The sequence below is a fragment of the Schistocerca gregaria genome, chromosome 2 (assembly GCF_023897955.1).
Source record: "Schistocerca gregaria isolate iqSchGreg1 chromosome 2, iqSchGreg1.2, whole genome shotgun sequence".
NCBI classification, from domain to species: domain Eukaryota; kingdom Metazoa; phylum Arthropoda; class Insecta; order Orthoptera; family Acrididae; genus Schistocerca; species Schistocerca gregaria.
Window position 1 is genome coordinate 509,437,309 of NC_064921.1, and position 288,358 is coordinate 509,725,666.

General features: G+C 41.4%; 1 protein-coding gene across 2 annotated transcripts; it reads right to left on the reverse strand.

Annotated features, from left to right (window-relative positions):
- Positions 1 to 5,666: 5,666 nt before the first annotated feature.
- Positions 5,667 to 242,236, reverse strand: LOC126329139 (protein lin-54 homolog). 2 transcript variants are annotated; one of them, XM_049996128.1, is made up of 12 exons: positions 241,891 to 242,236; positions 240,297 to 241,147; positions 203,289 to 203,537; positions 167,845 to 168,069; positions 140,519 to 140,650; positions 124,138 to 124,338; positions 94,386 to 94,580; positions 79,764 to 80,116; positions 58,810 to 59,047; positions 30,213 to 30,409; positions 29,525 to 29,700; positions 5,667 to 6,447 (listed from the first exon to the last, which is right to left on the reverse strand). In XM_049996128.1, exons 1-12 carry the CDS (start codon positions 241,907 to 241,909, stop codon positions 6,428 to 6,430), a joined length of 2,856 nt encoding a protein of 951 aa, XP_049852085.1. In that variant the 5' UTR covers positions 241,910 to 242,236; the 3' UTR covers positions 5,667 to 6,427. The 2 variants fall into 2 exon arrangements, with proteins under 2 accessions (XP_049852085.1, XP_049852086.1); XM_049996129.1 differs by lacking the exons at positions 5,667 to 6,447; positions 29,525 to 29,700; positions 30,213 to 30,409 and adding an exon at positions 46,923 to 47,049 and having other exon boundaries at positions 241,891 to 242,170.
- Positions 242,237 to 288,358: the final 46,122 nt, after the last annotated feature.

A 288,358-nucleotide genomic window follows, 5' to 3' on the forward strand; every position in this document is an offset into this window, starting at 1 on the left:
GTCAGCAATGCCCCCTCCCCTCCCCTCCCCCCCAAAAAATCATGTCAGAACATCTTATAAATTTTTGAGATACAGTCAACTGATGTTAGCATGAGAATTTTACCAAAGGATCAAAAAAAGAAAGTGCTAGATGCCCAAATTCTTCCTGCACATCTAAAATGGACAACTGTTTAACAACTTATTTTAAACAACATATTGTTCCACTTTTAATTATCTTATGTACAAGGTGTACATAAAGTCTGGGAATACGTTCAATTATTTATTGCACAAGAACTAAACATTGTACAAATGTCATACATATTGCAATTTGAAGAGAAACTGAAAATTCTTTTTACAGACATTCGATATGTAAACCATGAGTGACCTGGCAGAAGTCAATACGGTAATCGAATTTTTGCCACACCTGTCCCAGCATGGCATCGTCGAGAGTTCTGCTGCATCACATGGTAGAGGCGGTACATGCGCCAGATCTTTAATGTGTATTCAAAGAAAAAAGTCAAATGTGGTGAGATCTGATGATAGGGGAGGCCATCTCATTAACTCCAACACACAGAAAGCTCGCTTTGCACCTGAACTCACCATATTTGCAACTAGCGCTAGCTATTGGCATTACCAAACTACGCTCTGGCAGCGTACATGGAAAAAAATCACGGTTTCTCTTCAAAATGACGTACATACAATGTTTGGTTCTTGTGCAATAAATAATTTAAATAATTGAAAGTGTTTCCAGACTTTATCTACACCCTGTATGTCATTTGTAAATAAATTCTGCATCTAAAACCTGTGGCACACTTTCTTGCTATATCAATGATTCATCTTCAATGCTTTCCCAAAAGCCAAAATATCGAAATGGGCAAAAACATTTTTTTATTTAGTGTCAGTAACAGTGCATTAGAGATAATATATAAGGCAGTAATTACAATGGCTACTTTGAAGAAAATGCACCACCTGATAGAAAGTATATGGCCACCTATTAGTGGACATTAATACGGTATGTGTCCATCTTTCATCTTTATGACAACTTCAGTTCTGCTGGGGACACTTTCAATGTGGTGTGGAGGAATGGTAGACCACTCTTCCTCAAGAGCCAAAACTACAGAGGGTAGTGATGTTAGACACTGGGGTCTGGAGCAAAGTCAACATTCTAGCTCTTCCTAACGGTTGCGTTCAGGTCAGGAATATGGACAGGCCAGTCCATTTCAGAAATATTTTTTTTAATTTAACAAAAAATAATAAAAAAGAAACCATTACCTTATAGATGCTGCTTGACAACATGGGCACCATCATACTGATACAATCAACCATTGTCTTCAAACTCTTTCGCCACTTTATACACTACACAGTGCTGTACAATGTGTTCATATCCTTCCACATTTCTTAAGCACAAAAAGGGGCAAAACTTTAATGACACAAAATACCCAATAAGCACCTCTGTACTTCACTGTTGGCACTAGAAATGATGGCAAGTAACATTCTTCAGGCATTCACCAAATTCAAACACTTCAATCGGATTGTTACAGAGTATAGCATGATACAACACTCCAAATCACTTGTTTCCAGTCATCCATTATCCAGCTGTATCATTCTTCGTTCCACCACAATGTCAAATAATTACTTATTTTCAGAATCTAGGTTTGAAGGTTAATATCGGTAAACCACAGTTACTGCAATTTAAACCATCAAATTCACACCAAACCTCTGTTAGTAATATAGTTGGAACTGAAGCAGTAGACACAGAAGGCTGTAGTTTCTGGGTATTTACCTATATAAAAATCTATGAAGGGTAAACCATATTAATTTTACATGTAACAAAATCTGTAGTTCAAATTAATGATATGAATAGAATCGAGGGAAACATTCCACACTCGTGCACACGCACACATATATGTGTCTGTACATGTGCGGATGGATATATGTGTGCGCGCGCGCGAGCGAGAGAGAGAGAGAGAGAGAGAGAGAGAGAGTATATACCTGTCCCTTTTTTTCCCCCCAAGGTAAGTCTTTCCGCTCCCAGGATTAGAATGACTCCTTACCCTCTCCCTTAGAACCCACATCCTTTCATCTTTCCCGATGAAGCAACTGTGGATTGCGAAAGCTTGAAGTGTGTGTGTGTGTGTGTGTGTGTGTGTGTGTGTGTGTGTGTGTGTGTGTGTGTGTGTGTGTGTGTTACTGTCTCTATCAACGTACCAACGCTTTCGTTTGGTAAGTTACAGCATCTTTGTTTTTAGATATAAAATCAGTAGTTCGCTATATCTAATTAGCCAGGTATCACACACAGTTTCCAGTCAGATATTAAAAACAAGTTATTATGTGACATGTTTTTCAAAGAGTAATTATGGGACAGAGATTTTGGGCTGCGTTGCTTACACACATATGGAAAGAATATTAACCCTGCAGCAAAGAGTAATCAGGATCATCCATGGAATAGTTTAGAGAGACTCCTGCAGGGTAATCTCTTGTACATGATAAATACAAGAGTTGGAACTTATATAGTGGCAACTATTTATTCACAACTGATACAAAAGAGCTACATGTTTGCATCTGTTACTGTCCATCAAAGTAGTCACCAGTGTTGTGTGGAACCCGTTGCCTGCAATGTGGAAGGCGTAGTGTACCATTAACAGAGCCTGTTCTGTTGATGGTGCGATGGAGCGGTTTACTGCCTGTCGAATCTCTGGAACAGATCTGAAGCGAATGCCGTGAAGTGGTTCCTTCATCTTTGGAATCAAATCAAAGTTACAAGGCTTAAGGCCAGGGAATATGGTGGATGATAAAGTACTTTCCAGTCCCATCGACCAAACAGAGCAGCCACAGCTTGTTCTCTATGCGCCCAAGCACTGTCGTGCAAAATGATGGGTGGGTTTTGCAGTAAGTGTCGCAGCTTCTTTCACAAAGCTGGCCGCAGGTGATGCTCCAATAATGAACAGTAATACAACTTAAGTCCTTGTGACTGATTTGATTCTGAAGATGAAGGAACCACTTTGTGGCATTTGCTTCAGAACTGTTCCAGAGATTTGACTGGCAATAGACTGCCCCATTCGCACCATCAGGGTCTGCTAATGGTATGCTACAACTTCCATATTGCTGGCAACAGGTTCTACACAATGCTGGCGACAATTTTGAAGGTTAGTGACAGGTGTAAACATGTAACTCTTTTGTATTGGTTGTGAATAAATAGTTGCCACTATTTAAGTTTCAACCGTCGTACATCACAGTCTACTCACTATATCTTTAAATTAATTATATTTTTTTGTGACACGTCTAAACAATTCAACCAAGTGCTCTAATACGCGTGTTTATAATACAAGAAAGAAAGAAAGAAAGACAGAAAGACTGCTTTTTCAGACAAAGGACTAATATTAACAGACCACAGTCCATGAATTGACAGTGAGATATGGCATAACACACTGCTGAGCTCTAAAAGTATCATCTAGAGAACTGTTCATGACAGGCAAGTGCTTATGGTCCTTGAGTGAATATTAATCTGAACTGAAATCTCCGTATATTTTGTTCTGCAAAATCTAAATATTTGCAATAATTATGATGTAATGCTCTTTTCTTGTACAATGTTGTCTTGCTAAATAAATTTCTATTACTTACACCTACATGTGATTAATTGTGCATATATGATATGATGTCATGTACTATGTTTGTATGAAACTTGTAAAAAAAAATTGCTATGATGTTTGTAAAAGTCATCGGTTAGTCGCTCAATGGAGGAAGGAGGGGGGTGGGGGGAAAGTGCTGTTTAACATTTAATACAGAAATGTGTGGCTTACGAGGAGCTGCTTGTTCACTGTACCTTATTATTTTTAACTTGCTGTGCACATTGACTGTGCTAGCTGGACTGCTGGTACCACTTTCGAAATCACGAGTGATTCTTTCCACTGATTTCATATTTTTTACAACACTTTGCAGAATTCAACAGCCCTACTGACAACACAATACTCCCTGTCTTCTTTTATACTGGCAAGTTTGCCTCTTGTGACATCTGGTGATCAATTCCATATTACATAGGAATGTCCAGATACTTTTCATTAGGTAGAGTACTTAAACAATACAGTCAAAGGATTTTATCCCACACAAAGAAAAGATGGTCATTTAGTCTGAACTGTATCATTCATTCACAATTAATGTGAGTAGGAAAGTTGTCTTTAAACTGCAAATTGATGGCTACAAAGAAGAAACTGTGGGCATAAAAATACAGTATTTCAAGGCTCTGGACTCATAGATTGTATGTGTAAGTGTATGCAACTAGTTACTTACAAAGAGAAGAGTTACTAGGTCGTGTCAAAATACCCTGAAATATTTGTTTCAATGTTGTTTAAATGGTACCTCATGCCTGTTATAGTTTAATTTTTTAAACTAATATACTGAAAGCAAATACAGCATTGTTTTTCCATTTTCCATGACAACCGTGAAATATTTTCATACCCAACATATCTTCTTTGTTGCCACCAATATGCAATTCAAACACAGCTTTTCTACCTGCATCCAACTAAATGATAAACCTAATATGAAGTGGCCCATTTTTCTTTGTGTGTGTTTGGTGCAGCAGGACTACAAATTCACCATGAAAAGGTCCCCCCCCCCCCCCCCCCCCCCCACACACACATTTAAGACTGTCTGTTGGTCCATTTTACAAAACGTCGTTCTCCGCTGACACTCTTAGTGCTCCAGGAACATGATGCAAGTAGGAGTGCTTCATCTTTTGGAGTGCTCACATGAGGCTTGTTTATGATAAATTCACTGAGAACCTCAAGTGTCTCAAGACACACACCCCCATTTCCCATCCCAAGTTTGATAAATGCCTGACAGATTCCCAGCAATTACCAAGTTTCTCTGTTCCACATGCCTGTAATCGGTACTAACATCTCTTGACTAACTGCAAAACCCTTATTTAGAATATTTTCCCTCATAAAATCAACAAAGCAATTCAAATGAGTCAAGGGGGATTCTTAAGGAGGGACAACGCAAATTTATACTTCACTAGGTCAGTGTAGTCTTTAGTGTTTCCCAAATTTTTTATGATCTGGGATTTCAATTTACTTGTCTTTTGAATGTCTTTATCCAAAGGTTGGCATGGATAACTATTATTAATGACTATACTTTAAAGTCTGTAGGAATTATCTGGTGAAACGACATATCCACAGGGCCGGTTCCATGATATTTTCCCACAAAAATACCTTATTTGCAACCCCCCCCCCCCCCCCTCCATTTCCTTTGTACGCTTTCACGCACACCAGTTACTGCCACTAATTTTGGTAGGCACTGTATACAAATCTTGCACTTGTGTACCACCAGTGGCCAATACTAACTATGCTCTGCCACATATAGAAATCTCAAGAGTTGTGGTGCCTCTGGCACCTCAAACAACAGCTTGTGTCGTTTAGGCCTTAAACTCTGTCTATCCAACATAAAATAGTCCTGTATACACAGTGCCATACATGTGACCTACCTGACTGTTTGTAAACACAAAACTATTTCACTTTCCCACACACTTTTCCCTATTATTGCCATAACTTCTCACTTTATATATATACACGGAAATTTTAACCCAAAAGAGTGTAACTTCTGGTTATGTATTTTTTTAAATGTGATAGATTTAGTTTGTACTGATTTTCAAGGAATTGTAAATAAAAGTAACAGGATAAGCAGATTTAAAATAGACTTAAATAGTGGATTTCATAGCTCAAAAGTTTTACAACATTTTCTTCTGTGGTATGTACAGTTATAGATAAAAGATATACACAGATCTCAACAAAGTAGGACAAATAAATTATACATAATAAAACACTCTTCCTCACAAAACAGCACACAAATAAAAACAGGTAAAAGTAATAATACGTTATGTGACTGCACACATAATATTGCACCTTGTACACAGAATCGAACTATACACATGATAAAATAATTTTGTAAATCGATAAATATAAAAATAATCTACGAGAAACTGTTTTATTGCCAGCTGATGCTCTTTTTTTGGCATACTTATTAGCCGTTAAAATATTTCTCTATTCATTGTATATGAAGGTCTGATTTTATACATAAAATGTACATTTTGTCTGAAAGACCCTGCTGTCATATCATGCCAGATAAAACAATTATTTTCAGTCTTAAGAAACACATTTCACAGAAAATCTGTGATCATAAAAAGAATGTAAAATATTTACACTGCACTTTCAGTCTAATATACAGTTCACTATCGCTGAAACCACAAAATCTTACAAACTGTGAACTATCCGTGAACACATCAGGGGGACAGGGGGGGAATATTTTCTGAAGTCAAAGGGAAGTGTGGTTTAATCACTGTATTTACATAAAGCACTTTTATATTTAACAATGAAAAATGCACTTTCATAAAAAATATTTTCCAGTTTTCTTTGCACAGAAACTGCTACAGTGTAAAGCTTGGATGACTAATTCTTCACATCTGTACTGCACTAGCTGTAAAAGAGAAAACAGTAGATTATTTGTCATAATATGCATTCTCTGTACACAAAATTCAGTTCATAGATTTAAAAGAAAATTAATTTAAAACATCATGACAACTGGAGGACACAACCAAACTCCGTTCAGAATTTTATAGTTTTCAGTCATACAAGTAATGCAAAATGCACCACTGTAACACAGTGGACACTTACGCATGATGGTATTTTTTCATGTGAATACATACAGTGTGTTAGAAAAAGTCTTCCATATTTTGAGAGGTGCTAGTATGGACCAAAACCAGAAAAAAGTCTAGAAACCTAGGCTCTAAAACACAAACCTTAAAAGCTAGGAACACTTTTTCCATCTTCACTACTTTGAAGCATCTTTTCTATTGAAAAAAACATATTACCAACTCTAGAAAAATTCACTGCACACTATATTTTGAAACATCCAGTATAGCTTGCAAGAGCCTGAATGCCGTTTATCCATTCTCACCAAAGTGTTTCTAGTATTTTCGAGATTCTTTCAAAATGCATACAGAGTAGAATGAAGCGAAGCACAATACAATTCTTCAAGTACCGGATACTTGCAGGTCTGCTTGCTGAAGCAGAGTGGAATTTTCTCTTGAGAGAGGCACAGGCCTATGTATTTCCGCATGAGATCAAAAATTAGGGCAGATTTTATTATAATATGGCATCTAAGATGAGCAAGAGATTTCTTTCTTCATTAAAATCATGGGCATCATTACAAAATAAAATCAACTGACCAATTTAGCTAAGTATTTAGTGTACAGTGGCATAAATCCACATTGAATATATTAACTTTGTATCTTATTAAACGTACAGGTACTACTTCAGACTATAACTTTAAACTTTTCTTCCTAAATGGGAACATGTGACATAACCCAACAAAATGAAGAAGAAAAGTTGTGTAATACTTCCAAGTAATTCCTATCAATTATAGTTGTGCCATGTATATAAATGGATGGAATACTATCAGACTTATAATATTGGAGCTGTAAGAAGGTACAAACAAAAAGGTAAGGTATATTACAAAGTAGATCTGATTATAGGAAATAAATCAGACATATCTAAATCTACACCAACATCTATATGTATACTCCACAAGCTACAATATGATGCATGATGAAGGGTATCTTGGACCAGTACTAGTCATTTCCTCTCCTGTACCACTTGCAAATGGTGTGAGGGAACTATCTAGATGCCTCCATACAAGCCCCAATTCTTCCTATTTTCTCTTTGGTCCTTGAGCAAAATTTACATTGGCAGCAGTAGACTCGTTCTGCAGTCGGTTGCAAATGGCACTTCTCTAACTTTTCTCAAAAGAATGCAAAAAGAATGTCCTCTTCCCTCCAGGAATTTCTATTTGAGTTCATGAAGCACCTCTGGAATCCTCACGTGTTGACTGAACCTATTGATAACAAATCTAGCTGCATGCCTCTGGTTGGTTTGATGTCTACCTTTACCTGGCAGGATTCCTAAACACTACAGCAGTACTCGAGAGTAAGTCACACTAGCGCTCTATACACAGCATCATTTATAGATTAACAACTCTTTCCTAGAATTTTCCCAATAAATCGAAGTCAACCATTTGCTTTCCCACCTACTGTTCTTACATGCTTGTTCCACTTCATATCACTTTCCAATCTTATACTTAGACATTTAATTGATATGACTGTGCCAAGCAGCACAAGGCTAATACGGTATTTAAATATTATAAGACTGTTTCTACTCTTCCATCTGTATTAACTTACATTTTTCTTCACTTAGAGCAAGCTGCTATTCATCACATGAAATAGATACTCTGTTCGAGTCATTTTCTATACTTCTACCGTAATTCAGTAACAATACTTTCTCATACACTACAGCATCATCAGCCAATAGTCACATTCTTGTGGTATTCCTGATGAAACTCTGTCTCTGATGTATGCTGAGGACAACATACTGGGTTTTGTTACTTAAACAATTTTCGACCCACTCACATCTCTGGGATCCTATTTCATATGCTCATACCTTAATAGTCTGCCATGGAGCACTGCGTCAAATGCTTTTCAGAAATCTAGGAGTATGGAATCTGCCTGTTGCCTTTCATCCATGGTTTGCACGATATCATATGAGAAAAAGGCAACCTGAGTTTCACACAAGCAATGCTTTCTAAATCTGTGCTGATCTGAGGGCGACTTTTCAGTCTCAAGAAAATATGTTACATTCAAACTTAGAATATGCTCAAGAATTGGGCAACAAACCAATATTAAGGGCATTGGTCCGTAATTTTAAGTGTCCATTACTTTGCCTTTCTTATGAACAAGAGTCACATGCACATTTTTCTACTTACTGGGGACATTGCACTGGGTGAGAGAATCAAGCTACAAGCAGGCCAACTAACGAGCCAATGTTGTGATGTGCTCTCCGTAAAACCAAATATGGGATTCCATACAGAACTGGAGACATATTCCTGTGCAAATTTTTCAGTTGCTTCTCTATACCATGGAAGCCTATTATTACGTTCTCCAAACAGGAATCAAATGACGGTATGTCTGTACGATCCTTTTAAAAGCTGATCTTTCCTTTTGCAATCTTATATTGTCATACTAGGCTGGTTGGCAAGTGACAGGCAAGAAGCAATCAAGCCACTTACTGATTTTACGTAGGACCAGAATTTTCTGGGGTTCTCGGCAACATCTTTTGCTAAGGCATGAGAGTGGAAGTATGCGCATTGATCTTTTTATAGACGCATAAGTTTCTACAAATTCTATCTGCTGACATTTCCAAATCCTTTTCTAAACAGAGTGTAGCAATCCTTGTTTCCTCAGCATTTTCCAAATTTTGTTAAGAGTGCTATTTACAATGTGTTTAAACTTAGCTCTTAATTCCTTTATGCCCATCATGGAACTAAATGATGTCCATTTGTTGTCTATGTAGCATGCTAAGAAGTGCTTATCTGTTATTTCAAATGTGAATACTCTCTTAGTTTTCTTGATAGATTTGTTAACCTAAGTAACCACCACCACCTCCTCAATGATAATCATGATCACCTGTCCATGTCTCTGTACTGACACTGTTAATAAGGCCAGCACTGTTTGTAGTGTGAGTATCAAACTAGTTGTTCTAGACTGTTGTAGGGAAAATCTATAGAACTTCATATGATCCTCTGCCTGTACCACCTGCAATGAATCTACAGATATTCCATTCTACACTTAGTAGGGCGAAGTTGCCTCCTGTTAATACTGCACGATTGGCATACTTCTGCACTACTGAGCAAAGACTTTCTTGAAGTGATTGTACAACTGGTGTGGAGGAATCACATACCTCATCAAAACAACCAATGATTACATAGAGTTGACTTGTGTAAGTTACTTGTGTCCAGATAATTTCACTTGTTTCATCCATCTCTCAGTTCTGAGAATCCTCGCTTCCCACGCCCGGGTTCCCGGGTTCGGTTCCCGGCGGGGTCAGGGATTTTCTCTGCCTCGTGATGGCTGGGTGTTGTGTGTTGTCCTTAGGTTAGTTAGGTTTAAGTAGTTCTAAGTTCTAGGGGACTGATGACCGTAGATGTTAAGTCCCATAGTGCTCAGAGCCATTTGAACCATTTGAGTTCTGAGAATAACATGGGCATTACAACTTTCCTTCAGGGCAGTACGTTCAGGAACTTTGCTACAAATGCTTCGGCAATTTACAGAAAAAATTTTCAGTGCCGAAGTGTCTACTTCGTATGTAATCTGACTCTGATTAGACCACGCTCTGCATCAACAATCTGATTCCACCACCTTCTATCACTCGCAGCCTCTCTCTACCCTGCGGAAATTCCTAATGTTGCGATGTCCTTCTCTATGTCATCTTGCCACCTTGTAAGGCGTCGGCCCAAAGGTCTTGCTGCCCGGAGAGTTCCTTCGAATGCTTTCTTGGCGATTTTATTGTTTTCCATTCAAGCCACATGTCCAGCCCATTGCAGTCTCCTACTTATTAGTTTCTGGATGATAGTGAGTTGCTTCATTAACCGATAAATTTCATTGTTGTTTCGAATTCTCCATACACCATTCTCCAACACAGGTCCCCAGATTTTTCTCATTACTTTTCTTTCGAAAACATTCAGTTTTTCTCTTTCACTTTTTGTAAGCGCCCAGCTTTCCGAACCGTACAGAACTATGGGGCAGATGATAGTGTTATATATCTTCATCTTTGTGGTGATTGACAAAGCTTTACTTTTGAGTGGGTTGCTTAGTGAGTACAGACATCTTGACCCTGAGGCTATTCTTTCATTTATTTCTATTGTTATGATATTTTTACTGTGGAAATGTTATCCAAGGTTTTTAAACTGGAGAACTTTTCTGAGTTTAGAAAGCTGGTCAATTTCAAAGCAAGGACTTGGGTTTATGACTCGACCTATTTCCATATATTCGGTTTTCTCTTGGTTAATCAAAAGCCCCATTTTCCTGGCACTGTTCCTGAGAGATCTGTACATGTCTTTCAGTTCTTCTTCAATTTCAATCAGCAACACTACATCATCTGCATAAGCCAGGAGTTTTACTTCAGTGTGTTCGAATCAGAGACCATTGTATAGATGTAAATTATACTCCCGAATCACTTTTTCTAATCCAAGGTTGAAGAGGACACACGAAAGAGCATCTCCCTGTCCTAAGCCTGTTTTTATTGGAAAGGTGGGGGGTATGGATCCTCTGAACTTCTGCTGCCTGGGAGCCATCCATGCACAGTTGTGGGTTTACTAAATTCTCGTAAGTGTTGTAGAGGCTACTTCTGTGGATGCTGTCGTAGGCTCGCTGGAAGTCAATGAAGAGACAGTGGATGTTTTTGTTAAATTCCCAGTATTTCTCAAAGATTTGCTGTATAGTAAACAAATTATCAGTTGTGAAACGGTTTGTTCGAAATCCAGCCTGGTAATCTTGAATAATGTTTTCTGTTTTTCCAGAATGATAATTGAGGGGATTTTGTATGTTATGTTCAGCAAACTGATTGCTCTGTAATTTCCACATTCTGTTCTGTTTCCTTTCTTGTGTATTGGACAAATTATTGCAGTTTCCCAATTTTCTGGCAGTGTTTCAGTTTTCTGGATCATTGTGATAAGGTTACAAATTTCTTTGTGTAGTTTTCTTGCCCAGTGTTTTTTCCACTGCATCTTATTCTTTCCCAAGCCTTCTCGACACTATTTTCATCATCAGCTTCTCGCAGTGCCGTAAATCAGTTATTTATTTCAATCACATAGGCTTCTTTAACAGACTGTTCCTTCAGTCTAAATTAGGTTTTGGTGTGACTTTTGGTTGCCAACTGCAAACCATCTTGATTTTCATCTTTCCTACCACTAGAAAATGATATGAGCCGATTTCAGTTCCTCTGTATGTTCTGACATCTCTTAGAAATGAAGTGAAACATTGATCTGTCATAACATGGTCAATCTGATTTACTGTTATGCCATCTGGAGAGCACCCTGTACCATTGTGTATATCTTTGTAAGGGAACATCGTCGAGCAAATTCTCATATTCTTTGACAGTGCAAAGTTGATCATTTTCAATCCATTTCAGTTTGTGTTCAAGTACTTGCTATGTTTTCCTATTCTGCGGATGAACATATTCTCTTTACCTACATGTGCACTTCACAAGTAATCTGCTACCCTAATAGCTGCTTTCTGTGTGTACGGTGCACCCAGGACCTGTCAAGGTGGGTGCTATCATTCTCCATACCATAATGCAGGTCCAGAAATCTGCAGCCAAGACCATCACAGAGCTAATGGAGCCTCTCACAGAGGCCCCCACTTGGCTCCAAACCAAAGCACCCCAATCAGTTATAAGTATGAAACTGCAAATTGTGAGTTCTACTTGCAACCAGCCAGCAAGGCCAGAAGCCTTCACCACTGCCGGCAGGCACCTGTATGAATTAAGGATAGCCTTGGAACCCAAGCAGTAGGCATCACTGGCGTCAACATAAACAACAATTTGCCAATGACTGTAGCTTATATCCTTGATTGGTGCAGCCAAGTTCTCCTCCATACGCTGGATGAGGCCCACAGGCAGACATACTAGATGCAATTTCCCAAAAGTGCTTCATAACGCGCCTAACGTTGGAGTTCCTAATTACTAGAAAACCCCTCTCCCCACATGACTGCTTGGACCCTGTTGAAGTCCACTCACAGGGCAAATGGGCGAGGCCAGACCGCCAGTCATCAAATTGACTATGTGTTACAACTCACTCAGCTACCCTGCATTGGGTACACTGGCAGGGTCCTTGATGGCAGAGACTGTGCGCGAAACAAGCAACATCTCAGATTTGCTGGAATTACAATTTCCTTGAGACATATGAGACTCAACTTTACTGATAATGACAGAAGCTCAAGATGTGAATTAAAATTTGTGCCACAGCCGGGACTTGAATCCTGGTCTTCTGCTTACTAGGCAGATGTGCCAACCACTACACCACCACAGCTGCAGAGATTACCTAGTTCAGTGACGTCCCTAACACAAACTTCAATTCACACCTTCACTAATTTTTCCCTTCTTAAATCATTACAACTGCTGAGATAAAGTTGAGACTCATATGCCGAAAGGAAACTGTAATTTCATCAGATCAACAAATCAGCTATGCCTAGGGTTCAGGCAGGATTTCCCCACTACTTATAAAGCTGGAGTGCTATTCCAATGCGTCCCCCCCCCCCCCCCCCACACACACACACACAAAAAAAACAAACACACACGAACCCATCACCATAATCTCTGCCTGCTGAGAAGAACTTGGTCATGTGTATGAGAGCTCAATTCTCTCGTGTGGTCTCAGCCTTGTTGGCTGAAAGCTTACTTTGTGACAGTCTTTTCATTCTGGCTATCTGGGACTTATCTTATTTTAGTCTTTATATAGTGGAAATGCTATCTTGAACTTGTGGTTGGCTCATACTTACAAAAAGTTAGGTTAGTGACCCTGTTAACACGCGCCAGTCACCTACCTACTGACCTGAGGAGGCAACGAGACAACATTGTGGAATAAGTTAAATGATGTATTTCATTTTCTCATCTTTTATCAATTCCTATAAACATGTGACACCTGACCACTCAAGATATCCGCTACACAAAAATGTTCAATGCACATGATTGTTAGTGAAGGTGAATCTTGCAGTCGTTTTGCTTAAAAATATATTCCAGTATGTTGTAGAAATAAATAAATAATCAATACCCTTTATCATCATAATCATCTATTGCTAACTGCCCCCTATAAAAAAAATTTATAAATGGACACATTACCAAAAACACAATAAAAGGGAATTCTGCCAGTCACAACAGAGGAGGTGTCTACTGCATATGGTAGTCCATTATTGTCAGTCATTGGTTTCATCTTCCACCAATACTGGCTTCACTTGCTTAAGTATCATGACGACTTCATCCTTCCATTGCATCCTTGGATGCCCCCTTGGGCATTTTCCAGCAGGCTGAGAATGGAGAACTCTGTTAGGGAGGAATTCATCAGTTTGAGAGATGTGGCTAAACTACTGTAACTTCTTCTGCCCTAATATTTGGCCAGTATGTGGATTTCCAAATCACTGGTACAGGCCTTGCTTCATTCTCATTTACTTTCTGTGGTATTGTTGATGGGTCCATAGGTCTTACGAATCACCTTCCTCTCAGCTGAATCTTATTCTGCTGTAGTAAGAGATCTGACTTTAACAAATTGTTGAGACTAAAGAACATGCAGTTATTATTTCTTTTTCATTGATGCACTTCTTTCATCATTTCACTTTTGTCAGTCAATCTGGATCCCAAAGACTTGAATTCTTGAACTATTTCAAAGGTGTGCCCATTGACAACAATGTGGGGTAAGACAGCTCGACAGTGTGATACAACGAGATATTTTCTTTGCATTGTGGAGAAATCGGGAAGTATCAGTGTGTAACTTATTCCAGGGTGCTGCCAGGAATCACAACATTGTCAGCAAATGCAAGGATTGTGTCTACTCCCACCATTGCCATTTTTTAAATTCAATATGTGTCATTGCTTACTCTCTTTCGTGGAACTAAATCTCTAGTTATCTGTAAACAGCATAATCCCCTCTTGGGATTGTAATAAGTGCCACTTTCCATATATTCAATAATCTGTGAGATTCAAAATACAGTTTCAGTCACTTTATTGATTATAAAAATGTTTTGATTTATACAAAAGGTATGTCCTCCACTATTTGAATTGTCAGTAGCAATTCATGAGCTGCAGTTGCATGGTCAATCACAAAACATAAGGGAGATGTTGAACAGAAGAAAAGCCTTTGTGACTTAAATTTGGATTAGTGACGATGTTTGAAGCTGAGTGCCAGGTAACACAACATATTTGAATAAGGATTTTGGTTGGAGTCAGAGTATCTGCTGTTTGTGGAGTACATAACAGCTGGGATATGGATGTAAAGGAAAAGAAGATCCATACCTGAACAAGGGATTGGAGGAGCTCCTGCAATGCCATGTTGAGTCTTTAAGAAAATCAGCTGTTAGCCATAAAAATATGATGTTAAGCAGGCAGATGACTTAATCAAATACCAAGCTAGTAGTTGTTTGGGAGATGCACTGCACATATCTTACACCTGAGTAAGAAACAGAATATGACAGAATATATATGGTGTAAAAAAACGATATAGGCAGTATTTACTTTATGTGACAAAATGTTACAGGTGTGCCATTACTCCGCTAGAGGTCCATGAATGTTTGATTCCAGTGATTTTTAGAGATGATGTTTGAACTGCCGTGTGATGAATATTGTTTTGGAGTTGCTGCTGGAAATGTCGTCCACTTACCTTCAAGCACAACTGACATCTGCATACTTGCTATTGTACGTGACACTGACAGACAATCCAGAACAGCTGGCTGCCCATCTGACCGAAGATGCAGCCATTATCTGTGAAATATCTGGTTATTTTGAGCAGTTGTTCATTAATATAAACAAACAACATTTTCAACACCATGTCTAAGACAATATGCATCACACAGTAGCTCGAATATTATATCTCAAAATCACTAGTGCCAAAACCTTCATTGAGCTCTAGCGTGCAAGTGGTGCACTTGTGACATTTTTGTCACGTAAAATAGTTTTTTTTAATCTCCTCTAACACTCAAATTCTGTATGTATAGTTTTTTTACACCTTGTACAGCGGGGTCACCATAAAAAGTAAAATTCGGGAATTAGGACAACTTTATATTACAGCTAGGATTCAGGAATACAGTTTTTAAAAGAATTTACAGTGACACACACAATTTTTGCAAGAAGGCACTGAAAGGTAATGTTATCTTATTTAATTCCATCAGGGGATTAATCAAATAAGTGGAGTGGATCAGCTTCTGATTTGTTTGGAAGACTTAAAACATTTTTCACAGATTCCTTCTGATAGTTAACACATTTCTACAGAGAGAGAGAGTCTCATGACTGGCTGAGTACAATGTAACTACATGGATAAATAAATATAGGTACTATGATAATGACATTAAATATAAGTTATTATATACTACTTCCTAATACAGAGTAAGTATGAAAATGGGCAGGGTTGCCACATAAATCAAGGCACATAATGTGTTTGCAAAAAAAGAAACATTTTTTTCAATGACTGGTGCAGAGAAGAATATGCTTGCGAGCTGATATCAGAAATATATCACTTATAATGTCACTTAAGTGGACTAAGAAAAAGAGTTAACACATGACAAACCTTTTAATATTCCATATTTTACGTTCCTTTTTTTTAATGCGTTTAGTACTACTTTTGGTGTGCAGTTTACCGTGACCTGTTTTCAAAGAACAATATTTTTATTTAACTATCCACATGGAATCTTATATTGCAAAGGAGGTGGGGAGTACAAGGAGGATAACTGATTTCCTTTAGCTACACAGGAGTGGCCTTCAGTCCAAAGAATGATTTGATGCAGCTCTCCATGCTACTCTATCCTGTGCATGCCTCTTCATCTCCAAGTAACTACTGCAATCTACATCCTTCTCAATGTGCTTAATGTATTCATCTCTTGGTCTCCCTGTATGATTTTTTTCCCTCCAGTACTAAACTGGTGATCCCTTGATGCCTCAGAATGTGTTTTACCAACTGATCCCTTCTTCTAGTCAAGTTGGGCCACAAATTTCTCTTCTCCCCACTTCTATTCAGTACCTCCTCATTAGTTATGCAATCTACCCATCTAATCTTCAGCATTCTTCTGTAGCACCACATTTCAAAAGCTTCTATTCTCTTCTTGTCTTCACTGTTTATCATCCATATTTCACTTCCATACATGGCTGTACCCATACAAATACTTCCTGATACTTAAATCTATACTGGACGTTAACAAATTTCTCTTCTTCAGAAATGCTTTCCTTGCCACACCAGTCTATGTTTTATATCCTCTCTATTTTGACCATCATCAGCTATTTTGCTGGCCAAATAGCAAAATTCCTTTACTACTTTAAGTGTCTCATTTCCTAATCTAATTCTCTCAACATCACCTAATTTAATTTGACTGTATTCCATTGTCCTCATCTTGCTTTTGTTGATGTTCATCTTATATCCTCCTTTCAAGACACTGTCCATTCCGTTCACCTGCTCTTCCAGGTTCATTGCTGTCTCTGGCAGAATTACAATGTGATCGACAAAGCTCAAGGTTTTTATTTCTTCTCCTTGGATTTTAATTTCTACTCCAAATTTTTCTTTTGTTTCATTTACAGCTTGTTCAATGTACAGACTGAACAACAATGAGGATAGGTTACAACCCTGTCTCACTCCCGTCTCAACCATTTCTTCCCTTCTGTGCCCCTCAATTCCTATAACTGCCATCTGATTTCTGTACAAATTGTAAATAGCCTTTTGCTCCCTGTATTTTACCCCTGCCACCTTCAGAATTTGAAAGAATATTCCATTCGGCAATTTCAAAAACTCTTCTACATCTACAAATGCTAGAAACATTAACCTAGATTCTAAGATAAGCCATAGGGTCAATATTGCCTCATGTGTTCCTACATTTCATGGAATCCAAACTGGTCTTCCCCGAGGTCAACTTCTACCAGTTTTTCCATTCGTCTGCAAACAATTTGTGTCAGTAATTAGCAACTGTGACTTATTAAATTGATAGTTCAGTAATTTTTACACTGTCACAGCACCTGCTTTCTTTGGAATGGGAATTACTATATTCTTCTTGAAATCTAACAGAATGTTGCCTACTCCCGGGGCCTCGTCTCTACTTAGGTCCTTCAGTGCTCTGTCTAATTCTTCATGCAGTATCATAGCTCCCATCTCACCTTCATCTATATTGTATTCCATTTCCATAACACTGTCCTAAAGTACATCACCCTTGTTTAGGCACTCTGTATACTTCTTGCACCTTCTAGCTTTTCCTTCTTTGCTTTGGACTGGTTTAACATCTGAGCTCTTGATATTCATACAGATGGTTCTCTTTTCTCCTAAGGTCTCTCTTAATTTTCCTATAGGCGTCACATCTTATTCCTAGTGATACATGTTTCTACATCCTTACATTTATCCTCTAGCAATTCCCTCTTAGCCACTTTGCACTTCCTGTCGATCTCATTTTAGAAACATTTACTTTTCTTTTCACCTGTTTCATTTAAAACATTTTTGTATTTTCTCCTTTCATAAATTCAATTCAATATCTCGTCTATTTATGTACTTGATCCTCTGCTGCCTTCACTATTTCATCTCCCAAAGCAACCTTTTCTTCTACTACTGTCTTCCTTTCCCCTGTTCTTGTCAATCATCCCCTAATGCTCCCTCTGAAACTCTTTATGACCTCTGGTTCTTTCAGTTTATCCATGTCCTACCTTTCTGCAGTTTCTTCAGTTTTAATCCACAGTTCACAACCAATAAATTGTGGCCAGAGTCCACACCTGCTGCTGGAAATTTCTTACGATTTAAATCTTGGTTCCTAAATCTCTGTCTTACCATCGTCTCCAGGCCTCTTACATGTCTACAAGTCTCTTACACATATACAACATTCTTTCATGATTCTTAAACCAAGTGTTAGCGATGATTAAGTTATGCTCTGTGCAAAATTCAACCAGGCAGCTTCCTCTTTCATTCCTTATCCCCCATCCATATTCACAAATAATTCCAGTTCCCCATGACTATTAAATTTTTGTCTCCCTTAACTAATTGAATAATTTATTTTATCTCATCATTCATTTCTTCAATCTCTTCATCTGTGGAGCTAGATGGCATACACAAAGCCCATGCCTACCACAGTAGTAAAAGTTTATATATCTTGGCTACGGTAATGCATCCACTATGCTGTTTGTAGTAGCTTATCTGCATTCTTATTTTTTTATTAATTATTAAATCTATTCCTGCAATACCCCTATTTGATTTTGCTTTTGTAAACCTGTATTCACCTGACCAGAAGTCCTGTTCTGCCTACCACCAAACTTCACTAATTACCACTGTACCTGCCCATTTCCCTTTTGAAAGGGATCTGACATTCCGTGCTCTGATCCGTAGAATGCCAGTTTTGTTTCTCCTGATAATGATGTCCTCTTGTGTAGTCTCTGCCCAGAGATCCAAATAGGAGACTATTTTACCTACAGAATATTTTACCCAAGAGAACACCATCATTTAACCATACAATAAAGCTGCATGCCCTCAGGAGAAATTGTGGCTGTAGTTTCCCCTTGCTTTCAGTTGTTCGCAGTACCAGCACGGCAAAGCTCTGTTGGTTGATGTTACAAGGTAAGTTCAGTCAATCATCCAGACTGTGCCCCTGCAACTATTGAAAAAAACTGCTGCCCCTCTTCAGGAACCACACATTTGTTTGGCCTTTCAACAGATACCCCACTGTTGTGGTTGCACCTTTGGTACAGCTATCTGCATGTAAGCTTTCGCACCAATTGCAAGGTCCGTGGTTCATCATATCACCATTTGTGAATTCTTCGATGAGTAATGCCCCACATTTTCTTTCTCAGAACATATTTATTGTTAAGAGTCAGAATTTGGTGACAATATACATTAATATATTTTGTCCATGTCCTATTTTTTTATGTAGTCTCCATCACTTTCTACGGCCGTATGCCAACATTGTGGAAGAGCATGTATTCCATGCTGGTAAAAGCTCTTGTCCTGAAGGCATGCCCACGTTTTCACTGCACGACTTACACTCTATCATAGCAGACACACTTCCAATGCTGACCGACAACTGTAGAGCCAATTGTCTAGTTGTGATACACTGGTCAGTACAAATAATGGCATCCACACGATTCAGCCTGTCTGGAGCAGTGGCTGTGAAAGGACGTCCTGAGTGTGGCAGATCATGGAACACTGAGGCTGTAACTTTCTTTATCATTGCCACACACTGCACACGATCGTTTATGGGTGTTCACCAGTTTTTTTTTTTCTTTTTCTTTTCTGCACACAAAGATTCAATAAAAGTAAGCTGCTTGCAACGTGAGTCGTATGTACACGCTATTCCGATGCTGTACTACTGCTCTGCCATCTACCAGAACAGTTCGAAACTTTACTGGCACACAGAGTAACATCAAATGTGAAGCACCAACAAGGATGTGTTTTTTTTTTTTTTTGACAAAATGTGGGGCATTACTTATTAAAGGACCCTTGTAGATTCTCTGCAGAGAATATATTACAGAAACCAAACTGAAGGAAGCTTCCCATTCGGTTGCAGGTTACTTTCTTAGTGGGGGGGGTGTCAATCCAAATGAAGTGCTACAATAAAAATTAAGGTGGTTACTTGACCATTTGTAAATATTTAAATATTTTAATTTTTTATATGTGATTAACCTATAATCGAGAAGTACAAAACAGTTTTTTTAAAAAATTTGCCTTTTACCTTTACTGAACGGCGGCAATTTTTGTCTGTAAATGCGCGACGATGTTTCAGTTTAGAGACGTTAGCATAAATACGAAAATCTCTGCAATGGGTTAAGTTGCAACATTGCAATTGACAGGATGGTTTTTAGAAAAGGGTCCTCTACAAACATTGTCTATTACACAAAATACCCTAAATTCAAAAATAAACAGTGAAAATGACCTCCAAAGTTTGGTATCAAAATTTTCAAAAATCCGCTATTTAGGCTCAAAAACAACAAACAAGGAGAGACTTATGAGAGTCTATTTTTTTCCTATAGTTAGATATCATACACTACTATCCTCTTATAGAGCAAGAACACATACAAATGTTTCCTTAATTTTTTATGAATTTTTGAAATTTGAAAATTTTCATTTTTTGTAAAGTTTGGAGTTAAGTTATCTCAGGTGGGACTGAATATATAAAAAAAAAAAAAAAAAAAGATTTTTGGACAGTTTGTACATCTATATGATAGCAATGTACTGTAAAAATTTCAATACTGATTTCAATACTGATCTCTGACTGAGAACAAAGATATGAATTTTTGACAATGAGAAGATAATTCACATTACTCTACAACTGATCTTATGGCTGTTTTCTATTCACGTGTGACATTGGCGGAATATAAACAATTATTATTGAAGTAAGGTACTGAATTATATACAAAAATTGGAAACATCACTGAAATTAACATTTATATTATTTTGACATACTCAAAATAAATATTTTCAATTAACATCCTTCGAGATGCGACTGTTCCTAAACCTGGTGGAGAATGTTAAGAACACTTATTTCCTCGGACAGCTTCTGTGATATAGAATAAGACCTCCCAGTTGCTGTGGTAAGTTGAAGCACTGAAAGTTTTCTTAAAAAATTTTTCATTGGTATCCAAATTTTGTCACTAGTGGATTTCTTGAGTGATGTTCATGAGCCAGCAGGGTGGTAAAAACGCAGAAAAACATCATTGTTTTCCAAACTTATTCTTTCAACATCTGCAAGCCACCACTGTCCATCATACACACATGCCAGTATGTCATTCAACGTTAAACACAGAGGTGCAGTTTTACTGACACAATGAGTCTCATAAATTTCGGTTTCTGATGTTACATAGCATGGAAATAAGTTTTCTGCAATGCCAAGGAATTTGTGGAAATGCCTTGTTCCTTTTATTGCTATACAGTTTTCAAATCTGGTTTGAAGTGTTGTTTTCATATGCAGAACCTCTTCTTTCTTGATCAGAAAACAAGTAATGCCTTTAATATTATCCTTGCAAAAAACATACATGTCCTGTACTGCGAGAATTTGGTCTGTGGTTGGTCTTTGTAGGCTGGCTTTACTTACTTCATGTTTTGTTGTACCTCCTACTCCATCACCTGCATTTTTATCATGGCAATATGCAAAAAAGTGTCACTCAGCCTCCAAACCAAAGTATGCTTTGTGGTTGCACAGATTTGAAAAATTCTTTTTGTTCTTATACTGACTACCACTTTCATCTGAGCAGTATATCAGCTTCTCAAGCCTGAGAAAATTTTCTTTCATGTAACTTATTACATACTTTTGAAACACATGTACATCCACATGTACATCAATTTGCATTCTAAGTGACTACTTGGAGCACAACTGCTCCAAGTAGTCACTTAGAATGCAAATTGAAGAACTGCAAACTTCATCTTTCTCATTTTTAAAGTAGAGAATAAATGGATGCACTGTTGCCTGGTCATTGACCCAGTGGTACCCTTGAATTGCATCCTGAATCACAAATGTAAAATTTTCTGCAAAATCGGCTAGCTCTATGCATTCAGTTCCATGAAGTTTTCCTTTTTTTGTCCTTCAAAGACTTACTTTGTATTTTAGAAAGATAGTGGTGACTTCAGTTTTTTTTAAGTTATCAATTAAAGATTCCAAGTACTCTTCCTGAGATTTAACCACTGTTATCATTTCTGCCCTGTCAGTTGTGACCAACTGTTTGAAGGTAATACTGTATGGCATTTCCTCATTATATTCACGAAACAATTCAATAGCAGTTTCCTTACCAGGGCATTTATTACACAAACTCATCATGCAGTCATAACTGTTAGTGTCACAGACCATTAAATCTAGTAACTCTTGGTAGTTAAGATCACGGAATTTTGCACCCGCAATCACCAGTTTGACATTGTGATGATATAAACAAACACATACGGAGTGTGTCCGTGTGGATCCAGCCAAAATACACCACTTAGGGCGGAGGTCACAAAACTTTGACCTTCAATTTTGCATTCAGGATGAGAATTTTCGAAAGCTACATAAAGTTCACTTGAATCGGACAGTACTAGTTGTTTCTGCTTTGTTAGTTTAACTCCATTTATAACAACTCTTTCGCTATTTTTGCAAACTGGACACATTCTACTGTTTTCATCATCTTCAAAAAACTGCTGGATCTTTTTAATTGTTTCTTCACTTATACCTACTCCTTTCTTCTTTCCTGAAACTGGAAGAATGCCTTGCTCATTCACTAATTTTCGGGTTAGTTTAACCAAACAACTAGAAATGCTGACTTCACGCGTTATCTTTTCTCTTGACCCTGAGTCAGGGAGGAAACGAAAAATTTTAACTTTTTCCTCTTTAGATGTCACTGAACATTTAATTTTTAATTTCTCTATTAAGCTCAAATATTCAGTGTCAGAAGATGCTGGTGGTGGGTTTTCTTCTTATTTGGAAATACTGTTGGTACCTGTATTATTAAAGCATTATTCCAAGTCTTTTCTAATTTTGTCTGAAATTTGTTGTACCTTATTTTCAATACCAACTTTTCTTTTTCAGCTACTTAATTTTATTATTTTTGAATCAGGAGGTACGTCTAACTTAGAACAAGCAAAATCCAATATGCTAACAGCTTCCTCGTTAGGAATATAAATGTCATTAACAAGGTTACATGACTGTGGTTATGTATTCACAACAAATATTTTTGAGTATCAATTTGGGCACAGGGAATTGCCAGGAATCACATTACATTTCACTTGGGAAGCTGTTTCACTCACACATAAGGACAAATGTTCAAGTTTTTCCTCAAACCTTTAGTAACAGGCTTTTTATGAACTTTAATTGGAGTACAGCACTTTCTCCAAAAAATGTGGTTGTACTTCAGAATGAATGAATCGTCTGTGACAAGGGCCTCCCGTGGGGTAGACCGCTCGCCTAGTGCAAGTCTTTCGATTTGACGCCACTTCGGAGACTTGCGCATCGATGGGAATGAAATGATGATGATGATGATTAGGACAACACAACACCCAGTCCCTGAGTGGAGAAAATCTCCGACCCAGCCGGGAATCAAACCCGGGCCCTTAGGATTGACAGTCTGTTGCGCTGTTACCGGGGCGGAGTTCAGAATATATTTCTTCTCATGATACTGACACACTGATGTTACCGAAGAACTTACTCGAAATTTAAACAAAGTTTGTCTACCTTCATCAAAGTCATTGACAGTTTCACGTTTTTGAAACTGAACTGTGAACTGTTTTGTGACACACTTCACTTTGCTATCTGTCCAACAGAGCACTGTTCATCCATGTTATTGCTTTCCAGTTAATCTCTCAAAATTAATCTCTCTCTCTCTCTCTCTCTCTATCACACACACACACACACACACACACACACACACACAGAACAAAGCACATAACACATTCGATACTCTTGAAGTATGTACATCAATTTTAACAGAGGTTTCAGAACAGACTGACTACAACAATGCCACACCCAGCAATAATGTAGTTCTACAATGCCACACCCAGCAATAATGCAGTTCTACAATGCCACCCCCAGCAATAATGCAGTTCTACAATGCCACCCCCAGCAATAGTGTAGTTCTACAATGCACACCCAGCAATAGTGTACTTCTTTATTGACAATAAACCTAAACGGGCATTTTTATTACCATAGAACAAAAGTGAAAGGTCCTATTATTTAATATAGCATTATTAAAAATAAGTAAACTAAATGAATATTGGGTGACAGTGTTAACTAAATATATATCACAATTAAATTTTATTACAATGAAACAATAAACAATTTAAATAGGCAACAGCCATAAGATCAGTTGTAGAGTAATGTGAATAATTTCCTCATTTTCAAAATTTCATATATTTGTTCCCAGTCAGATATCAAGGTCAATAGTTTTACAGTACGTTGCTATCATATAGGTGTACAAACTGTGCACAAATCATATTTTTATGTTCAGTCCCACCTGAGATAACTAACTCCAAACTATACAAAAAATTAAAATTTTCAAATTTCAAAAATTCATAAAAATTAATGAAGCAATTGTAAGGGTTCTTGCTCTATATGAGGCTAACTATAGGAAAAAATATACTCTCATGAATCACTCCTTGTTTGTTATTCTTGGGCCTAAAAAGTGAATTTTTGAAAATTTGGATACCAAACTTTGGAGGTCATTTTCACTGTTTATTTTTGAATTTAGGGTATTTTGTGTAATAGAGAATGTTATAGAGGACACTTTTGTAAAAACCACCATGTCAATTGCAATGTTGTAACTTAACCCAGTGCAGAGATATTCATATTTCTGCTAACGTCTCTAAACTGAAGCATCATTGCGTGTTTACAAACAAAAATGGCCGCCATTCAGTAAAGATGAAAGGTAAAAGTTAAAATTTTTATAAAAACTTTTTTGTACTCTTCAATTATAGAGTAATCACATATAAAATAATTCATATGGATTGACCCAAAGACTAGAAGAGTGAAAGGAATGTATGCTAAGAGATTTACAGATGGTATTCCTACTGCATATGTATGCCAAGAATAAGCTTTGTGTCATTAACTGATTACAAAGATACCTACTGGTTTTCTTCTCAGGTCAGCACAAGATTTTAATACTATACTATACTATTCTTGTATTCAAGAAACAAGCATAAATAAAAAAGAAACAGATGTCAAGAGAATAGGTCAGCAGTTACTTCAAAATGATGTCAAAAGGCCCCCCTAAATGCAGAACAGGGTTGCTTTGAAAAGGCATGTAATTCAAAGACAACAAAATAAGCTGTGCCTTGGGCATCTAACAAGCCCTTTATTGATAGAAATTGTTTCCAAGTTTGATAAGACGATGGTGTGGAAAAACAAGTAAATCCTCTCTCCAAAGTTGTAAATAAATTCAAAGTTAACTAACTGGCTGACTGCATGCCAATCTGCAGAGTTTCCTACGACACAGATTAAGTACAACACAATTACACATGATCAAAACATTTTGACAACTATGAAAAGTAGTTAAAGTGACATTCTCAGTTGCAGACAGGCACAGCGAAAAGACTGTTATACATTAAATTTTGGCCAAAGCCTTCTTCACACAAGAAAGAAACACATTCACACAAGCAGGCACACCTCACATGCACAGGACCACTATCTCCAGCAGCGATTGGAGTGAGGCAGGGAAGGGAGGGAGGATGCATAGTACGGAGGAGGAGGAGGAGGAGGAGGAGGAGGAGGAGGAGGAAATGGAGGGGGATGGGGAGGGGGAGGCAAAGAAGAGGGCTGCCTGGCATGGCAAGCAGGGTGTAGAAGGCTAAGTGAAAATGCTGCCATGAGTGACGTCACATGGCTGTGTGGAAAACGAGAGGAGCGGGCGTGGCGAGCATCGGGAGAGGAGCGGATCAGGAGAGGAGAGGAGAGGAGAAGATAGGGAAGGACCAGGAGAGGAGCAGGGAGTGGAGGGGAGGAACAGGAGCAGGGAGGGGCAGGAGTAGGAGAGGGGAAGGAGGAGGGCAGATGAGAAGGCAAGGAGGTGAGATGGGAAGAAAAGGAGAGGGGAGGAGGAGAAAGGGAGGGGAGAGGAGGAGAAAGGGAGGTAAAGGGAGGGGAGAGGAGGAGAAAGGGAGGTAAAGGGAGGGGAGAGGAGGCGAAAGGGAGGGGAGAGGAGTCGAAAGGGAGGGGAGAGGAGGCGAGAGTGAGGGGAGAGGAGGCGAGAGTGAGGGGAGAGGAGGCGAGAGTGAGGGGAGAGGAGGCGAGAGTGAGGGGGAGAGGGAGGCGAGAGTGAGGGGGAGAGGAGGCGAGAGTGAGGGGAGAGGAGGCGAGAGTGAGGGGGAGAGGAGGCGAGAGTGAGGGGAGAGGAGGCGAGAGTGAGGGGAGAGGAGGCGAGAGTGAGGGGAGAGGAGGCGAGAGTGAGGGGAGAGGAGGGGAGAGTGAGGTGAGAGGAGGGGAGAGTGAGGGGAGAGGAGGGGAGAGTGAGGGGAGAGGAGGGGAGAGGAGGAGAGAGTGAGGGGAGAGAGTGAGGGGAGAGGAGAAGAGAGTGAGGGGAGAGGAGGAGAGAGTGAGGGGAGAGGAGGAGAGAGTGAGGGGAGAGGAGGAGAGAGTGAGGGGAGAGGAGGAGAGAGTGAGGGGAGAGGAGGAGAGAGTGAGGGGAGAGGAGGAGGAGAGAGTGAGGGGAGGGGAGGAGGAGAGAGTGAGGGGAGGGGAGGAGGAGAGAGTGAGGGGAGGGGAGGAGGAGAGAGTGAGGGGAGGGGAGGAGGAGAGAGTGAGGGGAGGGGAGGAGGAGAGAGTGAGGGGAGGGGAGGAGGAGAGAGTGAGGGGAGAGGAGGAGGAGAGAGTGAGGGGGAGAGGAGGAGGAGAGAGTGAGGGGAGAGGAGGAGGAGAGAGTGAGGGGAGAGGAGGAGGAGAGAGTGAGGGGAGAGGAGGAGGAGAGAGTGAGGGGAGAGGAGGAGGAGAGAGTGAGGGGAGAGGAGGAGGAGAGAGTGAGGGGAGAGGAGGAGGAGAGAGTGAGGGGAGAGGAGGAGGAGAGAGTGAGGGGAGAGGAGGAGGAGAGAGTGAGGGGAGAGGAGGAGGAGAGAGTGAGGGGAGAGGAGGAGGAGAGAGTGAGGGGAGAGGAGGAGGAGAGAGTGAGGGGAGAGGAGGAGGAGAGAGTGAGGGGAGAGGAGGAGGAGAGAGTGAGGGGAGAGGAGGAGGAGAGAGTGAGGGGAGAGGAGGAGGAGAGAGTGAGGGGAGAGGAGGAGGAGAGAGTGAGGGGAGAGGAGGAGGAGAGAGTGAGGGGAGAGGGGGGAGGAGAGAGTGAGGGGAGAGGGGGAGGAGAGAGTGAGGGGAGAGGGGGGGGAGAGAGTGAGGGGAGAGGGGGGGGAGAGAGTGAGGGGGAGAGGGGGAGAGAGTGAGGGAGAGGGGGGGAGAGAGTGAGGGGAGAGGGGGAGAGAGTGAGGGGAGAGGGGGAGAGAGTGAGGGGAGAGGGGGAGAGAGTGAGGGGTGAGGGGGAGAGAGTGAGGGGAGAGGGGGAGAGAGTGAGGGGAGGAGGGGTGAGAGAGTGAGGGGAGAGGGAGAGAAGTCGAGGGGAGAGGGGAGAAAGCGAGGGGAGAGGAGGAGGAAAGCGAGGGGAGAGGGTGAGAAAGCGAGGGGAGAGGAGGAGAAAGCGAGGGGAGAGGAGGAGAAAGCGAGGGGAGAGGAGGAGAAAGCGAGGGGAGAGGAGGAGAAAGCGAGGGGAGAGGAGGAGAAAGCGAGGGGAGAGGAGGAGAAAGCGAGGGGAGACGAGGAGAAAGCGAGGGGAGACGAGGAGAAAGCGAGGGGAGACGAGGAGAAAGCGAGGGGAGACGAGGAGAAAGCGAGGGGAGACGAGGAGAAAGCGAGGGGAGACGAGGAGAAAGCGAGGGGAGACGAGGAGAAAGCGAGGGGAGAGGAGGAGAAAGCGAGGGGAGAGGAGGAGAAAGCGAGGGGAGAGGAGGAGAAAGCGAGGGGAGAGGAGGAGAAAGCGAGGGGGAGGAGGGAAGGAGGGGGAGGAGGAAAGCGAGGGGAGAGGAGGAGAAAGCGAGGGGAGAGGGAGGAGAAAGCGAGGGGAGAGGAGGAGAAAGCGAGGGGAGAGGAGGAGAAAGCGAGGGGAGAGGAGGAGAAAGCGAGGGGGATGAGAGGATGAGAAAGTGAGGGGAGAGGATGAGAAAGTGAGGGGAGAGGAGGAGAAAGTGAGGGGAGAGGAGGAGAAAGTGAGGGGAGAGGAGGAGAAAGGAGGGGAGGGGGGAAGAAAAGGAGGGGAGGGGGGAAAGAAAAGGAGGGGAGGGGGGAAGAAAAGGAGGGGAGGGGGAAGAAAAGGAGGGGAGGGGGAAGAAACGGAGGGGAGGGGGAAGAAAAGGAGGGGAGGGGGGAAGAAAAGGAGGGGAGAGGGGAAGAAAAGGAGGGGAGAGGAGAAGAAAAGGAGGGGAGAGGAGAAGAAAAGGAGGGGAGAGGAGAAGAAAAGGAGGGGAGAGGAGAAGAAAAGGAGGGGAGAGGAGAAGAAAAGGAGGGGAGAGGAGAAGAAAAGGAGGGGAGAGGAGAAGAAAAGGAGGGGAGAGGAGAAGAAAAGGAGGGGAGAGGAGAAGAAAAGGAGGGGAGAGGAGAAGAAAAGGAGGGGAGAGGAGAAGAAAAGGAGGGGAGAGGAGAAGAAAAGGAGGGGAGAGGAGAAGAAAAGGAGGGGAGAGGAGAAGAAAAGGAGGGGAGAGGAGAAGAAAAGGAGGGGAGAGGAGAAGAAAAGGAGGGGAGAGGAGAAGAAAAGGAGGGGAGAGGAGAAGAAAAGGAGGGGAGAGGAGAAGAAAAGGAGGAGCAGAGAGTGGAAAAGGGGGATGTGTGCATTGGCTGAGAGTGAGCGAAGAAGCACAATGAGGGTGAGGAGATGTAAATTCAGAGGTGGTTTTAGGACAGAGGGGTGTAGAAACTGTTGAGTGGAGGGTACAGAGGCGCAGTTTATCACAGGTTGAGGCTGGGATAACATATGAAACCCTACTGCCTCCAACCCTCCACTCAGTTTCCTCTTCCTCTGTCCTTTATCCTCCCCCCAATTCACGTCCCCTCACCCTGATTGCGGCTGCTCTCTGACAAGCATCCACCAGTCTTTTCATTCCTTTACTGCTCCCCACAAGCTTCAAACACTGCCCCTGGTAGCCTTGTCTTGCCACCTTCTAGTCCCTGCTCTCTCCACCAGACAGCACTCTTCTCTTTCCCCACTCATACTCCGCTATCCCTCCCCTTCCCTGCCACATTCCTGATTGCTACTTTCATTCAATGGAACAGTTGCAGTCTGGCTAGAGTGGCTGGAGATAACTGTCATGTGCACGTGAGGTATGCCTCCTAATGTGAATGTGTGTGTGTGTGTGTGTGTGTGTGTGTTTTGGCTGAAAGCTTAGTGTGCAACAGTCTTTTCACTATGCTTGTCCGCAACTCTTTGTGTTATCTTTATGGTGAGTAGCCACCTATCCTCTTTTAACTGTTGATATTCCAACATGGAATTCCCAAAAAGTTCTTAGTAATTTTCTAAGCCCATACCTTCCGTCTTACTGGCACATTCTATGATCTGGACTAGGCAGCGACCAAACTCTTCCAAAATCAGTCTCTCTGCTTGAGTCTCTGAATTATTACTGCGCTCAGAATCTTCTGCTTGGGCTAACATACACTGACATGTTGCATGTATAACATCTTGGGTCATGAAGTTGAATGCATGCCTGAAAATGCGTGTTCAAAATCAGCATACTGACAGATGTGCAAATTAAAACACCACACACACACACACACACACACACACACACACACTTTTTGATTTCCCAGGTAGTAAACGTGTTTATAGATGCTATTTGAAGTACAGTATACTCCCAATTATGTGGGGTAATGTCGGGGAGAAGATGCATGAAGAATCAAATATGCATTCAGCACAATGTCTACTGGATGGATAGTAGTGGCAGTGTCGGTGACTGACATCTGCACACACTCCACACACTAGGCACGGCATGGTGCAGTCGTCTTCCCAGCAACCCACGCTCCCAGTCCCTGTGTCCATGATACGTGTTATTTTTAAGAGAGAGAGAGAGAGAGAGAGAGAGAGAGAGAGAGAGAGAGAGAGAGAGAGATATGGGGGTTTGCATGAATGATCCATACATGAATAAATCTGGAGTACACTGTATTTATCTTTTGTCAAGGCCATGAATAAATCCTGGTATGATTCAGATATTGGATATACCTAGAGCCAGACTGTGTTGATGCCTGAGGACGTGCAATATCCTGTATATGTGCTGACAGTTTGTTCTTGACGGCTGTCTGCTGCTGTACACGAACTTCTGCAGCATCTGCCAAATCTCTCAATGACTTTTTGTCACAACTTTCTTCTACATTGCGACAACCAATGCATCTGCAGTTATTTGAACAAGGTATTTTTGCCTGTCAATAGAAAGAAGAGAGATATGATTAAAAATACTAGATATGAAAGTTTAACACTACAGTGTGTTTAGTGTTTCTTCTTCTTGTTAATCAAAACAAATGTCTTGTTAATCTAAACAAATTCCACATTAGCTACAATTGTTAGATCTGTAATCTGTAATATTTATTTTTTCTTTATTTGCTTTCAGCATATGGATTTGCTTTATTTTTCTTTCCTTCTCATCAGGAAAAGAACGTGCTTTGTCCACATTATAAAATTGTTCAGGAGAGCATCCAAATTTCATGGATACTTATGGGCAAAATTAATGAATGTAAAAGTCATTTGGAAGGATATGTTATATACATAAATTTAATATAAATTGATTCCTTAAATATTTAAATTGTAGTTTCATTGGTGTAATATTTAAAGCAGTGTCATGTGTTTCAGATTATTTTGTAATGGAAAAAAGTTTGAAACAATAAAGGAACTCCTTGGCAAATAGTTTCTCTTTGCTATTTTAACTTATGTGATATGGTGGTAATAAGAATAAAATATAATTACTTTGTCTCAACATACAGTTCTCAGCCTTGTGCAAATGGCTTGAGTAAACCACTCTAGCTTCTTGTCTGCAATACTCTTTCAAAATCTGGAGGTACTGATACTTTTCTTTAGATGATGGCAGAGGGCCCGTAAAGACAAATCATCATCATCATCATCATCATCATCATCATCATCATCATCATCATCATCATCATATAAAATAATTCTAAAATAATGTTTTGCTATTTTTTTTATATTTTATCTCTGCAAGCAGGGGATGGATATTCTCCAGAATGTTGCTCTCAAAGTAGCTGTGAAACTCTCAGCACCAATAAAATCCAAGCTCAGTTATAAGCTTCTTGATGTTGAATGAGGTGGGGATGTTTTTTGTAATGACTAGCTCTCTGATGGTCCTTGTTTGGAAAGGCCATTTCCTCGAATATTTAATCTTGAGAAATTATCCCCAATTTTGTATCATATCTTGACTGACCACCACAACATCAAAAGGCTTAAACTTACATTGAACTTCAAACATGATCCGCACCCAATCCATTCAAAGTTCTGATAACGATAATGCATTAATCAGTCCCATATTCTTATCACACTCCATGAAAGAGCGTCTAAAAAAGTTTCAGTTCACTCACAAGATAATTAAGATATCTTAGCACAGCGTAATTCTTGTTCTGGCCTGAACACGAATCACAAAAAACTTCAGAACCTTGACTTTCTTGTACAACAATTCTGTCACAAAGCTTTTTAAAAAGGAAACGCCTTCATTGGGGCCTTTTCTTCCAATATCTTCAATATAAGAATAGAACACTGATGATACAAACGAAAGCTGATGAATACTGAATGAGTAAACAGACAACTGCCTTTGTAATAGACATCATTCGTACTTCTGTTTGGTAAGCATACCTTTTTCATGCAGGGTGCTTCTCTTTCATATGACTTTGGGCTCCTTAAACAAGCACTTCTCTTTCTGGAATAAAATGCTTCAGCTTTGACTTTGTGAAGTTTCCGGTCAATGGTGATCTTTAAGATTTTTTTCAAGAGTTGGTTCTTCATATCATCGTCTAAATTTTCAGATCATAATGCATTCAGCCCCCCCATGAACCATGGACCTTGCCGTTGGTGGGGAGGCTTGCGTGCCTCAGCGATACAGATGGCCGTACCGTAGGTGCAACCACAACGGAGGGGTATCTGTTGAGAGGCCAGACAAACATGTGGTTCCTGAAGAGGGGCAGCAGCCTTTTCAGTAGTTGCAGGGGCAACAGTCTGGATGATTGACTGATCTGGCCTTGAAACATTAACCAAAACGGCCTTGCTGTGCTGGTACTGCGAACGGCTGAAAGCAAGGGGAAACTACAGCCGTAATTTTTCCCGAGGACATGCAGCTTTACTGTATGATTAAATGATGATGGCATCCTCTTGGGTAAAATATTCCGGAGGTAAAATAGTCCCCCATTCCGATCTCCGGGCGGGGACTACTCAGGAGGATGTCGTTATCAGGAGAAAGAAAACTGGCGTTCTACGGATCGGAGCGTGGAATGTCAGATCCCTTAATCGGGCAGGTAGGTTAGAAAATTTAAAAAGGGAAATGAATAGGTTAAAGTTAGATATAGTGGGAATTAGTGAAGTTCGGTGGCAGGAGGAACAAGACTTCTGGTCAGGTGACTACAGGGTTATAAACACAAAATCAAATAGGGGTAATGCAGGAGTAGGTTTAATAATGAATAGGAAAATAGGAATGCGGGTAAGCTACTACAAACAGCATAGTGAACGCATTATTGTGGCCAAGATAGATACGAAGCCCACACCTACTACAGTAGTACAAGTTTATATGCCAACTAGCTCTGCAGATGATGAAGAAATTGAAGAAATGTACGATGAAATAAAAGAAATTATTCAGATAGTGAAGGGAGACGAAAATTTAATAGTAATGGGTGACTGGAATTCGAGTGTAGGAAAAGGGAGAGAAGGAAACATAGTAGGTGAATATGGATTGGGGCTAAGAAATGAAAGAGGAAGCCGCCTAGTAGAATTTTGCACGGAGCACAACTTAATCATAGCTAACACTTGGTTTAAGAATCATGAAAGAAGGTTGTATACGTGGAAGAACCCGGGAGATACTAAAAGGTATCAGATAGATTATATAATGGTAAGACAGAGATTTAGGAACCAGGTTTTAAGTTGTAAGACATTTCCAGGGGCAGATGTGGACTCTGACCACAATCTATTGGTTATGACCTGTAGATTAAAACTGAAGAAACTGCAAAAATGTGGGAAATTAAGGAGATGGGACCTGGATAAACTGAAAGAACCAGAGGTTGTACAGAGTTTCAGAGAGAGCATAAGGGAACAATTGACTGGAATAGGGGAAAGAAGTACAGTAGAAGAAGAATGGGTAGCTCTGAGGGATGTAGTAGTGAAGGCAGCAGAGGATAAAGTAGGTACAAAGACGAGGGCTGCTAGAAATCCTTGGGTAACAGAAGAAATATCGAATTTAATTGATGAAAGGAGAAAATATAAAAATGCAGTAAATGAAGCAGGCAAAAAGGAATACAAACGTCTCAAAAATGCGATCGACAGGAAGTGCAAAGTGGCTAAACAGGGATGGCTAGAGGACAAATGTAAGGATGTAGAAGCTTATCTCACTAGGGGTAACATAGATACTGCCTACAGGAAAATTAAAGAGACCTTTGGAGAGAAGAGAACCACGTGTATGAATATCAAGAGCTCAGATGGCAGCCCAGTTCTAAGCAAAGAAGGGAAGGCAGAAAGGTGGAAGGAGTATATAGAAGGTTTATACAAGGGCGATGTACTTGAGGACAATATTATGGAAATAGAAGAGGATGTAGATGAAGACGAAATGGGAGATACGATACTGCGTGAAGAGTTTGACAGAGCACTGAAAGACCTGAGTCGAAACAAGGCCCCCGGAGTAGACAACATTCCATTAGAACTACTGACGGCCTTGGGAGAGCCAGTCATGACAAAACTCTACCAGCTGGTGAGCAAGATGTATGAGACAGACGAAATACCCTCAGACTTCAAGAAGAATATAATAATTCCAATCCCAAAGAAAGCAGGTGCTGATAGATGTGAAAATTACCGAACTATCAGTTTAATAAGCCACGGCTGCAAAATACTAACGCGAATTCTTTATAGACGAATGGAAAAACTGGTAGATGCAGACCTCGGGGAGGATCAGTTTGGATTCCGTCGAAATGTTGGAACACGTGAGGCAATACTGACCTTACGACTTATCTTAGAAGAAAGATTAAGAAAAGGCAAACCTACGTTTCTAGCATTTGTAGACTTAGAGAAAGCTTTTGACAATGTTGACTGGAATACTCTTTTTCAAATTCTAAAGGTGGCAGGGGTAAAATACAGGGAGCGAAAGGCTATTTATAATTTGTACAGAAACCAGATGGCAGTAATAAGAGTCGAGGGGCATGAAAGGGAAGCAGTGGTTGGGAAAGGAGTGAGACAGGGTTGTAGCCTCTCCCCGATGTTATTCAATCTGTATATTGAGCAAGCAGTAAAGGAAACAAAAGAAAAATTTGGAGCAGGTATTAAAATTCATGGAGACGAAGTAAAAACTTTGAGGTTCGCCGATGACATTGTAATTCTGTCAGAGACGGCAAAGGACTTGGAAGAGCAGTTGAACGGAATGGACAGTGTCTTGAAAGGAGGATATAAGATGAACATTAACAAAAGCAAAACAAGGATAATGGAATGTAGTCAAATTAAATCGGGTGATGCTGAGGGAATTAGATTAGGAAATGAGACACTTAAAGTAGTAAAGGAGTTTTGCTATTTAGGAAGTAAAATAACTGATGATGGTCGAAGTAGAGAGGATATAAAATGTAGACTGGCAATGGCAAGGAAAGCGTTTCTGAAGAAGAGAAATTTGTTAACATCGAATATAGATTTATGTATCAGGAAGTCGTTTCTGAAAGTATTTGTTTGGAGTGTAGCCATGTATGGAAGTGAAACATGGACGATAACTAGTTTGGACAAGAAGAGAATAGAAGCTTTCGAAATGTGGTGCTACAGAAGAATACTGAAGATAAGGTGGATAGATCACGTAACTAATGAGGAGGTTTTGAATAGGATTGGGGAGAAGAGAAGTTTGTGGCACAACTTGACTAGAAGAAGGGATCGGTTGGTAGGACATGTTTTGAGGCATCAAGGGATCACAAATTTAGCATTGGAGGGCAGCGTGGAGGGTAAAAATCGTAGAGGGAGACCGAGAGATGAGTACACTAAGCAGATTCAGAAGGATGTAGGTTGCAGTAGGTACTGGGAGATGAAGCAGCTTGCACAGGATAGAGTAGCATGGAGAGCTGCATCAAACCAGTCTCAGGACTGATGACAACAACAACAACAACAACAATGCATTCAGCACTTTTGTCTCAATAGAATATTTATTGCAGTTTGACCATGTCTCATTCCTTGGATACCCAAAAGCTATACTGAATTTAGCATTGAATACTGTTCTATCCATTTCATATGAAATGACAAAATCTGACTATTTTTCCTGTAACATTTCAAGGAATTTTTTTCACCAAAAGTTCCTAGGGAAATGCAACTTCTTGGTCTAGTATTGCTTTAATGACTTGGTGTCTCCTTAAATGAATGACTGTGATGATAAACTGCCATTTCTACTTCTTCCTTAATTGGACTACTTCCTTCCTTGGACTATTTCCACACTTACCCCTTACAGTTTCAAAAATTTCTCAATTCTCATTAATCACTGCCTTTTTGCTTCATGTACTGCTATGCTGCATTTGGAATTTCATGTACAGTGTCATCATTTTTCACTCTTACTCTGTAGTTGAAATTACACTTTTGAAGCTGTGCTTCATCTTCATTCTTCCTTGATCGCCTTTTGTGACGAAGTATTGTAATGAGGCCTGTCAGATACAATGCTTGTTCATTCCAGTTTACCATATCACTGAATTCTCTTATAATATTTGATCTTTCTTCAGCATTTATTACCTCAAAACACTAACTTAGTTAACAACCCATAAGGAAACCAAAACTTAATACACAACATATATTCCTTATAGTGAGACACATTAGCACATTCTTTCCCTGCATACCTAATTTAAAATGGGTTATAGAATGTGGACTATTCATACTATTGCAATAGTCGATTAACAGTTTTAAATAAGATGTTGTCCTACATCGCATGGCATACATAACTCATTTTTGGAAAAAAGTGGACAAACCATATTCTTTTCCTGTGCTCTTCAAATATCACATGACCAAACAATTAAATTTTATGCGAATTTGCACATTTTTGAATATTATTGCTGTTTTCTAAAACTCACAAAGTGTACACTACAATTTTAAGATTTATCTATCCAGTGTGTCTTACAACTGCTCATGCATAATGAAATATAAATAATACAAATAATTTAAATTTTAACAGGAAAATTTGGAAACTATGAAAGGTAAAAAGATGCATGTCTATATAAAGCAAACTTTAATTCATATTATGAAATTAAAAATGTCCCCAACACTTGGCATCTTCTGTAATGGCCTCAACTGATTTTCAAGTCACAGGATTCACATCTTTAGCATTGCTCTGCCACAAAACTGTTGTCTTGCACCCTTCAGCCATTGGGAAGTCTAGTATCTTCAAAGAGATACTACATGTGAGATGAGATGTCTCACATCAGCTAATGCATGCCACTATCAGATGGCTCAGATAGTTGCACATAGGATTTCAACAGCTGTGTGTGCTCAAGACCAGTATAAATAGCTCAGAACCCAATGAGTGGAAATTTGTTCTACATATACTTCATTTCAACCAACCTCTTACCTGTACTATCTCCGTTTGTTCTGTCTGTCCTTACCTCATAAGCATTTCACTACCATTTCCCCTTATCCAGACACGATGGATACAATGGGCTTGTGTTCTAGCTGACTCTCCCCTAATTTATGAACGTCTCATTTCTCCCACTCATTCCTATCTTTTGTCAATTGGAGGAAACTATCACTGGAGAAGAGTATTTGTGTCACCATTTGTTACTATTTGTGCCTTTGTCAGTACTACGAAATCTACAAAAATATATACACAAATTTATTTCTTGGGAAAAAATATTTATACTATGAAATGTAACAGAAAATAGAAGCAACAACTACCTGGAACACTAAGACAAAAAACATGAAGACAGTACCATAACACAGTCAAATGCTGCTGAAGATAAAGAAGCTTAACAAATGATTTCGGGTGAGAACCAGATTTCACATAGCTTTGTCCTCAACTACAAAAGGAACACTTGCAAGAAACAATTTTTACATCTGCTAATATCTAGGAAAAATTGCAATGTGCCATTTCCCAATACAAAGAACAATGTTGTCATATTGTGACCAGAATCCAGTTCAAATCCGAAAGCAGGCTCATCAATGTAGCACAACACTTGGCACAACAGAACTGTTTCCTGGTTGGAGTGCGCTGCTACTTATGCAAACAATGGATACTACAGAATATGCAAATCACAAATATAAGAATTTCAAGAACCTCCTAGAAATGATAAATACTATATAAGATGTATCTGCTTGTGTGTTCAGATTTGAACTAACCACACACAGTGTGCCAGCTAGCTACACTAACTGCTACTCCAGTTTTCATACACCACAGCTTGCTGCATTACCCCTTTTCCTGAAAAGACAGCAACCCGCTATTTCATAAATCCTCAGTTGAGTCAACTACCTACATGTAGATCTTATCAGTGGTCCTCTATATAGCAATGCTGGAAGATCCTGCTGTTCAAATTGTGTTGTCACATCCTCTTCACATAGCCGCTCTCATTTTCCTTGAACAAGAAGTCCCATTTATATGTGCTTCAGGATTGTACAGGAGCTTGATATGGAGGATATGGATGACAGGTCTGCACTTTAGTCTTCTTGTTGAATGTCATATTTCTTGAGTTCATACAGTGACGTCCAACAAGCAGCAAAAGATACGATATGGCCTTAAGAAGTGTTTCACTAACCTCTAAAACAGTTCCACTTTTTGTACAGGCATAAAAACCCCCAAGCTGTATCTCACTGGTCAGTGCTTGCTGTTACAGTGCTTTCAGCCCTTCTCCTGGGTACCCATAGACATGTGTGCGGGTCAGTTGTCTTCGCTTCTTCAGTTCTGGTCATGAGATGTTTCATGTATTAATCCTGAGTATGGTCCGACTGAAATGGGAACAGTTGTTTCGGTCTCAAGACCGTGGAGTGGAGATAAAAGAGGGCACCCTGTAGTGCCTTGCTTTGCTGTGCTATACGTGAAGATCATGATGGGCAGCATTCTGCTCCAATGTCTCTGTTCAACATCAACATACGAGGGTGTGCTGAAAAGTAATGCCTCAGAATTTTTTAAAGCTTGTTAAATAAAACTAATGTTATTAACATTCTACATATTTATTTTTCATGCCTACATATTTATTTCTCAACATAGTCATCCTGCAACAAATACATTTCTCTAAACAACAGGCCAGTTTGTTAATCAGTCACTGTAGAAATTTTGGCTTTGTTGATGGAGCCATAGCCTCAACCATACTTGCACCACTACTACATCACTATCAAAGCAAAGTTTTGGAAACATGAAAATCAGATGGGTCAAAGTCTAGACTATAGGGAGGATGATCGATGACAGTCAACCCAAAGTGTCACAAGGATGCAGATGTCAGAGCACTCGTTTGTAGTTTGGCGTTGTCATGCTGAAGGAGAGTGTGCTCCATGTGTGGTTAACTCTCTGAATTAATGATTTCAGTTTTCCGAGGGTCTCGCAGTAACTTGCAAAGTTTATGGTGGCACACGAATTCCATATGCACCACACCTTGAACATTCCAGAACACGGTAACGTGACTGTTTGCTGATGGCACGGTCTTGAACTTTTTTAGTGTCTGAGATTCTTCAGAGTGAAACTCCTATGGTGCTCTTGTTTTCAGGGTCTAAATGGTGAACCCAGCTTTCACAATGTTGTTAAGGAACCCATCAACCTCACACTCAAAATGCAAAAGAAATTATTGACAGATGCACAGTCTCCTCTGCTTCATGTCAGAAGTGAACATTCAAGGCAGCCACTGTGATTACAGTTTTCTGTAGCACAGTTCTGCAATGATGGCCTGTAATAGCTTTGTGACATGCCATACTTACCAGAGAGCTGTATGTGTGTTACATGTCACTTTCTCTGAGGAGTTCGTTAACCTGGTAACAGTGAGTCTTATTGGTAGCTGCACATGGTTGTCTACTCCGAACTCTGTCGCTGACGTTGAGGTTAGCCTCTTTCCTTCCTTACAAGCATGAACAACTGAAGGTCTCAAATTACTTATACTGACACAATCATCACTGTACACAGCTTTCATTCTTCTATGGATTGCAATTAGAGTCATAATTTCTGCTGTTAGAAACTTTATTAAACCAACACAGTTACGTTACACACCACCTTGTTACACACTGCAATTTGGAGCTCTCTAGTGGCAGAGGCTTACAAATTGTGGCAGCAAAGGGGGAAAGTTAAACGAGTAATATCCACAACATATCATACCTCAACCGATACTGATAACAGAATAGAAAATTTGGAGTCATTACTTTTCAGCAATTCTTTGTACACTGAGAGCATATTGCCAACTTCTTATCAACACATTTTGTGAATATTTGTCCTTGGTTGGTAGGCAGTGGTCATCAAACAGGTGAGATCACAATTTGAAATTACCTCTGTCACTGTCTCAACAGAAGAATTTTTATGATACAGGGTGCTCCATGCTTCAAAATGATGTCTTTTACAAGAAACCCTGCAATTTCTGGAGCTTCAGTAGTCAACACAGCTTTTGTGATTGCATAGTAAGTGAGGTAGTCATTGCAGACTATTATCCATCAATTCTCAGTTGCTGACATTGAGAACTTCTCCAAGGTGTTGTTTCCAATTTCGTGGAATGGCAATGCTGCAGGAGGAATTGGTTCCAAATGCCCTAGAGATAATTGCAGCGTATGCTGCTGTCTTAAGCATTCCTTACAGTGGCTCATGTAATGCTTAACGTATCATTAGAGACCTGGTCTGTGACACCTATGTCTTATTATGTCTAGTCTTCAGAATCCCAGATTACCAGATGTTGAAGTATCATGGAAATACTTATGATAGCTGACCACAGATGCACTGGAATGACAAGCAAACAGTTCTGCCTCACTGGTTCACAGTTCCCATATACAATGTTCCTTTTAGTAACTGGAATTCTCCTTCGGTCAGTTCCTTATCCTTTAAGGCTTCTATAGTTTTCAGCATGCTGGACCTCCTCTCTGATCAGAAGAAATGTCATTTAATGCAGTGGTGACAGATTTTATGCATGCTGCTACATTCCATCAAAGGATTACTTGAAAGACACAAAGTATTAGATAATCTACCATTTAGACATATGTTTTATTTAAACACATATCTCATGGGATGGAAGGATGCAGCATATTTGCCAGCTGTGATGATGATAAATATCGTAACCCCTTCGCAGTATCTGTTGGTTGAGCGATTTATAACACATTCCCAGTTCCTGCCTGGAAGATATGGTGTGTGCCACAGAGGAAGAGCGGCTGAGAGAATACCTATGACATCACGCAGACAAGAGAAAAACTGGTTATTAAAAACCATTGAACAACTAAGATTGCACAAAATATTTTTTTAAGACAGTTCGTTTGTGGGCAATGACAGCATAAAATGAATGTGTTTCACAACAAGAGATTTTAAGACCTGAAGATTACAGCATAGTTCGTTGAAGCTGGATGTCTTCAATAAAAAAAATATTTTATTGTGATCTTGGCTGCTGAATGATTTTTTTTTTAACAATTACACGCACCACTCTTCAGTTCCCTCAAAATGAGAAAATTAAATCAAAAACTAGTTATACAGGGACACAATTAAAATCTGTTAAATACGAAAGACCATTTCAGGATTCTGTCCTTATCAATATTTTTGCGATGTTCTGAATAATGTGACAACCTTGTAACAGACAGTTATTGTAAACAAGAGTAAAATATATAAGATTTTCTTAATTAGAAACCTCACATTTATTTTGAGAGATGGATGTTGGATTTGTACCCTTAACTTCCAGCACTAACTGCAGCACTTTGAGAAAAGAAGGTCGAACAGAAGAGGTTGGCAAGTGTGCTGAAATACCTCGGTGAGCAATATTAAATAACACGAAGTCTTAGCTTCTGATCAGACTTTACTCCACCACCTGATATGGTACAGAACCAGTGAGACATCGCTTGCGGTGACCATGACAGGACCCAGAACAAATACGGCTGGGAGTAAATCAATTTTATGAAGAACAAGAACAGCAAACAGAAATTTTAAATTTGAAACAGCATTTGCAAATTTTAAGTATGCAGTTTTGCAGGAGTCGATATTTGTAGTCCATAGTAACAAAGACCAACAGCTAAGTTTTGGCTGAAGTGCAAAATCAATTGTTACGAATAAAGAATCTTTATGAAGTTTTGGCAGTTGAACAATTATTAAATCCTTCGACTACAATTACAACGGAGAAGAAAAAAACTGTTCCATAACTCTGAAGATTACGACTACCACTATGGAGGATATGGAGGACTTCAGTTGTATGAATTTCAAGAGCAGTCTACATAAACAGCAGCAGACTGCAGTTACAGCACATCAATGCACAGCAGCAGTAGCTATGGCAAATCCACTTTCAGTGACCTACACACCAATCTAGCTTCTTGTCAGCATAATTTTTTTATTTATGTTTTTATTTTATTTTATTTTTTTAAGGGGGGGGGGGGGGGGGGGGTTGTAAACTCCAAGTGATCTTGTAAGCAGAGTTTGTAGGTGTACTACAGTGGTGTACCTAGTCTTGTTACAATATTAATCTGAGACCAATTAGACACATGTTACTGTACGCATTGCACACCCGGGGGAAACGAGAAAAGTGGATTCAGATTTCCTGGCTTGGTTTCATGTATTTAGTGAACAAATGGCTAATGATATAAAAAGGAGATAAAAACAATAAACACTACACAAAAACAAACAGAACACTAGAATATACTAAAACTGAATTAAAGAGTGAAATAAAAATGACAATTACAGCATTAGAAGAGCATATCAATGAATTAATTAGGGAAAGCCAGAAGTGGAGAATAGTATCTCCCAGTTACAGACAAAACTTTCCACCTTGACACATGAAATAAATTTGGAAATATGGAAACAGTGCACTTTACTTCAACATGAAGTGAATAAACAATTTAGATGTATAAACAAGGACCGGATCAATTAAAAAAATTAAATGAGCAGGAATTTAAAACAATACACAATCGTATCTGAGGGATTCATTTAATAATGAGAGCATTGGAACAAAGTAATGATTTGGATGTAGCCGTGATTCCAGGCTCTTCACTTTCTACTTTGGAAAAGCGTGTGTAGTGGGCCTAGTTGATGATAAAGTAGGATAAGAGACTGAACTGTCTGCAAGTGCACTTCATTCTAATATAGAGGTACATAAAACAGAAAGAAACACAGAAAATTTGGGACGAGTTAACTAAGACTAAAAAGAACGATCTGTGCCAATAGTGGACTGTCAACCAAGCTAATCAAGGAATTGCAGCTAGGAAACAAAATTAGTGTAGCCAAACAATTTACTAAATATAAGCCATATGAGGGAGGCTCATCTCATGTTTTTTAAGAGCATGTATGAACACACTACCAAAGAAATGGGATGATTCCAGGAGGATTGATTTCACATTAAGTTATTTAGAGGGTGACATTGCAGAGTGGGAAACTGCTCCTGCTGAAGAAGTTATGTCCTCAAATTTCCAGGAAAAATTTAAGTATTAGTACTGGTCTCCCAGGGGAAAAAAGGAAAACAACAACACAATTTGAGCTTCTTGACTTAAGATGATATAATAATAATAGTTTGAACTTAAAAGAAATACACTCCGTGGCCTTCAACAAGAACTAAATATTTAGACGATTGATAGAAGAGGGTCATTTAAAGCTCTGAGATGCAGATTTTTTTCCATGAAGGGTATAAGGGGTGGTCAACAGTTGAAGGTTATATAAGGTTTTGATACCTTAATTTACAATGTTGGATGCTACCTGGTGACACTGAGGGCATGTGATGTGATAGGAGAAGTATATGAGTGAAGCAGAGATGAATGGGGAACAATTCTAGCGAGAAGTGGCACACATGCAGAAATCTGCTGACTTAAATGACTGAGCTGGCTTATGCAACTTTGACAAAAGACAGATTGTGGTCCAGTGCCTGGGAGCAATCGTCTCTGAAACGGCGAAGCTGGTCAGCTGTTCACATGCTACTACTGTGAGCATGTATGAAAAGTTGTTGCTGAATGCTAGTAGGCAACAAGAAGTTGGACATCTGTATCTCATTAGAGAACACAGGGATCAGAGGCTTGCCCATTCTCTAAAGCAGGACAGGTGGTGATCTGTGGCAGATCTAATGAATCAGTACAGTAATGGCACAGGCACAAGTCTTTTGGAGCACACAATTCAGCATGTTGACCCAGCAACGATTACAGTGGGCACGGGATCATTGAGATTGTAGTGTGGATCAATGGAATTTTGTTATATGGTCAGATGAATCCCATTTATTGTTAAACCAGGTTGATGGTCATGTCATCCAGGCAAATGGCTGCTTGACACATGCAGCGTGCCACAGCCACATGCAGGTGGGAGCAGTATTATGTTATGAAGAACATTTACCTCTGCTTCCATGTGGCCTGAGGCAGTAATTGAAGATACCATGACAGCAGTGGACGACGTGAACATTATTAGGACCTCCTGTAACCTCTTATGCTTGGCATCTTCAACAGCGATGGCATCTTCCATCAGGATAACTGTCAGTACCACAACGCCAAAATCATGCTGCAATGGTTGAAGGAGCATGATAGTGAACTCACATTGATGTCTTGACCTTCAGATTAAGCATACCTGTACCAATGAAACCCAATGGGGATGCTATCAGCTGCCAGCTCCACATCCACAAAACAACCATCCTTAAATTATAGGAAGTGTGTGACCTGTGTGTAGGCATCTGGTGCCACAGATCTCTGGGGAACTATCAAGTACTTGTCGATTCTTGGCACTTGGAATCACTGCTGGATTGTGTTCCAGAAGAGGACCAACATCCTTTTAAGTAGGTGGTCATGTTCTGGCTCATCAGTGTAGCTTTGATCAAAGAATGTGTGTCGTAAGAAACATCCCTTTACAGCTAACAGTTTTGAATTAGTATGTGGCAAACAATAGTTATCAACAAGCTTTACACGGCAAAGACACTGCAGAACCTAGAGGAGTTCTTTCTTTTTCTGTGTGGAGCTGGATGTTAGCCCTCTCACTTTTGATGGGGGATAATCAAGGAGAGGATAGTACCCTTAGCTATGAAGTGTAAAAATGACGGATTAACATCCAAATGTGACTGTTGCACAATGTAACACGAGAGCATTTGTTGAAACATACAACAGGAGACCATTCCGAGTTACAAAAGTGAATATGTATTACGGAGTAAAGAAAGTACGGGAGACAAGACAATTTAAAAACAGGTATGAATATGGGCTACAGTAGTAGTAAGTACCTCAATATATATGCATAAAATGAGGGAGTAGAGTTACACATGCTGTCAACAAGATACTGTACCGTACTCTGTATGTATGTATGTATGTATGTATGGTGAGGTAGAAAGGATAGGTGGGTCTAGAGCAAAAGGATGACCCACTCCTGAGTGAAAAAAGATGGTACACAACGGGGCAATACAGATTTGGATAATTAAATGATTGTGTAGAAAAAACTCTGTGGAAAGAGGTGGATCCTGATGGTCTCTATACAAGTTAAAACCATTACTTTCAAGGTTCCTCCTAAGTAGTGAAGTAGATGAATTTACCCGAGTTGGTTAACCTGTTCCATACGCTAATTTAAAGATGCCATAAAAAGGAGACAAGTGTCTGAATTTTGTATGAATACCTTTAGGTTTGAAGACTTACCAAGCGGGAAAGCGCCAGCAGACAGGCACAATGAACAAAACACACACACACACACACACACACACACACACACACACACACACACAGAATTACTAGCTTTCGCAACCGATGGTTGCTTCTTCAGGAAGGAGAGGCAAAGACGAAAGGATGTAGGTTTTAAGGGAGAGGGTAAGGAGTCATTCCAATCCCTGGAGCGGAAAGACTTCCCTTAGGGGGAAAAAAAGGACAGGTGTACACGCACGCGCGCGCGCACACACACACACACACACACACACACACACACACACACATCCATCCGCACATACACAAGCAGACATATTTAAAGGCAAAGAGTAAGGGCAGAGATGTCAGTCGAGGCGGAAGTACAGAGGCAAAGAAGTTGTTGAAAGACAGGTGAGGTATGAGCGGCGGCAACTTGAAATTAGCGGAGGTTGAGGCCTGGCGGATATCGAGAAGAGAGGATATACTGAAGGGCGAGTTCCCATCTCCGGAGTTCGGATAGGTTGGTGTTGGCGGGAAGTATCCAGATAACTGGGACGGCGTAACACTGTGCCAAGATGTGCTGGCCGTGCACCAAGACATGTTTAGCCACAGGGTGATCCTCATTACCAACAAACACTGTCTGCCTGTGTCCATTCATGCGAATGGACAGTTTGTTGCTGGTCATTCCCACACAGAAAGCGTCACAGTGCAGGAAGGTCAGTTGGTAAATCATGTGGGTGCTTTCACATGTGGCTCTCCCCTTGATCGTGTACACCTTCCGGGTTACAGGACTGGAGTAGGTGGTGGTGGTGGTGGGAGGGTGCATTGGACAGGTTTTACACCGGGGGCAGTTGCAAGGGTAGGAGCCAGAGGGTAGGGAAGGTGGTTTGGGGATTTCATAGGGATGAACCAAGAGGTTACGAAGGTTAGGTGGACGACGGAAAGACACTCTTGGTGGAGTGGGGAGGATTTCATGAAGGATGGATCTCATTTCGGGGCAGGATTTTAGGAAGTCGTATCCCTGCTGGAGAGCCACATTCAAGGTCTGATCCAGTCCCGGGAAGTATTCTGTCACAAGTGGGGCACTTTTGGGGTTCTTCTGTGAGAGGTTCTGGGTTTGAGGGGATGAGGAAGTGGCTCTGGTTATCTGCTTCTGTACCAGGTCGGGAGGGTAGTTGCGGGATGCGAAAGCTGTTTTCAGGTTGTTGGTGTAATGGTCGAGGGATTCAGGACTTATTTACCTTTAGGTTTGAAATGGTAAGTGTAACTGATTACATAGTGCCTGACAAGAAATGCTCATTAATATTCAGAACATGTAACTCCTCTGGTTTGGTGGCAGTTTATGGATGCTGATGATGTCTAATGAGTAAACTTTCAAAAAAACAAAGATTGCATTGTTTCTTGTAACAACTACACAAACCAATATTCCAGTATAGCTCCAAGTTTTATAGTGTCATATAGTCCTCCTAGATGAATTTCTTTTAAAAAATAATAAAAAATATATTATAATAATAAATTATCGGTGCTAGTATGTAATACAATGTAGCACACATCCAGTGATTTCCAAACATTTATGAATGTGGCTAGACAAGCCTGAATTCTGGAATAAATATACTCAATTACATGACATATGGACCATACAGCTAAATGGCTCCTGGACTGTAGGGCCTAGAATAAGCAGGCAAATGAGAAAACCACAAAATGTTGTAAGGAAACTACTGAATGATCCATATGTGTAATACATATCTGTTATCCGAGATTCCATATCCATAGTAAAAGACTGAGTGCCTGGTAGAAAGGTTAAGAACTTACTAAAAATGGAGTCGAGGCAAATACATGTCTATGATTCACAGTTTACAATCTAATGTGGAGCATTCCACAGTTAATAAATGTGATTAAATATATTTATTTAAAATGAGATACAATCACAAAAGTGACTGTACATCCAGGAGCAAATGCTATTAATGCTTGTTGTGAGAAGGTAAAAACTAGTTTCGAATTTCAAATATTTACCATTTTGTTAATGTTTCACAGTAATAATGACATCATTCGCCTGAGGTGAGGTATCTGAAGAGTAACATATCACTTTGGTGAAGTGATGTGTTGCACAAGGTTTTTCGAAGTGATGAATGATGATCCCCTATACAAAAAATTTAGTTTTGTAATGTATATATAATTTGTTGTTTGGTTGTATGTTTTATGTATGTGCATATATCATAAGATGGATGGACACAACACATCTGCAAGCTGAGACAACAATAAACATTGCACTGCATTTGCAGTACCTGCTGCTCAGGTAATTAATTCTGTGTTGTCAATTCCCGTCTTGGAGATATGATGTGTGCCACAGAGGAAGAGCACCTGTGACAATTCCTGTGACATCTTGGGGTCAAGAGAGAAACTGGTTATAGAGGGACTCAACTGAAATCTATTGAACAAAACAGACTCTATCCTTATCAATGTTTTTGTGATGATTTTGAGATCTGGATGATGGATTTTATACTGTTAACTTCCGGCAGTAACTGCAGAACTTCGAGAACAGAAGTTCAACTAGATGAGGTTGGTGAGTGTGCTGAAATACCAAGGTGAGCAAGATTAAACAACATCAAGTCTTAGCTCCTGATTACACTTTACTTCGCCACACAATATCATGGTAAAGAACAGTGGAATGTTGCAGGGTCTATCTTCTGTCATATTATGATTTCTAATGCAGCTCGAGGCCAAAACATTCTGTATTTAAGGCTGTCGTTTCTGCATTCCATTGGGTTCTGTTCTGCAACTACTCTTCTGCTGAGTGGACCTGCTGCAGACTCCCACTAATCATTTTCTTCATTTTGGCCTGGAATGTATCCCAGCTATTGGGCTTCTCTTTGTGTTCTCTACCCACTGCTGTGTTGTGCCATGCAAGCAAAAGAACTCATTTGGAAAATACGTAACGTCATCCCCCGTGTTGGATTTCAGTAAGTAGATAAATCCCTCCACCCACTTTGTCAGGTTTTGACCAGAGCCTCTACAAAATACTGATAGATGCTTGCTATGGAGACGACTTACTGCTGGTTTGGAATCAATTTGTCTCATAAATATACAGGCCTTGGGAACAATGGATTGCTTATATTCCAGTTCCCACCTGTGAAGGCAACAGCTTTTACATTGCCTAATTGGAGCCAAAGTGACAAAGAATTTTTGAAGTACCCAGTGTCTGCACCCAACAATGTCACATTGGTACTACCGTGGTGATACATACCACTCAGAGGATGTGTGTGTATCACTATGTCTTCTCACTGGTGAATGATACTCATGAATAAAAACTAAAATACATAATTTTGAAATCAGTTATTATTAGGTGTAAAGAAACATCCTTTTAATATTCACTCCATGTAGAGAGTCAGTATTGGGATGTTATGACTGATAGAAGATATTGATGTGTTGAGTTCACTGATGTACCTGTTCGATGTCAATAAACAGTTGATTAATGTGACTGGATTTCTAATGTTTAAAAGAAGTTAAAACTGTGGTATTTAGGTTCCTAACTGTAATAGCAATGCAGCTGGAGGACCGACTGTCATGTGGTCAGCACTAATACAGTAAGCTAATGAAAAACAGGAATTCAGACTGCATGATACACAAATGGATACCACAAAAATGATTAGAGCCATTATTGAATGAAAATATTTGAGAAGCATAAACCAATTTACATGAAGAATTATTGTAAAATTGTTGTCATACTTGGCAACCAGACAAATAGCTATTAAAAGAAAGGAATTGTACATATTAATACATCCAATGAAGGGCAAATTTTAAGAATAATGCGTAACCAAAGACATACAAGTTAAAGTGACAGCACAGCTGCTGCTTTGATGGACAATGCCAAATTGTGGTGGGTGACTACGTGGGACCTGGTGGTGTTGGAGGCAGCTGTAGAGCAATTTCATGGTGACATCAAATTAGGGTGATGCATGACAGGCAATAGTTCAGCGGTGTGGGTTATGAGGTAGAGCAGAGTTAGCTGTACTTACTCCAAACATTTTTTTTTTTAATTTTCTGTATTTTGTGACATTGTTTAGTTTGTAAAAACTAGGTTGATTTTTTGTATAATTTACAAAAACAGTGTTTGTTACAATTCTGAAACGGCCATTCAAGTTGTACTTAAAATATATGACATGTTCAAAAAGAAGCCCAAATTTTGCTGGATCAGCTTTATTGCTTATTATACAACTTTTTAAGCACTGTCCCCTTCAAGATAGTCCCCTCTACTCGCAATACACTGTTCCCACTGCTTTTTCCAGTTTTGGAATGCCTGCTGGAACACATTTTGTGGGATGGTGCGCAGGTTTCTCATCGCATTGTCCTGTAACTCCTCTGTTAATTGGAAATGAAGGCCTTTCAACATATTTTTCAGTTTAGGAAACAGGAAAAGCCTGCTGGGGCTAGGTCAGGAGAATATGGTGCATGGGGCACAATGGGTATGTGGTGTTTTGTTACGTAGCTGCAGACAAGTAGTAACATGTGAACTGGCGCATTGTCATGATGCAACATCCAACTCTGGTTTTCCCACAGTTCAGGCCTCTTCCTGCGCACAGCATCCCTCATGTGCACTAGGATTCCCTGGTACACTTTCTTGTTTACCATCTGACAACATGGCACAAATTCATGTTGGATAATCCAAAATCACCTTGATCTTTGGCCAACTCGTGCGTCTTTTTCTGCATGAGGTGATCACTGTGACGACTGCATCTTCGTTTCAGTATCATACCCGTTAACCCACATCTCATCATCTGTTATGACATTCTTAAGAAAGTTTTCATTGTCACTGAAAGCAGCAAGCAGTTCCTCACACATTTCAACATGGGTCTGTTTCTGATCTACTGTCAACAGATGTGGTACAAATTTTGCACTGACACAATGCTTCTCACGTTTTTCACACAAAGTTTGATGGCACGATCGTACACTGATGTCCAACTACTCAGCAATTTCCCAAACTGTTAAACGATGATTTCCATGAATCACAGCATGAACACAATCCACACGGCCTTCATTTGTTGATGTGGAAGGACGTCCAGACTTGAAATTATCACGGAGTGACATGGAGAGAGTTTAAACCACTCATAGGACTGTGTATGACACATACAGTCCTCCCGGTATGCTTGGCTAAACATTTGAAATGTGTCTGTGAAAGTTTTGCCAAGTTTTCAGCAGAATTTCACATTCAAGTTCTTCGAGCTCCTTCAGAGCTCTAATCTGACAAGCAGGCTGTACACGTACTTACTTCAGTGGCTGTGGTCTGCTAGCTAATTGTTCAAACGACATGAGGCAAATGGCAGTCTGTTGTCTAAAGCTGCCACTAGGTGCACTCCGTAGCCGCAGCGTGCTGTCACATCAGATTGGCGCGCTATTTCAAAAGTTCGGTTTCTTTTTTTAACACACCTAATATACCAATATTAATGAGAAACATTGAGACTATTTGTAATATATTCTGACAACTTTAGTGAACAGTTTATGGCAATTTATAGTACATCTAAAAGCTGAAAAAAGACAGTTAGGTACTGAGCAAAGGTAGGACAAATCTTTTATGTAATTTGGTATTTGTTGCCAATTTTAGAGTTTTTCTTACTTTAAAAGGCGAACTTCTGATTTAATTAAAATGAGGAAAGGCAATATTCTTGGTAAATCAAATACAGAATGAAAACAAGTTTCAGATGCTAATATTTTAGAATAAGATGAGGATTCAGAGGAATTAGCCATTTCATTTTCCACTTTTACAAGATTGGAGGAATGGGTAAATAATCTACTTAAATTAAATGCTCAAACAAAGACACAGTTATCTGCAATTACACCTCATTCATTAGTGTACAATACTGAAACTATATCAAAAATTTTAAGATTAAGGGCAGAAAGTAATTTTAATTCTATTGCAGGTGAGAACTTCTATGTGGGAGAAACTATTAAAATTAGGTACAAAACTACAACTTTAGTGATGAGAAACATATGTACATGCTTTTTGTAAACGATTTAAAACTAACTGATATGGTGTTGATCACATACCAGGGGCCGAAGTGGATAAAACATTTTCCTGTCAAATCAACGAAGTTAAGCACTGTCTGGACTGGCCAGTAATTGCATGAGTGACCGTTCAGTTATGCTTCATGCTGCTGACAATTTTCCTCTTTGCTGCTACAACAGAGGTGACACGAGAGGTGCAGGCATGACATCCTTGATCACTATTCTTTGCACTAATATCCATGACTTTTCATTGTGGCCTTTTCATTGGATGGAGATGTTAAGCTCCTCTACGCAGCCACCAACACTTAACAGATACGCTTATGGACATAACCCTCATACTTTGTGAAGAAAGGTGCCTGTGGGTGCAAAGGTTAGGAAAACCCATTCCAATTAGGCAGCTGAACCTGCCCTTTGGTGTCACCCAGCCACTATAGGCACATAACTTTACTTTTTATGTAGTATTTAACAGCAATTTGTTCGAAATGTTTGATTCTAATAGTAAAAAAGGAAAGACAGTAAGATACAGTAGCATTAATGGAAAGAGTTACTAATCAAATTAGAGTTGATAAGGCTGAGTGTGCTGGTGACATTTCACCATCAGTGTTTTCACAGTAGAATCCAACAACTGATTTAAGATGCAAATATCTGGAAGTCAGCTTTTACGAATCACTTTCAGCAAAACGAATTATTGTACCCACTCCTCCATTTCCAAAAACATCGCCTCTTTATATGTGATTTTCTAACGTTTTTCAGACGACGAAAGACAGTGGGGTATTAAGTTGCATGGCTCACACGTCTCTCAAATCAGTTAACTTGCACGTTGTGTGTAGCTGATGCTCTTCTCTGGGTAATCAGCTATGTCGATCTCCCAAAAGTTGGTTCTCCAAATACTATAGCTGGTTAAAGGCATTTATTAAAATACTTCTCTATCCTCAAAATAATTTCGGCACTTGTAAAATACTTTTCAGTTCATCATTATATATTTTCAGCTTCCACAGACAATAACTTCTGCAAGCTAACTTATTCCTTAAACATTAGACCCACTCCCACACACTCAAATGGTACACATGTGTCTTGGGGTTGTTTGGGGGGAAGAGACTAAACTGCGAGGCCATCAGTCTCATTGGATTATAGAAGGGCGGGGAAGGAAGTCGGCCATGCCCTTTCAAAGGTACCATACCGGCATTTGCCTGGAGCGATTTACGGAAAACCTAAATCAGGATGGCTGGACGTGGGACTGAACCGTCGTCCTCCTGAATGCGAATCCAGTGTGCTAACCACTACGCCACCTTGCTTGGTATAGATGTGTCTTGCTTTGTTCGTAGACTAGACTTGAATTACTTCAAGAGTCTCTAGTCCCAAACTAGTCCAATACATAAATGAACATAGAAATCTATATTCAATTGTCCATTAGTCTTTTTACAACCAATACAGACACTAAAGAGCACAGAATACTACATAAACTTTCCTTGATCTCTTCGATCCATACACGGAAACTCTGTGGACTGTACAGCAAGCACTTGTCTGCTGCCATTCGGCTGCCGGGTCCATCTTTTTCTCATAACTGTTTTTAGACCTGCACATATAAATGGGCAATGCACAGTAGGGAATATTAGTTTCTCCGACTCACCTCTAAAATATGGGGTGTTCGAAATGGTGGAAGGCCTAGTGGTTCTAGAATTTACTCCGAAATTCTCAAAGCTCTACAATCTATCTGCCCTTGCACTGTAGAAGCATCTTTCTTTAAAATTTTTCTACTACTGCCACCACACTAAAAGCTAAATTGTGAAATGATAGGTAAATAAATTTAGAATCAACAATGAGAAAATAATAAATACATTGCAATGACTAATTTTATTTGGAGAGAATTATTTCCATAGATTTATTAATTAGATTAATTTATATGGTTTTGTATAAAGTGGGTATACAATACTTACTTACGGATCCCTCATTGAAACACATGTGCCTGCAATTATGCTTTCTCCAAAAGGAATGCCTCCCAGAAGTTTAAGTCTTAACTTCCCATTTTTTTTCTTTTTTACTATTTTTTTATCAGTCATTTCTAATGTCCACCATTTCCCCCCCAAATAAATATCCATGGCAAATATATGTTTTACAACTTAAATAAATAAATAAATAAACAAACAAACAAACAAAAATTAAAAGAGGTAAGGACAAATTATTCCTTTCCGATGTATACTGTTTTGGAAAATGCTACCGACATCAAGTTTATGGAGGAAGAAAGACGAGACAGTTGATCATAAGTGTAATTTATGACATGATAACGATCAGTATTACAACAACAATGATGATGTGCCAACATAAACAGTACAGTAACTGTAATATGTTCACTTGATTACTAAAATAGTGTTTATGGCACACTGATATATTTTTATAATGAATAACCTAATGACTAGTATTGCTGCCTAGACTGCTACAAATGAGTACTTATACAGGGTTGCCACTAATTTCCCCAAGTGAAATTCCCTGCTATTTCCCCGATTTCCAGAGAAGTTTTAGCATTTTTCCTTGACAAATTTTGAGATCTCGAAGGTAAGTTAAGACATAAGTTGACAATCTGTCTTTGCAGCCATGATACAAGAAACATTAGTGCAAATGGGGGAGGGGGGGGGAGAGAATAAAAACAAAAAGGGGGATTGCAAGCAGATGGCGTTTCCTGATGTGAGCAAAAATCTACATCAACATCTTTTGTAATGAACTTTTCTAAGTGGGGAAAGCAAGTTAGATGGTATGTGTGTTTCATGAAGACCATTGATATTATTTTATTTCAGTACAACAAAACACATTTGGTGACATAAATACGCATTTCCTTGGGGTTGCAAGACAGTTTTAAAATATCTTCACTGATTTCAGAAGTAACCTCAGAAAAAAGCGGGCCTCTAAAGAAGTGTACAGGGCGGGGATGAACAGCATAAACTAACACTGCAGGTGACAGCCAATAAAACATTGGTTCTACTATATTCATTATAGACAGTGATTACCCATTGTGTTGTACATATTATTTTTCAGGTATTGTGTGATATTACTTTCAAGTGATATATAAGTACATAGCGTACAAACTGCCATCGTCTGACACAATTTTCTTTTTCTTACCGTCCGTACTTTCTAAGATATTAACTACTTTTGAAGTGCCAAAATGTAATAGAACAAACAAAAGTACTTGCAACGACAGAGTCACAATCCCTGAAACCCATCGCCCATGGCCTCTGGCCTGTTCAGGAGCACTGCAGTCCTGGAACCATGGATAAACCATGAAAATCCGCTGCATTACGCAACACACAAACAGACCCAGCCTGCAGGCACATCAGCGAGACTAAATCCGACAGGCAGGGCCGCTACATTAGTGGGAACCGAATGCCTTCAGATCGGCAAGCCCGATCCATTAGAGATACCCCCAGAAATAGTCTGCGGTTTTGGCCTGTCATGGAAATCCACTTGTGTGGCCAGTTATTCACAAGCCACAGACAGCATTCTGATAAATTGAGACCACGGTGCTCAAGCCATGCAACAGATAACTTGTTAAAATACTCTGAAAATCAATAATAATGATGATAGCCGAGACACAGGCAGGCATGTAGAAAAATAATCACTCTCTCACAACTAAATTTTTAGCTATAGCTTTTGTCAGAAAACGTGAGTGCACACCTATGCATTCACACAATCACTCAGACACAACTCGTGCACACACGACCTGTCTTCTCCAGCCACTGCACCTACAATCTTTGAAAATCAGATCCAAACAAACCACTCCTCATGCCTCCCTGCCTCTCGTTGGAAGCTGCTAGGCTAGCGGAAAGAAGTGGTGGCAGCACTGACTGCAAGCTGACGGGAGTGGGAGGCAGGGGAGAAGCAGTACTAATGAGGGAGTAGGGAAGCAGCGCACATATTCAGCTGCACACAGCCAGTGACAATGCATGACACCTCAGTAAACAAACCATTTCATCTACTACGACAAAAATGAAGTTTTTACAGTTTTTTCTCTCTTCCTGATTTCCCTGATCTGTTTTAAATTCCCTGGTTTCCAGAACCTGTGGCAACTCTGTTGGAGGAATACTGAGCATGATATAAATGTGTATTTAGGAGACTAAGATAAAATAAGAAGATGCAAACAGATGGTTTAATTTTCATTCAGTAATACAAGAGTAACATTATGTTTGCAGACAGGACAGTGTACCCAAACATACATAGTGTGGAACAAAATATGGTGGGTGCATCAAGGAACAAAGATCTGCACCTGTGCTAAGGTTGGTACAGAGATACCACCTCCATGGAGGAAAGTGGTGAGAAAAGAAATTTGTCTGAGGAACTAAGTGTGAAATGTAATTTCAATATAAGTAAAGTATTTAACATTTCGAGACTCATTCTAATGTTGCATAGAACAAAGCTGGATTGAGTTGCAATATCTTGAGAAATGCAATTAATTAGTAAAATATAGAAAGATATTAAGCGTGTCAGAGTTTAAGCAACAAAAATAAGACAAAGGAAACACAATAAAAAGAGTAGGAAAGATCAGGGTTTCTAGGCACTCAGAATGTAATTTCACCTATTAAAGGAAAACCGAAAATAATATCATACTACAATCTGGTGTGGCTCTATTGAGGTTACTTTGGGAACTACCCAACATTGATACTCTAGTGTAGAGAAAGAGTCACGAGAGAGAGGAATGGTGCTCTGTTGTTGTCACCTATGAGAGTACATTCTGTCTGTAGGTGAGTGGTGGATGTATATGTGTATGGCGCAGAACTTTTTAGTCAAGGCACACAGGTCCCATCCCAGGCTTCACTACGTGAGAGCCATCAATTACAACGTGCAGTCACAACTGGTGTTTCTGTAGTGTAAAGTTACTAGTGCCTGCTACACTGCAAATGCTGTTATCCCCGTGTTACTGCCATTTCTTCAACAGGATAGCGATGTGCTTTTCAAACAGGACAATACTCATCCACATAAGGCTGCTGCGACACAATGTGTGACCAGATCGCTTGCAAATTGAACATGTATGGAACATCATGAAGCAGGAACTTATTCGTTCTCCAGAGCCTGCAAGAACTATTGCTGAACTGCAACAAAAGATGCAAGATACATGGGTCCATCTATCACAGGAAGCCACTTGGCACATTTATGATCATTTTCCTGTGAGAATATACTGACCACCTAGAACATTATGACCAACTACCTAATAGCCAGTATGTCCCCTCTGCCACAGGTAACAAGGGCAACATGTCGTAGAATGGGAGCAACGAGGCCTCGGTAGGTCGTTGGAGGGAGTTGGCACCACATCTGCACACACAAGTCACCTAATTCCAGTAAATTTCAGGGAGTGGGGTAATTAGCTCTGACACCACATTCAATTACGTCTCAGACATGTTCAATCAGGTTCAGATCTGGTGAGGTGGAGGCCAGCACATCAACTGGAAGTCACCACTGTGTTCCTTGAACCACTCCGTCACACTCCCAGCCTTCTGACATGCAGCATTATCTCATTCAAAAAGTCACTGCCATCAGGAAATGCAACCAGTGTATGAAACTCCTTGCCCATCATGGTGCCTTGCACGAGCTCCACTGGACCCACGGGTGCCCACACAAATGTTCCTCAGAGCATAGTGGAGCACCACCAGCTTGTCTTTGTCCCACAGATTCGCACCCTCCAATAGGCATGATGATGAAGGTATCAGGGTTCATCAGACCCTGCAATGTTCTGTCACTGAGCTAACGCCCAGCGCCGATGGTAACGTGCCCATATCAGTACATAGTTGCTGATGTCATGGTGTTAACATTGGCACGTGAAAGGGTCATCAGCAGTGGAGGCACATCGGTAGGAGTGTTTGGTGCACTGTGTGTTGAGGCATATTTTTACTCTGGCCAACATTAAAAGTCTGATGTTAGTTCTGCAACAGTCCAATGCTTGTCCTGTTTTATCTGTCTGCCTAGCCTACGATGTCCAACGTCTGTAATGAGGGGTGTCTGCCCAACCCCATGATATCTGGATGTGGTTGCACCTTGGTTTTGCCAAATGCTGAAGACACCACAGCACTCCTCGAACACTCCACAAGTTATGCAGTTTATGAAATGCTCATGCGAAGCCCCTGGGCCATCAAAATCTGCCCTTGGTCAACCTTCCCCATTTTACACATGGGCAGCAGGTTCGCCGACATTACATGCACCGAGCATATGTCTCACTAGCAGTTATTCCTAGGCAGGTGATGCTGCTATCATCTGGCTGGGTTTATACCGATAGTAGATCAGTGGTCATAATGTTCTGGCTGATCAGTGTACATGCCTGTGTTGCCATCAGAGGGCAGTATACTGTGTACTGGTGTGACTATTTGGGCACCGTTTATTGTGACGTGTTTCGTCTGAATTTGTTATCATATACTCCTACAATTATGTACTACCTGCCACATCACTCGTCAATAATAAAATGAGAGTGTGGGGCTACTGTGGTGATAAGTATCACTCAGAGGGATTATGTGTATCCCTAAGTCTTCTTACTAATGAATGGCACTTGCAAAGAAAATTCAGTATTGTGGCAGGAGCACAGATATTGCACAGTATTGTTATTTTGTTTGCATGTGGCGAGTCATACCAAGGAACAATGCATGTCTTCACAATAGGATGATTACTGCAGCAGCTTGGTGAGAAGAAATACCCACCTGAGAGGGAGTTTGTAAGTTCTGAGAACCGACAACTTATTTTGACCATAGGTATCATGTAGTGTAAAGAAAAAAATGAAATTTTCTTTTAATACTCATTCTACGTTGACAATCTGTATTGGGATGTTAAGATTGAAAGGTGAGGCTACTTAATGTCAATAGATGTTAGAGTAATAGGAATATGGACTTCTGTTGTCTTTAAACAGAATTAGAGTTGTGACATTCATTTTAACAACATTAACAGCAACACAGGTGGATGAAGAGTCTGACACTGCCTTTCCAGAGGTCACAGCTAATAACATAAAAAGGTAACAAAGAAGTTGCATTTAATAGTTAACTTACAATGGCACACCCCACTACACTCCAGTCCAAATCTGTCGGTGCACTGAAAGCACATTTATTATGCACACAAATGTACCGACATAACAGGACTGCTTCCTTGATGGAGAGAACTGTTATTTATACAAACAATGATTAGTCCAGAATGTGCACACATTACACACGTAAATAATTTCAAGAACCTTCTAAAAATGATAAACACCAAATAATAAATATTTACTGAGTAGATTTTAACTGGCGACTTGCAGCATGCCTGCCAGTGACGCAAACTGCTACTCCACTTTGTACGAAGCATAGCCCACGACATTTGTAAAAGAAGTTGCATTTGTAAAAACATATTAGAAAACCATTACAAATATCTATAACTAAAGAAAGAAAATGGCTTCATCCTACAAATTAACCTACAATATTAGGTTATTATGAGCTTGACACAATAACAGATTTACCTACATCTACATAGATACTCCACATGCCACTGTACAGCTCACGGCGGAAGGTACTTTCTACCAAAGTTGGCAACTGTCTATATGCCTCAATATTCTCCTTTATCTTGTTTACTTTAGTCTCATAATCACCATGGAAGATACATAACAGAGGCAGTACAACTGTTGCACAATATTCTCTAAATTACCCTTGCAGCATTTCGCAAAAATGTTTCCTATCTGCCAATGATTTGCACTTAATTTCCCTGAAGTCTCCATTATATTTTTGTACGGACTACATAGACTTCTTATGATCCTACCAGCATACCCCTCAATTTGTTCAAAGACTTTTCAAAAACCCTTCTCTACTTATGAGGTTAATTTTGCAAAGTTTAACATTAAATCTGTATTAGGAAGTTGTTGACAACAAGGCTGACAGATAGAAATGATAAAATATGAAATAATTACCTCATAACATTCGCAATAATTTTTCAGGCAGCCAGAGCGTTTACAGTTACAGCCTTTATTATGCCTCCTTTCATCCCCTACCATGCCTTTGCCAATTTTTGGACGAAATGCATTTGGATTTCTCTCTAAGCATGACTTTATAGCTCGCTGACGATCTTCTTCATGGTCAAGATTGTTATAGCAGTTGTTACAGTTACACATGTGGCAGAATTCTCCATTTGCGAAGCAGTCACAGTACCTGTAAATAATACAATTTCATCTATTTAAGATGCATTTAGTAACTTGTAAATGCAGTGTAAAATTGAAGATTTCTAAAGACAAAGACTTTTTTTTTTAAAATTCTGGAACAAAGCTATTTGCTGCTCATTTGAGTTAATACTTATAACATTAATTGGAAGCTCAATATACCATCATCTCGTCATTTGATGTAGTGCACTTATTTAATACATATAAAGATGAATTTTACTCAAGTGCAGACAGCAGTTAAGCTAGAAGAAATATGCACACAAACATGTGTCTCTGTCATTAAGCTGTCGTTAATGACCTCATTGTCTGCGGGTTGCACTTCTTGAAACTCTAGTTTTCCTTCCATTAGTCATACGAGAATAGCGTGAGGATTTCATGCCAAAAGGAAGATTAAATCAAACCGGTTTTTCAAGATGATGTACCAGGGGCAATCAGGAAGTGATGCAGAAGACACTTAGTACATTACCTAATACAGTAAAGTAGGAGACGATAGCACGAAGTACTTAAGCGAACATCAAATTGAGAGCAAGTTCAGCAGGGGTGTGGTGGGAAGGTGTGAATGAAGATGAATGGAAGACAAGCTGAAGTGGGAATGGAAGGGAAGAGGATAAGGAAAGAGGAGCACAAAGACAGATTATGGAAGTCACATCATTGCAAATTACTAATATGGTGCCACACCTTAGCAATTTATATTAACATCCACTTGTATAACAAAGTACATATTCTAAATAAAATAGAAAGAAACTTCCACATGGGAAAAATATATTAAAAACAAAGATTCCAAGACTTACCAAGCGGGAAAGCGCCGGCAGACAGGCACATTAACAAAACACACACACAGAATTGCTAGCTTTAGCAACCGATGGTTGCTTCTTCAGGAAGGAGAGGGAAAGACGAAAGGATGTGGGTTTTAAGGGAGAGGGTAAGGAGTCATTCCAATCCCGGGAGCGGAAAGACTTCCCTTAGGGGAAAAAAAAAAAGGACAGGTGTACACTCGCACACACATACACACACATATCCATCCGCACATACACAGACACAAGCAGACATATTTAAAGGCAAAGAGTAAGGGCAGAGATGTCAGTCGAGGCGGAAGTACAGAGGCAAAGAAGTTGTTGAAAGACAGGTGAGGTATGAGCGGCGGCAACTTGAAATTAGCGGAGGTTGAGGCCTGGCGGATATCGAGAAGAGAGGATATACTGAAGGGCGAGTTCCCATCTCTGGAGTTCGGATAGGTTGGTGTTGGTGGGAAGTATCCAGATAACTCGGACGGTGTAACACTGTGCCAAGCTGTGCTGGCCGTGCATCAAGGCATGTTTAGCCACAGGGTGATCCTCATTACCAACAAACACTGTCTGCCTGTGTCCATTCATGCGAATGGACAGTTTGTTGCTGGTCATTCCCACATAGAAAGCGTCACAGTGCAGGCAGGTCAGTTGGTAAATCACGTGGGTGCTTTCACATGTGGCTCTCCCTTTGATCGTGTACACCTTCCGGGTTACAGGACTTCGTAACCTCTTGGTTCATCCCTATGAAATCCCCAAACCACCTTCCCTACCCTCTGGCTCCTACCCTTGCAACCGCCCCCGGTGTAAAACCTGTCCCATGCACCCTCCCACCACCACCTACTCCAGTGCTGTAACCCGGAAGGTGTACACGATCAAAGGGAGAGCCACGTGTGAAAGCACCCACGTGATTTACCAACTGACCTGCCTGCACTGTGACGCTTTCTATGTGGGAATGACCAGCAACAAACTGTCCATTCGCATGAATGGACACAGGCAGACAGTGTTTGTTGGTAATGAGGATCACCCTGTGGCTAAACATGCCTTGATGCACGGCCAGCACAGCTTGGCACAGTGTTACACCGTCCGAGTTATCTGGATACTTCCCACCAACACCAACCTATCCGAACTCCGGAGATGGGAACTCTCCCTTCAGTATATCCTCTCTTCTCGATATCCGCCAGGCCTCAACCTCCGCTAATTTCAAGTTGCCGCCGCTCATACCTCACCTGTCTTTCAACAACTTCTTTGCCTCTGTACTTCCGCCTCGACTGACATCTCTGCCCTTACTCTTTGCCTTTAAATATGTCTGCTTGTGTCTATGTATGTGCGGATGGATATGTGTGTGTATGTGTGTGCGAGTGTACACCTGTCTTTTTTTTTTTCCCCTAAGGGAAGTCTTTCCGTTCCCGGGATTGGAATGACTCTTTACCCTCTCCCTTAAAACCCACATCCTTTCGTCTTTCCCTCTCCTTCCTGAAGAAGCAACCATCGGTTGCGAAAGCTAGCAATTCTGTGTGTGTGTGTGTGTGTGTGTGTGTGTGTGTGTGTGTGTGTGTGTGTGTGTGTGTGTTTGTGTGTTTTGTTAATGTGCCTGTCTGCCGGCGCTTTCCCGCTTGGTAAGTCTTGGAATCTTTGTTTTTAATATGAAGTACATATTCTAGTACATACTATAATTTTTGGGGCTACTTATCTTTAAAAGTTCGGAATTAAAAAGCTGTTGGCAATGATGTTTACAGATACAATGATACAATATGAAATAATCACCAGGTAACACTCACAATCATTTTTCAGGAAGCCATGTTGTCTACAGTGACAGCCTTTGTTGTGACCCTCCATCCCCGACTATACTTTTACCAAAATTTGCATGAAATGCATTTGGATTTTTCTTTAAGCTTGTCACCTTAATGGTATGTTACGGAATCTATTGGACCATTTATACCCAAAGTGTACAACCCAAAAGATGAACAGGGAAATGATTGAAAAATATTAGTTAATATAATGAAGCTACAAGAGCTGTGCAATGAGGAAAACAGTGTACTGCCCAAGAGAATAAGGCATATAATTTGTTTCTGCAGATGATTCTGTTCTGCATTTAGGCCTTTCATTTAATTGTGGGAGGACATAAAACTAGTGGAAGTGTTAAAGGGGAGCTTTGATTTATATTCTAAGCAGCATGCTATTTTATTACTTTGCCATACTGAGCCTTCACTCTAATGCTAATGGCACTGTAATTGCTTCTGGCAATTTTTTAAAATTGCTATTTGTTATTGGAAGGAATTTCATCCAATGAAAATGATTTAATGCTCAACACAGTAAATAATAACAAATGAACCAAATAAACTATAAGGGGTATCAAAAAGTTCCCAACTGAGGGTGTTGCTGCAGTGTATATGTAATGTAGTGCAGCTCCAGTGCTGGTATACAAGCACCAACACGTAGGCAAGGGATTACTGTGCTATTCGTGATTTTCTGATGTGTGTACGGTACATGCAGACTCGTGGACTTTGGTGACATTATCATCAAATTCATCCAAACAGGATCAACATGCTAGATTTTTTCTAGGCTGCTGAAGAACGAATACCAGAACAGACGTCTACTGGAGAATGAAGAATGTGTACAGGCAACATGTCTGTCAAAAACCACCATTGTGGAAGGTGCATCAATTTCCAAGTTGGTTGTGATTCAGCACAAGATGCCAATCAAACTAGGAGGACAGCTTCAAGTTACAACTCAAGTGGGAGACAGTTGAGCACTTCAAAGAGAGTAACTTTGTTATAACCATGCATCTGCATTGGAGGAACTTAATTTTGAAGCTCGTACACTATTATGGGCCATCAACAGTCAACATTAAATTACACTTACATTTATGGAAATGAAGTCTAAACACCCCAAATGTACATAATTTGCATTTTACAAGACAAGTAAGTTGTTTTCTGGTACAAAAGCTGTAAAACTGTAGATCATTGTGGAGGAATTACTCACAAATGTAATTTGCTAAAAGAACACTCCAGTTGTTGGGCACTACACTCTAGCAATGTCTACCTGCTTTTCATTAACAAGAAAAACAGTTTTTCAAGAGATCAAATGGTGAGATATCCTACATTCTACTTTTTTTAACCGATACTGTTTACTCACAATATACAAGAGTAATCACAAATGAATAGTTTCCAAAGCATTTGGGACACACAAAAACTACTTTGCTTCCATAATTCCCAAAGTGGGATGCGCTGGTCTCGCTGGGCTACTCAGTCTTGGCTTGGCAGCGATTATGAAGAGAGCTCTGGTTGATGCTACCATCAAGTGCAGAGTTCACACAGTTATTCGGTTTCTGAAACGAAAAGGTGGTCAATCAACTGAAATGGCAAAAGTTGTTGAATCACGTGAAATTCATTGCTAACTGATGAAAGTATAGAAGTTGTGTAGCGAGTTTACTACCGACCATGCTTAATTTCACAGCAAACGAGTGAGAGACCACCGGTTTCTGACGAAACCGTCATGAAGGTTGACTGGTGGATCACTTTGAATAGATGACAAACTAAAGGCCGAATTACTGAATGTCCTTTTCCAAAGCTGTTTCACAGAGGAAGACTGCACTGTAGTTCCTTCTCCAGATTGTCGCACAGATGACAAAATGGTAGATATAGAAATATCTGACAGAGGGATAGAAAAACAACTAAAATTGCTCAAAAGAGGAAAGGCCACTACACCTATTGGGATTTTAAACGGAGTACATGAAGGAACTTGCGCCCTTGCCATCAGTATAAACAAAGGTAGTACTGCGAAGTTCCATGTGAAGGTTGTCAATATGAAGGTGAATAGCAAGGCTGTAGTAGTATGCTTAGGAAGCAAATGAAGGACAACGAGAACACAATCCGCCACATGAAGCCAAGATGGTGAAGGGTTCACACCCACCAGGAAAGTTGCAGGTTGTGTGAAGTTAATCAGAAAGAGCCAGAGCTGAAAGTGAACTCCAGGAGGTAACAGAAAAAGAGAGACATGCCCCATACTAGCGATCAAAGGAGTCATCGAATAGGGAGGCATTGGATGGGCGGCCACGCATGGCAGACAAACAACATGCATACCTCCGGAGGAAAAAGTTCCACTAGTAGGACAGCAGTTGTCAGCAGCTTCTGCATATAGACTCTCAATCAGGCTAGTGTGCAAGGCGCCAGTTGCCAAACGGACACCGCAATGGTGGATAATAGTGATGGAACACCACTTTAGAAGGGGTGGTAAGAAACTTGAGTAGGGTGTCCCTTGTTACAGGCATTGATAATAGATAATCATAACCTTGATAAAGGATGTGGTTTAGTTGTTCCAGCCTGGACTTATACTGGATGACAAAGGGGTCACTCCTCTGTAGCTGGTTCTTGGGTGTGGTGGGAGGATTAGGGGCATGTGTGGAATGTGTCATGGGAAATTTTTTTTGCAGACTAGGTTTATGGGACAGTGGCTGTCTGTAAAGGCATCTGAGACCCTCAGCACACTGGGCAAGATAGTTCTTTGTCATGGCACATATGCTGTCCCTGGGTGGTCAGGCTATACGAGAGGGATTTTTTGGTGTGGAATGGATGGCAGCTGCTTAAATGCAGGTATTGTTAGTGGTTGGTGGGTCTAATGTGGGCAGAGGTGTGCATGGAGCCATGAGAGAAGAGATGGCCAACATAAAGGAAGGGTGCGCACTTGGTTGAGGGGGATCAGGTGAAACAGATGGAAGAGAACGCGTTGAGGTTGTGAAGGAATGAGGGAGGGTATCTTGGCCCTGATACCAGTTTGTGAAGGTATCATCAATGAACCTGAACCAGAGCAGGGGTCTGAGAGGCTAGGAAAGTTTCCTCTAGATGCCAAATTAAAAAGATGGCATAGGAGGGCACCATGTAAGTGCCCACAGCATGCAGTGGATTTGCCTGTATATGCTTCCTTTAAAGGAGAAGAGGCTATGAGTTAGGATACAGTTAAAAAGTTATGAGGGATGAGGTAGTGTGTTTGGAGCCTGAAGGACATTGGGAAAGGCAGTGTTAAAAGCATTAAAACCAGTTGTGAAGGAAGTGTCTGGTCAGCTGCACAAGGTCAACGATATAAAGTCAGTTCACACTAAAATTATTTCTGTTACTGATAAATCAGATATATGTATAGTATTTAACAATCATTTTCTGAGCATTGCTGGTGAGTTAAATAAAAATTTAGTTTCTACAGGGAATCATAACTCTCTTGGGAAATGCCTTTTTGAGATTGATGTCTGAAATACTCCTATGTGATATAGACAAGATGGAGACTAAGTCAATAATTAAACCACTGAAGACTAAGGACTCTCATGGTAATGATGTAGTGTCTAGCAGAATATTTAAGTACTGTGCTGCACATGTTAGCCATGTATTTAGCCATATTTGTAATTTTTCCTGTAAGAATGGTCACTTTCCTTAGTGATTAAAGTACTCAGCAGTAAAGCTGGTTTATAAAAAGGGAGAAAGCAATAATGTAGATATTTTTACACCTGTTTCTATGCCATCAGTGTTTGCTAAAGTTATTCAAAGGCTGTGTATGTAAGGATAATTGATCATTTTTTTGTTGTTGTTGTGGTCTTCAGTCCTGAGAATGGTTTTATGCAGCTCTCCATGCTACTCTATCCTGTGCAAGCTTCTTCATCTCCCACTACTTACTGCAACCTACATCCTTCTGAATCTGCTTAGTGTATTCATCTCTTGGTCTCCCTTTATGATTTTTACCCTTCACACTGCCCTCCAATACTAAACTGGTGATCCCTTGATGCCTCAGAATATGTCCTACCAACCGATCCCTTCTTCTGGTCAAGTTGTGCCACAAACGTCTCTTCTCCCCAATCCTATTCAATACTTCCTCATTAGTTATGTGATCTACCCATCTAATCTTCAGCATTCTTCTGTAGCACCACATTTCAAAAGCTTCTAGTCTCTTCTTGTCCAAACTAGTTATCATCCATGTTTCACTTCCATACGTGACTACACTCCATACAAATACTTTCAGAAACGACTTCCTGACACTTAAATCTATACTGGATGTTAACAAATTTCTCTTCTTCAGAAATGCTTTCCTGGCCATTGTCAGTCTACATTTGATATCCTCTCTACTTCGACCATCATCAGTTATTTTGCTCCCCAAATAGCCAAACTCATTTACTACTTCAAGTGTCTCATTTCGTAATCTAATTCCCTCAGCACTCACCCGACTTAATTCGACTACATTCCATTATCCTTGTTTTTCTTTTGTCGATGTTCATCTTATATCCTCCTTTCAAGACACTATCCATTCCGTTCAACTGCTCTTCCAAGTCCTTTGCCGTCTCTGACAGACTTACAATGTCATCGCCGAACCTCAAAGTTTTTATTTCTTCTCCATTGATTTTAATACCTACTCCAAATTTTTCTTTTGTTTCCTTCACTGCTTGTTCAATATACAGAATGAATAACATCGGGGATAGTCTACAACCCTGTCTCACTCCCTTCAACCACTGCTTCCCTTTCATGCCCCTCGACTCTTGTAACTGCCATATGGTTTCTGTACAAATTGTAAATAGCTTTTTGCTCCCTGTATTTTACCACTGCCACCTTCAGAATTTGAAAGATAGTATTCCTGTCAACATTGTCAAAAGCTTTCTCTAAGTCTACAAATGCTAGGAATGTAGGTTTGCCTTTCCTTAATCTAGCTTCTAAGATAAGTCGTAGGGTCAGTATTGCCTCACGTGTTCCGATATTTCTACAGAATCCAAACTGATCTTCCCCGAGGTCGGCTTCTACTAGTTTTTCCATACGTCTGTAAAGAATTCGCGTTAGTATTTTGCAGCTGTGGCTTATTAAACTGATAGTTTGGTAATTTTCACATCTGTCAACACCTGCTTTCTTTGGGATTGGAATTATTATATTCTTCTTGAAGTAAGAGTATTTCGCCTGTCTCATACATCTTGCTCACCTGATGGTAGAGTTTTGTCAGGACTGGCTCTCCCAAGGCTGTCAGTAGTTCTAATGGAATGTTGTCTACTCCTGGGGCCTTGTTTCGACTTGGGTCTTTCAGTGCTCTGTCAAACTCCTCACGCAATGTCATATCTCCTATTTCATATTCATCTACATCCTCTTCCATTTCCATAATATTGTCCTCAAGTACATCGCCCTTGTATAGACCCTCTATATACTCCTTCCACCTTTCTGCTTTTCCTTCTTTGCTTAGAACTGGGTTTCCATCTGAGCTCTTGATGTTCATACAAGTGGTTCTCCTATCTCCAAAGGTCTCTTTAATTTTCCAGTAGGCAGTGTTATCTTATCCCTAGTGAGATAAGCCTCTACATCCTTACATTTGTCCTCCAGCCATGCCTGCTTAGCCATTTTGCACTTCCTGTCGATCTCATTTTTGAGACCTCTGTATTCCTTTTTGCCTGCTTCATTTACTGTTATTTTTTTTATATTTTCTCCTTTCATCAATTAAATTCAATATTTCTTCTGTTACCCAAGGATTTCTACTAGCCCTCGTCTTTTTACCTACTTGATCCTCTGCTGCCTTCACTACTTCATCCCTCAGAGTTACCCATTCTTCTTCTACTGTATTTCTTTCCCCCATTCTTGTCAATTGTCCCCTTATGCTCTGCCTGAATCTCGGTACAACCTCTGGTTCTTTCAGTTTATTCAGATCCCATCGCCTTAAATTCCCACCGTTTTGCAGTTTCTTCAGTTTTAATCTACAGGTCATAACCAATAGATTGCGGTCAGAGTCCACATCTGCCCCTGGAAATGTCTTACAATTTAAAACCTGGTTCCTAAATCTCTGTCTTACCATTATATAATCTATCTGAAATCTGTCAGTATCTCGAGGCTTCTTCCATGTATACAATCTTCTTTTATGATTCTTGAACTAAGTTTTACCTATGATTAGGTTGTGCTCTGTGCAAAATTCTACCAGGTGGCTTCCTCTTTCATTTCTTACACCCAATCCATATTCACTTACTACGTTTCCTTCTCTCCCTTTTCCTACTGACAAATTCCTGTCACCCATGACTATTAAATTTTCGTCTCCTTTCACTATCTGAACATTTTCTTTTATTTTGTCATACATTTCTTTAATTTCTTTGTTATCTGCTGAACTAGTAGGTATATAAACTTGATCATTTTATATAACACGATTTGCTCTCAAATGCACAGTACAGCTTTAGAAGTCATTTAACAACTGAAAAGGCTATATTCTCTTTTCTCTGTGAGGCACTGAATGGGTTAAATAAAAAAATATGCCAAGCGTTCGAAACCTTTTAACTAAGGCATTTGATTGTGTTGATCACAAAATATTGCTCCAGAAGTTGGACCTTTATGGAATACGGGGAGTAGCTCACAATTGGTTCACCTCTCACTTTAGCAACAGACAGAAAAAGGTCATTATTCGAAGTGCTGAGAATGGCTGTGATGCGGGGTCTGAGTGGGGTACAGTCAAGTGGGGGATGCCGCATGGATCAGTGTTGGGGCCATTCCTGTTCCTTATTTATATAACTGATATGCCCTCTAGTATTACGGGTAACTCTAAAATATTTCTGTTTGCTGTTGACACTAGCTTGGTAGTAAAGGATGTGTGCAACATTGGCTTGGTTTCAATTAGTGCAGTTCATAACCTAACTTCATTGCTTGTAGAGAATAAACTAAAACTATATCACAGTAAGACCCAGTTTTTACAGTTTCCAATACACAATTCAACAAAACCTGACATTTTACTTTTACAGAATGGGCATATGATTAGTGAAACTGAACAGTTCAAATTTCTAGGAGTAAGCTCTCGTGGAAAGCCCACATTCAGGATCTTGTTCAAAGACTTAAGCGGACCACATTGTGGTTCAGGTCGGGGGAAAAAATATATATATATGTATGTCTGCTTGTGTCTGTGTATGTGCGGATAGATATATATGTGAATAAAATAGAAAGAAACTTCCACACGGGAAAAATATATTAAAAACAAAGATTCCAAGACTTACCAAGCGGGAAAGCGCCGGCAGACAGGCACATGAACACACACACAGAATTACGAGCTTTCGCAACTGGCAGTTGCTTCGTCAGGAAAGAGGGAAGGAGAGGGAAAAATGAAAGGATGTGGGTTTTAAGGGAGAGGGTAAGGAGTCATTCCAATCCCGGGAGCGGAAAGACTTCCCTTAGGGGGAAAAAAAAAACAGGTGTACACTCGCACACATACACATATCCATCCGCACATACACAGACACAAGCAGATTTAAGTACTCTGAAAAGGATTTTGCTAAAATTTTTTTGAGCATTTAAAGAGCATTTTCCTACGATGTGTGTTTATCTGCCACGCCCACTTTTCTGCATATATTTTAGATCTTTATGTACCCTACATTGCATGCTTTCAAACACGTGGTTAGTTTTGTTCTTTTGTGATTGAGAGTAGTTGTTATAGAAAACTTGAAGGTATACTATGGGCAGGCAATTAGGAGAAATAAAAAAAATCTGGAGGCAATGAAGAGAGATGTTTGGGCCATATTCCTCAATAAGTCCTCTACTGATGATAAGCCATGTCATGGATTGTGTCTATCAGGAGAAAATTCATGGTGCAAATAAAATAGGGCTCAGGCAACTGGAGAATCTTATTCTCACCAACACTCTCTTCCTGCTGCTGCTATTACAGCAATTAAACCTATTTTCTGAGACTTGGCTCATCCTGACCTCTTAAGGAAATGTCTGCATGGGCAGAGACAGAACCCAAATTAATGTTTCAACAGCATAATTGGAGCCGCCTTCCTAAAATTGTACTTTTAAGCATGCATACAATGAACTAGGAGTCCATGATTCTGTTATTACACTCAATTGTGGTAATATTGGAAAGTGTTGGGTACTGAAATAGCTGAGAATGAAATTTTCAGAGACTCTGCATAACGTAAAAAGTCACCTCTGGTACTACATTCATTAATATTCCCCCATTAGGAAGTTCACTGAAAAATATTTTATGCAGAAAAAACCTAATACTTTTTGTTAATAAATTTAAAAAAGTATTTCTTAAAAACTATAAAATGGATAAATCAGATTTTAGTACAGTTGACTATTAGCATCATGCAACATAGAGTAAAAATATTAAGGTTCTGTATCAAATAGTTTTTTCAGAAATGGGTCAAATACTTGCCTAAATTAACACGGGTTAGTTAGGCAGGGTGCGATCCCCTTCCCTTAATGCCGCTATTTTTACTATTCGAACGGTATCTGAAGTGAGTGATCATTCGACTTGAAAATCAGTCTATGTTGCTTATTTTCATTCACTTTTGTTGTATGGCATTATATTATGGGGTAACTCTTCCCATTCTAAAAGGATGTTTTTGGCTCAGAAATGGGTGGTTCGGGCAATAAGTCGTGTAAGTTAACGAACCTCTTGTTGACCCCTGTTCACGAGTCTGGGTCTTTTGACACTGGCCTCTCAAAATATATCTTTCCTTAACTCTTGTGCAGAAAGGTGTGCAGTATACTGCTGCATCCACGTTCAATAAGCTACCGCTCGAATTCAACACTCTTAGCAGTAATCCACACACTTTCAAATCGAAAATGAAAAAGTTTCCTCATGGGTCATTCCTCCTATTCTATCGAGGAGTTCCTTGAAAAATTAAGCTGGTTCTTGTTGTACTGTTGATTGCGTTTACTTAAGCTTATGGACTGACTTTTTTCAGGTTCATAAACATTTATTTTTATCTGTTATTACTTTTATGTTGTAATTTCATGTACTGACACATTCCACGACCTTTGAGATTTGCTCCTCAATTTGGTCCTACGGAACTTGACGTGTAAATAAATAAATAAAAACCATAGGCATAAGGGATGTTGATGTATAGAGAAGTGGTGTGAACAGTGACGAGTAGGTATCCAGAGGGTAAAGGGGTGGGGATTATGGAGAGTCAGTGAAGGAAGTAGTTGGTATCTTTGATGTGGGAGCCTGTATTTCCAGGAAATGGTTGGAGGAGTTTATAAATTAGTGCCAGAATTCTTTCAGGGGCAGCACAATAACCAGCTCCACTTGGGCATTCAGGATTGTTGGTTTATGGATTTTGGGGAGCCACAGAAGGTGGGTGTTCAAAGTGTCGTAGAGGTGAGGAAGGAAAAAGACTCGGGAGAGAGATTCTAGGAAGGGCCAAAGGGTGGAAGCAGGGATTGGAGATTATGTTGTGCATACAACTGTTTCTACCCCCATTCTCCCATGATCATATCACAATTCACATCCTCTCACCGTCACTGAGCAGCAGTCTCTGTCAATGCACCCACTGCTCTTTTCCCCATCTCTGCTCCTCTCCTTTTCCACTCCCGCCCCTCCCCTCACCCCCACAGCCTCCTGACACTGTGCCTTAGAGCCGTGTCCTGCCACCATCTAGTCTCTGCAGGCTTTGCCTGGTAGTGTCGACTTCTCTACCCCCACTCATACCCTGCTATTCCTCCAATTTCCCCACTCCAGATTCCTTCTTCAGTTCAACATGTCACAGTTGCATTCCAGCTGGAAATAGTGATTACACGTGTGTGAAGTGTGCTTGCTTGAATGTATATGTGTATTCCTTTCTGAATGCTTTGCCTGAAAGCTCGATGTGTAACTGTCTTTTTGTTGCGCACATCTACAACTCGAAATGTCATCTTTGTGGTCAGCAGCAATCTATTCTTTTTATAATATTATTCATATTCCAACCTGGACTTTCCACTGCTTGACTAGGAGTAGTACGTATTTAAGAATGGAGAGAGATCACTGTTTCCATTCATTCCAGTTGCACACTGAGGGAGGAAACCGATGTGGTCTAATCAAAGGTACCACATCTGTATTTGCTTAATGTGATTTAATGAAACAACTGAAGCAGCAAGCTCAAGTTTATTTAATCCTGTTTCCATTTTACTGGGGAATGTTATTTTGCTAATATCTGATCTAATCACTGGATGACAAGCACAACTAAAAGAAAATGGAGAAGTATCAGCACACAAATATCCACAATAAACACTTTCAACAGGCCTTTATTTCTATCCCCCCACCAGTTCCCGGAGAACAAGTGTTCACAGTAGATGTTCAAGAAAACCACACTAAACCTAAATTTGGGATGACCAGAGGAAAATTCGATCTATTGTCTTCATAACAGTGAGTCCAAAGTCATACCCAGTGTGTTCTCTCAGTGGGTAAGGGCTAGATGAGGTTAGGCAACAGGGATTACAGGAACCCCTGTCCAGGAGACAGTTCCCATCTGCACAGTTCAGAGGAGTTGGTGCTATAATGGAAGACCCATATGTCATTAATACTGAATCAGATTTTTAAGTTGTTGATATTGTGGTGTGTAACATTTTCAACAACTAGGGGCTCTCATTTGCTATCAGCCATAGTTTCATGGTTGTCACTTCTATGGGCAGACAGCTAGTTAGCCACCATACTCTCACAGAATACTGCATAATAATTGAAGTACAGATTGCACATGATGTGGCTTTCACTTTGGTCCTATCTTAAACAAGACATGAAATATCTGTGATTGCACTGAGTATAAAGTGGCAAATGGGTGTAGGGACTACGTCTCGCATGTGTGTTAGAAAATTGTAATAAGAACTGTGATTTGGATCCCTGCCTCTCCAATAGTCTATAACAGCATAGGTAAAACTCTTAGGTCTCTGCTACTCCTTCTCCTCAATCAATCTCATTCCCCTTTCCACACTCTTGCCCACCACTTGCTTTATTCTCTTGTCATTCTTCATCTCATTCCTCATCTGCCTCAGCACTGTTGCTACCTCAATTTTGTAATTACTATCAGCATAAATCTGCATTCTGTTATTTTCCGAGAGCAGTGGCAAAAATTGTCAACATAAAATGCACAGGTCACCAGCCGCCCAACAGAGGTCACTAGCCCACTGATGGCGATGAGGATGAGAGTGACACTCAACAGAGCCCTGTAGGAGGCCAATCTCTTGGACCCATGCACAGCTGAGAGCAGTGCTGACTAGCTCTGACCTACCAGTGGATACAAACTGATGAATAAAATTCAGTAGGGGGCCTTGAAAGTAGTATTTATGGTGTGTAAGTACAACGTGATGATGTGAAGTGGTGTCATATGCCTTACGCAGCTCAAAAAATGCTGCAACAAGGTGTTGGTGATTAGAAAAAGCCTGTTGGATTCCTGCTTACAATCTAAGCAGATCATCAGTTGCTGATTGTCCCTCTCAGAAGCCATACTGATAAGGGCACAAATGGCCCAGAGGTCTGAGAACCCAGCATAATCTAAGGGCACCAACACTTAAAGCAGCTTACAGAACAGGTTGATCAGAATCTTCAGTCAATAACAGTCAAGAGATGTTGGGTTCTTGCCCTGCTTAAGGAGTGGGACTAGGCTATCTCACCATTTCAAGGGGAAGGCACTGTAAAGACCCTGAGGAGATGTTGGCTTTGGGGATCAAAGTACTGGATCATCTGATTGTGAATTGAATCATGGCCTAGGGCTGTGTTGTGAGATGAGGCAACAGCCCAAAGTAGTTCCCAATAAGTGAAGGGTTCATTACAGGATTCAGCTTAGTGTGAAGTGAATGCTGTCACTAAGCCGATCTCAAGGTGTTCTGCAAGAACTGATGAAAGACCACACTATGGACACGACTCTGAACAGCTGCTGATCGTTGGCAGCCCATATGACCATGGAGCTTGGTCCACACCCGAAATGAAGAGGCACATATTCCCAGAGAGCAGACATAGTGCTCCCAACATTCCTTCTTATTGCACCTGATCAGATAGTGAGACTCAGCATGAACTCATTTGAATGTGGTAAGGATGGTCTACGAACGATGTCTTGTGAACTGCTGCAAGGTTCATCGGTGACCATGAATAGCTACTACAATGTCATTGGTCCATGACGGCAACGGTTGATGGTGGGAAGGACATGTAGAATGGGGAATAGCAGTTCCAGTGGTGTGAATGATCGTGGCTGAGATGCATTGCACAATCTCGTCAATACAAACCAACAGAGAGGCGGTAAATATAACAGCAGAGGCATACAAAGGCCACTTGGCTCTGAAGTGCCCAAGATGGTAGTCTGTCTAACAGGCAGTGGCAAGAAAATGACAGGAGCACTAGAAAGTCATGTAGTGACCAACACAGTGAAACCACAAGATTATGGAAAGAGTCTGTTAGAGCCATAGCTGAAATGGTTCCATGGGTGGCACTGAAATGGGTAGGATAACCATCATTCAAGAGGTACACATCACATCATGCTCTGTGACAATCTGGTCAATTAGAAGGCTCCTATCAGACAAACTCGTACTCCCCAACAGGAGGTGGTGTGCATTACAGTCCCTCAACCAAAAGAAAATTGGGTGGGGGGTGGGGATATGGAGGTAGATAAATGTTGCAAATGGTAATCACTCCAGTTGTTTGCACCTGCACCAATGAGATACGAAGGGGAAAGCATTCACTGACGACATCTGTATGAACCCAAGTAAAGACCCCTCCTGAAGCCCTCTTGGGCCTAGCACAGTTCTGACAGAATGCACTATAACCACGGAGTGTTGGAAAATGGTGATCAGTGAACTGTGTTTCTTTGAGACCAATGCACACCACAGATGAACAGAAGATAAGGTGTTTAAGTTCTGGCAGGTGACATTAGTATCCATTACAATTCCACTGAACGATGACATGACTGGCGGCCAAATTAAGTGTGAAGGAGCCAGAAGGACTGACAAGCTACACATATATGATCACAGCCTATCACCACTGTGGATGGAACCACATCCACAAATATCAACTCAGAATCCAACTATGTGCGGGGATTTGGCACCTCTGGGGGCACCGGATGAGCCTTGTCGTGGTTCTTCTTCTTTTCATTTGTAACCTTTGGTGGACAAGGTTTGTTCCAGGAGCTATCTGTATTAAGTATGGGGACGCACGGAGAACGCATAGCTCTGGGTCCCACAGGCTGTGGCTCCTTCAGTTGGTTCAGGGGTTGCTGGGAACAGGGAGTCTGACAGGGAGCCCTGTCACTGGTAGACACTGAAGAAAGAGAAATGGCTCCCAAAGAAAGTACTATGGGAACCACGGGAGGGGATGGTAGTGGTAGATATGGTCTGGGGAAGGAAGAGGTAGGTAGGTAGATGAGGGGGGGGGGGGGGGCAAAGGTTGTGATGTTAGCATAATTGATAATCATATTCACAAGGGGTAAGTGTTCATGTTTCTTCTGTGCCTCAATATTTGACAGGCAGTCAACAGGTTTGAATTCCTGAATCTTCTGTTCCTTCCTGAAAACTGATCAAAATGATGAATGTGGAGGGCGATGTTACGCACAGCTAACATGCTAAGAGGAGTTCACAAGAGTTACACTCATTGCTGCAGTTGCTGCATTTTGGGTCTGCCGTGCAGTGGGATGAAATGTGTCCAAAGCATAAACATCTGAAGCACCTCAAAGGTCATACAGTTTCACATCACACCTGTACAACATGGCCTTAACTTTCTCCAGGAGGACACTTCCTTCAAAGGTTATGATAAAGGCACCTGTACCTGTATGATTATCCTTGTACCCTTTTTGTACATGTCTAATAAAATGTATGAATCACAAATGGAGATTAGTACAAAGCTCTTCATCTGTTTGGGGCACAAGATCTTTATGAAAGAGGATTCCTTGAACCATGTTCAAAGTTCTTTATGGAACAATGGTCACAGGTATATCACCTAGTCGACCACCTGCCTGAAGAGTTCTAGACTGGGCAGCAGAAGACATTTTAATTAATAATGAAACAAATCGTATTTTCCCAGACTCAACTTCCCCTAATTAGTCTTTAATGTTTTCAGCAATGCAGCAATATGAGGAAGGTGTCACGAGGGAAATTGTTTTGGCCTCAGCATACCTTCCTTATGAAGACAGCTCTCCTCCTCCTTTGGACATGAGGAGACTGACAGAAGCTTGCCATCGGCAAGGTGACCAACTGTTGGTTGGATGTGATGCCAATGGCCACAACCTAGTGTGAGGCAGCATGGACACCAACAGTAGAGGTGAGTACCTTCTTTAATTTCTCTAGTTTAACAACTTGGAGGTCCTGAATAGGGGTGATTTACCTACATTCAAGAATATTAGAAGGGAAGCAGTAATTGACATAACCTTTGGTTCCATGATGCTGGGAAGCTATGTCAAACAATGGCTTGTGGCATTAGAGCCATCCTCATTGGACCACATGTATATTAAATTCAACGTTGAAATGTGAATCAGACAGGCCACACGAATTATAGGAATCCCAGGAAAACAGACTGGGAGACATATAGGAGGGACCTTGACTTAAGCTTATCGGAAATTAAAACATCGATAAGGAATCCAGTAGAGTTTGAGGACGTAGCAGAGGCTGTAACCTCTGCCATAGTGACCTCATACCAGGACAACTGCTCTGTCATCAAGAAATGCACAAATAGGAGTGTGCCTTGAAGGAATAACAACATGGAAACACAAAGAAAATTGGTACAGAGACTGTTAAACCTTGCGAGACATAAAGGACATTGGGCAAAATATCGTGAGGCCCTTGTCAATTAGAACCTTGCAATTAGACAAGCAAAGGAGGCATCCTGGAAAGCATTCTGTGAGGAAGTGGAAGCCATTGCTTCTCAAGCCAGACTTCACAAAATCCTCACTAGATTAACAACTAATCCAGGAGATACGTTGAGGGAGGAGGATGGAGAAATACAAAGACAGCACATGAGACACTGGAACTGCTTCTCAAAACTCACTTTCCTCAAATGCTCTGGCAGATAATATAGACCAGTAAGCTTTCCCTGAGAGACAATGGTTCTTAGTCACTCAAAGAGAGGACTGGGAATCAGGCAAGGAGTGTGCCAACTTCAGTAAAATCCAATGGGCAGAGGGAAAATTCCCACCATTCAAGTCACCTGGCCCAGATGGAATCTTTCCAGCTCTCCTGCAACAGGCAAGAGAGAATATTATAAGAGTTCTATGCAGGTTATTCTGGGTTAGCCTAGCAGTAGGAATCATTCCCTAAGAATTGATCTGCCTCCACATTAAGCAAATAGGTGGAGGAGATAGGTGAAGTTCTGGGTTCAGATGAACATTTCTATATCTCCAAAAATACATGATGAAAGGTTTGGTAGTGAGACTGGCACCCATGTGTATATTCCCAATATTCTGCTTTTTTTTAATAGCATCATGATCAGTGACAGTCATGTTGGAAGAACGATAGTAGATCCAGGAATAATCAATCTATAAGACTGGTGAGACTAATAGATTTCACTGCCTCCGATTGCTATTACGAAGAGGGTCACACTCAGGATAGAGCCTTGTTGGTCTCAGTTTTTCTCTATGTGGGAAAAACTGCATGAATTAAAGACTTCTGTAGGATTGCCGAGGATGCAAATTTTGGATGAAATTCTACAGGGGGCCATAAAGCCCCATTCATGTAAAGTGGTGTCTATATGATGACAAGATGTGGCACCACAGGCTAATCACAGGTCAAAGTGACAGTAATGAGATGTTAATAATGGGTAAACGACATTCTGATAAGACTCCATGCAATCGCTGGTGGATTGCTCCTCCCAAAATCTACTTTGTGAGTTACACAGGAAGCTCATTGTACCAAGAATCCCGCACAGCTTATTATGTGCTCAAACAATTTGCAAAGGACATTGGTAAGACTGATCGGTCTGTAACCATCCACTTCCTGTGGACCTACCCTAGTTTCAAAATCAGGATAATTGTTCTTTCCCTCCACTCAGGAAGGAACTTACCCTCAAACCTGATTTGGTTACAAATAGCAAGGTTGTAGTGCCTGCATTTGTAAGTAGATGGCTATGTTTTTGATCAGGGTCTAGAACTGTATCTCTGCACACTCAATATGCTGAGGAGCTCCCATTCAGAAGAAGAGGTGTTATGAGTGCTGAAATGTTGTGTGTCAGAAGACAAGATGACACACACTGCTCAACTTCATGGAAATGGATTGAAGATGTGGGTGAGGTGGGGAGAGGGGAAGGGAGTGGAGGGGGAGGGAAGGAAGGAGAGAAGAGGGGAAGGAAAGGTAGTTGATAGCTGCCAGATGTCAATGCTGGAGTGAAGTGCATTGGTATATAATCCGCAATGATAGTAGGGTCAGATTTCTCTATGGCATCCTTACAGATGCAAGGGATATCAGCTGCTCCTTGTTGACCACAAGGACACTATAATTTGGCCCTTATCTATGAGGGAAAGGTACAATTTCACATTGTTTTTTTAGCATTCCTGTTTTCTAGGATAGTGGGCTCTGCTTCCAGTACTTTTGATGTTGTCAGGATTGTCTTTTGACAGGTGGTGTGCCAAGGCGATTTGCATCCACCATGGGACTGGCTGCAGTAGGGTGGTGATATGTGTAGGGATCTTTATGAAATGGTATCACTAGTTTGGCTGAGCAAGAAACTGTGCCTGAGGCGCTCTTCAACAATCCCATGAGGAAGGCTAATGTGCCAGTTATAAATCTTAAAAAACCATAGCAGGGGGCCTCTAGTGGAGTACCAATGTAGAAGGGATGAAATGATCAGGAAGAAGTCACTATGACATCATGAACCTTTCATTGAATACAAAGGTCAGAACTAGACCTACAGACCATAAGGCTGATTACTGATAGGGATGCATGTGCTATACTAAACTGAGTGGGATAATATTTAGTATATGGAATCAAGATTTAAAAACAACTGCACTAATGAGTTCGCCCATGTACTGATGTTAGAGCAGCCCCTAAGTTGCTAAGGTTCGTTATCTTAGAACTGCCCCATAAAGAGTTATGGATATTGAACTTACCCAGTAAAAGAAACCTAGGGCAGCAGTTAAATAAAACTGATGATCTCACATTACGTCATCTCTCGCTAAGGAACAGTAGGACAGATGCTGCAAATGGTGATTAAATTTTCTTTCTTTTTCTTTTGTATTCACACTGCCACCACTTCCACTGTGGTACTAAGTGGTATCTGGTCTCCAGAGATGGTCTCAAGGAACAATGTACACACCACACTACAAGCTCTTTCAGGATCAATTCTGTTCAAACGACAGGCTCAATAATGATGTAGGACAGGTTAGCTAAGCACTGAGCAAAGCAAGAGCAAGCATTTCATTCCAACAGCATGATATCAGTAGTGGTGTAGACAGGATTCGGATCTGCTAGGATTGCTGAGTCGGCTTTCACCTTTGGTTTCTTCTCTTCTCTTTTCTATTTCTCAACCTCCTCCCTATGGAATTTAGATTCAGTTGGAGGCATATCCAGATACAAGTCCGGTACAGATTAAGACTGGGCTGTTCTGCAGCCCAATGTCTGCATCTCCTGATTCTGCTGGCTTTTATAAGGGCATGGAGTTATGGTGGTAGGACCACGTGGGTGCCAGTTGGATGTGGTCCCTCCTCATACAGATTAGGTGAGCTCAGGGCCCTTAGTGCAGATATGGAAGTGAGAAAAAGGAGGGAGGGAATGGGGGAAAGGAGAGTGGGAGGAAGAAGAGGAGAAGATAGGAGTCCCTTCCCACTCATTAGAGCTCTTCATCCTCCTGGTGGATAATGAAAGGGCTATTTTCTGGGAATAGCTTCCTCTATTCTGGACAAGTGACTTCGAATATTGAAATATTCTGACCTAAATACTTCCACATGAGTTACTTTCAAAAGTCCCAAACCAGTACACTAAAGTTCACCGAAATCAATGTTTCCTTTTATTGGAACACAGTGTTGTTGAAAATTCAGTAACTACTAAAGGGGTTTCTGAACACATACAATCTAAGGCAACTTTTAATCTGCTAGGAACCATTGGCATTTTTGTCTTATATAAATATTACTTGCTTCGTTTTATCTGCATTAATACAAATACTTCACCGACAAAACATAGGTAAGGCTTATTTCCTGGGAAAAAAAGGGCAATACAAAAATTTGCAATAAAATAATACAAATGTAAGATATATCAAAATGCTGGCACTTACAGTTTCAGACATTGGGATTTGGTGCAGTTACACGGTTTCCGAGGCCTAATGCCATTGGGCTCCAACGTGGTGCGGGATGATGCTCCTGAACGCGGAGGAGCTGGGGTATCTGTGTTCACAGGACCAGTAGCCTGGCTGTGGCTCCCACTGGAGCTTAGGATGTTGGCACTGCTAGATTCCTGCTGCTGTGTCTGCGTCTTCTCCTTCTGAGACTGCAGTTGTGCCTGCTGATGGTGACGTTGTTGCTGCTGAAACTGATGGGCTTGCTGCAGCTGTTGCTCTTGCTGCTGTTCTTCTTGTTGCATCTGATGCTCTTGCTGTTTCTGCTGGTTTAGTTGTTGCTGTGCCTGTAACTGTTCACAAAGCAATACTTTATGTGCTACTTTTATGATATTCCACTATTTTATACATATAGTTAGCTGTAAGAAAAACATAGGATAGTCCTAACATATTTTTCTTTGGCTGAGCAAAATTATGAAAACCTACAATATTACAAATTTGAGCCTAACAAACTACATCTGACACAAAAACACTTCACGTTTTCAAAATCAGTAATATGTGTAAATTTATTCTACAGTCTCACTGCTCGTACGTCAAGACGAAACTCTACTTTGCAATGTAGTACGTAATTTGAATGTGGATAGAAACACTATGTATTACTTCGCATTAAGCAGTCCTAACAATCACTCTTCCACAGGAATTGCATTAATAGCGTTGCAGGCAAAATCTTTAAATCTAAATGGTATAATAATATTTAAAATAAACTAGAAAATTTGATGTGACATTCGTGACTGTCTGAAAAAGTGTACTGAATAATTTTTGAGCTGTTTGTAGAACTGCTCTAAAGGTCTCTAGTGTGGACATTCTGCATTCAAAGAGTGGGCCCATACCTTCTCTTGTTTCTTTTTGCCTGTAATCACTTTTTTTTGCACAAATGAGTAACTATTACTGTACTCGGCAATGCCAAGAACATTTTTCACTTTACACTAACGCAAGTGAACATTTACAGCCACATGACTACTCTGTAATTTATGTTTAAGTGCTTGGCAGAGGGTTTGCAAAGCCAACTTTGGACTATTTCTGGGAAGCCCCACTCTTGAATAGCACTTGGGAAAAACAAATACCTACAGCTTTCGGCGAGAGCTTTTATTTCTCTTATTTTACTATGATTGCCATTTCTTGCTACGTAGAAGAGGCTGGGGGACAAAAAAGAAGGAAAAAATAAATAATGCATTTGGAGATGAAAGTTGATGACTGAGATTTCATAAAAAGATATCGCTGCAACGAGAATTAGAAACTCGTTTGTTTGTTTGATTACCATTCCAACTCACACATTATATGTGACATTCTCTCCTCTATTTTGGGACAATGCAAAACAAGCTGCCCTGATTTTAACTTTTTGATGTCCTCTGTCAATTATATCTGGCAAGGATCCCATACCGCACAATGATACTCCAGAAGAGGATGGACAAGTGTAGTGTTGGCAGTCTCGCTAGTAGGTTTATAGCATCTAGTAAGCATACGGCCAATAAAATGCAGTCTTTGGTTCATCTTCTCCGCATTTTCAATGTGATGGTACCAATTGCAGTTGTTTGTAACAACAATCTCTAGGCATCCAGTTGAATCGACAACTTTCAAACTTGAGAGATTAAACATGTAGCACAAATTTAGCAGACCCCTTAATACTCATGCAGAGGACCTCACACTTCTTTTGTTTTGCACCATACAGATATCCCACCTAAATAATTTTGTAATTAATTTTGATGTTACTACACAATACATGACTGTATCACCCGCAAACAATCTTGATAGCTGCTCGGATTATCTCTTGAATTGTTTATATAGATCAGGAATAGCAGAAGCCCTGTATCAGTTTTTTGGGGAAAACTGGATTGCACTTCTGTTTCACATGATGACACTCTGTCAGTTACTGTGGACTGTGTCCTTTCTGACAGGAAATTATGAATCCAGGCAAACAAATGAGATGATAACTCATAAGCACACTATTTGGTTAGAACAATTAGGAAAAGGATAGATTGCTACTCACCATAAAGATGACACATTGAGCCACAAACAGGGAAATGAAAGGATTGTTACACATTTAGCTTTCAGCTGATACCTTTGTCAGAAAAGGGAACACACACACACACACACACACACACACACACACACACACACACACACACACACACACACATTCATACATGTGGGGCAGCTGCCCGACAACAATCAAACACCTTCATTTCTCCATTTCCCCATCATACCTGTTACCTCAATGCCATCCTTGCCACAATAGACCATGCTTCATATTTCTGCTCCAGTTCAGAAAAATATTCCTTACCCTGGCTAAAACCCAGTCACACATTCTGTTCCTTAACTGTTGCCTGAACCATGGAATCACCTCCAATGGCCTAACCATGAAAATTCCTTTCTCTGGATCCCACCTTTCCTTTCAAAATGGCTTTCACCTTTTCAGATTTTGCCAGTCCCGAGCCCTCACAAACCTGGTACTGCAGAAATATATCTCATGACATAGGCATCCCAGAACCATATCTGCTCCCTCTGCAAGATACTGCAACTGTGTAATCCAGACTACATTCATCAAATCTCTGAAATTGAATCGCTTGCTCTCCACCACTTGGAGGAACATTCCAAACATGTTACATAAAGTATCCAACCTGCCGACATACTACCACCATCTTGGTGCATCACTATCAAAATGCACAGTGTTTGTCTTTGTCAGCCTCTCATAACACCCAGACCCCACCTAGATGACCTTTTCGACTTGCCAGGTCCCCGAAGTTCCTTAACATGCCACTAAATCCATAGCCAAAAAATTCACAGAACACTGCTGTAAACCTTTCCAACAAATCCTAAGCCCTAGGGAAGTTTCAGGCCTCTCCAGATGCATCACCTTTAGCCCTACAGCCATGTTTAACCATGTTGGATTTGTCAAAAGACCTACTTTCCTATGCCTGCAATGTAAAAACTTTTTTTTGCAGCCAACACCTCCAACCAAAGCCAACCCAATCTCAACACTGAACCCTGCCTTTTCCAGGCCATCCAACCATGTTCCTCCCCCTCCCCCACCCCCTCCTAACCTTTTCCCCCATCCGTTTCAGCTGGTCCTCCTCAACCAATGCGTCACCATCCTTTATGTTGACCATCTCTTCTCTGATGGTTCCATCACAGCTCTGTCCACATAAACCCACCAACCACAAACAGTACCTGCATTTAAGCAGCTGCCATCCCTTCCACACCAAAAAATCCCTTTCATACAGCCTGACCATCTGGGGACAGCATATGTGCTGTGACAAGAACTCCCTTGCCCAGTATGCTGAGGGTTTCGAAGCCCTTTACAGAGAGGTACTGTACTGCTTCGAGAATTTCGGGGTAAATTCTGGAAATACTTGGCTCCCCACCATCTCAGAACACCCAATATTTTAATTACAAGGGCGAGAGTGTCTTTTTACTGCATTAGAGCACTGTCCCTTAGGCCTAGTCCGCAAACAAATTTCCCATGTCATGTACCACACGCAACGTAATCCTCCCACCACAGCCAAGAGCCAGCTACAAAGGAGTGTTTCCTTTGTCACACAATATAACCCCAGAGTGGAACAACTAAATCACATCCTTCATCTGGGCTTTGATTATCCATCATCAGTGCCTGAAATGACGGACATCATACTCAAGTTCCTTATGACCCCTCCTAAAGTGGTATCTGTCACCCATTCAAAATGCATATCATCCCAGTCTATCCCTATGTGACCGCAACACAAACACTTGTCACAGGGATCACATTCCTGTGGAAGACCCAGGTGCAAGACCTGCCCAATCGACCCTCTCAGCACTTCCTTTTCCTGCCTTGTCACAGGCTGACCATATCCAACCAGAGGCCGGGCCATCTGTGAAAGCCGCCATGTCATATACCATCTCTGCTGCACTAATTGCACAGCTTTCCATCCATGTTGGTATGACTACCAGTCAACTGTCCATCAGGACAAATGGCCACCATCCAGAGCATGGTAGACTACCCTGTGGCACAACATGCAGCTGAATGTAACATGCTTGCTTTCAATGGCTGCCTTACAACTGAGGCCATGTGGACCCTCTTATCCACCACTAACTTCGCTGAACTGTGCTGATGGGAAGTTATCCTTGCAACACATTCTCCACTCCCGATATTATCCCAGCCTCAACCTGTGGTAACCTACTGTCCCAACACCCTTCACCCAACAGAATCCACCTCCTCCCTATTCACGTCCCCTCACCCTCATTGTAGGCAGCCCTCTGCCAATGCACCCATCTGTACTTCCCCTTTCTGCCCCTTGCCTTTTTTTTGCTCCCCTCACCACTCCCTAGCTCACAGGCTCCCAACACTACACCTAGCATTCTTGCCATACATACAGCTAGTCCCTAAATGTTCTGCCAGACAGCTTTCCCCCCCCCCCCCCCCCATTCCCCAACCCATACTCTGCTATCCCTACTTCTGCCCTGCCCCACCAGATATGGTGGTCATGTGTGCACGAGATGTGCTTGCATGCATGAATGTGTGTGTGCTTCACTTTCTGATTAGAGCTTTGGCTGAAAGCTAAGTGTGTAACAGTCCTTTCATTGTGCCTGTCTGCTACAGAACGTGTCATTTTTACAGTGAGTACCAATCAATCCTTTTTTAATAATGTTTATATTCCGCAACCTGGAGTTTCCACTATTTGATTAGAAGCAACTTGTGAGAAATGGTATCAAAAGTGTTCTGAAAATTCAGAAGTACGGAATCAATCTGAGATCCCCTGTTGACAGCACAATCTACCTTGTGTGAATGAAGAGCCAGGTTTGTTCAGAAGAACGATATTTTATTTGTCCATACTGGTCCATACTGGTTATGTGTCAATAGATTGTTTTCTTTGAGGTAATTCACAATGTCCAAACACAGGGTATATTTCAAAATCCCACAGCATATCGTCAGTGATATACGTCTGTAATTCAGTAGGTTACTCCTATTTTCTTTCTTGAATACTGTTGTGAGCTGCCAAACTTTCCAGTCTTTAGGCAGGGATCTTCTGTCGAGCGAGAGATTGTATACAACTGCTATGTAAGGGGCTATTGTACTGGCATTCTCTGAAAGGAATCTAATTGGTATACAGTCTGGTCTGGAGCATTTGCCTTTATTAAGTGATTTGAGTTGCTTTGGTACACTGAAGATACCTATCTACTTCTACAGTAACTATGATTCAAATTCTGAAATACCTACTTCATCTTCTTTCATGAATGAATTTTGCTAAGCCACATTTAGTATTTTCGTTTTAGTGGTGCTGCCATCAGTAACGCTACCATCGTTATCATCCAGTGAAGGTATTATTTGTGTCTTGCCTGTGGTGTACTTTACACATGACCAAAATCTCTTTGGGTTTTGTCAGATTTTGGGACAATTTCGGTTTTGGGAATTATTAAAAGCATATGGCATTTAAATCCACACAACATTTTGAGTGTGTGTAGAACTTCACAGTTCTTCGGGATATTGCATTCTTTTAAATTTGGCACATTTTTTCTGATGCTTTTGCAACAATGTTCTACCCCGTTTTGTGTATCACATGGGAACAGCTTCATCTCCCATTAATTTACTTGTTACTAAACTGAATTTTTATTTGAGTTCAAGCCACATATGTTCTACACTTGCATACTTGTCTGGAAGGAATGGAGACAGTCTCTTAAGAAGCCTCTTAAACTTTTACCTGCTTTTTTACATTCATTTGACATTTGCTTTTAGTGGTTTGGATGTTAATGGTATTCAGTCTTGCTACAGTGACATTTTACCACTAATTCATGTATCTATTATGACGGTCTATTTGCTTAACAAAGAACCCCCTGAGAGAGAGGTCGCAAAAGGTCAATGATATTTAAGGCATTCGATGCTCGACACATTGTCCGCTATGCAACCACAATACTGGCTGCTAATGGCAACAGGGGCTGACACTGGAGGTTTCCACTGATGGGTACAGCTTGAGGCTATGGAGCATAGCTGAACTGCTCAGTCGATGCGAAACTAACAACAGTGATACAGTGCTAGTGGTGTCCGTACAAAACAGAGCAATGGCAACAATAAACAAAGAAAACATTGGATTATATCTACAAGAACTGTTGCTAAAGTTGAAATTTCACCAGAAAGGAAAATTTCGCAGAGTGAGAAAGTAGTGGTAGATGAGTCAGTGGAATGTGTGGTGTTGTATATATTTCACTGTGTGGACAATGCACATGGGGAGTACAATGATGACAATCCTGGCTTAACAAGTGAAAGTGATGCTGATACAGGTGTCAAGCCATGTAGTTCATCATCCTTGTCAGACAACAAGCCATAAACCCAATCTCCAGTGAAATGTAGCTAAGGACAATCGTCGTCCAAGGAGTGGATACTAAACATAATTATGTGCTTGGAAGATCATCCACAGCGTAGTAAAAGAACAATTACGAACAGATTTCTAATACATCCGCAGCAATAAGAAAAACTATGAAGAGTCAAGGGAGGACAATATGCACTTGTTACAAAAATTTCAAGGATGCTTGATACAATTTACAGGATCTGAATGATACTGTAATCTATGTGATGCACAATTTGATGTGCACAACATAGTAGGTCACTGAGTTCCAGGGAAGCAGTGCAATCTTGCATAACTTGGAAGAGTGCTATAGTATTGGATGATATAACATAACTGAATTTCAAACAAAGCGTCAGCTTGACGATGCACAGCATACTGCAGAACTGAACTGAAAATGTGTAGATGAGATAAACTAACTTATCTCATCATTCAGTAAGTAATTTGTTTTTGACTCTGACCAATTGAAATTTGAAGAGAAAATGCATTTGAAAGGAACCCTGGAAATTGGAAGCACCAAGAGAGTTTGAGACCTTAACTTTTCCTGGCAAATTTAATGTTCAAATAACTTACGGGTTTGCTGCCGGGTGATGTCGTTTACCACCGCCAATATTTCGACAGGAACACACCATGCCATTCTCAAGGCCCAACTGCACGGAGGAAGCAATGTGCAAGGGAATTTAATAGCTTGGTTCACAGAGGAGAAACAAGGACCGGTCATCCTATGGAATACAACAACACAGAGATTCTGGCTTGAACGTCCAGCTGTTGGGATAGTGTTATTAAGGAGGCTGTTAAAACCAAACTATCAAGCAACCTTATAAACAGAGATGGTGTTTTTTGTTTAAATGCTGCTTCGAATCCAGCTCTGTCTCTCATCAAACAACAGAGGGACAGAATTAGTGCTACCTCACCTGTTGATAAATAGTCACTGTCGATATTTCTGATGTTGGTTATCCTTGGTTGTGTGTTGACTCTGCGGTTACTTGTTGTGTGTGGGGTATCTTCCTTTTTTTCTCCTCTTTGAACCGAAGTATTAAATTCCCTTGCACATCGATTCCTCCATGCAATTGTGCCTTGAGAATGGCAGGGTGTCCTCCTGTCAAAATATTGTCAGTGGACGATGACGTCATCCGGCAGCAAACCCGTAAGTTATTTGACAAACAGAGTTGCATTACGGTCAACTAACGTCATTGCCTTAATGCACCTGTATACAATTATACTGACTGTTAATTTAGATGGTAAATTAGCTCAAAGGTTATTTATTGTGCTGTGTGAAGTTGGAGGTGCTCCGTTCCCGTATGATTCTTTCTCATATGCATGATTTTGCAAGAGCAGTGGAGAATATTTATGTCACAGCAAGCAAGCACGGGAAAATGTGGGTAAGAGAACAACAACTACAGTATGAGCATTGCTTTTGGACAATAGCTGGTCCAAATAACATGCTTTTACTTGATTCCACGTGTGCATATAAGAATCATACTCCTTTAGAATAAACTATCACTCCAGAAAAATGTAGGACATTGCAATTCATGCCACCTGGAACCATTGAACAAATTCAGCCTCTGGATGTTTGTTTTTCCATGCCTATAATACATACACAGAAGGATAGCATTATGCACATATACAACTGGCAGTAGTATTGCATACAGAAGATACAAAAGGGCAGTGAACTGGCAGAGCTGTCATTTGTACTCAGGTGATTCATGTAAAGGGTTTCCGAAGTTATTATGGCCACACAATGGGAATTAACAGACTTTGAACATGGGATGGTAGTTGGCGCTAGACATATGGGACGTTCAATTTTGGAAATCATTAGGCAACTCCAAATTCTGAAAACCACAGTGTCAAGGTGAAATTCTGAAAACCACAGTGTCAAGGTGAAATTCTGAAAAGCACAGCGTCAAGGTGAAACTGTGAAAAGCACAGCGTCAAGGTGAAACTGTGAAAAGCACAGCGTCAAGGTGAAACTGTGAAAAGCACAGCGTCAAGGTGAAACTGTGAAAAGCACAGCGTCAAGGTGAAACTGTGAAAAGCACAGCGTCAAGGTGAAACTGTGAAAAGCACAGCGTCAAGGTGAAACTGTGAAAAGCACAGCGTCAAGGTGAAACTGTGAAAAGCACAGCGTCAAGGTGAAACTGTGAAAAGCACAGCGTCAAGGTGAAACTGTGAAAAGCACAGCGTCAAGGTGAAACTGTGAAAAGCACAGCGTCAAGGTGAAACTGTGAAAAGCACAGCGTCAAGGTGAAACTGTGAAAAGCACAGCGTCAAGGTGAAACTGTGAAAAGCACAGCGTCAAGGTGAAACTGTGAAAAGCACAGCGTCAAGGTGAAACTGTGAAAAGCACAGCGTCAAGGTGAAACTGTGAAAAGCACAGCGTCAAGGTGAAACTGTGAAAAGCACAGCGTCAAGGTGAAACTGTGAAAAGCACAGCGTCAAGGTGAAACTGTGAAAAGCACAGCGTCAAGGTGAAACTGTGAAAAGCACAGCGTCAAGGTGAAACTGTGAAAAGCACAGCGTCAAGGTGAAACTGTGAAAAGCACAGCGTCAAGGTGAAACTGTGAAAAGCACAGCGTCAAGGTGAAACTGTGAAAAGCACAGCGTCAAGGTGAAACTGTGAAAAGCACAGCGTCAAGGTGAAACTGTGAAAAGCACAGCGTCAAGGTGAAACTGTGAAAAGCACAGCGTCAAGGTGAAACTGTGAAAAGCACAGCGTCAAGGTGAAACTGTGAAAAGCACAGCGTCAAGGTGAAACTGTGAAAAGCACAGCGTCAAGGTGAAACTGTGAAAAGCACAGCGTCAAGGTGAAACTGTGAAAAGCACAGCGTCAAGGTGAAACTGTGAAAAGCACAGCGTCAAGGTGAAACTGTGAAAAGCACAGCGTCAAGGTGAAACTGTGAAAACCACAGCGTCAAGGTGAAACTGTGAAAACCACAGCGTCAAGGTGAAACTGTGAAAACCACAGCGTCAAGGTGAAACTGTGAAAACCACAGCGTCAAGGTGAAACTGTGAAAACCACAGCGTCAAGGTGAAACTGTGAAAACCACAGCGTCAAGGTGAAACTGTGAAAACCACAGCGTCAAGGTGGAACTGTGAAAACCACAGCGTCAAGGTGAAACTGTGAAAACCACAGCGTCAAGGTGAAACTGTGAAAACCACAGCGTCAAGGTGAAACTGTGAAAACCACAGCGTCAAGGTGAAACTGTGAAAACCACAGCGTCAAGGTGAAACTGTGAAAACCACAGCGTCAAGGTGAAACTGTGAAAACCACAGCGTCAAGGTGAAACTGTGAAAACCACAGCGTCAAAGTGAAACTGTGAAAACCACAGCGTCAAAGTGAAACTGTGAAAACCACAGCGTCAAAGTGAAACTGTGAAAACTAAAGTGTCAGGATGGTGGAAGAATACAAAATTTCAGGCATTACCTCTCACCTCGGGCAATGCAGTCGTCAACAGCCTTCAGTTAATGACAGAGCAGTAGTGTTTGTGTAGATTTGTCAGCGCTATCAGAGAAGCTACACTTTGTGAAGTAACTGCAGGAATCAATATGGGATGTATAATAAATGTACAATTACACTGGGGCGGCAAAATTTGGTGTTAAATGCCTATGGTAGCAGACTACCAATGCGAGTGCCTTTGCTATCACCACATCACCTGCAGTGCCTCTCCTGGGTTCAGGACTGTATTGGTTGGACCCTAGATCACTGGAAAACCGTTAACTGGTCAGATGAGTCCCAATTTTAGGTGGTAAGAGCTTATGGTAGGGTTTGAGTGTGGTGCAGGTTCCATAAAGCCATGGACCCGAGTTTTCAACAAGGCACTGTGCAAGCTGGTGGCTGCTCCGTAATTGTGTGGAGTGTGTTTACATGGAGTCTACTAGGTCCTCTGGTCCAACTGAATGAATCACTGTGCTGAAATGGTTGTAGTCACCTACTTGGAGATCATTTGCAACCATTCATGGACTTCATGTTCTCAAATAACAATGTGTCATGTCACCAGGCTACAACTGTTTGCGACTGGTTTCAAGAACATGCTGGAAATGTGAGTGAATGATTTGGCCACCCTCATTGCCCAACATTAATTCCACTGAATATTTATGGGGCATAATCTAGCTGTCAGCTTGCACACAAAATCATGCACCAGCAATGCTTTTGCAATTATAGATGGCTGTATAGGCAGCATGGCTCAATATTTCTGCAGGGGACTTCCAATGACTTGCAGGCTCCATGCCACGACAAGTTGCTGCACTATGCTGGGCATGATGAGGTCCAACACAATATTAGGGGGTATCCCATGACTTTTGCCACCTCCGTATATTATTGCACTATCTACAGTTACTCCTTTAAGGATAGCCAGTTTCACGATAAGCTATACAATAGACTGCTTCGCATTCAGTTTCGTGCCATCACATTCCATCAGTTCTCATTACCCAGTTACACCAACATGATTCTACATGCAATCCCTTAAGACTGGACACCTAGCTGAATGTCCTGCACAGTGAATGACTCCCAAGGAGTTCGCCTCTGATTTTGATGGTGTAAAGTTTTATGTCAACTGTGGCATACAACTTTTCATTCAGTGTTCATGGTGCACATTAATGGTTTGTTCTGAACATTTCTTGAATGTCGAAGATGTCAGTTTTGTGAAGTGTACCACATACATCCCACAGAAGGTTGATTTCTGCACCTCATGGACACTCATTTCTGTCACCTTCCTGATACATATGGTGAGTTATTAGCAGCTAACATTTTACCTGTCACAACTGTTAACACAACACTATCAAATAAGCCTTAATAAAGATTGAACTTGTGATTCACATTCAAGGGGTTCCTTCTAAGATTGTTTCTTGTCAAGCGGTCGAGTATGTTATCACAACCATTTACACTTCTTGTCGGCCCCTGAGCTAACTGCACCATTTGACCTTTGGACAAAGCATTTTGTACAATTTCAGGTGAAGTCTTACACATATCACAGACTTTAAACATGTATTTTCACAAACATATTGAGGGCAAATTTAAGTAACCACCAAATGCCAGGTAAGAGCTTCTTTTTGGTGAGCAATGAGGTGCCAACAGTATGGTTGCACCATTAATGTATCCTTAGAACAAGAGCCAAAAGGAACTGGTTACACCCAATGAAACACAAAATAAACCACAATTTCAATCTACATCCTACACTAACAGTGACACTAAAAGCAGGGGCAAACTTATTGCTGCAATTTCAGTGGAATTTCTGTTCATTTAGATGTTATAGCCAATTTCTCAGAAGAAGACACATTCATTTTGAAAATCTTCAGAGAAAGAAAGCATATGCAATCCAACATTCAAAGTTTTTTTTTTTTCCTTTTTTCTTCCTAGTTCAAAATGTTAAATCGTTCTAATGCTCGAATTACAAGCAAGCATTTGCTGAGTATTATATCAGACTTGTGTCTACATTAGCAAGCCATAACTTAATGATTTTTATAATTGAAACTAATTTTATTATATTATGCATGGGGACAATTTAAAAACATTTTTTTTTTTTTTTTTTTTTTTTTTTTGCTTAGTACAATTCAGAAGGATAGAAATACAATACGTTGGGTGACTGTGGAGGGTAAGTGAGGGAGACTGAAAGACTGAGTAGCGTGATTGGTCAGAAAAAAGAAAGAAAATAGAACAAAAATAGCAAGCGATGTGAGGGGCCAGGCTAGCGGGACAAAGGCAAATTGTGGGAGACGGCGAGTTGCATGGGAGGTGGGTGAGAGGTGAATGGCGAGAGGCATGGGGAAGGAGGAGGAGAAGAGAGGGGGAGGAGGAGGAGGTGAGAAGAACAAGCTGCACAGGGTAAGGCAGGTTGGAGACTTTGGTGAGTGGCCACAAGAGTGAAAAGTGCAGGCAAGTGAAGTGATGGTAGGGCTGCAGTAAGAGGAGAGTCACACAGTTGTTCATATAGAGCAAGGTATTTAAAATCCTCTTTTACACTCACAAATGTCTAGACAACTTGTTTTAGATGTTTGTTAATCAGCTGACCAATAAAAACATCAGATTGGTGATCACATGTTGGCTTATCTTGTCCATTAAAGTTCATAATTTGTTTTTGTTTTAATCTAGCTGAACGTAATATATTTTATTTCCATTACAATCATTCTACCTCCTTCCTATACTCAGCGGTTTACTCTTTTAATGATTATATACATATTCTGGCTTACATGTTTTGTTTTGTTGCTGTCAACAATAAAATTATATTTTATTACAGATCTTTTTTCTCAAGAGGAACCGGATGCCCAGGCTCTTCTTGTAAGGCTGAGTATAAATAGTCTATGCTGTTTAATATGTCAAAGAGGAAATTCAAGGGTCAATGGAGTTCCCACAAGAAGTGAAGACAACTTAAGCCACCTCAAAAAGAGGTTCACTTAATCGGAGCAAATTTGATACAACCATGATAAGCAGATTCCCCAAATGTTGTCTGTTGCCAAAAATTGTGGCTCAATTTCATCCTAACTTGAAGACTAAAACTTTTCTTAGGAAGGCTTATAAAATCTTTCTGATTCATCTCACTAATCCAACATCTCTTGATTTTTATATCACACACAGATTACTGTGATACAGGTATGACAGTGATCACCAGACCATGCTTTGTAAACCTGGGTTTACTAAACATATTCATATATAATGGAGATCAGCCTTTCACAAAAATATTCCAAGATCCAGTTTATTATATTTAGGAGCGAAGATAAGTACAGAGAAAGTGTTAGCCATTCTCTAAATATTCTAAACAGCTGATTTCCAAAACAATATGTAAACCAGCATTTAAAATCCATCAGAAAACTCACTAAAGGTGGCATGGCCAGAACTAAAGAGTTCTAGCACTGTCTGGTGGCAGGTGCAGGGACTAGAACACTAGATGGCAGTCTGATGAGACTACCACGTGCAGTGTCAGAAGGTGGGATGTGGGGCGGAACTGGGAGCGGCAATGGAGAGGAGCAGGAAAGGGGAAAATATGGGTGGGCGCATTTGCGGACGGCATCGCACAATGAGGGTGAGGGACTGTGGAAAGGAAGGAGGTGATAGGACAGAGGGGGCAAAAACAGTTGGATGGTAGATGTGAGCTAATAGGTTACCATAGATCAGGGCTGGGAAAAACCGCTATCATATCCCTGTGGAAGTTTCCAGGTGCAAAAAATTCCCACTCCACCCACTCAGGACTTCCTTTTCCAGAGCAGGCTTGTCTTACTCCAAGCCCAGGCCACCTGTGAAAGCAGCCTTGTCATACCTGCTCTGCTTCAACTGTTGCACAGCTTTTTATAGTAGTGTGACTACCAACTAGCTATCCACCAGGATGAATGCCCACCACTAAACCGTGGCAAAGCGCACAGTACACCACCCTGTGGTACAACAGACATTTGAACATAATGTGCTTGATTTCAATGGATGCTTCACTACCCAGGTCATCTGGATCCTCCTCTCCACCACTAACTTTTCCAAATTGTGCAGATAGGAATTGTCCTTGCAACACATTCTCTGCTCTTGATATTATCTTGGCCTCAATCTACTGTCCCCACATCCACCATCCAACAGTTTCGCCCCCTCTGTCCTATCACCACCTCCCTTTCCACAGCCCCTCAGCCTCATTGTGTGCTGTCCTCCAACAACACACCCTTATCCTTTCCTCTCCCTGCCCACTCCACCACACATAACTCTTTTCTCTCCCCCCCACACACCACTATACGGCACTCTACTCTCCCACCCACACACCACCAGACAGCAGTCTTCTCTCTCCACATCATATCCTGCTGTCCCTCCCAACCCCACCTCACTTCAGATTGCTATTTATGTGACAGTCTCAATGTGGTTGGAGCTGCTGGTGGTACCTGTCATGTGTATGTGATGTGCTTATTTGTTTGTGTGTGTGTGTGTGTGTGTGTGTGTGTGTGTTTTTTTCCCTTGCTGAAGGAGGCACTGACCAAAATCTCTAAAGTGTAACAGTCTTTTCATTGTGCCGGTCTGCAAATCAATAGGCCATCTTTATGGTGAGTAGCAGTCTATCACTTTCCTAATTTTGTTGTTATTCCAACCTAGAGTTTACATTGCTTGTGACTAAGTTCTGTTCACCTACAGCTATGTCCATTAGTAACATACTTTTTACTGCAAAACTACTACATAATGATGTGGCTCTCAGATATTCAGTGAGTAAGGAAAGAGGATTATGGATGTTCATGTCACATTTATCCAAAACTAAGAAAGCAAGAAGACAGAAAAACATCAGCAACTTACATTTTTAACTTGCTCCACATAGTGTGCCGGCAGCATCACGTAGCTGTTACCACCAGATGGAAGAATAGCTGCTCCTGTAACTGTTGAAGCTTGAAGTGTTGCTACATTCTGAGCTCCTCGAAGCTGTGACACTGGAGTAGCTGCAGGAATGAGGATCCTCTGTGCAGGTTGACCAGAGGCAGGTTTTGGAACAACCTTTTCCATGTAAAAAATAAAAACATTATGTCTGTTTAAATAATACTTGGCAAAATTTAGAGTAGGAATACATTACAGTTTTTAGAGAGCAGGTTATAATAGACCCACACCCAGCGATTATCAATATTTGATTAGTAATAGTTTCATTACTTTGCACCTGCCAATCATCCATCAATCGATATCAGCTTATAATTCATGTCATACGAGAGTTATCTAGAGAATATCCTCATTACGCAATAAATAAAATAATGAAATAGTTAAAAGCATGTTTTTGACCTTCATATTATTTTCTTATATAATCACAATTTAGATTTACAAATTTATCATATTTCTGAAAGAGTTGATACATTCGCTCAGCAAAAGTTTTGCTGTCACAGCCTGTGATAGCACTTTAAAGTTCCCCAATACTACCAAAATTTCAGGAGGCAATATACACTCCTGGAAATTGAAAAAAGAACACATTGACACCGGTGTGTCAGACCCACCATACTTGCTCCGGACACTGCGAGAGGGCTGTACAAGCAATGATAACACGCACGGCACAGCGGACACACCAGGAACCGCGGTGTTGGCCGTCGAATGGCGCTAGCTGCGCAGCATTTGTGCACCGCCGCCGTCAGTGTCAGCCAGTTTGCCGTGGCATACGGAGCTCCATCGCAGTCTTTAACACTGGTAGCATGCCGCGACAGCGTGGACGTGAACCGTATGTGCAGTTGACGGACTTTGAGCGAGGGCGTATAGTGGGCATGCGGGAGGCCGGCTGGACGTACCGCCGAATTGCTCAACACGTGGGGCGTGAGGTCTCCACAGTACATCGATGTTGTCGCCAGTGGTCGGCGGAAGGTGCACGTGCCCGTCGACCTGGAACCGGACCGCAGCGAGACACGGATGCACGCCAAGACCGTAGGATCCTACGCAGTGCCGTAGGGGACCGCACCGCCACTTCCCAGCAAATTACGGACACTGTTGCTCCTGGGGTATCGGCGAGGACCATTCACAACCGTCTCCATGAAGCTGGGCTACGGTCCCGCACACCGTTAGGCCGTCTTCCGCTCACGCCCCAACATCGTGCAACCCGCCTCCAGTGGTATCGCGACAGGCGTGAATGGAGGGACGAATGGAGACGTGTCGTCTTCAGCGATGAGATTCGCTTCTGCCTTGGTGCCAATGATGGTCGTATGCGTGTTTGGCGCCGTGCAGGTGAGCGCCACAATCAGGACTGCATACGACCGAGGCACACAGGGCCAACCCCGGCATCATGGTGTGGGGAGCGATCTCCTACACTGGCCGTGCACCTCTGGGGACACTGAATAGTGCACGGTACATCCAAACCGTCATCGAACCCATCGTTCTACCATTCCTAGACCGGCAAGGGAACTTGCTGTTCCAACAGGACAATGCACGTCCGCATGTATTCCGTGCCACCCAACGTGCTCTAGAAGGTGTAAGTCAACTACCCTGGCCAGCAAGATCTCCGGATGTGTCCCCCATTGAGCATGTTTGGGACTGGATGAAGCGTCGTCTCACGCGGTCTGCACGTCCAGCACGAACGCTGGTCCAACTGAGGCGCCAGGTGGAAATGGCATGGCAAGCCGTTCCACAGGACTACATCCAGCATCTCTGCGATCGTCTCCATTGGAGAATAGCAGCCTGCATTGCTGCGAAAGGTGGATATACACTGTACTAGTGCCGACATTGTGCATGCTCTGTTGCCTGTGTCTATGTGCCTGTGGTTCTGTCAGTGTGATCATGTGATGTATCTGACCCCAAGAATGTGTCAATAAAGTTTCCCCTTCCTGGGACAATGAATTCACGGTGTTCTTATTTCAATTTCCAGGAGTGTATTTGCTCATGTGGAAATCACTTTGTTCCAAGTCTTTGCTGTAGGTGGATGTCCTGTTTGTACTGGCATAACAGTTATTGTCTTTTTCATGGAGTGTGCAGTTAAGTGCTGATGTGAAGTCACATGACAGTTTGGCGACCAAACCCGAGCATATTTTGAGCTACAACACTGTTCAACAGACTGCGAACGAGTATACTTTGGGCCATGATTTTATTGATGTGCAAGCCACCTACCACTCGAATACTGGACTCATTTCATGTGAGAACTATGTATGGATGTCTCACTACCTGTTTAAGAAACAGGTGCTTCCTTCTGGTGTTCACTTCTAGAATTAGTTCAAAAGGAATGTTGGCATATGTTACAGCTGTTGTCGCAAACGGGTGACCCAGTATGTGTTCACACTGTCTTAATTTCATCCACGTAATTGTTAGGTTTCGGTGTTTTCTGTAATTCTGCTTTAAATATGTCACGTATGTTGAGCGAGCAAGAAATTTTGGAAGCTCAAGAGGCAGAATTCTTTGATTCTGGATAGGAGAGAAAAATATCTGACTGGTAACAGTTTGAAGATAATTCATATGTGGGAAAACTGCAGTCTGCTACAATTTTTTATTGCTAATACTGTTACTACAGACACTGCTGCTGTAATTACAGTTTAGTTCTGTTTTATTTGTCTTGATCTCACCTTTGTTTTACAGATGGATCTCACGATGAATCAATATTCAACATCAGTTTCTAAGATCTGTTTGGAGAAGACGGGACAATTTAGCTGAAAAGAAACCAACTACTACCGCTCTGTTTGCCCTTTGCTTGCCAGAATACTTCAAGACTTTTCCATGATTATACTTCCTGTCACCACTATTTAAAATTTGTAATCTACCTGGAAGTAATTGTGGGCTACGACTGAAACTTAGTGCATAATAACTTACCAGAAAAAGGTCTTACAATATGAAAATTAATTAACCTACTGATTTCCAATGTTCACAAATTGAAGTCAAAGTAGACAATTTTTCTAAAAGTGGCAGAAATGGTTATTTCTGACCCACTTTTTAAAAAACAAGAGTCTGCTGCAAATTCTTATAAACTATTTTCTTTAGCAAGATGAAATTCTAAACCATCTAAAAAACCTTTATTTTATTTTGCAATGCATGCATTTAAGGTGCTAAAAACAACTTTATTCAACACTTAACTGGCATTCGGATTTAGGTTATGACATGTTCAATATGCCTGCCATCATTGGTGGTGATGTGGTGCAGACGAATAGTGAAATTCTGCGTGACTCGCTGATGTGTCTGAACATCGATGTTGTCGATGACCTCCTGAGTGGCCGTTTTCAGCTCAGCAATGGTTTTGGGGTTACTGCTTTACACCTTATCTTTAATATAGCCCCACAAACAGAAGTCGCATGTGTTCTGACCCAGATAATATGGCAGCCAATAAAGGCCAATGCCAGTGGCCTCTGGGTACCCCAGAGCCAGAATGTTGTCCCCAAAGTGCTGCTCCAGGAAATCAAAGACACTCTTACTTCAATGGAGTTGAGCTCCATCTCCAATGAAGCGCATCTTGTCAAAATTAGGGTCATTTTGGATAATGAGGGTGAAATAATCTTCCAAGACTTTCAAGTAATGTTCGGTAGTCAATCTGCCATCAAGGAAAATTGCTCCAATTATATGAATGGACATTGCACACCACAGTCACCCGTTGAGGGTGAAGAGACTTCTTGATAATGAAATGCGGATTCTCTGTCCCTCAAATGCACTAATTTTGCTTACTAACAAACCCATCCAAATGAATGTGAGCTTCATTGCTAAACCAAACCATACAGCACATACTAATTCCTGTCATTCCCTGTGACCCGTCATTCCCTGTGACCAGCTTTGCAGTCTGAACGTCCTAATGCAAACCGTTCAGAAGTTATAACTGTTTTACTTCATATATTTCAATACTTGTCATCTTGTAATAACTTACAAATACAAGGTCTTATAAAATAAAATTCCATTCCAATAGGTTACAAACTGAAGAGAAAAATGACAGTTTTTCTAAAATTGTCAGAATGGCTATTTTTCCCACTTAAAAAAAGGTCCTCCAAACTCTTTTAACTCATTTTCATTTCAAAGATCACGTTCTAGCTACTGGGTTTTGCAAAGTGAGCATATGAGGTCCTAAAATGGAACAACAAGGTGCGACAGAAATGGGCCCATATTCCACTGGCAATCAAATTAAATCCGACATCTTTTATAACGTCCTAAAATTATTTAGTGTTCTATGTGGACAACAATATCAAAAGTCCTGACAGCTAGAAAATGAGCACGAGTCAGAAAAACTGTACAGAAGAAGTTTCTCCTCCTCCCCCTCCTCTTGCTCTTTCTCCCCCCCCCCCCCCCCCCCTCTCTCTCTCTCTCTCTCTCTCTCTCTCTCTCTCTCTCTCTCTCTCTCTCTCATTTTAGACATCTCTACAGCATTCAGTTTAAAAAATTCTTTTTATAAAAAAATAAAATGGAATAAGGAAGCCAATAAAAAGAACAGTTTTCTCTTTTTTGTGGCTCTAATAATTCGAAATAATCCCATTTGGAAAGTGTGATTTTTGAGTCCTATGTTACCAAAATTTCTTCCTAAACACTCCCATTAGTGACATCATCTGGCTGGTAGTATAGTTTTCCTCATTGCATTCCACAGCAAATTAATGAAACAGGTAAGAAATTAAAGTAGCCTGAAGTACACATGGATCCTAAAAGAGGCCTCTTCTGGCTCTGGCACATCTACAAACATATGGGAATCTGCGGTAAAGAGTCATCCATAGCTGTTGTTGCACAGCTATCAGGCATGGCCATGATCATGATCATGAAGATAAGATTAGAATAATTACTGCATGCACAGAGGCATTCAAACAATCATTCTTCCCATGCTCCACATGTGAATGGAACAGGAAGAAACACTAATAACTGGTACAGTAGGAAGTACCCTCCGTCATACCCCTCACTGTGGTTTGCACAGTGTAGATGTAGAAATAAAAAGACTTACTAATAATTATCTACAACATGAATCCATTCCAAAAAAATGTCAGGAAGACTGCTGTGAATTTCATCAAAATTGACAATGTGGAACTTCTGTAAAACCTGAAGGCTACTTATATGAAGTGTGCTGCAATTGTTACACAACAATTTTACGACCTTGGTAATGCACAGTTAAATTGTGAAGTTTATAAGCAGTCTGATTCTGTAGTTACAGCAGACAAGTAAACTGAAATATGTCACAATGAGTACTGACAAGACACCCCTTTCTTGAAGTTTTTCAAGTTATTCAGACTTTATCTGACTTTCTAGTCATCAATACTTTTGATATTGCTTTCCCCAGAGAGTATTAAACAACAGTACAACATAATAAAGACATCAAATTTACTTTGGAAATGGGGCCCTTATTCCACTGGTACTCAAATCACCCCCACCTGGTCATTCTTTAGGGCCTTATACACTGAAGCACCAAAGAAACTGGTAGAGGTATGTGTATTCAGATACAGACGTATGTACGGATTACTCCTGCTACATTGGCAGGTTATCACAATTTAAGTGAGTTTGAACATGGTGCTATAGTCTGCACACGAGCGATGGGACACAGCATCTACGAAGAAGTGATCAAGTGGGGAATTTTCCCATACGACCATTTCACAAGTGTAGCATCAATATCAGGAATCCGGTAAGACATCAAATCTCTGACATTGCTGGCGCTCAAAAAAGATCCAGCTAGAACTGGATCAACGATGACTGAAGAGAATTGTTCAGTGTTACAGAAGCGCAACCCTTCCACAAACTGCTGCAGATTTCAATGCTGGGCCATCAACAAGTGTCACCATATGAACCATTCAATGAAACATCATCGATATGGACTTTTGGAGCCAAAGGCCCACTTATGTACCCTTCTGACTGCATGACACAAAGCTTTACATCTCAGCTTGGCCCGTCAACACCGACACTGCACTACTGATGACTGGAAACATGTTGCCTGGTTGGACGAGTCTTGTTTCAAATTGTATCAAGCAGATGGACATGTATGGGTATGGAGACAACTTCATGAATCCATGAACCCTGGATGTCAGCAGGGGACTGTTCAAGCTGGTGGAGTATCATCAATGGTGCGGGGCATGTGCGGTTGAAGTGATTTGCGACCCCTGATATGTCTAGTAACAACTCTGACAGGTGGCATGTATGTACGCATCCTGTCTGATCACCTGCATCCATTCATGTCCACTGAACATTCTGATGAACTTAGGCAATTCCAGCAGGACAATATGACACCCAATATGTCCAAAGCTGCTACTGAGTGGCTCCAGGAACACTCTTCTCTTCTGAGTTTAAACACTTCCACTGACCACCGAACTCCCCAAACATGAACATTATTGAGCATATCTGGGATGCATTACAACATGCTGTTCGAAAGAGATCTCCACCCCCTCGTACTCTTATGGACAGCACTGCAGGATTCATGGTGTTAATTCCCTCCAGCACTATTTCAGACATTAGTCGAGTCCATACTACATTATGTTGCAGCACTTCTGCATGCCCGCAGGTGCCCTGCACAATATTAGGCAGGTGTATCAGTTTCTTTGGCTCTTCAGTGTATACACATATTGCAAAACCATAGTTTTTAGGTGGTTTAGACATGTTCTTTCTAATGAAAATGGTTTATAGAGAATTTGTAGAAGACTCTTTCTTCAACTTTTGAGAAATCTCTTTCTATTATTTATTTGGACAAAGTTCTAAAAGCTGTAAAGACGACCAAGTTTTGTTTCTTTCAAAATACCGGAGATGACATGTTGTGAAGTTGCCAAAAAGCACACTGTTGATAGCTGCACTGTGGAGTCAAACAAATGACTATCTCTGAAAGGATTCAGTTAATAACATACTTTACCAGTGTTCATTAGGAACATGTGAGATCGTTCATACAAAATTTCATTAAAATTCGTGATTGTCATGTGGAAACCTTTACGCCATTTGTTGCTGTATGACTCACATTACTATTACAACTAAGAGAAACACAAAACATCACAACTCAAAATTTTAAATTGGGTCATTTTCAATGTCAATGGTTCACAAAGAATTGCCTCCCACAAAACTGAACAAAAGCCTGCCATTTTCTTCAAGTTTGTTTGCTTGTATGTGTATCTGTATGCTGTAACTTTCAAGAACTCTGGGAAATTACTATCCTCTAATTTACTGCTACTGTACTTGCAATGAATAATTGCAATGGTAGGTATTGTACTGCATTAAAACAGAACCAATTTCCGCTGAAAAGAAATTTGTTCCAATTTTGCCCAACAGTTACAGATCTGGCGCTGTGCGGCATCTTTTCAATGTCTCCAATGCTCATACTGAACAAGCGGCAGTTAATAATAAAATCAACATTATGCATTTCTCACTTGTCTGACCTGTTCCAGATACATTACCAACGAAAACCTTGCTATTAAGTCTTTCTTTAAAGCTCTGGATAAAGAAAGTAGCAAAAACCTTTCAGGGCTGGATTGCTGACAATTGACCGCTGCCACTGGTCAGTTGAATATCACATGGAATAAAGTAGCTATTTTGGACCCAAGTAGTACATGCATGCAAATGGGAGAATTGATGTAATTAGTGGTTATTGTAGTATGTAGGGGTGTGGGAAACATACAGACTCATTTTATACTAAATGAAGAACCTAACAAAACTTGTCAGTTTATTTGCAATGAAGAATGCTACAGTGTTTGCATTAAATTGCAGTGTTGTGCATTAAACTGCGATTCGATGGCAGAGCTTGGTAGTAGGTTTTTGCAAATTCCACAAAGCAAATGGAATGCGGGTTTAGGCAAAATGTTGATGCATCAAATATGAAGGAAAGAATTTCCATATGAGTCTACCAGAATAAATGAAACGAAAAAATGTTTCTCTTTGCGGATTATACAACAATAACCTCATATACAACATTATTTGGGTGACGGACCATATTATTTTTTGTAGTGAAACTGACAGAACACTGAATTTGTAACATTAAGCTTGTAAGATAAGATCAGTCCTCAATCTCATCACCATTTCTTCTTTTCTCCCTACAAGTAATGTTTACATACAAACTAATCTTCCATTGGCATATTTCAATTTTTTTTTTAAATTTAGTACCATTTTCAAGATAAAAACAGGAGATGTCATGAGTTTTTGCACTGACACTTGTATTTTAGGTGTCCATCTCTTCACCGCAGGTTTGTATCTTCCTTCTGAAATTCTGGAATAAGTACTGTTCAAACCATATATTTCATAAAAATTAAACATTCCGTAAAATCAAGGATAGAACATTCAGTAACCATATTATATTACATCTAGCATTGATCACAAAACATTGACCTTATTAACAGATAGAAGATAGCTATTACAGTCAGTGATTGTGGAGCAGAAAATCAATTATAATTGCTCAACAGTGGAAAGGCCTCATTTCACGCTGTTAACACAGTTACGAGCATATGGAATAAGTTCACTGATATGTGAGTGGCTAGAAGACTTCTTAAATAATAGAACCCAGTATGTTGTCCTCAACAACAAGTGTCCATTAGAGACAAGGGTATCATCAGGAGTGCCCTAGGGAATGTGATAGGACTGCTGCTGTTATCTATATACATAAATGATTTGGCAGATAGGGTGAGCAGCAATCTGCGGTTGTTTGCTCAAATTGTGGTTGTTTGCTGACAATGCTGTGGTGTATGGCAAAATGAATGGCAGCTAGCCCTAAATGTAGAAAAATTTAAGTTAATGCAGACGAGTAGGAAGAGCAAACCTGTAATGTTTGGATACAGTAATACTAGAGCCCTGCTCGACACTGTCTAGTCATTTAAATATCTGGGCATAACATTGCAAAGCGATATGAGGTGGAACGAGTAAATGAAAGCACTGTAAAGCTGCCAAAACACAATGTGGGTAAGGACCATGAAGATAATATACGAGAAATTAGGGCTCATACAGAGATGTACAGAGTCATTTTTCTCTCGCTCTATGTGTGAGTGGAACAGCAGGTGAAATGACAAATACACTATTTGATCAAAAGTATCCGGACACCTGGCTAAAAATGATTTACAAGTTCTTGGCACCATCGGTAATGCTGGAATTCAATATGGTGTTGGCCCACCCTTAGCCTTGACGACAGATTCCACTCTCGCAGGCATATGTTCATTCAGGTGCTGGAAGGTTTCTTGGGGAATGGCAGCCGATTCTCCACAGAGTGCTGCACTGAGGAGAGGTACTGATGTCGGTCGGTGATGCCTGGCATGAAGTCAGCATTCCGAACACCCCAAAAGGGTTATATATGATTCTGTGCAGGTCAGTTCATTACAGGGATGTTACTGTCATGCAACCACTCGGCCATATGCCATGCATTATGAAAAGGTGCTTCATAGTGTCAAAAGACGCAATTGCCATCCGCGAATTGCTCTTCAACAGTGGGAAGCAAGAAGGTGCCTAAAACATCATTGTATGCATGTGCTGTGATAGTGCCACGCAAAACAAGGCATGCAAGGCCCCCTCCATGAAAACACGACCACACCATAACACCACCATCTCCGAATTTTATTGTTGGCACTACACATGCTGACAGATGACACTGATCGGGCATTCGCCATACCAACACCCTGCCATCGTGCTGCCACACTGTGTACCGTGATTCATCACTCCACACAACGTTTTCCCACTTAAATCGTCCAATGTTTAAGCTCCTTACCCCAAGCGAGACGTCGTTTGGAATTTACCGGCATGAGGTGTGGCTTATCAGCAGCTGCTCGACCATGAAATCCAAATTTGCTCACCTCCCGCCTGTCATAGTACTTGCAGTGCATCCTGATGCAGTTTGGAATTCCTGTGTGATGGTCTGGATAAATGTCTGCCGATTACACATTACGACCCTCGTCAACTGTCGATCGTTTCTGTCAGTCAACAGACGAGGTAGGCCTGTATGCTTTGGCACTGTACGTGTCCCTTCACGTATCCACTTCACTATCACAACAGAAACAATGGACCCAGGGATGTTTAGGAGTGTGGAAATCTCATGTGCAGATGTATGACGCAATTGACACCCAATCACCTGACCAAGTTCGAAGTCCATGAGTTCTGCGGAGCACCCCATTCTGCTCTCTCACAATGTATAAAGGACTTCTTAGGTTGCTGACAAGGAGTACCTGGCAATAGGTGGCAGCACAATGCACCTAATATGAATTTTTAGGGGGGTGTCCGGATACTTTTGGTCACATAGTGTAGTTGTAGAGGGTACCCTCCGCCACGCACCGTATGGTGGCTTGCGGAGTATCTATGTAGATGTAGATGGCATTTGGGAACACAAAATATCTGTGGTGCATTGTAGTGAGATTTTATTAAAGAACTTGCTCCCCTTCTAGCAATAGTTTATTGTAGATCATAGGAACAATGAAGGGTATCTATTAACTGGGAAACACTTATGTCATTTCCATTTTCAATGAGGGTTGTCAACAACAAACACAACATTGATCAACAACACACAAATGTAGGTTCTGATGTCCATCTGCTGTACAGTTATGAAATAGTTTTACACTCACACATTATGACATTATTGGAGATCCAAAATCTCATCTATAAACCCTACATTGATTCCATACAGATCCCACAAAAAAAACTTTGCTGCTTTCTTCATGCCTGAGAGAGCCACAGGCAAAGGTACCCAGGCTCATGCAATGTTCCTCAACTATGGAAACCATTCAACTACAGTTTGGTACTGTTGTTTGGTGGACAAAATACAAAGATACCAACATGGGACCGGATTTGTTAACACATTCAGGACTTCCATGCAGATAGAGCTCGAGATGGCATACTAAAAGGAACAATATAAACAAATGTAAAAATAATTTCAAGAAGATTTCTCAGTTCTGGTACCACAATCACTATTTTGCCGAGGAACAATTCCATTTTCCACCCTAGTCATTATAAAATCACTGTTATTTACACTATGATCAGCTGATTTTGGCTGTTAGCCACTTTCAAATGTATATTACAGCAGAAACATTATTTTGAAGCATTGATGAATACAAAATAGTGTTTGCACTCATGTTGACTCCGAAGGTAAACAAATGTGATGTGTTGTGCACAAATAGGCAAATAAATCCACTACTGCTAAATTACATCATTAACAACAAATCACTGGAAGCAGTGACCACAGTAAAATTCCTACCAGCAACCATCTGGAGCACAACCTAAAATAGAATGACTGCATAACACTAATCACAAGAAATGCATACGCTAAGCTGATCCTTTGGGGGGATTTAATGAAGTGGAATTCATCCACAAAAGAAGTGGCTTACAAAACACTTCTTAAACTGAACGAGTATTGCTAGTCAGTCTGTGATCCTTACGAAGTTGGTCTGATGAAAGAGACAGAAGATACAAGAAAGAGTAACACATTTCATCATGGGATGGTTTAGTTGGCACAAGAATGTTATGACGGTGTTAAAAAACTTCATTGGCAGACACTACAATAGAGGCATTGTGCTTCGTGAAGACATTTACTGTTGAAAATCAGCGTATCGACAGTCCAAGAAGAGTTGGGTAACATGTTACGTCCCTCCCTCATATGTCGCACCACTACATGTTAAAAATAAGATGATCAGAGAAATGAGAGGTTTACAAACAGTCATTCTAACCACGCACTATTTGGAGGGGGAAAAAAAGGAACAAACGAAAAGACAATGGTGCCAGAAGTACCATTTGCCACACACCCTAAGCTGACTTGCAAAGAAAGGAGGTAGGTATTGGTTCTATTATATCTGCTGCCACATTAAGCATGAAGCTACAACAAAAATTACATTCTTACAACATAAGGAAAATATAGATTGCTACTTACCATAAAGCTGACACATTCAGTTGCAGACAGGCACCACTAACAGACACGTACACATTCGTGTTCTGGTCTGAGTTGCTAGAGATGGTAGAGAGAGAGAGAGAGTGTGTGTGTGTGTGTGTGTGTGTGTGTGTGTGTGTGTGGTGCACTTGCTTGTGTGAATGAATGGGTATGTATTTCTTTTTCTGACAAAGACTGCGATCAATAGCTAATGTACCTGATTGCAACTTAATGTGTCACCTTTATGGTAAGTAGTGGTAGTATACCTTTTCCTTCATAATTGATATTCCAACCTGGAGTTCACATTGTTTGATTTTGTTCTTACAACATACTTTGTTTACATGTCATGTCGATGATGCTACTTTTGTTGAGAAACATCAAATGCCATTTTAGAACAAAACATTTATTCAAAACCACAAAAGTATGACAATACTGAAAATATGTCCAAAACATCAAAGCACAACAAACACCACTACTGAACTGAAGCAAAGTAGGTTTTTCTCCGTTGGTAGGACATGTCCTGAGGCGTCAAGGGATCACAAATTTAGCATTGGAGGGCAGCGTGGAGGGTAAAAATCGTAGTAGAGCGAGACCAAGAGATGAATACACTAAGCAGATTCAGAAGGATGTAGGTTGCAGTAGGTACTGGGAGATGAAGAAGCTTGCACAGGATAGAGTAGCATGGAGAGCTGCATCAAACCAGTCTCAGGACTGAAGACAACAACATATATATATATATACAGTTTTAATCTACAGGTCATAAACAATAGATTGTGGTCAGAGTCCACATCTGCCCCTGGAAATGTCCTACAATTTAAAACCTGATTCCTAAATCTTTGTCTTACCATTATATAATCTATCTGATACCTTTTAGTATCTCCAGGATTCTTCCATGTATACAACCTTCTTTTATGATTCTTGAACCAAGTGTTAGCTATGATTAAGTTATGCTCTGTGCAAAATTCTACCAGACAGCTTCCTCTTTCATTTCTTAGCCCCAAATCATATTCACCCACTATGTTTCCTTCTCTCCCTTTTCCTACTGACGAATTCCAGTCACCCATGACTATTACATTTTCGTATCCTATATATATGCTTGTGTCTGTGTATGTGCGGATGGATATGTGTGTGTGTGTGCGCGAGTGTACACCTGTCCTTTTTTTCCCCTAAGGGAAGTCTTTCCGCTCCCGGGATTGGAATGACTCCTTACCCTCTCCCTTAAAACCCACATCCTTTCATTTTTCCCTCTCCTTCCCTCTTTCCTGACGAAGCAACTGCCAGTTGCGAAAGCTCGTAATTCTGTGTGTGTGTTTGTGTGTTTTGTTCATGTGCCTGTCTGCCGGCGCTTTCCCGCTTGGTAAGTCTTGGAATCTTTGTTTTTAATATATTTTTCCCATGTGGAAGTTTCTTTCTGTTTTATTTACATCGTCATTAATTTGAACCCAACAATTACGTTTGTTATTGTCTCTGTTGCATTTCGAAATCTTCTCTATCGTCTTACTTTCTCTTTTCGTTTGTACAAGAAGTTCCACTTTGTATTCATCTTCCATTTTTCCGTAATCTACCATACATTTTATCCTGTCTAATTATACTCAATAATACGTAATTTACTTCCAAACCATAACCTAAAATTTTCAACGCTTTCAACATAACCGCTGCTATAAAATCCATTGTTCCAAGTTTACAAACATTTCGTGTAAACTCGTGAATACTATTTCACAGCTTCAGTTCCTTTCACCCATTACACAACCATCTCAGTTTTTTCCAACAACTTTCGTTTTATTTCCATTCCCGTTTTTCCCACAAAACCGATCATTTTTTAGCAGCTTCCTTTTCAAGGCCTTTAAATATGTCTGCTTGTGTCTGTGTACGTGCGGATGGATGTGTGTGTGTGTGTGTGTGCGCGAGTGTACACCTGTCCTTTTTTTCCCCTAAGGGAAGTCTTTCCGCTCCCGGGATTGGAATGACTCCTTACCCTCTCCCTTAAAACCCACATCCTTTCATTTTTCCCTCTCCTTCCCTCTTTCCTGACGAAGCAACTGCCAGTTGCGAAAGCTCGTAATTCTGTGTGTGTGTTTGTGTGTTTTGTTCATGTGCCTGTCTGCCGGCGCTTTCCCGCTTGGTAAGTCTTGGAATCTTTGTTTTTAATATATATATATATATCTCACACACAAAAAATTTCTAGCTTTCCCAACAGACGGTTGCTTCTTCAGGAAAGAGGGAAGGAGAGGGAGGTTGCTTCTTCAGGAAAGAGGGAAGGAGAGGGAAAGACCAAAGGATGTGGGTGTTAAGGGTGAGGGTAAGGAGTCATTCCAATCCCTGGAGTGGAAAGACTTACCTTAGGGGGAAAAAAAGGACAGGTGTACACTGACACACACACACAATATTACACACATGTTTGCTTGTGTCTGCCGAAAGGGAGAGCGGGAGGGAGGGAGGGAGGGAGGGAGGGAGGGAGGGAGGGAGGGAGGGAGGGAGGGAGGGAGGGAGCCGAAAGGGAGAGCAGGAGGGAGGGAGGGAGCCGAAAGGGAGAGCAGGAGGGAGGGATCCGAAAGGGAGAGCAGGAGGGAGCTGAAAGAGAGAGCAGGAGGGAGCTGAAAGAGAGAGCAGGAGGGAGCTGAAAGAGAGAGCAGGAGGGAGCTGAAAGAGAGAGCAGGAGGGAGCTGAAAGAGAGAGCAGGAGGGAGCTGAAAGAGAGAGCAGGAGGGAGCTGAAAGAGAGAGCAGGAGGGAGCTTGTGGATCGTTTACCTGTTCCAGCTGGATGTCCGGCCACCATTAAGATAGTTTAACCTATTGATCCTGGGAAAATTGGTTGGTTTAAAGATGAAAACGACCAAAGTAAGAGATCATCATTACTTCTACAAGGAACAGGCAAGGAAACAAAACTACACACAAAGTAAGAGCCTGGGGCACAAACCCAAGGAAAAGAAAACCCAAAGGTCTATCAGAGGTCAAAATAGCCTATAGAAAGTAACAAGAAGAAGAATAAATGGGGAGAGTAAAAAGAAGAAAAGGGGTAAAGGAAGAATGTCAAGCGAGGTGCCCTGTCCAGTCTGAGGCCCCTAAAGGCAGAAACTGCTATGGGGTGGACATACCCCCAAGCCATTTACCAAAGGTACCACAGCCAACAATACACAGTGACATGGACAAGGTAAGAACACAGAAAACACCAAATTGGAGAGAACACGTGAGAAAGGAAAGAAGAGCACAAGAATGTGTAGGATGAGTGCTGGGGTAGGCCACCAACCCCAGACAGCCAGTGCCCAAGTGGGGCAGAGCAGAAAACGGGTGTCCTGGCAACCCCTCAATGAGCTGACAAGACTAAGGTTCCTTCCCTTAGAGAGGGTGACGAAAACTATAATAAACCCCAACACAGATAAAATGTAAAAGCAGGTCAGCTGTTGAGGCATTGTATCCTAACAGCAGCGATAGAGAGAGACAGGAAGATTAAAAGTGGCTAGGTCAGGACAGTCCAGCAAAATGTGGACCACCATCAAATAGGCACCAAATTGACAGGGAGGCAGATCCTCGCGATGAGGTAAATGATCATGGGTATGGTTGATGCAGAGCTGGCAAAGGGCGAGGTGTCCTTGTGAGAGTCCCGCATGGAGGACTTCCACAAATTCGTGGTGTCCTTTATCGCTTGTAGTTTATTTGGTTAAGTCAGAGTATGCCACTCCATAAATTCTTAGAACTTGATGGCACAGTACCAATTGAAGATTCAGTTACAGAATACCGATTTCAAGAGGGGGCTTGCCGGTAGCCAATTTGCCCAGCCTGTCAGCAAGTTCATTTCCTGGTATCTCAATGTGACCCAGGGTCCAGACCCATCAAATGCACACATTGTCTGAGAATAAAAATGGAATCTTGGGTAGTCAAGACCAAGGGATGGTCAAGAGCTTATAAACTACTCAAGGAATCGCTAGAAGTGTGGAAGGGCTCACCGGTCAAGGAATAGATATGCTCAAGAGCCTGAGAGGTGGCCACCAACCCCACAGTGAAAATACTGCAGCCTTCTGGTAAGGAGTAGAGTTGATTACATCTCATATCAACATAAGCAAAGCCAGTGCTAATGGCAACTATCAAGCCATGAGTATAATCTACTTCTGAACCACGAAATGCACCGAATATGGAGAAGACTTAGTTGTGAGAGGCGTCAGGCAGAGCCGACTCCTTTGGACCTTGTAATAGGTCAAGAGAGAGTTGGGGACGAGCAATTCCCCTTGGAGGTAGACAAACCCAGGGTAAAGGTGGTAGAGGCGAGAACGGGGGGGAAAAAAAACGGGAAGGGGGGGGGGGGGGGCGGATGCAGATGGTGACTGCAACTCCAGACCTGAGCCAATTTATCTGGAAAGAGAAGGTGGTATTTTGGGTGCTCTGGGGAGCAGCAGATGTGCTACACTAAAGTGATGACCTGTTGTTATCACAGAACTTGCAACCATGGAACCCCTGCCTCCACTAAGAGGCTGATCTTGGGGCTACTCCAAAAGGCATCAGTTGCCAGTTGTACCCCACAACGGTGTATCAGGTCCGGCACCTATAACATGGAAGGTGATGCCAAGCCATATGTGAGACTCTTGCATTCTAGATGGGACAGGACCTATGCTTTGTAGAGCCACGGAAGAGCACAGTGGTCTGTGTCCTAGTCAATGCTGCTGAGGCATCGATGAGCCTTAAGGAGTGACCAACATGTTGGTGAAGATGGGGAAGCCAAGTTACCAGAGCATCAAAGATCAGTCCTAAAAACCAATGTGTGTCCACCACATTGATGGGCTGGTTGGTTGGTTGGTTGATTGGGGTTGAAGGGACCAAACAGCAAGGTCATCAGTCCCTTGTTACAAAGACGGTCAGTTCCGACAGAGGGACAGCTCAGAAGAGTCAAAAACGATAAAGGTAAAAAGTAAAAGGCTAAAAAAAAAAGTGCAGTTGTGTCGTCAATGATAAAAACACAAGGAGGGAAGTCAGTAAATGGGCAAACTCAAGAGAGGAAATATCCCACCTGTGAAGCAGTACAAGCAAGACCACATGCTATTTAAAAGCGTTCAATCGCCAGAGTGTAAAAGGGCGGATTGTAAAAGGGATTAAACAAACCTAAAAGGCGATAAAAACAGTAAAAGGGAAAAAAGATAGAACATGGCCAGGGAGGGGAGTCAGGAATCTCCAAGCACAGCCTACAGTGGGAGACATCCCAACCCTCACCGCCCTGCCCCTACTCCAGAGGGAGATGAAAATCCTTAAAACTGAGAATAAAAACCACTTTCACGGAGGAAACTGAGAACCAGTTCAACCATCCGGGAATCGTCTGCTAATATTAAGGGTAAAGTGCAGGGAAGTCTGTACTTAGTACGCAGAGCTAAAAGAAGGGGGCATTCCACCAAAATGTGGGCCACTGACTGGAAAGCTCCACAACCACAAAGTGGGGGTGGCTCACCACGCAAAAGAAAACCATGGGTCAGCCTGGTATGGCCGATGCGAAGACGACAGAGGGTGGTTGAGTCCTTTCGCGAGAGGCTTAAGGAAGAACGCCATGGGACAGGTGTCACCTTAATCGCACGAAGTTTATTAGACAAGGAGGTAGCCTCCCAGGATGTGGCCCATGATTGCGCAAAGTGGGATTTGAGATGAAGCCGTAAATCCGCCACAGGAGGGGTGACAGGGAATGGGGGGTAAGTGACTGCTCCCCCAGCCAAACGATCAGCAAGCTCATTTCCTTGGATGCCCACATGGCCAGGGACCCAAAGGAAGCTAACAGAGCAAGCAGCATGGTGGAGATCAGCGAGATGGTCATGGATGGAGGAGACCAAGGGATGACGGGAGAAACACTGGTCAAGTGCCTGAAGGCCACTCATTGAGTCTGTACATAACAAAACGCGATTGAGCTTTGACTGTTTAATAAAGGCCAGGGCCCGGGAGACCGCCATCAATTCCGCAGTGAACACCCCACATGCATTTGGCAGGAGATGATTTTCCATGCCTACAGAGGAGGTGAAGGCATAGCCCACACGATCAGCAGATTTAGAGCCATCAGTGTAAAACACAACAGCATCCCGAAACTCAGATAAAATGCGGCGGAAAAAACAACGGAACACCATCGGGGGAACGGAATCTTTCGGACCTCGGCAGAGATCCATCCGAACTCGGGGCCGAGGAACTAACCAAGGAGGTGTGTTGGGGAGGGAACGTGAGATACAGGAAAAGGAAGGAAGCTGAAAATCACGGCGAAGAGACGCTAGGCGGAGCCCAACCGGTAAACCCGCCCGAGGGCGGGAGTCAGGTGGGCGACTTCCTTGGGCAGGGAACAGGATAGAATAGGAAGGATGAGTGGGAGAGGAACGGACAGCGATTGCATACGAAACCAGAAGCTGGGAGCGCCGAACGGAAAGGGGGGGGGATCCCAGCCTCAACCAGGAGACTATCTACAGGGCTAGTCGGGAAGGCACCGATGGCCAAACGGATACCACGATGGTGGACCGGATCCAAGAGGTGCAATGTAGAAGGGGCAGCTGAACCGTAAACTTGACAACCATAGTCCAAGCGAGACAACACTAAGGCCCGATAAAGGTGGAGGAGAGTGGAACGGTCAGCACCCCAAGAGGTGTGGGCAAGGAAGCGAAGGACATTTAGTTTACGGAAACATCCTATCTTCAGGCGTCTGATATGAGGCAGCCAAGTGAGCTTGTTGTCGAAAAGAAGGCCAAGGAAACGAAACTGTGGGACCACAGGTAATCGTTGTGCATTGAGATAGAGCTCTGGATTGGGGTGGACTGTCACACGGCGACAAAGTGGACCACTCGCGATTTTAAAGGAGAAAACTGAAATCCGTGTGAGATGGTCCATGCAGAGGCACGCCGTATAGCACCCTGGAGCTGACGCTCTGCAGCGGCCATCGAAGAGGAACTAACCCAAATGCAGAAATCATCCACATACAGAGCAGGAGTGACCAAAGGACCGACGGAGGCCACAAGTCCATCTATAGCAATGAGGAACAGAAGTACACTCAATACGGAACCCTGAGGGATGCCATTCTCCTGGGTTCGCGGAGAACTTAAAACTGGACCAACCCTAACCCTAAACGAACGATGAAACAAGAACTGGCGGATAAAAATCGGGAGTGGGCCCCGAAGACCCCACTCATGAAGTGTAAGTAAAATATGATGGCGCCAAGCCGTATCATAGGCCTTGCGAAGGTCGAAAAATACAGCAACCAAATGGCGGCGCTGGGAAAAGGCCTGCCGAACTGCGGATTCCAAGCGAAGTAAATGATCGATCGGAGACCGTCCCTCTCGGAAGCCACACTGGTAAGGGGACAACAGACGCCGAGATTCGAGGACCCAAGTGAGCCGACGGGCTACCATCCGTTCAAGTAACTTACAAACAACGTTCGTCAGACTAATTGGCCGATAGCTGTCGACGAACAGGGGGTTCTTACCGGGCTTAATGACGGGAACCACGATGCTATCCCTCCATTGAGAAGGGAAGTCACCCTGGAGCCAAATACGGTTAAATACCCGGAGAAGATGTCGCTGTTGTGGAGCACTGAGATGTTGAAGCAGTTGGTTATGAATGAAGTCTGGGCCAGGGGCCGTATCATGAGAAGAGGAGAGTGCGGAAAGAAGTTCCCATTCAGTAAAAGCGTCGTTGTATGATTCTGACTGGCTGGGGGTAAAACATAAGGCGGAAGCTTCGGCCCGCTGTTTCTGGGGAAGGAAAGCAGCCGGATAGGAGGCTGATGCCGACGCTGTTGCAAAATGGGTCGCAAGGTGTTCCACGAGAATCAACGGGTCCGTGCAAAGGCCATCCGGGAGGTGAAGACCCGGGAGGGTAGACTGCCGATGGCAACCTTGGAGAGAGCGAAGTGTAGCCCATACCCGCGACAGAGGGACAGCAGAACCGAGGGAAGAAACAAAGCGTTCCCAACACATCCGTTTGCTCCGTTTGATTAAGTAACGGGCCCTTGCGCGAAGGCGTTTAAAGGTAATAAGATTGGCAACGGATGGATGCCTCTTAAGGTGTTGCAAAGCTCGATGGCGATCACGGATGGCAACGGCAATGTCGGAACTCCACCAAGGGACCTGCCGGCGGCGAAATGGTCCAGATGAGCGCGGGATAGCAAGGCTAGCAGCGTGAACAATCGCGTCAGACATGTCACGTATGACATCATCAATACCATCCGACAATGAGGGAGAAAAAACGACCTGTGCAGTATACAGAGGCCAATTGGCACGTTGGAAGGACCAACGAGGTGATCTGTCCATGGGGGAGCAGGAAGGGAGCGAGAGAATCAACGGGAAATGGTCACTATCGCAAAGGTCGTCGTGCGGTGACCATTTTAGGGAAGGGAGGAGGGAGGGAGAAGAGAGAGAAAGATCAATGGCAGAAAAGCTACCATGACCGGCACTGAAATGGGTTGGGGAGCCATCGTTAAGAAGGCACAAGTCGTGGTCGGTAATAAACTGGTCAATGAGATGACCCCGACTAGATGGAAATGCACTGCCCCACAAGGGATGATGTGCATTAAAATCGCCAAGTATAAGGAAGGGAGGAGGAAGTTGCTGAAGGAGGGCACTTAAGGAGGCAGGTGTAGGAGTTCTGTCAGGAGGGAGATACAGATTGCAAATTGTGACTCCAGAGTCCAGGTGGATCCTAACAGCAACTGCTTCCAATGTAGTTTGGAGAGGAATCCACGTGCTGGCAATGTCCGTTCGGACCATCGTGCAAACTCCACCAGACGCCCGTAGGGGGCCGACCCGATTTCGACAGAAAGCACGGAAGCCACGGAGGGTTGGTGAGTGACCACCAGTAAAATGAGTTTCTTGTAGAACCACACAAGCCGCAGAGTAAAACGAAAGAAGGGATTGCAACTCCGGTAGGTGACGGTAATAGCCATTACAGTTCCACTGGATAGCCAAAGAACGATGAGTCAATTGGGGGGTGAACAGGCTAATGTCAGTCATGCCGGTGGGTCACCACCCGTCACCGACAAGGAGGGGGCGACATCCATGAATAACAGGTCAGAGTTAGGTTGTGAAGATGGGGACGAGACCTCTGGCGATACCAGAGACTCCTTGTCCCGGGACTTGTGCTTCTTCTTTCTTTCTGTTTGGGATCGTGGAGGGCTGTGCAACAAAATGGAGCCAGCCACAGCAAGATCGGGAACAGAAAGAGAGCGGGCGATCTGAGGGCCCGCAGACCGTGGTTCTCGTGGTGGCCGCGTGGCAGCAGACCTTTGGCCTGGAAGGTGCCGGGAAGGGGGATCCCACGAGGGGCGCCCATGACCGGCAGACGCCGAAGAAGCAGGACACTTCTCCAGCCGGGGAGAGGAAGCGGTGCCCGGGGGGGATGGTGTGGGAACCGCAGGGGGAGGGCGGAGGAAAGGGGTTTGGGACTGGGGTAAGGAATGAGGAGGAGGGGGTGAAGATACTGCTGAAGCATAACTAGTTGTCAGGGTCACTGGATGAAGGCGTGTATACTTTTTACGGGCCTCGGTATAGGTGAGACGATCAAGAGTCTTATACTCCTGTATCTTTTTCTCTTTCTGATACACTGGGCAATCCAGTGACCGTGAAGAATGATTTCCACGACAATTTACGCACACAGGAGGGGGAACACAGGAACTTCCCTCATGGAACGGATGTCCACAGTCACCACAGAGGGGGGCCTGCGAACAGCGCGAAGACATGTGGCCAAAACGCAAACACTTGAAACATCGCATAGGTGGTGGGATGTATGGCTTCACGTCACACCGATAGACCATAATCTTGACCTTCTCAGGGAGGGTGTCCCCTTCAAAGGCCAAGATAAAGGCACCAGTGTCAACGCGGTTGTCCTTCGGACCCCTCTGAACCCGCCGAACAAAGTGAACCCCCCGCCGGCTTAGATTGTCCCGAAGTTCCTCATCAGATTGAAGGAGGAGGTCTCTATGGAAAATTACACCTTGCACCATGTTCAAGGACTGGTGTGGGGTAATTGACACAGGAATCGTACCAAGATGGGTACAGGCACGGAGAGCTGCAGACTGGGTAGCTGAAGCGGTTTTAATCAACAGCGACCCAGACCGCATCTTGCTGATAGAATCCACCTCGCCAAACTTGTCTTCGATGTGTTCAACAAAAAACATAGGTTTCGTATGAGTAAAAGTATCCCCATCAGTTCTGGCGCAAACCAGATAGCGAGGGAAAGGTTTCGCCCCCAGCCGACGAGCCTGGCCCTCCTCCCAGGGGGTAGCCACGGAAGGGAAGGCGGAAGGGGCAGAGGAAGCAGCACGTGAAGAATCTTTTCCAGTCAAAGAGACGGCCGGAGAACGGCCAGAGTTGTGGACTCTTATGCGTTTCATGAGCATAGTGCCCGCCCTGATACCACCCACTCCGATCAGGGGCTCTCCTCATGGGCGCCACCCAGCCACAGCAAGGGCCGTCTGGCACGGCGGCCATTGCTGGGAGTTCCGATGCTCCAGGACGACAAGCAACCACTCCTAGGCTTACATGAGGAGGTCACAGCTCAGGTATCAGACGTGTGATCCCTGTGTTTTCAGGGGGCTCAACCAAAAGGGTACATAGCGACCCCACCACACGGGCTGGCTACCGTGCTGGCTATGGACCCTAGCGTCAAACAACGACGTAAAGGAAACGATGGAATCAATGATGATGGCACACGCCGGAGACACTAGGTAAGGTGCTCTTCCCCAAATGGCTCACACTACGGAAGAAAATTTAGTGATGGAGGTCAAACCCCAGAGGGGACCAGAGAATACCAAAAGGATGAAGGAATTACAGAACAAGGCCGAATTGCAAGGTCAACAGAACCAGGAGAATAGCAGGGCCAACATAAGGAAGGACACCATAAGTAGGGACACCAAGAGAGGGAGAGGAGAGGTCGGAGGGAAGGATGAAGGACAGGAAAGGAGGGGAAGGGAAAGGAAATGCAGCCCGGAAAAAGAAGGAAGGCTGCAATAGCTCGGGGCCCCGTGCTCGCCACGCACGTACTCACGAAAGGACCGCGAGCCCCCTGGGGGGCATTGATGGGCTGGCCATCAAGCTACAACTCCAGATGGAAATGCACTGTACAGTGAGGAAAGAATGCACAATTCAGGTTTCGGCAGCCAAAAATTGGAAGCCGTGACTAAGAGCCGAAGATTATGCTCAGCATATTGCTGTTTGCAGTCTGTGTTCAGCAATGGCCATTGTGGATGAACAAAAATAAATGCAAAAGTCCTCAGCATATAAAGAGGGGGACACCATAGGTCCCACAGCCGCCACCAGACCACTGATAGTCACTAAAAGGAGAGGGACACTCAAAACAGAACCCTACAGTACCCCATTCTCCTGCAGATGGGGGGTGCTAAGCAATTTGCCAATTTTTTCCTGAAAACTGCAACATGAAAGAAAGTTTCAGATAAAAATTGTGAGTGGGCCATGAAAGCCCCATTCATGTAAGGTGGCAAGGATGCGGTGGTGCCATGTGAATAAGTATCCACAGAATGAGATTCCAGCAATACAACACAATCTAAAGAATAGACAGAAAGAGACCGAAATTCCAACAGATAACAATAGTAACCATTACAGTCCCAATGGAGGAGATTAGTACCAGAGCCCAGATGGAAGATGAATGGCTCAAAATCTATAATGATACTCAGTTAGTGACCATTACTGGTAATAATGGAGTGATGTCCTTGAATGTAAGATCAGGTACTGACTTGAGAGGGAAAGAGTGACACCCCCTGGAAAGTTAAGACTTACACATCTTCTTCTTCTTCTTATTCTTCTTCTTCTTCTCCTCCTCCTCCTCCTCCTCCCCTCCCCCCCCTCCTTCTCCTCTATTGGAGTGCAAGAGGAGGTATTGTTGGGAAGAGAGCAATTCGCAATAATATCAAAATATGAAAGAGAATGAGTGGCCCTGTAGCCCACAGAGCATGGGTCTCATGTCTGGTTCAAAGTAACAGGCTTCTTGCCCTTGAGATGCCTGGAAAGGCAGTTCCTAAATGAACCCCATCTACAGCAGCTGCAAGAGAAGAAAGATACATGTTTGAGTTCTGAATTCCTGAATGTTCCTTTCCTTTTTACATATCGGACAGTCTGGTGAGTGAAGAGAATGTGGCCTGGAACAGTCCATTCACTTGGCCAGTGGGTGCAAGGATACCCCACATGGAGAGGATGGCTGCAGTCACTGCAAATAGCAGTCGCCTCATTTCACTGAGACACATACCAAAATGGAGACAACAGGAACAGCGCATGGGAGGTGGGGTATAAGGCTTTATGTTGCAACATTAAACCATAAATTCGAAATTTTCCAGAAAGGTATCCCCCTCAAAAGCCAGGAGGGAAGAGCTATTGTGAACACAATTTTCTTAAGGACCCATCTGGACTCACCAGGTGAAATGAACGACCCGCCATCAGATTGAAGACAAGTCCCTGTGGAAAACAATGTGCCAGGTCATATTTAAGGACTGGTGAAGCGTGATGCTCACCAGGATGTCTCCTAGGTGCTTACGAGCACAAAGACAAGCCAACTGACTGGCAGAAGAGATTCTGATCAGTAGGGAACCAGACTGAATCTTACTAAGGGAGTGAACTTCACCAAACTTCACTGCAATGTCTTCTACAAGAAAAAGAGGTTCGATGGCAGTGAAAGCATCTCCCTCAGTAGTAATGGGGAAGGGGTTTCAGCCCAAGCATGTGGGTTTCGCCCTCCTCGCAGAGAGTGGCAACAGAGGGGAAGGACGAGAAAGGAAAAATAGGAGCATAGACAGAATTGTTCCTACCTTAAGACACGGCCGCAGAAAATTGGCCAGAAGTCCAGAGCTTAGCAAGCTTCATGTGCACACCACCGGCCCTTGTAACACCTACTTCTATCAGAGGCTCACCCCTTGGGTGCCACCCAGCTGCAGCACAGTGGTCATTGCCAAGACTTCTGATGCCCCCCCCCCCAAAAAAAAAGAGCAATCACTCCTTGGCATACATGAGAGACTGACAGCTCAGGTGCCACAAGTGTGGTCCCTGTGTTGTCAGGAGCTCAGCCAGATGAATACATAACAGTCCCACCACATGGACTGGCTACCGTGCTGGTGACTTAGTGGGAAGGGGATGGTGTGGAGGCTATGGCAGGGAAGAAGGAAGGGGGGGGGGGGGCGAGGGGTGTTAGAGGAAGTACACTGGATATGCTAGGGAAGGAGTTCTTCCTCAAATGGCTCACAATATGAAACAATTTAGAAAGGGAGGTCAAACCCCAAATGGAACCATAAAAAGCTGAGAAAGGGGGGGGGGGGTGAGGGGTGGAAATGTGAGACACAAGACCATAAAGAAATAGCAGAACCAAGAGAACAGCCAGGTTATCATACAAAGGGGAACACAGAGGCAGACATGGGGAGCGGGCGGGAGGGGAGAGAGGGGGGGGGGGGGGGGGACGAAAGAGCTAGGATGGGCAAGAGTGGATATGGGGAAGGATATGCAGCTCCAGTATCTCTGGGTCCCATGCACACCACACACCTACCCACAGAAAGGCAAGTATGTCATCGATGGGTGAATGATCTTTAAAGTGGGAAGTTAAATTAGTTGTAGGTGGTGTCGTAACATAAGTTTATGACCAATTACACAAGGCAGACAATAATGATTATGATGGTGATGAAGGTAAAGTGAGTAATGTTGAAGTACTAGTCCTATATCCAGGGGAATTGTGAAGTCTGTGGTAGGAGGAATGGTGGTGGTGGTTAGTGTTTAACGTCCCATCAGCAACGAGGTCATTAGAGACTGAGAGCAAGCTCGGGTTAGGGAAGAATTGGGAAGGAAAACAGCCATGCCCTTTCAAAGGAACCATCCCGGCATTTGCCTGAAACGATTTAGGGAAATCACAGAAAACCTAAATCAGGATGGCTGGAGACGGGATTGAACCGTCGTCCTCCCGAATGCGAGTCCAGTGTGCTAACCACTGCGCCACCTCGGTCGGTAGGAGGAATGAGTGTGTGCTATATCTAAATGGTTAATTGTGGGCACAGTTACACGGCTGATTTAAATGCAGCAGTGTCTGCCGCAATGGCAAGTGTTTTGTTGAGGCTGAAGAACCTGGTCTGGGTGCTCAGGGAACTGCAAGTACCAGTGATTTTTGCACTGTGCAGAGTGGAGCTGCAGATGTCATTGTTTTGGATACTACAGGAAATGCACAAGAAGTTGTTTGTAGTTGTGTTGCAAATGTTGTGGCAGGAACAGTATAACACAGGGTATGATGATAGGTCTCGTATTCCGAGGAGCGTAGGGGACGATGAGGGGGAACCACACCGCCGTACTAGGCAAGGTCCTAGCGTAGGTGGTTTGCCACTACCTTCCTCCGACCATAATGGGGATGAATAATGATGATGAAGTTGACAACAACAACAACACCCAGTCATCTCGAGGCAGGAAAAATCCCTGACCCCGCCGGGAATCGAACCCTGGTCCCCGTGCGCGAGAAGCGAGAACGCTACCACGAGCTGCGGCGGCCACACATGGTATAACACACAGAATACTTCCTCGAAAGCAGGGCGAATGAAGGAAAAGTTTGTAGTGTGGCTAAATCTGTTGAAGAATTTATTCCACAAGTTTAGAATGAAGCACAAGAGCAAGTACTGGGTCACAGCCTTGCAGAGCAAGCAGCTGATGTGCACAGTGGGCTATTTACAGCACAGCCGAAGACTGATGTACATAACGAGTATGAACAGGGTGCAGCGTGCAACACAAGCTTGGAAACCAACATCATGCCAAATCTAACCTACAGTGATAGAAAGCTATCGCCAGTGCAGACCTGTCACAAGGTGTGTCTAATGTATGGGACAAACCAGTTAAACCTGAACAAATACACCAAGGGTTAATGCGTATGATACAGTGCCTCCAGGCACTAGGAACTTATTTTGTGTGAACAGGAGTAATAATAATAATAATAATAATAATAAAAGCATTTTGAGTGGCATTCAGTATGTAATGAGTGCTACAGTGGGATTTACCAATGCCTCTTCTTTCTTCTTGTTTGTCCCAGCTTCCTGAGATATCTCGGTGAAGAAACACTGTAAATATAACAAGTTCTGCAGTGTTAAAATGAAATTATGCAACAGTTAATAATCACATTGTCTGTTCATTGGTATTTATGGAAAAGAAAAGAAACTCACTCACACTTGCACGTGTCACCAAACTTCGTGTAGCATTTTGTGTGTGTAATGGACTTTCCTGTTTTGCGAACCATTTCAATGAATTCATTACAACGTCATGTGTGTCTCTATTATAACGGATCCTCGATATTTTAAATACTCTTTCATTTAGTTTTTGTCCACATCAGAACTTGTTTCAAAATTAACTTCAGCTTTGTGGATTCAATCCAAGCATATTTGTAACTATCATTAGTGATTCACTGAACATCCCGATCTCTCACTGGCACATAACTTACTTAAAACTAGTGCACAGTTTCCAGTACTTTCCTGATGGGCTAAACAACTCTTTCACAATGACGTGATCTGACATAAGAATCTAACTGGAACTGGATTTATCTCCATCCGATTCAGAATCATAAAATAAAATTCACCGCACCGGCAAGTGAACTATACACACCCACTTTTGCACTTTAAGTCGTCGTCTCTGAGTAAAAGCTGCACATAAATTCACTCTCCTTTTCATTCATAGAAAGACTAAAACACCTTTATATTAATATTTCCCATTCTGAATACACTTCGAGAGTTTGTATTTCATAATCAATACACTGAGAGAAACTATTAATTTGCCAAAATGGATTTGGATCACAATTAATTCGTGTCTGGACAATGTCGTCATAAATCGACACTTGCTTGACGAACGCAATACATGTACTAAAAGATTTTTATTTTTATAACAAATTTGCTACCCCTTGTATCACTACAGGGAGGAATAAGTGGTACTGCTGGTCGAAGTGTTGTGAATAATCGTAGTGTATGTGGTTTTCTCATGAGGGTAGCTTTGGGAGTGTGGTTGCTGAGAAACCACAGGAGGACCTATTGTGCAAGAACAAAGTTCCTAAAGTTGTACCAAATCAAACAGTTAAAAAACCACCAGATACGTAGATGAAATGCCAAACGTTAAGAATTAAATGGAATTGGACGATGTTTTGTTGAAGTTGGTATGTTAAGGATAATTTACAAAGAAAGGAAGAGCGTCATTTTAATTTGTACATGTGGAACGAAGAATTAGAATTTGTGTGTGCCTAAGCATGGCAAGAAACCTAGCAATGAAATATGGTTCTTAGAATATGAGATAATGAGCAGGCCACAGGACTCTTGAAAGATGATGATATATAAAGCAATACAAGTGGAGACCCCAAGCTGATAATAGTCGCAGTGAATGTACGAGGAATACTGTGGTGTAAATATCGGGGAAAAATGAATTTGTTAAAGCTTAAGGGAGACTGGAAGCTTGGATGAAATCTTGTTGCAGTGGGCAGATATAAAGTAGATGATAGACATGTTCAAGGATTTGCTAGGAAGTAGCTATAGAATTTGATGTAGTAAATGTGCAGTGTTTGCAAGTCTAGTATAATTTTGGGAGTGTGACACTTATTTTATAAAATGATGGTGGAAGTAGTCATGGTGAGGTATTGGGGATTGGATCTTTCCCATGGAGAGGGGGGGGAGGGGGGGATGTAGTGTTGCTACCTAGTTTTAAGTAAATCTCTTAGGAATTTGGAAAAAAGCCATTGTAGAGCAATGAGTTAGCTACCACTGGCCATTAAGCATAATGTGGTGACATAATTGTTATAGCAACATGTACGGGGGCTAGCCATGCTTGGCGAAACTTGCACAGTGCAGCAGTAATAGCTGCAGCGGGCAGCACCGTGTCACTACACCATGGCAAGAATCATGTCATGAGCTCTATGACTGGATGACTGGGTCCCAGGTAATAGTGCAACAAAAGCACCCTGAAACCATATAATAACTAAGAATAATGAGGCCTGTTCATTCGGAGTCCAGCAACAACACCAGAGCTATGCTAGACGATGAGACGACTGGGCACCACCAGCTGCAGTCATCGTTTCAAGACCAAGTTGGGGTAACTGTATATGATACTAAGTCCACCCTGTGGGCCCGAAGTCAGCACCACAAGGTGTTTGCACATGTATCATTTGTATTGACCACCAGTCTGTCACTGGGGAAAACTGGTCCATCCCTCCACCACTCACTCTGATTGGTGCCAACAGCTGATGCCCTCTACACTGGTACAACTACTAAAGACCTGACTTCGATCAGTTATAGAAGGGAAATCCCAAAAATCACTTTCTTACAAAACTGGTACCAAACAAAATGTGCATAAATTATGGATACATGCATATTATAGCTATGTTTGGTATCTTTCTACTTACAGCCCCGAGAATGTAGCACATCCCTATTGTATCAAGATATGAATTAGAAGCATATTACAGGCTTTTGCTATTCTCCTTTAGCAGTGGCTTATGCATGAGCTGAGGTTTGAAAGAGTAGTAAAACACCCTAAACATAATAAAATGTAAATATCATAAATATATTAATGTTTTGAAACTGGTATGGACAATGTAATAACCTAGTACTTCAGCTCACATTATATAAAACTTGTTGAACTAATAAGGCATTTGTATGTAGGAGGCAGAACCCAAACTGACATGTATATAAAGCGTGGAAAGAAAACTAAGACCAGAGGAACACACTATGCACTTTATATTCCTTTATCCATTTTCCCCCTGTCAATTTTGTTAAACAGATTTGAATGTCCTAATAAAACAGCGTGAAACAGTTAAATATTTTGGAATTCCTTCACTAGTGTTCAAATTTTTTGGTGTTCAGAGACACAGCATGAATTAATACTTATATGGGGTAAGGACATGACTAACCGTTCGGACTGAGGGTGCTGCTGGTGCTATTGGTACCATCTTCACAGCCTGCGGCTGCGAGCGTACTGTTGACATCGCTAAAGGCCTGGTGGTGGCACTGACTGCCGTTGCAGACAGCAGACCATCAGTGGATGCCCTAGCTGTACTTGCCACTGTTGATGTACTGCCACTTGCGGTGCTGACGAGTCGCACATACTGCAACTGTGATACATTGATGTTTAACTTGCTTTCAAACTAAACTGAAACAACATAGGCAAGACATAACAAAATTTCTGGCAAATGGAATAACTGTTGTGTTACTGCTATCTTTCCTATGACTTTTTGATTAAATGTAACAGATCAGAGAGCACTGTACTACTTTATACTAACAACTATAAAATGCATAATGAAACACACACACACACACACACACACACACACACACACACACACACACACACACACACACAAAGAAGCTATATCAGAACGAAATTGCTATAAAACAATATGTTCATTGTTTCAAGTGAAAGACTGTTTCTGACCTAGGCGATTTTTCTAAGTTAAAAATACTGTTCACATTGTTGTTATTTTGAATGATTCTAACATTCAAATAGCACTTATCAATATTCTCACAAAATGTCTTTTACCTTAAAGTAATTAAATTTTAAAAATCATTCAATTTCCAGATTTTGTTCCACGATCAAAAAATGCTCTGTTATTGGGTTAAGTTCAGGTGACATCACACGCTAGAAATAAGGCAAGTGTTTTTCTGTATTACTTCTGCAAACCATTTAGGTATTTAATGATCGAGAAATAAAAGTTTTCAATTCAAGTAACAGTGGAAAGAAATTTTGTAAAGGCTGATAGATAGTGGAAACCTTCCGAAAATTGAGGCATTTGTGGTCTCTTCATTTTTCAAAAATAACCCAGATTTTTATGACACAGAAGCAAGAAATGTGGAAACTGAATTGCATGGTGACTGGGTTGGAAGTACTGTGACACAGCAATATGTCACAGAATTGTCTTAAAACTGAGGAAACCTGGAACTGGATTATTCACTCGGACCATACTGAAAAGGTTTCCCAGAGCAGCTTGTGAAGGCCTGCACAAAAAGACACAGCAAAAACTTTTTCATTCAGAAGATAATTCTGTTTGTTAATTGCTGCTGTTGTTGGCATAACCGCACTGTTTTCCTGGTACCTCTCTTGTAAATTTCCGTATTTTGAGACAGTAATAACACTTGTCGGGAACTGCACAGCATCACTGAATTTGTCTTCAAAAGCTTTAAACATTGCAGTATTTCTGTTTCTCCATATCATTGATTTAAACCACTGGTAAATTATGTATATAAAATATAGCTGATGCAGCAGAACCTTACACTATCTGTTGGTCTACTGCATAGTTAACTGCTGCAGAAACACTATGATTTAAATGTGCTTAAGCAGGACCAACTTCCATTTTATTGTAATTCCTTGGTCTAATTACATTTCCTGGTAGGTTCCAGGCAAAATTCAATTTTTCTCTTGGTCAAAATCATACAGCTTTACAATGGGCTCAATGGAGACAGTTGGAAGTGGCTTATTACTGCCTTTAATGACTAATTTGGAAAGAATAATGTGGTCAAAAATTGTTAAATGGATTCTCAAATTCTACAGAATAAGAACTCCTTCAGGCATGAAATACATTTTCTTAATACTGTCCCTGTAATTCATCTCAAAATGATCAGGTGCAAAAGGTGCTAAAATGTAATAAGATATACAAAATAAAACTCTTACATAACTGTATTTATGTATAAAGTACACTTCAAAAGGCAATAAAATTTAACGAGGGAAAAAATCTTGCTCCCAATGGGGATCAATCTTGCGAGCATTGTATCAGAAGTCCAGCACCACACATATTACACTACAAGTGACAAAGTGTTGATATGGGGCATTTACTTATACGAAAATGATCCTCACAGGAATGAATACATGCAGTAACCACTACCACCTCTATTGTACCTCAACAAGAAGGTTGCAAGCACATTTCAAGCACCTTCTCAGCCTTTGGAACACCCGAACAATTTTTCAGGAGTTTTCATTGATGTATTTGTACAATGTGGTACTATACACCTTTTATAACCCACTTCTCGATATGTAAATTCCAAAACAAGATATCACAGTGAATGAGCTTTACAAAGTAGGAGCAATGTGCTACCCAGTGACATCACAGGGTCTCCTGGTTCAAACGGAGCATTTTGGGGGCTTTCAAATCACTAATTTCATTTCCATTTTTTAAATTTTTTATTAAATACTGAAATTCATGAAACGAAAAAAGTATGTTATGAGGATGAAATGACATAATTAACCATTGAAGATGATTCCCAGAAAGAGTCGAATACCCTATTGTAGTGTTGCAGAACATGTCCGCACATCATCTGAATATGAACATTATAATTGGCCTGTAGCTGCACAGACTACTGGGCCAAAGGCAATGGTGGGGGGAACCACTGGGAACGACCACAATGAGTGAAGAGAGATAATCAATTGTTTCATTTTCCCCATGCAACATAAATTTTATGGTATTTTGCACACTATCACATACTTTTGCTGCAGACTCTGTGTTTGCAGACTATTAAGTTAGCATTCTATGTACGACAAGGGTAGTAATGTCAAACACTGACTAAGAGTTCACAGACAACTGAGGTGGTCGTCCACAAGTGATGGATGCTTACGAAGCATGGGGGGAGGACGCATATTCTGTGCATAGGCCAAATTATCGTGTACTTATTCTGCCAGCAGTACTGGAGTTAGTTAGTTAGTGTGTGTGTGTGTGTGTGTGTGTGTGTGTGTGTGTGTGTGTGTGTGTTGTGTGTGTGTGTGTGAAAATGGGATACAGAAGATCAAGAGATACACACAATACACAGAACATTCAAAAGGAATAAACACAGAAATAACTTAACAAATTATGCTACAGAAACTCTGAACAAAGGGGCCAAACTGCTGTAAAGTGAGAATATGGCACAAATAGAATAAGGAAGGGTCCATGGATCTTGCAGTTGGTGAGGCGGCTTGCGTGCCTCAACGATACAGATAGCCGTACCGTAGGTGCAACCACAAAGGAGGGGTGTCTGTTGAGAGGCCAGACAAATGTGTGGTTCCTGAAGAGGGGCAGCAGCCTTTTCAGTAGTTGCAGGGGCAACAGTCTGGATGATTGACTGATATGGCATTGTAACACTAACCAAAACAGCCTAGCTGTTCTGGTACTGTGAACGGCTGAAAGCAAAAGGAAGCTACAGCCGTAATTTTTCCCGAGGGAATGCGGCTTTACTGTATGGTTAAATGATGATGGCGTCCTCTTGGGTAAAATATTCCAGAGATAAAATAGTCCCCCATTCGGATCTCCGGGCGGGGACTACTCAAGAGGACTTCGTTATCAGGTGAAAGAAAACTGGCATTCTACGAATCGGAGTGTGGAATGTCAGCTCCCTTAATCGGGCAGGTAGGTTAGAAAATTTAAAATGGAAATGGATAGGTTAAAGTTAGATATAGTGGGATTAGTGAAGTTCGGTGGAAGGAGGAACAAGACTTCTGGTCAGGTGGCTACAGGGTTATAAACACAAAATCAAATAGGGGTAATGCAGGAGTAGGTTTAATAATGAATTAAAAAATAGGAGTGTGGGTAAGCTACTACAAACAGCATAGTGAACGTATTATAATGGCCACGATAGACACGAAGCGCATGCCTACTACAGTAATACGAATTTATATGCCAACTAGCTCTGCAGTTGACGAAGAAATTGGAGAAATGTATGACGAGATAAAAGAAATTATTCAGGTAGTGAAGGGAGACGAAAATTTAATAGTCATGGATGACTGGAATTTGACAGTAGAAAATGGAAGACAAGGAAACGTAGTACGTGAATATGGATTGGGGGTAAGAAATGGTAGAATTTTGCACGTAGCATAACTTAATCATTGCAACTTAATCATTGCTAACACTTGGTCAAGAATCATAAAAGAAGGTTGTATACATAGAAGAATCCTGGAGATACTAAAAGGTATCAGATAGATTACATAATGGTAAGACAGAAATTTAGGAACCAGGTTTTAAATTGTAGGACATTTCCAGGGGCAGATGTGGACTCTGACCACAATCTATTGGTTGTGAACTGTAGATTAAAGCTGAAGAAATTCAAAAAAGGTGGGAATTTAAGGAGATGGGACATGGATGATAAACTGACGAAACCAGAGGTTGTACAGAGTTTCAGGGACAGCACAAGGGAAAAATTGACAGGAATGGGGGAAAGAATCCGCCACACACCATTGGGTGGCTTGCGAAGTATAAATGTAGATGTAGAAAGAAATACAGTAGAAGAAGAATGGGTAGCTCTGAGAAATGAAGTAGTGAAGGCAAGAGAGGATCAAGTAGGTAAAAAAACGAGGGCTAGTAGAAATCCTTTGGTAACAGAAGAAATATTGAATTTTATTGATGAAAGGAGAAAATATAAAAATGCAGTAAATGAAACAGGCAAAAAGGAATACAAACTTCTCAAAAATGTGGTCGACAGGAAGTGTAAAATGGCTAAGCAGGCATGGCTAGAGGACAAATGTAAGGATGTAGAAGCTTATCTCACTAGGGGTAAGATAGACACTGCCTACAGGAAAATTAGAGAGACCTTTGGAGAGAAGAGAACCACGTGTATGGATATCAAGAGCTCAGATGGCAACCCAGTTCTAAGCAAAGAAGGGAAGGCAGAAAGGTGGAAGGAGTATATAGAAGGTTGATACAAGGGCGATGTACTTGAGGACAATATTATGGAAATGGAAGAGAATGTAGATGAAATGGGAGATACGATACTGCGTGAAGAGTTTGACAGAGCACTGAAAGACCTGATTCAAAACAAGGGCGCGGGAGTAGACAACATTCCATTAGAACTACTGACGGCCTTGGGAGAGCCATACCTGACAAAACTCTACCATCTGGCGAGCAAGATGTACGAGACAGGCGAAATATCCTCAGACTTCAAGAAGAATACAATAATTCAAATCCCAAAGAAAGCAGGTGTTGACAGATGTGAAAATTACCGAATTATCAGTTTAATAATTCAAAGCTGCAAAATACTAATGCGAATTATTTACAGACGAATGGGAAAACTTGTAGAATCCGACCTCGGGGAAGATCATTTCGGATTCCATAGAAATGTTGGAACACGTGAGGCAATACTGACCTTACAACTTATCTTAGAAGAAAGATTAAGGAAAGGCAAACCTACGTTTCTAGCATTTGTAAACTTAAAGAAAGCTTTTGACAATGTTGATTGGAATACTCTCTTTCAAATTCTAAAGGTAGCAGGGGTAAAATACAGGGAGCAAAAGGCTATTTACAATTTGTACAGAAACCAGATGGCAGTTATAAGAGTCGAGGGGCATCAAAGGGAAGCAGTGGTTGGGAAGGGAGTGAGTCAGGGTTGTAGTCTCTCCCCAATGTTATTCAATCTCTATATTGAGCAAGCAGTGAAGGAAACAAAAGTAAAATTTGGAGTAGGTATAGTAGGTATTAAAATCCAGAGAGAAGAAATAAAAACTTTGAGGTTTGCTGATGACATTGTAATTATGTCAGAGACAGCAAAGGACTAGGAAGAACAGCTGAACGGAATTGACAGTGTCTTGAAACGAGGATATAAAATGAACATCAACAAAAGCAAAACGAGGATAATGGAATGTAGTCGAATTAAGTCAGGTTATGCTGAGGGAATTAGATTAGGAAATGAGACACTTAAAGTAGTAAAGGAGTTTTGCTATTTGGGGAGCAAAATAACTGATGATGGTCGAAGTAGAGAGAATATAAAATGTAGACTGGCAATGGCAAGGAAAGCGCTTCTGAAGAAGAAAAATTTGTTAATATCGAGTATAGATTTATGTATCAGGAAGCCATTTCTGAAAGTATTTGTATGGAATGTAGACATGTATGGAAATGAAACATGGACAATAAATAGTATGGACAAGAAGAGAACAGAAGCTTTCGAAATGTGGTGCTAAGGAAGAATGTTGAAAATTAGGTGGGTAGATCACGTAACTAATGAGGAGGTATTGAATTGGATTGGGAAGAAGAGAAGTTTGTGGCACAACTTCACAACAAGAAGGGATTGGTTGGTACGACATGTTCTGAGGCATCAAGGGATCACAAATTTAGCATTGGAGGGCAGAGTGGAGGGTAAAAATTGTAGAGGAAGATCAAGAGATGAATACACTAAGCAGATTCAGAAGGATGTAGGTTGCAGTAGGTACTTGGAGATTAAGGAGCTTGCACAGGATAGATTAGCATGGAGAGCTGCATCAAACCAGTCTCGGGACTGAAGACCACAACAAGAACAACATAATTAGAAATTAAATGACAAAACTGGCAAGCAAGAAGAAGAAGAAGAAGAAGAAAAATTGAAGATATTATTAATTTTATGTTGCTGCTGCATGACTGACAACATTACATTCCCATCAAACTACTTCAGTCTGCAATGTGGTTCAGCAAAGCCCACTAAGCATGCCAATGTCACACAGGGATCCTAAATTTCTGCCACTGTGAGTAAATCGAGTGGAAAGCTGTGATCATAAGCTTGGTCTTTCTTTCTTTCTTTTAACACACTATCTGTTACACGTAAGAGAAAGGAAGGAAGGAAGGAAGGAAGGAAGGAAGGAAGGAAGGAAGGAAGGAAGGAACGAACGAACGAACAATCATATTTTAACACCCACTGGTGGCAAGGTTATCAGAGATGTAAGACATACTTCGACAGGACAAATATGAAAAAAGGAAATATGTCATGTCCTTTACAAAGGAACCATTCCAGCATTTGCTGCAAGTGATTTAAGTACACTGAAAAAGATAAATAAACAAATAAAAAAGAAAGAAAGAACCTAAAACTGATTCCCACACGGGGACTTGAGGCCTAGTGTAGTTATACAATCCCTTACAGGAGAGTGAGGCACGTACTGGTGACTTCTTACAGACAAATGATAATTGCAAGGAAAGTAATTTGCGTAGTATGAAAATAACAGTACAAAATAGTATGCCTCATATAAATGTGCAGATACTGTGGATTGTTTTAATTTTTACTGTGAGCCATTTTGAGGGATGACATGTCTTCAGCACGAGACGGTAGCTGAGGTGAACCAGTGAGAGGAAATGTCTGCTCGAAGATGGCAATTAGTATTCCATGGATCATTATCTTATCCCAGAGATGTGCAGACTTCCCACGAACTATTAAATCAACAGCAACAAAATCGAACAACAGAAAATCCAGGATGGCCTGTAACAATATTATGGAAAGGATAGTTGCTACTCAGCATACAGCAGAAATTAGCTTTCGGTCGACAAGGCTTTTATCAAAAATAGACGACAGAGGTGCGCGCGTGCGCGCGCACGCACGCACGCACTCACACACACAAAGCTTATTTTATGACAGTCTTTTTGTTGTGCCTATCTGTGACTCAGCATCTCCACTATATGGGGAGTAGCAACGATCCTTTTCATAATATTTTCACACAGCATAAAAAGCTATTGATTTAGAATTTTCAACAGTCAGCAGATATTTCAACTCTACCCAATTTTAACTTAGTCAATGTGAAATGTCAATTATCTTTATTGCATCAAAATATTCGAGGACTGAGAAATAAAATTAATGAATTAATTATCTGCATAGATGAATTAGAGTCTTCACACTCAGCAGACAATCTGCCTCTCTGAACATCATGTGACCACTGGTACAGAACTTTTAAGTGTCACAGGGTTTAGGTTAGCATCTCACTTTTGTACAGCACAAATGGAGAAAGCAGGAGCTGCCACATTCATCAGGAACTGTCATAAATCTAAGGACATAGACATTCATAAATTTTGCCTGGAACAGCATATGGAAGCATGTGGAACAGGAGTAGAATTACACAAAAAGTCCTTCATAATATTAAGTGTATATTGAGCACCCAGAGGTAACTTAATCTGTTCATAAACCACCTTGAAGCTGTATTGGCCCATTTAACAACCAAAAAACACAGAAATAGTGGTTGCTGGCGATTTCAGTGTAGATTTCCTTAAAGACTCTCCCAATAAGAACTTATTTGAGTTAGTAACCCTATCATTCAACTTAATTCCTACCGTAAAGTTCCCCACTAGGGTAGCCAATTACTCACAAACAGCTATTGATAATATCTATGAAAAGTCCAATGAACAAAATTATATTACAAAATCAATAGTCAATGGCCTCTCAGACCATGACATGCAGTTCTTCTGTTAAATGTTAATAGTGGACAGTATATAAAATCTGTTAAATCTGAGCTCAAGAGGGTAATCAATAAGCCAAAAATTGATTATTTTAGGACACTCCTCAGAGACATTCGCTGGAACGATGTTTACAGTGCTCATGGCATGAATGAAAAATATAACACTTTTGCCAATAAAGTGCTTACCTTATTTGAACACTGTTTTCCTCCTAAACTAACCAAGGTTAGAGCAAACTCTACAAAGAAGCCATGGATTGCTCAAGGAATAGGGGTATCTTGTAAAACAAAAAGAAAACTGTGTTAATCCGAAAAAGTTCTGATGTTGATGCTATAGCACATTACAAGAAATACTGCAAAATATTAAAGACTGTAATACGGACATAAAGCAAATATATTACAAGGAAAAAGATAGTCATATCAGATAACAAAATAAAGACAATATGGGATATAGTGAAGGAGGAGACTGGTAGAACCAGACATGAAGAGGAACAAATAGCATTAAGAGTAAATGATACATTGGTGACAGATGTGTATAGTGTTGCAGAACTTTTTAACAAACATTTTATAACTGTTACTGAAAAGATGGGGTTGTCAGGTTCTGTAGATGCTGCTAGGGAATACCTCAGACCAGACATTTCAAGCAATTTCCATAATACGAATTTGACCCTGACTACCCCAGCAGAAATAATTTCCATCATAAAATCTTTAATATATATATATATATATATATATATATATATAACAGAAAGAAACTTCCACATGGGAAAAATATATTAAAAACAAAGATTCCAAGACTTACCAAGCGGGAAAGCGCCGGCAGACAGGCACATGAACAAAACACACAAACACACACACAGAATTACGAGCTTTCGCAACTGGCAGTTGCTTCGTCAGGAAGGAAGGAAGGAGAGGGAAAAATGAAAGGATGTGGGTTTTAAGGGAGAGGGTAAGGAGTCATTCCAATCCCGGGAGCGGAAATACTTCCCTTAGGGGAAAAAAAGGACAGATGTACACTCGCACACACACACACACACACATATCCATCCGCACATACACAGACACAAGCAGACATAACTCCTTACCCTCTCCCTTAAAACCCACATCCTTTCATTTTTCCCTCTCCTTCCTTCCTTCCTGACGAAGCAACTGCCAGTTGCGAAAGCTCGTAATTCTGTGTGTGTGTTTGTGTGTTTTGTTCATGTGCCTGTCTGCCGGCGCTTTCCCGCTTGGTAAGTCTTGGAATCTTTGTTTTTAATATATATATATATATATATATATATATATATATATATAGCGGGTATGATGTTTAAGAAGGGAGATAAAGAAATAGCATCAAATTTCCATCCAATTTCACTTCTGTCAGCATTCTCAAAAATTTTAGAAAAAGGAATGTACAATCGGCTTTATAAACATCTTATCTCAAATAACATACTGTCGAAGTCACAGTTCAGATTTCTAATGGGTTCTGATATTGTGTTGCAGGCAACTGGTTATTTAGTTATCTGTCAAAGCCATTTGACTGTGTAAATCACAATATCCTTTTAAGTAAATTAGAATATTATGGTTTAACAGGAAATGCTGCAAAATGGTTCAAATCTTATATCTCTGACAGGAAACAAACTGTGTTATTAGGAAAGAAACATGTATTAAGCTATCAAGCATCATCCAACTGGAAACTAATTACATGTGGGGTCCCACAACATTCCATCTTAGGGCCCTTACTTTTTCTTGCGTAATTCAATGACCTTTTATCAGTAATATTACCAGATGTTTTGTCTGCCGATGATACAAACATTGCAATAAATAGCAAAGCAAATGTAGTCTTAGAAAGATGGGCTAATAAAATATTTGTGGACATCAATCACTGGTTCCTAGCCAATTCTTTGTCACTAAACATTGAAAAAACACACTACATGCAGTGTCCCACGTGTATACGCCTAACTTACGACTACAAGCAGATGAAAAAAGTGGGATTACAGCTTGATAATAAATTCAACTGGGAGGAGCACACCACAGAACTGCTGAAGCGTCTTAACAGATCTCTGTTTGCAATGCAGATTGCGTCCGACATAAGGGATATAAAAATGAAAAAGCTGGCATACTATGCTTACTTTCATTCCATGTCATATGGGATTATTTTTTGGGGTAATTCATCAAGCCAAACTAAAGTTTTTCAGGCACAAAAATGTGCAGCAAGAGTTGTACTTGGTATGAACTCAAGAACATACTGCAGAAGCCTGGTTAGGGAACTAGGGATACTAACTACTGCTTCCCAGTATTTGTTTATTCCTTAATGAAATTTGTCCTAAAAAATATATCACTTTTTCGAACCAACAGATCAGTTCATGGAATCAATACTAGAAATAAGAATAATGTTCACAAGGATTTAAAGTCACTTACTCTTGTACAAAAAGGTGTGCATCATTTAGGAAAACACATTTTCAATAACTTGCCAGCAGCCATAAAAAGCTTAACAACCAATGAAATTCAGTTTAGGAGAAGCCTAAAGGATTTATTGGTGGCCAACTACTCCTACTCCACTGATGAATTTCTCAGTAGAACCAATTGGTGTGTGTGTGTGTGTGTGTGTGTGTGTGTGTGTGTATACAATCTAACTTCCGCACCATTTCATTTCAGTGAAGTAATGTGTTCATTGTAAGTAAGTATTATAGTAGTTCTATTACATGTTTATTATGTTATAAATAAATAAAAACTTTTTTTATTTTAAATTCAGTGTATTACTGTTTGTAAAATGATTCTTCCATATAGTACTCATTTAAAAAATAAAATTACTATCATTCCACTTGGAACCTGTGGAAGGTACATTAGCTTACTTGTTTCAGTTGTAAATATTTGTCATGTATTATTGTTTTTCTGACATGTTCACAACCTGGAGGACATCCTCAACACAGATCAATTGGAATGAAAGTAGATCTAATCTAATCTAAACAGGACAAGAAAATCACAGATAGACTGAAGATGAACAAGTCGAACAGACTACATGGGGGGGAGGGGGAGTAAAAGAGGAGGTAGGGTGGGGGCGGGTTGGACCACCAAGTCCAGACAGCCGCTGTCTGATCTGTGCAGAGGAGGCACAGAATGATCTGCCTCACCGGGCTGATAAGGTTAAGTGGCCCACCCTTTTAGAGTAAAATGTAAAACTAAGTCAGTCACTGAGGCATTGTCTCCCAGTGTAAGGGGTAGCGAGACAGAGAGATTTAAAACCACTGCAGGGTTGCTAGGTTGGGACAGCCCAGCAAAATGTGGACCACCGTTGAATGGGAATCATGACAGTGGAGTAGGTTCTCATGACAGAGGAGATGACCATTAGTCAGTCAAGTATGGCTGGTGCAGATCTGACAAAGAACAGCAGAGTTCTCGTTAGAGACCTGCATGGACGACCTCCACAGATTTGTAGTCTCCTTCATATCCTGTAGTTCATTTGGTGAAGTCAGAGTGAGCCATTCCGTATTCCAGGTCCCTAAAACTTGAGGCATAATACTGATCGGATGCCTGTCTCTTGAGTATCAATCTCAAGAGTCAGCTTACTGGTAGCCAATTTGGCTAAGCTACCAGTGAGTTCATTCTGAGGGATCCCAACATGGTCCAAGGTCCAGATACAGGTCCCTGTGCATCTACACTGTTCAATGGCATACAGGGAATCACACAGATAGCCATTATCAAGAGATGAAATGAGTCTTTCGGACCTTGTGATAGGTGAAGATGAAGCTGCGGCCAATGGGCATATGTGAGTGAGCCTGGAGGAGAGATGCTAAAGGAAGCAGCTGGAGTTCAAAAATGAGGTACATGATGCGAACTGCGATCATAATCCCTTATCTGGGGCACCATTGTGGGAGATGCATTTCCATGTTTGGAATGAGGAGACAGTAGCTCAGATGCTTAGGTGAGCTGTGAATGTGGGTACCATAACAGACAAGCTGCTGTTGGTGCCTGATCCATAACCTTTACAGATAGGGCTAGTGATGCAATGCACAGACATATGCCCGAATTTCAAACATCTGAACCACCACATGGGGGTGGGGGATGACTACGACACATATGGTTTCACAACGCATTGGTATCATGTTGACCTTTTCAGGCACTGAATCCCCCTCAAAGGCCAAGATGAAGGCACTGATAGCAACGCTGTAGTCCTTTGGTCCCCAGTGGACATGATGAACAAATTGCAAGAGCAGCTCTTGGTGACAAATGATGCTCTGAACCATATTTTGGCTATTATGGTGGTGGTGGTGGGCGGGGGGGGGGGTGACAATCATCAGTACATCTCCCAAATTGTTACAAGCAAGCAGCGGCTGTGAGCAAGGGATGCTGTTTTGATCAAAATTGATGCACTTTTCATTTAAGAGATGGTTACCACTTTCCCAAACTTGTCTTCTATGTTCTCCGCAAAGAATAAGGGCTTTGTGGCAAAGAAGGAATCCCCATCAGTCCTTTTTGCAAACCAAGTATTGTGGGGAGCATTTCTCTGCTTCCCACTTAACCGTATATTCCCCCCACAGTGCAGCCAGGGAAGGAAACATTTTAGGATCTTCTCTCTCTACATTAAATGAGGGCTTCCCTTCCATAGACACTGTTGGGGATGCATAGCCACCAGCAGGACATAACTTCATTCGCTTCATTTACGGCTCATCTGCTATGGTATCACCCACTCTGAATGGGGGCTCTCCACCTGGGCACCATCTAGCCTGAAAAATAGCTAACTGGCCAGTAATCCGTTGCTCGGAGTCCAGGTGCCCCCTCACGACAGGCACAAACTCTTTGGCATACACTGGGAGTTTTGAGCTCATGCACAAACAGTGCAATTCCTGTGTGACCAAGGGCCTACCATTGTGCAGATATTTGACGACTCCCCCCCTTCCACCAAACTGGAATGGCTACTGTGCTGTGTTTTACGTGTATTACCTCAGTAATAGATGCAAATATGGAAAGGCACAAAGGTGAAGCATACATCACCTTAGGCTACCTTCCCTGCATGAACAGAATTTCTGCAAAATTTTCGAAATGGGTGGCACGTTAAATCCAACAATAAGGACCATGTATTCATTTAATGAAAAGTTGTAAAAAATGCCAGAAGTGGAAACTCAATTCCCAAATCATAAGCCAGGGCCAAGAAAACTATCCAATGGAGAGGCAGAGGGGGAAAGGGATAGTGGAAACATAAGCTAGCAGCACGGAAAGGAAGTAATGGTGCAAAGGCTGGGACCCCATGGTAGCCAAGCACATACAAAAGAGTTGTGACCCCCTGGGGGGAATTCCATGTTTTTCAGAAGAATACATGGCTGGAAGTCAGCACAACAAATGAGCTTCTAACCAGCACAAATACCCCCCAACTCTAGCAGAGGTATTTGCAGTCCAGCAGTACCTATGAAGACAAGAGGACTATACCAGTCGTCTGCCCTGAGAGACAGCAGGCCCTTAACAGGGGCAATTGCCGTCATGGGCTGGTGTGCTCACCTTGACATCACGCACCTCTGCATGCAGGGGCAATTTCCACCCCTGGGGGCTGCTAACCCCTGCAAGGATACAGGCAGATTTCTTCAACACTAATGGCACCTACTGCAAGCAGTTGGTTGAGTTTCTGGAGGAATCTGGATAGGGTGTCTTCACCCTCCGTCCAGATCACAAAGACGTCATCAGTGAATCTGAATCAGATGTGGAGTTTGGGATTTGGAATTCTGGGGGGTTAGAAAGTATTCCTCTAGGCAGCTCATGAACAGGTTTGGCATAGGATGGTGCCATGTGGGTGCACGTTGCTGCACCATGAAAATATTTGTAGGTGGTGCCTTCATAGCAGCAGCAGTTGAGGGTGAGGATATAGTTGGTCACTGTGGCCACAGAGGTGGTTGTGGCTCTCTGTGACTCAACATCTCTCCTACATAGTGAGCAGCAATCTATCCCTTTCATAATATTGTTGTAAAGAAGGTGGTGATTTCTAGTAGATTCATCAATGGAACAGAAAGGGCTATACAATACAGATACATTGAAAATAATGGTGTCCTAAAATGAAATTATTGTATGGAATAATTTTTATAAGGGAATTATTTTCACATTCTGAAAAATTGATTGCTTGGATTCGTACTGTTTAGTACGGTAGAACCGTTCATTAGTTATTTAAGAGAGAAATTCATGGACAGGCATTATGCATTCTCTGCAGAGAAGGCCTCCTCAACATGCATATCGAGCTCTTGCTTGACAAGACAGGTGACTAAACTGTGATACAATACTCAAGTTTAATAGTGCATTAGTTTTACATTCTCCCCCCCCCCCCCCCCCCCACATGTTAGCAATGTCACATAGATGTGGGGAAGAAACAGACAAATAAACAAAAATGAAAAACAACACTTATGACATGCTTACATGATTTTGTAACTAGCAACAAGATGAAATGTTAACATGACAGTTATCTGGCTGCATTGGAATAGGAATAAATAAGAAGGGAAGAAACAAAATGTGCCTACTTGGAGGACTAAAGTAAGATAGAAACAGACATCCACACAATAAATTTATTGGCAAGGTAAAGTAAAGCATCTTGAAAGTACAGAAGGGTTAGGAGATGGAGATATTAGTTATGGACAGCAGGGAGTGTCTGAACATATGTAGCATGGTAGGAGACAGGGTGGGTGTAGCAAGAAGGAAGGAACTACACCTGTGTTAATGAACTGGGGGATTGGTTTGAGGATATTGGATACAGGGTGTCCCAGGAGGAATTGTCAATGTTCAAGAAGGCATTAGAACAAATGTGTTTCATAGTAGTGAAGATGAACAAGTGTTCAGAGCTCTTCAGGTATGCATTTTACAGCCCATGTTAACTATACATTTTTGCTTCAAAATACTGTTTCTGCCACATCCCTCAATACTGACTATTGCTCCTGACACATCCTACATAATGGCAACATCTCTGAAGGGAAAAGGAGAGTGGTTATGAATGGTTAAGTGGGTGTATCTGAGGAATGAGGCAAAAGTAATACAATGGAATTTAAACAGCAATGAAACACTGTATTTTTGGAACATTCACTCCAATGTTGTGCAAAACTAAGCTAGCTTGAGTTGTGCATTTAAAAAAAGTAAACTTGTCGATGAACAGCATGAAGGACTATGTAAAAAGAAATTTGTGATGTGAATATAAAATGATTCATTCCACATCATTGCAATTTATCATGCATATGATCTATGGAATAAGAAACTAGGGCACTAAATCATCTTGCAGGAACTGATATAATGAAAGTAATTCATAAAATATATCTAAGATAAATGTGCAGATACTGTTCATTGGTTTTATTTTTATTGTGTATGTAGTGAGCCATACTGAAGGATGAAGTGTGTGTTCAGTACGGCGTGCCAGTCACAAAGATTTATCAATGTGAAACATTTGTTCGAACAAGGAAGTAAATATTCCATGGATTGCCATCCTGCCCTCAGATCAGCAGCTGTTCCAAGAAATGTTACTTCAATAATAAGACAAATGTTAAAATGGAATCTAAATTAACTTCTGAGATTGATACTAATCTCGTATGTGGAAGGATAACATATATGATTAGCAAGAGTTCTCAACGTATTTAATACATCGGAAAATATATTGCATGTTATGTTGCAAATGATGTGGAAAGTTTATTCCTAATACATTTTGTAGGAGAGAGAACATTTTTGGGATTTGAAACAGTTAATATAGCCGTTGTGATGTGGGAAGTATATGGCCAAACTACTGTCACACAGATATAACAGCTACCCTATGTTTGAAGGCACACTTACATCACACAGATCCTACCAAGTTTAAGTCCGAAACCATTAGACATTTTATCATCACACTTCCTACTTGCATGTGAGATGCGTCTAAGAAATTCTCTACTATTTAATTTTGAAGTGAAGCTTACATACAGATGAATGCCTAGTGTCTTTGCTTAACAACAGTAAAGAATGACAGGGCTACAAGAAGTTGAAAAGAATTTGTCAGAAACAAAGGAAACATTTTCTAATTCTTCTTCTAAGAAAGGGAAGTCATCAACATGTCCACACATTAAGAAAAAATATGATGGTGACAATGATAAAGCAACATCAGAGTATCAATTATATTAACTTTTCTTTCTTTTAAAAATCACAGATGTTTACAGCAGTTGTTTGAAAGAATCTCATACCTGCCGCGATCCTGGCATCTGAACTTGAGCAATGCTTACAGCAGGACCCATAACATTTTGGGTTGCAGGAATACTGATAACTTGACCACTTCCTGTAGTTGATGTAAGTACAGTACCTGGTTTTAAGGAACCCTATAACAAACACAGATAAACAGAACTATTCATTACTGTTTTACTTGTAAGCAGAAAACTTAGTTGTAACTATTCTTCAAACAAATTTTATGTCATGCCATCTAAAGCTCTGGAACGCCACACAGGAAAATGATGGAGAGTGTGAAGTTGATACTGTCTTAATAACAACAGGGAAGAATGTACTTTTTCAAATTAATTTAATAATATGCCTCATTGAAACACAGGTAAGCACTAGATCACACCATAAAGTTTAGATTATTATTATCTGTAGCATGTAAGAGATTAAGATGCACATGAACAGAACCACAGCTCATCTCAGCGATTCGCAGCATCACTCTAATCGTCAATCTTAGAAGTGTTATTTTTACTGCTGAATCTACCAGATGGGAGTACAGTTAATTAACTACGTAGGTGGAATCCATCAGTTTAGTTTATCAGTACAACTAAAGCTGCAGGTACTGAGATATAGCAAGAATGTTGGCTCTATCATGCCACAAACTTAGCTAAATGATCTTTACATTTCACTTGATGTTTGAAAGGTTATCAGTGTTTCGTGTTATTCGTATGTAGGTTATTGAACGCTATTATAAAACAGAATTCTTGAAGCTACTACAGAAATTACACAAAATTCTGCCATAGCACTATTAAAAGTGAAGTGTTGATGCCGTTCTGCAAGTGTGAACTAATATGTAAGGTGAATGCAGTAGGCAAAATTCAAAGCTTCATTTTTGGTGCTGTTCACTTGCTACAACAGATGGACGGCCATAAACACAACACACAAATAAATTTAACATGACAGATTCATTTACTCCACTATAAGATATTCAAACTGAAAAATGGAGGGTATGGTAGTATAGTTTTATGAGAGATTTGAAAAGCTGCTCTATTTCTGCAAAATTTCGTCAGTTGCTGACAGGGTCTTAATTTTTTAGTGTGAGAATGACTAATTACATTTCTCAAAGTATTTAGAGTATTGTATATCTTCTACAGTTTGCATTATTAATAATACTTTTTAAAACAGGCTAAAAAGGATAGAATATTTTCTCTGAGCCCTATAACTGTTCCCAACCTGACATAGATACTCCTAAAAATGTGTTTGTGTGTATGACAATACTTGTAAAACTAAAATGAAAAATGTGGGATGCATGAATAGTACACAGAAGTTACTAATAATTTTATTGCACTGCAAATAATATGAACTGTTGTGTTTTTTTTTCTCTCTCTCAATGATAACTACTCATTGCACTCCTTAAAATCATCTACTACATGCACTCCACATTTTGTTTTAAATTTTGCAAATATTGTCACAGTTATTAAAAATTTCAGAAGCGCACATTTTCAGGACAATCTGTACGGGGTTGGAAGTCTGTTTGGGACTAGGAGAAATTATTTCATACTTCTCAGTCCCTTTTTTAAATGTTTATATTAAGAAGTTTTATTTAAATAATTATTTTTGCTTTTTAGTCTTGTGTGTGTGAAATTTTTCAATTGATTTCAAATATTTTGATGATATTAGAACACAGACATCGGTAAATTTCTGTTTCAGTTTGCAGATATCTCTGGTACACTGAAAGACAACCTTCACTGATATGAATGTAATGCAGGGGCTCATGAAAGTAAATACATTCTAAAACTTACATAAATATTAGTTTCAACACAAACTCACCTTTTAAAAAAAAATCTTATGGAATCAAGAACATGAAAATTTGCAAAAAGAATAGGATTGGTTGCTTTGCAATATGTCAATTACATACCAAGAAATTGCAAAGCGAAGCTGACACTTCAAATAAACTAAACGCGCTGCTATTGCACATCCCCAGATGCGAGAGTAAATTCCAGGTTGGTCGTAACTGCAAGGTGATTGACGTATGTAATTTTACTTTCACCAATACCACAAGGACCGAAAGTAGGAATAGGTTTTCCTACCACAAACATTGTTCTGTACACAGCAGTTTCCCTCCTGCATGTTTTATGTATCAATGTACACACTGCAGAACAGAACTGGTCAGTGTGTGGTGAATTGTTACACTACCCAGTACAAACCATCACCTCTGCAGTTGTGTACTGTAACAGACCGCAACCAGCACTGTGTTTGGGGAACAGCTCACTATGAAGTAAGTTGATCTGTGTGGAGGTACACACAGGTACACGGCACTGATGGGCTGTACACTGCAACTGGTATCAATGCTGTAAATGTGATGTTAATTTACCCGTCCATCTGTTCTAGGCATTTGACATGGTTTTCACAAATAAAGAAATGGTTGACACTTTACTACTTTATGGCAAATGTCACCAAAATGGCACAGTAGCAGCACAGCTGGATGCCCAGTATAACTCTAACAGACATCTTCCAATGTACCCTATCTTCATAAATATTGTTAGAGACCTCCACACGACAGTACACGTGTCTCCAGAAACATAGATCCAGAGCAAAAGAATAATACTTGAAGCAACAGAAGTAACTGTTATGAGGGTTGCAGCACTAAACCCTCATGAAATGGAGACACTGGTAGGAATCCTCTCTAACAAGGGTGCTGCACATTCTTCATACGTATAAATACCACCCCTACGAGTTGCTACTTGAAGGTCTTCATGGAAACGACTTTCAAATTGGCCTAGAATACTGTCCATAAGTTCTGCAGAAAGGCTACAACTTTATGCGCAGGGTGCTGTTTACTGATGAAGACATGTTTGAAAACCATGGGAACATCAATTTACACAATATACACTACTGGTCACTGGAAAACCCACATTGATTGTCAGGTAGAACATTAATGTCAGTGGACAATCAATAGGACAACACATCACTGGCCCATATTTCACTGATGGCACTCTTAACGGTTGACAATAAGGGCAGTTCTTGAAAATGTACCTTACCTGAACTAATGCAATACCTACCTCTTCATTTGCATCAAATAATATGGTACAGCATGGAGAAATGCACTGAATCGACAATTCTCAAATTGATGGACAGCGCAGGGCATCCCTTCAGAGATTTCCAGTGTGGTCACCATACCTCACCCCCCCCCCCCCCCCTCCATTGACATTTTTGTCTGGGGGCGAGTAAAAAATGTGATGTCTCAGCAGCTTCCATCAACAATGGTCAACATGAAAGCCTGTATTACTGCAGCATGTGCTGCAATAACACCAGAAGCACTGTCAGCAGTGAGTCAATCGGCAATGGGCTGTAAACAGCGGTGTTGCCATGTAAATGGCGATCTCTTCAAAAATACGTTGTAGCATTTCTGCAGTGAGAAATGCAATTGCACACTTGTGTGAATTGTGTGTGTTTCTGGAAAGACATATGTTTGTTTTGTAGGTACTAGTGTACATTTATGGAATTATTTCCAAATGTTCTGTAGCATAGTAATTAAAAATTTTCAGTGACAAGCAACATTATGTAATTATGTACAACTACATACAACTAGCATTTATACCACTGTTACAAACTTGGTCAACCATTAATTATGTTTATCCTGGCTGGTGATGTTCGATATTATGTTTCTGTTTTGTCCATTCCAGTACTGTAACAAAGATCAATAATGCATGAATGTTTAAACCCTTTCCTTGTTTTTCATTGTGTGTTATTGACACCTGTATTGTTTCCAGTTCTCTTAATAACAGTACAAAAAGCAGTAAGTGCAGCATTTGTGGCATCATAATAAGTCAATCACATCACGATTATGAGCAATGTGTGGTTAAAGTTTGCATCTTCAGATGTTCAACAGCGATGCATTTTGTTTATTTTAAGTGTCAGCTTCAGACTGCAATTTTTCAGGATGTAACTGACATGTTGTGATGCAACCAACAGCATTCTTTTTGTGTTTTTTGATGTTATTGATTGTGTAAAAATAATGTGGCCAGTTCATTTACAAAATGTGTGTGTTGAAACTAGTATTTGCTTATGTTTTAGAATGTTTCACACTATTTACCTTCATGAGCCCCTACCTTATATTCATAAGCACAAAAGTTTTCTTTAAATATCTATTGCAGTTCCAGAGATATTAGCAACAAAATGTTTTGAGTATGCCTAGGCCACCCTGTCTATTGTGAATAGACCGTGAAGGTAAAAATTAAGTAGATTCACGCTCACACACAGGCTCACCAGCAACCGTTCTTACTGCAAAACATTTGCAACTAGTTCAGGAAAAGGGGAATCAGCAGTGGCACACAAACTGACCTTCACCACACACCAGACAAAATAGCGAGCTGATGTTGGACTGTCATCAGGCTCAAGTCTTTACCACATCGGAAGGTCAGTTCAAATTCAATTTCAAAATGTGTACCAAACAAACAGACAAATGAACAGAAAAAAAGCACCCTCTGGCAAACATCAAACAAGATGGTGAGTTAATATTGCATTGTCATCTGTTTCTGAGATATGTTGAAAGTTTCAGGTTACTAGCTCATTGGGAAGTTACTTGAAATCCTCTGTGGAGCCACCTGATGTCTGATGGTTATTTCCGTACAAGTATGAAAATACTTGTTTCAACCCAACATCTGCCCCCCCCCCCCCCCCTGGAAATATCACCATCTGGTACGACGTACTGGAGTCTGGGTCACACATATCAACTTCCACGACCTGTAGTGGAAGCCCAGAACTTCCAGAGACATGTGAGCAAAAAGTAACTGCCACAGAAAAATAGCTTACAGGTACACTCATCTACTGACTTACTTTCATAGATCGCACACAGTCTGACAGTTACAACTGCCACTGAAAAGTAGTTTATACTCGTCTGCTGACAGTTATTTTCACAGTTGCTTGAGTTCCTTATGATCACTCTATATAGTTAGTGAGCATGAAACTGAAGTTTTGGTAAACAAATGGCACACATTCTACAGGTTACTTCCAAGATCTATAGAACATATGTTACACGTGATCCATCTCTCCACTCTGCTCTGATAAGATCTCAGGTGATGCAAAAACGTAGTACAGACTTCATTAAAGAGGTGGCGCCACACATTATTGGCAGTTATTAAAAAATAACACCTTGTAACATATGTGCAATTACTACAGTAACAGCTACTTCTAAATAACAATTATTTCTATCAGTTAAGTTACTTTTTGACACCTCTAGCATGCATGTATGTGATCTGTGTTCCAGTCCATGTATAAATCCTGTAAACCCTAAGTTAAATTGAAGTGTTCAATGTGTGAAATGAGAGAAACTCATTTATTGTATTAGACATGTTGACAGCATGCCTGTTGAAAAACCTAAAGGAAAAAAAAATCAAAAATTTAATAGGCTACTCACCACATGGACGAGGCATTGAGTGGCAGCAGACACATTTAAAGTTTGGATTCTTCCCACTAAGACCAGCTTTTCTCAATGGTGCAGGTGGGAAACTCTCCCTACAACATATCCTTCATTTCCATCATTCCCCCTGGTCTCAACCTCCACTAGTCCCTCTCACTATCTGCCTTTATCACCTTCTTGATACATCCATTCAGCCTCATACAGGGCCGTTTACCCATCTGCACATCACAGTGCACTCTGCTTCTCTCCTCTGTCCTCCTCACTCTAAGCACAGCTTTCTGTTAGTAGCCAATGTAACGTTTGCAAAGGTAATGTGGCCTGTCCTAACCAATAAACCAACTGAATTTGTGCTTTATTTCAGTTGTGCAAAAAATGTTTTTGGAAAGCTGTAACTTTGATGTGAGTTTTGTCGCAGCTTCCCTCTATGCTTTTGCCTCATACATAGTTTTCAGCACGTGTGACAAATTCACCTATCTACCTACCATTAGATCGTCATTTTATGTCGTTTACTATCTCGTGGAAATCTGCAAAAATCTGCCTTAGTCCATTTGACATCCATTCACCTGGCTACATGTCATGTCCACATCCATTACAGTTTCACTAAAGTCATCATGAAGTACCACTCCAGTCAGTTTGCTGATACATTTGTACAGTCTAGTAATGCCCAGTATGCATCTCTTCAGTGCCCCATTTCTACAGAAACATTCAGATTTTGGATGGTTTTTTTCATTTTCAGTCTGTAACTAACTGCTGCAAGCCAAAACCAGTAGACTTCCTTAACAGATACACATCACGTTTGATAAGAACACCCTATTTAGTTGACCGAAAGTGCTCTGGTCTGTTTCACCCTTCTGTTTATTACTTTTACTGTCCATCCAGCCATCAGCCCCAACTACTGGTCAATTGGTTTTATGACTTCATTGTAAATTTGTACCACTTTCTTTTCAATGTGTTGGCTACACTTTTCAAAATTGCTCTATTAAGCTACTCCATCTTGACTGCAGCTGCATGCATCCTACTAATGGACCTGGATATTTAACTGATTCAGTGATGACTGGAGTACTTTCCTTAATTTTACAACAGAAATTCCACGATAGAAATATTGAAAATTAATTAGGAAAAGCAAACATCCATCTGAAACTGATAAATATGTGGCACATAAGCACAAAACAACAGATGTTACTACCCTATAAGTCACAACTATTTCTAGTTTAAATATGCACTAACCACACAAAAACATCTGAACATAACCATCCTTGGCCATCAGACTTAATTTCTTTGTCACTTCATGGTTAAGGAAATTTGGACTCTTTGGACCCTAATTGTTAAGTGTCGAGAATGGCGGTTAAAAACCTCACAATTGACTCAAGAGAAGGAACTCATGACAACTAATCTTGAGTTCTGAATAAATCTTCCAGGTATTTTACTACAAGTTTACGTAACATATTTTACTGGGTTCAATATTTCCTACAAGGGTTTTTGCTCTGCTACTTACTGTCTGCCATCCCTATCACTTAAAATTCAAAATGCAGTGATGCTTTCAGCATCTACCCGACACTTGAAACTATTACAATGCCAATTATCTGCCCACTGTTGTTAAACAGGGCTCTTTAATATGTCAATGGAAGGTTGCTTTCTATGAAGCCTCGAGATAATGTAATGTTTGTTTCTGCAGTTTTCTCGGTAAAGGTGTTGTCCACAAGACAGGTTTCAAACACTTTCAAACCCTTCCAACTGGCCGTGCAACACCTACTATTTTTACTGATAATATGCTCCAGTCAGTCAGTTTGGGAGCTGAATGCCATAGTTTCACACTTCTGCCAGCAAGAGCAGGAGAGCATTGTTTTATACATTTGTCTATGAAAAATATAAATAATACTGAAGATAAATGAAATTCTCAACATCATCACAAGGCAAAATTTTATTGATAATCAGACACCGCAAAAAATGACATACTGGCTTTGAAGAGATGCTGCAATCACTTAATATACAACAGATTTTGTTGCCCATCTAGAACACTTTTTTTAAATGAAAACAATCTAGATGTACAATAAAATCTGTTTTACCTTCACACATGTTGAACAGTTTAATGAGAATCTAATATACAAAGAATTTCAAGAAAGACAGGTAGATAGGGATCATGTGATAAATTTAATTAGTGCTTTTAGCTGAAGACTTGTAGAATGGAAGATAAAATGGCAGATACATTAATCCAAGATACAAGTTACAAATTTACTGTCGAGAGAAAATTATTAACTAATGTTGTTGTTGTTGTTGTTGTTGTTGTTGTTGTGGTCTTCAGTCTTGAAAGAGGTTTGATGCAGCTCTCCATGCTACTCTATCCTGTGCAAGCTTCTTCATCTCCCAGTACCTACTGCAACCTACATCCTTCTGAATCTGCTTAGTGTAGTCATCTCATGGTCTCCCTCTATGATTTTTACCCTCCACACTGCCCTCCAATACTAAATTGGTGATCCCTTGATGCCTCAGAACATGTCCTACCAACCGATCCCTTCTTCTGGTCAAGTTGTGCCACAAACTTCTCTTCTCCCCAATCCGATTCAATACTTCATCATTAGTTATGTGATCTACCCATCTAATCTTCAGCATTTTTCTGTAGCACCACATTTCGAAAGCTTCTATTCTCTTCTTGTCCAAACTATTTATCGTCCATGATTCACTTCCATACATGGCTACACTCCATACTAATACTTTCATAAATGACTTCCTGACACTTAAATCTATACTCGATGTTAACAAACTTCTCTTCTTCAAAAACGCTTTTCTTGCCATTGCCAGTCTACATTTTATATCCTCTCTACTTTGACCATCATCAGTTATTTTGCTCCCCAAATAGCAAAACTCCTTTACTACTTTAAGTGTCTCACTTCCTAACCTAATTCCCTCAGCATCACCCGACTTAATTCGACTACATTCCATTATCCTCGTTTTGCTTTTGTTGATGGTCATCTTATATCCTCCTTTCAAGACACTATCCATTCCGTTCAACTGCTCTTCCAAGTCCTTTGCTGTCTCTGACAGAATTACGATGTCATCGGCGAACCTCAAAGTTTTTATTTCTACTCCATGGATTTTAATACCTACTCCGAATTTTTCTTTTGTTTCCTTTACTGCTTGCTCAATATACAGATTGAATAATAGGCTACAACCCTGTCTTACTCCCTTCCCCACCACTGCTTCCCTTTCATGCCCCTCGACTCTTATAACTGCCATCTGGTTTCTGTACAAATTGTAAATAGCCTTTCGCTCCCTGTATTTTACCCCTGCCACCTTCAGAATTTGAAAAAGAGTATTCCAGTCAACATTGTCAAAAGCTTTCTTTAAGTCTACAAATGCTAGAAACGTAGGTTTGCCTTTTCTTAATCTAGCTTCTAAGATAAGCCGTAGGGTCAGTATTGCCTCACGTGTTCCAACATTTCTACGGAATCCAAACTGATCTTCCCCGAGGTCGGCTTCTACCAGTTTTTCCATTCGTCTGTAAAGAACTCGCGTTAGTATTTTACAGCTGTGAGTTATTAAACTGATAGTTCGGTAATTTCACATCTGTCAACACCTGCTTTCTTTGGGATTGGAATTATTACATTCTTCCTGAAGTCTGAGGGTATTTCGCCTGTCTCATACATCTTGCTCACCAGATGGTAGAGTTTTGTCAGGACTGGCTCTCCCAAGGCCGTCAGTAGTTCCAATGGAATGTTGTCGACTCCGGGGGCCTTGTTTCGACTCAGGTCTTTCAGTGCTCTGTCAAACTCTTCACGCAGTATCATATCTCCCATTTCATCTTCATCTACATCCTCTTCCATTTCCATAATATTGTCCTCAAGTACATCGCCCTTGTATAAACCCTCTATATACTCCTTCCACCTTTCTGCTTTCCCTTCTTTGGTTAGAACTGGGTTTCCATCTGAGCTCTTAATATTCATACAAGTGGTCCTCTTTTCTCCAAAGGTCTCTTTAATTTTCCTGTAGGCAGTATCTATCTTACCTCTAGTGAGATAAGCCTCTACATCGTTACATTTGTCCTCTAGCCATCCCTGCTTAGCCATTTTGCACTTCCTGTCGATCTCATTTTTGAGACGTTTGTATTCCTTTTTGCCTGCTTCATTTACTGCATTTTTATATTTTCTCCTTTCATCAGTTAAATTCAATATTTCTTCTGTTACCCAAGGATTTCTACTAGCCCTAGTCTTTTTACCTACTTTATCCTCTGCTGCCTTCACTACTTCATCCCTCAAAGCTACCCATTCTTCTTCTATTGTATTTCTTTCCCCCATTCCTGTAAACCGCTCCCTTATGCTCTCCTTGAAACTCCGTACAACCTCTGGTTCTTTTAGTTTATCCAGGTTCCATCTCCTTAAATTCCCACCTTTTTGCAGTTTCTTCAGTTTTAATCAGTTAATTAACTGATATAGCTACTCAATTTTCTGCAGCAATTCTGTTAATGCCAAGCATTTTATAACTTACTATTACTCGTCAGGAATGCATCAACGATGTTTTATGTTAACATATCCACAGTTTTTCCTAATAGTGGGACTGTCAGTTTCTCTGCATTAACCATATATCATTTGGCCTCCTATATAGTGGAAGAGCTAGTTATAGGTGAAGTTTAACCTCTGTACTATTCTCATCAATTAGCAAGTGAAAAGGGCCAGAGTGTTATTCAATTTTACTCACTCATTATTTGAGTGATGTGACGCAGGATAATTGTGGAGCCTATGTGCCATGTGTTCACAGCCATTAATATTTACCAAGGACATACAAACGGCACAAATAGACCAAGGAAGATTGGCAAGCGTTACTAAGACATTCCAGTCGGGCTACAGTGACTGCTGCTTTCTCCCAGAATTGTAAACTTCTTTGACTTCTTTGTGTGGTTCCTGCTTATAAGACGGAGAAAAGTGGATTCCCATCTGTTTCAGAAATATTATCATTGATTTCAAAATCATCATCGTCAGTTTTGGGACCAGATGCTTCAAGCAGCCCCAGAATTTCTTCATCAGTTAAACTGTCCTCAATGTGTGGAAAGTGATCACACCTGTAATATTTTTTTCAAGTTATGTAGCACTTTTTGGAAGCAGAAAAATCTATCTTACAGGTTCTTCGAAGCACTAAATAGTGAACAACTGACTTCAAGCTGTCACTGCTTGGAAATAATGCATCTTAAAGCAACTATCAGCAAAGCTGCACTCAGATTCTTTGTACTGTTAGGCATCACTAAGTGACTGTAATTTCTGCTGGCAATGAACAGAATGTGCTAAAAGAAGTTTCGGCCTATAATACGGGAGAGAACACAGAAACAGCACAAGCACTACCATTTCAACAGCTACCATTGCAAACACCATGTGTTCGCAAGACAGTAATTTTTTTAAAATGTATAAACCATGGGGTCTGTAGAAGATCTCTTAAAACAGCACAACAATTACACATGATGTGAGGCAATACCCAAATGCAGCACTACTTCAATCAGTTGGGGTACTACCATTCAGGAAGAGGGGTTGATCTACACATCCTGAAGAAAACAGGAGGGCCCACTGCATATCTATCACCGAGTTGGCGACAGTCACCAGTGCTTTCATATTTATCATGATGATATGTTGCTGTTGTGGTCTTCAGTCCTGAGACTAGTTTTATGCAGCTCACCATGCTACTCTATCCAGTACCTACTGCAGCTCACATCCTTCTGAATCTGCTTAGTGTATTCATCTCTTGGTCTCCCTCTACGATTCTTACCCTCCATGCTGTCCTCCAACACTAAATTGGTGATACCTTGATGCCACAGAACATGTCCTACCAACCGATCCCTTCTTCTTGTCAAGTTGGGCCACAAACTCCTCTTCTCCCAATTCTATTCAATACCTCCTCATTAGTTATGTGATCTACCCATCTAATCTTCAGCATTTTTCTGTAGCACCACATTTCGAAAGCCTCTATTCTCTTCTCGTCTAAGCTATTTATCGTCCACGTTTCACTTCCATACATGGCTACACTCCATACAAATACTTTCAGAAACGATTTCCGGCCACTTAAATCTGTACTCTATGTTCACAAATTTCTCTTCTTCAGAAACGATTTCCTTGCCATTGCCAGTTTACATTTTATATCCTCTCTACTTCGACCATCATCAGTTATTGTGCTCCCTAAATAGCAGAACTCCTTAACTACTTTAAGCATCTCATTTCCTAATATAACTCCTGCAGCATCACCCAATTTAATTTGACTACATTCCATTATCCTTGTTTTGCTTTTGTTGATGTTCATCTTATATCCTCCTTTCAAGACACTATCCATTCCGTTCAACTGCTCTTCCAAGTCCTTTGCTGTCTGACAGAATTACAATGTCATCAGCGAACCTGAAAGCGTTTATTTCTGCTCCATGGATTTTCATTCCTACTCCAAATTTTTCTTTTGTTTCCTTTACTGCTTCCTCAATATACAGAATGAATAACATCGGGGATGGTCTACAACCCTGTCTCACTCCCTTCCCAACCACTGCTTCCCTTTTATGTCCCTCGACTCTTATAACTGCCATCTGGTTTCAGTAAAAATTGTAAATAGCCTTTTGCTCCCTGTATTTTACCCCTGCTACCTTTAGAATTTGAAAGAGAGTATTCCAATCAACATTGTCAAAAGCATTCTCTAAGTCTACAAATGCTAGAAACGTAGGTTTGCCTTTCCTTAATCTTTCTTCTAAGATAAGTCGTAGGGTCAGTATTGCCTCATGTGTTCCAACATTTCGACAGAATCCAAACTGATCTTCCCCAAGGTTGGCTTCTATAAGTTTTTCCATTAATCTGTAAAAAATTCGCGTTAGTATTTTGCAGCTGTGACTTATTAAACCGATAGTTCGGTAATTTTCACTTCTGTCAACACCTGCTTTCTTTGGGATTGGAATTATTATATTCTTCTTGAAGTCAGAGTATTTCGCCTGTCTCATACATCTTTCTCACCAGATGGTGTAGTTTTGTCAGGACTGGCTCTCCCAAGGCTGTCAGTAGTTCTAATGGAACGTTGTCTACTCTCGGGGCCTTGTTTCGACTCAGGTCTTTCAGTGCTCTGTCAAACTCCTCACGCAGAATCATATCTCCCATTTCATATTCATCTACATCCTCTTCCATTTCCATAATATTGTCCTCAAGTACATCGCCCTTGTATAGACCCTCTATACACTCCTTCCACCTTTCTGCTTTCCCTTCTTTGCTTAGAACTGGATTTCCCTCAAAGCTCTTGATATTCAAGCAAGTAGTTCTTCGTTCTCCAAAGGTCTCTTTAATTTTCCTGTAGGCATTATCTATCTTACCCCTAGTGAGATAAGCCTCTACATCCTTACATTTGTCCTCTAGCCATCCCCGCTTAGCCATTTTGCACTTCCTGTCGATATCATTTTTGAGATGTTTGTATTCCTCTTTGCCTGCTTGATTTACTGCATTTTTATATTTTCTCCTTTAATCAAATTCAATATTTCTTCTAAAAACAAAGATGATGTGACTTACCAAACAAAAGTGCTGGCAGGTTGATAGACACACAAACATACACACAAAATTCAAGCTTTCGCAACCAACAGTTGCTTCATCAGGAAAGAGAGAAAGACGAAAGGATGTGGGTTTTAAGGGAGAGAGTAAGGAGTCATTCCAATCCCGGGAGCAGAAAGACTTACCTTAGGGGGAAAAAAGGACAGGCACACACTCGCGCGCGCGCCCACACACACACACACACACACACACACACACACACACACACACACACACACATCCGCACATACACAGACACAAGCAGACATTTTCAGTCTGTGTATGTGCGGATGGATGTGTGTGTGTGTGTGTGTGTGTGTGTGTGTGTGTGTGTGTGTGCGTGCGCGTGTGTGTATGTGTGTGCGCGCGCACATACACAGACACAAGCAGACATTTTCAGTCTGTGTATGTGCGGATGGATATGTGTGTGTGTGTGTGTGTGTGTGTGTGTGTGTGTGTGTGTGTGTGTGTCCGTCCGTCCTATGATTAAGTTATGCTCTGTGCAAAATTATACCAGGCGGCTTCTTCTTTTATTTCTTAGCCTCAATCCATATTCACCTACTATGTTTCCATCTCTCCCTTTTCCTTCTATCTAATTCCAGTCACCCGTGACTATTGAATTTTCATCTCCCTTCACTACCTGAATAATTTCTTTTATCTCATCATACATTTCATCAATTTCTTCGTCATCTGCAGAGCTAGTTGGCATATAAACTTGTACTACTGTAGTAGGCGTGAGCTTCGTGTATCTTGACCACAATAATCCGTTCACTATTCTGTTTGTAGTAGCTTACCCGTACTCCTATTTTTTTATTCATTATTAAACCTACTCCTGCATTACCCCTATTTGATTTTGTATTTATAACTCTGTATTCACCTGACCAAAAGTCTTGTACGTCCTCCCACCGAACTTCATTAATTCCCACTATATATAACTTTAACCTATCCATTTCCCTTTTTAAATTTTCTAACCTACCTGCCTGATTAAGGGATCTTACATTCCATGCTCCGATCCGTAGAACACAGTTTTCTTTCTCCTGATAACAACGTCCTCTTGAGTAGTCCCCACCCGGATATCTGAATGGTGGACTATTTTACCTCCAGAATATTTTACCCAAGAGGACTCCATAATAATTTAATCATACAGTAGAGCTGCATGCCCTCGGGAAAAATTACAGATGTAGTTTCCCCCTGCTTTCAGCCGTTCGCAGTACCAAAACAGCAAGGCCATTTTTATTAGTGTTACAATGGCACATCAGGCAATATCCAAACTGTTGCCCCTGCAGCTACTGAAAAGGCTGCTGCCCCTCTTCAGGAACCACACATTTGTCTGGCCTCGCAACAGATACCTCTCCGTTGTGGTTGCACCTACGGTTCGGCTATCTGTACTGTTGAGGCATCCAAGTCTCCCCACCAACGGCAAGGTCCATGGTTGATGGGAGGAGGCATGGTATATCATATAAAAAATTCTACCCAGAATCAAATACTCGGAATTAAAAACACCATGCAGATCTTGCTGTTGCTGGATTTGAAGGCAATGACTTATGTATTTCAGGTGTTTTTTGTGCTAAAGGTGTTTCCTTGGATAACCTTTGATCATGTTGTTGGGCACCTAATGTTATCAGGAATACAATGACAAGGGACAGATTACATAAACAGTGTGACTTCTTAGTGAAGAGGAGGAATCTGCAAAGTTCAATGCATCCATGCTGACAAGTTCTCTCTTACTTACGAAATATAGGGTAAGTGCATGGAAAACAGCCTCCACTGTTACTGTCATGGTGAAGATATTACAACTGCTGAGCAATTGCTTTCCAGCAAAGGAAGGTGCAGATGAGACCAATTTATGTTAAACAAACCTTACAAGTAGGGACTCAAGTTTTGGATAGCCGCAGGCATCAAAGCACATTTGCATTGTCTTCCCTTATCCTGGTATGGAGGAAGGCAACCAGGTAACTAGCCTTTGGGAGAGTATACCATTCTTCACTTCTGGGATCTATTTCTCAAGCTGGGATGAAATATGGCAACAGACAACTTCTTAACATTTTTTTCAGTTTGTGAAGAAACTTCAATATAAGGTAACATTGTTGGTGGAGAAAATAAACAAGGTTGTGAAAAAAAAGCCTCAACTGCATGAAGAACAAGAGTTCTGACAAATTCCTGCAACATCTTGGAAAAACCAAATAAGTCAATACACCATTACAGTACACAAAAGGTAGAAGCATAAGAATGTCGTCATTCTTAGGAACGACATGTTGAAGTGCAACAACATGAAAGCAACTGAAGAAGTGACTATATGACTGCACAAATCAAAAAAGTAGAAGTATCAAACTGGAATTGCATAGGTTCCAAGATCAGTGTATCTTCGAGAGGGGGAAGGGCCACCTGAAAGAAGGATATAAAAAAATATCAATGATCTTCCCAAAGTCTGAAATGTTTACAAACAAACATGTGAAATAAATGAAGAACTGAAAGGAACATTAGAAATAGATCACACTTCAGGACAGGAATACAACGTGTTGTATCCAAAACTTATCTCAAAGTGTTAGAACTTTGAGGTGAAGTTTTTATCTAAATGTGCACATCATATAGATGAAGGCAAAAATATATGTTTAACTTCAATCATGTTGAGGATTCAAAATACAAATCTCATATGGGGTCAAATTTTCTATGTTCTGGTGCTAGAATTGCACTTCTCATACATCATGCTATTCACAGGGTGCTCCATTTCACCATTCCTTAACCTGTATAGTGCCTTCATGTGTGTAACTATCTTCTGGTAATCAAAACATTTTACTACAGTATTTTTCACATTGGCTACAACAGTTTCTTTTCAATACTTATAACTCTGGATGTCGTTATCAGGAGAAAGAAAACTGGCGTTCTACGGATCGGAGCGTGGAATGTCAGATCACTTAATCGGGCAGGTAGGTTAGAAAATTTAAAAACGGAAATGGATAGGTTAAAGTTAGATATAGTGGGAATTAGTGAAGTTCGGTGGCAGGAGGAACAAGACTTCTGGTCAGGTGACTACAGGGTTATAAACACAAAATCAAATAGGGGTAATGCAGGAGTAGGTTTAATAATGAATAGGAAAATAGGAATGCGGGTAAGCTACTACAAACAGCATAGTGAACGCATTATTATGGCCAAGATAGATACGAAGCCCACACCTACTACAGTAGTACAAGTTTATATGCCAACTAGCTCTGCAGATGATGAATAAATTGAAGAAATGTACGATGAAATAAAAGAAATTATTCAGATAGTGAAGGGAGACGAAAATTTAATAGTAATGGGTGACTGGAATTCGAGTGTAGGAAAAGGGAGAGAAGGAAACATAGTAGGTGAATATGGATTGGGGCTAAGAAATGAAAGAGGAAGCCGCCTAGTAGAATTTTGCACAGAGCACAACTTAATCATAGCTAACACTTGGTTTAAGAATCATGAAAGAAGGTTGTATACGTGGAAGAACCCTAGAGATACTAAAAGGTATCAGATAGATTATATACTGCTAAGACAGAGATTTAGGAACCAGGTTTTAAATTGTAAGACATTTCCAGGGGCAGATGTGGACTCTGGCCACAATCTATTGGTTATGACCTGTAGATTAAAACTGAAGAAACTGCAAAAATGGGGGAAATTAAGGAGATGGGACCTGGATAAACTGAAAGAACCAGAGGTTGTACAGAGTTTCAGGGAGAGCATAAGGGAACAATTGACAGGAATAGGGGAAAGAAATACAGCAGAAGAAGAATGGGTAGCTCTGAGCCATGAAGTAGTGAAGGCAGCAGAGGATAAAGTAGGTACAAAGACGAGGGCTGCTAGAAATCCTTGGGTAACAGAAGAAATACTGAATTTAATTGATGAAAGGAGAAAATATAAAAATGCAGTAAATGAAGCAGGCAAAAAGGAATACAAACGTCTCAAAAATGAGATCGACAGGAAGTGCAAAATGGCTAAACAGGGATGGCTAGAGGACAAATGTAAGGATGTAGAGGCTCATCTCACTAGGGGTAAGATAGACACTGCCTACAGGAAAATTAGAGAGACCTTTGGAGAGAAGAGAACCACGTGTATGAATATCAAGAGCTCAGATGGCAACCCAGTTCTAAGCAAAGAAGGGAAGGCAGAAAGGTGGAAGGAGTATATAGAAGGTTTATACAAGGGCGATGTACTTGAGGACAATATTATGGAAATAGAGAGAACGTAGATGAAGATGAAATGGGAGATACGATACTGCGTGAAGAGTTTGACAGAGCACTGAAAGACCTGAGTCGAAACAAGGCCCCCGGAGTAGACGACATTCCATTAGAACTACTGACGGCCTTGGGAGAGCCAGTCATGACAAAACTCTACCAGCTGGTGAGCAAGATGTATGAGACAGGCGAAATACCCTCAGACTTCAAGAAGAATATAATAATTCCAATCCCAAAGAAAGCAGGTGCTGACAGATGTGAAAATTACCGAACTATCAGTTTAATAAGCCACGGCTGCAAAATACTAACGCGAATTCTTTATAGACGAATGGAAAAACTGGTAGATGCGGACCTCGGGGAGGATCAGTTTGAATTCTGTCGAAATGTTGGAACACGTGAGGCAATACTGACCTTACGACTTATCTTAGAAGAAAGATTAAGGAAAGGCAAACCTACGTTTCTAGCATTTGTAGACTTAGAGAAAGCTTTTGACAATGTTGACTGGAATACTCTTTTTCAAATTCTAAAGGTGGCAGGGGTAAAATACAGGGAGCGAAAGGCTATTTACAATTTGTATAGAAACCAGATAGCAGTCATAAGAGTCGAGGGGGCATGAAAGGGAAGCAGTGGTTGGGAAAGGAGTGAGACAGGGTTGTAGCCTCTCCCCGATGTTATTCAATCTGTATATTGAGCAAGCAGTAAAGGAAACAAAAGAAAAATTTGGAGTAGGTATTAAAATTCATGGAGACGAAGTAAAAACTTTGAGGTTCGCCGATGGCTTTGTAATTCTGTCAGAGACGGCAAAGGACTTGGAAGAGCAGTTGAACGGAATGGACAGTGTCTTGAAAGGAGGTAATAAGATGAACATTAACAAAAGCAAAACGAGGATAATGGAATGTAGTCAAATTAAATCGGGTGATGCTGAGGGAATTAGATTAGGAAATGAGACACTTGAAGTAGTAAAGGAGTTTTGCTATTTAGGAAGTAAAATAACTGATGATGGTCGAAGTAGAGAGGATATAAAATGTAGACTGGCAATGGCAAGGAAAGCGTTTCTGAAGAAGAGAAATTTGTTAACATCGAATATAGATTTATGTATCAGGAAGTCGTTTCTGAAAGTATTTGTTGGGAGTGTAGCCATGTATGGAAGTGAAACATGGACGATAAATAGTTTGGACAAGAAGAGAATAGAAGCTTTCGAAATGTGGTGCTACAGAAGAATACTGAAGATAAGGTGGATAGATCACGTAACTAATGAGGAGGTATTGAATAGGATTGGGGAGAAGAGAATTTTGTGGCACAACTTGACCAGAAGAAGGGATCGGTTGGTAGGACATGTTCTGAGGCGTCAAGGGATCACAAATTTAGCATTGGAGGGCAGCGTGGAGGGTAAAAATCGTAGAGGGAGACCGAGAGATGAGTACACTAAGCAGATTCAGAAGGATGTAGGTTGCTGTAGGTACTGGGAGATGAAGCAGCTTGCACAGGATAGAGTAGCATGGAGAGCTGCATCAAACCAGTCTCAGGAATGAAGACAACAACAACAACAACAACAACAACAACAACAACAACAACAACAAACTTTGGATGTTGATACCGTGAAATCTTTCACAAAGAACGCTTAAATGATCCTATCTGCTACATAAACAACATAGGAAATAACCCATAAACATGGAATTGTATTTGCCCAGATAGGGCTACAAGCTTCAGCAGATACCCTGTCAATCTCTAGATCACATTTGTTATATTATTTGATGTATGCTATTTTGCACCAGTTTTCACGATCACATCCTTTCCTCCTCCCCCCCCCCCCCCCCCAAATCTCTGTAGAACATCAAGTGCCAAGTGACACAGTGAGCTACTGTCCTTACTTAGCCCTTTGAGATAATCAAAATGAAAACTTTGCAATCAACATTCCAACAGCATACGGTATGTAAGTGCTATTTAGTGCTCCACTACTTTCACTGCTACCTCAATCAATTAAGACGTGAAAGTTTATGATTGTATAGCAAACTGTATAATTTAACAGCAAAAATAGTTAGTTTTTGACAATATAATATAAATGGATAGATGAAAAAAACCTACTCACCAAGCAGGAGACCACACATACAAAATAATTTACTTTCCCATGGTCAAGTGCTGAGGAGTCCCATGAACTTTGCTAGAACAACTTCAAAAGTGCCACCTGCCAACCCCACATCCACCCAGGATATCTTTTATGTTGTACTAGTGACCTGTCCTGGTTTTGCAAGGGTAGCACTTAGTATCTATGGCCAGACGACTTGTATGGAGGAGCAGCAATACCGATTACAGGTCACAGTGACGAGTTACAATTAAAATTCAGGGAACAACTTCAGATAGTTGAATAACATCACTTTCAAAAGACAAGCACTTTAAGCAGTGCACACCAGGAGAGTTCTTAGAAGGCACAATTTATCTGTTCCAAATTTCATTAGTGTTTGGAATGACATCTCAATGGTAAGTGCATCAGAGGTCATTTAAGAATTCAGTGACAACTTGTGACAGGCACCTAGTAGTTGTAGGTCGTGCGGGCCTGGCACGATGCCGAAGTGGTCTGCATTCACCACGATGAAGCAATGGCATCATTTTCACAGTAACAAGGGAATTCGATTCATCACAGTGCGGCCTGTTACCACAAAATATTTATAAATTGCAAACACAAATGTTTCTCGTCAACTAGTTTACATATTAAAGAAAACCATATCAGAATACCTACACTAGTTCCTGAGATTAGCCTGAACATACAGAGACCCTGGCAGGGGACTGTAATTTACATATGCATAGATAAAAGATTTTCACAATATTACAGAAGGAAAGTTGCTACTCACTATATAGCGGAGATGCTGAGTTGCAGATAGGAACAACAAAAGATTCTCCCAATTATAGCTTTGGGCCAGTGCCAGTAAGGCCACTAACAACAACAACCACAACAACAACAACACACACACACACACACACACACACACACACACACACACACACACTTGTGCAGACAGACAGCTTGTAGGCTGTCATGCCTACACAGAATGCAGCACAGTGGTTGCAACTTAGCTTGTAAATCACATGACCGTTTCACAGGTAACCCTGCCTGTGATGGGATAGGTCATGTTAGAGACCAGACTGGAGTAGGTGGTGGTAGAAGGATGTATGGGACAGGTCTTGATTCTAGGGCTATAACAGGGGAATGAGCCATGAGGTATGGGATTGGGAGCAGGGGTTGTGTAAGGATGGATGAGTATATTATGTAGGTTCGGTGGACGGTGGAATATCATTGTAGGATGGATGGGGAGGATAGTGGGCAGGACATTTCTCATTTCAGGGCATGACGAGACATAATCAAAGCCCTGGCGGAGAGTGCAATTCAGTTGCTCGAGTCTTGAGTGGTACTGAACTATGAAGGAATGCTCCTCTGTGGCCAGACGATGGGACTTTGGGAGGTGGTGGGAGACTGGAAAGGTAAGGCACGGGAGATTTGTTTTCCTACAAGGTTGGGAGGATAATTACAGTCAGTGACAGCTTCAGTGACACCCTCGGTATATTCTGAGAGATGCAACGACCCCGGGTGGCGAGGCTGGTCGGAAGGGACTTCTTGGTATGAAATGGATGGCAGCTCTCAAAGTGGAGGTACTGCTGGTGGTTAGTAGGTTTGATTTGGACGGAGGTACTGATGTAGCTATCTTTGAGGTGGAGGTCAACATCTAGGAAGATGGATTGTTGGGTTGAGTAGGACCAGGTGAAGCAAATGGGGGAGAAGTAGTTGAGGTTCTGGGGGAATGTGAATAAGGTGTCCTCACCTTCAATCCAGATAGCAAAGATATCATCAATGAATCTGAACCAGGTGAGGGTTTAGGATTCAGGGTTTTTAGGAAGGATTCCTCTAGATGGCCCATGAATAGGTTGGCATAGGATGGTGCCATGTGGGCACCCATAGCCGTACCGTGGATTTGTTTGTAGGTAATGGCTTCAAAGGAGAAGTAATTGTGGGTGACAATATAGTTGGTCATGGAGACTAGGAAGAAGGTTGTTGGTTTGGAATCCATAGGACTTGAAAAAGGTAGTGTTAAATAGCAGTAAGGCCATGGGCATTAGGAATGTTAGTGTACACAGAGGTGGCATCAGTAGTGATGCGCAAGGCACCGTGTGGTAGAGGGACAGGAAATGTGGTGAGTCAGTGGAGGAAATGGTTGGTATCTTTTATATAGGAGGATAGGTTCCCGGTAATAGGTCGAAGGTGTTGGTCTACGAGAGCAGAGATTCTCTCAGTGGGGGCACAGTAGCCGGCCACAATTGGGCATCCCATTTGGTTAGGTTTTACGGACTTTAGGAAGTATGTATAAGGTAGGAGTGCCGGGAGTGGTAGAGGTGAGTAGATAGATAGATAGATAGATAGATAGATAGATAGATAGACAGATAGAGAGAGAGAGAGAGATATTCTGGTATAGGCCAGGTAATCCTTGCAGTTCAAAACAACAGTGGTGGATCCTTTGTTAGCAGGTAGGATTATAAGGTCGGGATCAGTTTTTAAATGGTGAACTGCAGTTCTTTCTGTAGATGTAAGGTTAGTTTGCGTGTTGAGGAATTTGGGGAATGGTGGTGAGGCAAGGTTTGAGTTTAAGAAATTCTGGAATTGGGGGCAGTGGGGGTGGATCACAGTTGGATGGGGGAGTGAACTGAGTTAGGCAAGGTTCAATATTGGTCTCTGGTTGAGTCTCATTGGTAGGGATCATGGCAAAAAAGTGTTTCCACTGTAGGGACTGGGAAAATGTGAGAGGGTCTTTAACAAGTCTTGCATGACTGAATTTGGGAGTGGGCCAGAAGCTGAGGGCTTTGGAAAGGATTGATATTTCTGTGTGACTAAGGCTTCTGGAGGAAAGGTTCATGACTGTGTTGCAGGTCTCTTTAGGTTCTGGATTCTGTGTGATGGTGAGAGGGAGTTTTCAAGGGTGGGAAAGGTGTAGTAGGTCTGTGAGATAGAGCTTTTCAGTTATGAGGGGATGTGGGGGAGGTTTAGAGGTTGTTATAAAGGTGGTAGACAGTGGTACTCCAGGGCAAGAGTGGGAAGTGAGCAGGATGGAGACCTTTGTGAGGTGGTGTTGTGCATATTGCTCAAGTTCCTGCAGACAAGTGTTTCCATGTGTGTTATGGGTTCCAGGAATTTGGGATTGCATAGCAGGAGAATTTTGCAAATGGAAAGAAGGTACTGCAAGGAGGTATGGAGCTGAGTCATCTGGTTTTCCAGGACTACGTTGGTGAAGACTAAGGAATGGCGGAATCTGAACAGATGGAGGTCACTGTGGAAGGAAGGGTAGCAGCCGAAGACGGGTAATTTGATGGTAAGACTATTTCATGGGACTCGATGAGCCAAGCAACACAGGAACAGTATGTGGGAATGTGTTCTGTATTGATGCAGATGGAAGAAGCAACGACCCTTGGTGCTGGGAAAAATTAGGTAAATAATGTAGAACTATGACCGAAAAATTATGCAAGGATACACTCAAATACATGTAAAAAATCATGGCAAGGATGAAATAGATGCAAAAGGGGGAAAAATGAAATGAAATCTGAGTGAGACGACAATAGCGAAAGATGAAAACTTACTAAAATTGGTGAGATAGCAGGTCTGAGAGTGTAGAAGTGTGAAGGAGGAGGATTGCAAGTATGACTGGATGAGGTGGAATTAGTGGGTGTGAACTGGGGTAGAATGGAGAAAGTGTGGGGAATGAGGAGGGATTCGTAGGTTGAGATACAAGATCGTGTGGCATCAGAAAGGTGAATGAGTTAACACGCAAAAAATACGGAAAATGAAGCAGGGAGAGTGATCAGTTTGAAACTATAGGCTTAATTATATCAGTGGAAGTAATTTGGGACATAAGATGCTGCACCAACAATCAGCGTGGTCTTGTAGTCGTCTGCTGTGCGCGGCCGAGACGGTTGATACAGTGTGGCTCATAAGTAGAGCATGCAGTGCAGTTTGTAAAGTGACGAGAGAAAAAACAGGAAAAACGTTGAGTATAGCGATGCAAAAGAAAATAGTAACAAAGCGAAACAGCACTGGGTTAGGATTGAAGAAAAGCCATCAGGCAAAAATCGATCAATGAAAAATCTGGGATGGAATGTAACAATATTAGAGATCCAAGGTGAGGGCACCCTATCCACATTAGTCCAAAACCTCAACAACTTTTCCCCATTTGCTTCATTTTGTCCAACTCAACCCAACAAGCCACCTTCCTAGATGTTCACCTCCACCTCAAAGATGGCTACACCACTACCTCTGCCCATATCAAACCTACTAACCACCAGCAATACCTCCACTTCAACAGCTGCCACCCATTCCATACAAAGAAGACCCTTCCATGCAGCCTCGCCACCCATGGTAATTGCATCTGCAGTGATGAGCAGTCCTCCTCTGAATATACCAAGGGTCTCACTGAAGCCTTCACTGACCATAATTATCCTCCCAACCTTGTAGAAAAACAAATCTCGCGTGCCTTATCTTTCCAGTCTCCCACCACCTCCCAAAGGCCCATCGTCTGGCCACAGCGGAGTATTCCCTCATAACTCAGTACCACTCAGGACTGGAGCAACTGAATTACATTCTCCGACAGGGTTTCCATTACCTCTCATCATGCCCTGAAATGGGGAATGACCTGCCTGCTATCCTTCCCACCTCTCCTACAGTGGTATGCCGCCGCCCACGGAACCTAAACAATATACTCGTCCATCCTTACACAACCCTGCTCCCAATTCCTTACCTCATGGATCATACCCCTGTCATAGACCTAGATGCAGGACCTGTCCCATACATTCTCCTACCACCACCTAATCCAGTCCGGTCACTAACATCACCTAGCCCATCAAAGGCACGGCTACCTGTGAAACCAGTCATGTGATTTACAAGCTAAGCTGCAACCACTGTGCTGCATTCTATGTAGGCATGACAACCAACAAGCTGCCTGTCCGCATGAATTGCCACTGACAAACTGTGGCCAAAAAACAAGTGGACCACCCTGTTGCTGAACATGCTGCCAAACATGATATCCCTCATCTCAATGACTGCTTCACAGCCTATGCTATATGGATCTTTCCCACTAACACCAGTTTTTCTGAATGGTGCAGGTGGGAACTTTCCCTGAAATACATCCTAGGTTCTTGTAACCCTCCTGGCCTCAACCTTCGTTAGTCACTGTCCTCACCGATCCAGCCCCCTCCCTGTTCCCATTCCAGCACTACATGGCCATAATTTCACCACCACACCTAGTCTTTTTATTTCTCTCCTTTTCCACTACTCCCCCCCCTCCCACCCCCCAGCCTGCCGTCCGTCTCAAATTAAGCAGTTCACTGTCCACCGACCCCACCATACTATCCCTCCCCCTCCCCACCCCATCCTCCTCCTTACCCCCACACTGTTGCCATTCGCATCATGCACTGGTGGTGCTGTTGCTCGCAGTGTGGTTTCAGTTGCCTGAGGCTGCAGTCATGTATGCATTGAGGTGAATACCAGCCACTAATTATACAAACAGTCTTTCTTTCTTTCATTAAATACAGCTTGACTGTTAATAATGCAATCCCCCAGTCCACATTACCAAACTTAGCAGTTCTGGATGGAGTCATAGAGCATGTTTTCGATGATTGCAGAAACAAGTCCAGTGCTTTTATTTTTTTTTTAACCCCCTGATGGTGCCATGTAAAAGTGAAGAAATTGTACACTGAGCTACACTCTGTGTCCCACGTCCTCAGTCAATCAAAACTATCATACAAAACAATCTATTAAGCATCATATTAGAGGCAGTCAAGCAAAACAGAGAGATGGAAAAAGTATGTAAATTGTTTGTTATTTCAAAATGAATAGACATAACTATTAATAAATTCATCACACAGTGAGACAAGATAGTCTATGTCTTTATAGAAAAATGTTTGGGTGCATCGCCTTGCCCAAAGCGAATATACAGCCACACATGTCTTTCTTCAGGGCTCCAAAAATATGGAAGGCACAGAGGAAAGGATCCGGACTGGAGGACGTGTAAGGGCTTCCCAAAGAAATGTCTGTAGGACAATCTAAACAATTTTGGCAACATATGAGCGAGCCCCTTGTACCCTAACACAAACATCAACTCACAAACTGTCTTAAAGAGCTGATGTACACCTTGTCATTGCTGATAGTATACATTGTAAGTAACCTTGCAACATTCAACACCCTGCTGAGCTACTTTTTTCCAGCCATGATTTCCCTTAACTTTATCATACTGTAATGTGTTCACTGTCCTAGCTGGCATACCAAACTGACTTCAGTGCTGGATTGACCGGATGTTACACTGTTCCTAACACCTTACTAGCTAAATACTTCAAAGGGAAAAGTATGTAGGATATGTAGAAGAGCAGAGGAGAGTTAGTGACATAGTGAAGCTTTGAACAGAGCTCCGAGGTGTGCTTATATGGCTCTAACAGTAGATTGTTGCTTGGATCAAAACCAAAGTACAATATTTTAAACTACCACGGACCTTCCATTGTCAAGGCAGTCCCCATGGAAACCACGCCACTGCCACTGCTACTGGCTTTGAGATTTTTAATAAATGTATGAGGAGTACACTACTTGTATGTAACCTGCCTTAAGGCACATGAGAAAAAGCATCAGTAACTACTAAGGACATTCTAAAAAACTTCCTACCCATCAGTCCAAAAAGTTTCAACACTGGATTAATTTTAAAAAATAGAGAAACATTAAGACGTTGGTTTTAATGCTTCATGTGTTCTAAACAGTATCTCCCACCTGCGTACAATGCACAGGATCTTCATACAACTATGTGAAATTATCAAACAAGTCCTCCTTTGGGATACTGATCGTTTCAAGTGCCACACTGATTTGAATGTCTGTTATTTTGTCACTGCATTGACTTTTCATGTGAATTTGTGCACTCTGTAGTTCTGTGGTCGCTCAGTATTGACAACACCAAGTCTTGTCATCCATGATAGTTTTATACCAGAAAAGAACTATCCACATTTTACATTTCAATCACATTCCAGCAGGTGCCCAAATAACTGCTTTCGTTCAGGAATCAAGGTGTGCAAGACAAACTCTGCACACACTTTTATCTTCTTAAAAATGTTCCTGACAATATCATTAACACTTGATTGAGAGATATTGCTCCACTGTAATTTGTAACACAACAACATTGATACAAAGCAGTCATACATCCACTACTTAACACTGTCTGCTTACAACTGACTGGCTAATTGCACATTTGTTGTTTGAAGCTGTTACTTCAAACTGTCACTATAGTTACTGCACAAACCTCACTTACACTCCAGGGATAAAATCTGTCTCATAACATTTTTAATAGATAGTACATGTCCCATATTAGATGAATTTTGAGGAAAAACTGTCATTTCACACAGCTTGAGTCATTTCTAACACTTATCTATGTTTGATTTAAATTCACAAGGTTCAGGTTTTGTTTGAATTCTAATTATCAGTCTGTATTATCTTTAATATTCTTTCCTTATATTATAGTTCCTTATTACATGATCTGATGGAAGTGCTGTCAAGTGTCATGACAATTATGACAGTTAAGTTTTTGGTCATTGTGGCCCCTTTTAATTTAAATTGGATGTGTTCATGAATAGCAATATTACAAACTAGTTAACCTTTATGAAATTGCCTACAGATTGTGTATAGTATTCCAAGAAATAATGAAATGCCTAACCTTTAAACAGTTAATATAACTTTTGCTGGATGCTTATTGCTCATTGTGTCAATGTTACTTTATTACCTGCCAGCTTTCCTAAATGATGAAAACCCTGTTGATTATGTAGGCTCTTATTTGTCAGCACACAATTATGACATCTGTAAGGTTTCTTCCTTTGCATCACTCTGAACCTGTTGCCAGGAAATCGTATGAAAGTGTATGGTGCTGATAGGAATATACAACACCTGAATAAATGATTGAAAATAAAAAAATCTTCATGTGCATCATAAATGAAACGTTGTAGGAGTTGATTAACAACAGACGCTGAACATCCCAACCATAGCACCGCTAATCAATTATTATAATCTTGGTCGAACGTAAGAAGCTACTTACTTTTGCATAATATTATAACAGCCTATTAATGCAACAGCTTTAAATATCTTTAAATGTCACTTTGTTTCTCTTATGCAACTAATGATTAGCTGCTAAATAATAAAAGTCACTAACCTGCCTAATGATGACTTTCTGAGGGCTCAGTGGCTTGACACTAGTATTAACTGTTGAAACTGCTGATGTAGCACCAGAAACTGTTGCAACACCCCCAAGAGATTGTTGCATACTTGTAGGTGCAGGCAGAATTTTTGTAGGAATCTTCACAACTGTAGATGCTGGCATTACTAATTTGGCTGGCATTTTTACTGGAGATGTTACAAACTTATTAACAACAATGTTCTGTAAATAGAGAGACAAAAATAGTAAAAAAAGAGTGATGATATGATACTCATGTATAATCAGTACATAAAACAAAAAGAGAGGAAATGAGGAGGAGAATATCAATTCAGGAGAAATCTGAACACACATCATACAATGTGTAAACAAACGACAATTTTTTGTGTAAGTGGACACCTTATGTTAAATGTAATACTCTAACAGCAACACAAGAACAAGCCTTGATGAGTGTGAAAGTGTAGCTGAAACATAAAGTTCAATAGTTCGTAGATGTAAATACAGAAGCTGCCTAATTCACATTTTTATTCTTACTCCAGAAGTAAAACCTCTTGGTATCATTTTAATAAGATGCAAGTAAATCTAGGAGGAGGATCTAATACATACGAATAGTTGCCAAAATGATATTTCAGTCAAAAAATGGCAATTTAATCAAAATTAAAAATGAAGTGGCTATGAAAATGACCAGAAGTGGCACTGATTAGATGACGTTCTCAGCAGCATGATATAAGCCTTTAGCTCAGTAATTTCCCAAGTTTCAGCAAACTAATGCCATTTGTTCAACTTGGACAATTTGTCACTATATGAGTAAAAAGGAATGAGCATGTTCATTTTCATGTTTGCAGTAAGCCTTTTACGGTGAGAGACCATAATGCTATTAAAATAGCACGTTACATATTTGAGCAAACCATAAGGAAGAAAATGTTACTGATATTTCAGATTATCTGGAAATTGCTCAAATACTGCAAATGAAAGTGGGAGACAGGCTTTGAATCTGGCTAATGTTGACCACCGAGAACCTTATGAACAATAACCTTCCACAAAATATTTATGGAGCTTCAAGTGCAAAACTGTTTACAAGAGAGATTCACATGCTAAGTCCATCCAAATTATGTACCAACTGGTTGATTAAAATTATCACCTAAAAACAGTAACGTGATGGGCTCGTATAAGCATGTGACTCAGCCCAAAATTTAAACCCATGATAACTTTGTACATTCTGTTTCTTGACTGCTTTCATGAAGGTGGACAGGGATTTTCTCCAGATTTCTTGTAGGAAGCTGTAGCTTTATCCTAACTCAGCCATAATGGAAAAATTTTAAAAATATGATGACATGATCCCAACTGTGTTCTCAACAGCTTTCATAGTGCCTGACACACACAATCATTAAATCATTCAAAACTGTCACATGAATAATTAAGGTGCAGGAGGGAGGAGAGGCGGTGTGGTGATGATGCTTAAAGTCCACATTTGTCTTTATTATTCATGAAGCTTTTTTCCATATTTATTGTTTCTCATGTTGTTTCTGCCTGCCTTCGTAAGTCATAACTAGAAATAGAGTTATTCTATGAGGGTTGCCCATGAAGTAATGCACCACATTTTTTTGCCTCAGCTGAAAACAATGCTGTGAATGGAAAATGTTATATATGTATTATTTGAAGTCTCCTGAGTGAGCACACCAAGTTTCCATCACTTCCAACAGATAGCATAGCTGTAGGACAGTTCCAAAATGGCGTCCGTAGGTGATATACATTATAAGCAACATGCCAACATTGAATTTCTCACTGCAGAGAAAGAAACTGTGGGTAATATTCACAAACACTTGTGAAAAGTCTATGGAGGATCTGCTGTTGACAAAAGTACAGTTTAGTCCCTGGGCATAGAGGGTGAGGTCATCAGAAGGCGGTTTGGCAGAGATCCATGATTTGCAGCTGTCGGGGAGACCATCCATTGTCGCTGCATATGTCAATCAGCAATGGAAGTGTGGATACAATGATCCACACTCTTGGATATTCAAAAGTATGTGTACCGATAGGTCACACACGCCCATGTTCCGCACTGAGAAAAGGCCACAGAACGGGATGGAGATTATGTGGAAAAATAAAGAGTGTAGATAAAACAACGTTCCTTCATGTGTGTAATTCTCATTATGTTCAGTAAAGAATAGTTGAAAAAAGTGGTGCATTACTTTCTGAGCAACCGTCTTACTAAGGTTGGGCCCAATGCTGGATGATCTGTAATTATCCATTGGAATGGTGTCACCAGCAATGTGGAGGTGAGCTGGGAGCACGTGGTACAAAGCTCTAATGCACTGTCACAAATAAAATGTCTCAACATACAAAATTTACTATTTATGCACTGTTTACAAGTTCATTACATCATTAAGGTGCATTTATGTTATGTAAAATGCCTTTGCACAACAGTTTTGCAAAGCAAGTCTCATCGTGTAAAGGTTCACTCTGTGAAGTGTATTACACAAGGTGGTTTTGCAGTGAAAAGAGCCCACCTGGTATCTGGGTGCACATTAAAGAGCCTTGTTTTCTCATTTTGTGTAATGTAAACATTGTTACTTCTTGTGCAGGGCCACCTCTTATCCACAAGACGCACTAAAATTATTCCTGATGATATACGTTTTGAAATTTTAAACAATACTGTAAACTTGTGTATAAATTGCATGCCACAAGGAATTACAGTGTTACAGCTTTCCTTCCTCGAACCATTATAGGTTCTCTCGACTTCTCATCCATTTCTTCCTTCTTCCATACGTAAGTTCCGATTTCCCATACTCATAATTGATAGAATTATTCCTTGCTCCACCAGTGATAATATTTTGTTTGGTCGCTGAAAAACTTGGGTAGACAAGTTTGGTCTGCTCCTTGTGAACTGTAGCTACCACATTTGAAAGTGCGCTTGCTTTGAAGGACCATCTTTTCAAGTCCCTACACTGCGCCAACTAGCATAGTGTAATTTGAGATCCAGAAACCACATCATGTCTTTAAACGTATGAAAATTGTACCCCAGCCTCAACTCAGAACAGTTTAAAACAGAACAGGAATGATTAAAATGAATGCATGCACACTTCTTGGTTTAAAAATTAAACCCCTTTTCTCTGCCCATTCCTTCAACCACCGAATAGTCATTTGCAATTGATGATTTGTAATTGGAAGGATCAAAGAGGAACAAAAGACAAAGAAATCACAAAAAATAAGGAACACTGGACACCACATGTAGCTGTCAACATTACACTATTAAAAGCTATGCAAAGAAAGGGTAGGGAGCCACAAGGCACTTCAAAATATTATGTCACCCTTCTCACCATTTTTAAAAGTTTATTAAATGTGACAAGTTATTTCAATAAACAGATGGGACAGAAATGAATTGTTTTCATTTTTGACAACATCCTGGTTAACACCCTAATAAATTTATCTATTATGACCCTGGACAGGGTATGGCCATTTTTTTCCTTCAACAGGTGTATTAATACACGCAGGTACACTGTTAACTCAGTATTGGTAATTTGATACTGGTAGCCTAATCTTAATTCATAAACAAAATATACGAGGGTCGGTCAAAAAGTAATGCCTCCCATTTTTTTCTACTTAAAAAAATTAAGTTAAGTGAAAAATTTGAATTTGGCGCCATTCCTCAAACCTTATTCTGCAATCCACTGCAGTAGTAACTTTCTGTGTCAACAGGTGGCAGCACAGCAGAAGTTTGTCAGATGGCCGACATCGATGTTCGTTTGAGACAGCGTTATGTGATTGAATTCTTGAATGCAGAAGGTGAAACGCCCATACGCATTCATGAAAGACTGAAGAAGGTGTATGGTGTTGTGACAGTGGATGTCAGCACTGTTAGACGATGGGTTCATCGTTGTAAGGAAGCTGAAGGGCTAACACCGTTGACTGACGAAAAGCGGAGCGGCAGGCCGGTGAGTGCAGTGACTCAACACAACATTCAGCAAGTTGATGACATCATTCGTGGTGACCGTCGGGTGACTGCAGATGAAGTGTGTCGCATTATTTCTCTTAGTAAAGGCAGTGTGATCACGATTATTAAACAATTGGGGTACTCAAAAGTTTGTGCACGGTGGGTTCCAAGAATGTTAACCGATCAGAATAAAGAGGCAAGGAAAACAATAGCCTCCCAACACTTGCAGCGCTTCCGTTTGGAGGGAGATGAGTTTCTGAAAAAAATTGTGACCGGGGACGAAACATGGGTGCATTTTTTTGAACCCGAATCAAAGAGGCAGTCAATGGAGTTGCGTCACACAAGCTCGCCGAGGAAGAAAAAATTCAAAACTGTGCGATCGGCAGGGAAAGTTATGGCAACAGTTTTCTGGGATACAGAGGGTGTGATTCTGGTTGATTTTTTGGAGCAGGGATGCACAATAAATTCTGTTCAATACGTCACAACCGTCAAAAAACTTAAAGCACGTCTTCAGCGAGTTCGCCCAACAAAATCAATGGCAGATGTTCTTCTTTTGCATGACAATGCAAGACCACACACCAGTCGTCACACCTCTGACGAGATTGTCAAAATTGGATGGGAAGTTTTGCCTCATCCCCCATACAGCCCTGACCTGGCACCATCCGACTTCCATCTGTTTGGGCCACTAAAAGAAGCTCATCGTGGGATTCATTTTGAAGATGAGGAGGCCGTCAAAACATCCGTGCGTCAATGGCTTAGGAAGCAGAGCTGTGATTTTTACCGTGCTGGGATACATGCCCTTGTTCAAAGATGGACCAAAACTGTAGAGATGGGCGGAGATTACATTGAAAAATGACAAAATGATCCTCAATGTTGTGGTTTTCAACCTATGTAAATGCATTTAAATTTCCTGACAATTAAACGTAGAAAAAAAAATAGGAGGCATTACTTTTTGACTGACCCTCGTACATTAAGTTTTTACAATTTGTGTCATTCTACACTTCAGTAACAAAAGAAAATCAACAAGATATTTTTTGGGGTACTGTGTCTTAGGAATCTAAGCAAAAAATGAAGTAAACATACTAGATTTTCTTTTCAGGATTTTTCATAATTGTTCCTGCCTCTCTTCTACCTTCACAATTTGTGCAGTCTCACGCACCTTTTTAAGTGAAGCTTGAGAGAGTAGTTCTCATGCCTCCTTAGGTAGTCGGCGTTCTTTTCTGTTGTCTTTCAGGGAGTTGTCTTAAAGTCAATTGATTTTTTCATCTTATTTGTCTTTTTAATCCTCTTTTCCGAATAGCTTTGGTTTTGTTCGTCTTTCTGCTTTTCTTCTATTTCAAGTTTTATTTTCCTTTCTTCTTTTCACATTCTTCCTTATAAGCAGTATAATTTGCATGTACTTGCTGTCCATACACAGAAAGAAAATGGTGGTACTGCTCTCAAGCATTGCTAACAATCAAAACACTCAGAATGAGATTTTCACTCTGCAGCGGAGTGTGCGCTGATATGAAACTTCCTGGCAGATTAAAACTGTGTGCCCGACCGAGACTCAAACTCTAAGCCATGTTTCCGCTATATCCTTTCTTTCAGGAGTGCTAGTTCTGCAAGGTTCGCAGGAGAGCTTCTGTAAAGTTTGGAAGGTAGGAGACGAGATACTGGCAGAAGTAAAGCTGTGAGTACCGGGCGTGAGTCGTGCTTCGGTAGCTCAGATGGTAGAGCACTTGCCCGCGAAAGGCAAAGGTTCTGAGTTCGAGTCTTGGTCGGGCACACAGTTTTAATCTGCCAGGAAGTTTCAATCAAAACACTGTTTAAAATTCTTTTGGCCATCCCTGCTTTGTCTTCTCCTAACGTGTGTTTCAAAATGGAATATTTTCTGTGTCTACACTTCCAGGGAATGGTGTAACAGAAGCCTTAACAAATTTTGAAACATTTGGACACCATAATTTCATGGATGATGATTCTCTTTTTGAGATGCGCCACTGCTGCCAGTAACTGTCAATATCTATGTTATCTGAATCTGGGTCATCTTTTCAAATGGTGCAACCTCCCACTTGTCTAATAAGTAATCCTGCCAGACATCAAATGTCAACTTTTGAGACCTTCTATTCTTTATTTTTCCTCTGGGGTCTAAAAACCTAAAACTTAACAGCATTTAATGTTTATGGGCTTTCTTTAAAAACTACACCTTATCATGTCCTTCTAGTTTACCAGGCTCTTTAAGTTACTTGCCCACTAACAACTAGATCAAGAGAAAGCAGATTACCTGATGTAAAAGGTTCATCACTCAGAAATGCTCTCAATTTCCTCTACCTTCACAATATGAAGTCAAAAGGTTTGAAGCATGTTTTCTATTTCTGTGTGCAACTTGTGATGAAAAGTGTTTGGCTTTGGAAACAGTGAGCAAACTTACTGAATAGTTCTACAGATGAAATTATGAAATGAGGTTCTGCTTTCATTGACAGTTTTTTTAAAGCATTCACAATGGCACAGTAGGATTTTGACTCAATAGTCATAGAATTCTTTTTCAACGGCATATAGTTAAGAAAGTATTATTGAATGCTATCCCACTGTTCCAAAATCCAACTGGCTAAAGGCCCTAAAGTAAGACACCATATGGTTGCATGCCTCGAGAACTTGTGATATGGAATGTTAAACTTAGAGTGAATTCCTTAAAGTTCATCTCATCAAATAGGCCAACTGCCAAAATAACAGTAAATATTGACCAGAAATTTGGATGCTTCTTCACCTAAACACTTCACAGTCATTATGCATTGTATGAATTTTACAAGTTTCAATGTTTATACGTTGTCTGCCTCGAGTCTTCTGGACATCATTATCTCAAAACTTAAACACTTCTTCATTGATGTTAGGTCCATGTGATGCCACATAAGGCATTTATTAGGGACAATTTGACTTCAGAAAGTGCTTAACATAATTTCTGATCCAACATTTCACCATATGCTTTGCAAATTCAGAAAACTGTTTGATGACGTATTCTTATGGAATACTTATTCTCCCACCAAAATGTCGAGGTAGTTTGTAATTCTTTTTTACCTTTAACTTTAACAGTTTCATCGAAAATCAATGTGTAATATTACAAACATGCTTCATCTAACATATGTTCCCAGAAATATGGTGCCAGTCCATCAGTTATTAGGTATCCCATTTTCTTAGACAAAAGCGAACACTATCACAGATAATCATCTCAAAAACATTACAAATATCATTTGATGAATCCATAGAGCAATGGAAATTACCAATTCCATTGTCCAAATCAATTCAGCAGTGATGGAACTATCCTCAATATTTAACGTCCCAACTGTTGGCGTATTTTAAGGTTGTGTCTGAACTGAAAGTTGTAAATATAAGTGATGGGGGTCAACGTTTAGTTTCAAAGTTACACTCATGTTTCGTTCAGAATGAGTTGTTAAAATTGCCCGAAAGCTTTGTCTCAAAATTAATAGAGCAAAAACTTACACAGCAAAGTAGTTCACTTTCACTAATTTTTTTGTCCCTATACAGAGAGACTTTACTTTTCAAACTGTCTTTTTCAATCCAGTCACTATGGGATTTACATTTTCTCATTTCAAACAGTTTATTTTCAAAACTGAACAAACACAGCAGCAGTTTTGTTACTACAGCAAAATTAGATTCCGGGGAAAAAAAGAAGCAGTCATAATAGATGATCATTTGGCTGTAACTAAAAAAAAGGAAAAATGTAAAAAAAGAAAAAGAAAAAATGAATAATCTGTCACAAATTTCAGAAGCCTCTCAGGTTAAAATTTATATATTTTCATCATTGGAGCATTCCAAAAAGTCAAATTAACGATAATGGATAAAGAAACTTCCAAACAAAAATAAATAACTCACTTTCTTCCCAAACAGATAAAACAGGTTGAAAAAGGTGATAATGTTTAAAAAAGTTGACTAAAGGTAAGAAAGACCACTGACGATTCGCTCAACAAAGACAGTCCCACTTAAAACACTACGTTGAGGGGCACTGTTCTTTTGCTCTTAGTGATTACAGAGTCTGTATCTAAAATAACATGTTGACAGGAAAGACCACGAAGTTGGGAAGAAATCCTCAAAACCCCACTTCATAGACCTGCCTGAGGATATTGTGCCTCCAAATGTTATCATGGGCTTTCTCGTTGTTTAGCCACTTCCAGAAGGGACAGGTTATTAAAGATGAAGTGATATTTCCTGAACTCACACTGAAAGCAACTAAAGGACTGCTTAGACTAAGGTTCAGACTAGGTGGCAGTTGACCATCCGCTCCATTGTCTTTCTGAAGCAGCTAGTGTGCCAACACTGTAATAACTATCTGGGCATCTACAGTCCCCCTCAGGCTTTGAAAGGAGAATTAAAATTGCCTCTCGCCATTAGTCAGGAGAGTGTCCTGACGCTCAATGAAGTTAAAAAAGGCAAAGAGGATTTCTTTGCTTCACTCTGAGGAGCTGTAAAACAATATAATGGACCCTATTGTGACCACGCGACATATCATGAGAAGCAGAGAACACAGAATCCCGCATCCACGCGGAAAAGGGGCAGCTGTATTCTTCAACAGTGGTGTAGCTGAAGTCCCAACAGCCCCTCTTGGCAGCCACCCTGTAGCGCTGGAAACTCCAATACTGACTGCCAGTGGAGGTAACTGTGGCAAAATAGGTCACCATAGTATGGGTAGTGTCTTGCAGGTTGGTCAGGAGACTTCAATTTCCCATTACAGCAGTCACTAGGCACCTCCCTCCTCTTCCAGAAACCCTCCTGGTGGTCCCCCATACAACTGTACTCTTAGTGGAATGGTTTATGGTGTTTAAGAACTGTTGCCATAATCTTTTTTTTCCTTTCATGAATAACAAGGTGACATTTTTCCCTTGATACCCGAAAGACTGTGAAGTTCTCAGCAATTGGCGGGCACCTGGACTTACACACAGCTACCTACCTTATCTCGATTGAACAGCAGCATTAGTTGCTCCACCAAGGGACAGGCTTTATTTTCACCTGACCCAAAGAATGTAGAATGGATGCTTCAGCAGTATGGTGGATCACTTTGGTAATATGATCCAGCAATTCCTGGACATTCGCCTATATCATATCCTGCAAGTTGTATGTAGAACATAATCTCTGCCCTGCTGAGCACCCATTATGGTGGTTTTCTTTCAGGCACCATTCTGACTGGCAGTTGAAACCACATTGGAAAATGATCACTTGGGTGCAAGTAATTGACCACTTCCTGTTAAGTAGCGCATGCAAAGGCCAGAGAGTAAACCGAGACATTGATAGCAGTGAATGATCCTGTTGCAGTGCTGAAGTGCATGTCCACTCTATATTCAATGAACACACACACGAGAAGGCTCTCAAATTGATCTATACCTTGGGTAGATGGCTGCAGATCCCCAAAAAACACTGTGCAATCATATTACTACAGAAGACAAAGGAGGGGGGGGGGGGGGGGGGTGAGCTGAGTAAGTAGAGCATGGAAAGTCTCACTGTCTAGCTTCTTATTGCGGTGGGCAGAGGGAACATTTGGTCAACCTGTGAAGCATGTACGTTGATACAGTGACTGCTTGTAGGCTAGTTGTGCGGAAGAGGAGCAATAAGTAGTAAACATTGTTTACAAAAATTGCCATTCCTCCCTTAGCTCTCTCTACACTAAGGTTACCCTTTTTGCAGAGAATGTAAGCACATAGCTCGGATTAAAATTTGACCTCCAATCAGCACCCTGCCGTGTGACTTGTCCAGCACCAATTGACACTGATGCCGACCACAGAAGCATTCCCACAATGCAGTGGGATGGTTCTCTCTAGAAAAGGAAAAAATAAAGCTTAGAGTCGAACATAGAAAATATAAATCTGAATGGTCCGACACAGATTAGAAACTGTAATCCTACTAAATGTTCTCTGTGAAGGGTGGAACAGAGAAGTCAATTGCATTTACATCAAAGATACTTACTCCAGTTCAGGAGCATTAATCTCAGATTGAAAAGGAAGAATTGGCCATAATTTTTTGTGTCCATAAATTTTCACCATTATTTTATGTAGTTATAAATTTTATCTTATCACCTACTATAAACTGACCATAACATTTTTGAAGGCAAGGTTAAATTGCAATGGCATATACTGTACCACATTCATTGTCACACTCTCTATTTGGCAAATTTCCAATATTCCATTTGTTACTTTACTTCTGTGCAGCATTATAATGCAAATGTGCCAGCTGGCCATCCAGCAGGTACAGATCATGAATTTGTTCACCAGGAAACAGATAAATAACTGGAGACATTGCGTGACGCGCTTCTTCACCTGGTCCTGCAGTATACCTGGCAGGCTTGTCTACCCAGCTTTCACTCTAGCTTTCTTCAGTGGCAGTAATTTCAGGTCAGGCAAGGTGAGTGTTTACAGAGGAAGAATGGTGCTGGGTAGTGATACTGCTATTTCTTGAATGTTGGATGCTTCAATTTGTGCCTCAGTTCCACTAGGAGATTTCTAGGTTACTATATCTACTGATCTTGCAACACAAAAATGTTGTGACAGTTTAACATCTGCCAGATACACCAATCAGCTGCACCCTAGTCATCCTCACTGTAGCCCACACGAACATATTCACAGGAGTGTGTTCATGCCCAGATTGCAGGTTCCTTCTTGGGGTCTATGTGATTAATCATTGTGGGCGTCTTCTCGCACATCCTGTATGTAATCATCCTCCAGCTGACAACAATGGGACCCTTGTAGTGGATCTTCACAATAAAGGATGCACATCATATATACTATACAGCCTCAAATGAGCTGCCAGAATTAAATTTTAAACTGCAAATGCTGAAAGTTTTAGGATCTGCTACACTGGCTTCAGTGAATAACACATTCCTAGGTTCTTGCAGGTTCATGCCTGTCAAAGGACAAAGCCTGGCAGAGCTGCTTCAGGTGCTCTTACAGGACAGTTTTTGGACCTTGTCTCGACCCCTGGTACACAAAGCAGACACAGCCAGTCCATTCCATGTGAGTACCTCAGTGTGCGTGCACACATTTCAGGAGCATTTCCGAGAGCCTGTCGCAGAACAGAAGTACCAGCTGGTGTTGGTACTACACCACATGTGAAGCAATCAGCTCTCATTGTGGGCCCTTGGCCTGCATCTCTTTTTGTCAGGGAGTCCATCATCTCCCACCGTCGCAGCCCTATCACAGCTTTCTCCTCTCCCAGGTACCTGAGGCTAGCTGCCTGGTCTTTCCTTATCGTAAGCTGAGAGAAACGCCATGGATCAAACTGGCTTCATCAATGGTTTAAACAATAATCCTGGAGAATCCTGGATGGGAAACTACACTCAAACTAGTCCCTGGGCCTAAATGAGAAGCTCCAAATCTGGTACTGCCATCCCTGGCTGCTTCTGATGTCTTCCTGGGGGCTTTAGTTGTGACATCGCCCAGACCCTGGCAGCTTCCACTGTGCTGTCCTCCACTACAGTGGTTGTTCGGTTGGTTAGTTTAATGATTAAATGGGCCAAGCTATGGTGTCCTGAATCCCTCCACAGGCAAGTCAACAAAACTACACACCAAAGAAGGACCTATTGCGCAAAAAACTCAGAAAGGGAGATTTGATAGAGGTATTCAGGGTACCCTCCGCCACACACCGTCAGGTGGCTTGCGGAGTATAGATGTAGATGTAGAAAGGAGCTGCTGCCTCTGTAAGAAGGCTGTTCAAGGAGCTAGTACAAAAGGCGCCAGTTGCCACTCTTACCCCACAATAATATATCACATCCAGTATCTGCAACACTGAAGGGGATGCCGAGCCGTGTGCACAACTTCCATGTTATAGACAGGACTGGATCAAAGCTTTGCAGAGCTGTAGCAGAGTAGAGCTGTGTGTGTGGAGGGCGAGAGAGGGGGGGGAGTACATCTGTCAGGCAAACAGGTGGGTGACACAGACATACTAATATGTGTAACGTTGCGTAAATCTGTCTGCAGTGAGTACAAGGCTGATATCATAGACCAGTTATGTGAGCTTCTGTAGTGAGTCAAATATGATACCGCCTTGTGGCTCTACCTACATCAGTTGCTGTTACTCGACTAGTGCCAACTATTATGCTGTGTCGAGAGCAACAAATGATGGACTTTTGGTTACCAACACCTCTTGCCTATTCCAGAATGATCTCTCAATAATTTCTTTGTGGCTCAGATGAATTTTTCCTCTTTTATTGTTTGGTTCACAAACTGACAATTTCACACTGTTGCTCCAGAATTTATTTTTGTGCATTGAACATTGCAGTCCAAAGTGGGGGTTACAACTGAAACTATTTACTCTAGGAACATCATTTGTCATTGTAACATCAAAATCATTGTGCTATTTGCGCATAATGTGCTGAACCAGGTCTCCTTAGTTCTGACTTGGCAGAAGTCAGTCGACTTCAGCCCAAAATAATGTGTGTCTGAATCTAGGGGAAAGCTTGCTTCCTCCACTTCCCACACCTATCTAAGACTTTGTTCAGATGATTTGCACAAACTATACATCAGCTGCTTCAAATCTCAACACAGTGTGCAAACCGTAACAATAAGCATTTCATTAAGTGGCCCTGTAACATAATCCATTCATTAAATGTCTGACTACCATTAACTTTCATTTAATCAAAAGACAAGATTGCACCGACTCAAAGTGAGAAGTAGCTTAACCCACAGCTTCATCACAAGTAAAACATCATTCAACAATTGTGGGCCACACTGGAATCAAAAAGAGGACTATCTCATTAAAGTCAAAATTGCAAAGTGTGGAAAAAAATTCTAATGTTTCCTACATAGTGCTAATTTTCAATGCTTTACTTATATCATCCTTTTCTAGTTGGAATCTGAACTTTTCAGAGAGCAAACAGCTAACTTGCATTTCAAAGAAAATCTTCCACAAAACATCTCTCACTTTACTAGATGCCAGATTCTTTGCAGGCAATTTATAGTACTTTTTGTTTCTAGTGGAAGACCAGTTTCTCTCACACAAGTCTTACCCTCACTGTTAAAACACTACATATAACTGCAAATTTTTTGTTCCTATGCTTAAGTTCTTGTAATTTCGTAACGAGCTGTCACAGTTCATATTCTAGAATCAGCTGATCAGTTGATGTTGATATAGACAAGGTCCATTAAAGAGTAGCTACAAATAAGACCATCTAACAACAATTCACATTTATTCACTAATCTCTACTTACTGCGTATGGATTGACCGACTTCCCGTTTCCTGACTGATAAGACTTTAAATGTCCCTTGTGACTTTTAAAGGCTTTTTCTTACCTGAAACATGTCTGCTTTCTTTCAATTGACTTTCATCCATACGCACACTTGCACAAACCGGAAGATTTACAGTTGGCACAGCATATGGTTTTGGAACTTTCACAGTATATTCACAGTTCTGCTCATAGACCATAGGTACAACATCTGATTTAAAATGTAGTGAACATACAGTAGCACATGAAACGTGAACGTGGTCTTTTGAGTAACACCCCGTCAGTCGACACTTTTTGGTGCTGAAAATCCCTGGATAATTGATGGTAGAAAATTCCAGTTCCTTTTGTTTTCCTCTTGTATGACAAACACCTAAACTCTAACCTCACACTGCCACAACCACATACTTTTACTTTGTTGCTTATTCCTACAAGTGTTTTCTCATACGAAAGACAAAATATTTGAAATCAAATAGTTATTTATTTTGTATGACACCTGGACAAAGAAAAGTTTGTTTATTGTTGTGATCTTCAGTCCAGAGACTGGTCTCATGCCGCTCTCCATGCTACTCTATCCTGTGCAAGCTGCTACATCTCCCAGTGCCTACTGCAACTTACATCCTTCTGAATCTGCTTAGTGTATTCATCTCTTTGTCTCCCTCTATGATTTTTACCCTCCACACTGCCCTTCAATACTAAATTGGTGATCCCTTGATGCCTCAGAGCACGTCTTACCTACCAATCCCTTCTTCTAGTCAAGCTGTGCTGCAAATTTCTCTTCTCCCCAATTCTATTGAGTACCTCCTTATTAGTTATGTGATCTACCCATCTAATCTTCAGCATTCTTCTGTAGCACCACATTTTCAAAGCTTCTTTTCTCTTCTTGTTTAAACTACTTATCATCCACGTTTCACTTCCATATATGGCTACACTCCATACAAACACTTTTAGAAACGACTTCCTGACAGTTACATCTATACTCGATGTTAACAAACTGCTCTTCTTCAGAAACACTTTCCTTGCCATTGCCAGTCTACATTTTATATCCTCTCTACTTCGACCATCATCAGTTATTTTGCTACCCAAATAGTCAAACTACTTTACGTGTCTCATTTCCTAATCTAATTCTCGCAGCATCACCCAATTTAATTTGACTACATTTCATTATCCTAGTTTTGCTTTTATTAATGTTCATCTTATATCCTCCTTTCAAGACACTGTCCATTCCGTTCAACTGCTCTTCCAGGTCCTTTGCTGCCTGACAGAATTAAAATGTCATCGGTGAACCTCAAAGCTTTTATTTCTTCTCCATGGATTTTAATACCTACTCCAAATTTTTCTTTTGTTTCCTTTACTGCTTGCTCAATATACAGACTGATTAACATGGGCTATAGGCTAAAACCGTCTCACTCCCATCGCAACCACTGCCTCCCTTTCATGTCCCTCAACTCTTGTAACTGCCATCTGGTTTCTGTACAAATTGTAAATAGCCTTTCGCCCCCTGTATTTTACCCCTGCCACCTTCAGAATTTGAAAGAGAGTATTCCAGTCAACATTGTGAAAAGCTTACTCTGTGAATAAATAAAATGAAATGAAAACAGACAACTGTTTTCGATTAAAACTGTTGCAATGGTAGAAACAGTCACCTCTACAACAAGAGAAAAATAGTTTTAGATGCTATTTAGCACTTATATAGAAAACAAACAAAAAACAAAGCATGAAGTAAAAAGGCACTATGTACTGCCTTGTACATATTGTTAAATGTGTTAGTATGTGTGTGTTTTTTCGAGAAAATAAACGATGCTTTATTCTTTCCATCCTCAGCATAGTGCAAAATTGACCATAAGAAAATTCACTATGAATTTTGCTTTGGTTATTAATGAACGATACAGTCTCTGCTAAATCCTTAATTAGTTACTACAGTCCAACACAGAAAATATGACATTTCAGGAGTACAGCTACATTATGTGTAAAAAGCCATTCAGTTACGAGAAAAATGAATGCTCTGGGAGATGTTCCAATAGCAATAAGTGAAGATGGAGAAGAACACACAAAGAACTCGCAAAATTATTTGCAAATTGTTTGAGGAAGAAAACAATTTCCGAAACCAGAAGAACACTACAATTACTGTCTCCTTCATGAGTAAGAAGGTGAATGGCTTGTCAAAGAATACTAGAGCTTTCTACACATTAAAAGTATCACCTACAACAAACAATACACATTAGAGATTAAGCAAGCAAAGGAACAAATTAGCTTTACAAGTAGGCCAAACACAATGAACCACTTGTAATTTGTGCGTAAAATTACAGATCACAGCAATAAGTAATGAATTATCACTGTCCGAGGATAATAGATTTTACATTTCAACAAAAGCTGTACTAACTGTCCTTGAGAAACAAGACACTGATTTAATCTAAGTTAGTACAATGAAAAAATATATGTCAATGACACATCTTCCATTAGATGTCATTCAAAATTGAAAGTGTAAGATGAAGAGATCTCATATCACCACTACTGGTTCGAACTGTTTTCAGATCTCTGAACTAGCAAAACGAAAATGGAGTACCAGTTACTGAAACACATCTGAACTACTTTCGTTCTGCTGATGACATTTCACTGTAGTATTTACAGCAGATAAACTTCAATAGTGAATATAGGAACTGAAAAGATTAAGTTTGAAAGCAGCATTGAAAATCAATTAGAATAAGACTAAATTATAGTGTTATACACGTAACAATAAAACAGTACAAACTAATAAATTATTATTATTATTATTATTATTATTATTACTATTATTATTATTATTATTTCTTTCTTATCTCAGACGTAATGTCTGGTCAGAAGTAGAAAGTGACGCGGACCTTGATCAAGCACGACTTCCTTTTAACTGTACGGTATATGTTATATTGCATTTAGGAACTTTCGGGTAATTGAACATGTATCAATAATTACGGATTCCTGTAGTTGTATATATAAGTTTGGATGTAGCTGCATTGCATTGATGTACTGGTGGATATTGTGTGGTATGACTCCTGTAGTTGATAGTATAATTGGTATAATGTCAACTTTATCCTGATGCCACATATCCTTGACTTTCTCAGCCAGTTGGATGTATTTTTCAATTTTTTCTCCTGTTTTCTTTTTTATATTTGTTGTATTGGGTACGGATATTTCGATTAGTTGTGTTAATTTCTTCTTTTTATTGATGAGTATGATGTCAGGTTTGTTATGTGGTGTTGTTTTATCTGTTATAATGGTTCTGTTCCAGTATAATTTGTATTCATCATTCTCCAGTACATTTTGTGGTGCATACTTGTATGTGGGAAAGTGTTGTTTTATAAGTTTATGTTGTAAGGCAAGCTTAATATTATTATTATTATTATTATTATTATTATTATTAAGTAGGTTGGAACTTAAATAGTGGCAACACTTCTGTGGAGACACTATGCAATGGAATCTACTATTGTCACTGATAGCACACATTGTTGACATACCCACCTTACCTCTCAGCGAATGGACTCACCCGTCCCACGTCATTTGTGTGCGCACAATCGAGGGAAACACAGTCACTTGTGAGCAAGTGGTCTAACGTAACAGGGTCACTATGTTTTTGATACAGGAACAACGCAGTTGCATCAAGACTGAATGAGCCAGGGTCGTACAGCACAACAGTGTCATCAAGGTCTTCGAGAGGCATGCAGGGAATCGACATTGCCGTACAGAACAGTGGCATGTTGTGTAAAAGCCTTCAATGAAGGTCAGAAAACTGTAGGAGACATGCATCATTAAGGTTGCCCTAGTGTCTCTGAAGAAGAAATGCAAAGAAATGCATGCTGTTGCCCCATTAGTGAACAGTGATCAATGCCATACAATTTGCGAACTCATCCACAAAACCGGATTAGCGCATATGACTGTGCTTCACATCCTGAAGGAACATCCGGTCATGCGAAAAATTGCATCACAATGGGTTCCACATGACTTGATGGAAACACCGAAATGGAAGTGTTACGAAGCTGCTCAGACGCACTTGCAGTGCTATGAGCGCAAAGGAGAGGCTTTCTTACGCTGTGTCTTAACACTGGATGAGACACGGGCCACATCGTATGAGCCAAAACTGAAATGCCAATCAAACGAATGGCGTCATTATGGATCGTCACAAAAGTGGAAAGTGAGCCAGAGCCCCAGTATCATGAAAGTTATGGTGATTCTCGTGTACGACTGATGGTCTTATCTTAATGCATTATGTTCCTCCACGGCAGACTGTCAATGCACAGTATTACTGTTCATTTTTCAAACATTAACTACGACCAGCATTGCGAAAGAAGTGGCGACACTTTCTGCGCAACCCACCCATCATTTGCACGACAATGTGCAGGCACATACAGTGCAAGCTGTGGCTCCTCTGTTCGGTCGATGGGACTGGGAAGTACTGTAGCATCCATCATACTCCCCGGACTTAAGTCCTTGTGACTTGGATTTGATTCCGAAGATGAAGGAACCACTTCATGGCATTCGCTTCAGATCTGTTCCAGAGATTCGACAGGCAGCAGGCAGCTCCATTCGCACCAGCTACAGAACAGGCTTTGCTAATGGTATAGTACACCTTTCACATCACTGGCAACTGCTTCCACACAACGCCGGTGACTACTTTGAAGGACAGTAACAGGTGCAAACACACAACTTTTTTGTATTGGTTATGAATAACTGTTGTTGTTGTGGTCTTCAGTCCAGAGACTGGTTTGATGAGCTCTCCACGCTACTCTATCCTGAGCAAGCTTCATCATCTCCCAGTACCTACTACAACCTACATCCTTCTGAATCTGCTTGGTGTATTCATCTCTTGGTCTCCCTCTACGATTTTTACCCTCCACACTGCCCTCCAATACTAAATTGGTGATCCCTTGGTGCCTCAGAACATGCCCTACCAACCGATCCCTTCTTCTAGTCAAGTTGTGCCACAAATCTCTCTTCTCTCCAATTCTGCTCAATACCTCCTCATTAGTTATGTGATCTATCCACCTAATTCTCGGCTTTCTTCTGTAGCACCACATTTTGAAAGCTTCTATTCTCTTCTTGTATAAACTATTTATTGTCCATGTTTCACTTCCATACATGGCTACACTCCATACAAACACTTTCAGGAACGACTTCCTGCCACTTAAATCTATACTCGATGTTAACAAATTTCTCTTCTTCAGAAACGATTTCCTTGCCATTGCCAGTCTACATTTTATACGCTCTCTACTTCGACCATCATCAGTTATTGTGCTCCCCAAATAGCAAAACTCATTAACTACTTTAAGCATGTCATTTGGAAATGCAATCCGACAACAAAGCAAGTAGGTTACAGTAAGCTTGTTCGCCCACTGCTTGAATACTGCTCAGCAGTGTGGGATCCGTACCAGATAGGGTTGATAGAAGAGATAGAGAAGATCCAACGGAGAGCAGCGCGCTTCGTTACAGGATCATTTAGTAATCGCGAAAGCGTTACGGAGATGATAGATAAACTCCAGTGGAAGACTCTGCAGGAGAGACGCTCAGTAGCCCGGTACGGGCTTTTGTTAAAGTTTCGAGAACATACCTTCACCGAAGAGTCAAGCAGTATATTGCTCCCTCCTACACGTATCCCGCGAAGAGACCATGAGGATAAAATCAGAGAGATTAGAGCCCACACAGAAGCATACCGACAATCCTTCTTTCCACGTACAATACGAGACTGGAATAGAAGGGAGAACCGATAGAGGTACTCACGGTACCCTCCGCCACATACCGTCAGGTGGCTTGCGGAGTATGGATGCAGATGTACATGTCATTTCCTAATATAACTCCCGCAGCATCACCCAATTTAATTTGGCTACATTCCATTATTCTTGTTTTGCTTGTTCATCTTATATCCTCCTTTCAAGACAGTGCCCATTCCATTCAAGTGCTCTTCCAGGTCCTTTGCTGTCTGACAGAATTACAATGTCATCGGCAAACCTGAAAGTGTTTATTTCTGCTCCATGGATTTTCATTCCTACTCCAAATTTTTCTTTTGTTTCCTTTACTGCTTCCTCAATATACAGAATGAATAACATCGGGGATAGTCTACAACCCTGTCTCACTCCCTTCCCAACCACTGCTTCCCTTTCATGTCCCTCGTCTCTTAACTGCCATCTGGTTTCTGTACAAATTGTAAATAGCCTTTTGCTCCATGTATTTTACCCCTGCCACCTTCAGAATTTGAAATAGAGTACTTCAGTTAACATTGTCAAAAGCTTTCTGTAAGTCAACAAATGCCAGAAACGTAGGTTTGCCCTTCCTTAATCTATTTTGTAAGATAAATTGAAAGGTCAGTACTGCCTCACGTGTTCCAACATTTTTACAGAATCCAAACTGATTCTCCCCGAGGTCGGCTTCTACCAGTTTTTCCATTTGTCTGTAAAGAATTCGTGTTAGTATTTTGCAGCCGTGGCTTATTAAACTGATAGTTCGGTAATTTTCACATCTGTTAACATCTGCTTTCTTTTGGATTGGAATTATTATATTCTTCTTGAAGTCTGACGATATTTCACCTGTCTCATACATATTGCTCACCAGATGGTATAGTTTTGTCAGGGCTGGCTCTCCCAAGGCTGTCAGTAGTTTTAATGGAATGTTGTCTACTCCCGGGGTCTTGTTTTGACTCAGGTCTTTCAGTGCTCTGTCAAACTCCTCACGCAATGTCATATCTCCTATTTCATCTTCATCTACATCCTCTTCCATTTCCATAATATTGTCCTGGAGTATATCACCCCTGTATAGTCCCTCTATGTACTCCTTCCACCTTTCTGCTTTCCCTTCCTTGCTTAGAACTGGGTTTCCATCTGAGTTCTTGGTATTCATACAAGTGGTTTTCTTTTCTCCAAAGGTCTCTTTAATTTTGCTGTAGGCAGCATCTATCTTACCCCCAGTGATATGCGCCTCTACATCCTTACATTTGTCCTCCAGCCATGGCTGCTTAGCCATTTTGCACTTCCTGTCGATCTCATTTTTGAGATGTTTGTAATCCTTTTGGCCTGCTTCATTTGCTGCATTTTTATATGTTCTCCTTTCATCAATTAAATCCTGTATCTCCTCTGCTACTTATGAATTTCTATTAGCCCTCCTCTCTTTACCTAGTTGATCCTCTGCTGTCTTCACTATTTCATCACTCAGAGCTACCCATTCTTTTTCTACTCTACTTCTTTTCCCCATTCTTGTAAATCGTTCCCTAATGCTCCCCCTGAAGCTCTCTACAACCTCTCGTTCCTTCAGTTTATCCAGTTCCCATCTCCTCAAATTCCCACCTTTTTGCAGTTTCTTCAGTTTTAATCTACAGGTCATAACCAATAGATTGTGGTCAGGGTCCACATCTGCCCCTGGAAATGTCTTACAATTTAAAACCTAGTTCCTGAATCTCTGCTTTACTATTTAATAATCTGAGACCTTCCAGTATCTCCAGGCTTCTTCATGTATACAACCTTTTTTTATGATTCTTGAACCAAGTGTTAGCTACGATTAAGTAATGCTCTGTGCAAAATTTTGCCAGGCAGCTCCTCTTTCATTCCTTACTCCCATGCCAAATGTTTCCTTCTCTTCCTTTTCCTACTACTGAGGTCCAGTCACCCACGACTATTAAATTTTCGTCTCCCTTCACTATCTGAATAATTTCTTTTATCTCGTCATACATTTCATCAATCTTTCATCATCTGCAGAGCTAGTTGGCATATGAACTTTAACTACGGTGGTAGGTGTGGGCTTTGTATCTATCTTGGCCACAATAATGTGCTCACTAGGAATGCAGGTAAGGTACTACAAACAGCATATTTTCCTATTCATTATCAAACTTACTCCTGCATTACCCATATTTGATTTTACATTAATAACCCTGTATTGACCTGACCAAAAGTCTTGTTCCTCCTGCCTCCGAAATTTACTAATTCCCACTATATCTGACTAACCTATCCATTTCCCTTTTTAAATTTTCAAGCCTACCTGCCCGATCGAGGGATCTGACATTCCACACTCCAATCCGTAGAACGCCAGTTTTCTTTCTCCTAGTAATGACGTCCTCCTGAGTAGTCCCCGCCCGGAGATCCAAATGGGGGACTATTTTACCTCCGGAATATTTTACCAAAGAAGATGCCATCATCATTTAACCATACAGTAAAGCTGCATGCCCTCGGGAAAAATTACGGCTGCGGTTTCCCCTTGCTTTCAGCCGTTCGCAGTGCCAGCACAGCAAGGTCGTCTTTGTTAGTGTTACAAGGCCAGATCAGACAACCGTCCAGAGTGTTGCCCCTTCAACTACTGAAAAGGCTGCTGCCCCCTTCAGGAGCCACATGTTTGTCTGGCCTCTCAACAGATACTCCTCCGTTGTGGCTGCACCTACAGTACGGCTATCTGTATCGCTAAGGTATGCAAGCCTCCCCACCAACGGCAAGGTCCATGGTTCATGGGGGGTGTAAATAACTAGTTGCCACTACTTAAATTCCAACACTTGTATTATTATATTTTGAATACAGGTCACTCAACATAATGGCCATTATCGGCCTGGCCAAAATTCAGCATTCTTGTGTGAGGAGGGAGAGGAGGATTGATTTGGAGGGGGGGACAAAGGCTTTCACCACTACTGAACTATTTTATAATGTACTTAAGTCTGCCTCCACTCCCCAGCACTTTTAGGGATGAGGCTCAAAACAGTTCACAAAATTTCAGAACCCATGTAACACTGGTGTCAGTACCAGCAACAATGGTGGGCAGAACTCCAGTGACACCAAAGGCCGCCCTGATGTCAGTATATAAGAGACATAAAGCCACATTATGGTGACCAGAAAGTGGCAGTCTACGAACTTCACAAGGTGATGGATCCTCCTGCTGGAGCAGGAAATCGTGTGTTTAAGGGCTATACCCTAGGCACAGTCTTGTGAGCAGCACTTCCTTCCATCGGTAATGTCAGCAATGTGTAGGTAGCCAAATTAGAAGTGACAACAGCCTGACAACAGAAATTGCAGCTAGTACAGCCAATGCAGCATCAGTTTTCAGCAAACTGAATTACCAAGTACGGAAATCACATGATCTCAGACTACAAACTAAAATTGTGGTCTACAAAGCAATAATATCACCAACTTTACTCTATGCCTCTGAAACCTGGTGCTGTTATAAAGCTTGTATTAGGAGACTAGACAGCTTTCATCTCCCCTGTCCGAGATCAATTCTCCGCATAAAATGGAAAGACCATGTTCCAAACACAGAGATTTTGCATCACATCAAACTGCCGGGCATTGAAGCTCTTTTAATAAATCACTAACTGATATGGAGTGCCCATATAATACTCATGGATGACAGTAGACTTCCCGAAGCAGTGTTCTACTCAGAGCTCTCGTATGGAAAGCGGCGGCAAGGCAGCCAACACCTGTGATATAAAGACCATCAAACGCCACTTCACAGCCAGTGGCATTCTGATCAAACATTGGGAGGAGCTTGCATTGCACCGATCAGAGTGGTGCTCAACTGTACACTAGAGTAGGCAACAATTCCAGCATATCTGCCTAAAGAACCTGGACGGTAAACGAAAGCTCCGCAAATCTAAGTCCAACGCTAATTACATCTATACATATAAATCCACTGAGCAACTGTGTTGCACTTCATGCGACCGGATCTTCAATGCAAAGCTCGGTTTTGCAAGCCACATCCGAGCCCACCACAATATGGACTAAATGACTGACAGAGTCGCTGTCGTCGGACACTGCAAGGAGGACATCATCATCATCATCATCATCATCATCATCAATGTCAGCAGTAAGTCTACCAAGCCTACTGTGAGCTCAATTTGAGTGACCAGTTTCTTTTCAGACATTTCCAATGATACAGTTTCTCACTGATGCACAATTCATCAGTCAGACAATGATGTGACAGAGTGCGTGAGGACAGCACATTGCATACAACACCGTCCCAACATCGTGTTTTGTGGGTTATTTCCTTTCCCCAAATCCTGATGTGTCCAGGTACCCAGAAAAAGATCACATTCTTGCCACAGTACTGAAGACACTGTAAGGAGTCATGGATGAGCTGAATCAACTGGTCTACTGGATATAAAATGCCCTAAACTCCACAACACAAGCTGTAAATTGTCCTGCAAGGCACACTTTGTTAACTCCATCAGGGAAAACAGCTGAACAACCGAGGAAATTCATTTTCTGGGTTGTTATAAAACTGTCATCTGTATTACAAGTTTTTTTTCTTTTATTTTTGTATCAAGCTTAAAAACACTTTGGGCCTCTGAACATGCCAAGGCAGCAGTTTCTTTCATGCCTTGCTGATTATTCAGATGGCTGATATATCAGACCTTAGTAGCAAGTATCTTGAATGGCTTGGTTGCCTGGGGCCGATTCCTGAACATCTGCTCAAAGATTGGATTGACCGCCACACTAAATGCCAATGACTGAGACAACACAGAGATTTTCAGGGCCTTTTGAGCTAGAAGGATGTGCCATATAATCCAGAGTGGTAGTTCATCAGACTCTGCGAGTGCCCCTTACGAGCCCCAACCTTGTGCAGTGGAAGTGGACAGATTAGTAGATTTCATGAATTCCTCCTAAAAGTTCCTCTTCCAATCTTTTATCATTCGCCTCGCTTGTGCTCTTACAGAACTGAGGGCACAGAGGTTGGAAGTTGGAAAGTGTCTGAATTTCCACTAAGTTGCACGCCTGCCAAATGATACTCATCATTACACAAATGGCTGTCGCAGCTCATTGGATATCATAGCAAGATTTTCCTCCTGGACATAGTTCTGTTGTTTGAAGATGGCCTGCTGACTCACCACACCACTCTGCCCTTTGAACCATTCATCTTTGCAGCCTGCTGTCTACCACCATCCAAGTCTGCAGATGAACCCACACCAGAAAGTGGTTTCAGGGAAGGCAAACCTATGGCCACTTCCCAGTGAACTGGGTCTGTAATAGCTAGGTAGAAAAACGAAGATCAAAGGCTGAATATGACCCTGCAATTGTAGAAAATGTCATCTGACCAGAGTTAAAAGACACATAATCTATGAACACATGAGACACTCAGTGGCAGACTAGCCAGACAGCACATTGTCCGTGCTGAAGTCACCCATGAGGAGGAAAAGGGTGGGAGAGTGCCTGGAAGAGTTACTTCAGTGCACCTACATCCAGACTGAGCAGAAAGTGGAAGATATAAAGGACACACTGTGATTTTAACTGGTGTGAGAACTTCCACTGCAACTGGTTGTAAGGCCATGGTAAGTGGGATGGAGAGTTGTCATTGATGAAAACAGCCACCCCACCCTTAGCAATTTCCAATAAAATTATCGTTCCTGTAGAGGTAATAACACCTTAAGACAGGTGTTTCGGTGACTTTAAAATCAGTATCTTATAAGCAGATGGTCTCTTCTGAGCCAGGAACTGTAGTTCTTCCAGATGCAGTCAGTAAATATTGAAGTTCCACTGCAACACGTAAGTCCCTTTTAGTGATACATCCTGCTCCTTGAATGAGAGGTATCACGTCCTTAAATAAATATGTCAGAGAAAAGATGTTCATAACAAAGTAATCGATAAATAGTGAGCACCCCACAGCTGGGAGGCATTTGAAATTGCAGGTGCCGATACCAGACCTAACGATCCAGTGGCTGTACGAAAGTGGATAGCAGTCAGACGACCCTACCTTCAGAGTTCGAATAGGAGTTCCACAGAGTGGGCGTTGCGGAGGAAAGGGCTCCATGAAATCTAAGAATGCAAAATGTTTCAGATAATAAATGTATTGTAATTGTTGATTATCAAGTTGAATACCAGATCTGTTATGTACGTAGTACAGAGACATGTATACAAGTTGTTAGCTGTCATTTATTATGTATCAAATAGTAATTTTGAATATAATATAAGAAGGTGAATTGCATCTTGCTTCTTATTTATGTGATGGAGTGAATGAAAATGAGAGGTTAATTTTCAACAGCTTTCTCTGCAACCTGTCTGAGCAAGTTGCAGAAAGAAGGCACATGGATCCAGGGCACAGACTAGCTGGAACCTGATTAATAATAGTTAATGGTGGCTAAATACTCAGTTCGCAACATTCATTATGGATAAAATGAATGTTCGGATGGCAACTTATTTGTGCGTGAGGTTAAGTATAACAAACCACCAAGTAATCATTGATTAACAATGGCTCCCCTCATCGTCCTCCCTTGGAGGCAATAACTTACCCCAGATGTCAGGAGGCATGTTAGGTGGTGCCCAGCCCTCTGGTTCCTCCATGTGGATATCAATATCCTTGACAATAAAATCATAGTTGGAAAGGGAGAGTGCTCACCAATCTGAAGGTTTAGCTGCCACTTTCTTCGATTTCAATTGACTTTTTGTGCGGCGTTTATCCTTACTTATCAGAGGAATGGCTTGTACAGGTAGAGAGAATCAATTAGTGGGCTTCTGATGGTGTGCAGTGGAATGTGGCTGACCACAGGAACTCTTGCAAGTGCATGTACTTTGTGGTCTGGGTTTGTGTGGAGTCATCACACTTGGCAACCAGCTTCTTAAGGACCAATGCAAAAGAAGGAGCAAAAGCCGGAGGTTGCATAGCTTTGAAAGGTTATTTAGCTCCACTAAAGGGTACGCGCCCCTTAACTTTCAACTCCTGAATTTTCCTTTCCTCATCATGAACCTCAAACTTCCTGCTCCATACTAGGTGATCCCAGAGCAGTTTCTACATTTCGGAGGAATTGTACAAGATTCATCTGATTTTCAATGAGAACTTCCACAATTTCCACATGTAGCCTTCCTCTTACATGCCACAATGGTATCACTAAATCTGTGACATTTGAAGTATCCCATTGGGTTGAAAACAAATGGTCAAACCTTAAAATGGATACAGATGCCCACCAAATGTTCAGGTAATTCAGATGTATTGAACACTTTTCAACTTGCCACTGACTCTCCTCATATTGTTCTGCACTTCCATGACACCCATATTTTTCCATTCTTTACATAACTCCTCAGTGTCCATCTCCATTATAGCAAAGCAGGTAACTATGCCTTTACATAAGTTAATTGTATTAGGCAACTAAGTGGAAACAGGGTAGCCACCTACGGTCTTGCTTCACTGAAGTTTAGCCAACCACCAAGCCTTGTAAATATAGAAATGGAAGACATTCTCAAAAGGTTCCCTCTGCTCTCTTGATTACAATGAAAGTGTTGTGGCAGACTAGCGCCCTCTTACTATAGCTCAGACTATTTCTAGGGTGCCTGACGATACGCTCATCCCATCAGGTGCAGATATGGATTTACATCACTCCACAGAGATACGCCCCCTCCCCCCCTTCCCCTAGCTGTTAGGGAAACAAATGTCAACCTACACAGAGTCTCACATACCTGAGCAAGGCTTTTACAAGAGGGGCGATAGGTGCCCCAGAGGTTGCCAGCTGAACACTGTTTTACCTCAACAGTCATTTACCTCATCAGCAATTAGCACGCCTTGTGGAGAGGTGTGTATCTTCTTCGTAGTCCAGGAGGTGAAGCCAAGGCCCCTGTTCCTCAAATTCAAAACATCCAATGTTTTAACTCCCACCCAGCACTAAAGATGCCTACAATAACATCCAGCACTAAAGGTGCCTTCAGTAAGGTGGAAAGAATTTAGCAATTAAGTTATAGTACTATTGGGCAAGTTTTTACATTTATGGTAGTTGAAAATAATGACTGTATACACAGACAGAAAAAGAAATAAAGAGAAGAATATAAATGGCTTGGAATGTTTCTAGTAAACTGAACAGGATATTGAAAACAAAGCTTCTCATGTGTCTAAAAAAGTTTACAATAATTTTGAATTATGGCATTAAGACACAAACATTTAAAGTGAAAACCATTGAAAAACTGATGGTGATTCAGCAAACAAATGAGATATTTACATTGGTATTGCTAGGAGGAACAGGAAAAATGAACATATGAGACAGGGAACGGACTTGAATGAAATATGAAATTACGAGCATATTGGAAACGAAATGGAGGTCATGCAATTTAAGGGAGGAAGCACAGAGAGTAGACAAAAACCAATGGATTGCCAGATCAAAGTTGCCTACAAGAGAGGAGTGCTGACATCTTAAGGTGATGATGGGTAGACAGGAATAAGAGAATGTTTAATGCAAGCAAAGAACAAGACTTTAATAAACAGAAATTAAGTGTGAGGAATCGCTGATACTGGGTTCTACAGAAACATTGCCATTTTTAAAGCTATCAGATCAGTACGAGAATTTTTCACTGCAATCAGGGATTACCAAAGACTGTGACTGTCACTTGACAATTAAGAACTATGAAACCTTCTCCATGAAGACAATATCCAACACATTATCTGAGAGACACAGTCAAAGGGAAAATAAGGAGGTTCCTGTAGATGAACACTCACAAAATGGCTACATACTTTAAATTAAAAATGCTTTGTCATTGGAGTTTCAGTAACATAACTGGTAGTGTCCAGCCAGCAGTTACTGCAGTTCTTTCTCTACCACTGTTTTCTCATGGTGTGCCTGTTTTACAGCTACATGTTGAGCCCTATTAAGTGTGGCTGGCTGCAGAAAGCCACGAGGAGTGAACTAAATGCTGAAAGATTTTGTATCATTTATTTCACATCTCTAACTATTATTTTTAATGAAAGCAAAGCAATGTCCATGTCCATTTCTGAAGTTAGTTTTTCTCATTAAAAAATCTTATAGTATCACCATGCAGGTTGATGACGATTTGAGTATCTTTTCTTTATTGGTTAGAATGATGCCTTAAATCAAATAATCTATCAAACTAAATTGGAAGAGTTTACAGTGACCACCGGATACTTTGCATTCAGTGCACTTTAACGTGTGTGATAGTGTATTTGAAATATGGAAATAGTATCACACTTTGATGATGTTCACCCACAGTACTGAATGCACCTGTGTGTTTCGTGGCACTGTCACAGTGGAAGTTTATTGTGGATAACATTTTTTTTTTTTATTTTGTTCCATAGTCAATCAGCAGCAGTCTATCATGTGTCTGTTTGTAATGCTTTTCAATAGCTAACAAAAAGATTCCCAACATTTACAATAAGACTTCTCAAAAGAAAACTGTAACTGTCACAGAACCATTGCCATGAGAAAAGGGAGCACTCTGGTTCTTTTTGACACAAATATGTCATTTAGGTTTGTGCAAAGCTTTATGGAGTTCATATCAACAGCAGCCAAGAAAAAATTTAACTAAACATGTATCGTCAGTGTCTCGGGGAATCTCTGTTGGGAAGCCTAGCACCTTCCATAATTTTAACAGATTATGGCACTTATCATACAACAATTCTTGACCAAGTGCCTACAGTTGTCTCCAGAACACATGACACTATTCACTAGATAAAACAAAAAAGTCATCTTATCACTGCCATTTGAATGGCACAGATCTCTGATGGGCTCATAGTGATATGCTGTGTGCAAAAATTGGCAGAAGCAATTGGCAATGGACACTGAAAACCAAACCAAACTTTCAACTAAGTGGTATACTGGCATGATATAAACAAAGAAAATCATCTTGAAAGTGAGGGAAAATGAATGTGTAGTGTAAAATACATAAGCAACTGATTATTTTATTAAATTCTAGCAGCACAGTTTGTAACTACACAATCGAAGTTGAAAGTAGTTCACTATACAAATGAAGGACATCAGCCTATGGTACAGCCTGCTGTACTAAAAATTCAGCTGTGTCCTTAACTTAAAATCTATTTTGGTTTATTATAACATTTTTAACTTTCAGACATTTACTGTAATAGAATGAACACACTCCATTCACTGTATATCATACCTTCTACAGCTGCTGCTCCTACCACCACTACTCTACAGTCCTCTCCCTTCCAACAATGAGGGCAACAATCTGTACATACATGTTTTGTGTAATTTGCAGGTGCACCAAGAACTGATCATATGAGCAAGTGGCATCAGGGGCACTACCAAACTACACAGTCTCCAAAAAATGTTACCTTATTTTGTTCAGTCTATAGGAAACTATTTATTAGTTGTTAAGAATATAGATGGAATTAGTCAAATTACTGTATTTACTGGAATCTAAGCCGCACCTTTTTCCCCGTTTGTGTAATCCAAAAAACCGCCTGCGGCTTAGAATCGAGTGCAAAGTAAGCGGAAGTTCTGAAAAATGTTGGTAGGTACCGCCACAACTAACTTCTGCCGTCGAATATACGTAGCGCTACACAGGCATGCTTTGCAGGCACAAAGATAAATACTGGCGCCAAAACGTCTGCGTCAGTAAATAAATTTAAAAAAAAAAGGTAGACAACGAGCTTTTTTCTCTGCCTCGAGTTTCGACCAGTGCATTTCCATACATTATCCAACTAAGTAAATACAAATTCCGTATTGTTCATCTTCGAATGTAGCAGCATTCCAATGTACCACAAAAATCTGACTGGAAAGACTGTTTGGGATGTTTGTCAATATGGCCAACTCTACGTTATGAATTTTTTCCTACCTGTGAGAAGAGACGGTTGCTAATTGGAACTTTTATGAACTGTGAATCACATGCAATATTCTCTTCACCATAAGAATAATATGAATATAAACATTTTGCCATGTATTCTTTCATGTTTGCTGCTATTTCATTTTAATCCTGTCTGCCTAATAAACTACAAAACTAGTGTGAGACAACAGCAAACGTGGAAGAATATACATATCATGTCATGTTTATATTCATATTATTCTTATGCCTAATAGTGATACAGTCAGACACGAAGAACGGCAAATGATTAAAAATTTAAATCTAAGATGACTCTTATTTCTGTGCAGAATGTAATGTACAAAAGAGGCGTCTGCAAAGATTTTCAAACGGAGAAAAATTTTAGCTAAACTCTCGTTCAGAACATCTTCTATCATATGCAGTCTGTTATTTGGTTCTTGTTGATCATTATCAAATAAAGCAGCAGTGTAAGTAACAACTAATAGCAATGTCTTGCCATTGTTTCGCTAATGAGACAATTCCTCTCTTTTTTTTTATTGTAAGCGGCGGTAGCGCGCCCAAAAGCAAGCCACGCCGCGAGCGGCGATAGTTCGTAAACACACAGTATCAGAATGCGACAATGCGTGACACAGTACAATAATGCATTTTCAGTTTAGAGTGACGTAAACACCTATAACAAAGAAAACGGCACGTATCAGATCAAAGAAAAATAAGCAATCTATTCAAACCAGACTAAGCACATGAAAGAGGAAGGGTACCCGTATAAATACGGACGGAGCGCCTGATGCATAGCAATGGCTACCTGGTAAAGCTTAACTGCTAAGCTTACGACTCGAACCGAAGTACTGTACTGTATCGCCATTCATTCGACCTAAATTGTGTCTCATATTAGAATGGACCCAATTTGTTTCGATTTGGAGGTGCGGCCTAAAATTTCTCTCCCCCCTTGAATTTCGAATCTCAAATTTCAGGTGCGGCTTAGATTCGGGAATTTTTTTTTTCCTTTATTTCTAGTCTCATTTTTCAGATGCGGCTTAGATTTGAGTGCAGCTTAGATTCGAGTAAATATGGTAGTGTTAGACATGCTGACACTACATAAGATAATTGCTATTAAAACAGACCAGCCCTTATTGAAAGATAATTATTAGTAAAATTATCAGGATTATGTTCTCTGAGCTTCACGAAACTGACAGCGTGATATGGGCAAGCCACTTTGTCTACTGAATCCAGCCCCTAAGCTATACATTTATTCAAAGCAAAAAGTTGACAATTCAAAAACTCTTGAGCCACCAGCATACATGATTTTCGAACTGGGGTACTCAATAACAATATGAAGAACTGTCAGAAACGAGAGGCATCTATCAAACTGACAGGTGAAATGGGTCTACAAACCACAATACCAATGGAACAGCCAATCCATAGGCCAGGCTTCCAAATTCCAAACAGGATAAGATAAGAGGTTTGAACAGCTATAAAAGCAGATTAAAACTGCAAATACAAAATCTTAATAAGGCCAGTCATAACCTACAAATGTGAAACTGGGTATCAACAGATACTGACAAGTAGCAAGTCAAAATATTTGAATGGAGGTTGGTGAGCAAAAATTACAAAGCAGTTCAGCATTGTAATGATATATGGAGATCTAGAACATGTGCCGAGTTGCACCCCCTATTATACAAGGAGCTGACATTGGCTTGACATGGTCTTAGAATAGATGGGAGAATGACAACAAAGGTAGTGTTCTTAGCATGAATACTGGAAGAAGAAGAAGAAGAAGAAGAAGAAGAAGAAGGTACAGAACAGTACTAAAGAACACAGAATGGAGAAAACTTTCTGAAGAGTATTATCATAAAAAGAAGAAAGAAACAGGAGGAGGAAGTGGAGAAGAAACTATACAAGACTGGAGCAATTGGCATTTCCTCAGGTATTACGGAAGCAGCATAGTGTATTCAATTTGAAGTGGCACTTCTGTTTAGTTTCTGTGTCAAAGCCAGATTCAACCCAGAATAGTGAAGATAATCAGGCATAACAGGCTAATTTACTGATATGTTTATCACCAAAATTTGCAATAACTGTAATGGCATAAGCAGCTGAACCTAACAATTTCAGAAGATCAATGTGTTTCTTCCAGTTCAATTTCTCATCAATGCACACACTCAGAAATTTTGAATATTCTAATTTAGCAACAGACTTCTGTTCATGGCCTATGTTTATCAATGGTTTTATGCCATTTTCTGCACAGAATTGTATATACCTTGTTTCCTTCAAATTTAGTGAAAGCCCATTTGCAAAGAACCACTTAATAATTTTCTGAAAGACATTATTTACAATTTCCTCAGCTAATTCTTGTTTGTTAAGTGTGATTACATGCATCATCAGTAAAAAGGAACAAGCTTTACATCTTCATGAATATAGAGTGGCAGGTCATTAATATACACTCCTGGAAATTGAAATAAGAACACCATGAATTCATTGTCCCAGGAAGGGGAAACTTTATTGACACATTCCTGGGGTCAGATACATCACATGATCACACTGACAGAACCACAGGTACATAGACACAGGCAACAGAGCATGCACAATGTCGGCACTAGTATAGTGTATATCCACCTTCCGCAGCAATGCAGGCTGCTATTCTCCCACGGAGACGATCGTAGAGATGCTGGATGTAGTCCTGTGGAACGGCTTGCCATGCCATTTCCACCTGGCGCCTCAGTTGGACCAGTGTTCGTGCTGGACGTGCAGACCACGTGAGACTACGCTTCATCCAGTCCCAAACATAATCAATGGGGGACAGATCCGGAGATCTTGCTGGCCAGGGTAGTTGACTTACACCTTCTAGATCACGTTGGGTGGCACGGGATACATGCGGACGTGCATTGTCCTGTTGGAACAGCAAGTTCCCTTGCCGGTCTAGGAATGGTAGAACGATGGGTTCGATGACGGTTTGGATGTACCGTGCACTATTCAGTGTCCCCTCGACGATCACCAGAGGTGTACGGCCAGTGTCGGAGATCGCTCCCCACACCATGATGCCGGGTGTTGGCCCTGTGTGCCTCGGTCGTATGCAGTCCTGATTGTGGCGCTCACCTGCCCGGCGCCAAACACGCATACGACCATCATTGGCACCAAGGCAGAAGCGACTCTCATCGCTGAAGACGACACATCTCCATTCGTCCCTCCATTCACGCCTGTCGCGACACCACTGGAGGCGGGCTGCACGATGTTGGGGCGTGAGCGGAAGACGGCCTAACGGTGTGCGGGACCATAGCCCAGCTTCATGGAGACGGTTGCGAATGGTCCTCGCCGATACCCCAGGAGCAACAGTGTCCCTAATTTGCTGGGAAGTGGCGGTGGAGTCCCCTACGGCACTGCGTAGGATCCTACGGTCTTGGCGTGCATCCGTGCGTCGCTGCGGTCCGGTCCCAGGTCACGGGCATGTGCACCTTCCGCTGACCACTGGCGACAACATCGATGTACTGTGGAGACCTCACCCCCACGTGTTGAGCAATTCGGCGGTACATCCACCCGGCCTCCCGCATGCCCACTATACGCCCTCGCTCAAAGTCCGTCAACTGCACATACGGTTCACGTTCACATTGTCGCAGCATGCTACCAGTGTTAAAGACTGCGATGGAGCACCGTATGCCACGGCAAACTGGCTGACACTGACGGCGGCAGTGCACAAATGCTGCGCAGCTAGCGCCATTCGACGGCCAACACCGCGGTTCCTGGTGTGTCCGCTGTGCCGTGCGTGTGATCATTGATTGTACAGCCCTCTTGCAGTGACCGGAGCAAGTATGGTGGGTCTGACACAACGGTGTCAATATGTTCTTTTTTTCTATACTTATGACTTGCATATATATCAAAGTTTACCTTTAGAGATGGCCAGTACTAACATCATGTTACATTCTGAGCAAGTAAGTGTATACAAATTGTTCACATACCAAGAGCACACACAGAATTATTGAATGTTTTCTTTTGATAGTTAGACTTAAATGCAAACCATCCATCCATCATATACCACGGGTGTGCCACTTTGCTGCAACAGACTGCCTCCCACGACAGCCCAGTAATAAAAAACTTTATTTTCAGGGAAAATTACCTGTTAAAGAGTTTATCCTTAAAGACTTGAAATCTCACATTCCTCAATGTGTACAGGGCCATTTAAATCAATTTCGTCATGTGACCTTACTGCGAATATGGTACAATTATTACAATGTTTAGCATTGTTCCCAAGGAAATTAATTATGAGATTCATTTTAAATGAATGTCTCCACACACTACTACAATCCTACCCCCTCCCCTACTTCCAACTAATCACAGATCCTAAAATCATCTCTCAGGAGGCCAATAACTTCCAGGCAAATAAGGAAGTAAATATGCCTTGCAAAACTCATGCACAACACTGAATGCCGTTACACAAGAGACAATTAACAACTGCCTCCTCCAAGGGCAGCACCATCACTCCATCCTTATATCTGCTGCAGGTGGCATGCTGGGCCATGGACAATGTAACCTAATTCATCATGACTTCGGTGAACACGTCATGCTCACATTAAGATAGGCTCTTGGGAATCAGGGTTGCAAGTCAGTCAACATGTTCTTGGACTCTCCAAATAATCATCAATTGTGTTGCCATTTCATTTCAATTAAGTGTGCCCAAGAGGACCATGAGCAGACACCACAGATGGCCACTGAGGAACATGTTTTGGCCCAGCTGCCAACATTACCACCACTCAAAATATTCTATCAGATAACAAGAGCATCATTGTGATAATCTTAAGTTCTCAAGACCATCTGTCTCCTTACTGTGATCCATTCCATCATCACCATCCCTCATCTACCACAATATCTGTTACATATGGTGCTTTAATTGGTGCACTGCTCATTCATTCCACTCCAATATGCAACAAGACTGAGCACAATTCCTCAAAAAAACACAAATTATGACCATTCCTGGGTCCAGATACAATACTACAACAACCAGCTATGGTGAGTGCCAAATGTGTGGAAGACAAGAGAAATTAGTGCAGAGGGCATTACGTGTGAAGTTTAGAGTTTCCTAAGCAGAAATATGACTGTAAAGATGCAACATTGAGTATATGCCCTACACGGGGATGTGCTCTATGGTGAGAGAAAAAGGGAGATGAGACTGAGGGAGGTCGTTTGGAGAAGGAAGTTAGGAGGACTGATAATTAGTGCTCTGCATACCTCATATTTTAATGACATCAATGCAAACAGGTAATCTTTAGCCTTTTACCACTGTTGTGATATTATGTCCTGTTGTAATTGACTTCAGGTGGATCTATACCAATTTATCTGTAATCCATAATCATGCTTTGATCAAACAACTGTTCCTCTGCCTCATTCATGCCCATCACCCTTTTCTATGCTAGCATCTTTTTTTTATGAATTTATTTCCTCCATCTCCCCTCCCCTTTTGTCCCTTAATGAACTCTTAAGTCAATCTGTTTCCATTAGTAGCCTGTTGTGAAAGCTGGTCTTCTTCCTTTACAAATTTATTTTCATTAGTGCCAATATTAGAGAACTTCCCTTAGCAATATTTGCTGTTGTGAAGTACCTTTTTGCCCATGTCTTGACCTTTCCTCACCCATTTCCTGTGGAGAAATCTTTCCACATTCACTACTGAGAGAGAGAGAGAGAGAGAGAGAGAGAGAGAGAGAGAGAGAGAGAGAGAGAGAGAGAGATATGAGGGGGGACAAATAACAGAATACTAGTAACATTTGAATACTTAATGTTTTGTATTTATTAAATCCAAATACAATTAAAACCACTGAAACAGAAGAACAGCAGTGTTTTTTCTCACCTTACTGGGAGAACTTGGAGCCACAGAATGAATTCTTGTAGGTTGTATCAGCCCCATCTGCTGTGCCTGAGCTAATGTAATAGCTTTAGTTGGGCTTGCCAATAGTGTAGATGTACTACTTTGTCCTGTACTAGTAACTATTTTGAGTGGCTGTCCAGTAGTCAGTCCTTCAGCTTGAGATGTTGTTAACATTACTGGTTGTCCTTGCTGGTTTTGTTGGTTCCCTGTTATAATTACTTTTGCAAATACCTTGAAAATATAAAAATAAATAAAATTAGCAGTCATTATACATGGGTTCATAAAATAAGAAGTCAAATGATCCTATTTACTCAGTATTCAAAAAGCTACATGTACAGGCAATAATTACTTGACTAACTTTTTCTTTATAGTTAGGCTGCATGCTCACAATAGCTGTTATAGAACAACTACGATATGTATTGTGAACACTTACTGAAAATTTCTGAAATGTTAATTTCTTATTTACAAATTGTATGCTCAACATTCAGCATAGCAATAATTTTCTTTTGAGTAACAATATATATTGCCAGAAATCTAGGTTCATATAATCACTCAGAACTAAACTTACACTGATAATATTGCCTGGCTACATAATACAAAACTACTCAAGAAATATAATTGTAAGGTGTAATTCTGCACTTCACTGTGAGTGGCAGAAGGGATCTTGTTAGACAGAGAGAGAGACAAAGGATGTAAGTAGGAATGGAAATTTCTCTTACCTGAAAGTCTTGAGAAAAATCAGATTCTTGAGAATCACACAAAACATCCTGAGAGATTCAATCACTACACTTCTTGCCTCTTCACATCATTAAAATGACCAGTTTCAGGTATGCCAGCTAACTACTGTGCAACAACCATGCTCATTGTCTCTAAAGTCTCATATGGGGTCCCTTGTGAGAAAAGGTCTGAAAATTTTGAGCACTTCTTGACACATCTACTCTCACTTTGTCTCTAATGATGAGATTATTTCTGTTTAGGAGTGGACACATGGTAGTCTGATATTTTTTGTTAGGTTGAGAGGAAGCTCCTGGTTATATTAAGTGTTGGGGTGACTAACAATCAGGTTTTCATGTACCCTTCTGTTATATTAATCATATGAAACAAGTCAGCTTACAGGATATTAACAATTCATTCTCGCAAGTGGGTACATAATGTTCATTTACAAATGATAACGCACATCAACAAAATTCTTACGCTGAAAACGATCAAGTATGTTTCTGTTTCACATTATCATCACTGCGAGCAGCAAAATCCAACAAAGCAGAAGTTATTTATGAGAAATCTTTTTAGTTTGACCTTAACAGAGACATTTAAAAAATGAAACGAAGTAAATTCAAAATAGATAAGCAGGAATGGCTATCGGCCACATGCAAGTGCAGAAGCACACAAACTAGAGAAATGGTAGACCAACCTATAGAAAAATTGAAGAGACCGTTGCACAGAAGTAGAGTACCTGTATGAATATCAGGAGCTCAGGTGACAAGCCACTGCTAAGTAAACAACAGAAGGGTGAAAGGAATATACACACAATGTAAATAAAAACAAAGCCCCTGGAATAAATAACATGACCTCAGAACTACTGAGATCCTTGGGAAAGCCAGATATGACAAAACTATTCCATCTGACGTGCAAGACACATCAGATGAAAGAAGTAACTTCAGATTTCAAGGCGAAGGTAATAACTCCAATGCCTAAAAAGGCAGCTGCTGACATACACAAATATCACTGAGCCATAGGGTTAATAAATCATGGTTGCAGAATACTCGTAGAAACTAACCTTAGAGAAGATAAGTTTGTGTTCCATACACATGCAGAAATACCTGAGGCAATACTGGCCCTATGACTTATCTTAGAAGAGAGATTATAGAAAGGCAAAACTTCATTTATAGCATTTGTACATTTAGAGAATGCTTCTGACAATGGTGACTGTCATACACTCAAATATTTTGAAGGTAGCAGGTGCAAAACACAGGGAGTGAAATGTTGTTTACAATTTGTGCACAAACTAGACTGCAATTATAAGTCAAAGTACATGAAAGGGAAGCATTAATTGTGAAGGCAGTGACACAGGGTTGTAGCCTCAGTCTGATGATGATCAATCTGTACACTGAGCAAGTATTAAAGGAAACCACAGAGAATGAAGAACAAGAATTTAAGGTAAGGGAAGGAAAGAAAAAACCTTGAGGTTTGCCAATGATATTGTAATTCTGTCGCAGAAGGCAAAAGACATGGAAGAGCTGTTAAACAGAGTGGGTAATGTCTTGGAAAGAGATTAAAAGATGGACACCAATAAAAATATAACAATAGTAATGGAATGTACTCAATTTTGTTGAAGGTTGCAATTCAAATCTCTCAAATGATTTTTTTTTTTTTTAAGTAAACTGATAATTCATGTCTCTGAGGAATACCCACAGCTCTAAGTTTATGAGGTCATGGGACAGAACTGTGCTGATGTACAGGGCATGTAACTGGCTTGTATAATATAATGGACACCATCTAACTATTGATCAAGGTTGATGAGGCAGAGAAATATAAAATTCTGCAGTTTGACTGAACCAATTTCCGTAATTGGAAAATTCAAATGGAGCTACTGTAAAATGAGATACATCTGCTATATGACATGGCAGAAGTATCTGCAAAAAAAGACATGCAGTTGGCAACTTTGAAGAAACACGACAACAAATGTAACAGGGTTGCCACAAGTTTCCCCAAGTAAAATTCCCTGGTATTTCACTGATTTCCAGACAAGTTTCAGTGTTTTCCCTGAAAAATTTTAAGATCTCGGGGGTAAGTTAAGATGTAAGTTGACAATCTGTCTTTGCACACATGGTACAAGAAACAATAGTGTAAACAAATAAATATCTAAAAAAAACTTGCAAGCAATGGCATTTCCTCATGTGAGCAAAAATCTTAAGTACTAACATCAACATCTTTTGTTGTGAATCAATAATAATGAGGATAGGTAGCAACTCACCGTAGAGATGATTGCTCAGCCACAGACAGACACATAGACAAGACAAGAAAATCACACTCTCACAACTAAATTTTCAGCAAGAGCTTTTGTCAGAAAATGAAAGCACGCACACACACACACACACACACACACACACACACACACACACACACACATTCACACTAACACTCACACGCACATAACTGCAGTCTCTGGCCACTGTGTCTATAGTCTCTGAGAAGCAGATCCAAACAAACCACTCCTCACACCACCCTGCCTCTAACTGGCAGCTGCTAGGCTAGTGGCAAGAAGTGGTGGCAGTTGTGACTGCAAGCTGAGGAAAGTGGAGAAGAAGTAAGAATGAGGGAGTAGGGAAGCAGGTCCCGTACTCAGCTGCACCCAGTCAGCAACAATGCACGACACCTCAGTAATCAAACCATTTCACCTACTGAGACAAAAATGAGATTTTTCCAGGCTCTTCCAAACATCAGTCTCTCAGACGAGTTAGAGCTCTGGAAACTGTGCATCATCAATGTGATAAAAAGATTAATGGCAATCAGATATTATTAATTGTTGAAAAGTGAGACATGATTATCAAACAGGTGAAGGTGAATGATCACAGAAATGGATTTTTTTCTTTCAATCTTTACTACTGGGGTGATAGTACTAATGATTGCAATGAAAAATGCTTGAATTATGATGAAAGCAAAACTCAAAACAGAGAGTAAACTTTTCTATTCTGCTCAGCATAGGCGGAACACAGTGTATGATCACTTGTTCTGGCAGCAAGGGAGAGACTGCTGTAACACACAGCTGTTTGCTGTGGTCAAGGAGAACAGAGTTCATGTAGTGAATGGCCAGCCTGAAGCAAAGTGGAAGTAGTTTTAAGAATGCTCCAACAGTCCAGGAAGCAATCCAAATAAATAAATAAGTAAATAAATCTTAAAAACCAAGGCAATCATTACATACTGAAAGCTCCAGTGGACAGTGAGAACTGCCAAACAAATGCGAGGCAACAATATTTACAGGAACTGTCTGATCAGAGGACTGGCCCACGTGACATGCCCATGGTGGCAGTAGCACCCTCCATGGGAGTAAGCAGTGGACTTGGTATGATGCCCGAGTATCTTTGAACTTTTCTCCATATTGATCCTCAGAAGTCGAGCCCAGCAGCAGTGTATCAGAACCAGTGTTCACAATGCTGAGAGTGATGCTGAACCATATGCCAGACTCCAATAATCACGGTGGGATTCTATCAGGCTTTGTACAGCTGCAGAAGGGTAGTGTGATCTGCAACCCAGCTGGTGTCACTAAGGCAATGAACTGTATAACATTGCAACCAGCACTTTCACTTAATATGGTGCAGAGGGGAATCCACGTCAAATGAGAATCGAAGACCAGTCCTAAAAAGTGAGAAGTCTCCACCACACTGAGTAGTTGATTGTTGAGGTAAAGTTCTGGTTGTGGCTGAGCGGTACAGCGTCAACAGAAGTGCACAATGCATGTCTCACCAGCAAAAAATCAGAAGCCCACGCCTGTGCCTCTAGTATAGCGCCTTGCAGTCGATGTTTGGCAACACCCACACCAGAGGGGCAAAAGTCATCAGCATACAAGGAGGGTGATATTGAGGACCCCACAGCTGCTGCTACACTATTGATAGCTACTAGAAAGAGGGGGACACTCAATACAGAGCACTGCAGGACCACATTCTCTTTGATATAGGGGGAGGGAGGGAGGGAGGGGGGGTTACTGTGGGAAGCACCAATTCACGTCTGGAACATGTGGTGCAACAGAAAGTTCTGGATGAAAATCGGGAGCAGAACCCCGAAATCCCACTTGTGTAAGGTAGAAAGGATGTGGTGTCATAAGCCTTCTGCAGGTCAAAGAAGATGGCTATTAGGTGCTGATGTTGGGCAAAAGCTATTCCGATGGCAGACTAAAAGTAAATCAGGTTATCATTAGTGGAACGGCCTCGGCAAAAACCACCCTGGGATGGAGCGAGAAGACACGGATTCAAGGAGCCAATGGGGCTGCCAGCTGACCATGCATTCAAGCACCTTACAGAGAACAGTAGTGAGACTTATTGAGCGATAACTGTCCATCTCTAGAGGGTGCTTACTTAGTTTCAGTACTGCGACAATGATGTTCTCTCACCATTGTGATGGGGACTCACCCTTGATTCAGTTGCGGTTAAAGGTGGCACAGATATGTCGCTAACAATCCCCCTATAGGTGCTTAATCATTTGTTTGTGGATGTGGTCTGGCCCTGGGGCTGTATCAGGCATAGGCTAGGACACTTAGGAATTCCCACTTATTGAATGGAGCCTTATATGGCTCCAGGTGGTGTGTAGTGAAAGATAATTGCTTTCATCTCCAGCTACAGGTTTAGGACATGAAAGGCAGGATGACAAGTCTCACATACTGAGGCTTGAGAGTAGCACAGAGCAAAACTTTAGGCAATGGCATTTGTGTCAGTGTAGATAGAGCCACTCAAGGTAGGTACACCAGCAGGTGTCCGGTATCCACAGAGACTTCTTATCTTTGCCCAAACCTGCAAAGGAGAGGAACATGGTCCCAAGAGCGAAACGTACCATTCCCAGCATCCTCGCTTCCGCTGTTTTAATACACAGCACACCTGAGCATGGAGCCACTTTAAGGCAGTGAGGTGCTCCATTGATGGGTGCCACATATGGCATTGGACAGCCCACCTACGATCTCAAATGGCCTCTTTGATTTGTGAGGACCACCAAAGTATTGTATTCCGTCAGGGCAGGCACGAGGAAAATGGGATTGCTAAATCAACTGCCGAAAGAATTGCTGCAGTTGTATTCTGACCTGCCTCATCAGTATCTCCATAGGGCAGGGAGCCAAGGTCGAGAGCAAAGGCTAAAGTATCCCAGTCGGTATTGTCGAGAGCCCATCTGGGCAGGCAACCAGGGTAGTAACACTGAGGAAGGGGAAGGAAGATCAGGTCATTACCACATAGAGCATCGTGGGCTCTCCAGTGGATGAAGAGGAGCAGACAAGGGCTGCAAATGGAAAGGTCAATGACCGAGAAAGTTCTGTGGACCACAATTAAGTGTGTGGGGGTGCCAGTATTCAAGTGGCATTAGGTCAAGTTGCGCCAATACATTTTCAAGATCTTTACCACAGCCAGTAACCATAATTCTACCCCATGAAGGGCTATAAGCATGGAAATTACCCAAGATTAGGAAAGGCGGGAAATGAGAGAAACCAATGCAAACAGTATGTTCTGAGACACTTGCCCGTTGTGAGGGAGGTAAACACTGGAGATGGTAATATCCTGAAATGCACTTCCTTACCCCAACAGCCACAGTCTCCAAAGATGTATTAAGAGACACAAGTTCACTACACAGAGTGTCTAGAACATATGAGGAAACTCCATCTGACACCCTGTCACAGACAGCACAACACTTATAATATCCCCAGTATCCATGAAGGGCTGGAGTCTACACTGCTGGAAACCTCGTCTCCTGAAGTGCCACGCAGAAGGCAGGAAGTGCTTAAAAGATGTCGTAGCTCAGCAAGGTGGTGGAAAAAACCACAATAATTCCACTAGAGAATAATGTTGTCAATGTACAGAGGGCACAAAGTGACTAAGGGGGCAGGCTATGCCTTAGGGTCACCTGCTGCCACTGGTTGAGGAGTTGTAACATCAATAGCTATAGGTTTGGGGTTCCATTGCAGGTGGCGTAACGAGTGGGAGTATCTTCATCCAAGGGAGTGATGTTGACGTAACAGGAGCATACGATACCGTTTGACATGCTGGATGCAACCGCTCTTACTTATTCTTGGCCTTTTGGTAACAGTTTGTCCAAAGTCTTGTACTCTTGGTATTTTCTTTTCTTTCTGGAAAAGAGTGCAGTCTGGTGAGCAGGGAAAATGGTGCTTTCCACAGCTTAAACAGATGAGGGGAATACACACAGAGAACATTTGCAATGCCCAGATCTGTGCTCAAATTTCTAGCAGAGTGCTGTAGGTAAGAGCTCTCCCAAGAAAGTAAATTGGGGTTGAAGCATAAAGAAAAAAGCAACCACACCTAGAAATAATTGAAAACAGAGTACAAGAGGAATGATCATGGCAGCTAGCACAAGGTAAGGTCAAGTGCCTCCCAAAGGTGCCGCTGAGGCCATAAGCCTGGCAACAATAGTCCAGCAAATATGAAGTAGATTAGCGCAATCTGCATCTCAAGTGTTGTGGGTGAGGAAGCAAATGGTGTTAAGCTTTCACATACAGCTATAGTCTGTTCAAAATTACTATAGAAAGGACAGCTACGACAATAGTAGTGGGAGCAGGGAGAGTGGTGGAGCCCATGCGAGAGGCAAGGACCACATTCCCCCAAACCCACAGGACCTGCAGTCACAGCAAGCCCCTGAAGATGTCAAACCTTCAACCCATCACCAAAACATTTCCTGCTTGCACGGTGTTTTGAGTTTAAGCCAGCTTGCTGCCCTAAGTGATCATTGCACCCTCTGATTTCATTTGTTGTAATTTTTACTGTTGCAAGAGTTATTATTGCTTTTTTGTTAGGTTTATTTGTATACTGAAGAATGTCAGTAGAAAAAAAGCTATGAGTGGAAAAGTTTTTCTTCATCATTCCCTTGGACACGAGACTGCTGTATGAAGTCAGACAAGAGAAACATTTTTCAGCATTATGTGCCTACTTTGAAACTGGAAAACTTGATGATGGCCAACTGCTCTCCATTAATAATGTATCGATAAAAATTTTACAGTTCTGAACACAAACAAAAAAACTATAGTAAAGATTAGCAGCGAAGTGTTTGAGAAATAAAAGGAAGTTGGAAAAGCATCTACGCTTGAAACTTTCAGAAAAAAAAAAAAAAAAAAACGTTCTACGGATAAGCGAATTATCACTATAGATTCATTTGCTGAGGATCCAGATTCTCATCCCACAAATGAAAATCCAACAATCATCAAGTTACTTGTCAACCTTAATGAACCAGGTCATTTTCAAGGCAGTCACACACAGGTTTTTCATGTCCTTAAACAACAGTGACAAGTACAGTGATATTTCACAAGCTTCTGTCATAGCAGCAGAATGATGTCCGAGGTGCATTTCCATTGTCACCATAGGAATGAAGTATAGGCAGATCCAGCTGCATGTTTAAAGTGTACAATTTACAATGTTAAGTAGCTTCATAATGAAATCACATATTCGTAAGTTTTTGCATTTTATTAACGATGCGTTATTAACAACAAACTCTAAATGAAGTTCATCTAAGTAATTCAACCTAAATTACACAAAATAAATATTACTGTTTATAATATAATTGCTGCAATACCGAAGTAATGTTTTTTTATCACTTTTGTTATTTCTAACATTACTGATTTGCTGATTTAAGATACTTTACAGAACATGATAAACACACATGAATCTTGTATTTCGCTATGCTAGAAATAAGCAGGCGGATCAGAAAAATTAATAACAGGCTAAGTTCAAACTTATAAATTTGTTTCTTACAAAAAACAATACAGGTGAGTGGTGACTAGTGAGTGCACACTTCTGCATCATATTTAAATAAAATTATCTTGTATTAGAGAACTCTGGCAGGACTGTGGTTTGGAGTAGATGAAAATTGGATGTATTCCTAAGAGTTTATTCACATACCATGTATACTCGACTTTAAAACAAAAGTGTTTCCTGCACATTGAAGATTCTGTAACACTGTCGGCAGCTGCATTTCTGAAAACTGTTTGTATATCATCTTGAAGTGTTTCAGCAAAAAAAGTGCAGCTCTTCCAGAACACAATGATGCATGTTCCATAGTTATAACGTCGTAGTTTGTGAGCTCGAGCAAGATCAACAAAATGTACGAGTGGCATAATCTGTATCACTTCAGGCAGTGGGGTTACCTTTATATTCTCTGATATTGTTGAATTTAGCATAGGTCAAAATTCAGGAGTAAGTAAGACACACGTACTTTTTTTGTTTTCTCCTCTAAAAAATTCCTGCCCCGAGATACAGGCCTCCAAAGATGACACTGCGAACACCATTTTGAAGATGCCAATTTTGGAAAACTATTTTAAATGCTGCAACTGTGTAACAGTTCTAGATATTTTGTTAGAGTTGTTTTTTTTTTTAATTTGCAAGGTAGTTGCTTTATGATTACAATGTTTGTCGTGGTTGTTCATTGCAGGTTTCTGTATTGTAGTTGTTCAATGTTAATTTGTTTACTGAAGAGTCTTCTAAGAAATCTGAGACCATCCAGTGAGTTCTGTGTTTTTGTGCGGAATTTCCCAGTTGACACAGTTGCAGTGTGTTTTGTGAAAAGGACTGTTCGAAATGTCTTCTGACTGGGGTCACAGGAGAATGAAGTGTGCTGACTATTTGTATATCCATAAAAGAGTGATATGTAAGACAAACAAAAAAACAGACTTTGTTCAGGTTGGGAATAAGTGTTCTCATTTGAAGACTCTGTTTCAAAGGTAAGATGTTTCCAGTGACAACTGTTTGTGTTATAAATGTTTTGACAGAACAACAATGATAGTATCTGAACAAAGTGAGGCCTCCCATGGTGCAGATGATGCCAATTTTGCACCAATAGAGGAAGAATTAAATACCATGAATCAGTCACTACAGAAGTAGGTGTTAGTACTGTTAAGAAACCGTGGTCAGTGAAGTCGAGTCATAGGCTCCATGCATCAAGAAAGTGCAGAGGAATTACAAAATCTATGGATTAATACACAACAAAACTCACTACACTCTTCAAAGTAGAAATTCCATCTTCAAAAGAAAATGAACCAAAGCACTCTTGCACCTCTTGCCATGAATTTTTCACAAATATCAATTCAGTTGTTGAATAATGTGCATCCTAGAGTGCAAAGGTGTATCTTTTAACTATTATCCCAGAGACATTTTCAAAGAAAATAATTTTGAACCACGTTCCATCAGTATCAAACTGCATGGTAGACCAACCAAGAAATGTGAGGTCTGTAAAAGGAGTCTTTGGAAGACCAGATCCCTATTATGTTCATCCTGTAGAAGCAGCTCAAATTAAAATAGTGCAGACATTTTATGTGGAAGATAAATCTGAGTGTTCTCACCAGAGTGCCAACGAAAAAGACACTATAACTGTAACAGGTGAAGGTCAAAAAGTTGGCAAAATTAAGAGGTACATGACTCGCAGTATTAAAAAAAACTTCTGCAATTTATAAAAGCAACTATAGAACTTCACATATACACACTACGATGTAAGTGGGTATCTCCACCTAGAGGTGGCTATTTGTGTGTGCACTGTGTGAATTTTGAACTTTTGTGTGGTAACTTCCAAGATTTTACTGCAGCATGTGACATATGACACCTTGGTTGGGCGTTTGAAGTCCTTAGTAGTATGCGAAGTAAAGTGAGAGACTTGTTTGTTTCATAAATGTGGTGATTGCCCTGGAAAGGGAGAACTACGTTTACAGATACATGGCCTGGGAGATGTAGCAGATAATTACATATGCAACATGGGAGGAAAATAAACTAATTAAGAAAACTGTTGCCTTTGACAGTTTCATTGATGAACTTGGTAAATAGTCAGCGAAAGCAGTAACACACCAGCATTTGAAGAAATTGTAACAACAACACATTGCAAAAGTGAAAGAGTGTGTACAGGATGAGGAACTATGTTTAGTGCTTCACTGTGATTTTTACTTCGAACTGGTCTGTAATTCTGCCACAAGAAGTACAAGGGTATCATTGGAGTAATGACCAGGTTTCAATTTTTACAGGAGTGACATATTTTCAAAACAAGACCACAAGTGAGCAGTTATAAGTGAAGACACAGGACGTGACTTAGCACATGCTTTGCTAGCAATGAGCAAAATTCTTCATCTGTGAACAGGGGCTGAGAAGATCATCATTATTTATGATGGAGCTCCTAGTCATTTTAAAAATCATTACCAGCTGTTTGAATTGACTAAGTCACTTGTGCCAATTGACTGGGTATTCAGTGCTATTGATCATGGGAAAGGGCCTTGTGATGGTGTAGGAGGCCTACTGAAGCACCATGCTACAAAACAATCTTTCCAGACCAAATACAGCTGCTATTCAGAATGCTAAGGATTTTACGAGTCATGAAATCTTACACATCCACAGCCCTCATTCTTTTGTCCAAAGAGGAAACTGAAGAATTCTGTGAACAGAAAAAAGAAGAATGGTCCAAGCAAACTACTCCTGTGAAACAAATTCAGAAGACACATTTTTTGACTCAAAGTGATGGGCCAACTCATACTGCATGCACCTTAAAGAGCAAGAAATAAGAAATTTTGTTCATTCAGCCAACATCTCAGAAACAGCAGGGCAATATTCAGGTTCACAACCTGAGAAGGGGGATGTTTGTGGCATGTGTGTGTGACAGAATGGTGGATGCAGAGATTATAGACACCAGTTATGAGTTAAATGAAATTGTGGTGAACTTTCTGCTACCACATAGACCAGCTGCTGGATATAGGTTTTCAGCTGAAAGACAGCAACAATGCCATCAGTGCTTACTTCCTGTTCACAATGTTTAGAAGATTGTAAGTGCTCCAGCTTCTACTGGTTCAACAGGAAAGCATCACCCTATACCAAAGGAAGATACTGAAGCAGTGGAACACATTTGTAGTTCACTGACTGGCTAATTTCAGTACAAGAAAAAGTGCATGGAAGTTGTATAAATTGAAACCATAAAATCTTTGGACCTTTCACATACATTTTGGAACTATTTAAAATGCTTGAAAACTTAATCTCTTGCTCATAATGTAATAATAAAACAGGTTTTATGTATGGCAAAAATTTCAATTATTTATAAAACCTGTTCAACCTAAAAGTGGAAGCTCTCCTTTTCAGGGAATGCAGGAGTATATGGTACTAATCAACAGAAAAAAAAAAAATCAAAATTTTATGGATTGGCATTTTTGCAAAAAAAAATCCATAAATTTTAAAAAAGTTGAGAACACTATAGTAACATAACTTTGACAGGTAAGTCCAAATGGAGGATTTCTTTGCAATCATAAAGCAATTACCTTTCAAATTAAAAAAAAAAAAAAAAAAACAGCAATATCTAAAACTGTTCGAGAGATACAGCATTTTAAAATTTTTTCCAAAATTCGCATCTTCAAGATAGTATACACAGTGTCATCTTTGGAGGCCTGTATCTGGGGCAGACATTTTTTTTTGGAGAAAACAAAAACATGTGTGTTCCTTACTTAGTCCTTCATTTTAACATATGCTAAATTCAATAACATCTGAGACAGTGAAGGTAAGATTTTTTTTCTTAGCCTGCCTGAATTCATATAGACTATGCCAATTACATGTTGTCTTCCGTGCAGGATGTGTCAACTCAGCTCTGTGCCTCTGCTTGCTCCTGCTAAAATGTTGATTCTAAAGTAATTTTGAACAGACTATAGTCCTCTCTGGTAAGTCCTAAAGATCTGTACTATGCACTGGGTACCCAAGTAGAGTTCTCGGTCACTATGAATCATGGTACTATGGATGAAATGCTCGACTCGCATTATGGGGGAAAATCTGAGGCCATGGTGAAGGATCCAAGTTGAGACCCTCCACAAGATTCCTTGGAGCTGGCAATCGGCCAAGACTACAGATTGGAATTGTACAAAATGGGAAAGTCATTGATATACAGTGGGGGAGAGGGTGGGGTACACTACTGATCCAAAGGAGGTCACTAGCCTTATGACAATGATAAGGAAAATTGTAGCATTCAGCATGGAACTCTGAGGAATGCCATTTTCTTGGGTCCATGGAGGGCAAAGGGATAAAAACTGACTAATAAAAATCAGTAGATATCCTTGAATGCTGGGAGGTGGTGTGTGCCTATCATGTCTAAAAGACTGCAATCAGGTGTTAGCGTTTTATAGAAGCCCCATCGGATTTCTGTGTCCAGCCCAAACAGGTGGTTGGTTGTGGACCATCCCTCCCAGAAGACACACTGATAGGACTACTAAAGGCCCCATGATTCGAGAGCTCAGTATAATCATTTGACTACCATCGTTTTAAGCAGTCTGCAAAGCATTTGGTGAGTTAACTGGTTTGTGGATGTTAAGGGACATTGGTTATTTTTTTACCTAGTTTAAGGATCTGGATGATGACACTACCCTCGAACTGTTAATGAAAATGTGAGTTAACCAATATAGGTGGTGTAAAATGAACACAATGACAAAGCCCTAATTCAAGTCCTGTGAACAAGCTAGTTTCCCAATACGGTCATTCCATGTCAATTCAACCAACTTGAGAAAATGTTCCAGCTGATAGTCTCAGATTTGGCTGAAATTTAGCACACCAATGCTACCAAGTGTGGAACACTCATGTACAAAATTTTAAGTTCCCCTGGCAATTAGTTCCAGAATTATGGCTTGTGAAAGAAGGTGGTGTGACCCGGAAATTGCAACCCGCATCCGGCAATCAATCTTCAGACCCAACTTCAGGTCTTAATAACTTTGGAACTATTCCACACAGTCCAGTGAAATTTTTACAACCCAGTGACATCCACTTAGAGAACAACACACTCTAAAACACCAACAACATATTTCTGAGGGAAAATAAAAAATCCAAAACGTGATTAAAAAATGTAATACGTTAAAAGGTACATGTCGTAGGTACCCTCTATGCCAAATATAATTCACTCAAAAAGGGTAATTTTTTGTGGTAAGCTTAATGTGGCCTAAACACACAAAGAACTCATCTTGCCTATATCAGTCATACATACAGAGTTACATGCACACGAAAATACAAAAATTTGAAAAATTACCTAAAAAACATGGATTTTCTAAGTGTGGTAGCACAAAAGGGACAAGTGATATCCAAGTCAAATTTCAAACATTGCATAAGTAGACCATAATATAATTTGTGGCAAAATTTCAACTTGTTATTGCAAGGCATGTGTGTACAATAAAAGTTGACAGAGATGTATTTGGTTATGTTTCTTTTAACATGATTCAGCAAGTAATAGTGATGATACAAACAGCTTGTTTCAGATAAAGCTGCAGCAATTGTTGGGAACCATTAGGCAACAGAAAGTTAAACAATGCTAGTTTTCAGGGACAGAATGAGTCACTGTTAGGCAGGAACAACAAAGGAAACAAGCAGCAATTGCAGGTTACTCATGTTTTTAAGATTCTAGTTTGGACTGGTCAGTACTGTTGTGGAAAGTCAGAATAGAGGCAGAAAAGTGTACTAGTGGTGATTTTGTTCAAACAAGTTGCAGTATTGGTAGAGCACAAGCATCTAAAGGTGATAAAACAACATATGGAACAAAATGTGGCATTTGCTTTGTACTGTATGATCTGGACGAATCAGACCAAGATTTGTTGCTATGGAGATCCGGTATACACCCTGTGGGCACAAGAAGTACAGTTCCAGGAAACTTTAGCGTTTGTTATCATCATATGAAGGTGTTTCTGGATAAGTATTCTTTCCTACAAAGATGTTGTTTTGATCCATTTCGGATTCATAAGAAGACAGTGAAGTGTAGCCTCAGAGAAATTTTAAAAAAAAAAATCAGTATTGAAAGTGAATCGGTGCAGGGGACTTAACATGAAACCAGGACAAAAGTTATGTTGCAGGTGTTTTACACTGTTAAAAAATGAAGAATATTTTGATAATTTACGTGACAGTGACTAAGAGTATCAGCCATCTACAACCTAAGCAGATGAACAATTAAATACTTCAGTGACTGCTGTTGGTTTGTCTCCCATGAAGACACACAAAGTTGGGAAAAGTGACAGGGCCAACTATGGTAGAAGAAAACTACAAGAAGCTCAAACGGAATTAAAACACAAAACAGCTGACACACTAATGGTGGAAGAGGAAGAATTATCTGCTCCAAAGGAACAGAAATCATGCCAGAAATGCTCTGATTTGGACAAAATTGTGCATGATTTGGAAGAAAAATGTGCCATATCCACACGCCAGAAAAAAGTAGCTATTCTTACCCTTGCACCTTCCAGCTGGTCTATTGACTACACTGCAAAGGTATTCAATGTTTCTACATATATGGTAAAGCAAGTTAAGAAAATAAAAGCAACCCAAGGAGTGCTTCCACAACTTCAGGGGGCTCAAGGAAAGCAACTGAGTTCAGAAATAAAGGTGCTAGTGTCGGAGTTTTATGAAAATAATCACTACAGCCAAATAATGCCTGGAAGAAAAGACTATGTAACAGTGAAACTGGGGAAAAGTACGTGTACAGATGCAAAAAAGACTGTTGCTATCCAACATACCAGAACTATATGTAGAAATCAAGGAAAAGTATCCCAATACCAGAGTAGGTTTATCATTTTTTTTTTCAATCTTCAGCCAAAATGGGTTGTGCCTGTATGTGCAAGGGGCACACACAATGTTTGTGTATGTGAGATCCATCAAAATGCTAAGCTGATGTTTGCTACTATAAAGGATTCTAGTCTGGATTACAAAGGTGCAATGAAGCTGCTAGTGTGTGACATCAGTTCCTACCAGGGCATGAAACACAGTGTGAAAAGTGTCCTGGTAAGGCAAACCTTGCAGAACACGTGGATAGCAAACTGTATAGTGAACTCCTTATGGATGATGATGATGAACTTGTTTCTTATAAACAATGGACACAGATGGATTGCACAAGTCTTGAAACAAAGCAAAGTACAGTGGAAGGTTTTGTTAAAATGTGTTGTCAAAAAACGGGCAAACTGACCACACACAGCTTCACAGCAACAGCACAATCAGCTTATCTCCAGTTTTGTAAGGATAATTTGAAACGAGATGAAATTATAGTAATACTACGCTTTTCTGAAAATTATGCATTTATAGTTCAAGATGCCATCCAAGGATATCATTGGTACAACAGTCAAGCAACTCTCCAACCATTTGCGATTTACTATAGAGGTGAATCAGTGTGTGTCATGAAACTGTGCATTTTTAATGACTGACTAATTTATGATGCCATTGCAGTTCATGCCCACATTCACACTGTCATGGCATATGTGAAAAACAAGCTGCCTCACATACATTTTGCAAAATACTTCAGTGATGGGGCAGCTAGTCAGTACAAAAACTAAAAATCTCAAAAATTTATGCATGCATTACCATGATTTTCAGAGTCACACAGATTGGAATTTTTTCGCAACAAGTGATGGTAAAAATGTATGTGATGGTATTGGTGCTACCATTAAACGCGTGACATCACGAGCTAGTCTGCAGCAGCCTACAGGTCACATTCTAACACCTCTTCAGTTATTTACCTGGGTACAGAAAAATATGTCTGGCATACAATCATTCTATGTTTCGAAAGGTGAGGTGAAATTAGTTGAAGAGTTGCTAAAAAGCAGACTATAACACGTTAAAACTGTTGCAGGCACAAGGAGCCATCATCACTTCTCTCCAGCGGACTCTGACAATGTGCAGATGAGCAAACTGTCCGGTTATAAGTTCGTGCACAACATGTGTCTTCACAGTGTGTCTGACTCAGGATTCAGAATCAAAAACAGCAACATACAACCAGGTTGCTATGTTAATGCTGTTTACGATGACAAATGGTACTTAGGATGTGTTGCAGAGTGCTGTGAAGCAGAAGGTGATGTATTTGTGAACTTCATGGCATCATCAGGACCAGCAAGATCATTTCATTGGTCACGTTTGGCAGACAGGTGTTGGATTCCTTTTGAACATATTCTTACGACAGTTTCAGTTTCTACCACAGTGTCAGGAAACCAGTACAATTTGCCACTCAATGTACAGAGTACAGTAGCTAAAGTGTGGAGAACTTCTGTTCGAAGCACAATCGACTGGTTTCTGGCAGTTAAGGTGCAGTAAACATTAATGATAGGTCGTGTTAATCTGTATGTTGTTGCTTAGTGATTAAACAGTTGTGGGAGAGGATAAGAAGAGGCAGAACAGTTTACAATATCTTTTTACAAAATTGTGTAGGGGAACGATGGCCACATCACCAAATACATCTGTCAACTTCCATTGTACACAAATTTCTTGCAATAACATGCTGAAATTTTGAGATATATATCATTATGGTCTACTTATGTAGTGTGTGAAATTTGGCTTGGATATCACTTGTCCCTTGTGTGCTACCACACTTAGAAAATTCATGTTTTTCGCATAATTTTTCAAATTTTTGTATTTCCTTGTGCATGTAACTCAGTTTTTGTGACTGATATGGGCATGATGAGTTCTGCATGTGTTTAGGTCACATTAAGCTTACCACAAAAAAATTATACCCTTTTTGAGTGAATTATAGTTGGCATAGAGGGTACCTACAATATGTAGCTTTTAACATATTACATTTTTTATCACAGTTTGGAATTTTTTATTTTCCCTCAGAAAATTCATAAATTTCAGGTACATTATAGTATTTGAGAGTTGTAGCATCGCGTTTTAGTACCTGAATAGTGTAAAATCGCGTAGTCCCCTTCCGCCGCCGAGCAGTGTGTCAGCAGCGCGCAAGTAGCTGCATTACTGCATTTACTAGGCAACCTTTTATTTTAATAACCGTTTAAATTTTGTGTCGATTTCTTTGTGCTCTCTGTAGATTAGTACAGACGTTCTTTGCACAACAGTTTTTATCATGGATAGGGACTGCAACTGCTGTGTTGGGATGCAGGCTGAGTTGGCATCCCTTCGCTCCCAGATTCAGGCAGTGTTGGCTTCGGTCACACAGCTTGAGGCTGTTGCCAATGGGCATCACTGTGGGGGTCCGGATGGGGGGTTTGTCGGGGACGGCCAGCTCGTCCCAAGCATCCCCCGATCTAACTACGACTGTGGCTGCCGGGGATACTGCCCACATTGAGGCTGATCCCTCACCTGTGGTAGAGAGGGAGGTCGTCTCGAGGTGTGGCAGGGGGCAAAAGACATTCCGGAGGGCTGAACAGAAGGCCTCTCCAGTTTGTCTGACGAACCGGTTTCAGGCTCTGTCTCAGGCTGATACCAATCTTCGCCCAGACATGGCTGCTTGTCCTGTTCCAGAGGTTGCCCCTCAGTCTGCAAGATCCGGGCGGTCGCAGAGGGTGAGCTTACTGGTAGTTGGGAGCTCCAACGTGAGGCGCGTAATGGGGCCTCTTAGGGATATGGCTGCAAGAGAGGGGAAGAAAACCAATGTGCACTCCGTGTGCATACTGGGGGGAGTCATTCCGGATGTGGAAAGGGTCCTTCAGGATGCCATGAAGGGTACAGGGTGACCCATCTGCAGGTGGTCGCTCATGTCGGCACCAATGATGTGTGTCAATATGGATCGGAGGAAATCCTCTCTGGCTTCCGGCGGCTATCTGATTTGGTGAAGACTGCCAGTCTCGCTAGCGGGATGAAAGCAGAGCTCACCATTTGCAGCATCGTCGACAGGACTGACTGCGGATCTTTGGTACAGAGCCAAGTGGAGGGCCTGAATCAGAGTCTGAGACGGTTCTGTGGCCATGTGGGCTGCAGATTCCTCGACTTGCGCCATAGGGTGGTAGGGTTTCGGGTTCCGCTGGATAGGTCAGGAATCCACTAAACGCAGCAAGCGGCTACACGGGTAGCAGGGGTTGTGTGGCGTGGACTAGGCGGTTTTTTAGGTTAGATGGCCTCGAGAAAGTACAGAAAGGGCAACAGCCTCAAAGGGTAAGGGGCAAAGTCAGGACATGCGGGGACCAAGCAGCAATCGGTATTGTAATTGTAAACTGTCGAAGCTGCATTTGTAAAGTATTGGAACTTCAAGCGCTGATAGAAATCACCGAAGCTGAAATCATTATAGCTACAGAAAGCTGACTGAAACCAGAGATTAATTCTGTCGAAATTTTTACAAAGGCACAGACGGTGTTTAGAAAGGATAGACTGCATGCAACCGGTGGTGGCGTGTTTGTCGCGGTTAGTAGTAGTTTATCCTGTAGTGAAGTAGAAGTGGATGGTTCCTGTGGATTATTATGGGTGGAGGTTACACTCAACAACCGAGCTAGGTTAATAATTGGCTCCTTTCACCAACCTCCCGACTCAGCAGCATTAGTGGCAGAACAACTGAGAGAAAATTTGGAATACATTTCACATAAATTTTCTGAGCATGTTATAGTCTTAGGTGGAGATTTCAATTTACCAGATATAGACTGGGACACTAAGATGTTTAGGACGGGTGGTAGGGACAGAGCATCGAGTGACATTATACTGAGTGCACTATCCGAAAATTACCTCGAGCAATTAAACAGAGAACCGACTCGTGGAGATAACATCTTGGACCTACTGATAAACAGACCCGAACTTTTTGACTCTCTACGTGCAGGAAAAATGTGAAGACGTCGAAAAAGATATGATTGTCGGAAGGACAGACTCAGCATACAGGAAAGTCAAAACAACCTTTGGTGACATTAAAGGCAACGGTGGTAACATTAAGAGTGCAACGGGAATTCCACTGTTAAATGCAGAGGAGAGAGCAGATAGGTGGAAAGAATACATTGAAAGCCTCTATGAGGGTGAAAATTTGTCTGATGTGATAGAAGAAGAAACAGGAGTCAATTTAGAAGAGATAGGGGATCCAGTATTAGAATCGGAATTTAAAAGAGCTTTGGAGGACTTACGGTCAAATAAGGCAGAAGGGATAGATAACATTCCATCAGAATTTCTAAAATCATTAGGGGAAGTGGCAACAAAACGACTATTCACGTTGGTGTGTAGAATATATGAGTCTGGCGACATACCATCTGACTTTCAGAAAAGCATCATCCACACAATTCCGAAGACAGCAAGAGCTGACAAGTGCGAGAATTATCGCACAATCAGCTTAACAGCTCATGCATCGAAGCTGCTTACAAGAATAATATACAGAAGAATGGGAAAGAAAATTGAGAATGCGCTAGGTGACAACCAGTTTGACTGTGGAGAGAGGCAATTCTGACGTTACGGCTAATAACGGAAGCAAGGCTAAAGAAAAATCAAGACACGTTCATAGGATTTGTAGACCTGGAAAAAGCGTTCGACAATATAAAATGGTGCAAGCTGTTCGAGATACTGAAAAAAGTAGGGGTAAGCTATAGGGAGAGATGGGTCATATACAATATGTACAACAACCAAGAGGGAATAAGAGTGGACGATCAAGAACGAAATGCTCGTATTAAGAAGGGTGTAACACAAGGCTGTAGCCTTTCACCCCTACTCTTCAATCTGTACGCCGAGGAAGCAATGATGGAAATAAAAGAAAGGTTCAGGAGTGGAATCAAAATACAAGGCGAAAGGATATCAATGACACGATTGGCTGATGACATTGCTATCCTGAGTGAAAGTGAAGAAGAATTAAATGATCTGCTGAACGGAATGAACAGTCTAATGAGTACACAGTATGGTTTGAGAGTAAATCGGAGAAAGACAAAGGTAATGAGAAGTAGTAGAAATGAGAACAGCGAGAAACTTATCAGGAGTGATGGTCACGAAGTCAATGAAGTTAAGGAATTCTGCTACCTAGGCAGTAAAATAACCAATGATGGACTGAGCAAGGAAGACATCAAAAGCAGACTCCCTATGGCAAAAAAGGTATTTCCGGCCAAGAGAAGTCTACTAATATCAAATACCGGCCTTAATTTGAGGAAGAAATTTCTGAGGATGTACGTCTGGAGTACAGCATTGTATGGTAGTGAAACATGGACTGTGGGAAAACCGGAACAGAAGAGAATCTAAGCATTTGATATGTGGTGCTATAGACGAATGTTGAAAATTAGGTGGACTGATAAGGTAAGGAATGAGGAGGTTCTATGCAGAATCGGAGAGGAAAGGAAAGGAATATGTGGAAAACACTGATAAGGAGAAGGGACAGGATGATAGGACATCTGCGAAGACACGAGGGAATGACTTCCATGGTACTAGAGGGAACTGTAGAGGGCAAAAACTGTAGAGGAAAACAGAGATTGGAAAACCTCAAGCAAATAATTGAGGACGTATGTTGTAAGTGCTACTCTGAGATGAAGAGGTTAGCACAGGAAAGGAATTCGTGGCGGGCCGCATCAAACCAGTCATTAGACTGACGGGGGGAAAAGAAACGCGTGCAGAACAATGAGTCAGTGATCGTAAGGCCGTTGCAGCATCCCTGAATATGGAAGTAAATACGAATATAAAAAAAGGGAGAAAGGTTTATCTGTTTAGCAAGAGTAATGGAAGGCAGATTTCAGAGTACGTAACAGATCAAAGCGAAAATTTCTGTTCCAACACTGACAATGTTGAGTGTTCATCGAAAAAGTTCAAGGCAATCGTAAAATGCATTTTAGACAGGTACGTGCCGAGTAAAACTGTGAGGGACGGGAAAAACACACCATGGTTTAACAACAAAGTTAGGAAACTACTGCGAAAGCAAAGAGAGCTTCTCTGCAAATTTAAATGCAGACAAAACCTCTCAGACAAACAGAAGCTAAACAATGTCAAAGTTAGCATAAGGAGGGCTATGCGTGAAGCGTTCAGTGAATTCTAAAGTAAAATTCTATGTACCGACTTTACAGAAAATCCTAGGAAGTTCTGGTCTTACGTTAAATCAGTAAGTGGCTCCAAGCAGCATAACCAGACACTCCGGGATGATGATGGCATTGAAACGTAGGATGACACGCGTAAAGCTGAAATACTAAACACCTTTTTCCAAAGCTGTTTCACAGAGGAAGACCACACTGCAGTTCCTTCTCTAAATCCTCGCACAAAAGAAAAAATGGCTGACATCGAAATAAGTGTCCAAGGAATAGAAAAGCAACTGGAATCACTCAACAGAGGAAAGTCCACTGGACCTGACGGGATACCAATTCGATTCTACACAGAGTACATGAAAGAACTTCCCCCCTTCTAACAGCCTTGTACCGCAAGTCTCTAGAGGAACAGAAGGTTCCAAATGATTGGAAAAGAGCACAGGTAGTTCAGTCTTCAAGAAGGGTCGTCGAGCAGATGCGCAAAACTTTAGACCTGTATCTCTGACGTCGATCTGTTGTAGAATTTTGGAACATGTTTTTTGCTCGAGTATCATGTCGTTTTTGGAAACCCAGACCTACTCTGTAGGAATCAACATGGATTTCGGAAACAGCGATAGTGTGAGACCCAACTCGCTTTATTTGTTCACGAGACCCAGAAAATATTAGATACAGGCTCCCAGGTAGATGCTATTTTCCTACACTTCCGGAAGGTGTTCGATACAGTTCCGCACTGTCGCCTGATAAACAAAGTAAGAGCCTACGGAATATCAGGCCAGCTGTGTGGCTGGATTGAAGAATTTTTAGCAAACAGAACACAGCATGTTGTTATCAATGGAGAGACGTCTACAGACGTTAAAGTAACCTCTGGCGTGCCACAGGTGAGTGTTATGGGACCATTGCTTTTCACAATATATATAAATGACCTAGTAGATAGTGTCGGAAGTTCCATGCGGATTTTTGTGGATGACGCTGTAGTATACAGAGAAGTTGCAGCATTAGAAAATTGTGGCGAAATGCAGGAAGATCTGCAGCGGATAGGCACTTGGTGTAGGGAGTGCCAACTGACCCTTAACATAGACAAATGTAATGTATTGCGAATACATAGAAAGAAGGATCCTTTATTGTATGATTATATGATAGCCCAACAAACACTGGTAGCAGTTACTTCTGTTAAATATCTGGGAGTATGCGTGCGGAACGATTTGAAATGGAATGATCATATAAAATAAATTGTTGGTAAGGCGGGTACCAGGTTGAAATTCATTGGGAGAGTCCTTAGAAAATGAAGTCCATCAACAAAGGAGGTGGCTTACAAAACACTCGTTCGACCTATACTTGAGTATTGCTCATTATCATCAGTGTGGGATCTGTACCAGATCGGGTTGACGGAGGAGATAGAGAAGATCCAAAGAAGAGCGGCGCGTTTCGTCACAGGGTTATTTGGTAACCGTGACAGCGTTACGGAGATGTTTAGGAAACTCAAGTGGCAGACTCTGCAAGAGAGGCGCTCTGCATCGCGGTGTAGCTTGCTTGCCAGGTTTCGAGAGGGTGTGTGTGTCTGGATGAGGTATCGAATATATTGCTTCTCCCAACTTATACCTCCAGAGGAGATCACGAATGTAAAATTACAGAGATTGGAACGCGCACAGAGGCTTTCAGACAGTCGTTCTTCTCGCGAAACATACGCAACTGGAACAGGGAAGGGAGGTAATGACAGTGGCACGTAAAGTGCCCTCCGCCACACACCGTTGGGTGGCTTGCGGAGTATAAATGTAGATGTAGATGAAATATGTTATTGGTGTTTTAGAGTGTGTTCTGTATGTGGATGTTACTGGGTTGTAAAAATTTCACTGGACTGTGCGGAATAGTTCCAAAAGTTATGAAGACCTGAAGTTGGGTCTGAAGATAGATTCAATGCAGGTTGCAATTTTCAGGCCATGCCACCTTCTTCCACAAGTCATAATTCTAGAACTAATTGGCAGGGTAAACTAATACTTTGTACACTAGTGTTCCACGTATGGTAGAATTTGTGTACTGAATTTCAGTCAAATCTGAGACTATGAGCTGGATCCCCTGGTTGAACTGATATGGAATGACCCAATAGAAAAGAAAAGGTAAACAGAGAGCAACTTTGAATCACAGGAAAGGAAGAACTGTATGGCGTCATGTGCTCACCACATACATACTTTCAAGTTTTCCGAGCCTCTTGGGAGAGAGAATAAGAAGACAATGAAAATCACTCCATCCTTACTTATTAATATTTTTAAACAATTAATTATAATAATTTAAAATAAATATTGTTATTCTAGATAGTTCACTTCTCTTTTAGGCACACACAATTTAAAGAACAAGATTACAGCAAGGCATGTCGAACGTATCCACTTCAATAAGAACCTCATAACGTATAGATAATCATAAATCTAAAACACAAGGTTGTCTATGAAATAAACATCTTAGCAAACCATCTGAATATTTGTATGGCTTATACTAGACAGAAGAGCAGCATGACCGCCTGTGACACTTCAGTCAAAACTGTAACAATATACAGGTTGTGTCAAAAAGAATCATCTGAATTGGCACACCTATATTTCTGAAACTAATAAACATATACACTGAATTTTGTTTTTTGATGAACGGGAAACTCAAAAAGCTTTTTCATATGTGCTCAATACACTCCCCTTGAGATGCACAGCATATGTTAATGCAGTATTCAAACTGTTCCCACAATGCAATGAGCATGTCTTGAGTTACAGCTTCCACAGCTGCTGTTATGTGATGTATCAATTAATTCATTGTTGTTTGTAACGAAGGCACAAAAACAGAGTATTTTATAACCACCCCCCCCCCCCAAAGAAATAATAACTTACTGTTAGGTCCGATGACCTTTAAGGCCAGTAATGTAAGGCTGAATCATTTGGTCTAGTGTGACCGATCCATCATTCAGTAATCCTTCGATATAAAAATTCCCACACTTCCAGATGCCAGTGTCACAGTGCCCCATCCTGTTCATAAATGAAGTTGTGAATCAGTCTACAACTGCGGGAAAAGAAATTCTCAAGCATATTGAGATACGTGCTTGGTGTAACAGTGTTCTTGGCAAAGAAAAATGGACCATGCACCTTTTCCCATCAAACTGCACAGAACACATTAAATTTTGGGGAGTCACTCATGTTACACAATTTCATGTGGTTGTTCCATACTCCATAATCCCCCTTTGTGACAGTTCACCTTTCCATTTACATGGAATGTTTCTTTGTCACTAAACACTAAGCGTGGAAGAAACCTGTCATTCTCCATCTTGCCAAGAACAAAATTACAGAACTCCACAGATTGTTGTTTGTCACCTTCACAAAGAGCTTGCAGTAGCTAAATTTTGTATGGTTTCATGTGCGAACGTTGATGGAACACACATCAGATGGACATCGGGGGCATGTTGAGCTGTCTAACTGCAGGGCAAACGGATTTCTGCATACTCCTTGTGAAACTATGGTGGATGCGTTCAATGTCTGTTTCAGATTCTCAGTGACAGCCCGGTGATTTGCCTTCATACAAACAACCTATTTCTTGGACTAATTCAAGTCATCATCTAATGCTCTGTGCTGTACAAGGATCCACACAGTTCAAAGAACAAAAGTCATGCTGAACAGTTATTACTGACTCGCACTGTACACTGTTGTCCCAACACCATTTTTACTAGAACTGAAGTGGGCTACCAAGTGGGAACCTTGTGAAACTCTCTAGAGCTTGCTCTTTCTAACAGTACATTGTTCATGCACGTATCTCAAACAGTGTAAGAGTTACCTTTTTTTTTCGGACAATTCTTTCTGACAGCTGACAATAAAATAATAATAATATCATGAGAGAAGTCTAACGTCTTTTGATAACCTTCACAGAAAATTTCAAAAAAATATTTTTCTGGTTAAAATCTACAACTTTTCTTCAGCTTTCTACACAGGACCCATTGAAATGGACCAGTCTATGGCTCGCATACTTGGAAGCAAATGGATGAAGCTTCTGAGGTAGTACATCTTCAGTAGGCATAACAATTAGACATCAGATACCAGAAAGTCATACTTCCAAACTAGAACCATATGAGTTTAAGATCCAAACAGAAGTTAAATATCTCCAACTTTTTATTGAACAATATTATGAAACAATAATAGTCACAGGTGGAGTTGAGCGAAACCCTGCTTCACATATAACATCAATATCTCATCATGAAGGTTTTTATTAAAATGAGGAGTTGATATGTGACAGCATCTTATAGAATATTCAGAAGTTTCAAGAAAAAGCATTGGTTAAGTATGTGGCTCCCCCAATAATGGTAAGAGTTTTCAAGCGAAAGTCAGTACATCATTACAATCAGATGTCCTCACAGGCTACAATGCTTTGGTTCTAGTTACCAGTGTACCATCATTGAGCTGGAAACCTCATTAGGTCACATTTTAATGGATGGAAGCACTTTCAGTACCCTATAACAGTATCTCTTCAAATAAAGAAGCTCAAGACACGTATGTGCCAAACACCTCACTATGTGAAGGAGGGCATCGAGGCTTTTACTGGAATCTTATTGCCAAATTATGGGGGGGTGGGGGGGGGGGGAATCGTAGTAGTAGTAGTAGTAGTAGTAGTAGTAGTAGTAGTAGTAGTAGGTAAAGTTAAGAAGACAGTAGTATTAAGATGGGGAGGGGGGTCACATTACCCCCAAATAAGGATTGAACTTCTGAACAGAGCATTAGAAGTCTAGCACACAACATATTCTGCTGCAAATGGCAACATATTACATATTAATGTGGCGTGTTTCCTCAGATAAAAATGATCCTCACAGAAATAAACACACACAGTGATCACTATCTCACTTGGATCTCTATCAGCAAGTTGCAACCTACTTTCCAAAATGCAAATTCCAAAACAAGATTTCACTGTGAATGAGCGTTACGTGAATAAGAACAGCATGCAAACCAGTGACATATCATGTGTCGCATGACTCAAACGAAGCATTTTGATGTGCTTTCAAATTATTTGAATTTCTTTTTCGTTTTTAATTCTGAAATTCCCAATGAGAAAAAAAAGCAAGTTTTGAGCATTAAACATTTAAGATGACAGCCTGGTAATAGACCATGAACTATTTATATGATTGCAGTGTATCATTAGAAAAGGAAGATATAATTATATCAGTTAAAGTTTACATCCGACATTCTTGGCCAACTTCAGTCAACAACAGAATGGGAAGTAACCTCATAAATGGTGGAACAAGAAGAGTATGCTTCCCTGGACTTCCCGAGAGGTCCGGACAAGCGCAGAGGGTGGGATTGCTAGTCATTGGGAGTTCCAATGTTAGATGGGTGATGGAGCCCCTTAGGGACATAGCAGTTAAGGATGGGAAGAAAGCCAATGTGCACTCCGTGTGCATACCGGGGGGGAGTCATCCAAGATGCGGAAAGGGTCCTTCCGAATGCCATGAAGGGTACAGAGTGCAGCCAACTGCAGGTGGTCGCTCATGTCAGCACTAATGATGTGTGTCGCTATGGATCAGAAGAGATTGTCTCTGGTTTCTGGCGGCTATCTGAGTTGGTGAAGACTGCCAGTCTCGGTAGTGAGATGAAGGCAGAACTCACCACCTGCAGCATCTTCGACAGGACTGATTGCGGACGTTTGGTACAGAACCAAGTGGAGGGTCTGTATCAAAGAATTAAACAGTTCTGCGAACATGTAGACTGCAGATTACTCGACTTACGTCATAGGGTGGTGGGGTTTCGGGTTCCAATAAATAGGTCAGGTGTCCACTACACACAGGAGGCGGCTACATGGGTAGCAGAGGCTGTGTGACGTGGACCAGGAAGTTTTTAGGTTAGACAGTCTTGGGAAAGCTCAAAGAGGGCTCCAGTTTCAAAGGGTACAGGGCAAAGAAACAACAAGAATCGACCAAGCAACAGTCGGTATTGTAGTTGAAAATTGTTGTAGCTGTGTTGGAAAAGTACCAGAGCTTCAAGCACTGATAGAAAGTCCTGCAACTGAAATCATTATAGGAACAGAAAGCTGTCTAAAGCCGGAGATAAATTCCGCCGCAATTTTTACCGAGGCGCAAACCATGTTCAGAAAAGATAAATTAAATAAAGTAGGTGGTGGTGTGTGTGAGTCTGTTGGTTGCAGTTTATCTTGTAGTAATGTTGAAATAGATAGTTCCTGTGAATTACTATAGGTAGAGGTTATACTCAACAGCCATACCAAAATAATACTTGGCTCCTTCTACCGACCCCCCGACTCAGATGATATAATAGCTGAACAGCTCAAAGAAAACTTAATCTCATTACAAATAAGTACCCCACTCAATCTACCCTCGATTTATTTGTGAAAATACATGTTCAAAGCCGGTGGTAGACAGAAAAGACCTTCCGAAATTGTACTAAATGCTTTCTCTGAGAATTACTTTGAACAAGTAGTTCACGAGCCCACATGAATTGTAAATGGTTGCGTAAATACACTTGACCTGATCTAATAGAGTCATGATGGATACAGGGATTAGTGAACACGAGGTCTTTGTAGCAAGGCTCAAAACCATATCAACATAAATCACTAAAAATTTATCTATTTAAAATAGCAGATAAAAATTCTGCTTGCTGCCTTCGTAAGAGAGTCTCCATTCCTTCCAAGTTAATTATGTAAGTGCAGACCATATATGGTTCAAATTGAAAGATACAGTATCGACAGCAATACATAGATTCATACCGCATAAGTTAATAAGAGACGGGACTGATTCATCATGGTACATAAAACACGTCAGAACACTGTTGCAGAAGCAACGAAAAAAGCATGCCAAATTCAGAAGAACACAAAATCCCCAAGTCTGGCTAACTTTCATGGAAACTTGAAATTTAGTGCAGACATCAATGCGAGATGCTTGTAATAGTTTCCACAATGAAACATCGTCTCAAAATATGGTAAAAAACCCAAAAGGATTCTGGTCTTATGTTAAGTACAGCAGTGGCAAAAAAAAAGTCAATACCATCACTGTGAAATAGCGATGGAAATGTTACCGATGATGATGCCACTAAAGCAGAGTTACTAAACAGTTTTCCGTAATTCCTTCACGAAAGAAGTAAATATTCCAGAATTTGAAACCAGAACAGCTGTTAGCATGAGTGACATAAAAGTAGATATCTTAGGTGTTATGGAAACAACTCAAATCACTTAAGAAAGGCAAGTCTTCCTGTCCAGATGGTATACCAATCAGGTTCCTTTCAGGGTATGCAGACAATAGCACCTTTCTTAACAATCATGATACAACTGCTCACTTTATGAAAGGTCTGTTCCTAAAGACTGGAAAGTAGCACACGTCACTCCAATAATCAAGAAAGGAAATAGGCGTAACCCATTGAATTACAGACCCATATGACTGGCCGCAATTTGCAGTAGGATTTTGGAGCACATACTGTACTCTTACATTATGAATCACCTTGAAGAAAATGACTTATTGATACATAACCAACACTGATTCAGCTAGTATCATTCTTGTGTAACGCAGCTAGCTCTTTATTCCCATGAAGGAATGAGTGCTGTCGAAAAGGGATCTCAGATCGATTCCATATTCCTTGATTCCCAGAAGGCTTTTGATACCGTTCGTCACAAGTGACTATTAATCAAATTGCGTGCATATGGAGTATTGTCTCAGTTGTGTGACTTGATTCGAGATTTCCTCGCGGAGAGGTCACAGTTCGTAGTGGTAGACGGTAAAATCATCAAGTAGAACAGTGAATAAACTAAAATGCAATGGTAAGACTCACTTTCAATATTGCAGAACACTAAATGAAACATGAAAAAGAAGAAAGAATATAGTTACAATTGGGAAGACTATATACGAAACATGTGCCCACATCACACTAATTCCAACTCACTTATGGATAGAATAAAAAGAGTATTAGAGTGTGGTACCAACAAATTTGAAATGAATGCAAATACTTAATGAGAATGAAGTGATCAATGATCAGCAAATCAAGTTAAGACTTTGACGAAATTCACTAAGAACAACACAACCATATCTTTGATCTCTATTAAATATAGGCATTGAAATTGCATGAAGATAACAACACATTCAGTAAACAAGTGTATCAGAAAAAAATGTAATTTAAAATGATCTCTCCTAATGTAGATTCATTTCTATTTCCATTTGTACATGAAGTTTTACGTTGTCAAAAGGCACAATTCAATTTTCACTTTACTGCAGTGTGGGATGTCACACTCCAGAATGAGCCTTCTCTTCTGCCACTATTTCCTTTAGTAATAAAATGTGTTAGTAATTCATCAAGAGAATTACAAGGTAATTGTTTTAGATAGGGAAATACTAACCGAAGTCTTTGCAGCTCTCACAATGAACAATCAAATGTGTGGTTAGTCAAAGTGGTGGAACTACTTTCATAGGAGATATAAAGATAATTTGAAGTCTTAGGGCAACCCACAACATAAATTGACATGAAGTCTTCCATAAACATATGGAAAGATGTACCATACACTAATGAGGAGACATATTAGATGAAATAAAAGTATAAATGCTTTCTGATGCACATGAAAATTAAATGGCATACCTAAAACAGAGGCTGAACTACATGATCATGCTCTCACGAGACATTATCTAGAGTTTGCTGTTGGCTGAGAGTTATTTGCAAAATGAGCAAAACAACAATTTATTTCAGGGAGAAAGGATGTAAAAAACATTTGTGACATTGTTTATGGGATCATTCATTGTCCACCTGGAAGGATTAAGTAAAACTACTTACAAAAATAGGAATAATATTTTAAGCTTTATTTATATATATTATAAATTAAAGCCCCCGTCGTGTTTTGCTGTCTGTATGTGAAGCCTAATCTCAGGAGGTATTGTGGGGATTTTGATACTGTTTTCACTAATAGATAGACTGAGTGAGTGAGAAGGAAGATTCAAATATGTAATTCATTATGGCTAGGCAAAACAAGTTTTTCAGCCATAGACACTTAATGCTACTTATGTGAAATCTGGGGGGTTGGGGGTGTTTTTGGGGAAGGAGACCAGACAACGAGGTCATCGGTCTCATCAGATTAGGGAAGGATGGGGAAGGAAGTCGGCCGTGCCCTTTCAAAGGAACCATCCCGGCATTTGCCTGGAGCGATTTAGGGAAATCACGGAAAACCCAAATCAGGATGGCCGGACACGGGATTGAACCGTCGTCCTCCCGAATGCGAGCCCAGTGTGCTAGCCACTGCGCCACCTCGCTCGCTTATGTGAAATCTGAATGGGTATTAGTTTACTGCTACTACGCCATAATTGATACTTATGAAAAGAATCTTAATCAAAAATGTAAACTATTATAGCTGAAGTGACACTTTATAAGGTAACAAAGGACAACATATCACATGCAAGAGATTAAAATCATAACAGATATAAAGAACTTTAATTTGTACACATTATTTCAGTAAAATAGAACAAAGGTGGATTTCTTACATAGCTGTACTGTTTTACTAATGGAGGCTACAGAAGTGAGTCTGATCATGCAATATGCTATTGTACATGGTAGCCAAAAAGTCACTAACATGTGAAAATGCACTAATTCACGTAATAATGCAGGCAGAGATGCAAAACTTCCGACACATGCCTTAAATGACATAGGGGTTTTACTGCAAAAACTGGCCAAAAGGTGTCACTCTACAGTAACACATTAGTGATGCTGCATGATAATCACGTGTAAAATGAGCAGTAGTGAGAGAGGAAGTCAGATGCGCCTGCAATTGTGGCACTCTGACTAGAAAAGGTACTGTTAGTGAAGGTTTGATTGACTGACTGAGGAGAGTTATGGGATTAAACGGCAAGGTCATCAGCCTCGCGATTTGAAAATTACTTGCATAAAGTAGAGTGTCCACTAAAAGTGGGCGGATCCATTCAGAGGGGTCAAACTATAAAGCGAGACAGTTAAAACACTCACAGAAGAAGGCACAGCCATGAAAGTGCAAGCCAAATCAAAAAACTGGAAAACAGAGGGATAAAAGAACAGTCTTGGCACAGGGGAGTGGTTATGGGTCAGAGACCTAGAAAACATGAAGAGAGGCCCAACCACAACCATCCTGTCCCCGGATCTAGGAGTACAGCAAAACCTTATTACTGAAAATAAAAACCACTTTCAAATAGGAAACTGAGGACCAATTCAAATATCCATGAATCGTCTACTAATATTAATCTGGAAGGCCATACTCAGTATGAAGGGCCAAAAGAAGGGGCCATTCCACCAATATATGGGATACAGTCAGTCTGGCTCCACAGTCACATTGAGTGGATGGCTCGTTGCACTAGGGAAAACAATGGGTGAGATTAATGTGACCCATGTGTAGATGGCGGAGGACAGTGGACTAACTGCAGTAGTCTCCTTGATTGTGTAAAGTTTATTACTGAGACCATTAGTGCACCAGATGTTATTCACCTTTTGGGCAAAGAGAGATCTGATGTGTAACTGCTTATCTGCACCTGGAATCATGAAAGGGAAGGGGTAAGTATCAGCCTCTCTAGCCAAACGGTCAGCCAGTACATTCCCTGGGATGCCCATATAACTTCGGATACAGAAGTAGACAAAAGGGCAAGCGGCATGGCCACAGGCAGACTGAAGGTCATGGATAGGTTCAGTTAATCACTTACGCAACCGGTTCTAAAATATTGCTCAAGTGTGTGGGGCCTGTACCAGATAAAACTAACATGGGATATTGAACTTCTACAGGGGGCAGGATGAATGGTCACATGTTTGTTTAAACCATGGGATAGTGTCACACAGGTACTGGAGGAACTCTTCTGGAGGACTCTTTCAGATAGATGTAAACTATCCTGAAAAAATCTATTAGCAAAGTTTCAAGAAGTGGGCTTAAATAATTACTCTACGATTATACTACAACCGGCTGAATATCACTTACATAGGGATCATGAAGATAGGATCAGAATATGCATGCACAGAGGCACACAGTCATTCTTTCCATACTCCATACATGAAAGGAACAGCAAGAAACCCTAATAAGTGGCACAATGGGACGTAGCCTCTGCCATGCACCTCATTGTGGTTTGCAGAGTATAGATGTAGATGAAGAATCAACCAACCAAGCTTCACATTATCTTGCAAATGCTTAATTACCAAAGTAAGCTCAGCAATGAAGCTGTGGTTAGAAAGACACAAAATTTTCACACACACACACACACACACACACACACACACACACACACACACACACACACACACACACATTCACTTCAATTTAATCAGCATCGATTTTCATAAATCAGTAGAAACTATTTGCATTAAACCACTTTGTAAGTGCTTGATACAGTTCAACAGTATGTTTCAAGGAACAGTGCTCTCATCAGGCTGCCAATAAATATCAGTGTTAATGATATCACAAAAAACTTTACAGAATGTAAATTATACGTAATTTATATAATGGTATCATCATCTGCCAAGTTTCAGCTGCTTCCTTTTAGATTCATGTACTACAACAATTTTATTAGTGGCTGGAAATGTGAGAAATGAATTCTCAAGCAAGCAACTGTTCCAGATCTAAAAGATCTATGATTTTGCAACTTGCTGTCCCGACAACTTTTTGTTTAGAGCAAAGAAGTAACACCAATGAAGATCAGAAAGCTAAGCTCATAGCAAAACGTCTCTTCAAACTTGTTAAGAAAATTTTGTCATGACATTTCCCATGTTGACACAAGGAATATGTTAGTCAATGAAAGGAAATGGAAACATTATTTGTCAGTGCATTGTCTGTATCCCTATCAGAAAATTAGTAAACGATTAGCTTTTCAGTTAATGTATTTACTATGTTACCAGCCTTAAAGTTACAAAAAATACCAAATGTACTAAAGTATGCTTGTATTTGACACAAAGATTACATCAGTGAAAAGAAGGCATTAAGGCTAACAGTAATACATACTTTCATGTTAGTGTCATTTCAATTATTGCGGAAAAATCTAAGCACGTCTACATGGATACTCTGCAAATCACACTTAAGTGCCTGGCAGAGAGTTCAGCGAACCACCATCTCTATTATTCCAATCGCGAACCGCGCAAAGAAAAAAAAAAACCAAACACCCATATCTTTCCGAGCAAGCTCCGATTTCCATTGCTTTATTATGATGATCGTTTCTCCCTATGTAGGCCACCATCAACGAAATATTTTCGAATTCGGAGGAGAAAGTTGGTGATTAAAATTTCATGAGGAGATTCCACCGCAACAAACAATGCTTTTGTTTTGATTATGTCCATCCCCAATCCCGTATCATGCCAGTGACAAACTCTCTCCATTTTAGGATAATACAAAATGTGCTGCTCTTCTTTGAACTACCTCAATATACTCCGTTAATCCTTTCTGGTAAGGATCTCACACCACGCAGCAGTACTCCAAAAGAGGATAGACAAACATGGTGTATGCAGTCTCTTTAATTGATGTGTCGCATCTTGTGAGTATTTTGCCAACAATACGCAGTCTACCACTCATGTGTATGACCTCACACTTTCCATTATTGCCAATTTTTGCACCATACAGATATCTTTTCTAAATCATTTCGCAACTTGTTTTGGTCATCTGACTTACTAGGTGATAAATGACTGCATCACCTGCTAACAACCTAATACGGCTGCTCCGATTGTCTCCTAAAGAGTGTGTGTGTGTGTGTGTGTGTGTGTGTGTGTGTGTGTGCGCGCGCGCACTACGAACTGTTATCCCTGTGACAGGAAATCACGAATTCAGCCACATGACAGATGATATTTTATAAGCAAGCAATTTCACTACAAGCCACTCGTGTGGTACAGTGTCAAAAACCTTCTGGAAACCTACAACCATAGAATCAATTTGAAATCTCTTGTCAACAGCACTCAACACTTTGTGTGAGTAAAGAGTTAGTTGTGTTTCACAAGAACAATGCTTTCTAAATGTGTGTTGCCTGTGTGTCTATAGACTGTTCTCTTCAATATAATTCACAATGATCCTAAGTCCTGTTGCATACTGAGGTTACTGATATGGGCCTATAATTCAGCAGATTACTCCAACTATCTTTCTTGAATATTGGTGTGACCTATGCAACTTTGCAGTCTTTGGCTACCAATCTTTCATCTAGCGAGCGGTTAACTCTTCTGTTTAATTACACTACAAAAAAAGTTCAGGTTACCAAGATGGGTCACTACCCCGCAACACATAGATTTGAATATTGACACAGTTACTTCAGCAGTGAATTAGGCCCCTAGTGGCACAGTAGAAAAAAAGTCCCTGCAACTTCTAAAATGTTAAAAATTCATTATGGAATTTAATTGGGTGTACAGTTTGAAAAAACCTAGGGGGTTATAAATGAAATGCTTTGGAAGCACTACTTAACTAAGTTGTAGAAATGCACTAACAGTTCCAGCGACTTTTCTGTTGTCTGTTGCTGTTGGCAGGGGTTTCCGCAGCTCTGTTTTGGGAAGGCAACAACAAATTATGAGTCAAATGAAGGTAGCCACTGAGAATCTCTGTAATTTTCTATGGTTTGTAAATGAATTTAGCTTGAATCTGTTTTCCTGCCCTCCTAAGTGTGCAGAGAGGAATTCGTCGCGGGCCACATCAAGCCCGTCAGAAGACTTGTGACACTTGAACTTTCAGCAAAATTGGAAATAAGGCACGTAAGTACTGTTATTGCACTGGTAAGTGTGTATTAATTTTGAAATGGATGATGAGCTAAACTATATGAGACAGAACAATTTGAAACTGAGTCATGAAAGAAGGATCTTTCCACAATGAATACTCCACAACAGTCACTTTCTTCTCAGCCTCAAAGTTCATTAGGCCAATGTATATGAAGACCTTAATACATGATTATCAGCTGGTGGGATATCACACTGAAATTTCAGTGAACCAATTTACAATGTAAAAAAGATTATATCCCAAAAAAGAAATGCAACACTGAAGATGTAGTTATTTACAAGATTGCAGCAATGGTGGTTTGGATCCTTAGTAAATTACAGTAACTCAGTGCAAGCACTTGATATCGCAATTCTTTGGATTACAATAAGTTCCTCAAAAAAGAAAAAAACTGAATATATTCAACAGTTAAGATACATCTTTCAGACTGGGCCAGTTGGCATACTATGGCCTTATTCCCAACAGCATTGTTTACAACTGTTCTTTCCTGCAACATATTCTGAAGGTCATCAGCATTTGGCCGTAACATGTCAAGAGCTGAGTTTCTACGCACCTATTAGGTTCAACACTATTATACCCACTGTGGAGTGGTGCAATCACACTTCAATGTGTGTCACCACCTCTAACAGCATAGTATTCCCTTACTTTGGAAGAGCAGCAGTGCGGACAAACTGCCTGTTGTGACAGGAAATGTCACTACAATAACATGGGTGGCACTAAAAACCAATTCCTGGCATTGAATCACACATTGTCACTGGTGAACACACAGGAAGTGATGCACTTTCTATACACTAACTGCATTTGTTGGCATTATTACATGCAGCACAACATTTTCGGCACACCATGTTGGTAGACTAATGGTGCAAGGGTCTTTATTAGTTTTTCTCATATTTGTCAATTGATATTTGTGTTTCATTTTTATTATTCCAGTTTTGGCAGAGTCCAGACATTCAGTTTCTGGAGTACATGTCCTGATCTTACTCATTTACCCATAGAGTGCTTGTATAGTTTCCCCATTCAGTTAGTACTCCATTTGCACAAGGATAGTGAATGATACTGAATACGTCAAACACTGACCAATCCAGTTTACATTTAAGCAGTCATTCTTCCTGCATTCCATACACGAATGGAACAGTAAGAAACTGTAATACATGTCACAATGGAATGTACCCTCTGCTGTGCACTTAATAGGGGCTTTCAGAATATCTATGTATACAACCTGTCAACGTACATTATTTAAGTCTTATAACAACTTGCATGACTATGCTTTTGTAACAAAGGCCTACACCCCTTGCTGTAATCCCAAAACATCTTACAGTGACATGTATAAGAAAGTCTACTACATGTAAAATTTAGAAATTTAATGAGCAATCTGTCTTGATACTTCAATGTAAAAAAGCAATCCCAGTCAACACGCGAGTCTTAAAATTCTACTGCATGCACTTTTAAGCTGATATGGTGAAATTAAATATGGAATACATTTGCTGAACTACTGTTTTAAATCAACATCCCTACAATGTAACAAACTAATTCCCAATACTAGCATAATCTACTACCTAGCTATGTGGGCATGCATACAACACTTAGCCTATAGTTCAAACATTTGTCCTGCATACAAGCATAAATGTCGAATTTAACTAATTTTTCCTGACGAAGGTAGAATTAAGTCTCATCCCACAAGAACTGACTCTCACACAATAACGTATGCTCAGTACACCTGGTGATTTAAAAAAAAAAAAAAAGACCCACAAAAAATTTCTTCTTACTAAATAGCATGTAATTGTAGGTATCTACACTACACACTTCCTCATTTGTAAACACACACAGTGAACCAACTGGAAATTTAACATTAGCCGTCCATGTCTATGATGTAGATAAACATGGTACTTTTCCTCACAATATACAAAACTGTAACTAATAAAGTGTTTGTAAAAACAATTCTGGTGCATATTTACATTTCTTATCTGTCCAGATGTGGCAGCAGCTGGTCTCTTGACAGTGGCTTGCAAAGGTTTAATTCCCTGAAGTGCTGAAGAGGTAAAGTTGGTTGGAGATGTCATAGCTGCTTGCCTGTTCATATTTGTTGGACGTAGCTGAACTATATTACCATCCGATGACTTTGCTGTCACTAGTGTCTGAGTTATTGGCTGGAACTGAGGCATTGTGCCAATGGGTACGTTACCTGACATTCCTGCAATCTTTCCAACAATTTGTCCACCACTAACTGTAACATGTGTTTGTGAGAAACTTGTGGGTGTTAAACACGTACTTGATGCAACAGGAGACTGTATCACCACTATTGATGAACCAGCCTGTGGAGTTTTTGCATTCATAGGTGACGATGTAAATGCCAAACTGTTTCCATAGGAGGCTAAGTGATGGGAGGATGATGATAGTTGTAATGCATCAGCCTCAGGTGAGTCTGATATTCCCATGTCATTGATGTCCATATCATCAGTAGATTCTTCTTCCACAATATCTGGAAGGATAGAACCTGGAGAATGGGGCACTTCATTTGGGTCATGTACACTTGTAACAATTTCCACAGATTCCACTGTTTCTTCTACACTTAGCACTTCACCAGCACTATCCAGAGCATCACCCAACGAACTTTCAACTTCAACAGTAGAATTCAAACAATCTAATTCTGGTGGGAAATGGGCCAATGCTTCAAACTCTGATGGATTAAACTGATCATTTGAATGCTGATATGTGAGAGCACTGAGATCACCATCTGCAAGAGCACCAGCGTCCAGGCCTAAAGCTTCAACAATTGCTCTAGCCCCAGGTGGGGTTTCAGTACCTCCTGAAAACAAGATAAAGGTTTAATGTATAAACTGTACATTACAAAACAAAATTGAGCATTTTCATTAACATTTTGTTTTAGCGATGGTAAATAAATTAAAAAAAGAATGGTGTAACACACAAGTCTCATAAAATCGAACATATTTGCGAACATGGAGAGGAAGAGTTCTCTGGACGTCTTGATTCGTTCCTAAAATTCATTTCTGCCAGTCAGAAGTGAAGCTGACGAAGTGATAGCTACATGAACTAGCGGGCTTTAACCCAATAATAACTACCTTATATGGAAGCAAACTCTACGAGGTGAATAAAAATCTATAGGCTGATGTCTCAATGACTGACACTTCTACAGCAGAAACACAGATCCACAACTTAAATGACGCGCCATTTTCTGCCAGCAAGGCAGGAAATTTGAAATATTGCTTACAGTCAAGCAAAAACATTAACCATTAAGACGTTAACAGGTCGCTCTCGCAATTACAGAGTAACTGTACACTCAGTTTCTGATAACATACATGATTCCAATTTCTCACATCATTAGCTCAGTATGATATTCTAACCTATAGGGTGAGACCTAAATTTCAGCGCTAGATTGAAATGATGGGTGGGGGCTATTTCTGAGCCACCTCTGTACAGAAATAGGTTGATGCCACAACCAGAAGTGTTCCTTCAATAACGTGACATGCTGTCAGTCTGAGTACTACACATATCCCCCCACAAATATTCAACTCTGTAACAACACTTTACCTGTATCTGGAGCTGGCATTCTGTATTTGTTCAAAATCACGCGCCCACCATTACCATCCCACAATGCACTGGACCGCCGCGTATGAATGATTTCGAAGTATCTTACATTTATACACCATAATTAAGGCCTTGTGAAGAAATGGTCGACAATGTCAATATCAGACGAAATAGACCCATTCATGATAAGAACATGATCGCCTCCATTTTCAAACAAAGCGCGCACAGCAACATACTATTACGTCGAGCTACTTTGCACCTTCCGCGGTGCAACCATCTTCCACCAATCAGAATATAGTTCCAAAGATAGCAGTAAAGAAAGATACGCACTACGGTAATTAGAACAATTAAGCAATACACCAATAAAGCGACAACTTTGGCCTGTTCGCATATCATCTCTGAGAAAGTACAGTGCTATGCTTTACCGGGTTTGTCAGAAGCCAGCGAACACTTAGCCAAAAACAGTTTGCTGGTCTTGTTTGTGCATCTACGTGATTTAATAAGTTATGACGTTCGACAAAGATCTCATACGTAATAGTAAGAACAAATGAGAACTCCAAAAATAGTGACGGCCGAGTGTGCCTTAAAGGCTAGTCCACAAACTACGATCGGTCTGTATACAAATCTGTCCAGGTAAATCATAGCATGAGCGTGTGGACTTGGAATCTCTACACATTGCGCGCTTGAAACATGCCTGAGTCGGCTATTTGTTCGGTCTAGTTCTTCACGTGTTTGCGAAGATACTGAATTCTAAAGGCTGGTCCATAGACAGCAGCAATCTGCCTGTGCAGATGTTTACGATTGCAATAAATCACCGCAATTCTTCGCGACTTAGAAGGTGAAACCAATGACTGGAATTTTTTTTTATGAATGGACACGATGGTAAACAAACATCTACTAACGCTCATAACTCGTCATGAAATTCCATTTTCGCGTACACGTTTTTTACGCATCATTCATGGTGCACCACTTGGATTGTCATTTCTGTTGCAGTCCAAAATGGTGTCATTACGTGAGCGTATAACACGGGGTGTTATAATGAAGAAAACGCTGCACGATGCTGTTTTTGTGCAAGGAGTGTGCAAACACTGCAGATATTCACAGGTGACCGGTGGCAGTGCATGGAGAATGTTCACCGTCACGAAAAGTGCTTCTGCACCACGACAACGCCCGTAGAACGAGTAGAAAAATGACCGCTGCCATTGCTGAAATAAGCCTCCAGTTACTGCCACACCCGCCGTCGACTTGGCTTCTTACGATTATCATCTATTGAGGGGTATGAAGACACCTACTGCTACTACAACTACTTTGCGTAGACATAATTTTATAGACTTCCAGGAAATGTAAGCAGCTGTTCTGTAGTGGGTGCGAGAAATTCTAGGTGCGATGCACTCCATAAAAATGGTTCGAGGAAGGCCTACAGATGTTAAAGGGGTCAAGTCAGGAGACTAAGGTGGGTGTGTCAGTAGGCGTAACTCCACTACAGCGATGGCAGCTGTAGTTTTCCGACTCATATGCGAACACAAGTTGTTATGTTGCAAGAGCACTTTTCGTGATGGTGAAAACTCTCCACACATTGTCGCCAATTGCCTGTGAATAAGCACAGTGTTTACACACACCCTCCACAGAAAATACATCATCGAACACTGTCTTTGATGATTTCTGAAGGTTGTCCGCTCACGTAGTGACATCAGTTATGAAATTGGCCGGTACTGTGCAGGGATTACACTTCTAATGATTGTCCTTCCACATACAGTTAGACCAAAGTACTACATACTTGTAACGGTAATGATGAGCCAAGTGGAGCTGCATAAATGATGGAGAAAAAAATAAAGTACAAATCAGTATGGAACGTCCCTTGAATATGTTTAAAGAAAGCAGATTCACCACATGAACGAGTGACAGAGATATTACGATTCCCAGCAGCGGAAAGAAGTTACAAAGATGCTGAACTGTCGACTGTACTGTCCAAGAAAACACTGGGTGAAATAATATGCTACTTAATAATTGTGTAGCTATACCCACAGTTATGAAGAAAAATTTTGTGAAGGCAAGCAAAGTGAGTCGATTATGAAACACATCAACTATGAGAAAATGTAGTTACTGTAACACTTTTAAATTGTAGATGAGCTTTTACTCCACACAGTTTGATAAATTATAAGAATGACCAGTAAAGTATCTTTTATTCTGTTTCTGATCATCTGAACATTTTCATTTCCCTGCCTGAAATCGGCCAGCAGTATTCCTTGCTCTTAACTTCTCACAAACATGTGTGGTTTCTACACATTTCGATAAATTCAACCATGATCTCCCTAAATCACTGCCATGTATCAGCCATTTTAGAATACAGTGTCCACATAGAAGGGAGAACATTAAACTAAACAGCTGACTCAAACACGTTCTGCACGCCATATCTGCGACGATTTCTAGGTGACATACTCATTTGTCTGTGCAGAAGTGACAGGTATCTGCAGATTTGAGCAATTATGCCCAAACCTCCAGCTTAAGCTTTGAGGTTCGCACACATCACATGTATGCGAATATTTCTGGTCCACATGCTAAGGTTTGTTTGTACAGACGTGATGTATGCAGACAGATCGTTGGTTGTAGACTGATCTCAAAATATCTCATGTGGGCTGTTGCAGAATTTTAAGAAATACATGGAAGTCGCATATCTTTGTGAAAAGTTAAGAACAATGAATACGCCAGTCAGGATAACAAGCAAAGCAGTAAATACAGCTTTAAAGTTGTTCAGCACAGTTTCGCAAAGTGATTGCATTTGTAGCGTAGTCTAAAACTAAATCATTACAACAACCTCACTCCGTGGTGCAAAGAATTTGTAGCGCCATAGTCTCCTCTAATGAAGTGGAACTGCATTCTTCATGCAGGTTTTCTGTCACATTACGTTTTGAATTACAAACTTCAATAAATAATTGACTGTTCCTGTCTCCATTCTCATATAATATCGCCAGTCATTAAGTTCCTAGTGTAAATCGAGAAGTATATTAATCTAAAGCGACTCTCACACGTTCAGTAATATTGTCAGACGCCAATATACTGACCATCGGAGCGCGTGTATTGACGTACTGTCAATACTAGAAATATTGACGAACAGTATTGGTGGCTGATCGTATTGACAGTTTGACAACATTCTCTGTTCAAATGTTAACAGAGCTTCATGAACCAGCCACATGTGTGTGCACTGCTTCTCATCAATGCTACTTCGTGCATGTCATACATCAGATTAAATTTTTCGAGTAGTGTTTTAATACGATACAATTTTAATAAGCCTATGCAAGGGTAAATATTGTATGTATGGCTTTAGGAAGATCAACGGAGAAGTCTCTATGACACTGCATACTGATTTAATTTGAAAATGTAGTATAGATTGGTGAATTTCATAGTAGTTTGGAGAAACACTTCCACTTCGAAAAATACGTCGTATACCCTATCGGCAATGACTAGTAAGAGATCTGCAAAATGCATGTCAAGTTCACTAAATTATCACCAAACACAAAAAAAATGTTTTGCTTTAATTTCCTGAATTGCTTCAAAGATTTCGACGAAATTTTACTGGTTATGGTTGCTGATACTAAGGAACTAACCTACGAGCCTTTGGATGACATGCCTATCGCCGTAAATGTCAAAGCTACTCCTAATCTCTCGTGCGACTGCTTCTCTGTATAAAGATCTGATGACTGCAGTATCGACTAATCGACTAACTCCAGTGAAACGACTGTGTGAACTCCCTTGGCGATGTATTCCTGGCTTCTTCAACGTGTGTTGACTATGTATGTATCTGTGCTCCTTGCAAGTGTTTTAATGCTTAACAAACTATTTGCTGTGTTCTATAACAGAGTTGTTCGTTCGTAGTTGAGATAAATCAGAAATTTCTTTCATTATCTCCTACACTGGTGCCCACCGACTAGAACAGTATAAAACAATGACAACAGAATCAGGCCCATCACTGTTGCATCCTACTATGGAGCGGTTTCTGACATTAATCAAGTGAGAACATACACCCGTTTCTATGCCCACGGCATCTACTTCAACCACAGCTGAGCAAACAAGTCATCACACCAATCTGGACCTGCATCATGCTTCGTCACTGCCAAACATTTGTAATGTGAAACAAACGCCGTTTTGGTGGACAAACAGTGAACTGAGGTTTATTCAACAGAAAGCCATATTTTACAAACACTGAGTGCACCATGACTTTGACAAATACACTCCCGGAAATTGAAATAAGAACACCGTGAATTCATTGGCCCAGGAAGAGGAAACTTTATTGACACATTCCTGGGGTCAGATACATCACATGATCACACTGACAGAACCACAGGCACATAGACACAGGCAACAGAGCATGCACAATGTCGGCACTAGTACAGTGTATATCCACCTTTCGCAGCAATGCAGGCTGCTATTCTCCCATGGAGACGATCGTAGAGATGCTGGATGTAGTCCTGTGGAACGGCTTGCCATGCCATTTCCACCTGGGGCCTCAGTGGGACCAGCGTTCGTGCTGGACGTGCAGACCGCGTGAGACGACGCTTCATCCAGTCCCAAACATGCTCAATGGGGGACAGATCCGGAGATCTTGCTGGCCAGGGTAGTTGACTTACACCTTCTAGAGCACGTTGGGTGGCACGGGATACATGCGGACGTGCATTGTCCTGTTGGAACAGCAAGTTCCCTTGCCGGTCTAGGAATGGTAGAACGATGGGTTCGATGACGGTTTGGATGTACCGTGCACTATTCAGTGTCCCCTCGACGATCACCAGAGGTGTACGGCCAGTGTAGGAGATCGCTCCCCACACCATGATGCCGGGTGTTGGCCCTGTGTGCCTCAGTCGTATGCAGTCCCGATTGTGGCGCTCACCTGCACGGCGTCAAACACGCATACGACCATCATTGGCACCAAGACAGAAGCGACTCTCATCGCTGAAGACGACACGTCTCCATTCGTCCCTCCATTCACGCCTGTCGCGACACCACTGGAGGCGGGCTGCACGATGTTGGGGCGTGAGCGGAAGACGGCCTAACGGTGTGCGGGACCGTAGCGCAGCTTCATGGAGACGGTTGCGAATGGTGCTCGCCGATACCCCAGGAGCAGCAGTGTCCCTAATTTGCTGGGAAGTGGCGGTACGGTCCCCTATGGCACTGCGTAGGATCCTACGGTCTTGGCGTGCATCCGTGCGTCGCTGCGGTCCGGTCCCAGATTGACGGGCACGTGCACCTTCCGCCGACCACTGACGACAACATCGATGTACTGTGGAGACCTCACGCCCCACGTGTTGAGCAATTCGGCGATACGTCCACCCGGCCTCCCGCATGCCCACTATACGCCCTCGCTCAAAGTCCGTCAACTGCACATACGGTTCACGTCCACGCTGTCGCGGCATGCTACCAGTGTTAAAGACTGCGATGGAGCTCCGTATGCCACGGCAAACTGGCTGACACTGACGGCGGCGGTGCACAAATGCTGCGCAGCTAGCGCCATTCGACGGCCAACACCGCAGTTCCTGGTGTGTCCGCTGTGCCGTGCGTGTGATCATTGCTTGTACAGCCCTCTCGCAGTGTCCGGAGCAAGTATGGTGGGTCTGACACACCGGTGTCAATGTGTTCTTTTTTCCATTTCCAGGAGTGTATGCATTAGTGTTATCGCAACTAGACTCTCATCACATAAAAAAATGTGGAGGATGTGCTATATGAATAATCCTATGCCGACCTGAAACAGGCTCTAATTGAACATTATTCTCGAACGCTCCATAAACATTAAAAAATTGCACTCATCCCAAACCTAAGTGCATTTGAAGTCTTCAGAACTGCTACGGGAATTACGTTCATTTTCATGCAAAGACTCGTTGACTGAATGGTTTACACCTCACATGGTTCAACAAGATTCCCACAAAGTTACCCCCTGTGTTAGCTGCTGAAACCAATCTGCCACTCGCAAATTGAGGTAAGAAGGCAGACACTGTAGCTGCTTTCCTTGAAGACAGTGTTTGTGATGTTCAGTTATCGTGTGCATACGAGAGTGGCCCTGAATGTGCATGCCCCACGATGCAACGACTGTCGGCCCTTAATGCACATGACTACAACTTACAAAGTTAGCTAGCTCTGACACAAGCTGCGCTACAACATGTACACAACGAGCAACTGACACCTGTGTTGAAATTCGACATCAGTTCGCATACCCCAACAAAACTCTAGGACACTAAAAACCAAATTTCACCAGTGAAACACTAATGCCAAAAAATGTTCTGCACTATGTGCATACCCAAAATGGAAGCAGCGAGCGTTAATGGGCATTCCTGCTAGTCATCCAAACGGAACATGCCCAACTACAACCAGAGCCCTACACTGCAGCAAGGCAATGCTCGCAGCGCTACGACATTCCAAAAGGCTGTTTATCAAAAACAGAAACATTACTTACAAATTTCTGGTCGTCGCTGGCTCGAAAATTGATGTTTTCCCATGGCAGCTGTGCTCTAAACCAATTTCAGCCGAACTCCATAGGTTGACTGCATCAAATAATGCCCACATCAATATGTATGGCAAATGTGAAATTTCATTACATTTCTGCCCTTTCTTCTGCCCATTGTGGAACTTCATTCTTGCTGATATTAGTGGTCTGATCATTTGGCCTGATTTTTTTACAAGGTGATGCCAGATTAGTCAATGACAGTCTAGTGAGAGTGCACATCGACAATGTCTGCGCAGGTTAGTGATGAGTGTGCTGAGGGTACTTTGGTTCACACAAAGATCTCCACAGAATCCTACACTAAATGCAGACTGCACACATATGTGGAATATGAGAAGCAACCTGTTCCTTCCAACACTGTATCCGTGACAGGCAATGAACTCTACACCATCTCCAGCGATACTCAGTTATTTGATGAATTTCTCACTCGGACATATGCTTCCGAAATACATGAGATACATTTGCACACCACACAGCATCTTCTCCCGTGCATGTTGCTTACCACCAGATAAACTTAAAGCGAAACAACAGGCAATGAACAAAATGGTAGCAGAGGGCATTGTATGTATGTGAGACAATGATTCAGTGTCGCCACCCTGGACTGTAAAAAAGAAAGACGGTACATGTAGGCTATGTGGCGACTACCACGTTATAAATGCTCGCTCCACACCATATTGTTACACCATCCCCAATATTGCAGACTTCAACTACATGCTTTGGAATGCATTTGTATTCAGCGTTGTTGATTGCACAAACGCGTTGTCTCAAATTTCTACGGCTGAAGAGAATACCATTTGGACTATACCAGTCCAACTTTGTGCTCTATGGATTACGTAACGCTACTCAAACATGGCAAAGGTTTATGCATTATATTTTACATGATCTCTCATTTGTCTTCTGCTATGTTGATGTCATTTTGATTTTTTCCAAATCCTTGCAAGATAATTTTCAACATCTTGAGGATTATGCTATTGTCGCCTATCCTGAGAATTGTGTTTTCGCTAAACCTGAAGTTTCCTTTTTGGACTACAAGGTTTCCTGTTCTAGCCTATCTCCACTGCAGGAAAAGGCTTCTGCTGTTCAAAATATGCCACACCCCACAACATTCAAAGAACTCCGATGATCCATTGGAATGATAAATTATTATCATCGTCATCTACCAAATGTGGCAGTGACAAAACAGCCTCTTGACCAACTTCTCTTGGGCATAAATACCTCCAGCAACAGGAAGATCCCATGAAACGCAGAAGCAGCTGCAGCATTCGAAAATCTAAAAACAGCACTATCTAGGGCTATATTGCTTGCACATCCAAAGCTTGTGGCCCCAATTGGGATCTTTGTTGGTGCTAGTCAGGCAGCTGTGGGTATGGCGCAGTTCATGGTAACCCTTAGCATTCTCCTCCAAGTGCCTGCAAAAAAGCACAATAAAATGGATTGCCATAGACAGAGAACTGCTGACCAAGTACTTCGCCACCAAACACTTCTGGCGTACACTAGAAGGTCCACACTTTGCAGTGTTTACTAATAATATGTCTCTCACATCCATTCTCCAGTGGCCAATGGAACTCACCTCACCACATAAAGCCGCACATGCAGACTTCGTGGCTCAACTCACAACTGGCATTCACCACATCAAAGGTAAAGACAACAATGTCACTGAGTGCCTGTCATGAGCGGCGGCAAGTATTACTATGATGGAAGGGGGAAATTTTGCAGATAGCTATCGTACAGACACCTTTATTCAACAGCATGTCCACAGTGCAAACTTTTCCTCACTTCACATGGGGCATGTACAAGTACACTCCTGGAAATGGAAAAAAGAACACATTGACACCGGTGTGTCAGACCCACCATACTTGCTCCGAACACTGCGAGAGGGCTGTACAAGCAATGATCACACGCACGGCACAGCGGACACACCAGGAACCGCGGTGTTGGCCGTCGAATGGCGCTAGCTGTGCAGCATTTGTGCACCGCCGCCTTCAGTGTCAGCCAGTTTGCCGTGGCATACGGAGCTCCATCGCAGTCTTTAACACTGGTAGCATGCCGCGACAGCGTGGACGTGAACCGTATGTGCAGTTGACGGACTTTGAGCGAGGGCGTATAGTGGGCATGCGGGAGGACGGGTGGACGTACCGCCGAATTGCTCAACACGTGGGGCGTGAGGTCTCCACAGTACATCGATGTTGTCGCCAGTGGTCGGCGGAAGGTGCACGTGCCCGTCGACCTGGGACCGGACCGCAGCGACGCACGGATGCACGCCAAGACCGTAGGATCCTACGCAGTGCCGTAGGGGACCGCACCGCCACTTCCCAGCAAATTAGGGACACTGTTGCTCCTGGGGTATCGGCGACGACCATTCGCAACCGTCTCCATGAAGCTGGGCTACGGTCCCGCACACCGTTAGGCCGTCTTCCGCTCACGCCCCAACATCGTGCAGCCCGCCTCCAGTGGTGTCGCGACAGGCGTGAATGGAGGGAAGAATGGAGACGTGTCGTCTTCAGCGATGAGAGTCCCTTCCTACTTGGTGCCAATGATGGTCGTATGCGTGTTTGGCGCCGTGCAGGTGAGCGCCACAATCAGGACTGCATACGACCTAGGTACACAGGGCCAACACCCGGCATCATGGTGTGGGGAGCGATCTCCTACACTGGCCGTACACCTCTGGTGATCGTCGAGGGGACACTGAATAGTGCACGGTACATCCAAACCGTCATCGAACCCATCGTTCTACCATTCCTAGACCGGCAAGGGAACTTGCTGTTCCAACAAGACAATTCACGTCCGCATGTATCCCGTGCCACCAAACGTGCTCTAGAAGGTGTAAGTCAACTACCCTGGCCAGCAAGATCTCCGGATCTGTCCCCCATTGAGCATGTTTGGGACTGGATGAAGCGTCGTCTCACGCGGTCTGCACGTCCAGCACGAACGCTGGTCCAACTGAGGCGCCAGGTGGAAATGGCATGGCAAGCCGTTCCACAGGACTACATACAGCATCTCTACGATCGTCTCCATGGGAGAATAGCAGCCTGCATTGCTGCGAAAGGTGGATATACACTGTACTAGTGCCGACATTGTGCAAGCTCTGTTGCCTGTGTCTATGTGCCTGTGGTTTGTCAGTGTGATCATGTGATGTATCTGACCCCAGGAATGTGTCAATAAAGTTTCCCCTCCCTGGAACAATGAATTCACGGTGTTCTTATTTCAATTTCCAGTAGTGTAGATGGTCCCTCATATGAAATGTGATGTGACAGTGGTGGCTACCAATTATCTCTACTCATCTGGCAAAAACACCATCAAGAGTTCGTCAATGCAATCCATGACATGTCATATCCTGGTATTAAGGCAATGGTCAAATTGATGATGAGCCACATTGTCTAGCCCTGCGTCAAAAAGGGCAGTTTTACATGTGCCCATTTCTGCTTGCATGCCAATGAAACAAAATCTCAGGCATGTGTATGCCACTACTAAAAATTTCCCTCTACCATTGGCATACTTTACCCACATCCACTTAGATCTTGTTGACCCACTGCAGTACACTGATGGCCAATATTACCTTCTAACCACTGTTGATCGTTACACCAGATGGCCCGAGGCCTTATCTCTCGCCAACTTCACCACTGAACCTATTGTCACAGCGCTTATCAGCATATGGTTTTCTCGTGATAGTATTCCTCTCACCATCACAAATGACCCCAGCTGCCAGTTTAAAACATCGTTATTCAGCTAGCTACTCAACTGGTGTGGAATTCATCACCTTCATTTCACAAGCTATCACCCTGCCAGCAACATCATGGTTGAATGCATGCATTGGTCATACAAATCTATCCATCATGTGCCACAAAGAGTCATGGATTGATACTGTACTCAGGGTGCTGCTTGGTCTCCAGAGAGCATTAAGAGAGGATTTGTCCTGGTGTCCAGCACACAATGTCTTTGGTAAACAACTGCAGGTGATGAGTTTCTTCATTGCACCGTTAGCAGCACAGATTTCCAGGGACCAGCTGGACTTCCTTAAAAAATTAGAGCAACACATCAGTCAATGATGCCCATACAACCCACAATGCCATGATCAACGTGATCAGTTCATCTTGAAAGAACTAAACTGATCAACATATGCATGGAATGTGATGATGCAGTTCGGGAGCCTCTCACTTCCCCAAATTCTAGTACATGCGAAGTGCTCTCAAGGAGACTTAACACTTTCATCATCTGCAAGGTAGGAAGCACTGACACAGTATCAATAGAAAGACTAAAACGTGCCTTCATTGCTCCTCCCCAAGACGATATACCATGTAACCAACCTGTTTTGACACCTGTACCACATGCCTCTGCAGCCACACTCCTCTCTGCTTCATCTCAGGTGACACCCTCGTTGGGAGACACAGACACCCCTTTTCCACCATCTGCTATACCTCTATTCACTCGCACTGGCAGACAAATAAAATGCAAATTCCCAGAGAGGCCTGGTGCATCAGGCTATCATGTGCACACTAAAGGAGGGGCAACATGACTTTACTCTTCGAAACTCAAAGAGCACTGCCTCCCTGTATGCCAACTTACGTCAACGTACTCTCTACAGCTCCTGTTATGTCCACGTCTGTCGAGAAACAGCCAAGCCATGCCTCTGCCCAGGCGACCTGTCATGGACATGAGTTCATCACCTCACCCAAAGTCAACCATAGAAGTCAAATGAGGCACAACACGTTATCAACTCAAGTTGTAGTTTCTACAGCTTTTCTAGGGAGGGGAGCTCCTTGTGGCGACCACAGTATCGACTAATCGATTGACTCCAATGAGATGACTGTGTACGAACGTGTGTCGAGTCTATATGTATCTTTCAAGAGTTTTGATGTTTAATAAATTATTTGCTTTGCTCTATGGTGGAGTTATTCGTTTGTAGATGAGATAACTCAAAAACTCCTGTCATTATCTCCTATAATGTATTTTGCTTCTCTATTTTATCTTGTATACTTGTCATATGATGCAGGACTCATGAAATCTTTCAGGTCCATGGTTCTGATTTCAGCCAGTAAATTAACATGTGACCAGTCGCTCTTTGTTTTCAACCACTCTAGAACCCATTTCCGCTTTATCGTTGTTTTTTGTTGGTTGCAAGCTATAGCTAATATAACTGCAGCATATGCTTTCCACAAATAACACATATCAAAATAAAACTGTATCATTCTAGATCTCAAGGAAGATGTCTTAAAGTGAAAAAAGGTAAAAAGTGTAAAGGAGGAATAAAATACAGTGCAGCAAGAAAAGGCAGTTTTTATTTACAAAACAAATATTTGTTTTGTGTGTTCGACATTTTAACCTTGTGAAACCGCTTTGTCAACTAACTTTTTTGTCAATATAATTGATGGTATGATGTCGCTTCATTGTACTGAGTACTTGTAAATAAATATTGAATGCGTGCAAGTCCCTTAAAACACATTGTTGCACAAAGGCTCACTGTCTTGACCATAAAGACCTATCTTTGAGGTATTGACGCTTCTCTGCATTTTTTCCTCTGCAAGAGTAGTAACATACCTCCATTATCAATTTGTGTCCTAAACAGAATTTAAAACATCCTTTCTGAGAACGTAGCCACTTGTTACCGAAAGTTCTTTCACAGACCTGCAAATGGCAGGCTGGCAGTAAATTAAATACTTGTCATGTGAATATACAAGATGTGTGTTGATTTATCGAACATACTGAATTCTGTGCCGACAAATCGTAGCGTGTCGATCATAAATCTGAGCAGATCTGAGATCTGTGCAAGGTGGAACATGCATTTTTTACCGAAGTCAATGCAGACAGGATGGCACATGTGGACAAGATTTTGCCACAGATCTGCAAAGTATGGCAAAGGCAAACTGCAGTATTATTTACAGGAGCGACCTATGTTGGCAAAACGCGTGAAGTAAAAAATATTGTGACCGGGGAAAAACTACTGGAGTATAAAATTCAACAATTTGTGTATAGACATCTTTCGCGAAAAAAGAAACTCCATATATCTAAATAAAAAAGTAAAAATGTACATTATTTGCCATTACTATAATTTATCAAAGAACTGAAATTGTAGATATAAATTAATATTATATAGTTTTTTATTTTCTCCGTATACAGAAAGATGACAGTGCTCTCTCTCCAATTAACAGATTTACATAAATACATAGCATGAAACAGGTAACAACAGCTGCTGAGAAGAGTAAGAGATGGAGCAGTAACATTATTGAGAACTGCAGTCTGCCAGTAATTCCCATAAATGTCAATGTGACTAGATTAGCAGTAGTCATAATTTGTGCTTCGTAATTTTAAAGAAAGAGGCAGCAGTATCTGCTTCAACCTGATAGCTGCCATGATATGTTTGTGTGTAAAACTAAACGGCAAAAGTAACTTTCGCATAATGTGTCAGTGCCAAGTAACGCGCCTCATTGAAATTGGACTATACATTGAAAGAACTGCTATAGTATAGTACAGGACAGTACAGTGCAGTACAATACAGAAGGTAACTGGATCGAATATACAATGATACAACTTTTATTAAAAGACAATAATTACTATAAAGTCACTGCTATTTAAAGTGAAGTGACAAAAGTCATGGGATAGCCTCATCCACATACATAGAAGGCGGAAGTATCACATACACAAGATATGAAAGGGCAGTGCATTAACGGAACTATCATTTGTACTCTTGTGATTCATGTGAAAAGGTTTCCAACGTGGTTGTGTCCACACGGCGGGAATTAACAGACATTGAATGCGGATTGGTAGTTGGAGCTAGACGCATGAGACATTCCATTTCGGAAATCGGCAAGGAATTCAGTATTCTGAGATCCACAGAGTCAAGAGTGTACCGTGAACACCAAATTTCAGGTATTACATCTCTCCGCGGACAACACAGTGTCCAATGACCTTCACTTACCGGCCGAGAGCAGGAGCGTTTGCGTAGGGATACCATTGCTAGCAGACAATCAACACTGCGTGAAATAACCCCAGAAATCAATGGGCTATGGCATAAGATGACTGTATAAGTACCTTTGCTAACAGAACGACATCGCTCGCAGTGCCTCTCCTGGGCACATGACCATATTGTTAGACCCCAGACGACAGCAAAACTGTCGCCTGGTCAGATATAAGTTAGTCTTCCATCGGTGCGCTCTCGTCTTATTGGGCTCTGAGCACTATGGGACTCAACTGCTGTGGTCATCAGTCCCCTAGAACCTAGAACCACTTAAACCTAACTAACCTAAGGACATGACACACATCCATGCCCGATGCAGGATTCGAACCTGCGACCGTAGCAGTCGCACGGTTCCTGACTGCGCGCCTAGAACCGCGAGACCACCGCGGCCGGCTCTCGTCTTATTCTTGATAATGTTGTGTTCCATGCGGTACTGAGTTGTAAGCCACTATCCTGGTTGACCAGGTTATCACTGACCCATATCTCCACTGTCTCTTGATTATAGAGTCTAGAAACGTTTCGCTCTACACAGTCTCTTGGTTTCTTCAAATTGAAACGTGTGTTCTTCACTGAGGCTGTGCTCCACTACCACAGATTTTTCCTTTTGTCAGAGACGAGTGCTTCTCACATGTTCAGATATGCATTGTGTGATGCAACGCCACGTCTGTCCAATAAATTGTTTTCCACATTCACAGGAAATGCTGTAGACACCCGTTGTTCTTAGCCCCAAATTGTCCTTTGTTGAGCCCAGCATATTCTTGATTTTTGCTGGAAGATCGTTTTTATCTTGTTCTTCTCCAGTATCCGGTCACTCTTGGCTGTGTGTGGAACTGCACAGGCCTTTGTTGTTCTCTTCATCCTGAAGGTCCTTCTTCTTATTCTTCTTCTTCTTTTTCTTGCTCATCTTGAGAGCGCGTCCTTCTCCACTTGTTTGTAGGCCTGATCCTGCAGCAACGAATTAATCTTGTCCTAGTAGTCAGCCGCTCTTAGCAGCACAGTCACGTTCCCTTTGTCTGCTGGTAGAATGTCCGCAGCTCGTAGTCTTGCGGTAGCGTTCTCGCATCCTGCGCATGGAGTTCTGGGTTCGATTCCCAGTGAGGTCAGGAATTTTCACTGTCTCGTGATGACTGGGTGTTGTGTGTTCATCATCATTGACTCGCAAGTCGCCGAAGTGGCGTCAATTAAAAAGGACTTACAATACGGCGGCCGAACTTCCCCGCATGGGGCCTCCCGGCCACAATGCCATAGGATCATTTCATTTTTTGCTGGTAGAATGATAGTATCCTCATCTTCTCTGAGGCTGCGTATCGCCCTGCGTTCCGCCGTCGCCGCCGTCTTGTCCGTAGAGCCCATGAGGTATTCAACAAGGACAGTTTAGCTACTGAGATTCAGCATCTGAAGAAAACCTTCCATAAGAATGGCTACACCGAAACGCAGATTAGATGCGCTCTCAAGATGAGCAAGAAGAAGAAGAACGACCTTCAGGATGAAGGAGACTACGGGAAACGTCGCGAAGGAGTCAAACCGTCCAGAAACGGCGAAGGAAGACACGACCGAGCAGGCCGCGCTTCTGCGGTCACTCAACCAGCTGATGACGCAGCTACCAGTCTTCGTGGGAGCAGTGACGGCGGCCCTCCAGGCCACCGCCGGGAGAAGCCAGCCCTAATATGGATAACGACCATATTTATGGGTTAACCATATGCACGTTCAACGCTCGGGGTCTCCACCCCCAGCAGGGCGAGTTTCGCTAATTCCTACGGGACGAGGCGGTTGACATCTGCCTTGTACAGGAGACCTTCCTCAAACCCGGGGTCGACGTGCGAGCAGCAAACTTTTGCTGCTACCGAGATGACGGAGCCACCCATGGGGGCGGCACTGCCATCTACGTGAAGAAGTCACTGCGCCACCACCGAGTTCAACTGCCGGCGCTCAACGCGCTGGAAGCCACAGGAGTGGCCGTCAACACCACCGTCGGAAAGATTCTTTTCGTGTCGGTCTATTGGCAGCCTGGCAGACAGCTAGACGAAGCCGACTTCGACGCCCTGCTGTCGTTGGAGAGGCGAGTTTTCATTGCCGGGGATTTCAACGCGAAACACACCGAATGGACCTCTCGAACTGTTAGCCGCAGCGGGCGCCGCCTCTCCCGCGTTGTTCACCGCAACGGCGCGATCACCGTGGGGCCGTTTGACCCCACGATCTTCCCTGCACGGGGACAGCCCGACGTGCTCGATATTGCCCTTCTGAAGGGCATCGGGCACTTCGCGACCGCCGGGACGCGGAACGTTCTCTCCTCCGACCACGTACCGGTCAGTTTTGGCCTCGACGTGGCCGGAACTTCTCTTCCAGACAGCCGTCCGAGCTATCGCAGGCTCGACGCCGAGCGCTTACAGACGAAAGCGCTCGAACTGCATGAGACAGGAAATTAAGGCAGCAGTCGAGCATCACCGGAACCAGGAATGGGCAGACCTTGTGTCTACCCTCAATCCTGAGGATGGCAGTGCATGGAGGGTGGTAAAGTCCTTCCTACGCCGGCGACAGCGAATACCGCCATTACAGGCCGGGAACGACTTCGCCAGCGACCCCGACGCGAAAGCCAGCGTCCTGGCTGACGCCTTTGCAGCCAACGGCGAGTCCACGAGCAACTACCAACCTTCCGCGCCGCAAGGGAGGAAGGCGACGTTATCGAATCGATAACGGAGGAGGAAGTAGCTGTGCCACTTCGCTCGCTGCACCCCAAGAAGGCCGAAAGCAGCGATGGCGTCACAAACCTCCAGCTGAAGAACCTTCCACCGGGCCTACACTGACAACTTGCCGATGTTTTCAACGATATTCTCCAATCGGGTGACTACCCCTCTGCGTGGAAACACGCGGAAGTCGTGGCCATCCTGAAATCCGGCAATAACCCACGCCAGACATCGAGCTACCGACCCATCAGCCTACTCCCGTCCCTCTCGAAAGTTTTCGAGAGGCTGTACGCGAGAAGACTGATGCGACACGTCACCCAGGAGGACATCATCCTGGACGAGCAGTTCGGATTCCGAGAAGAGCATGCCACTTCCCACCAGCTGTTGCGGGTGGTACAACCGGCCATGAGGGCTCTGTAAACAAGGGAATTCCTTGGCGCAGTGTTCCTCGACGTCTCCCGAGCGTTTGACTCGGTGTGGCACGACGGTCTCGAGTTCAAACTCTTTGAACAAGGGATACCGACGTCTCACATGACGTTGCTGCGGTCGTACCTGTCCGAACGAACCTTTCACGTGAGGGCTGACGACGGTACGTCCACATACCGGCAGATACGTGCAGGGGTGCCGCAGGGGTCGGTTCTCGGCCCCTCGCTGTACTCCATGTACACTGCAGACGCTCCGAAAGTGGCAGGAGTCGAACTGGCGCTGTACGCTGATGATACAGCCCTTTTCACGCGCGGCGTGAATGCCCAGGTGCTGAGAAACCGCCTCCAACGCGGGTGCGACGCCTTGGGCTCATGGGCAACAAAGTGGCGGTTGAAATTCAACGCCACAAAGAGCCAGGCAGTCGTCTTCACTTGAAGACTTCTGCCACCAGGGCTTACGCCGCTCGAAATCCTGGGAGAACCTATCCCATGGAGTGGGGCGGCGAAATACCTAGGGGTTTCCCTAGACCGCAGGCTCACCTGGAAGCACCACATCCGTGATGTGAAGGGGAGAGCAATTGGACGCCTCCACGCCCTGTATCCACTGCTAAACCCGCAGTCGACATTGCGACCGCAACACGGCATCACGCTTTACCTAACATTGGTTCGTCCACTGTTAGAGTATGCGGTCGTGGTCTGGGGGAAAGCCGCAGATGCTCACATTGTGACTCTGCAACGAATACAGAACCGCGCCCTGAACACTGCTATGCCTCTTCCGAGGCGCTTTTCGACGCGCCAACTCCACGAGGACACCGGGATCCTGCCTCTCCGAGAAAGGTTCCGCGCCAGCGCCAGGAAGTTCTACGAGAGGATGGAACACTCCCGCAACCGGCTCACCGTGGACTGGGCCTACAACCACATCACAGGCCAACCACGCTTTGGCCTGACCTGCTGAGGGATTAAGTTTTACTAATCCCTCAACACAGTGTGTCTTTCTCTTTTTCAGGTAAAACCAGACAGGACCAATCGACAAGAGTGTTAATATATATGTCTCTCTCTTACAGGAACTGCAGGAATGTCATATGTATGTCTATACTGCACCACCTCGAGCCAAGGACAGGCTCCTCATTACAGCGTCAGCGAACCCGACACACGCACGCACGCGACTCCGCTGTTCGACTCGCTGCGGCTCGCACCGTTGACCGTTCCGTTAACACCACTAGCCCATCGCCAAGCCGAGATGTAGGAATGGAGGAAGAGTCAAGATTGCTGCTGCTGTGGAGCTCCTGCTAAACGCAGTCTGGAGCAACAACAAGAAGAAGCGGAAGCCTGTGGCACAATTACAGTGCTAAAAGTGTCAAAAGCTTGGACACATAGTCAAAGAATGCGGCGTCGTGGTTGCGTGTGTCAAGTGCGCGAAACCGCACGACACGTGCAACTGCACAAAACCAAGAGGTACTGCAGCGCTGTGCGTAAACTGCGGTGGCTCGCACGCTGCAAACGCACGCAGCTGCAGTTAACTGAAGACGTTGAAGCAGCGGAAGTCGGCCACCTCGCACGAAGAGATGGCCCAAGAAGAAGAAATGGTGGTCACCCCGCCCCCCTGCCGCGCCACCAAGACGACGTGGACGCCTTCCGCCAAGCATTGAGGGAAGCCAACGAGGACGCAATCACCGCGCTCAAATCCGCCATGGTGGAGGAGAGAGCGGCCATGAGAGCGCAACTCGAAGAGATTCGCGAGGAGCTATCTCAACTAAGGAGCACCGTGTACCCCGCGGCCGGCATGAAGAAGGGCATGGCGGGGGTAGACGCGGCAACACAAACGACCGCCTCCCTGGCCGACGCGGCAACGCAGGTTGCTAGGGAGGTGGCCATACAGTCGGCGAAGAACACCGACAACAAGAAGACGGCCCTCTCGGAAGCAGTCGTCACTCCTGTCTCTGCGGAAACGCAGACGACAGGGGAAGTTCCTATGGAGACCGAGGGAGAAGAAGAAGACGCCGTTCGAGTGCCTCCCCCTCCCCAACAAGAACTGTGTGAGGGAGGTGCTCACCAAGATCGCCGATTCCCTGCGAGACGGTAGCTACCCCCATCATGATCATCCGTACCCTTTCACGGTAGATAACATCCCTCCCCTTCCCCACAAACCTTATGATTTCCACTGGGGAAGCGAACCCTTAAACCAGAGGCTGCACGGGAGGGAAATCGTCAGGCGTGGAGATCTGGAGCTCATAAACAAGCACCCGATCTTCACGGACGAGGACTGGGAATACATGACTGAGGAAGCAGTCAAGTATATCCGGACGCATTCGCCGCCAGTGGACTTCTCTCGCCTGAAGAGAATATAATTCGGGCAGACAGGAAGCAGTAAGAAAAAGAAGAACAAGAAGCCGCCTGAATCAGCCGACAGATAAGCTGCTACGTCCACAGAAACCTGAGGACAGACCAACACGCGAAGAAAAACCATTCCAAACCGAGAGGACTTCAGGAGGAACAGCTCAAAACAGCTTAAACTCCGCTACCTCGGGCCAAGGCAGGCCCGTAATTATAGTTAGTGAGTGAGTGAGTGAACCCAACACACAACACTACTAGCTGAGCTAGCCGAGGCTCGGCTGCTGGTGCACCGTCTCCGTGATGCAGGAAGCCACGAGGGTGGAAACACAAGACGCAGCCGCTCAGACAATCGTCATTATGGAGGAGGCCCCTTGCCCCCTCTCCAAGACGCAGCTGCAGAAGGTAGTGTCCATTCACTTGGATACTCTCAGGTCCTACAACGCCCGCCCTCCTCTCACGCCTGTCCAGTGGGAAGCTCTCTTCGTCTCAATAGAACAACAAGAACAAGAAGAGGAGAACGCAAGTCAGGAACAAGGAGCGAGGACCGCTGTGGATGCCGAAGCTGCCAACTGGGAGGATGTGACACATCCGAAAGTGTCACAAGCAGACATTCCACAAGAAGAAGAAGAAGGATAACAAGAAGAGGCACCCTGACAGCAGGAGGAAACAGAAGACCCTCCTCACCGCGCCCGACACCCATCACCATCATCATCACCATCAAACACCCGCTCTGTCAGTCGCTGACTGAGAGTCCCAGGCGTCGACAGGTCCAGTCAAGTAAAGGCCCCTAACCGACGCATACCTGTCAATTCACGTGACCTACCGCCTGTCTCCGACCGGCAATCATACGTATCCAGTACGCACAACCGTCCCAGTTATTCCTAAACGTCCCAGCAAACCTCAACCCATCTAAGTGGAGCAAATGTCTAAAGACAACAAACTCCTCCTTACCATCCTCAAGAAGAGGAATTTCAAGTGCGAAGCAGCAGAACCCGACACTTCGCTTGACGATGTCAAGTAAGAAACTTGCTGAAACATTGCTGGAAAACAACGCATTGACTCGGCTGTCAACCCGAGAAGATTTTATCATCGAGATTCGCCGAGAATTCCTTCATTCTCATATAAGGTACACTACTGGCCATTAAAATTGCTACATCACCAAGATGACGTGCTACAGACGCGAAATTTAACTGGCAGCAAGAAGTAGCTTTTCAGATCATTCACACAAGGTTGGCGCTGGTGGCGACACCTACAACGTACTGACATGAGGAAAGTTGCCAACAGCAGTTGACTGACGTTTCCTGGTGAAACGTTGTTGTGATGCCTCGTGTAACAAGGAGAAATGCGTACCATCACGTTTCCGACTTTGATAAAGGTCAGATTGTAGCCTATCGCGATTGCAGTTTATCGTATCGCGACATTGCTGCTCGCTTTGGTCGAGATCCAATGACTGTTAGCAGAATATGGAATCGGTGGGTTCAGGAGGGTAATACAGAACGCCGTGATGGATCCCAACGGCCTAGCAGACGATATGACAGGCATCTTATCCGCATGGCTGTAACGGATCGTGCAGCTACGTCTCGATCCCTGTGTCATCAGATGAGGACGTTTGCAAGACAACAACCATCTGCACGAACAGTTCGACGACGTTCGCAGCAGCATGGACTATCAGCTTAGAGACCATGGTTCCGGCTAACCTTGTTCTGCATCACAGACAGGAGCACATGCGATGGTGTACTCAACGACGAACCTGGGTGCACGAATGGCAAAACGTCATTTTTTCGGATGAATCCAGGTTCTGTTTACAGCATCATGATGGTCGCATCCGTGTTTGGCGACACCGCAGTGAACGCACATTTAAAGATTGTATTCGTCATCGCCATACTGGCGTATCATCCGGCGTGACACTGTAAGAAGGCTGTTTAGGTTTTTATGTTGGTAACGCCACGTAGCGCTCTGTATGAAAATCACAGACTGTGCTGCGTTAAGTCTGTGGCTGGTCTGCATTGTTGCAGTATTGCTATTGTAGTGTTGGGTAGTTAGATGTTAACAGCGCGTAGCGTTGCGCAGTTGGAGGTGAACCGTCAGCAGTGGTGGATGTGGCGAGAGAGATGCCGGAATTTTGAGAGCAGACGATCTGGACATGTGTCATTAAGAAAGAGTAAATTTGTAATATTGGATATCATGGACTCATAAATATATTATGACTTTTGAACACTATTAAGGTAAATCCATTGTTTGTTCTTTATCAAAATCTTTCTTTTGCTAACTATGCCTATCAGTAGTTAGTGCCTTCAGGAGTTTGAATCTTTTATTTAGCTGGCAGTAGTGGCGCTCGCTGTATTGCAGTATTTCGAGTAACGAAGATTTTTCTGAGGCAAGTGATTTGTGAAACGTATAGGTTAATTTAGTCAGGGCCATTCTCTTGTAGGGATTATTGAAAGTCAGATTGCGTTGCGCTAAAAACATATTGCGTGTCAGTTTAAGCACAGTCATGTATAATTTTTCTAAGAGGACATTTCAACACGTCTGGGTCACCTCTTGTTCGCATTGACGGCACTTTAAACAGTGGACGTTACATTTCAGATGTGTTACGACCCGTGGCTCTACCCTTCATTCGATCCCTGCGAAACCCTACATTTCGGCAGGATAATGCACGACCGCATGTTTCAGGTCCTGTACGGGCCTTTCTGGATACAGAAAATGTTCGACTGCTGCCCTGGCCAGCACATTCTCCAGATCTCTCACCAATTGGAAACGTCTGGTCAATGGTGGCCGAGCAACTGGCTCGTCACAATACGCCAGTCACTACTCTTGAAGAACTGTGGTATCGCGTTGAAGCTTCATGGGCAGCTGTACCTGTACACGCCATCCAAGGTCTGTTTGACTCAATGCCGAGAGGCTTATCAAGGCCGTTATTACGGGCAGAGGTGGTTGTTCTGGGTACTGATTTCTCAGGATCTATGCACGCAAATTGCGTGAAAATTTAATCACATGTCAGTTCTAGTATAATGTATTTGTCCAATGAATACCCGTTTATCATCTGCGTTTGTTCTTGGAGTAGCAATTTTAATGGCCAGTAGTGTATATTGTCGAAGATGATCGTTTTGGTAGTCCAGGAATTATGAGATGTGGAGGCATAATGTTGCGTGGGCAAACTGAACACCGGATCTTTGAAGATGGTACACTCGCCAGTCATCGTTATTTTGACACTGTACTCCTCCCCCATGTGCTTCTTTTGATTGGTTCATTTGGTCTTGATCTCAATTTTTGGAGAGCAGTTTGCAGTATCATCGAACTGCACAAGTGGAGGAGCTCCTGGAACGAGAGGATATTCGGGGAATGGACTGAACTGCCCGTTCTCTCGACTTAAATTTCATCAGGCGAGTGTTGGATGCATTGGAGAGACTTATTGCAGCACGTCCGCAAGCACGAAGCATCCAGCAGTTATTTCTTACCAAACTTGAGAGGGCCGGCCGTTGTGGCCGAGCGGTTCTATGCGCTATAGTCTGGAACCGCGCGACCGCTACGGTCGCAGGTTAGAATCCTGCCTCGGGCATGCATGTGTGTGATGTCCTTAGGTTAGTTGGGTTTAAGTAGTTCTAAGTTCTAGGGGACTGAAGACCTCAGAAGTTAAGTCCCATAGTGCTCAGAGCCATTTGAACCATTTTTAAAACTTGAGATGGGGATGCACAGCCACATGGTATGATCACACACCCAATTAAGAACCATGTCCCACCTTTTGTAATGTCCAGAGGACCAAAATAAATCGCTATGATTTCAATGCAATTACGTATTGCCTTTGAATAGAAGTGTCTTTTCAGTTCACCTCACTGGGTGTTACTTTGAGTTATCTTCTGTAGTATATTATTGTAGTTCTTTCTATGGTTGGTGAAAGGGCTCAATGAGACCCATTTCCATTTAAACTGAGTGTCGTGTCCATATGCAACCATTAGCAGCATTGTGTATGTTTTCTTCTGGTGTAATATGGTACATTGGCCTTTGGGAGGGGAGAACACAAATGCGTTTTTTTCATTTCTCCGTTGAAGCAGATCTGTCCCCTCCCCTTTCTTTCCAATATAAATATGTATATTTCTGTGTAAATGGGGAAGTGAGAACGCTAAAATGTCTCTCCCTTGTAAGCAGAGATAGATAGAGTGTTCTTGGGATGTTGTACCAACCTGATCGATTCATTTGTCTGGGACCCAGAGACGCAGCAGGAACAAGAAGGAACAGTCAGGGTTGGCGACAGGTTCGAACATCCACCTCCTCCCGCTCCGCAAGCAAGGGAACGGAGCGGACGATGCATGGTGGCATTGTGTGGTCAGATCAGGGAGGTGAGCGACACTTGCTTGGCTGTCAACGTGGTTTGTGAACATGTGTTTCACAGTGGAGTTATTTTCGAGTCAGTTTCTATTAGGAAGTAACTGATTTTCATGTGTGCCGGCTGTGGTAGCGGCGCGGTTTTAGGCGCTTCAGTCCAGAACCACGTGGCTGCTACGGTCGCAGGCTCGAATCCTGCCTCGGCCATGGATGTGTGTGACGTCCTTTCGTTAGTTAGGTGTAAGTAGTTCTAAGTCTAAGGGACTGGTGACCTCAGCTGTTAAGTCCCATAGTGCTTAGAACTATTTTTTTGACATTCATGCAGTTAAATTAGTTAGCGTTGATATATTGATTTTTAGGTAAATTCTGGGTAAGTCATGTACCTTGCTTTGTTCACAATAGTGACCATTGGGCTATGTGCAGTCTAAAAGAACTTTCGATTTAATTAATCTTTTTTTTCTCTTTCAGGTAATGGCTTTACCAGATGAGATAGGAAAGCATGTGTTAATCTAAGTGAGATACAGTAGAATAGATTGACATTTGTTTTATACAGCGTGTTTCAGAAATGACCGGTATATTTGAAACGGCAATACAAACTAAACGAGGAGCGATAGAAATTCACCGTTTGTTGCAATATGCTTCGGACAACAGTACATTTTCAGGAAGACAAACTTTCGAAATTACAGTAGTTACAATTGTCAAGAACAGATGGCGCTGCGAACTGGGAAACTCTATAGTACGATATTTTCCACATATCCACCATGCGTAGCAATAATATGCCGTAGTCTCTGAATGAAATTACCCGAAACCTTTGACAACGTGTCTGGCGGAATGGCTTCACAAGCAGATGAGATGTACTGCTTCAGCTGTTCAATTGTTTCTGGATTCTGGCGGTACACCTGGTCTTCCAAGTGTCCCCACAGAAAGAAGTCACAGGGGTTCATGTCTGGCGAATAGGGAGGCCCATCCACGCCGCCTCCTGTATGTTTCGGATAGCCCAAAGCAATCACACGATCATCGAAATATTCATTCAGGAAATTAAAGACGTCGGCCGTGCGATGTGGCCGGGCACCATCTTGCATAAACCACGAGGTGTTCGCAGTGTCGTCTAAGGCAGTTTGTACCGCCACAAATTCACGAAGAATGTCCAGATAGCGTGATGCAGTAATCGTTTCGGATCTGAAAAATGGGCCAATGATTCCTTTGGAAGAAATGGCGGCCCAGACCAGTACTTTTTGAGGATGCAGGGACGATGGGACTGCAACATGGGGCTTTTCGGTTCCCCATATGCGCCAGTTCTGTTTATTGACGAAGCCGTCCAGGTAAAAATAAGCTTCGTCAGTAAACCAAATGCTGCCCACATGCATATCGCCGTCATCAATCCTGTGCACTATATCGTTAGCGAATGTCTCTCGTGCAGCAATGGTAGCGGCGCTGAGGGGTTGCCGCGTTTGAATTTTGTATGTATAGAGGTGTAAACTGTGGCGCATGAGACGATACGTGGACGTTGGCGTCATTTGGACCGCAGCTGCAACACGGTGAACGGAAACCCGAGGCCGCTGTTGGATCACCTGCTGCACTAGCTGCGCGTTGCCCCATGTGGTTGCCGTACGTGGTCGCCCTACCTTTCCAGCACGTTCATCCGTCACGTTCCCAGTCCGTTGAAATTTTTCAAACAGATCCTTTATTGTATCGCTTTTCGGTCCTTTGGTTACATTAAACCTCCGCTGAAAACTTCGTCTTGTTGCAACAACACTGTGTTCTAGGCGGTAGAATTCCAACACCAGAAAAATCCTCTGTTCTAAGGAATAAACCATGTTGTCCACAGCACACTTGCACGTTGTGAACAGCACACGCTTACAGCAGAAAGACGACGTACAGAATGGCGCACCCACAGACTGTGTTGTCTTCTATATCTTTCACATCACTTGCAGCGCCATCTGTTGTTGAAAATTATAACTACTGTAATTTCGAAAGTTTGTCCGCCTGAAAATGTACTGTTGTCCCAAGCATATTGCAACAAACGGTGTGTTTCTATCGCTGCTCATTTAGTTTGTATTGCCGTTTCAAATATACCGGTCATTTTTGAAACACCCTGTCGGGTGACGAGGGCGTCCCGCCGGGTAGACCGCTCGCCTGGTGCAAGTCTTTCGATGTGACGCCACTTCGGCGACTTGCGCGTCGATGAGGATGAAATGATGATGATTAGGACAACACAACGCCCAGTCCCTGAGCGGAGAAAATCTCCGGCCCAGCCAGGCACTTAAGATTGACATTCTGTCGCGCTGACCACTCAGCTACCGGGGGCGTTGAATATCTATAAACATGCAAAAGATTGAAATGAACGTGCCATGTGTTCAGTTATGCTAAAGTCCAATGAGTCTGCTGTTCAAATCATGTTCTGGTAATCTGCATGGTCCCACGCCACCACGTGTGTAGAACAAGTATGGGTCTCTCTCTCTCTCTCTCTCTCTCTTTTCCTCTCTTACACACACGCGCACACACACACACAAACACACACACACACTATAACGGTGAGCTCTAGAATAAACCAGCAAAGGAGACATGAGTCCATTACAGGTCTAGATTAACTGAAAACTACCGCCTAGATTTGAATCTGGTATTATGTGTAGCCACAAGGAGTGTACAGTAAGTGTTTTCTCATCTCACAAACGGTAACTTCTCAGTACCTGCTTGGCAGACACATCGAGTAGTTACATTAGACGATTTTCTCTGATTTCAATGTAATGGCCAAATAGAGCGGAAACTACCATTATAGATTCCTTTATGCGTATTTGTGGAAGGTATCATAGCACATCTGACTAAAGTGAAGATCCATGTACCTGGTCGTTCGCTAGCCATTAATGGCTTCCAGACTTCCGTGCCATTATACGTAATAATTCACAGTACACATAGCGTACCAGTACTTTTCGCCCATTGTTTCGTCATGTACTTTAAGTTCCCCCCAACAGTATTCAGTATATCCCGCGCATTTTATTTTAACTGCATGCCCTTGAAAAGTAGAGTGTGCATGTGCATACGGTGACATTTAACTGTGATAACCGTTTCTCCTAAGTGCTCCATTTCAGCCTCCTAATCGGACTGCACCCAAGTAAATTATCTCACTGACATTAAATGAATGTTCATCCCATGTTATCTGAATTAATAGCGCCATAAGGAAACTTGTAATATTTACATGTGGTGTGTGAAGCTACTAAGAATATTGAATTAAATTCGCATCAACAGTGATCTTTCGACTGCACTACACGTTCCCAGCCAGTAAGACCATCCAGGAGTTCCCTACGAAAGAATGGCAATCATCTTAAAGTTCTCAAGATCAGCATAACTCCCCCCTCTTTACATGATCAGTATTCCTGAGCTCAATGGGGTTCTCTTCAAAAGGATCCTATGTGCCTATGTAACGTTAATCTTACGTAAAGTCGTTACCTGTTTGCACAATACATGAGCTTAATCTAAGTATTGTATTTGAGTGTCCTTACCAGATTATTACCCATATTTCTAGGGAGGCATGTGGGCTACAGAAGAACATGGCCGGCCGCGGTGGTCTCGCGGTTCTAGGCGCGCAGTCCGGAACCGTGCGACTGCTACGGTCGCAGGTTCCAATCCTGCCTCGGGCATGGATGTGTGTGATGTCCTTAGGTTAGTTAGGTTTAAGTAGTTCTAAGTTCTAGGGGACTGATGACCTAAGATGTTAAGTCCCATAGTGCTCAGAGCCATTTGAACCATTTTTGAAGAACATGCGTATGAGTTAGTTTTGCACAGTTTTGTTAAATCCCAAGAGATAGAGCGAGCAACAAAAGTAGAGAGAGGCTTTCAATGGTTAAAGTTTCATAAGCTATCTTACTTGGCAGTGAGACATTATGTGAAAGATGCTTTCCTACTTACTTTTTAAACACTAGTGTAGAATAACTAAATAAACAAAATAATCATTTGGAATATTCCTTGAGTGAGAAGAAGGAAGGAAAATTAAGGGTTACCATCCTGACAACAATGCGATGATGAAAGGTGAACCACAAGCTTGCATTAGGGAAAGATGGCGGAAGGAAATGGTCCATATTGTTTCAAAGGAACCATCCCGACATTTAAGAAGGTGATTTAGAGCAATCACAAAACCCCAAATCTGGTTGCCTAGATGCTACTTTGAACCACCGTCGTACCAAATACGAGTACAGTTTCTCACAACTGTGCTACCTCATTTCGTCTGCGAGATTGCGAAGGTGTTTGACTGCATGAACCGTGATAACCTCATAACAGTTATTTCGTGTGGTTCTATGGCCTGATGCAATTTCGTGTGCTTCTATGGCGTCGTTCAAGTATTTCAATGGGACGTCTAATCAGTGACTTGCGTGAACCTAACCTACCCGAGTTATCCAGCTAGTGAAAGGGAACCTACAGTTCAACGAAGAATCGAAACACTGTGTCGATTCTAGCGAATCTCCACATAATTAAAAAGTGAATGGCAGGTTAAAAGGCGGACTGAAAAATGCGTGGTCTGGCCATATACTTTACTGCTACAACAGTGAGAACGTGTAAAAATTAGGATAACATGAAAGAAACAGTAAATATAGTAGTTTTGTGGTTTTTATCTTATCTGCCTGCCAGAAAGCCAAACGTGTCCGTTCCATGAAGATCAGGTAATATTTGTTATTCAGAATCTAAACCAACCAAAACCGTATTTGGTATTCAGAATTTAAATAAATCAGACTTAGTTCTACTTCTCTGTTATTCCTAATATTCATAAGCCATCTAGAATTTGAACTGTCACAAAATGTAAATTTGGTCTTTTTACAGATGGTACAAGTATGAAAAACAAAAACAGTACTAGTTCTGTTACTGTAATTGAAGTTAACGAAGTATTTGAAAACAATAACAGCTGCTTTAAAACAAACCGATAATCATTAAATTTTGGCAAGACTCGCACCACATAATTCAGTACTTCTCACAGAATCCTGGAGAGTTACAAGTACAAATTTTTTGAGGATTTTGTGGCTTCTTGTTGACATATTGCCTCTTGCATTTTGTCTCAGCTTATTCACCCAACAACTGTCTGATAATTTTTCTGAGGTTGGAAAGTGGCAAGCCTTTTCACATGCACCTTTTCTTTAATATGAAGGTAACGCACTAATTAGAGGATAATCATGGAGCAGAATGCGATAATAACGTTTTATTAAAGTGAACTGGATCACAATGGCCGTATGTACTGTCTTCTAACTTCATACCAGATACAAACAAAAGGTACTGCTTTCCTTGCTTTTTTTTTTTCCCTGTGTTTTCTGTAAGTTTGTGCGAACGGAAAGCATGCTGGAACTGGTACACGCAAGACAGTGATCATTGCAATGGAAAAGGTGGTCGTCTGGTATCGACACAGGCGAGGCTCTGGTGTTGATCCTATGAATGTCGCTACGCCGGGCCAACCACGGGCGTGTCAGCTATTGTGCATTTACGACCGAGCCCCGTCGTTCAGCTGGGCTGAGGCCTGTGAAGAGACTTTGTTAGCAGGAGGCCAGCGCTTTCTCGTAATCTGAAGAATGCCTGCAGGAGGTGACAATCTCAGACTTTCCTAAAGAAACACGGCTTGCTGAAAAATTAGAGCCTGGCCTCGGGAACAGTTTTTTACTTTCAGAGGACCACTGATGCGAGGCTGGTTTCAGGGCGTGAAAACGCACGATTGGTAAAAATGTTAGTGGCATCATGAGATGGAGTGGAAGCAGCAGCTTTTTGGAAGTAGAATGGCGAATCGAAACGTCATTGGCGTTTTATCGTGGCGTGTTTTTCTTGGCTGAATTTTTGTGCATGAAGGATCCTCGCCATTATTTGGTTGAAAGTCCATATTCTGCAATTCGCTGACATGTCGCGTTTTGGCGGGATGGAATAGCATGCTGTTCTGTTCAGCCAAAAACCTGAGAGTTCACTGAGTGGCAGGGAGGTTTGCCCATCAGCACCGTTCAACAGGAGATAGAGAGCCAGGCGCTTCTGGCTCAGACCTTAGCAGATGACAGTCTTAAGTCCAGAATTGCTTTAGTAGACGCCTGAAAGACAACAGCCCCTGCAACTGTTAAGATGAATGTTCGCAAATAATTTTCAGAATATCGGTTGCATCTAAGGGGTATGTTTTCTCAATCGTTCAAATAAAGCTTGAAACGAATAAGTTTACTTGGTAGAACTGACATAGGGGGCATTTGTAAAGTCAAGTGACATTCTTGAATAGTCAGACCCACTTCCTGCGTATTTCAATTAAATACATAAAGGTGTTTACCCAAAGCTTGTTTCTGTTAACACTTCCCGTTTATATCAAATCTATTTCTTTGTTATTTTCCGCTTAAGAATGCATAGCCAGGGCCGTAACTTCTGCACATTATCCATTCCACTGAACACAATAATTACAGCTCGTGTCTTAAAGGCGTGTCTGTCTCTTAATTAACATTCTGGACCAGGGTAACCATTTTTCCACGCAAGGAATTTTGCATAAATTGTTGAACCCTTGCCAGGATAGAATTTTTGTGGATTTTTTCGAAAACAGGCAGAAATATTGATAACAGGATTTACCTTCGATTTGTCTTTAGCTTCATGTTCACGGTTTTCTTGATTTTGCTCCACGTCTGATTGGTTACCAACGCTGTAAATCAGCATTATGAAATTTTATGTGGCTAAATATGCATGCAAACGTTATGTGAAAATGAGTTATTGTCTGTGGGAAACTAGAAATTTGTCATAAGAATGAGTGTCCGACTTTCGTGAGCGTGTTAGAGAACAGTTTAGTTCGCAATAGCCAGTGTTTCGCGTCAAATTAGTTGAGTGTGCTCTACCAGATTTGAGCCAGTTCAAGAGGAACTCACGAGAAGCAGAAAATCGATGTCCTACTAATGTGCAATGTGACTGACCACAGAGTGCCATATAATCAGGCAAACCAGGAATTATGTGCAATGCGCAGATAGTATGGCCACGCGGCTTAGGCATACGAGTATTTCACTTAGTCATGTCTAAGGAGGAAGAAATACGTTGAGCAGTGAGAGAGGTATAGAGTAGAAATAGACGACAAATGAACAATGCTTAACAGTAATAATGAAAAGAAAAGTTAAAAATTTAGCGTTGGGAAGATTAATAGGAAAGAATTTTACAATATTTTTATGTAGTATTTGCAACAGAAGTTTTTACATCCGGATCCAACGTTTGAATGTGATCATGGAATCGATATCATATACAAAGCATATGTGAGGAGTAAATGGAATGTGTAGTTGTTTAGAAGTTAATGGCAGGTTGAAATTCTTTCTCAGTTTTGAACCAACTAAAGTGAATTATTATAGCAAGTATAAGTGGCACAGTAACCCTTGAAAGGAATCCAGTGAATCTGTCTTATTTTACATGGCGTATTTTGTAGCATTAAACCAAGGCGCGAGCATATCAGAGCCAGACTTTATAATCCTAATGTTTGGTAATCTCATTTGCGAGACTGGCGTTTATGCAGAGAGTTACCATTTTCTGAAAGAAGTGGACTACCTGGCGATACCTGAAGTATACTACTTAGATAAGTAGGATGTTCATTCAATAAGTGACGAGAATGATCAAATTATTGGTAGCAGTATCTGTCAGAAAACATAAAACTCAGTATATTGTCCAAACAGTGTGCTAAGAGGCCACGATGCAAACGAGGCGAGGGCAGTTTGGATATGAGAAAAATCTTCTAGGCGATATAGGAAATAAAGGCGATTGTAAAGTTAGTATTGGTCACGACGAAGATAAAAAAAAAGTGATTTGCGAGTTGAGTACCATGTACCATAGATCATACTAACCAGAAAACAAATGGGGAGACCGGTTATTGAGAAGAAGATGAAGAGGAGACAACACAGCATGCACTAGTAACAATTCGCAATTGCGACGAAGAAAACAGGAAGTCAAACAAACCAGCGAGAGACTGTACTCCATTAAAATCACGCACATCTTGGACAGACAAAAATAATGAGACGGGGGATAACAATTTCAATATAACAGAATTTTTGAAAGCAATGCGGAAAAAAAGTAAGGCCATGGGATATAAGGTACGAGAAAAGGGAAAAGAAATTACAGACATGGGGGAGAAGACACGAAACGGCATAATGAACGAAATTCAGAAACAAGCAGAGGAAACTAATAAAATTGCTCAGGAGGCGGAGAACGAAGCACAACAAACCAAGAAGCAGCAATAAACGTGAAAGACAATTGTAAGAAAGCAGTTAAGGAATGGAGGGAGAAGATAACAAAAACAGGCAACAGAGACGAAAATGAGGAAATGTGTCAAAAATAAATAAATAGAGAAATAGGTGGATAAGACAGAGATATATTGACAGTCATTTGACAAATGAGACTCGTGAGAGAACAGAGAATGAAATTTGGAAACTCAGTGCAGGATCTGATATGACAATCCCAGTATATATTGCAGAAACAGAGTAAATACACACGCTTCTAGCATTCAAGAAAGTATCAACATAAGAAAACAGAGGAGAATCAAAGAGGTACCTAAAAATCGAAGTAAATTGCAACGGAAGGCCACTCACGTGGCAAAGAGAACCCCAGCATGCATGTGGTGATCAAAAACAATCCTATTCCAAGATCAGATTTCTGCTCATTATATATATATTCATGTTTGATGTCAATGTTTAGTGTACTTATTATCATATATTTTGTACTATCTCTTTGTTGTCACATGTCTCATCAATTAGCTATTAATTTGACAAGTTTACACAAACTCATTCTTAAGAATTCCATAATCATACTTAAAGATTTGTTTTCATTTTGATTTGCATTATCACATTTGATATAGTACTCAGACCATGTTTTCACGGTAAAACATGCCAATGAGTAGCACTCATAAACTTGATGAAAGTGAATGTTAGCTATAGACTTGGTAGCAGTGAGAAGGCTTCTGATGCACCATGACAGGAAGATGTGAGAAGAGTGGACACGGCAGTGAGAGTGAGCATAAGGGGCGAAGTGCCGTTTCATTACACACATTTCATACAAGTACAGACGTTCCAAAGCTGTAAAGATGAGGGGAATACGCGTAAACCCCAAAACCTGAATTTTCCAGTTTCATTTATCGATATGTCTGCCATGCTCATTGAGGCACAAACTAAAATTTGAGTGACCATACATGAAGGGAATGGTAGCAGAAAATATAAGAGATACAGCAGCTATGTGCAGTTTGTACAAAGAATTCAGATAAGGGTTTTGGCAAACTACTGGTCACAGAAGACTCATGAGTGAATTAAACATGAAAAGATAGCAAAGACTATGCAGGGTCAGTTTTCAAAAGTCCAAAGAAATTCTTAGATTCAGTGGTGAAGAAGAACCTTTCTGAGATGTACCACACACTCCCAGAACTATCGTTAGGTACTGCTATACAAAGCTAACATCACATTGTCAGAAAGTGTTAGCAGGATTAGCCAGTGAAGATATAAGCACATTTTGGAACATGCTATGTGAATTGGAATTCACATTTGATATAAGCACATTTTGGAACATGCTATGTGAATTGGAATTCACATTCAATGAACAGAATGGCAAAGAAAGAAGGCGAAGGTGATTCCATACACAGTGATATGGACTGCAAATGGTACAAAATAAACGATTCGGTCAGGTAAATTATGAATGGAGAAACAGTATAGAAGAAAAGACAGAGGGTAGTAGATACAGATATAATAAACCGAAAGTACTCAGTTGCAGACAGCAGACTCTGCCCTGGGACGGATCAGAGACATGAAATTATTGGTAGAGAAAAAAATGTTCAAATGTGTGTGAAATCTTATGGGACTTAACTGCTAAGGTCATCAGTCCCTAAGCTTACACACTACTTAACCTGGATTATCCTAAGGACAAACACACACGCCCATGCCCGAGGGAGGACTCGAACCTACGCCAGGATCAGCTGCACCGTCCATGACTGCAGCGCCTTAAATCGCTTGGCTAATCACGCGCGGCGGTAGAGAAAGGGGAACAGCTTGGCGTGTTTTGTTCAGGATTGGATTTAGTACATGAGTAATTAGAATAAGTGGTACTAGTTTCAAGAGTTTACATGTAATACTACATGACCCAATGAACAGAATTTGAGTCAGAGTTAATTGTAATAAGAAGGTTAATCATGGTCATGATTATTCATACACCAACAGACAAACTTTGGAGCATATGGAGCTCTAATGAAGGAGATATCATAGGAAAGAAAGACGAAAAATATGGATAGATACATAAGGACAGTACCATCCAAAAGCTAAAAAACCTGTTTATATGCCAGTATCTTGATTTGTTTCATTAATTATTATATCTCCTAGTTTATTAGCATGATCTACATGAATAACTACATTTAATGCAGTTGCAAATTAACCAAGATTGTTACAATTACTGCATGGCATGAGTAGAACCATTAATCTTTTACTAAACCAAGACTAGAACTATGATAAACTCGCATGATACAAATGATGCAGGGATTATGGCGCCATCAGTGTCAGTCAGTCAATAATAATGTCAATAATAAAAGGTGTTTTAATGAAAAATCATGTAATTTTTGATGTTATAAGGAACTCTCTATATATTTTCAATGAAGCCCGACAAACAGGCATTACACGCATTGATAAAAATGATTGTGCATCGAGAATGGCTAGTTTCTAGCTGAAATCTAGATCTGCCAATAAAAAAGTTAAAAAGGACGACTGATAGTTGGCATATATTATTTACAAGTCAATATAACAGTCGCTGAGTGCGACAGCCTTCTGACTTGAAGGTAACCTGATGATCTCTATATTTTATTTTGCTTATCATTACACTTGAACCTGAATTTGTGGTCATTATATTGATTTACTGCTTACTATTAGGGTCACTGCGTAATTGTAAAGTCTTTCTCGTGGAGATATTTCTTGAATTGTACTTAATATTGTAATGGAGTTGTGTACTGAGTCTGGTCTCGAGGAATGTGCAGAATCTCCCAGATGTGAGGAGTGGGATTGCGACGACGGCATGCTTAACTGACCAATGCAACAGGGGAGGTGAGAGGCAGGCGCAGAGCCCAGCTGGGGGCAGCTGTGGTGAAGGTCGCCCAGCCATGGCAGCAGACCAGTTTCGTCCCGGGCACTGACATGAATGGTGTGCGATGAGTCTGGAGACTCAGCAGTGCGGCCCCTAGGAGGCGAGAGGTAGATGACAAAACAGGTGACTTTAGCATAATGACAGAAGCGAACCAAAGGCTGGGACAGTGGAGGGGCCAATGGAAATAAGGGATTCCTGTGCAATGTGGGCACCCGAAGGACTGATAATGCTGGAACTGTACCACAGTAAACCAATATTTTACCTTCGAGAATTCATGACATAAAGAGTCTTCATTACAATAATCTAACCTTTTGCTCTGCCTGGAGACTTTTATTCATTATCCAGTCCGTACAACAACAAAACACTGCTACATAATCATTACCCATTGCAATATTTCTGTCCTCACAGCGAGAATATCATGATGCTATCTGTCAGCACACTCAGTATCGATCAGAACGATATTTTCAAATTAAAGACTTAAGTAGCGAGGAACAACTGTCCAGGCTACCCCAAAACTAGCTACTGCTCAGCTCTGGCGAGTGGTTGAGCAAAACACTGTCACATTACACTCGAGTCAGCAAATAGACGACCAGCACCAGTCTCATCAACATGCTTGAGACAGCACAGACCACATGTTCCACCCACCTGTTGACATGTACCTGATACAGTGGAAAAAGGCTAGCCACATTATCATTCAATGAGGTGACGTCATACCAAGTGTCACTGTCACCCTCTCTTGACTATATCTAGGCTGACTGGATGGCGACCCATTTGCTCTCCACTATAGTGATAGAATCTACCCAATATGCCACACCTATGCTTTGAGCGATGACAGGGTGGAGATGCATTGAAATGATCCACTTGCTCTACGACTGCACATTGTACATCAGTAAACCCTCACTACAGTCACGTGGCAAAGAGAACCCCAGCATGCACATGGTGATCAAAAACAATCCTACTCCAAGATCAAATTTCTGCTCATTATATATATATATATATATATTCATGTTTGATGTCAATGTTTAGTGTACTCATTATCATATATTTTGTACTATCTCTTTGCTGTCACATGTCTCATCAATTAGCTATTAATTTATCAAGTTTACACAAACTCATTCTTAAGAATTCCATAATCATACTTAAAGATTTGTTTTCATTTTGATTTGCATTATCACATTTGATATAGTACTCAGACCATGTTTTCACAGTAAAACTATTCAGTAACTTGAAACGTTTCATGATATTATCTGTACAATATCATTTAGTACCAAATTAACTGCTTGAGTATTTGAAAAATTTGCTACATTTATACACATTACTGGAAACACATTATTTTATGTTTTTGTAATGTTACTTAACTTTTTCTATGCACCATTATGTACAAACGTAGAGCATTTTGAGAAACACCTCTTGCGCATTTGTATGATGGTCACATCTATAGGATGTTTCCATATTTCTAAAATATGCTTAATGTTCATCTATTTGTGGATGATATGTTTTTACACATAATTTAAATTACTGTAGATTTGTGCTAGCTATGTGGTATGAGTGGACTTACTATCACTAATCTTTTCGTCTTTTAGTAAACTAAATGAGCAATGAACATTACTTGATGAAAGACAATCACAGATTTAATTTTATATCATAATTTTAACTCTGGCCTTAATAAAGAGAGTCTTGTGTCTGATGACTGGTACATGAGCCCTTATTTGTTCTTGTGTATAATATATCAAGGACCTGCATTCAGCATTCACTCTTGCACTGATTATAAGCTAGGATGGTTTCCTTGAGGTATATGTGACTGTCTCTACCATTTGGTAATTACTTACATGTTGTAGTTGTCAGCGTTATTTGTCCAACGCTATTGACAGTTATTAAAGCTGATTGTCACTTGAGCTAACATGACATTCTCGTGAAATCAGATGTATTTGGGACATAAAAATTTGGCTTGTTGCTGCCCCTCTACCTGTGCTAAGAGGGGCACCTCTGGTACAAAAATTTTATGGCTAGCGGTATCTAAATGAGAATAATATATTAATAAGAGGATAAACACAGAGTAGAATACGATAATAGTGTTTTATTAAAGTGAACTGGATCACAATGGCTGTACATTCTGATTTATAACTAGCTTCATGTCAAATACAGTTAACATGGTGCAGATCTTCCCTGTTTTTTTTTTTTTTGTTTTTTTTTTTTTCCTTGTGCTTTGTCCGAGTGCATGGGAACGGGAAGCACGCCGGATATAGAACAGAGAAGCAGTGACTGACATAACGAAAGGAGTGGCCCTCTGATATCGGCACATAGAGCCAGCATCTGTGGTTCATTCATGAAAGTCACCATGCCGGGCCTGCCACATTCAACGATTGGCTGACATGTCGTGATTTGACGGGAAGGAATAGCAGGCTGGATGGATAAGCTAAAAATCTAGAGTTTGTTGACATATGGGATGGTGTGCGCATCTTGTACACATCAGTACCCTTCATTCGGCGACGGAGAACGTGCGCATTTGGCGCACCTTAACAGATGAATGGGGTCCAGAATTCGTCTCGACGGAAGCTCGACACACGTTCTGCACTGCAGAGCCACACACACGATAGCAGCGTTCTGCACGTGTCATGCTGATTAATTACAATAAGCATAATTAGCAGCACTGGAATCGAAGGTCAACTCTTGATCCACATTTGCTCAAGGCAGTGGCATCATCAGTCTCGAGTCCAGCATTGCTTTGGTAGATGCATGAGTTTCTCTTTAAATGTCAGGCCAACGGTTACTGTATTATTTAGATTAAAAGTTCATGAGTAATTTTCAGAACGTGAGTTGTATCTAAGGAGTATGAGTACTTGTTTGTTCAAGTAACACTAAGAACCAATAAGCATACTTAGTAGAATTCAAATAGCGGACCTTTGTGCAGTCAGTACTATTTAATGTGTGTTTCAATTGAATAAATTAATGTGTTTATCCAAAGCGTGTTTCTGTTAAAAACCTACCATTCGTATCACATTTATTTCGTAGTAGTTCTCTTAATTAACTTTCTGGGTCAGTGTAAACATTTTAATAGTAAGGAGTGTTGCAACATCTCACCTGCAAAACTGGCTGGCACTGTCAAAGCTTCAACGTCCATTGCTGGAGGCACACTGGAGTCCAGCTCGCAGACGGAGATTTTATGAACATCCCATGCCGATGTCTGAGGACTTTTCCTTCGTAATTGCCATTGTGTTTCCCCCCTTGCTACCTGCAGTAGTCGTTCGTTGTGGCATAAATATGCAAGATCCGTTTAGCTTGAAACTTTTGTCTGTCTTATTGAAGCTGATTTCATGCTTTGAATTTCTACAGCTTCCCTGAGAAAGCAGGAGTGGTAACCCTTCTACACATCAACAGTTTCCGTGTCGGAGGATTTTATTGTGTGATCGTTCTCACATAGAGCATGCTCCGCCATTGCTTATTTCACCATTGTTCCAGTCTGCAATGCCAATGATTCTAGTACTGACGGATCGTCCAGTCATTACCACGTAGACTTTTTCACATCTACAGAGTCTATGGTATATTTCCTACATTGCGCATATGTTCCTTTTGGATTTTACCGATTTAGACAATCTGTGCCCTCTTGGTCGGTTTGATAATCGTCGTTAAATCACGTTTGCGTAATGTGCGGGGGCTTCTATCCATCACCCTGGGATATGTCGCAGGAAGGCCATACCCGATGTTTCTTCTCACAGCGTGCCACTTACTGAGTGTTAGATTTCTTGACACTTCTCATGCAACTAGCAAAGCGTCTATTGCTCCTCGGAACGCTTTTCAGGTGTGGTATCTCGCGTCTGAGATCTTGTCGATCACATATTTGTCCGACTTGTGTTTAGAGCGTATTAATCATTACTCTTTCTCGGCTCGATATTTAGCACAGACATCCTCCTGTGTGTGTCAATTTTCGACACACCCTCTGTCCCGTTTCTCGGAAACAGCACATCTAGGGTAGTGTTTGGTCCTTTACTACCTCGATAGCAGATTTTATGTTGGCATAGATACTGTCCAGTTGTCTTACGAAGCCAGTGAGCTGTTCATTATTATGGCTCCATACAACGACGGTGTTGTCAACGCACTTGTACAACACCAAGTTCATAAGATGCCAGGTCCAGTGCCCATCTTTCAAAATACTCGATGAAGAACTTGGCCGCCACTGGGCTAAGTTGACCACCCAGGCGATTCCTTCCAGCTGTTCAAAAAATTTTCAATCCACATGACTCAGTTCATAGTGAGACATGTATGAAAGACTTGATCATGTATAAAATGCATCAATATGCTCCAGATAATCCCTGAGTGGCGCTTTGGCAAACAAAGAAAGAACATTAAAGCTGATCAGGATGTCGTTTGGTTTAAGTCTAAGTTTCCTCAGTTTCTCTATGAAATGTCCCGAGTCCTTTATGTATGTGCCAGTCTTTCTCGTGCATAGCAGAAGCAGAGAGGCAAAGTGTTTTTCCAGTTTATACCTTGGTGAGTAAGGAGCGCTTACCATCTGTCTTAGGGGTACATCATCTTATAAATTTTCATTACTGCTGATGTGTGACTCTTTATTTTGCCTACTGTTAAGAATTTAATTTTATTCAACATTTTTTATACTAATTGGCATACGAATTCCCATAATCAACACTTTGCAATTTAATTTTTCTCTGATCTGTTCATACATCGGTTTACAAAGATAGAAATTAAAAGCCAAAACTCACTTTTGCAGCGTAATACAGAATAAACTGCCTGGCGTAGTAAACATACGGCTAACAGGAGTGTGGGACTGACAACAACTATGGAAAGCTACAAGTAACACGCATGAGAATTCATGGACTTTACACAATTGAAAACTGATTTCGACTCCCAAGACACTTCCACCTCTACCGAAATAGATACACACAAAAAATTATCATAATACTGCTGCTCTGCCAAAGGGGGCTAAAACGGAATGCCAGGATAGTTTTTGATCTGCTGGCAATAAGTCATTTGATGTTGCCTGAGACACAGAATAATCTAACGCTACAGTTGCGGCCAGAAACTCATCAGTGATGATTTATTTGCCTATTGTTAAACAGCTGACTTGGCCAAAGGTGATTATTGGAGAAAATGCGTCTAGCCATTTTTCAGGTGAGGTTGTCCAAGCTGTTAAATACAGTAATATTAGGTTTACCTGCCTGCCACCTAACTGCACTCACTTGATGTAACAGCTTGATGCGGCAATCTTTAGACCTTTAAAGACTCAGGGGGGAAGACGCTAACAAAATGAAGAGACAAGCGTGGGATAAAGAACAATCTATCAAAAGACATATTTCATTCCCTACTGAAATCCACTCTAAGTAACACTATCCCATCTCTGCTGCCAACTTGATATTTGGATTCGGGGCTCCAGCCACCCATCCCCATAATAAGCATGAAGTGCTATAGAAACTTCCTGAAAGTCAGGTCACTTGTGATCTGGAAGAATTTTCAATGAAATTCAATTAATCTGTTGCAGGATAAGAGGAAGAAATCGACGTCTGACCGAAGGACAGAAGTAGCAGTCCAGGCAAGATTGTAGAGGATTTTTATGAACAGGTACAATCCTGCACAAGTCAAGATGAGCAAGTTGCCACAAGTCAAGATGAGTCAGTTGTGAGTCAGAAGAAAAGGAGTCACCCATCTAAACAGCTCCCAGTGTCCGAGAAGAAGGAATAAGAAGAAAGACGAATTTCAGAGTAAAGTGATGATGAGATGAATGATGATGAATTGCTCAAAAACCTAGTTGGAAATGATGACAGTGAAGAAAGGGATAGTTACAGACAGTACATAGTACTTGAAGAGTATGAAGCCGAACATCAGGTTGACAAGGTTTACATGCTGCAAGTTACACTGGTGTGCTTCAAGGAAAATGCACACATCAAACGAAGTTTTGCATCACCCCAGTTCCCAGAACTCCTGAAGATAGACGTTGACTGTAGATGTCGTATCACAGATATAGTCCCTTTGACGGTTCAGAGATGTCACTAAACCCGCCCAAAGATGTAAACAACGATGCATGAGGAGCGCCTATTAAATGGAGGGGGTCCGACAGCCTATCAGTTCCAGTCCTTTTACCAGGAAGGAGGAGCACGACTCGTGTTGTCTGTAGCTCAATCATGCCTAGGCGCTCAATATCGTGGTTCGATCGCTGCCGCATTGTTACTTTGTGCCAGGAAGGGCTCTTAACAAGAGAAGTGTCCAGGCGTCTAGGAGTGAACCACAGCGATATTTTTCGGGTATGGAGGAGATACAGAGAGAAAGGAACTGTCGATGACATGCCTCACTCAGGCTGCCCAAGGACTACCACTGCAGTAGATAAGCGCAACGTACGGATTATGGCTCAGAGGAACCCTGGTAGCAAAGCCACCATGTTAAATAATGGTTTTTGTGCAGCCACAGGACGTCTGTTACGTCTCAAACTGTGTACAATAGGCTGCATGATGTGCATCTTCACTGCCGACGTTCACGGTGAGGTCCATCTTCGCAATCACAACACCATGCAGCGCAGTAGAGATGGGCCCAATGACATGCCAAATGGACCGCTCAGTATTGGCATCACGTTTTCTTCACTGATGAGTTGCCTTCAACCATACAATCGTCGGAGACGTGTTAGGAGGCAACATGGTCAGGCTGAACGTCTTAGACACATTGTCCAGCGAGTGCAGCAAGGTTGAGGTTCCCTGCTGTTTTGGGGTGGCATTATGTGGGGCCGGCGTACGCCACTGGTGCTCATGGAAGGCAGCATAATGGCTGTACGATACGTGAATGCCATCCTCCGACCGATAGTACAACCATTTTGGCGGCATATTGGTGAGGCATTCGTCTTCATGGACGACAATTCGCGCCCCCATTGTGAATGACTTTCTTCAGGATAGCGACATCGCTCAACTAGGGTGGCCAGCATATTCTCCAGACATGAACCCTATCCACTCGTAACGTGCCTGGGATAGATTGAAAAGGGCTGTTTATGGACGCTTGACCCACCAACCACTCTGAGAACGTACGCTGACTCGCCATTGAGTAGTGGGACAATCTGGATCAACAGTGTCTTGATGAACTTGTGGATAGTATGCCGTGACGAATACAGGCATGCATCAATGTAAGAGGATGTGCCACTGGGTATTATAGGCACCAGTGTGTATAACAATCTGGACCACCACCTCTGAAGGTCTCGCTGTATGGTGGTACAACATGCAATGTGTGGTTTTCATGAGCAATAAAAAGGGCAGAAATGTTGTTTATGTTGATCTCTATTCCAATATCCTGTACAGGTTCCAGAACACTGGGATCAGAGGTGATGCAAAACTTTTTTTTATGCGTGTATGTTATAGTGATGTTTCATGCAAAGAAAAGTGTAAAATATTAAGTTGAACATCTTATCAGTGATGATGAAATAACATTTTTGAGGAAATGGCATTCCAAGGTGTTTTCAAATGAAGTTTTTTTATGTTGTGATGTTCTTGATACGTCACGTTTCGAGAAAGGTGATATTTGAAGCATTCTGCTTGAACCTAAGGTAGTTAGAGAGGGAAGGCTCCCTTTTAGGATTAAACTTGATGACTATGACATCTCCTAGAATGAACACTATTTACCAGTGACTTACTCCGCTGTAGAGTGTTTATAGCTCTATTTTTTAAATGCGAGATCTGTTATTTCATTAGCTTGATTAAAGTCATTCAAAAGTTCTAAAATGCCTATTTTTAAATAATTATCTTATTGCATAAATAGGTAAGCACCTGTTTCCGTTATTAGCAAAATTAAGCCATAATCATATGGAAAATTTAAGGTTATGCAAGAAAACTGGTAAATAACACTCAAAATATTATAAATAAGACACTTTAAAAACTGCATTTATATATAAAATATCATGCTCTTTCATGTAATACAGGCAGCATTGAGCAGCAGATGGTATGATTTGCACACAATAGGCAAATATTTCATTGTTAAAAACCCTTGACCCATTGGATGAAAGTGAACACTGACAGATTTTTTTAAAAATAAGTGCAGGGGAGAAAAATGTATAATCTTCTTTGTCATATTCAGTAATACCTCTTGCAACTTCCAAAAGCGTTTCTTGCCAACCTCTTCAGAAATTTTGGTTTAATTTACGAAAATAAATTTAAGATGTTCAAAGTCACCCCTCTTATACAGTACTTTAACAACACCAACTGGAAGCATTCCCTATGTGACTGTATCTATTAAAACATTGTCAACATATAATGAACAAATAGAAAACTTATTATACAACAGAAGAGGGAACATCTGCTGTTGGACAATGGGTGCTTGTAGTTAGAAAATCTTTCAACATTTGCTGAAACAAATGGAACTTGGACTTTGACATTTTCATTTAGTTTCAAAACGGATTCAGAAAGTCGACACGAATATCGATACTTCATAAATTTATAATTCTGGTAGAATATCGATATTTCAGTTTCAATACCCACACCTATGAGAGTCGCGACAATAACAATAAGCAGATGAACCACCGTCTTGCAGTGTTGTGCAAACGTTCACATGATGTGTCATAGCCAAGTAACACTGTTTGATGTAATCTGGACCACATGTAGAAAGATCTGCTACAGTATAGTACAGATGGTAACTCAAAGATATGCGCAATGAGATGAGAAGGATTGACACTTGTATTACACTGTAGTCACTGTGATTCCTGATGGTCTGGACACTACAACAGCCAAGTCATGTTCTTAATAGGGAAAAGCGAGTTCTGAGTGTGGCGTCACCGCCAGACACCACACTTGCTAGGTGGTAGCCTTTAAATCGGCCGCGGTCCGGTAGTATACGTCGGATCCGCGTGTCGCCACTATCAGTGATTGCAGACCGAGCGCCGCCACACAGCAGGTCTAGAGAGACTTCCTAGCACTCGCCCCCAGTTGTACAGCCGACTTTGCTAGCGATGGTTCACTGACTTCTACGCTCTCATTTGCCGAGACGATAGTTAGCATAGCCTTCAGCTACGTCACTTGCTACGACCTAGCAAGGAACCATTATAAGTACTATTGATATTGTGAAATATGTAACGTCAAGAGCGACGTCCATCATTAATGGATTAAAGTTAAGTATTCCACCAGCTACGTCCGTCATGAAACAACCATCACACGTAATTACACCATCACAGATCGCGACTCGGCAACCGCGCAGGCTGCGCCAGCCGTGCAGCCCAGAGCTCAAGTCGGTTACCGGACCGCGTCACACTGGCTAGAGCCTGAGAAGGGGTGGCGCGCTAAGGATACGCGATTGACACAGCGCATGTCACCCTGATTCCCGAACCAAAGCGTCCGAGAAATTCCTGTCGAAACATGTGCTCTCTCTCTACGTCTCCTCATGGCTTTCGACCCCGTTCCTCACAAGCGTCTTCTAACCAAACTGCGCGCCTACGGACTATCGCCTCAGTTGTGTGACTGGATTCGTGATTTCCTGTCAGGGAGGTCACAGTTGGTAGTAATAGCTGGAAAGTCATCGAGCAAAACAGAAGTAATATCCGGCATTCCCCAATGAAGTGTTATAGGCCCCCGTTTGTTTCTGATCTATATTAACGACATAGGAGACAATCTGAGTAACCATCTTAGATTGTTTGCAGATGATGCTGTCATTTACCGTCTTGTAAAGTCATCAGATGGTCAAAACGACTTGCAGAATGATTTAGATAAGACATCTGTATGGTGCGAAAAATGGCAGTTGATCCTGAATAAGGAAAAGTGTGAAGTTATTCACATGAGTACTAAAAGAAATCAGCTAAATTTCGATAACGCGATAAGTCACACAAATCTGAAGGCTGTAAATTCATCTACATACTTAGAGATTACAATTAGAAATAACCTAAATTGGAACGATCACATAGATAATATTGTGGGTTGAGCAAACTAAAGACTGCGATTCATTGGCAGAACACTTAGAAGGTGCAACAGGTCTACTAAAGAGACTGCTTACACCACGCTTGTCCCCCCTATTCTGGAGTACTGCTGTGCGGTGTGGGATACGCATCAGATGGGACTGACGGATGACATCGAAAAAGTACAAAGAAGGGCAGCTCGTTTTGTATTATCGCGAAATAGGTGAGATAGTGTCACAGACATGATAGGTGAATTGGAGTGGCAATCATTAAAACAAAGGCGTTTTTCGTTGCCACGGGATCTTCTCATGAAATTTCAATCACCAGTTTTCTCCTCCGATTGCGAAAACATTCTTTTGGCACACACATACATAGGGAGAAATGATCATCTCGATAAAATAAAAGAAACCAGGGCTCACACAGAAAATTGTAAGTGGTCGTTTTTCCCGAGTGCCGTTCGAGAATGGAATGGTAGAGAGACAGCTCGAAGATGGTTCATTGAACCCTCTGCCAGGCACTTTACTGTGAATAGTAGAGTAATCACGTAGATGTAGATGTGTAGCTGTAATGTGCCACTGCTGGTCGTACAGGCGCCTCTGGTCGCGCTTGAATCGAACCGCAAAGCAGCCTTTACCCAGTAAACCCCGGCGGAATACCGATGCATGCGAAATGCCTTTCTTCCGAGGCAAATGTCTGATTGAGAATCGATACAGAAATGCTGTTGAAGTTAATAAACAACTGATTTATGATCATGTGATTGTGATGTAGGAGATACAAGGTGGATGCTGTAGTTATTTCAAATTGACGATGTCACAAAACTAGTAGCTGACTGGCTCGACATACACTTTTTTTTTTTAAAAAAAAAAAAAAAAGCTCTTTATGAACCAATTCAGGAGTTATGAAATCTGGTGCGGTTATCACATCTTGAAGATGTCACAAATGGTGTTTCAGAAGACATACCATATATTAACTAAATCGTTAATATAGTGTTTATACAATTTACTTCACACACTTTAACATTGCTTGAAATTTAAAAAAAAAATAGACTCTGCACAGTAGTTTACATGCACAAACAACAGCGTTACGTTTCTGACGAGATTTTTCATTAAATAATTCAAACCTATTCCTAATTGACGTCACAACTGGAATAGATGATGTACGAAACGATAGATGGAATTTCAAATTTCGACATAACTTCATATCATCACGATTATAGAGTCTCCAACCATTACAGGTCTGCTAAATGTAATCTGTTTTTAAAGGTGCTATAGAATTCGTAAGTTGACTAATTCTCTGAGCTACACCAGGACGAAGAAGGAACGAGGAAAGGGTCTACTACATGATAGGATAGTAACAACAACAACAACAACAACAATAAATACCGCCAAGATGTATTGAGAAACATGAAATACTCATGGCTAGATGACTGAGGTAGTTGGAAACACTGTCATATTCCACGTACCCGCCTTCCCGTCCCCAACATGCGCCATGCCGCAGTAAAGTGCCTGCACTCAGAGACCGGCCATAAACGTGGCCCAGGACTGCTGCCACAGAAGCGTGTGTCATCCTGAGAGAAGACAGCTGGCCGTGGAGGGCTCCCACCCCAGGAGAACCTGAGTGCTAGGAGTTCGAACACTATCAACACTCCCATCACAAACACTCGGAGTATACATGCGACACATGTGATCCCGAAGGCGACTCAATGCAAACTGGGTATTACCTCACTATTCACCCATTCATGGGTAACCGTGAGCCAAATCGTCCTAAGCTGGAAGCTTTCTTGGACTCTCTGAACTGGTGCTCAAGCCCCAACGTGGAACAAAGGCGTCTGCAAGGATGCTGTTTCCGGCCCCAACTTGCTTTCTTGCTCGTATGCTTTCTACGGCCATTTACAGACTTAAAAGAATTTTGGGAACCAGGCACATATTTATCAGTGTAGCTATAATTAAATATTACGATTGCTGCTTCAGTCTGACACTGAGTGATGTACTAGAAATGTTTCCTCTTGACGGATATGGTTCTGGAACGAATCTTAATATCTATAGCGCGCATAATTTTCCACGTAAAATCTCTTTCATACCTTTACAGCTATCGATGCGCTGAATCAGTACCTCTCTGTCGATAGGACACACAGCCGTTTTCTCTGGACATGCGGGAATTTAAGTCACAGCAACTTTTGCACTGCAGTATATACACATGTCACACAAGTAGTGCAGTTATCATTCATGTGCATACAGCACCTGAAAAGAATTATGATTTGCCCACACTCACATCAGCTGCGTGTCTCTATTCTCCTCAGTTGTAGGAAATTATTTGACATTTTAGTTT

What these genes read in the sequence shown, in the direction of transcription:
- LOC126329139 (XM_049996128.1), bottom strand. An exon ending in AGAAAGTCATCATTAGGCAG is followed by an intron (nt 140,651 to 167,844) that starts GTTAGTGACTTT and finishes TGTTTGTTATAG; the next exon opens with GGTTCCTTAAAACCAGGTAC. An exon ending in AGATGCCAGGATCGCGGCAG is followed by an intron (nt 124,339 to 140,518) that starts GTATGAGATTCT and finishes AATGTATCACAG; the next exon opens with TTGCAGTATGTGCGACTCGT.